The 246,102-nt window shown below is 41.6% G+C and overlaps 15 protein-coding genes and 1 pseudogene across 19 annotated transcripts; 14 read left to right on the top strand and 2 right to left on the bottom strand.

The window, feature by feature from the left end:
* The first annotated feature begins 3,049 nt into the window (after window positions 1-3,049).
* On the top strand, window positions 3,050-17,891 carry LOC119741220 (integrator complex subunit 14-like). Of its 2 annotated transcripts, none has more exons than XM_038216957.1 (9): window positions 3,050-3,101; window positions 7,442-7,682; window positions 8,349-8,456; window positions 9,064-9,574; window positions 11,386-11,551; window positions 12,187-12,320; window positions 14,075-14,193; window positions 14,548-14,613; window positions 16,271-17,891. In XM_038216957.1, exons 2-9 carry the CDS (start codon window positions 7,449-7,451, stop codon window positions 16,493-16,495), a joined length of 1,563 nt encoding a protein of 520 aa, XP_038072885.1. In that variant the 5' UTR covers window positions 3,050-3,101; window positions 7,442-7,448; the 3' UTR covers window positions 16,496-17,891. The 2 variants fall into 2 exon arrangements, with proteins under 2 accessions (XP_038072885.1, XP_038072884.1); XM_038216956.1 differs by having other exon boundaries at window positions 14,072-14,193.
* Window positions 17,892-21,949: 4,058 nt separating this feature from the next.
* LOC119740541 (ubiquitin-conjugating enzyme E2 Q2-like) lies at window positions 21,950-40,467 on the top strand. 3 transcript variants are annotated; one of them, XM_038215883.1, is made up of 10 exons: window positions 21,950-22,249; window positions 23,491-23,595; window positions 25,180-25,281; window positions 29,153-29,319; window positions 30,082-30,178; window positions 31,594-31,739; window positions 33,838-33,928; window positions 35,059-35,262; window positions 35,854-35,923; window positions 36,938-40,467. In XM_038215883.1, the coding sequence occupies exons 1-10, from the start codon at window positions 22,088-22,090 to the stop codon at window positions 36,967-36,969; spliced, it is 1,176 nt and encodes a 391-aa protein (XP_038071811.1). In that variant the 5' UTR covers window positions 21,950-22,087; the 3' UTR covers window positions 36,970-40,467. The 3 variants fall into 3 exon arrangements, with proteins under 3 accessions (XP_038071811.1, XP_038071814.1, XP_038071812.1); XM_038215884.1 differs by having other exon boundaries at window positions 22,088-22,249; window positions 35,857-35,923; XM_038215886.1 differs by lacking the exon at window positions 25,180-25,281.
* Window positions 40,468-44,213: 3,746 nt separating this feature from the next.
* Window positions 44,214-58,181, bottom strand: LOC119740542 (collagen alpha-1(X) chain-like). The gene is made up of 2 exons (XM_038215887.1): window positions 57,940-58,181; window positions 44,214-45,797 (listed from the first exon to the last, which is right to left on the bottom strand). The coding sequence occupies exon 2, from the start codon at window positions 45,795-45,797 to the stop codon at window positions 45,030-45,032; it is 768 nt and encodes a 255-aa protein (XP_038071815.1). The 5' UTR covers window positions 57,940-58,181; the 3' UTR covers window positions 44,214-45,029.
* Window positions 58,182-62,796: 4,615 nt separating this feature from the next.
* Window positions 62,797-67,321, bottom strand: LOC119741756 (collagen alpha-1(X) chain-like). The gene is made up of 2 exons (XM_038217637.1): window positions 66,978-67,321; window positions 62,797-64,383 (listed from the first exon to the last, which is right to left on the bottom strand). Exon 2 carries the CDS (start codon window positions 64,381-64,383, stop codon window positions 63,616-63,618), a length of 768 nt encoding a protein of 255 aa, XP_038073565.1. The 5' UTR covers window positions 66,978-67,321; the 3' UTR covers window positions 62,797-63,615.
* A 7,706-nt stretch (window positions 67,322-75,027) lies between these two features.
* LOC119741267 (short-chain collagen C4-like) lies at window positions 75,028-80,977 on the top strand. The gene is made up of 6 exons (XM_038217019.1): window positions 75,028-75,220; window positions 75,989-76,166; window positions 76,495-76,604; window positions 77,577-77,640; window positions 79,049-79,156; window positions 79,493-80,977. The coding sequence occupies exons 1-6, from the start codon at window positions 75,038-75,040 to the stop codon at window positions 79,981-79,983; spliced, it is 1,134 nt and encodes a 377-aa protein (XP_038072947.1). The 5' UTR covers window positions 75,028-75,037; the 3' UTR covers window positions 79,984-80,977.
* A 2,185-nt stretch (window positions 80,978-83,162) lies between these two features.
* LOC119741846 (short-chain collagen C4-like) lies at window positions 83,163-87,849 on the top strand. Its single transcript, XM_038217753.1, has 6 exons — window positions 83,163-83,465; window positions 84,238-84,415; window positions 84,765-84,874; window positions 85,848-85,911; window positions 86,764-86,871; window positions 87,209-87,849. Exons 1-6 carry the CDS (start codon window positions 83,283-83,285, stop codon window positions 87,697-87,699), a joined length of 1,134 nt encoding a protein of 377 aa, XP_038073681.1. The 5' UTR covers window positions 83,163-83,282; the 3' UTR covers window positions 87,700-87,849.
* A 3,867-nt stretch (window positions 87,850-91,716) lies between these two features.
* On the top strand, window positions 91,717-97,585 carry LOC119741266 (short-chain collagen C4-like). Its single transcript, XM_038217018.1, has 6 exons — window positions 91,717-91,958; window positions 92,641-92,812; window positions 93,083-93,192; window positions 94,144-94,207; window positions 95,434-95,541; window positions 96,256-97,585. The coding sequence occupies exons 1-6, from the start codon at window positions 91,809-91,811 to the stop codon at window positions 96,741-96,743; spliced, it is 1,092 nt and encodes a 363-aa protein (XP_038072946.1). The 5' UTR covers window positions 91,717-91,808; the 3' UTR covers window positions 96,744-97,585.
* A 4,365-nt stretch (window positions 97,586-101,950) lies between these two features.
* LOC119741845 (short-chain collagen C4-like) lies at window positions 101,951-108,323 on the top strand. The gene is made up of 6 exons (XM_038217752.1): window positions 101,951-102,244; window positions 102,922-103,090; window positions 103,453-103,562; window positions 104,548-104,629; window positions 107,487-107,594; window positions 107,817-108,323. The coding sequence occupies exons 1-6, from the start codon at window positions 102,062-102,064 to the stop codon at window positions 108,305-108,307; spliced, it is 1,143 nt and encodes a 380-aa protein (XP_038073680.1). The 5' UTR covers window positions 101,951-102,061; the 3' UTR covers window positions 108,308-108,323.
* A 2,225-nt stretch (window positions 108,324-110,548) lies between these two features.
* Window positions 110,549-118,985, top strand: LOC119742161 (short-chain collagen C4-like). Its single transcript, XM_038218202.1, has 6 exons — window positions 110,549-110,845; window positions 113,193-113,376; window positions 114,030-114,154; window positions 115,646-115,745; window positions 116,672-116,794; window positions 117,254-118,985. Exons 1-6 carry the CDS (start codon window positions 110,657-110,659, stop codon window positions 117,742-117,744), a joined length of 1,212 nt encoding a protein of 403 aa, XP_038074130.1. The 5' UTR covers window positions 110,549-110,656; the 3' UTR covers window positions 117,745-118,985.
* Window positions 118,986-122,054: 3,069 nt separating this feature from the next.
* Window positions 122,055-128,209, top strand: LOC119741923 (macrophage receptor MARCO-like). The gene is made up of 6 exons (XM_038217876.1): window positions 122,055-122,289; window positions 122,964-123,132; window positions 123,494-123,603; window positions 124,592-124,673; window positions 127,029-127,136; window positions 127,357-128,209. The coding sequence occupies exons 1-6, from the start codon at window positions 122,107-122,109 to the stop codon at window positions 127,842-127,844; spliced, it is 1,140 nt and encodes a 379-aa protein (XP_038073804.1). The 5' UTR covers window positions 122,055-122,106; the 3' UTR covers window positions 127,845-128,209.
* Window positions 128,210-131,063: 2,854 nt separating this feature from the next.
* Window positions 131,064-137,318, top strand: LOC119741922 (short-chain collagen C4-like). The gene is made up of 6 exons (XM_038217874.1): window positions 131,064-131,396; window positions 132,074-132,242; window positions 132,608-132,717; window positions 133,670-133,751; window positions 136,087-136,194; window positions 136,413-137,318. The coding sequence occupies exons 1-6, from the start codon at window positions 131,214-131,216 to the stop codon at window positions 136,901-136,903; spliced, it is 1,143 nt and encodes a 380-aa protein (XP_038073802.1). The 5' UTR covers window positions 131,064-131,213; the 3' UTR covers window positions 136,904-137,318.
* A 1,581-nt stretch (window positions 137,319-138,899) lies between these two features.
* On the top strand, window positions 138,900-149,196 carry LOC119741821 (short-chain collagen C4-like). Its single transcript, XM_038217727.1, has 6 exons — window positions 138,900-139,592; window positions 143,517-143,700; window positions 143,981-144,105; window positions 145,787-145,886; window positions 146,825-146,947; window positions 147,403-149,196. The coding sequence occupies exons 1-6, from the start codon at window positions 139,311-139,313 to the stop codon at window positions 147,891-147,893; spliced, it is 1,305 nt and encodes a 434-aa protein (XP_038073655.1). The 5' UTR covers window positions 138,900-139,310; the 3' UTR covers window positions 147,894-149,196.
* A 4,959-nt stretch (window positions 149,197-154,155) lies between these two features.
* LOC119741822 (short-chain collagen C4-like) lies at window positions 154,156-167,860 on the top strand. Its single transcript, XM_038217728.1, has 6 exons — window positions 154,156-154,397; window positions 156,740-156,923; window positions 157,214-157,338; window positions 157,764-157,863; window positions 158,138-158,248; window positions 167,069-167,860. Exons 1-6 carry the CDS (start codon window positions 154,209-154,211, stop codon window positions 167,557-167,559), a joined length of 1,200 nt encoding a protein of 399 aa, XP_038073656.1. The 5' UTR covers window positions 154,156-154,208; the 3' UTR covers window positions 167,560-167,860.
* A 4,387-nt stretch (window positions 167,861-172,247) lies between these two features.
* On the top strand, window positions 172,248-181,750 carry LOC119741684 (annotated as a pseudogene).
* Window positions 181,751-183,725: 1,975 nt separating this feature from the next.
* LOC119741683 (short-chain collagen C4-like) lies at window positions 183,726-196,244 on the top strand. 2 transcript variants are annotated; one of them, XM_038217530.1, is made up of 6 exons: window positions 183,726-184,224; window positions 191,403-191,586; window positions 191,863-191,990; window positions 192,819-192,918; window positions 193,341-193,463; window positions 195,450-196,244. In XM_038217530.1, exons 1-6 carry the CDS (start codon window positions 184,036-184,038, stop codon window positions 195,938-195,940), a joined length of 1,215 nt encoding a protein of 404 aa, XP_038073458.1. In that variant the 5' UTR covers window positions 183,726-184,035; the 3' UTR covers window positions 195,941-196,244. The 2 variants fall into 2 exon arrangements, with proteins under 2 accessions (XP_038073458.1, XP_038073459.1); XM_038217531.1 differs by having other exon boundaries at window positions 183,728-184,224; window positions 191,866-191,990.
* A 5,259-nt stretch (window positions 196,245-201,503) lies between these two features.
* On the top strand, window positions 201,504-217,481 carry LOC119742098 (degenerin unc-8-like). The gene is made up of 11 exons (XM_038218122.1): window positions 201,504-201,919; window positions 203,372-203,550; window positions 205,073-205,173; window positions 205,636-205,799; window positions 209,165-209,263; window positions 209,928-210,042; window positions 210,948-211,020; window positions 213,018-213,075; window positions 213,938-214,014; window positions 214,891-214,966; window positions 215,927-217,481. The coding sequence occupies exons 1-11, from the start codon at window positions 201,569-201,571 to the stop codon at window positions 216,146-216,148; spliced, it is 1,515 nt and encodes a 504-aa protein (XP_038074050.1). The 5' UTR covers window positions 201,504-201,568; the 3' UTR covers window positions 216,149-217,481.
* The last annotated feature ends 28,621 nt before the right edge of the window (window positions 217,482-246,102 follow it).

The following is a 246,102-nucleotide window of genomic DNA, read 5'->3' as shown; positions in this document are numbered from 1 at the left end:
GTCCTAGACACTTCAAAAAAAAACCTCTGGATCCGCGCCTGGCCAAGTGTAAGGGTTTTCTGTTCAAATTGTGAACCCAAAAATTTGCTTATTTGAAAACAATTGTGAAATAAGTTCGGCTCATTGGATTATTTAAACAACAAATTACCGAAGAAAAGAACATTTACGACAGCAACATTAAAAAAATTCTGGCAACTACGGTGGTGCTCAATAACATTGAGGTTTCTGCCCAGTGGCGTAGCCAGGAATTTTTCAGTGGGTGGTGGGGGGGGGGGGGGGGGGGGGGGGGGCTGGAACATTTCATTGGGGGGGGGGGGGGCGTCATGTAGATCAATGATAATTTTTTTAGAAACTCAAAATCTCAGTGGGGGGCGACTGGGGGCGACAAGGTTTCATGGGGGGGGGGGGGGCTGTCGACGCCCCCCCGGCTACGCCACTGTTTCTGCCTGATATGACATCTCACTTGTGCTCATGAATATGGACAGTCACAGTAGCCAAAAAAGAAAAAAAGGCACCAAAATGCCCTGGAAAATGGCAAAACGAAAATTGAAAATAAGGTTAAACTAATGAGACACAACGGTGCATTTCAAGAATTGCATTTTAAAAAAAGAATTACATTGCACGGGACCTCATCAAACACACCAAGCAACCATCCTACCCCACCCCACCCCCACTGACACCCTTACCCCTCAGTGCGAAATCCTGGGTTTGCCACTGAAATCTTCCAACTTTGATTTGTGAGCATTGTAAATGAAGGGTAAAAACAGGGGCGTAAATCCGGGGTGGGGTGGGGATAGTATCACCCCACTTTTTGATCAGGGGGATGGGCTATTTAATCATCCCTCCTAACTTTTTCGTGATGAAAAAAAGAAGAAGCGGATTTCGAGGTATTTTTCGAACATCCCAACAACCAAAATGTATTCAACTTAGCACTGAAAAGTGGAGAAACGAAGTACAAAAGCTTTTAAAATGCGCCGTTTTGATGTTAGCGCGAGTATGATACATCTATATCCTGAAGAGCGCCCCTAGTGTAATGCGGTGTGTAATGTGGTGTCCCTTTTTCGAATTTCCATGGCCGGGCAATTTTCGGATGTTGGTCATAATACTTGGGAATAATACTTTATACCTTGCTACCCAATCAATTAAACTGATTTTTTAATTACAAATGTATTGGGGGTTTTGCGTTTGAGGCGCAGACGCAGCCCCAAATTAAAATAAATATGCGTTTTTTTCAGAAGAGACGTAGTTTTCTAGCAAATTGAAGAAAAAAAAACGAATCTGGTACAGAGGATGTGGAGAAGTTGACAGGTCCATGTATAGAATTTTTATCGGAATTTCTGGGATGTACTGAATAGATAATAAGCAAATGTCAAAGTTTGAAATTAACTCCATGGCACATTCCCTCCAACACCGTCACGTGAAACAAAACATTGCCCAACTTCATTTTCCTGCCGCGCTTCCGATCGACCCGACGCGACCCAAATAATCCAGAGTAGAGGGCGCTATACCTGCGACCAAGGTGCAGCCAGCAGTTGGTTCGCCGTCTGTGTTTGCGCGGTGGGCTACGAGCGAAGTGCATGTAGCGAGTGGCAGCGCAAGGGCGGATCGGGGGGAGGGGGGGGGGGAACGGGGGCCATACCCCCCCCCCCCAAATTACAAACAAACAACAACAACAACAACAACAACAACAACAATGAACCCAATTTTTTTGTTTAAGTGACGTCGCAATAAAGGCAGGCACTGCGTACATCACCATCTTTTCCTCAAGAAGGTTTGTTAAAGTGGTCAGAAATGGCCTCAGATCCCGCGCACCGGCACGTACAGAGCATCTAGAATCCAAAAACATTTCGGGGCCCTTAAGTGGGACCCGAACCCCACGCCGTAATTTTTGGACCCATTTTCGGGGGACTAATCTTTTTTTGCCCCCCCCCCCAAAAAAAATTGTGTTCTGGATCCGCCCTTGTGTACATGCAGTGCCGGAGATCGAGACGATGGAGTTTGTTCCATCTCCTTAATATCGTTCATACCGAACATGGCTAATCAAGAGGAAAAACATCATGAGGTGCCAGTTGCATAACTACGGGGAACACGGAGCCCCCCTCTATACTCCCGCCCCCCCCCCCCCGAAAAAAAATAGATCGTACTCAAGCCCCCTCCCCCTTTCCAATTGATGCACCCCAGGGATGCCCCCAGAACCCCACTAGGTAGGCGCATGTAGCAACCCAAAACATTATTTTTTTTGCATATGAAGAAGATCTGGTTAAGATCGGAACTTCATGGCCCTCTTAATTAAAAAAAACCCTACATTTTTCATGTTTATAATGAGGTCACGTCTTCTGTAACCATATTCACATGATTGCTTCGATCATGGAGGTACAGGAATAGATCTATTCCTACCTCCATGCTTCGATGAAGGCTTACGTTGCCCAGGGCCAGGGGGGGGGGGGCATCTTCAACTTTCAAGGGCCTTAGAAAAATCTTCTGCATCCTAATAAACTGTTCAGGCGATACCGTGTAGTTTTTAAGCATAAAAGTAAAAAGTCGTTCATTGGAACATGGAGGAAGGAACACTCCATGCTTGGAATGACAAAAATCTGAAGAGCACCGTGACTCGGAGCGCAGAATGCCCTCACTGAAAATACGGGTGGCCATCAGGGAGTTATTCAAACTTCGAGTTCGTTTCAAATTTGACTTCAGGACATGTTTAGGCTCTTCAGTCTTGACACAGGAGACGAGACTCTGGACCAACACGGGTCCTTGTTCTACTTCAAAAACATAAAATCGGATAACATGAGGCCAAACTTTGGGATGGTAGGAGCAATAGAGTTTTTTATTTGTTATTATTTTTATTATAATAATGAGCCAGAAATGAAGGTGATGCCGAAAAGAAGCCGACGTTTAAAAAAATAAGTTGATTTCAGACTGGTACCCTCCCTTGATTGTACTCTTTGCTAACGACTCTATTATGGGGATATGGATTCGATTACCATACATTCCACATGTGTGTCGTGAGCACTCTGTTCAAGCACTGCGAGCGAAAATGCCGATTTCTTCAGGCTGAAGACAAGTTGACCGTTACACGTACTATCTGCACTGTACAGGTAATGATGCGTGATTTAATTTGGAGGAGGTTTTGAGCTCAATGGTCTGTCCTTGCCAGGCTTGTGTTTGACTTTGAGTTTGACAGTTCCGCTGTGCGCTGCCGACATTCTAGCCCCGGCACTAGTGTGGCCGCGGTATGCTGCGCTGAACCTCTCAGCGCAGCATACCGCGGCCACACGGTTTCGATCCAACTCGGACCCAAACCAACTCGGACCCAAGCCAACTCGGACCCATGCCAACTCGGACCCACTACATCTACATCTACGCGGGTACTCAGCAAAGTCCACTTCTGGATGTTAACGCTGAGGTGAAGTTTACACTACCAACTCGGACCCATGCCAACTCGGACCCACGACCAAATCGGACCCACGACCAACTCGGAACCACTACCAACTCGGACCCACAACCAACTCGGACCCACTACCAACTCGGACCCATGTATGACCAACTCGGACCCATCGTTTTCAATCATTCAACATCGTTTTCAATCGTTCATTTCATAAAGGTTGTCCACTTCTCATCTGTTATTACAGTGATGCTGTTTAGTATAAATTTTCATTGTAATTGTAAGGTAAATTATCTCATATCTGTCATGTCTGTATTGCAGCAGTATAACTTTTTTGTCGTTGTAAAGCGCATTAAAATGCTATTTTGAAATGCGCTTTAAAAGTGTAATTAATTATTTATTATTTTTATTTGTTTCCATTAAAACATATTATGCTTTAAAAGTTTAACCAATTATTTATTTTCATTCAAACATATTAATTGACGTCGTTTACACCATCTTGCTAAATTTAACAGCAATTTATTTCATTTTTACTCCGAACTTCAACATAACGAGTATACAAATTAAGAACAAATCTTCATAGAAAAATAAAATTGGAAAGTATGGCATTAAAACAAACACTTTCAAACATAACATTATTAACTCAATAAATATAAGTAAACATTAGAAATCAATAAATAAAATAAAGGTTCCATATTAAACAAAAAAGTTAAATCAAAAGAGTATAAAAAGTTACATTTGTAATCGGATTCGTAAAAAAAACCCACAAAATTCAAAGCCAGCATGTGAATTAAAAAACCCCAAACAATTACATGAAATGAAAGGCCCAAATAGTTATTTTAAATTAATAACTTCCTCACTGAAACAAAATGTGCCACTTAAAACCACTTGTTACACGACACAAAGGCCTGCAAAAACAAACAAGTAATTTATTTTTTACTGAAAATTATAATCCTTTGATTTTCGTTTGGAAAAGAAAATCGAGATTTTGAAAAAGCATGTATATATCAAGTTGTACAAATGACATACGATATGCCTAACCTATACTATACGCTATTAATACCTCTTGGTTTAGCTTCACAGGTCACGGTTTCAAAAGCTAAGCACGTTTAGTTTCATGACGTTCAAAACAATAAGCGTTTAGCAACAGTATTTACTGTACGCATCATAAAATACCGCTCCACACAGCGGCAATACAAGAAAACAACAAAACTAAAAGCCCCATTCTGCCCAATGTAGTTACAGAATATCTTCACTTCATAAGCACTAACATTAAGATCACCTAAAAAATATAATCTCTAAAACTAATGATTGAGTCATTGTTGGGTCCGAGTTGGTCGTGCTTGGGTCCGAGTTGGTAGTGGTACCGAGTTGGTCGTGGGTCCGAGTTGGTCGTGGGTCCGAGATGGTAGTGGGTCCGAGTTGGTAGTGGGTCCGAGTTGGTAGTGGGTCCGAGTTGGCGTGGGTCCGAGTTGGCATAGGTCCGACTTGGCATGGGTCCGACTTGGTTTGGGTCCGAGTTGACCTGATACCGGCCACACTGGGCTGTTACTAGTTAGGCCAAAAAAAAAAATGTTCAGTCTCTGGTCAGACGAAAGTTCCGGAATTGACGCGGTCACGCGGCTTTTTTTTTTTTTTTGCTTTTTTTTCTTCTTTCTTCTAGCTTGGATTGTACAGACAAGGTGGGGTACTATTTTGCTTTTTTTGGTGTCCTCATGTACATTGGTGTCCTCCATAATTTGCCTTGGTGCTTTCGATCATTTGCCTTGGTGCAATTTCCCATTCCTTGGTCAGTTGGTGCTCTTTGGTAAAAAATTGAGGAGGTGCGGAAATAGAGGGCGCTGTTGGAGCTACCGCGGAACATTTGGGAAAAAAAAAAGATCGACTCGCATGATTAAAATCGACGCGCGCGCTGACCAGAGACCGACTTATTTTTTTGTTTGGCCTTACGCCCCAACTATCGCATCGGTCCCAACTATAGTTGGGACTGTCCCAACTATAGTGTGGCAGTTGGGTCGGCCCAACTATAGTTAGGACTGGAGTTGCGCCGGATGCTCCATGCTTGATAGATCTTGTTGGATTAAATGTTCCGCGGCGCTGGCACCGTGTCGTGCATGCATGTCGCAAGGCTGGCCGGTCACGTGGTACTGCCTAGTTGGATGAGTTGTCCAGCTGCTGGGTTTTATTGTCCAGCAACATTTTGCAAAATTCAAAGATTGCCATGGCCGGCCAACTATAGATGGGCCCCACCCATAGCTAATGTCATTGGTCCCAAGTAAAGTCAGATGTGTATTAGAGTTGTAGGGAATGTTTTATAATCGTACAACAATGTACACTATAGTTGGGACCGCAAAATAAAAAGATTGGGGTGGCCCAACTATAGATTCGCCCCATCAATAGCTAATTTCAGTGGTCCCCAGTAAAGTCAGACGTGTATCAGAGCGGTAGGGAATGTTTTATAGTTGTACATCAATGTAAACTATAGTTGGGACACCGCAAAATAAAAAGATCGGAGTGGCCCAACTATAGATGGGCCAGCCCAACAGTGGAACTTACAGTTGGGACCGTCCCAACTATAGTTGGGACAGGCCCAACTATAGTTGGGCCAGCCCAACTGTGGAACTACAGTTGGGACAGGCCAAACTATAGTTGGGACCGATGCGATAGTTGGGGCGTAACAGGGCTACCGACATTCATGCAAATTTTGGCGAGCGATCGTGTATCTACGCCACGGGCCCGGTTCCTGGTAAGGCCTAAGGGAACAAAATCCACTTTTAAATTATTTGACCTATCAAACTAGTTGGCGACATTAAGAACATGCAGGTATGTCATAGATAAAGGGCAGGGAAATTTGGGGGTAAAAATAACCTAAAATGACGGTGACAACGTCAACGACAAAACGCAACACGATGGCGATCACCGCGCGATGTACATGTACCGTGATTGAACGCGCAAGGCGCGCTGAATTGCATGGCACCAACCGTAAACTGCATAGGTAAATCGTAATTTCTACCCCAAGAAACCGTTTATACATTACAGAAAAGGTGTCATTGAGAGAAGTCTGTTTTTCCTACATGTTTTAGGTTGAAAAGGTCATTTTTGAGTAATAAAAAAACACCCTTGACTCTAATTTGATCGAAACTAAACAGGGGCCCTACACTACACGATCGCCCAAATTTGCGTGCAGACTTTGCAGTCACCACTGTGCATGATGCAGGCTTAGCTGCTCCCCCTGCCATGCATGCCTGCGGCCAAACTGGGACTTGGAGTGTTCTGAAACGTGCAAAACTAAATCAGGCCAACTTTACTCACTCTTTTAGCCAGCAAATTTCTCTAAAAATTCCATTGTTTTGGGGCAAAGAAAAGGTCCCAAGTAATTCACCAACCAAGTTCGTTGAAAACAATTTTTAAAGGAGACATTTCTTCAACATTTCGCACATGAGACAAAAGTCAAGTGACTTCAAAATGAGGCTAAAGACTAGATTGGTACATGTCCAACCATGGTCCGACTATTTGAAAAGACTGACCTCTTCATTCCATGTCATTAGTCCGGTGGCTGACTATGGAAAAATGTGTAGTAAATAGTAGCCCGACTGCCTCTGGCTGTATATACTATCACAAGCTTCATATTACAGCCAGACAGGCGATGCTCCCCTAAGTGCTAAAAAGTGATGTTTTTTACATAGCGATTTTGCTACCGATTTTGATCGAGATTTGTAGCTTCACATCCAGGATAGAAATTTCCAAAGTTAAGGTACCTAGTTGTAGAGTAGCTCCAAAACACGTTCCTTTATCTAGAAATCTTCATCCATCTGGCCAAAAATCGACGGTCAGTCATCAGCTCCCTCGAATATCGTCTCGAAATGTTCCTCCATGGGATTTCAAAATGGCAGACGCATTGTAATGTATGCATTATGAGGGCCCGCTTGGGCAAATATGAATATGCATTGTACAGTTTATGACCTTTTGTTTGCATGGCCGGGCGCGGGGCCAAGGGGTTTCAGCATCTAGACACTGTTCTTTTCAGTGTTGATCTCTTTTTCCCCCCAACAGCTTCAGCATGCCGACTGTGATACTCTTAGACGTCTCGCTTTCGATGACGCGACCTGTCGCCCCAGCTGAGGGCAGCAGCGGTGGTGATGTCATCACCAGACGTCAGCTGGCCGAGGCGGGGCTAAGCGCCCTCTTTGACTTCGTGGCAGCCAACGATAAGCTGGAGTTCACCGCGCTGGTCATCTTCTCCTCACTGTGGGAAGTGGTGGTGCCCTTCACCAGAGACTTTGCTGAACTGAAAGTATGGAGTTTCTTAAAACCCCGTCTTTGTCTTAACTTCAGGACGTTTTAGGCCCCCTGAATTTGGGGGCTTTGGCTTAACATGTTTGGAATGTTATCTGCCTCATGTAAAAATCCTGTGGAGTCTGTGCACAAAATACCAGTGGCGTAACTAGGGTTTAACTTCTGTTTAAATTTTCCAATCTCCTTATCTTGAGATTGGTGAGCGCCTCACGCGTACTGCATGATTCGGTGCAGAACGCACTGGTGCTGGTGTAGTGTGAACTTAGGACTATGAAATACTGACTCACCGGTAGTATTGCCCATGCTTATGTGAGGATTGTGAACGTTCATCCAATAAAACGGTAAAAGGTTCAGGATTTCACAGGAGTCCAAATTTTATGTGACACTGGAAAAGTGTTTAAGACCAGCCAGCCTGTCTTTATCATCCGTTTCAGACCGGCCACGTGACGGGCTCTCGACCAATGGGAATGGGTAAACTGTCTTAGGTATTTATGAATGTCAATTTAAAATGAACCCTTGAGTGCTAAGATACGCTTGGATGCCAAATTGCTAAGGCAACATCAGTCATATTTGATATTGATTCAGTAAAATTTTTATTAACATTTGTTTGTGTCTGGATTTTTGGAATGAAATTTCAGCACTTCATTTTGTTTTCTGTTGACAGAAAGCACTGTTATCTGTGGAGACATTTGATAAAACAAACCTTGAGGTTGCATTGGAAGGAGTCAGAAACATGGTGGTGGAGGAGTGGGGAGTTAGTTCGCCATGCCAGGTAATCCCTGCAAGTTGTGTGCATGTTAGTTTGTCTCTGGATTGCATTCGCTTTCTTATAAGTGAGAATGTGCTATCCTTCATGCCCAGTGGTGGATTTTGAAGGATTCCCAAATGATAATTTTTAAGCAAAATGCCTATGATTTTTGGACTTATTATGACAGTTTCATGTGAAAGGATTAAAGGTGGTCATTCTCAAGTTGTTACATTTTTATACCAAAATACATACACAAAGATGTCACACAATGGTTTTCCATGAATGTTCATCATTTGATTTAGCTCGCAGTTAGCAAAAAAACAAAACAAATTGAAAAATGTGTGATGTAACATAATAAGTATTCAAGGTAGAAGTGTTTTTGGAAAGAAAAAAAATATATAAAATGAAAGCACATTGTCTAAAGTCCTGTTCACATTGGGCTAATATTTTATTAAAGATTTCACCACGATAATTTGGAAGAAACCGACCGGGTAAAATGTGTCTGCACTTGGATTTTCTTACTTTTGTGGCTTGCTCTCCAAGTTGCAAGATAATGTGTTTTGAAATGTCTTTGGGGTTTAGTAAAGCTGTAACTGTGTTGATTCTCAGTTCATACGGTGTTGATTTTCAGATAATTTTGGTGACGGATGGCAGCCCAGGCATCGGCCCAGGCTCACTGAAGCAAGTTGCTCAGATGCTCTCCGACCCCAAACCGGATGACCCTCCCTTCCCCCTCCCCTTCGAGTTCTCCAACAACCTACACATGGTACTGCTGTCCACACCAGCCGAGCTTCAGCAGTGGAACTCCCAGGCCCTGTGTCAGAGACTCCTGGACGCCAACCGACAGAACGGGAAAGTTCACAGTGTAGAGGGCGCCCTCACCGTCAAGTCTGCGCAACAGATGTTCACCGCGCTTGCCGAAGAACACTACTCGGCGTTCCACGCCAAGCTGGTCTGTGGCCACCTGAGTTCGGACGTGCAGCTGTTCCCGCCACCGCAGAAGTTGAATATCATGCGTGACTTTGAAGTGGTGTCGCAGACGGTTTCGTCTGAGCTTAGCATCTGCGGCTTCTTGGACTGCTCTGATGTATGCAGCCCACCCGTCATCTCAAGACATCTAATGCTACCACTTCCCAATAAAGGCAAGCCAAATCCAACCTGTTGTACATGTAAATTTCATCTGCAGAGTTTATTTATTGATAGTGGTTCCTTTATTTCACTGATGGGTTTTAACCTCTTGGGGATTACACACAGGCTTTCAATGGGAATTGTTTTCCAACCAAGTAGGGGTGAGAGCCACCATGCTCCCATAGCAAAACACACATTTGTACATGTAAACAAAGCATGACATCAGACTTATATTTCAGGTCAATATGTATGGGCAGCCATAAAACATAAACTTAAACCATGGTTGACGCATTTTTTCCCCTGTTACGGCACGTTTACACCGGCTGAGGAATCTTCATTATATCTTTGGTACTGGAAGTGTTTCAAGGTCGTACAGTGCATTACCATAGTCATTACAGAACATTATACATATTATTTTAAAAACTGAGCTGTTCTTTGGTTTTGCAATAGCTGTTACCCTTAACTTCCCAACCTGTTGTTTGTAGAAATGATGGCTGTTATGTAGAAAAAGCAAGGTCTATGGTCTTTGTGCATGAATAGTACCGGTGTAGCGTGAATATCCGACTCCATGATATGTGGACTCATTGATAGTGCTACGCAGGCGTAAGTAATATACCGTGCTATTTTTAGGATCGTTTCGGGAGAGTGACCTGTCACGTGCGAGGGATTAACCAATAATAGGGAAAAAGGGGTCCGATTTTCATAGGAGTCAGATTTTCATGTGACACCGGTACATATGAATAGCACTTCATCATCACCAGAGCTCTGGGGCTTGTCTCGATTTGCTTGGGTAATAATGCACAGGTTATTTTGTTGTGAGTGTGCACAAACCAGAAGTGTCTTTGTGTGAACGTCAGGTGCCATCTCCCCACTGGTCTTCCCCAACTATCACTGTGAACCATCAAGGGTGGGGGGTGGGGGGGGGGGGGGCTAGGCGGGTAGCGCCACCACTGTTTGGAGGTATGTCATTCCCTTCATGGACAGCAGCACGCACACATGGCGGACGAGCAAACTAAATGTAATGCACACAACTCTACGACACATACAATAACACAGAGTTACACGTAGCTAGCTACAGCGCGATATCATTACCATTGCCCAATGGCAGTGTGTTGACATCACACAGTCAGTCATCACTCCACACTGAGCCAGTCAAGTTCCTAGTTTCGAACAACGCTATGGCCTACTCGTTGAGCCAGGCAACCGACTGTAACGCAGGGAAAATACCATTTGAGATAAAGCATTTTCACTTTCGTCATGTTCATAAATTTGGCCCAAAAATGTTCATGTTGAACTGAGGGATTTCCTTTAAACGACTACAGAGTACAGATAAGACCTTTGATGATCTTTCTAGGCAATAAAAATGAAATATTAAAAAGGCGTTTCCACAAAAAAGATCGTTTTTGTGCCGGAATTAAAGGGGCGTCCATGAAGGTGCTACAACGCGGTAAGTGCATTCAAGCACGTTGCGTGCAGGATTCACTGCATGATAGACCAACGCGAATGCGGGTTCTTTTCTAGAATTGGTCTTTCGATACTGAACTAATATACACGTTTGGTATAGAACAAAAGCTTGAATAATGTCTGTGGAAACCAAAAAGCATTAAAATTAAGACTTGGATCCGATGTTCATTTTCCCCAACGTTTCAAACACCCCTATTTTTCGAATGGAAGAGGCACACAGACGGCCGTTCCCACTCGGCTGTGCCCTTTAACCCCCTCCTCCCCGCCCCCCCCCCCCCCCCTCCACCCTGCCCTGACCAAGTGGGTACTTTGTGCACGGAGTCCATAGCGGGGTCAGCTAATAGCCATTGCTTTCTTGCAGAAAAGAGTTCCGTCACCTCAGGGGAGGGAGGAGCTGAAGGCGGAGACAAGACTGAGGAAAAGGATAATGGCCCCACCCCTTCTGAAGTTGGCTCCACCCCTTCCTTTTGTGTGCTCCTACATGGCAGCTTGAAAGTTGAGAACCTTGTTGCACTGGTAAATGTTGGGTATGTACATGTACATGTAAAGTTAATTCTGATGCACTCCTTAATGCAGCCATCATCCAAGAGTGATAACGAAAAGCAAACTACCTACCCAACAAATAAATAATTTGAAGTCATTTCTGATACCTGAATGGCAAGATTACAAAGAACAGAGGTAACGGGAACAATAAAAAATATCACACGTTCGACCCTAAATGTATAGAATGACCCTTATCATGCATATAGGAATTCCCTGTTGACTGTATTCAGAATTTGAAGGAACTATGTATAGTGTGTGTACCAAAGAGTTATAAAACATCAAAAACAACTTCGGGTGTCTTTCATTTCAACTTTTGTCAATACCAAGCGTAATGGCATGATCCTATTGGTTTTGATGATTGTAATAATCTCAATTACATGTATGTGGCAATATTGTTGGAGAAAAAACTTTGTTCAACACAAATCAGTTCATGAAACAGAATTTAAAGTGATTAAAAAACTCACACTTTTGAGTTTTTTAAACAGAAAAAAGGTTTTCTCTAACAATTTTGCAAAGGTCTGGTTGCATGAAGTAATCCAACGTACTACAGTGAGCCCAGAAAACTCTGTACAAAAAAAGGCTCTGACAAATTGCAAAATGTGGTTTTTTTCTTCATCAGTGAAAACTGGTACGGGTTGTTGCACTCCTGCGCAGACAGCAAAAAGAAGTCCAACCTGATGATGTCATTGTTTGAGCATGGAGACAAGGCTATTCCATGGCTGGGAAGGTTCCATCTCTTGGGGCCATGCTCAGGTAATTACGAGGACAAGTATGAAAATGGGAATAAAACACTTTCTTGAAACCAGATACATTGTCAATGTTGGGTCTTCTAAGAACAAACAAATCCCAAACATCTAGAAAGATATTGTTTTAACCCTAACCCACCTCAATTCTCCAAAATCCTCCTGGCAGTTTTGGAGGATTTTTGGAGGATTGAGAATGAATGGTGTTTGAAAAGGAGGAGGATTTTGGAGGTCTGAGGATGAATGCATTTTTTTAGGCAGGACAGTCTGACGATTTTGAAGGAGTGAGGGCCTGGGTATCCTTCATTTGAACATAAGTGCACAATTTTGGAGGATTTCGGAGGATTGAGGATGGTTCCTAGCAAACTAGGGCCTACTGGGTTGGGGTTAATAGCATTATTGCTAATTATCCTCCCTGAATTGCAAAGACTTGTTCTTTTCTACTGAATTTGAGTGATTTTAAGTTAATAGAAAATTTGGCCCCTTGCAACTTTTGAAAAATTGAACTGTACCCAGAACTCTTGAAGTTCCTACTTGGTGTAACGATTAAAGCATTAATACAGTCATCTCTCTGTGTTACACCCCAACAACCACAACAAGGAAAAGCTCGCTTGAAGTGCATGCTAGACCCTTGAACATCTTTTTAAAAGAATTAAACTGTAAATCCTCAGGCGTTTCTGTTAAAGCCTTCAAGTATCCTGCGTAGAAATCCAGTGTAGCTCATTCTTTGTACCTCGGCTTTCAAGGGGCATAAAACCCCATGAAAAAAATAACAATGGCTGCGCTGTACCTTCTTCAATCCTACAAACTCCTTCAAAACCTGGTGGATTTTAAAGGAACCAGGAGGGTTAGGGTTAAAGATGATTCAACAGAATTGTAGTCCAGTACTTTCCGAGTACTTTGTTTACTACCAAATATTGAGCTAGCTGTTGTGAACAACGCAAGAGAAACATTGACAGTAGACAGCAAACGAAGTCAGTGTTAGAGGGTACAAAATAAACTTGGGACTTTGGATGCATAACAAAAAACATTTAATTGATCTTTTGGGACAGAAGTTCTCTAAAAGTACTAGAAAAGTATTTGGCGAGTACATGTACTTTCGGAATACTTTGTCTTAAAAGCTTAGTTTATACAATATTCTGAATGTCCAAAGTCTTTGATTTCTTGTGGTAAGTATTTACTGTCCAGTAGAGGGGGAAAAATAAACTTGGGACTTGGGATACATAAAAACACTTTTTAAATGATCTTTTGGGACAGAACTGAGAATTACTCGAAAAGTGCTCGAAAAATACTCGGCCAGTACATGTACTTTCCAAATGCTTTTGTCTTAAAAGTTTAGTTCATACAAGATTATGATTGTCCAAAGTCTTTATTTTCTTGTGGTAAGTATTTCTAAATGTCTGTATTATGGAGCTTTATCCATACCAAACCATCTTAATATCTGGTTGTTAAGCGGGTACTCGGAAAGTACTCGACTACGATTCTGTGATACAAATTCAAGAAAACTGTCCCCCACATTCTCTTATACGCGTACAGTTGCATAAGGTGAGACAGTATGTGTTTCAAAGTTATCGTTTCAAATATCCAGTGAAAGAGCACCAGAAGAACGACATTGACCAAAGAAGGCTGCCAACAACTGACAACAGGTAGCTCAGTTGGAAAGGTCCCAATATCTCAGGTCCCAGGACCCAAACCCTTTTGTGGTAAGCGTTCTATGTCGAGCCAAAAATTGATTCAAATGTTGACGTTTAATGTCGCCAGCAGCATTTGCCAGTGATCCCTACGGAGAGGACAGCAACAAGACCCCGTTTCCTGTCCGTCTCCAAGACAAAAGAAGTTACTCCCAGAATCCTGTCGTCTGGATCAGGCCCAATTCCCTGCAGGTAAAAGCAACATTTGTGCTTTAAAATATTGACTGCTTTGAATGGTATAATAAAACTGGCTACAAAAATTATTGACTGTTTTTTCCTGGAGGTAAATGCAACATTTTGCTAAAACAAATTGACTGCTTTGAGTGTTAAAGTAACACTGGTCTCCTGAGGTGTTCCATTGAACGTTTGATTCATTGGGTTTCTATTTCTCAAAGTTATGCACAGATAGTCAATATACCTGTTTGGATTTGCAGAATAAAATGAATCCTTTGCAAAGATTATTTAAGACTCATAGAGGTCTTCTACAAGTATTAAATTTTTTTTAAAATGATGTACGTATTTCTTTATTTGTGTATTTACCTGTAGACTGATATTCAAAAGATTCTTCGTTATGCCAGGAAGTTGCCTGAAAAGACACAAGTTTTCTACAAGGTAATTTCTAATTGTGAAAAAAATGGTTGGGAACAAAAAAGTTGGGAAAAATACTTAGCGAAAAACTGCAAATAGTCAGATTGTGATTCATATGTAGCAAGATATGTGAGAGAGGACCCCCCTCCCCTTTTTTGTGTTGGTCATTGGTTACCGGAATCTCAGGAGTTCTTTCGATATATTAAGGGGGACGTGTTGGATAGTAATAGTCTAGGGTGTATCTTTGGGGGGGGGGGGGTTACCCTCTGCCACAAATCCTGCAGGGTATATTTTGACGAGTTTCAAAGAATGAAGTCTCGATATCCACATACTACTACATTCTTCATCGTACTTTCATGGTCGTCAGTCATTGCAAAAGTGTTTGCAAAACCCGTAAATTTGGCATTGATAGACAAACAGTAACATTTGGTTAGAGAATGCTTTGTGCCTCCCTAGAAAATTTGTACACAACCAACCCAGTGAGTGCTGCATTTCTTTCCAGAAAGTGATTTCAGATTGTATCTAACACCTGTTTTAAATTATATATTAACCCTAACTCCCTAGCATGATTTACTAGGAACCATACCCATCCTGGCAAACACCATATGGGAAACTGCGCACACATATTTCTGACTTTGATTCTGGAGGTGTGCCAACCCAATGTAAAAGACTGTCAGTTTAGGGGTACTGTACCCATCCTGACAGATTCCAACAAAACATGCCTTTGGGGTTTGATGGGTTGAGTTCTGTTAGGGTTAATTATCCATTGACTGGACTTCTAACTGTTTCAAATGTCAAGTTGTTCATGTACATGTACTTAACCCAAAGCCTCAAGGGGATATTGGCTACAAACACTGCTAAATGCAACAACATGAAACACTTGTCAAAATGACAAGCCTGCCCAGCGTAGCAAGATCCATCAGGGCAAAAATCTCAAGGTCATAAAATGCCTCAGAGTCTGTGGTCACCATATGCAGCAATATACAACTGTGGCACCGTCCAATGGACTAGCTCTCATTGTCACTGAATTGGCAGTTTATGCACTGGCGTTAATTGCACAATTTCATTCATTCATTGAGTTTACAGCTTTCTCCATTGACATAGAGTTGCTCATCCGCGTTTGTGCTAGACAATGCAGCAAGGTCCCTAAGACTTTTACATGGTCAATCCAAACCTTTTAAATATTTTGGTTTGATGTGACTGTAGAATGCCACTCTGAAAACGGAATCATCATTGGCTTTTGCTGTAATTTTCAGAGAAAAACAAAAAAGTTCAAGTAGTCTGGTTCCCTGACTCCACTAAAGATGAAATGGATCAATTTATAGGTGCTAGAAAAATGTAAGGTAAGGGAACCGGTCTAGCTGTTCTGCACCTGTTCATGAACATGTAACCAATAGCAAACAAAATTTGGACAAAAAAAATGGTAAATTTTGGAGCAGTAGTTGAAAAAAGTTGGGTTTCCCCAACAGTGGTCGGCCGACCACCGTTGGAAATTTATACAAAAAATACCACTTTTCTTGAAAATGACTTCACACCTGGTGCCAAACTTTTACAGGATGCTTTAGACTGTCATTTACCAACATCCTATTAAGGTATTTCGTAAAAATTTGGTAGTTTTGTTTTGCGATGTTTGCAAATGTTGTATATTCCCTTTAAGCTGTGTCTTGATCTCATCTGACAGGAGTTGAACAGGCTGCGTCGTGCAGCCCTGTCGCTGGGCATGACAGAGCTCCTCTCTGGCATGTCCCAGATGCTGGAGAGAGAATGTACCATCCTGCCCTGGACTGCCCACCCAGACGCCGCCATGCAGCTGACCCACGCGGCCAAAATGATGACCAGTGCTGTGGAGAAAGGTTACAGCTATAGCATCATCCCGCTATCCACAAATTTTGCCACGGATACCTGAAACATGTCGTGGTGAACACTGAAACCTCAAATAGAGTGCCACCAGACCTTGGAATGTTTGCCGTACTGGCAAAGAATGAGTTGACCGAGAAACAGACTTTAACTCGGATACCTAAAACACGTCTTGAACTCATGATAAAACACTGATTCAGACACACAAAAACCAGCAAACATCAGAGTGCCTCCAGTCGTCAGACCTGTTTGGTGTAGCAGCAAAAACAAGTTTGATCAGGAGCTGTGATTGACTGTAGTTGTTCATCCAACCTTCATTGAATGAGTGCCAGTCAGTAGCAGTTGGACAAGTATAATGAACCATTGGAACCAGCCTAATGAGGTTTTTGCATTGATCATTGGTTATCAATGGCCATGCATACCGTAACACAGCAGGGAGCCAGGAGTGGATGCATTCATGTTGACATGTAGTCATACTTTGACCAAAGAGCCTTCAAACTTTGCCACTAGCCTGCAAGTATAGGATCAGACCAGAGTTTCCCGTCACTAACAACACATGAGTCAAAAGCAAGGAGAAAATGAAACTCTAGCGGGCGATTCAACAGCTTGAACTTGCTCCATTCTGATGACTGCACATGTGTCCAGGCAGTGAGATCCTAGCTATCAGCAAGGTGTTGACACACCAATATGGACTCCATGAAGGAACATAAGATCCCACTGCCTTGCCTACTCATGAGAGCCTCAGTGTGCAAGACATTGTATGTACCCGTACATACACTCTTGTTTTACTATACTCTCGAGGACAATGCTTTGTGTTTCCCTTTGTCCCTGTAATATAACACTCTCCCATAGACTGAGCACACAAACTTACTACAGAGGACCGTTTCCAACACAAGACCCAACTCCCGAGGACTGAAAGGATCTGTTGTTCTCCCTTTGTGTGTTGGTCCTTGGGGGTTATGTACAACACGTACATATGTACCTTCATGGTACAGGGTCAACGCAACCAATATTCATCAGAATGTAAACAAATCCAAAGAGTTTTCGCAAAAGAGATGCAACATGAGTGTGGGGGCACGGCAGTAATGTCCATCTTTCTCTCTGAGGGAGTTACCTGCGTGTACACATGGAGTACCTGAGACCAGATAGCTTTCTGTAGAGTGCTGGAAATCTGGTCTAGATGTCTCAGGTCTGAGCCAAGTGTATGCAAGTTTTGGGCCATGATGGGGTGTTTGCTGCATGAAGCAAATACTCTTTAGTATTTCAAGCAACAGTTGAGGCAGTGCTTTTCACCATTGTAAGTGTACAGTGATCATGTGACCAGCTTTGTCTGTGAACTTCAGGTCAAGTTACTGAGGATGTGACTTTGCGTTTAATTTTGTAAACATTTCACAACTGTTTTAAGAACTGTATAAAAGGCTGACACCTGTCCATTATGTCTGCAGACCGGCAAGATTGACATGATAAATCAACGATAACTGACATACTAAATAGGCAGTTATTGAAAAAGTCAAAACAACTTAACTACATGTACTCAGAATGTACATGTACAGTAATCAAGTAAGATTTTGTTAATTAAACAAGTTTGAAAACACTGTTAATTATCTGTACTGCATGTATGTTTAACTCAAAGGAACATCGAGTGAACGAAGGTCACTTTTTTATAGTTTGGGTTTTGTTTAGACGTTTTGGGAGAATTTGTAAACGGATTTATTATAATTTTTTTCATCCCCCACTTCAAACTTTCGGTTGCTAGATGATGCCATTGAACACATGGAAATTGTGATGGTGAGCCCACAAATGCTAGAGTTGTACTCCAATCAATTACGAGTCATGATAGAAGGCAAGTCTCAAGTTATAGGAATGAACAATAACAAAGAAATGTCTGTGTCATGTTACATTTCAACAGATTGTGACTTGTATTGAAACTGGATGCCTTCTGAGTACTAGTAACTGTGGAGTCTTGATTCTCAATCACAAAACAGGGTCTCATTTTCTCCAAAAAGTCATTCCCTCACTTTGGTAAAAAAAACGTGTGGATCAAGTATCCACAAGTTTTTTTTTTAAAACCTACAATTTTTGTAATAAACTGCAGTTGTACATATGGATATTAACTATTTAGAATGTTGTGGTTTGTCCTTTTTTCAGTTATTTGCCGTCTTTAGTTTGAACATTTTGTCATCCATTTTCATACTCTGAGAATGCAGAAAAGACAGAGTGCAGAGCTGGCAGTCCTTGGGGCCAAGAGAGAGGGAGACAATGTTGGGAAGTGTTGAGGGGGTGCGTTATGTTGTCTTAGAAGATAAAGGCAGGGTATTTGGTCTGCAGTTTTGAATGGCAAATTGGGTCGAGATGGGTTTACAACCAATTATTCCCGATATTTATGCTCTTTGAGCGGGCGCGTACCTGAGTCGGAGAGGGGGGGGGGGGGGAGGCAGACGACAATCACAATTTCACAAGTTTACATCGTTCTCTTAGAATTAAGCACATTAATCAGTGGGCTTGTGGGGCCCATATGCATTTTTGGGAACACTCTTTGAAACTCTCAGGATCACTTATTATGGATGCCTCAACAAGTTCAAATCCATTTGATGCCATTTTTCTGACCCTTTTATGGGCGGGCCGTGACAAAAAAAAAATGATTCCGATAATTCCACTTTTCTTTTTCGCATTTGGAAAGCTCACCCAATAAAATAATTCCAGAATTTTGCCTCTGTTGGGGTGGGGCCACATTAAAAAAAATAAGTGGGGGGCAAAAGGCGTAAATAGAAAATCCACCTGTAACGGGCAATCTTGGTGCGTTTTTTCAATCCAGTATTGTGAACGGGTTGGGCAGAATATAAACATGTCAAATCAAAAACCTGCTGTTCCCCTTTGGGGCGCATGCCACAATTAGGGGCACACCTTGCATCTGAAAAAAACCCAACAAAACAACCCAGATTGTTATTTTTTAAGACATTAAATAGGCAAAAATATAAAGCTCGTTAATGTTTCTAGGAAATAGCTGGCATGGTCTTTTGTTTTTAGGCGTAAAACTAAAATGTCCAAAAGTGGTAATTGTAGTAGGGAAAAAAGTTGGTGAAAAAGTGAAAGGCCAAATATTATGTCTGTTTTTTTGGGTCAGAAATCAGCGAAATAAAAGTTTATCACACTCTACATCTTTAAAGGTATCTCAAATTGCTATTTTCATTCGACAACTGAAATTTACACAAAATTTGATTGTTTACTCAAATATACTCATATTTTGGTGTTTTTTTTTAAACTCTTTCCTTATTAATTCTAAAAATACTTTTTAATCCACCCCAAAGTACCCCTTTTATGTGCCGTATTTGCTTTAGAGAATAGACATTCCGATCCAGATCGATTTTGTTTTTATCATTGCTCTTTTAAAAAAAACTTTACCCCTCTTTGATACATAAAAGCGAAATACAATTTGGATTATAATATCTTTTAATTTACTGCTTAGACTGAGGCCAAATTCAGAAATAGATTGACATACGTTTGGATTATAATATCTTATAATTTCTGTTTGTTTGTACCCCCAAATTATGAAGGTGTCCCGCCACTTAAAAAGAAAGTTTGCGGTCCAAAATTGTGTTTCAACATGTAATTCTCAACTCAAGTTCTTCATCTACTGCAAAAAGTCTTGATAATGACTCTCCTTTTGGGCTTATTTCGACACTTTTTTTTCCAAATGGACGCCTTTCCTACAAAAATGTCAGAGTAAAATGGGTATTCAATATTGTACACTCTTTATTTTAGCCATAAAAAAAACAATACCCCGAAAACGATTTTCTGTGGGTAGACAAAAATTGGCATCAAATGTCGTGCGCAATTTCTGAACTGGAGCGCCTCATTTAAAACCAATTTTTAAACTGTACAAAGGCCTGCAAAAACAAACCAACTTTTATAACTAATTTTTAAAACTATATAAAGGCCTGCAAAAACAAACAAGCAAATATACTTATTACAAGACATTATATTCCTTTAAATTTCGTTCGGAAAGGAATATCGAAATTTTGAAAAAGCACGTATATGGGCCTATACCAATTGCATATGGGAGATGATTTGTTAACATAAGCCAACTGGTGGTACAACCTAGTACTGAACAACAGACGACGAAATTAAAATTGGACGGTCCGGAGCCTATTAATGATATACTCCAAAAGCTATTTTCGAGTTTCACCTTTAACAATTTATTCCTTTTCTAAGTTCTTTATAAAGCACTACAAAAGTTATTCACGTGCTTTTGAATGAGTCATCGGAGGTGAAAATCGGCCCAAGCTTTAGTTATTGGATTTTACTCTACAATTCCGATTTATTAGCCGTCTGAATTCCGTGCTCAGGTAGGCTTGGTTCACCCACAACCAGTGTCGATAATGTAGGGACTAGTCTGCTCGCAAAGCGGATCTATCATTGCGGCCAATAACAAAAACTTTTTTTCCGGTTTGCAGACGTCCAGAAAGTGTTTTGGGTTGGAATAAAACATACACGTTGACAATTTATCAATAATTCTGCATAGGATGCAGACGAGTTGTGTCGTGCCCAACCGCCCCCCCCCCACCCCCACCGGACCACGATATGACCGGAACAGAAGCCCATTTTTATCAGGATATTTTGTTTTCCACTGCTTATGCCTATAATGACTAGGGTCCAATGTGTGCACGGGGAGGTGTATCGTTGGGGAGGATGTCATTTTCTCTGTAGGGTCTGCACCTCCGTGGGCATTAAACACAATAAAAAGTCCTTCCCCGCCCCCGGAAATTTCAAGTGAGAGGAGGTGGACTCGGAGGAGGGAGGGAGGGCGGGGGGGGGGGAGGGTCAGGCGTCCGAGGGTGTGAGAGGGGGACATGCGCACCTATAATTAATCGTGTGTAACTGCATGCGAACTAAACAAAAAGTAACATGCATGGAGATTAAATAAACATAATAGCAAGCTAATTAATCATCCTTGCTCCGCATCCTCTAGGCCCTTCGCAACTATTAGTATTATTATTGACTTTTTCCCTCGCCTATCATGATTTACAAATTTAAGTCTAGCTTGCTCAAGTGATTATATACACTGAAAAAAAATAAACGTTCTGTGCCCAGTGATCTTTTCTTCGGGGCTGTTCTTACTTAATACAATAAATCAACGGGGTTGGGATAATAATGTTCTGACCCTTCACCAATCCCCCCCCCCCCCCCCCCCCCCCAAGCCAGGCCGCGGCCAGGATCGGACTGCTTGCTTGTCTAATTGGATCAAAACAATACCCACACAGCACAGTGTGGGTCCCCCATTGTTCTCAAATCTGACAAGCATGCATTATAAAAGAAGTAGACCCACGCTTCCAGTGACAAAGCCTGTGAGGATGTTGAGTTGGTCATTTGTATTACTCATTCTTGTATGAGTCTCCTTGACCATTCTATCAACACGTTTAACCGGAAACATTCCGTGTGCATATATATATATATATATGCGCATGTGGGACAATAAAGAAAAAAGTGGACAACCCGTCAGCACTATAGAGGGCGCACTCACACTGAGCTTGCGTAGAAAATAACAAAACGCCATTTTCCGAGAACTTTTGTTTCGGACACGGATTCGGTGAGAGAAATAGGCCAAAATATCACACGCAGGCAGAAGGAAAAACATGTAAATATGGCCTGTGTGGCGTCACTTAAGCAAGAACTCCAACTCTCAGAATCACTATTCGGTAAGGATAATGAGAGATTTCAGATCCACGCTGCCACCATGGACGAGTTGACATGCAAGTTCATCGGCTGCAACAAGGAGGAATTCGTCGTACATTGTAATTTCACAGTGAGTATCGACGACAGGCGTTTGGCACTGGAACCAGGAACAAATAAAGCAGGCGAAGGGTCTTGGTCGTTTGTCAATCATCCACACGTTTCAGTAGAAAATCGTTTCAGTACAAAAAAGACTAGCGTGTAATGTTGTCATCATACCAGGAAAAGCTTACGTTATTTGTCATGCTTGTTTCTTTATGTAAATTCATTTATTTTTAGTTTAAACGTGATTAAAAAAGGCAGTGTATATTTTGCCGGCAGGCCGGAGACGGCAAACCTTTAGTAAACGTTAGTTTGCAGGATATGCACTGAACATGCGCAGTTACTGTTTTTTTGTACTTAAACATTTTCCGGTGACAAGTTTTAGTCTGGCTCCATGCCAAAATTATCGTTGTTACCTCGTATTCACAAGATGGGATTCAGACCATTTTATAATTTCGGACTTTATTTCCCTTTTAAAAAAAATCCTTCAGAGCCACAAATCTGAAAAAGAAAATGTAATAGTGCAAAAAATGTTTGAGACATGTTAAAATAAAAAAAAAAGAGTATTCTTATTTATTTGGGGATGAGAAAAAAAAACTTAAAAATGTGGTGCGGTCGGAATCGAACGCGAGTCATCCCGCTTGCTAGAGCCTTTGCTTAACCTCTACACCAAACGTGCTACACAACTTTTGGTGGGAATTTAATACATCTTATAATTCAGCCCTATTTTAAAGAGTACAGCGCCCTCTGTTGATATGGATTGCCGCCGGCAAACCTTTAGTAATCGTTAGTTTGCCGTCATTGCCTCCGGCAAAATATCCACTACCATTAAAAAAACCTTTGGCTTCACACTCAGTTAGCTTGGTCAAAGTGGGCCCCCACAACAATGTCTGTGACTGTGTCTTGTCATCGGGATAACTGATACTGCAGTGGATATGGGTCGTGGGACTTACACCAAAATACTCATCGTTAAATCATGACCTTGATCATGTTGATAGAAAGAACACAGTATATATTCATAACTATTTTGATCGTGAACAAAGTCTATTGGAGTCGGGAACAATCTTTTAACTATTTCCCAAAAAGTTTGAAATATCTCACATTCTTGAATAATCTGGTGTACAAACACACACAACCCCACAAATCTGCCGAGATAATTACATGTAGGCCATAATGTCATGAATGTGTCTTGCCCTGACAAATATTGAAGCTCACTGATAACATTGTAATGTAATAGAAAGATGACTCTGTTGATTTTCTGTATACTTATAGGACTCATACCCACAGACTCGGCCAGTATGGTTTTCAGATTCAGAAGATCCCGTCTTGTCGACTGTGATTCAACGTTTGTCTGAAATAAGTGCTTCGGGCCAGCTGGTAAGTCTTAAACACCCCGGAAACAAAAACAAAAACATCAACAAAAACCTATGGTTCATGCCTTTCAGTTGAACCCTAACCGCCTAGGCCCTTTTTGCTAGGATGAATCCTCAATTCTTCAAAATCCTCCAACTACCACTATGTAAAAATTGGATACAGCATCAATCTTCCAAAATCATCAGTTAATACTTGGTGAATATGTTCATTGGAGGGGAGACCACTGCCTCAATCCTTCAAAATCCTCCAACGATCACTGTAATACATTGACTGAGGCAGCGCAGGTGATATCCAGAAGCAGTGCTAAAGATGTCTCAGTATAATGTACATGTAGGGCTCGATTATGCACGGCTGAACATAAACAATACAAGTTGCTGTTCAAGACTTTGACACAATGCATCCTTTGAAACAACCAACACTATTTGGCACCTGGGCTATTCTGTGGTCCTCAACTTTAGCCTTAAAGGGAATATACATCATTTGCTTTTGCTGTAATTTTCAGAAATGGATGGAATTGGGGGGTTGGAAATATAAAGCAAATATAGTTACACTGACTTTTTGGAGGTTTTGGGTTCGAAAGTGCTATAAAAACCAAGAAAAACGATCATTTTCCTGTAGTCTGGTCCCCTGACTCCATATAAGAAGAAACAGAGCAGTTTACATACATTGGGGAATTGTAAGGTCAGGGAACCAGTCTAGCTGGCTCGTACCCGTTCATAGGTTTGTAATCGATTGCAAACAAGTGCAATGGTCAATTGAGGCCAGTATTTGAAAAAAAAAGCCAGTTGTTTCCAACGCTGATCGGCCGATCAGCGTTGGAAATTGATACAAAAATACCACTTTTCTTGAAAATGACAGTATACCAGGTGCCATAATTTTACAGGATGCTTTAGACTGTCATTTACCAACATCCTATTAAGGTATTTCGCAAAAACTTGGTAGTTTTATTTTTCGATGTTTGCAAATGTTGTATATTCCCTTTAACTCCCTAGGCCTTTTTGCTAGGATGTCATGGATGTAGCCTCAATCCTGCAAAATCCTCCAATTGGAGTCGTGGAAATATAGCATATATTGTAGCCTCAATCCTGCAAATTCCTCCAATTGGCCTCATGGAAAAATAGCATGTATAGCCTCAATCCTGCAAATTCCTCCGCTATTTCTTGAATATGGTCCATGGAGGGATGACCACTGCCTGAATCCTGCAAAATCCTCCGGCTATGACTGTCAATAGGCTGAGGCAGAGGCAGTGACATCCTGGAGCAGTGCGGAGGATGTCAAGTATAATCAAGGACTAAATTTATGCACGGCTGAGCATAAACAACACAAGGTCCGGCCCGAGACCTTGACACAGTGCGTACTCCGAAATCAGCAACGTACTTTTGCCATGTAACCTCAATCCTACAAGTTCCTCCAGTTTGCAAAAAGGATTTTGGAGGATTCAGGGCGGTTAGGGTTAGATAGTCAAAGTCAATATCTCTTACTTTGATACAAGTCTGAAAATGTGTCATGTAGGCATTAAAGATAAACCAGTAATCGGTGTGTTCATTTAATTGATTTCTCATGTTATTTGTTTTGTTTTCATGATAGCTCCTAAAAATGATTAGGCGGCTGGTTCGAGACCTGTGCAAGTTACATAATGTCCAAGAACCCTCCACAATGTCCATCTTAGATCAAGAGCTACCCTCAGAGGTAAGACAATGGCAGAAGCTGATCAGGCTGTCTAATGGGATGCGTTAGAGAGATCAAGCGACAGAGTTGTCATTGAGTCAATCACAGGTCCAGTCACAAGGAACAGGAGATGAACAGTGACAGTGGATCTCCTTTGTCACAAATCTTATGTACATGTATAGCCTGGTACTTGACTTGAGACTGGACAACTGGTGTGTGACTTTTGATTGGCTTGTGATTGGCTTGTGATTACTTCTGATTGGCTTGTGATTGGCTTGTGATTACTTCTGATTGACTTGTGATTGACTGTATTTCAAGTCTGTCAAGTGGTCTGTTGTCAATCCATATGCGTTCAGACGTTCAAAATGGTTCTAGCAAATTTCATGGTGCAAATTATTGTTTCATTGTGACACCAAAAAATGAAGTAAGATACGGCCTTAGCAATGGCAGGTTTATCTCAACTTAATCAATGCAATCATGGTCTCAGGGTTGGCTGATTTAAATGACGTTGATTAAATCGCGATTTAAATCAAATGATTTTTTTATAAAAATCACTGATTTAACACGTTGACTGCCGCGCGTAATTTCACGGGGTGTGCCCATTTGCCAAGCGTTGTACGCATGCGCGCATACTTAAAAGGCCCTTTTTCGGTGACTATATGTTGTAGTGCATTCATTTCTAGTTACTCTATGTGGAAAAAAATATCTACGAGATAACTTGTAGGCTGGCAAAGGCATAGAATTGATTATTCCGGTTTGCCAGCTACGAGTTATCTCGTGCCGCGTCACTACGAGATAACTCGTAGGTTGGCAAGGGGTAACAAACTTCTTTGCTTCTCCGTGACAGTTATGCAATATATATATGACATTCTGCAACAGTTTTCACTGTGGTTGCCATTGGATTGCATGTTACATGAACTGAGCCATCCTAGCCACATTCATTATTACAAAATGGCGCAACTCAGTGCTGACAGAGTGGCATATCTCATGATGAATTCTGACAGCGCTAGCGATGATGATGATATGGATTCTGTTGAGGAATATGACGGAAATGAAACTTCAGAAATGCCCAGGAATGAAAGTGATTTGAATGAATCACAAACTGGTGAAAGTAGTGATTCTTTGTCTGATGGAAAAAGCGATCCAGCGATTTCTTCGGACTCGGATGTTTCAAGTGGCATCATACAATCAGAAATCAGAACTGTGAAGAAATATAAGAAATTAATCAAACTGATTTTGGGCGGGGGCGAATGGATAAGTTGTTCTCATTTTTTTTTTTTTTTTTGGGGGGGGGGGGCCTTCACTTTTCACTTTCATTTTCTGAAAAAGGGCAAAATGACCCCAGAGGCAAGGCAAGGTGCCCTCCTGCCCCCACCCCCCCCCACCCCCAGGCGGATAGACCAATGTGATCAAACCTTTTTGAAAAGCCACAAGTCTAAATGCAAAGAAATATTGGCTGTATAAGAATTTCTTTTTCACTCTGGATTGAAAATAAAGTACACAAGGTGGCACACGACATTTCAAATGTTGCCAATTTCTGATTTTATTTTTTCCAGAAAAACACGAAAACAAACAATGCTGACATAAACATTTTATAGATGTATGTCCTGGGCATTGCCAGCAGCGTTTTTGTTGCGTTATCAGTGATGCCAGTGTATTCAATGTACAATACAAAAACCTTTCGTTTTCTACGAGTATACTCATAGTGGCAGAATCCGGTACACCTGTGACTACGAGTATACTCATAGTCGGCAGTCAACGTGTTAAATCATTTTTTTGTAAAATCTTATTTTTGGCAAAATCAATTGATTGAGGGTCATTTTAATCATTAAATCAACTGATTCGACTTAATTACAAAGTGTAAGATGATGCTAACACATTCAAACACCCCTACTTCATCACCATCGACTCAATTTAGGTTTTGCATAATTACACAAAATCGTTGTTTTGATTAAGTCAAGATCTGAGTTTAAAAGTTTTTCTTCAAAGTTTTTAATTTTAAAGAGAGCACACTCACGTTTGCTTTAATCATTCCTTGATCTGTGAATCAACTGTGCTGGTGTAGACTTACATGAGCCATCAAAAAGTGTATTAAAATCCCAATTGATAGTCTTATTCCTAACATTTCTCCCTAAAAATTTAGATTGAGATTTATATAAAACCTTTTAAGGCCCCCCCAAAAAAGTCTCCGGTTTCTGGTATGTGCGCGCGTCGCCGCAGCCATGCGCGTCGGCAAAATGAAAAAGTTTTTTTTTCAATACAAGATGATGTCTCAAAACCGCCAAACTCACTGGTTTGACTGGAATCCTGCTGCTGCACAATTTTAACGTGTTTTTAAATGGGGTTATGATCGAGAATAAGCTTTATGTGGCCTCTCTGGACTCCCATATATTTGCACTAAGTTTAGTCGGGCACCATTTGCAGTCATCAGCCGACATTTGAAGCCAAAAAAAAAAAAAAAAAACAGGTAAAAAAAAAAAAAAAGCCTAAAGGTGCAACAGCTGATTTCTATTCTCCACCTTGGACCATCAATCAAACACTATAACTTACACAAGGATCAGTGCCGCTGGTTTTGAAATTAGAAGCATTTTTATGAAATCAACATGCCCATGGAGAACTGAATTTTTTTTTACCATGTACAGGTACCATAAATCAAGTTTTCGTTCATATCCACACACAACGTATCTCAGCTGTATCAATCAAGCAGTGTACCTTTAAAGTGTCTTCAGCATTAATGTACCATTGAACCAATGATGTAGACTACATGTAGAAGAAATCAAGTGATTGTTTTAAATCACTGATTCAATACAATTTTTTTTCAAATGCATTTATCAATTTATTGAGTTTTGTGGATGATGGGTATTAGGCGAAGTAAAAAAAAAAACATGTTTAGCGTCCCCGCCCGCTTCCTTTTTAGAGGCCGCCTCCTTTTTTTTTTTTTTTTTTTTTTTTTTTTTAAAAGACAAAAAATGATAAATTTTAACGATCTCTGACGAAAGAAATCGTATTTTTAGACTTTTATACCGTGTATAAAGCTGTGGAAATAGTCAATGAGTCCAAGTGGCGGCCATTTTGAAAAAAGCTGGTAACCATCTTGAAAAATAGCCCGGCCGCGTTGTCTTGAAAAATGTGTCGGGCGGCCATTTTGAAAAAAAAAAAAAAAAAAAAAAAAGGGCCTCCTCCTTCCTTTTTGTCAAAGAGGCAGGACGCTAAACATTTTTTTTTTTTTATTTTGCCTTATAGGAACCTGTAAACTCCTTTGTGATGGGTGTAAGGGTGCATGGGGAGATTTAGACACATGTTTAGACATACAAGTATGTCTCAATATTTTGAAAGTAAAAAAAAATCAGCAAAATCTGATTTAAATCAACAAAATCTGATTTAAATCAAATAAATCCGATTTTTATTTATTTATTTTTTTTTAATCAAAAAAAATTGCCAACCCTGCATGGTCTGGTGTAAAGTGTGTGGTTATTATTGTTTTAAGGAGAGTACATTATAAGTGACAGTGAGTCTGTTTGTGTAGTCTATCAGTCCATTTGTTGCAGAAAACAATTCAGGAAATGTCAGGAGTTTGAAAGTTAGGGGAGGACCCTACTTTTCTCAGAGGCCAGTGCTGTGTTCCTTTTCGTAGGGCATTTGTTCACTAAAACTGCCCAATCATCTTTTGTAGATACAAATATCACACTGTGATGAATATGGGCATTATCTGCTGGAAAATTTTGACTGTTTTCTCAATTTTACATTCATTCGGACTATAAAGCAGTTGAGTCTCCTTTTGTTGATTAGACTTACTCTTCCTTTGAATTTACTGAACCTTCCCAATAAACAAATGAAAACTTCTTTGTCAATCTCCGTTTTTGTTTTGTGTGTTTTTGCTCTGTGTGTGCAGAAAAGCGATGACGATGACGACATGGCCAGCGCTGATGAAGAGGATGGTCTGGACGATTATGCACACGACGACGAGGAAGACGATGACGAGAACGAAGAAGAAGAAGACGAAGAGAATCAAGACATGGAGGACTGTATGGACCATTACGAGATGGAGGAAGAACCAAGGTGAGAATGGAACCAAGTTATGGAGAATTTTATGGAACGAAAAATAAGGGAATAAATAGTGTGAGAGACAAACGTCTGGTTTAAAACCGGTTAAACTGAGGTTTTGAAACCAGACATTTAAAACTGCTCCACACTACTCCCATTCATTAAAACCTTTGTCCTGATGATGAGCAGAGCATACTGTTCAAAACGTCGAGTAAAACCAACAGGTTCTTCTCAGAACCACACAACTCACTGAGAGATTTCTATCATTCACATCATTACCGCAAACCTCCCATTCATTGATCATGTCCACCTTGCAAACCGTTTAGTCCCAAACATGGCAAAATTCTGACGATGTTTTGTTCAATTTAGACCGCCGCTATGGTGCCTGTCACGCGTGCATGGTTTGCTGAACATCTCATATTCTCCTTATATGCTGATCATATCAGCAATTCCCAAGCACCCGTTTGTAGGAGGTGCGTTGCGCAAACTGCGCGTATGTGGCACAGAGTGCATCGTCTCCCGACCGGTTTTAAACATTGCTGGCCACGTGACAGATTTTTGACCAATAGAATAGGTGAACTGTCTCGGGTATTTATAAATGCAGTTTTAAAAAGCAAGTTGAGGCTGAAAAAATCAAATGTGTATTAACTAGACCTACATGTACCTGGATATTTTGCAGCCATATTTTGCCCCCCTCCCCCCTCGGGTTCCACACCTGATAACCTTGATGTAGGCCAATTTCCAGTTGTTTTAACTATCTCAACATTTCTCCCACAGCAAATCAGTCAAAGAGAAGGATGACAAAGACATAGCTCCAGAGAACTACGCGGTACTGGAGAGATTAAAAACCAACCATAGAAGAGATTACTTAAAGGTGAGGCACTGCCACATCACACAGTGACATGTGGTTCATCCCAGACGGGTCATTTATTTACTCAGTGGGGTAAAACCGTAAGGGTGGTGTTAAAGATATAGTCCATCATTTGTAATTTGTGCATTTTGTTCGTTTGAAGCAACAAAAGTGTTCAAAATCTAAACAGGGGTGCTGAACAACTAACCTGATGAAGTTTCAGCTGTTTATTCCGAGAAAAACAGCATTCTAGGATCTCAATTTCAAATCGAAAGTTGCTGAATCATGTTTTGAATTGGGCCTGAATTTAGCGTGTGCGTCGTGCCAATGCTTGCGTGCGCTTCGCCGAATAACAAAATGAACTACTAATTTAAATTTTCCTACGGTGCGTCTTAAGACGCACCGTTGGAAAGGCCTTCTTTCGTTGATTACTTCAAAATGACAGCTTGCCAGAAAGAATAATTTTACAGGGAGTTGAGTCCACTTACTATCTTTCAACCAAGTATGTTTTTCAACAATAATTACGCCAGTTACTTTTCGGATGGCTGCAAGTGATGGACTATAGCTTTAAATTAAAAGCACATATATTCAACTATTCCATCATCCACTGTCCAAATTGCATTTTTTTATTCAAAAATTTGAAAAATGTGAGGTGTCTCGAGAAAATGATAATACAAGTTGCATGGTTTTCATTTTTGTCAAACGCCACATTTTTGCTGAAAGGCAATTCACACGCTTGATTGGAGAGCTTGCATGAGGAATAGTTAGCTCAATTTTCTTCTTTTGAAGTCTGCCAAAGCATTCCTGATGTTCCATGTATTACTTAATAAGCTCTTTGTCACATTTTGATATGCAAATTGCAATCATGAACCAGTTTAGGCTGATGTATGTAAAATTTCATTAGCACATTTCGAATATTCGATTAAAGCCCAAGTCAAGGATTGCATATGCCATTTAGTTCTTGTTTTGGAGTCATACATAGCTTGTGGCTAAAGTGACACAGAAATCCAATCCAAAATGTCCATTTTGTGGACGCTTTGTCATTTGTTTTCTTCTGGTATGGCAACCGCAAAAATTTAAACGAATTGCAAGCTTTTCCATTGAGACATTACATAATAAAACAAGTGTGATAATAAATTGCTCACTTTCATGTCAGATTCAAACTGGCTAGTCGACCCCAGCAAGCTCGGTGGACAAGTGGTAAGATGCCTGAATTAGTAAGCAGGAGGTTGTGGGTTCGAGTCCCACCTGACTAAGCTTGTGAATTCATTCTCACAACACCAAAGACGACTCGGAGTACACACTGCTTATAAAATAATGAATGAATAATGTGAATAAAGTGGATAGAACCCCCAATCTCAAAGGCAATCTTTAGGCAAGTAATTCCTTAATATGATTGTTCGTGTCTCCCATCCCCCTCCCCCTCTCCTCCCCTACAGGGCTCGGTATCAGGGTCAGTGCAGGCCACAGACAGACTGATGAAGGAGCTAAGAGATGTCTACAGGTCGGAAGCATTCAAGAAGAAAATGTACTACGTGGAGTTGGTCAACGACAGTTTGTATGATTGGCACATCAAAATACTATCGTAAGTTGGCCCTGTGCTTGCTAATCCTAATCGGTGGCATTTCACTCACAGGCTCCATAAACTTTTACAAACGGTTCTTAGAAGATGACCATTTCTCCCGCACCAAAAAACGGAAAATCTTCCACAAACCATGTAACTTTGACCGAATACATACAGTGGGGAATAGGCTTTTTAAAGCATACGTACTTGTATCTGCATACTCATGCGTTTGAACAGCGCCCCCTAGAGTCAGATGGATCGTTTCAAGAGATGACGCCGAAGTCTGAGGAGAGACCCGAGGTTTGGCAAACCAGCTGACTGTCAAACAAGACAGGGCAAGCCTGGTGGAGCCGGTCCCAGAGTGCACGCAATTCGGGCGATTCACAATGCAGTGCACCACCAAGAGTTTGCCACGGAGATTTCATTTTTCCCAGTGCATTGTGGGAGATGGTCGACAAATTCGCAGCGCGGGACATTTGAAATTGTTGATTTTTCCAGTCAGTAGTTGCGTAAGCGTATGATTCGAGTATACATGTTTGCCCTTTTCTTTTTATCAATATTTTTTTTTTTTTGTAAGGCGGCAGAACGCTATACCCCACTCTATAACAAGTTAGCTCAAGTTGTCTACTGACATTCGTTCAAATGGGCCATGTTTTGTCGAACAGAAACTTGAAAATTTGACTCTCCATGGCAAATTCTTGGTGGCGCACTGCATTGTGAATCACCCAAATTCTATTCATTTGATTTAGAAGGGCACATTTTTTTTTGTAGAATAGGGCTATAAAAAAAATAGTTCTTCTTCCGATTACATGGCATTTGGAAAATAGAGTAGGTAGGGTTTTTTTTTTTTGGGGGGGTGCATTTTTTGTTGTGTACGAACATATGGAGGTGTCTGGCTGTAGTCAAGGGTAAAAGGTAGTAATTGTTGATTTTCAGTTTTTTTCTTCATTCCCCCCCCCCCAAAAAAATAGAGTATGGGCTGTGAAAATAGGGTAGGTAGGGTAACAGGAAGCAGAACTTCTATTTTTTTTGGCCTTAGCTGTAGTGGTAGTGGTAGTGTAGTGATGGAAATGAAACAGCCACTTTTTCGCTGATCATGGAGATTTGACTTATTGCCTGCACGTGTATCATGAAAGTACATGAAACAAGCGGCGCCAGACTAATACACACGTGGTGTACATCCTTCATGACTACATGAATCTAGGCACGCCTCGTTAAGCTGTTGCCAGACCGATGTACATTACAAGTGACAGTCAGTCAGTGAGATAGGTAACCAGTCTACAATTCACAAGTTACAGTCAGTATTAAAGAGGTTGTGGAATGCTCGAAGACATTTCCGTCATTTTTCGGGTATATGTAGCCTAAGGTGTGATGAAATAAAAACGACTATTGTGTCTGTCATGAAATGAGTACAAAAGGTACTCTGAGAGCTGTTTTCCAGGTTCTGTTTCGACCCGAACGTGCAATTTGTGTAAAAGTCATCGTTGGGGGCAACAAACAAAACATAGAAAATCTTGACGTAATAAACAGGACACGTTTATACTACGCTGCATAGGGAGTCCTGTTTATTACGTCACGATTTACTATGTTTTGTTTGCTGCCCCCAACGACGACTTTTACACAAATTGCACGTTCGGGTCGAAACAGAACCTGAAAAACAGCTCTCAAAAGTACCTTTTGTACTCATTTCATGACAGACACAATAGTCGTTTTTATTTCATCACACCTTAGGCTACATATACCCGAGAAATGACGGAAATGTCCTCGAGCATTCCACAACCTCTTTAAGGTACAAAAAGGTTTGTCCTATCATGGAATTTGAGTTTGAAATTGTATTGGCTGAAAACTGTTCACGTGACGTACAAGTTCATGTATGACAACCGGATGGACTCTGTGGAGTACGTCACCTCATGTTCCACTGGAACCTCACCTTTCATCGTTTCCAAAGACTTTTTTGTCCCTGCTGCTTTTCTTTTACTCCCTCGGGCGTTCGAAACGCCCTGGCCTACATCACAGGAAACAACAGTTGTATACGGTACGCTGGTCCTCATGGACAGCAAAAAATACACTCAAGAGAGTGAGGGCTTTAAAGTCTGGAAAAATTGCTTTGTAATTGCAGGGTTGACAATGACAGTCCCTTATATGCAGACCTGAAGCAACTCAAAGAAAAGGAAGGAAAAGATCACATCTTACTCAATATGACATTTAAGGTGAGTTGCCATTCCAAATCTTCTTAACCCCCCCCCCTTCCCTTTGTTGACATCTTTTTACATGTATAGTTGTTATAATCGCATTTGTAACTGTGCTTCATTTGTAACTATGGTTGGTCTGTAACTATGGTTCGTTTGTAACTGTGAAAAGTCGAGTGACATTGATTTTACCATTTATAATTAACACTTTTCCTCTTTTTTCATCTTCAAATCTTTGAAAATCAAAATTCTCTTTTTTCAAAATCCTGATTAATTTAATTGCTGTGATCTATATTCATTTAGCCCTTGGTGTTGACCCCCAAACCTTTTTTTTTTAGAAAAAGTGCAAATATTAATAATCATACAATGAGTATTTAATTTTTTTTTATCAATATCCTCATTAACAACCAAAATTCATATTGGAAGGCTAGACAAACAGTGACTCTCAGCAGAAGCTTTTAAGGTTGATGCTGTTTGACCTAATAGGTGTCCCTGATTGGACTACCTCAAGCAATACAAGTTCTTCAATCTATCTCTTGTTTAACCTTGAAGAGCGTGCAGGGTAGTTCGGGAAAAAGTCTTGGGTAATGCGGGGACCCGTTAAAGAAACCCAACCCCAAAATTCAAACCTCGTAAGTTACTGTTCAGACTGTTCATAAAGATCAGTACTACATGAACATCGGTATAATGGTTTTAATATTTATGTTTATATATCTGTGTTTTCTTCCCATTCCTGTAATTGGCGGTTCTTCCGCTGTTGGATGTGGTTAATAAAAAAATAAATAAATAAAAACTAAAGATTCAAGTGTGTACAGTGAGCTTTATATATTAACAGTGTAAACTGCAACTGTCGCGAGCGCTATAAAACGTGAATACGTATTGTTTTCTCAAGTGGCCTGGTTTTCATTTTGAAATTCTCCACAAGTGGCATTCAAAACCTTTCTTTTTCATTGTCTGAGAAGTTTACTAAGTAATATGTAAAGTTGGTTACGGGTACCCGATCCCATAATCTGGAACCGGTTCCTGACATCCAAGGTACTCAGGTACCTGGTTTCCGATACACGGCCCTGTTTACCAAAGAGGGTACGTATGGATAGTGTCATATGTAAAGAAAAATGTACCTTATCACGTGTCACCAATTCCATTGGCAGGATAACTTCCCCTTTGACCCGCCGTTTGTGAGGGTCATCTTCCCCGTTCTGACCGGTGGCTACGTGCTTGGCGGTGGGGCCATCTGCATGGAGCTACTGACCAAGCAGGGCTGGAGCAGTGCCTACACGGTGGAGGCCGTCATCTTACAGATTGCTGCTACGCTAGTTAAGGGCAAAGCGCGGATACAGTTCGGCGCCTCCAAGGTTAGAGGAATTATAGCAAAGGACCTTTTAAAGGCACAAAGGATCATTTGATGACACTCCCAAACAAAAAAGGCCAAAATAATTATGTGATGTGATCAAGCTACTCGAGTCATTTGTCAACCCTGGTCAAATTTTTTTTTATTACAGATTTGAAAACAGCACAATATCAGCATTACTGCTGTGAAAACCCCATGCTGGTACCATCTTTAGTTCAAAAATTATGGAAGTTGGAACACCAAGAGATATGATTAAGTGATGTGATGAAGTGGCCCCTATTTTGGCCTGAATCTCCAAATAAAAATTCCCAACAAACGACTCATTTAGCTTTATCACATCACATATGATGACATTACCAACTTGATTGTCAGTAAATAATGCTGTGAAATGTTGATTCTGGTATGCTGCCACTCTCAAGAAAAGAGGAATTTTGTATCAGTACTAACAATGGTTAGGTTAGGGCCTAAACACCACTGAGAACAAACACTGAGAACCAAACACACGTTCTTGATAGTTTTTTTTTCTTTCAAATTTAAGCCCTTGCCTTTTATTGATGTGTACTTACAGAGATATTTGTGTTTGTCCTTTTCCCAGCAGCGTCAGTATAGTTTGGCCAGAGCACAGCAATCATTCAAATCTTTGGTGCAGATTCACGAAAAGAACGGTAAGTTGATGAATCAGTAACAGACCCTTAGCATGAGCTATCTCTTGTGACGATTTCCTGAAATGCACATAATGTTGTATACTTTGTTGAAAGGGCGATGAAGTGAATTTTTCTTAGGAACATATTTTGTGCAACTTTCTACTTAAAGAAAAGAACAATTACGACAGTGAAATATCCAAAATTCTGGCAACTTTTGGTGCTGAAATACCTGTGATATTGAGATTTCTGCCTGAAATGACATCACCCTTTTGCTCATGAATATGGAAATACACATTAGAATGAAAGCAAAAAAAGCACCGAAATACCTTTGAGAATGGAAAAACGAAAATTGAAAATAGGGTTAAAACGGGACACATATGTGTATTTTCAATGATTGCGTTACAAAAATTACATTGCGTGGCCCTTTAAATATCATAGTGCAGGTTCATTTGATCTTCAGCATACTGTCTGAAATATTGAGTTCCCCCACTGGTTTGTTTCCCAACCCCTCAACATTGTGGAATGGAATAAAAGTGCATTTAAGGAAAAACAATCGGCATCTTTCGGTTTTACGATTGCAAAACAGAACTTTAAAGGCCTTTTTCTCAGTATTTTACTTTTTAACATGTTGATAAGTGTGAACTTTAAAGAATCATTACTTTTTAATACCAATGGAATGTCCGATTGAAGTGCAACAAACAGTATTTTAAGGAGACTTTTAATCTCCTTACTAATACGCGCAAACCCTTATTTCAATCTCCAACCAGTTCTGTCTCATTTTGCCAGAACGCCTCACATTTGAACTTTGCTTTGGAAGGGTAATTTGAGCTGCCAAAGGGATTGAAGACGGTTTTATTAATAGTTGCTTTCAAAGGGGAACAAGAAGGGACCTGCAATGTTGGACTTCAGGAACTTTTGGGGGTCTGAGACAGAGGGGCTGCATTGACTCCACTGAAAAGTAACTTCAACTTAAGCCCCAGACATTTTTGCTTAACAATTTCACTTACTCCAGCCAACTTCCTCTTTGTTCTAAAGGATGGTTTACTCCACCAAAAGAGGATGGTTAGCTGACCGATCAAAGGACTCCCCCCCTTCCCCCCAACCCCGTCAAACCTGAACTATTGTGTCGACCCACGCAAGTTTGACTCAGCTGTGACTCTTGTGGAAGCCAGACAATCAAACCATACCTACAAAGATCTACTCGACATGGAAACCACTTCGACATGTGGAGGCGTCGGCGACTTACACACTCTGCGGAGACTTGGATACAAAGAGATTTGACTTTGTTTCTCTGGACTTCAGGATTCGAAGGATGGATTTTATTGTTTTTGTTTTTTTCATTTTTCCCCCTCCCCAGAGAGTTAATAATGTGCCACAAAATTGCAAAGCTTGTCCTGCTTCGACTGTTGTCATCCTATTTTCAGGATACTCCACATTTTCACCCATGGGAATAATATTGAGATTTTCTCGTTCGTGTTCTTGTTGTTGTTTTGTTCACAATGCTGTCGTCACTTACAAAGGTAAGTTTGAATGAAGTTAACACTTCTCAAGAACTTCCCAGAGAAGCTACCAGGAGTTGTGTACATTGTTTTTGCTGTCATGAAAATGTGGTAACGTTCATTCCTAGTTTCAGTTTCACAGATCATTTACCTAAGTGTGTGTTTATCTGTCCTCGGATTCCTACTGTTAGGATGTATATTCTTTATGTATTATTACTTTACTGATGGTTCAGGCCAGGAGCATCATAGGCTATGAGATTATGCCTTGTTCACGACACCAATGGGTCGTATCCAACATACCCAAACTGGGCTTGCCAAAAGAGAGGTCATTTGTTTTACAGTCAAGACATCATGACTTGCTCACTAAGGATCGGCGTGGTTTTGGTTCGTTGCTCCCGTTGTGTTGCGCTCCTTACACCTCTTGGGAGTTCACTTGCTGCATACATGTAGTGTGCTGCATAGCAATAACGCATGGTGACGGTGGTTTTTTCCTCACCCAGGGTCATCACTGAAGGGAAGAGATGTGACACCCCACCCTTGCTCATTTTGGTGATTTTTATTGGCAAACGCTCAGTGTGTTTGGGGCAATCTTTGTCACAACAAATGGGATGTTAGGGGTGTGACATCCCCCATTGACATAACAATTTTCCTGTGGGAAAAATTGTGCATCTGTCCACACCCCCCCCCCCCCTTGATTTTGTGGGGTGACCAGGAAAAAAAACTGGTTGTCTTCCAGTGTGGATGGCCTGTTGGCAAATTGTTGTCAAACGCACCCCATTCAAATTGATCTGGTGGTGCACCGCTGCCTGTTGTCCAATAATGCCCAGTCTCATCTGCTCTGAACAGTGTCCCCCAGCAGGTTGATCTTAATGTGATCAGGTGACTAGGAGACGTCTTGTCTACCGTCTACTATGGAGTGATGCTGTCACCTCCAATATGATGACAGCCTTGTCCTTGACCCAATATGCATGTTTGGCGATTAGGCATCTCAAACCCAGCAGACGATCATTTATGTAAATAGTGCTGTGCTGATACCAGCCGCACCAATTGACAAAACGCGAACGTCTCGCGTCTAAATCGAGTCTCAATCGTCAGTTGAAATCAAGATATGATCTTATTATTCTGATGTCAGAATGAGTGCCTGTATTTTTGACTTGGAATCGTAAGTGAAGATGTGAGCTGACTGACGCGAAGCAGCATCTCACATTCATTGATATGACCATGGAGGTAGGAATCCGTTCGATCAAGTGGCCCATCGGTATACATGTATTGGCCTTGTTATGGACCTTCAGTAAATCACACTTTTGGATTTTGGTTTGGCCATGGATGCTACACGTATGCTAATATCCAGTTTCTAAAAAAACATAGGAGTACTTATATATGCTTGGAAGCTGAAGTGATTATGTAACAGTATTTGATAGTGTGAACACTGCCATCATGCTTAATACTCATGAATATGTCCAAGAAATGAAATTGAGGTCCATGCATTTAAACAGAGAAAGATGCAGGATCCTGGCTGGAAAAAAATGCTGATGTACCGTTACGAATTTTCCTAGTTGAATTATCTGAATAAATTTGTGTAACTTCATTTCATTTTGGCAAATTAATAAAATCACGTACATGATATGCAAAGGGGACTGTTTTTTATCTATGGCTAAAGAAAAATACATGGAAGGAAATCTGACCTTCTCAGAAGAGTTTAGGCTTTGCATGGTGGAGTATCGATTTAGTTTCGGTTTGCGGTAAACACCATGCTTAGTAGATTTAGTTCTGATAACAGTCCTCCTTAGTTCTAAAAAGAACTTGTCTTGTTATCTACTTTCGCTAAGTAGGTTGGGAGGTGGTGGGGCTTCTCGCAATTATCTTCACTGAGGCTGAGTGAGATACGTTTGGTCTCAATGTTTCAACTAGCCTGCTCTAGTCATCGTCAGGAGACTATGCTGAGCCCAAACTTATCTCTCTCAGCCTCAGTGAAGATAATTGCGAGAAGTTCCACCGTCTTCCAACCTACTTAGCGAAAGTAGATAACTTAACAAGTTCTTTCTAGGACTGTTCTTATCAGATATAAATCTACTAAGCGACAGCAGTTATTACCACACGGTGTTACCACAAACCGAAACTAAATCAGACAGACCTTATATTTGTTTTGGCCAATGGTAACGGTTTGAAGCAAGTTTTTTTTTTTCTAGTCCCTTTGAGATTTGGATACAACTGGGAATAATATCGCAGAACAGGCTTGCAGGGCCACCATTTTGAAATTCATTCATTCAGTGTGTCCCTAAACTCACTGTTTCATGAGAGTTAACCTGAGTGTTTTCGCAAGCTGATTTGTTTCCACTCTTTTCCACCTGCCCCCTCTTTGCATGCAAAATTGATACATTGAACATTGAAGTTGTGCACAGAAAAAAAGTGTTCAACAGCAATGGACCATTTTTTGGACTGGGCAGAATCAGTATTTTTGTTTACACATTTTTTATTTTGTCTTTTGGATTTTCTTTAACTTGTGAAGGACTTTCCCCTAAAAATAAATTGCCCCTGTTGTGTTTTATACCTTTTTGGTCGCAAAACAAGTTTGTTCCCCCGTATACATCGATCGCATTCAGCAGACATCTTTGAGCTGTTGCGACACTTTTACTAAGGCTGTATTCTGTCTCTTCCAACATTTCTTGCTATTTTCTTGTAACATTTTCTGTTAAAACTCTTGTTGAATGTGTAATGGTTGTAACCTCAGTGTTTATACAAAGGGTTTAAATAACAAGACATGTATACGTGTACATAAAAACTGGAAGGGAAATCTTTGTTGTACATTTTCAAAGAGTGATTTCACTGTGGAGGGAACGAGCAACGGTAAATTACTATTTCATCATATCTTCTTTCTTTTTTTGGACAACAAAATGACTGTGAAACAAACATCTCCAGTGATGTACCTATGATACGTAACTTAATTTGTACAATTCATTTAACGATCTGGATCTATTTTATAGATTAGTGTTTAAAGAACTGTTGAATCGGCCCAATAAAGTTGGTAAAGTGCTGACTGAAGCGTCTAGACACGTGACAAAACAATTTTGAGTTGGATGGGTTATTAGCAGTGTTGTAGTCGAGGCCACAACCGCCGAGGCCACAACCTCCGAGGCCGAGGCCGAGGCTGAGGCCACAACCGCAAGGCCGAGGCCACCACCTCTGAGGCCAAGGCCAAGGCCAAGGCCGAGGCCAGCTATCAAAACACGTAATAAAATATAAATCACTAAAATAAGGCTAAGATTATGTTGGAGTTTTAACATCTTTTTAGTTGAATTCACTGAGTTTTGGAGTGCCTGGCTTACAAATTTACAGTTTGCAATGGGTTTCCTCTTGTTGGGAGTCCGGCGAATTTTATTTTTTAAAGAAAGAAATCTCAAGTTTTGTATCACTGAAAGCAAATTACACAACAAAATCAATGGCGTTTGAATCAGGCTCATAGGTGTTTGCCTTTTGGAGATACAACAATTTAAATGGCCAAATTTTGAGTTTCTATTCTATAAGATTTACATCATTTACTTTTAGCATGTTTTATAAATCTTATTTTCAAAACCTATCAAAATGTTTAATATCATAGGAATCCCCATTAAATAAACAACAACTTGATTTTTGAATCAGGTTTTTACCACTCATAACCAAAAAGTTACGACCCCCCCCCCCCCCAACCTTCGCACTGTCCAGGCGCGCGCCGAACAAACACCGCGATGCGACCAGACAATGCCAGACGGCCCGCCGTTACGCACGGGCAAAGCATAGTTCCAATCCCGCTCCACACAACGGGATAAGTGTCCACGCATTATCACTGTTAATACGGCGGTACCAGACAAAGTCTGGCAATGGCCAATCCCGCTCCAAACAACATGGCAACACGGAACATGCGTGCAAGATATCACTCAGTTCATCAAAATGACCATGAATTCTCGGATCATCCGATTTGAATCCAATGGCTTCGAAGAATTTTAAGATCATGGCAAGAGGTAGGGAGTCCAGAGGTTTTGGCCGTATATCTGTAACCACGCAAAATTAGGCAATTTCAAACCGTGCTTATACATGTAATAAGTATCAACATGGCTCTAAAAATACAAAAAAGTATCCTGGTACCACGAGGAATACTGACTCCTATTATTAAAACATTCATTCAGAACTTTGCTTTCATTTGGATGGAAAAACGAATTCTGAAATCGCGCTTTCCATATCGACCATTTGCGCCAAACATTACCGTGAGCGGGAACTTTCATTTAAATCACCGTGTAAAAATAAAATCTACTTGATAAATCGTAATTGTTTTTATCATATCTTTATGGGGAAAAAATGGTACGGACTAGTACACTCGATCGTACCCAGAAAGTTCAGACTTTTACTGAAACAGTGGCCTATAAAAAGAAATGATTAAGCTTGCCGCACCTTGCCGCAAATCATTTTTAAAGGTCGGGGTACGGGTACAGAGGCGAAACGAGAAAATTTTGTACAACACTGCAACCAGACTAGTCTACTACCACATGTTATTGTACGCAAATGGGATTGGTGCCAGACTTATGTAGTCTGGCACGCGGTAACAGTTATAACGCTTGCACGCACGTACGTGGAAAGCTGAAGCGCAGGCTAGGCGAAGATGCTACGTACGTGAGTACGTTCAATGCAACCATTTCCAGTTCATTCGTGCGTACATAATATGCGTTCGTTTCACGGAACCCACTGCGGCAGAATCTCAAGGGCTTGATACGGTAAAAAATTAAAATTCATTAGAATAGAAAACACATCAAAATGGGCGGCCTCGGGGCGGCCTCGAGCCGGCCTCGACCGATTCGCCGAAGCCGGAAGGCTCCGAGGCCAAGGCCAAGGCCGAGGCCTTGCACCTCCGAGGCCAATTCTGAAAATGTACGAAAGTTACCGAATACAATTTTATTTACAAAATACATCAATTCTTTGCTTGCATTTAAAAACCTCAACGCCTCGTGTATTACCCAGAATGCTCTAAGTATTCGTACAGAGGTTGGACTTTTTTGCGCCATGTTCTGTTTTTGAATGTGATGGCTGTCTGACGGTGACCTAAGATTTGTCAGAATAGTCGGAATATTTTGGTCTGGGAACTGGTTATGTCTGTTTCAAAGAAACTGGGACGATATTCCGATGCCAAAGAGAGTCAAGAAAATTATCCTAGGTTCAGTCTCCAAGTTTGTTGACTACAACAATTATTTTATCAGTGATTAATTAAAAGTAACAAACCAGTGACAAGAGGGGGGGAGGGGAGGGAATAGGACCCTGCACCGGAGGCCTGTACCCCCCCCTTCCCCACTGTGCCCCCCCCCCCCCCTTGGCCTCTTTCCCCCCCTATTTTCCCCATAGGACTCCCATGCACTTACGCTACTGTAACCAACATGATGAGTTCCAGGTTTCAAACATCGTCACCCTTCCAGATGAGCTTAGACGAGGATGCAAGTTTCACAAGATTGTTATCCATTGTATTGATTACCTAGTAAAAGTTAAACTGTTTCAGGCCTAGTGAATATATACAATTAATCAGGTTCATTTAGCTAGGAATTCCATTTCGGGGGAAGGGGATAGGGAAGGGTGGGTGGGTGGGTGAAGATGAGAGGGACTAAGCCTTGATCGATTAAGGGCAAACCGTAAACCCAACACTTGTTAATGTAAAATTTGTTAATATATTTAATAATTTATTATTGAGGAAGAAATGTATAGCATTTCCCCCTCCCCTCCCCGTACTGGCCTAATAGAGGGCGCTCTTCTTGTTAACAGTTCAGGAAGTCCGTCAATAGAGGGCGTCCTTTATTAGAGCGGAGCCGTAATGCGCCTATGATATGTCTCCCCCCCCCCCCCCCCCCCCCCCCCCCATGGTTCAATGTCGGGGTTTGGTCACGTTTTTCATGCCACAGGGTGGGGATTTTGGTCACTCAAAAACATTGGTACTATTGGCGTACTAGATGGAAGGGCAATCACCAGTGCACCACACGTATGTGGGCTATGTCGGAGCATGGAGTTTTGCATGAGGGGTAGAGATTATTTTGTCACGTCAAAAGTGACAATCCCCATGTCTAGGGTGGGGCAGCCCGGGGAGGGGGAACAATTGATAGGCGTATAAAGAGGTGCATGTGATAAAATACGAGGGCAACGGCCAGCTGCAGCAGTGGCGGATCCAAGAGTGGTTTGGCCTTTTTGGGCAAACCCTAACCCCCCCCCCCCCTAACTTACCAGAATGTTAATTATTTACTGGAAAAAAAAAAAAAATTCTTTAAATTTCCCGCATGATATTGTCATTCGTATTGCAAATCTCGATTTATTGCTTGGTGTTTACAACGTCTCATCCTACCTCCCCCTAAAAGAGCTTGTATTTATTGTACCCCAGCCCCCTCCCCCCCCCCCCCCCCCTCCGGGAATATCTTAGTTCTGATCTGCCAATGCATTGAGTGCCAGAGTCATGGTATATTACAGACTGCATATATAGGTAGACCTGTCACGGTATGGGAATGTTACATGGGTATCTAGAGGGCCAGGGCGTGGTCGAAAAAGGGGGTTCAAACGCGACTCTATGATTATAGGCCCACACAATGCATGCTTTTGAAAAACGCGTACACATTGATGCTACGTTATGCTTCTCCAAAAGCCGCCAAGAAGGTGACAGAATTTACGGCAGGTATTGATGGTTAATTGGACGTCTTAGGTCGAGGCTGCAGTCAAGTCCAAGTTGAAACGAGTATAAACACCGGCGGACCAAGAAAATAATTTTGAGAAGGGGGGGGGGGGAAGAAGACGGTGGCAAACAGTAAACATGCTCATTTTGAAAGATTAACTGCTTTCATTTCTTTTTAATCTAATTGGCCAGTGTTCTATAGCGATCCACACGATTTTTCTTTTACTGTTATAATGGCATTCACTGTCAAAATATTTCAGTTAGTGTTTCTTCGTGAACACAAGATTATTAATCATGGAAGCAGAGTTTGATACTCTTATCATAGTTTAACCTAACTGTACGCGCCATTGTCACTATCCATTGGCAACACCTTTTGAAGTTTCTGCTACATTAATTTGTACACCCTAATTTTATTCGAGAAAAGCACGATTGTTCTTGGTCTTATTAATTATTCATTGTTTTAAATTGCTGATGCTTACAAACTTTAATTATCCTCATTCGTTTCTCAATGGTATAGTTTACTAATCAACCACTGGTTGGAATAGTCTGTCAACTAGAAACAAAGCATTCTTTTTAACATTCCAAGTGATATGTGAACAAGTTTGAAAAAAGGGTTAATTTGTGCGCTAGCGAGGAACGCCCTTTTCGACAGATCGTGTTATATCAATTGAAAAAAATAAACGTTAGAAATTCCAAAGCCGGTTTTGCTTATGTTCCAGTGAGAAACACCAAATTGATTAGGCAACTAAATACGCTATAGAGCAAATGCTTATATGTATCGTATGGTACATAAATGTACTTATAAAGCTATCAATTATTATATAAAGTTAATCAAATTAATTTTCAGCGACTACTACTTGTTCAGCTAATTAAGCCATTACGTCTGTATGCCGAACTGAACTGAACTTTCACGGGCCATTGACCCAAGTCGGTCAGGGGCGTGCATGTACATGTATACCTAGTTTGCGTACAGCAGAAACCCGGTGAACGAAGTGAAATTAGCAGTAGTACCATGAACAGCGCCATTTAATAATAAATAAACCTGATCATCTGGCACCAACGACATCACTGAGCTGCTGCTCAGTTGATGGTATCCTAGAGTGTTATCATGAACTGTCACAGTTCGCTCTGTGTTTTTATACAAAGACACATAAATACTGTTCGAGTCATGTGTTTTCAAGACTGAAAACATAAAGGCGTAGATGCCAGGTACCGCGCACGTGAAAGTGCCCGCGGATAAGTCGAAATTTGCCCCTTCGTCGAACACGGTCTCATCGAAGATCAGGCGGCCGCCTGAGGCACTGTATCTTGTGATTCTCGCAACGGTGAAGGCTACTTGAGAGGCATTTGCGGCGGATTCGCCTTGTTGTCCCATCGGGCCCGTGGGTCCTGGGTCTCCCTTCTCCCCCTTCGAACCAGACAGTCCCGCAGGTCCTTGCTGGCCAGGCTGGCCCACAACTTGCTCCCCTGTCTCGCCTGGTGCGCCTGGTGTGCCCACCGAGCCCTTGTCTCCCTTGTCCCCCTTCAGACCGACCTCCCCCGGGGTCCCGAGCTCCCCCTTGGGACCCATGGGCCCCTGTGGTGCGGGTACAGCTGGGATACCCGGCACTCCGGGGGTACCGTGTTGACAGCAGGAGTAGCAAGGCGTTTCACCGGAGGGCGTGGTGCAGTTGAGGGCGTGGTGCAGTATCGACCACAACAAGACAACGACCGTTATCAGCTTCATCTATATTGTAAACGTAAAAACAAATCTCAAACTTTGAAAAACAAGGCCAGATCAATAAAAAATACTGTTTTTATTTAAAAGTGTAGTAATAATGGGGAAAAAATGGAACAGTATTTTTGTTGGGCTAAGAAGATGCCCGCAACATTGAACATACAATTCACAACTTTAATGGAAAACAGTTTATAGTGTGAGAGATCAGCAGCAAGTCTATTTATTCACAAGTGCGAGCGCGCGAGTGGGTCAGTTAGACCTAAAGTCTTTAAAAAAAAAAAGGCTGGTCCTTATAGGGCAAGCAACAAATGCAAAGGAAGTATTATTGATGCATCTAATTTAATCTTTGGTTAAACTTTAACTGAGTATTATTATTATCATTTTTTTTACCCGGCGGCAACGTGACCTCTGACGTGATAACTTAGACCGTAACACCGGCATTAACCCTTCCATTAGTCTTGGCCCAAGACGCTAGTGATCGATAGTGGGCGGTGCATAATTATGCACCGTCCACTTTCGATCACTAGAGGGCGCACCCGTCCACTATGCATCGTCCACTATTCGGTCGTATCCCCCCCCCCCCCACCCCGGCCTAGTCTGGTTCCAAGACCAAAATATTCTGACTATTCCTGATGAATCTTAGGTCCGGTAGCCTCCGATAATACATTGTATTACAATTTATGTCACGTGACTAAAACGAGAGGAATTCCTCCTTTTTCCGAAAAGTCGTTTCGTCGACAATCGGATAGCACCCGAGTATTTCCGAGTATATAATATAGGTTTAATTAACTGCTAATTGCTTATTAATTTTATTTAAAATGAGTTGATAATTAATATTCATTGCTTTCATATAGAAAACTTGAAATTCAACAACTGTTTTGTGAATCAAATATACTCGGATAGTATGGGGGAACTTTTTGCAGCGTCATGTACAATTTTGAATTTGACGACCGTTATCGAGATTTTCCAAAACTCGGGGTTCATTCGGCTCCGCCTGCTAACAGTGCTATTTGGGTGCCTAATTTTGAAGATTCCAGATCAACATCAGTCAATGTTATCTTACAGAAACTTCAAACTGTATTATCTTAACTGTATGATATTACGAAGCAAGTGATTTATTTAAAAATTTGATCAGAACATTAAAAGCTACAAGCGATAAAGCGAAATCGGAAACGAAGCCGAGCTTTGAAAAAGGGCCATCAATGTCGTCATGTTTATTTTTAGCCACGGAGGCTGCCTAACCTACAATTTGAGCGTCGGGAATAATTGCCAGGTCTGGGAACCAGACTACCCCCGCCCTGCAAACAATACGCTGGGATACTCTGATGAATTCACGCTCTGATTGGTTGGATTTTGCGTGACCAGTGACCTGTGCGTCATCAATGTCATGACTCTGCAAGGTTTGAAACGGCCGTTAAGACTGATTCATTACTTTTTTATTCCATTTTAGAGACTTTTTTTTTTCTCGTTGAAAAGCGTAATAATGTAGGAAATTCTGTAAAAATTATCTGTGATGTAAATGTACAATTCCCGTCACTTGCTCAGGCTCCGTTCCGAATAACGAACGGTGCGACGCTCAAAATGTTGTTCACATGGTACGCAATGAAACAGAAATCACACCCGGTATGGAATGTGCGCATTTCTATGGGAAGTTTTCGGATAGCATTTGCGCACCTTGTCTAACTGCGGTCTTCAACAGCTGCAGTCAGATGCTTTATACATAGGTCATAGGCCACATCCTTCACAAGATTCTGTGAAGCTCATCAGAGTATCCCAGCGTCCTGTTTGCAGGGCGGGGGGGGGGGGGGGGGGTACGAGCGAACGTCCACTATCTATCTATCCATTAGATAGTCTGGTTCCCAGACCAAAAGATTCTGACTATTCCTGATGAATCTTTGGTCCGGTAGCCTCCAACCTCGTCCCCAGTGCTTACTTTATTTTCAACCGCGTTTCCAATAGTAAACCCTGGATAGGAAACTTTCTTCCTGTATCCTGATTGGATACCGCAATTGGCTAGTAATGGATTTTTATCGTGTACTTGGTGCTATTATTCACAACGTGCAGTACGTGTTTTCGCGATCATTCGTCCACGCCTTCTCGAAAATACTAATTTCCTTTCCAATTTGCTCATATTAATATGAAATATGATACTGCATGTTGTTTCGATAAGATCGTAACAGTTTGATTTCAAAAATCGTGTTTTCGTAACTCACGCCATGCTCGCGCTGCTACGAATTGACTCTGTTTTTACCCCAGACACCGCATACCAAAACAAACGCTAATGTGTAACGCAGATCCAGGCACCAGCCTGTTCCTCATTTGCATACGTGTTCAAAAATCTTGCACATGCAAATGATCCAATACCAGGGTGAGAGAGCAGGTAGTGGTGGGCGCGTACTGCTCGACACCCTGGGGACGAGGTTGGGTAGCCTCCGGTAATACATTGTATTACAATTTACGTCACGTGACTAAAACGGGAGGAATTCCTCCTTTTTCCGAAAGTTTCCGAAGTTTGCCGAATTCACTTCGTCGACAATCGGATGGTACCCGAGTATTTCCGAGTATAATATAGGTTTTATTAACTGCTAATTACTTATTAAAAACTTAAAAAAAAACTAGTTTATAATTAATATGTATTTAGAAAACTTGAAATTCAACAACGATTTTTTTACTCGGATCGTATACGAGTGCGACCATTTTGCTGCGTCATGTACTGGTTTGAATTTGGCAACCGTTACTGGCATTTTCAAAAACTCGGCGTGGTCTCAGTTCGGCTCCACCTACTTACAGTGCTATTTGGATGTCTAAATTTGAAGTTTCCAGGTCAAAATTAGTCAGTGTTTTCTTACAGAAGTATAAAACTGTATATCATAACTGTATGATATATGAAGCATGTGATTTATTTTTAAAAATTTGATCGGAACATTAAAATCTTTAAGTGATAAAGCGAATTTGGAAGCGAAGCCGAGCTTCGAAAAAGGGCCGTCAATGTCGTCATGCTTATTTTTAGCCACGGAGACTGCCTGACCTACAATTTAGACGTGTGGACGTCGAGGAACCTGCATGTTTACAAATCTGGATGGCCTATTGACTGTTATAAGTACTGTCACCGTCCGCCATATTATCATTCCAAGACCAGCTGATTTGTACTAATGCAAGAAGTCTGTAATTTGACAGTTTTTACTCAACAAATTCTTTTTTAGCTTTCACAAATGGCAACAAAATATATGTTGTATAAATTATATGTTCAACACACGGAACTATGGAACTCCAAACGTACCAATTTATATGATGTCACTGGATAAACGTTATTTAATGATGTCGTGAATGTCGGACACTTCGCCCCATTTCTACGTCGCCCCATGTCCCTTCGCCCCTAACCACTTCGCCCCATCCCCACTTCGCCCCATTCCCACATCGCCCCATCCCCACTTCGCCCCATTCCCACTTCGCCCCATTCCCACTTCGCCCCGTCCCCACTTCGCCCCATCCCCACTTCGCCCCAGCCGTTACATGTAAAAAAAAAAAATCTCATCTATTTTTTTGGCTTAAAAAAAAACAATTTCAACAGATTCACTAATTGCTAACCAACGGAAAGAATTAGCCCATCACCAAATGAACAATTCATAACCTCTCAAGCTAGGCTCTCCCCTACCGAGAAAAAAGCTTGAAGTAAAAGATCCAACTTTGTTCCCAACCCGGCTATACCAACCCGTCTCCCACTTATCTGAGAACGACAATACCTTTGACATCCTAATTTCACTCTTGGAGGAACCAATCTCATCTAAATGAAGTTGAAAATGTTCCGTCAAAATTTGTCTGATATTATCAGACAAATTTTGACGGAACATTTTCCTCAAGGCAGTGAATTCCTTTTAACTCACTGACCCATACCTACGGATTCTTTTGAATCCAGCGGCTGATGATTTTATTCACAAGCCAATAGGAGAGGCGTCTCTGAATGGGATAGAGCCATCATTTCTCTCATCTGTGTCTCGAGCACCTCATCAGAGAGTTTGTATTTTTCCTGAGTTTCTAGAATTGGGAGCATTTATTATCGGGGTCTTTGGCAGTTTATTTGGTCTGCACCCCTAGCCTTCATCTTTTTCATACTACATGGGGCGAAGTGGGGATGGGGCGAAGTGGGGATGGGGCGAAGCGGGGATGGGGCGAAGTGGGGATGGGGCGAAGTGGGGATGGGGCGAAGCGGGGATGGGGCGAAGCGTGGATGGGGCGAAGCGGGGATGGGGCGAAGTGGGGATGGGGCGAAGCGGAAATGGGGCGATGTGGGGATGGGGCGAAGTGGGGATGGGGCGAAGTGGTTAGGGGCGAAGTGACATGGGGCGACGTGGAAATGGGGCGAAGCGTCCGACACCCGATGTCGTAAATTCATTATGTGATGTAGTCAGTCTATTATTATATCGTCAATCTATTTTGTGAAGTAGTCAATTAATTATGTGATGTCGTCAATCTAACCAGCACGCGCGGATCCAGAGGGGAGGGGGGGGGGGTTTGACAAACTCTGCAGCTAATAATTAAGTAATTATGGAATTTCAAGCTATTATAAAGAGTAATATTCTGGACCCTGTCCTCAATTCAGTATCGATGTGTATTTGCCGTTTGTCTCAACGAATAAGTATATTTTCCTATTTTCGTCATATCATGAGTGTTTGTTTTTCTGGGTGTGTCAGTAGGCTATCGGTTTCAGTGTTTACTACGCACGTGATGAAAACTTTCAGCAAACAGTTCTGTTCTGCACTGCGACGTGTGTCTCTTGATGATATAAAAGGCGTCAATCGTGTGACATTAACTTTTGAATGTGGGCAAAATGACACGTATAACACCGGAGAAAAACAAGTTATTATTTTAACATATAACCCCATGATACAATAAAAAGAGAGACACGTGGTTAAAACAAGAACTTCATGCATAGAAAAACAGGAAGACCAAGTACAACAAACCAACTGCATAACGTAAACAAAACATATTTAATTTGAGACCTCCAGTACAGACGTTTAAAAGAGGACAGATCTGGACAGGCCATTTTGATTTCGGTTTTTATTCCATTCCATAATTTTGGCTTAGTAAAATGCATGGTATATAAACATAAGATAATCGGCCTCCACTTTAAAAAGTGGCGGGGGGGGGGGGGGGAACATGTCCCCCGTCCCCACCGATTTACGCCCATGTTATACACAGAAACTTTTGTTTTTGCGTCTCTTAAATGTATGGAATTTCGCCAAATACTCTTATTTCACAAAACACCCGCCTCATCTATCATATCATTTGTTATATTCCTGCAGTATAGTTTACAAAAGTCAGCTCACTTCCTGCTGTAATCAAGTGTGGCAAAGCATATACGGAGGAAATGGACGATCAAAGATCGCAGTTAAGTTTCATGGGCCGGGATGTTTGTAGCTTATAGCTTGGTAGTAATACCAAACAAATCAGAAACATATGCTGACAAAGTGGGTCCAGAGAAACGCAAAGAATCCGAGGATAGTTCAGATACTGGTGTAAGCATTCAGAACTTGAGCCAAATGTCAATCTAAACCCCATGGTGATTGGTGAGTCATTGAAAAACAGGTTTTTTTCTCGTCACACTTTGCCAGACATCAAAATCATACAAATTTGTTGCATACTTTTGATTTGGAATTTTTGAAAGTGAGGTTGGCTTATTGATAAGTTGAAACAATAGGCATTGTTGTGCAAGACTTTTCTTTTGTCGCTTCGCATGAGGAAAGTTCACAAAGAGACACAGTTACATTATAGTTTGTTAGCTTTTTCTCCTCATCGTGGGAAAATGTATCCAGATTGATTGATCCCAACAGGGTTTGGAGGGAGACTTAATTGGGTAAAAGACATACAAACACCATTCAAATCCGGAGGTTAGCTCTTTACACCGACCAACTGACTATTCCAGTGATGTTGAACAGTGGCTTAACTAACAGGATTGGGGAATGGGGGCATAACCCCACACTTTCCAGATCTCACCACTTTGTGGCCCACTTATCAGAATTTACTGAAGGCACGAATGATATTTGTATTGTTTCAAAACCGCTGAATATCCCTATCACTAGATTGACTCCTCCCCAAATTATTGAACCCCGTCCCCAGGTACTGAATCCACAGACAAAATGAGAGCCTCAGAAATCCACCCTTTCACAAGACTGAGAAGAGGAGGGGTCTTTTCATGAAATGGTCCTCGTGGAACAATTTGTTTGTTTTGGGTGCGTGCGTATATACGGAGTCAATATTTACTGGCGTTCTTTTTAGCGATACTGTGAAATCAAGGGGAAAACCCGTACAATGTTCACTATTCCAAAAAGGAGTTTATTCAAATCAAAGTTTACACCAGCAGATCCGGAGGGATCCTACAATTTAGACGTGTGGACGTCGAGGGAAATTGTCAGGTCGGGGAACCAGACTATCCATTAGAGGGCGCACTATAGGTGACGGCGGTTAGCTATACCCAGAATGCTTTGCAAGGTCTGCGTTTCCTTCGTAAAACAAATTCTGGTTAGTGTGAGATTGTACTGTACTAACCTGCATGTTTACAAATCTGGATGGCCTATTGACTGTTATAAGTACTGTCACCGTCCGCTATATTATCATTCCAAGACCAGCTGATTTGTACTAATGCAAGAAGTCTGTAATTTGACCCTTTTTTACTCAACGAATTCTTTTTTAGCTTTCACAAATGACAACAAAATATATATTGTATAAAGTATATGTTCAACACGCGGAACTATGGAACTCCAAACGTACCAATTTATATGATGTTACTGAATAAACGTTATTTAATGATGTCGTAAATTCATTATGTGATGCAGTCAATATATTATGTGATATCCTCAATCTATTTTGTGAAGTAGTCAATCAATTATGTGATGTCGTCAATCTAACCAGCACGCGCGGATCCAGGGGGGGGGGGGGGTTGACAAACTCTGCAGCTAATAATTAATTAATTCTGGAATTTCAAGCTATTATAAAGAGTAATATTCTGGACCCTGTCCTCAATTCAGTATCGATGTGTATTTGCCGTTTGTCTCAACGGATAAGTATATTTTCCTATTTTCGTCATATCATGAGTGTTTGTTTTTCTGGGTGTGTCAGTAGGCTATCGGTTTCAGTGTTTACCACGCACGTGATGCAAACTTTCAGCAAACGGTTCTGTTCTGCACTGCGATGTGTGTCTCTTGATGATATAAAAGGTGTCAATCGTGTGACATTAACTTTTGAATATGGGCAAAATGACATGTATAACACCGGAGAAAAACAAGTCATTATTTTAACATAAAACCCCATGATACAATAAAAAGAGAGACACGTGGTTAAAACAAGAACTTCATGCATAGAAAAACAGGAAGACCAAGTACAACAAACCAACTGCATAACGTAAACAAAACATATTTAATTTGAGACCTCCAGTACAGACGTTTAAAAGAGGACAGATCTGGACAGGCCATTTTGATTTCGGTTTTTATTCCATTCCATAATTTTGGCTTAGTAAAATGCATGTTATATAAACATTAGATAATCGGCCTCCACTTTAAAAAGTGTGAGGGGGGGGGGGGGGGGAGAACATGTCCCCCGTCCCCCACCGATTTACGCCCATGTTATACACAGAAACGTTTGTTTTTGCGTCTCTTAAATGTATGGAATTTCGCCAAATACTCTTATTTCACAAAACACCCGCCTCATCTATCATATCATTTGTTATATTCCTGCAGTATAGTTTAGGAAAGTCAGCTCACTTCCTGCTGTAATCAAGTGTGGCAAAGCATATACGGAGGAAATAGACGATCAAAGATCGCAGTTAAGTTTCATGGGCCAGGATGTTTGTAGCTTATAGCTTGGTAGTTATACCAAACAAATCAGAAACATATGCTGACAGAGTGGGTCCAGAGAAACGCAAAGAATCCGAGGATAGTTTAGATACTGGTGTAAGCATTCAGAACTTGAGCCAACTGTCAATCTAAACCCCATGGTGAGTCATTTAAAAACAGTTTTGTTTCTCGTCACACTTTGCAAGACATCAAAATCATACAAATATGTTTCATACTTTTTATTTGGAATTTTTGAAAGTAGGTTGGCTTATTGATAAGTTGAAACAATAGGCATTGTTGTGCAAGACTTTTCTTTTGTCGCTTCGAATGAGGAAAGTTCACAAAGAGACACAGTTACATTATAATTTGTTAGCTGTTTCTCCTCATCGTGGGAAAATGTATCCAGATTGATTGATCCCAACAGGGTTTGGAGGGAGACTTAATTTGGTAAAAGACATACAAACACCATTATAATCCGGAGGTTAGCTCTGTACACCGACCAACTGACTATTCCAGTGATGTTGAACAGTGGCTTAACGAACAGGATTGGGGAATGGGGGCATAACCTCACACTTTCCAGATCTCACCACTTTGTGGCCCACTCAGAATTTACAGAAGGCACGGATGATATTTGTATTGTTTCAAAACCACTGAAAACCCCCATCACTAGAATGACTCCTCCCCAAATTATTGGACCCCGTCCCCAGGTACTGAATCCACAGACAAAATGAGACCCTCTGAAATCCACCCTTTCACAAGACTGAGAAGAGGAGGGGTCTTTTCATGAAATGGTCCTCGTGGAACAATTTGTTTGTTTTGGGTGCGTGCGTATATACGGAGTCAATATTTAGTGTCGTTCTTTTAGCGATACTGTGAAGGGGAAACCCGTACAATGTTCACTATTCATCAAAAGGAGTTTATTCAAATCGAAAATTTACACCAGCAGATCCGGAGGGGGCGGGCAAGGATGCCAATGTTAATATTTGTTTAGAATTAAACTTTTAACGATTGAAGAAAATTGTTAACTATTGTTTTGGCTCACAGTTTCCCTCCTTTCCTTCGATGGGATTTTGAAACTAGAAGAAAGCTAATGTGATGTGGATTGACCACATCACATAATGGATTGACCACATCACAAAATGAATTGACCACATCACATGATGGATTGACCACATCACATAATGGATTGACCACATCACATAATGGATTGACCACATCACATAATGGATTGACCACATCACATGATGGATTGACCACATCACATAATGGATTGACCACATCACATAATGGATTGACCACATCACATAATAGTTTGACCACATCACATAATGGATTGACCACATCACATAATGGATTGACCACATCACATAATGGATTGACCACATCACATAATGGATTGACCACATCACATAATGGATTGACCACATCACATAATGGATTGACCACATCACATAATGGATTGACCACATCACATAATGGATTGACCACATCACATAATAGATTGACCACATCACATAATGGATTGACCACATCACATGATGGATTGACCACATCACATAATGGATTGACCACATCACATAATAGATTGACGACATCACATAATGGATTGAAAACATCACATAATGGATTGACCACATCACATGATAGATTGACCACATCACATAATAGATTGACCACATCACATAATGGATTGACCACATCACATGATGGATTGACCACATCACATAATGGATTGACCACATCACATAATGAATTGACGTCATCAAATAATGGATTGACCACATCACATAATGGATTGACCACATCACATAATGGATTGACCACATCACATAATGGATTGACCACATCACATAATGAATTGACGTCATCAAATAATGGATTGACCACATCACATAATAGTTTGACCACATCACATAAGGCCAAAAAAAGTATCCGGTTACTGGTATGGAGCTTGCCCAAAAAAGTGGTGCGGCGACGCGGCCTATTTTTTTTGCTTCAAATGTCGGCTGATGACTGCAAATGGTGCCCGACTAAACTTTAATAGTGTAAATATATGGGAGTCCAGAGAGGCCACATAAAGTTTATCATAAAGTTTATCAAGTCGATCATAACCCCATCTAAAAACACGTTAAAAGTGTGCAGCAGTAGGATTCCAGTCAAACCAGTGAGTTTGTCGGTTTTGAGACATCATCTTTCATTGAAAAAAAAAACGTTTTCATTTTGCCGACGCGCATGGCTACGTCGACGCGCGCGCACAGCAGAAACCGGAGATTTTATTTTGGTTTAATAGACTGACGACATTTTTAAATAACATTTATCCAGTAACATCATAAATTGGTACGTTTGGCGTTCCATAGGAGGGATCCCATCTTGATCAGAACTAATGCAAGCGCGAAGCCCTGACGGCGTGGGATGTTGGATTCTAGACGCTGTGGTGCGCCCCCCCCCCCCCCCCCCCCCCCACTGAAAAATTTCTGGCCACGCCACTCTTGAGGGCCCCAAAAATGTTGGATTCTAGACGCTGTGGTGCGATCTCCTGTGGCAAATTCTGACTACTTTAACCGATTTTGTCGAGCAAAAAAATCATCATTAATTTTAAACATAATTTTCGAGCTTTTCTGTGCAATAGAATCAAATGTAGGCTACAAGTTTTATTCGGGGACGAAAAAAGTGCGGGGCGATATATAAACATATGTTATCCGGCCTCCACTTTAAAAAGTGGGGGGGGGGGGAGAACATGTCCCCGTCCCCCACCGATTTACGCCTATGTTATACACAGAAACTTTTGTTTTTGCGTCTCTTAAATGTATGGAGTTTCGCCAAATACTCTTATTTCACAAAACACCCGCCTCATCTATCATTATCATTTGTTATATTCCTGCAGTATAGTTTCAAAAAGTCAGCTCACTTCCTACTGTAATCAAGTGTGGCAAAGCATATACGGAGGAAATAGACGATCACAGATCGCAGTTAAGTTTCATGGGCCGGGATGTTTGTAGCTTATAGCCTGGTAGTAATACCAAACCTCTCTCTTGTGTGCCGTTGCAATAAAAATAAAATTGTTCCATGCTTTTCAATATGTCATCTTGGTATTGCGAATTCAAGGTAGCATCAAATGAATTTGTGCCAGTATTCTCTTTTGTTACATTATTGCACAATGGCTTTGAAATTCGTCTATATAATTATTTGCATCTGACCTACAGTTCATGAATTACGGACAATACAATGTCCTTACTTTACAACGGCGCTACTGCTTTAATGTCACCTTTTGCACTGTTTGAAAAATTTAAAGGCTTTACCCATGCTCACTAACATTTTCGATTTTTTTCTTCTCACGAAATTTCCAATATATTTATGTTTATTTAAATAAAAAAATATTATATACTTTTTTTTGGACTTTGGACGTTTTCAACCCTCTAAAACAATTTTGGGTTGCTGATGCGCCCATAACGCACGAACGCATCTCCTGAATTATTGTCTGGTTGCACATAATTCGACATTTGTAAAACAAATATTCCATAACCATTAAAAACGTGGGCAGATTTATTGTTGGATGTTTCATTCAAAGTGAATGGCTTATGAAAGGCGTTTGTATTGCTAGGAAAAAATAGCAATTCAACACGAATTCCATGTTTAGGGTAACTCAAACAGCACAGGGAAAGCAACTCTAGCTTCTAAAAATGTAAGCCTTAAAGTGTAGGCTAGCTCATTTCGTTCAAACAGCTTGCGCAATGCCCATTGAGTACTAAAGAAACACTTAAAAGGCATAATAGTATCACTTGCATTTATCCCAAAAGTAACCTACCTAATTGATACACAAAAAAGGCTTACTTGTATTAAATATCGTACTGGTACTAATACCGTGAAGCTATTTCGTCCGGCTTGCTGTCATTCAGAAGAAATCAAGATTAATGCCGGTGATTTCCAACGATCTGTCAATTGACTGATTTCTTTTGGAAAAAAAGATTTATATAGGCCTAGACAAAATCGTGCTTCGTGATCAAAACTTGTGCATGTTTTTTCCCTGTTTTCTCGAAAAGTGTTATATCCTCTTGGCTGAAATTTTAAAAAGTTATAGGTTTTAGACATATATTGAGTGGTGTTACTATTATTGAAACAAACAAATGCATGAAAAGCAAATGATCATATAATGCCTTTAAAAACAACATTCAGCACTGGGAAAAGGCTGTCAACTGAACACTGAAATTATACGAAGGTGCGTTTCGACGATTTCATAATACGTACAAACACTATTGCTCATATTTTGCGTCGGACCATGGTCAAGGAAGTGACAAAAAACATATACACAAATACATCCTTACCTTGATATCTTGTTCTTGCAAGTGCGATTTCTTTTGCTGCGTGAAAGTGAAAACGATGCTCGTGTGATTTGGTCAAAGCGAATTTTGAGGGGTGCAAGTCTCTTTGTGTTTGCTCCAGCTCCGTATTTCCTCAACCTGACCGTGACCACGATGAGTTGTCTAGTTTGTGATTGGCTCTTACAAACTGTCAGTGCAGAGCCCGCCCCTTGATTTCCTCAGGGCGCGTTCGACTCGGCTATTCGATTAGGTCTGACGTCATTCTCAGGGCAGCCAGGGCTCACCCTATGGTGGAACAAAAATGCTTACGATAGCAGTTGGGTGACTCGGGGAAGCTACTCAAACGCATGCATCCTCATTGAACACGCGGGCATGTCGCTCCCACCCGTCTTTAAACACTTTCCATTGGATTTCCAGCAAATGGAAGAATCTGCAACAAACCTGGTTTGTGATTGGACCTTGTTTGTTGTCAACCAGACGTCCCTTAATGTTGTTGTACGGGGCAATGAAACAAATCGTCTTTTGGCTCTTAAGTTAATCTCTCCGGCAAATTAATAAGCATCCGTCGATAACGCTGAATTCAGAGCACATACGCGCGTGCATAGCTTGAATGCAGCGCGTGTGAGGTATGCTCGATATTTTCGGATCCACGTGCCAAACTTCCAAAAATCAAAATCCAGTCTAAGACTAAGACTAACCCAGTAGTCGTGTACGCCATTTGGATTTTTTTTCTAAAATGTTGTTTCGTTTTGTTTGTTTGTTGTTGGGTTTTGTCCCCTCTCGTCGCTTATTTAGTCAATCTTTCGCGGCAAAGGTGCCGAATTGCGTTTTAAATATCACGGTTACGTGTAGGGTGGTGTGACCCTACGGTGGTGAGTCCGCTTAACTGTTAATTAAGGATTAACCTCTTTGGCAAATGAGAAAGGCATCTTTGGAGATAAACCAGAATCAACTCCAAGAATTAGATTTGAATGATTTATTTCTAATTAACAATAAATGAGTTGATATACAGAAAATCGATTATTGCTCTACGAGTCAGAATCAGCAATAAATGAGTTGATATACAGAAAATCGATTATTGCTCTACGAGTCAGAATCAACAATAAATGAGTTGATATACAGAAAATCGATTATTGCTTACGAGTCCGAGTCTTGAAAGAAATCCTGAAGTCGACTTCATAACGTACCCATTATACTTTTATTACCCTATAAGTAGGATTGCAGTTTTAAATAATGTGTGATTCAAATATGGTTTGTAGCCATGCAGGCCGTTACAGATAAAGGACAAGAATCCAACTTGAAAACTAGTATGACGAACATGGAGCGCCGAGGGCGCCCTCTCTCCGACAAGTTAACCTCTGACTAATACAGGATTTGTGAACTTTGACTGCTTTATTCTCATTCCTGTGTCGTGGGTGGACCACATGAGGAAAAACTGAAAAACAAGAAATACAAGGAAAATACACTAAGTACAATTAACAATGGGCACGAATTTACACAGGTTGGCAAGAGATTTAACACTAAAAAAACAGACATAAAAATATAAATGAACTATTGAAAGATCAAAAAGTAATATGTCAACTGATACATGTATAAGAATCATCGCAAAGGTAAGTGCATAATATCATCTCAAAAACTCCAAGGGATAGTACATTCACATTAGACAATCTATGAAAATTAACCTACAGAACTGTGCTCTCCAAAAGATGAAGTGTCCTCAAACTTCCTATGGGTCTGGAATACTGAAATCAGCAACCTAAAACAAAGAAAAATGCATAGTTCCTAAATACACTGTAAACCTTGCAGCACTACTGCAATTTCCAAATAAGGATACGCTAATCCCAAATATGGAATCCAGCTCATGAATATTCATAACATCGTGGAAACAATGGGAGAGCATGTGCTTAGGCAGGTCTCGTGTGCACACAAAAACTAAGTTCCTAACCTTATATAACATTCCAAAATCGTCGATATGAAAACATAAAATGACGAAATATCCACTGTTTCTTGACCACAAAAACAATACTGAACATTGCAGTCAGTTCATCTGAGAAACCGGCCTCGATATTGAGGGAAATTCTAAGGCACAAAATCAGGGAAAGTTTTCGCAAGGCACAAGAAAATTATCGATGCGATACAGAAAATCATGCTGGCAAAATGTGACTGAAAATTACGATACAAATTACTCATCAAATAATGATCAATAATCACTAACACAAGTATAAATGGAATCTTAAACTCACCAGTGGTCTTCTAGTGTAAGGCTATCGGAATAGAGTGGTCTCAAAAAGATGGAAAAATGGGCACTAAAATGGAATAAAACTTGGCGTGACTGAACAATTGTGTAACTTGAGCGAAAAACTACGAGGACCACGAGAGGGCGCAATACTACGTTATCGCAACTCACACTACCAGGGGTGAACATAACAACTAGGATAATATAATGAGCTACTACAATTAATAATGGACAATAGTACTAATAGTGCACTAGTACAATGGGCTACTACAATGGTGTAGTACAATGGGTTCTTAGTAAATGGGTTACTACAATGGCAATAATAGCCCAGTAGTAATGGGCTAGGCCTTCAGCAGACATCTTTGAGCTGTTGTAATACTTTTACTAAGGCTGTATTCTGTCTCTTCCAACATTTCTTGCTATTTTCTTGTAACATTTTCTGTTAAACTCTTGTTGAATGTGTAATGGTTGTAACCTCAGTGTTTATACAAAGGGTTTTAATAACAAGACATGTATACGTGTACATACAAACTGGAAGGGAAATCTTTGTTGTACATTTTCAAAGAGTGATTTCACTGTGGAGGGAACGAGCGACGGTAAATTACTATTTCATCATATCTTCTTTATTTGGGGGGGGGGGGACAACAAAATGACTGTGAAACAAACATCTCCAGTGATGTACCTATGATACGTAACTTAATTTGTACAATTCATTTAACGATCTGGATCTATTTTATAGATTATTGTTTAAAGAACTGTTGAATTGGCCCAATAAAGTTGGTAAAGAGCTGACTGAAGCGTCTAGACACAGTCATGACAAACAATATTGAGTTGGATGGGTTATTAGTCTTGTTCCCAGACAAAATACAGTGTATTCAAAAATCCAAAAAAAAGAAAAGAAATTCTTAATATGTACGAAAGATACCGAATGCAATTTTATTTACAAAATACATCAATTCTTTGCTTGCATTTAAAAAGCTCAACGCCTCGTGTATTACCCAGAATGTTCAATGTTGGCTTTGGGCCTCAAAGTATTCATACAGGGGTTGGGCATTGATGCGTCATGTTCTGTTTTTGAATGTGATGGCTGCCTGACCTAAGATTTGTCAGAATAGTCGGAATATTTTGGTCTGGGAACTGGTTATTCCGATGCAAAAGAGAGTCAAGAAAATTATCATAGGTTCAGTCTCCAAATTTGTTGACTACAACAATTATTTTATCAGTGATTAATAAAAAGTAACAAACCAGTGACAAGAAGGGGGGGGGGGGGAACAGGACCCTGCACCGGAGGCCTGTACCTCCCCCTTCCCCATTGTGCCCCCCTTCCCCATTGTACCCCCTAGACAATTAGGCCCCTAATTTCCCCATAGGACTCCCATGCACTTGGGCTACTGTAACCAACATGATGAGTTCCAGGTTTCAAACATCGCCACCCTTCCAGATGAGCTTAGACGAGGATGCAAGTTTCACAAGATTGTTATCCATTGTTACAGTATTGATCACCTAGTAAAAGTAAATTTGTTTCAGGCCTGGTGCATATAGAATTAAGCAGGTTCATTTAGAAATTCCATTTCGGGGAGGGGGATAGGGAAGGGCGGGTGGGTGGGTGAAGATGAGAGGGACTAATAGCCTTGACCGATAAGGGGCAAACCGTATAAATTGTTAAAAATTTAATAAGTTATTATCGAGGAAGAAATGCGTAACATTTCCCCCTCCCCTCCCCGTACTGGCTTTATTAACAGTTCCGGAAGTCCGTCAATAGAGGGCGTCCTTTATTAGAGCGGAGCCGTAATGCGCCTATGATATGAGTTTTGCCTGAGGGGTAGAGATTATTTTGTCATTTCGTGACAATCCCCATGTCTAGGGTGGGGCAGCTCGGGGGGGGGGGGGGGGACAATTGATAGGCGTATAAAGAGGTGCATGTGATAATCACCGCGAAAATACGAGGGCTACGGCCAGCTGCAGCAGTGGCGGATCCAAGAGTGGTTTGGCCTTTTTGAGCAAATCGAAGGGGATTGTTGGAGTGGCTAACCACCTCTCCCCCCCCCCCCCCCAACTTACCAAAATGTTAATTATTTACTGAAACAAAATTTCCTTAAATTTCCCGCATGATATTGTCATATGTATTGCAAATCTCGATTTATTGCTTGGTGTTTACAACGTCTCATCCTACCTCCCCCTAAAAAAGCTTGGACTTATTGTACCCAGCCCCCCCCCCCACCCTCCGGGAATATCTTAGTTCTGATCTGCCAATGCATTGAGTGCCAGAGTCATTGTATATTACAGACTGCATATATAGGCAGACCTGTCACGGTATGGGAATGTTACATGGGTATCTAGAGGGCCAGGGCGTGGTCGAAAAAGGGGGTTCAAACGCGACTCTATGATTATTAAGGCCCACACAATGCATGCTTTTGAAAAACGCGTACACATTGATGCTACGTTATGCTTCTCCAAAAGCCGCCATAAAGGTGATAGAATTCAGGTATTGATCGTTAATTGGACGTCTTAGGTCGAGGCTGCAGTCAAGTCCAAGTTGAAACAAGTATAAACACCGGCGGACCAAGAAAATAATTTTGAGAAAGGGGGGGGGGTGGAAAGACGGTGGCAAACAGTAAACATGCTCATATTGAAAGATTAACTGCTTTTATTTCTTTTTAATCTAATTGGCCAGTGTTCTATAGCGATCCACACGATTTTCCTTTTACTGTTATAATGACATTCACTGTCAAAATATTTCAGTTAGTGTTTCTTCGTGAACAAAAGATTATTAATCATGGAAACAGAGTTTGATACTCTTATCATAGTTTAACCTAACTGTGCGCTCCATTGTCACTATCCATTGGCAACACCTTTTGAACTTTATGCTAAACATTTATTTGTACACCCTAATATTATTCGAGAAAAGCACGATTGTTCTTGGTCTTATTAATTATTCATTGTTTTAAATTGCTGATGCTTACAAACTTTAATTATCCTCATTCGTTTCTCAATGGTATAGTTTACTAATCAACCACTGGTTGGAATAGTCTGTCACCTGAAACACAGCATTCCATTTAACATTACAAGTGATATGTGAACCAGTTTGAAAAAAGGTTAATTTGTGCGCTAGCGAGAAACGCCTTTTTCCACAGATCATGTTATATCAATTGAAAAAAAAATAAACGTTAGAAACTCCAAAGCCAGTTTTGCTTATGTTCCAGCGAGAAACACCAAATTGATTAGGCAACTAAATACGCTATAGAGCAACTACTTTTCTATCGTATGCTTTCCAATAAATGTACTTATAAAGCTATTAATGATTATATAAAGTTAATCAAATTAATTTTTCAGCGACTACTACTTGTTCAGCTAATTAAGCCATTACGTCTGTATGCCGAACTGAACTGAACTTTCACGGGCCATTGACCCAAGTAGGTCGGGGCGTGCATGTACATGTATACCTAGTTTGCGTACAGCAGAAACCCGGTGAACGAAGTGAAATTAGCAGAAGTACCGTGAACAGCGCCACTCAATGATAAATAAACCTGATCATCTGGCACCAACGACATCACTGAGCTGCTGCTCAGTTGATGGTATCCTAGAGTGTTATCATGAACTGTCACAGTTCGCTCTGTGTTTTTATACAATGTCACGTAAATACTGTTCGAGTCATGTGTTTTCAAGACTGAAAACATAAAGGCGTAGATGCCAGGTACTGCGCACGTGAAAGTGCCCGTGGGTAAGTTGAAATTTGCCCCTATGTCGAACACGGTCTTATCGAAGATCAGGCGGCCGCCTGAGGCACTGTATCTTGTGATTCTCGCAACGGTGAATGCTACTTGAGAGGCACTTGCGGCGGGTTCGCCTTGTTGTCCCATCGGGCCCGTGGGTCCTGGGTCTCCCTTCTCCCCTTTCGGACCAGACAGTCCCGCAGGTCCTTGCTGGCCAGGCTGGCCCACAACTTGCTCCCCTGTCTCGCCTGGTGCGCCCACCGAGCCCTTGTCTCCCTTGTCCCCTTTCAGACCGACCTCCCCCGGGGTCCCGAGCTCCCCCTTGGGACCCATGGGCCCCTGGGGTGCGGGTACAGCTGGGATACCCGGCACTCCGGGGGTACCGTGTTGACAGCAGGAGTAGCAAGGCGTTTCATCGGAAGGCGCGGTGCAGTTGACCGACGGCACGCTCTGGCTCAGTATCGACCACAACAATACAACGACCGCTGTCAGCTTCATCTACATTGCAAAACAAACAGTCACAAAGCTTGTCAAACAAGCAGATCAATCAATTTTTTTAATGCTTTTATTTGAAAGTGTGGTAAGAATGGAGGGAAAATAGTGACATTTGAAAAAAAAACCAAATTTCGGCTAAGAAGGCCTTTGTAAAATTGTTACTAGCATCTCAATTTATGGAAACTGAAAACGTGAAAGAGAAATATCGTGCCAAAAGTTGACCTCTCACCTCCGAAAATCTCAAATAAACATGTGGACTAATGGAACTCGGAGCACTCGTACAAAGATGAACATTTATTAAATAATTTTGTGGTAGTCACTGGATAAAAACTGAAGCTTAAATAAGAGACGAACATGTCTTTTAGGATATACCATTTTTCTAAAATAAACTTTAAGGACTCATTAACATTTACAAAAAAAAATCTAAAATGACCTCTGATAAGAACTGCATTCAAGCCAACCTATCGGCTGTATAGGTGGGTAAATCTTAGATTCGTTATACACTTTGTTCTCACGCAAGAACGTGATGTAAAAACAACCGTGAAAATGCCGGATGTGAAAGGTCGTAAGTAAAATTCGTTTTTACCCATCTCCAAGCGATTCTCATCATTTTTTTCTTGAGAAATACCAAAATAAAATTCCCAACATGAACGTTTCTTGGGGTGATTACTGTTAGAAATCATTCCGTCCACAAATTATAGCAAGAGAAAGGGCAACCTAGTGTCAACTGCCCATAGAAGGGACGCAGAGGGGTCTGGGAGCTCGCCGCGTGACCTTCTACTTTTAGGCTCTCTATTCACAAGTGACAATCAGTAAATTAGTGCAAGAGACCAGCAGCAAGTCTAATTCATAACTGATTAGCGAGTAGGTGGGTACTCATAAATTTTAACAAAACAAGAAGGTCGGTCCCTATATATAGGACCAGCAAAATATCTTAAGGAAGTATTGTTATTTGTCTCGTTTGTTTCTTTTTCTTTTTTACTTTAACTGAGTCTTATTTTTGTTTGTTTTACACAGCGCCATCGTGACCTGTTTCTGCGCTTTCGTTTCGTCCGGAAAGATAAGTTTAACTGAGACCGTTACACCTAGATCAACCCTTCCATTTGCGCACGCCGTCATGCATGGTCATACTTCCATGGCTATGCTCTTTGGAAATGTTTTGCAAGGTCTGCGTTTCCTTCTTAAGAATGTTGTGTATGAGATTCTTACTGATCTCTGCATGTGTAAAACTCTGGACGGCCCATGGCTGTTGAAGTGAAAGCACCACTTAAGACGCCTTGCAACCAAGACTATCACCACTGCATTACGCGGTGGATACGAGGGAAATGCCAAAACGCATATACACATCAGGAACTTCTGTTATTCGTCTCTTTGTATGGAATTTCTCTGAATGGGTCTTATCTCCCAAAACACCCGCTTCATCCACCATATGTTATATTCTTATTTTTAAGTCAGCTCACTTCCTGCTGTAATCAAGTGTGGCAAAACATTTACGGAGGAAGTGGACGATCAAAGATTGAGCTAATAACCAAACCTCTCCCTGCGTGTGCCCTTGAGATAAAACTAAAATTCTTCCACACTGTTCAATGTTTTCGTTTGCGAACTCAAAGCAGTACATGCACTGTGTCAGTGGTCCCTTTTCTTGTCATATTATTCTATAATATGACTTTGAAATTCGTCTATATCTGCATCTGATAGAATCATTTACAATATTCTTTGTGACACGGCGCTGCTGCTTCATGTCACTATTTGAACAATTTGAAAGTTGCTCTATCCATGCTATGCAACGTATTCGATTTTTCCTCCTGAAGAATTTTTGATAGGCATGTGATTTTTATTTCAACGGAAAATGCTCAGGCTACCTTTTATATATTAGACATTTCAACCAAAATACGTTTTTATGCTGGGTTTCTTATGCGCATATAACGCACAAAAAATAATCCTGAATATCATTTATTGTCTGGCTGCATGATAATTCGACATTTGTAAAATAAATACTCCTAACTAAACGTGGGCAGATTTGTTGTTCATGTCTCATGCAAAGGGAATGACGATTGTATTACATGTACTAGAAAAATAGGAATTTGAAAGGAAAATCTAATTTCAGGGTGAAACTCGCAAATAGCGCGGGAGAGCAACTTTCAGCTTCTGAAAATTGGAACCTTAAAATGGAGCTCATTTCAATAAGCTTGCTTATGTCCTGGCCATTGCGTACTAAAAAACACTTAAAAGACATAATACGATCATTTTGCATTTATCCCAAAAGTAACCTACGTAATTGTTACCACTAAAAAAAGCTTACTTGTATTAAATATCGCACTGGTATTGTTTGGGGGAAATAACGAGTGCTATGGACACAATCGTGCTTCGTGATCAAAAGGTTGTGCATGGTTTTTCGCTGTGATATCCACTGGGCTGAAACTTCCAACAGGTTATAGGTTTTCAACTGAACATTGAAATTATACGAAGGTGGGTTTCGAGGATTTCATAATACGTACAAACACTATTGCTCACTCACAATTTGAGTCGGACCATGGTCGGTCGAACCACTGCAGGTCAAGGAAGTGACAAAAACATATACACAAATGCATCCTTACCTTGATATCTTGTTCTTGCAAGTGCGACTTCTTTTGCTGCGTGAAAGTGAAAACGATGCTCGTGTGATTTGGTCAAAGCGAATTTTGAGGAGTGCAAGTCTCTTTGTGTTTGTTCCAGCTCCGTATTTCCTTAACCTGACCGTGACCACAATGAGTTGTCTAGTGTGTGATTGCATGGCTCTTACAAACTGTCAGTCCAGAGCCCGCCCCTTGATTTCCTCAGTGTGCGTTCGACTCGGCTATTCGATTAGGTCTGACGTCATTCTCAGGGCTCACCCTTTGGTGGAATTAAGACAAAAATGCGTACGATAGCAGCTGGGTGACAAGGCTCGGGGAAGCTACTCGAACACGTGCGTCCTACTAGTGTTCATTCGTTTTGAACGTACGCAAGACGGGCATTTACGTTTCAGCCAATGGAGAGCTTTGCTTGCCACGCTCCACCCACAGTTACCGCCCACCGTGACCGTCCACTGCCTTACTTTTATTATTCAAATTGTTTGCTGCATGCAAGAGGATTCCAACTCGTTGAGCGGTACAAAAATCTAAATAACAAAAGAGGATCTCTTACAAAGAAAGCTGTCTGACACAATACCTGCTGAATCTCTCTATCGAAGCAATTTTGCAAGTACATGTACATTGTACATGATGTGTTTTGAACAAAATCTAGTCGGTAAAGCAAACAGAATTACGCACGTAATTAGTTTAGTGCAGGTATATGAATTCAAACTGCAGGGAGTCCTCTCAGCATTTAAGCCTACTGTATATACTGCCTTTAGTCATGGATCCCGTGGCCACAATCATGTTCCTTTCTATGTTATTACTTTCTGTTATTGATAAGTGTACCCCCTGTTGATTTTTTTCTCGACGAAGAGCTGGCTTTTCTTTGGAATTATTTCAACATTCTGTTTATGGGTTTTCTCTGCACGGGCATATTTTGTTTGCCTGCACCTTTTTACCAAGATTGCGCTACAATATAAACTATTCTGAAGGCTTACGTAGGGGTACAGCATACAGTCAGTATTCAGATTAACAATGCACTTGGAATGTAAGGAAAGAAAAAGGCTAAGGCAGAGTACGAGCGCTATACATGTAGACACCATTATAAAGGTTTACGTAGGGTACAGTCAGTATTCAGATTAACAATACACTTGAAACGCAAGGAAAGAATAAGGCTAAGGCAGGGTACGAGCGCTACAATAGACACTATTATAAGGGCTTACGTAGGGTACAGTCAGTATTCAGATTTACAATACACTTGGCACGTAAGGAAAGAATAAGGCTAAGGCAGGGTACGAGCGCTACAATGGAAACTATGTAGGATTAAAAAGGCTTATACGTAGGGAACAGTCAGAATTCAGATTAACAATACACTCGGAACGCAAGGAAATAATAAGGCTAAGGCAGGGTACGAGCGCTACTTAGAAAAACAATAAAAACGGTACATAGGATTATAAATGTTACGCAGGGTACAGTCAGTATTCAGATTAACAAGACATATACATTTGTATGCCTGTTAAAGCTAAAGGCCACGTACCGTTGGGTACTGTCACTCTGAAAGCAAGACGAAAGTGAGGCACGAAATGGGGGACGTTCGACAAATGTGCCCGTGTGAATATCAATGATGAGGAGAGGGCACCTGTTTTAAATGCATATCGCCATAAGTTTATAAACAAAGAAGAGGTTTATGGAGTAAATCATTAGTTTATAGAGTAAATCACAAATGTTTAACGACGCTGAAAAAAAAGTTTGGCTCATTACGTTTAAAATTAACCTTAACTGAATCTCCAATAAAAAGAAATATTTGTATGTACCGTATTTTTATCATATTCTTTTCATAACTAAAAACGAATAAAACTGCTGCAAACTGTTTAAAGAGTGCATTGACCTGAAACTACAATAAAAAAAACTAAGCTGACCCATGTTTCGGCAAGTCCTTCAATTTTTTATTTATAATTATTTATTTATAATACATGTGATATAATCGATAACAATCTTTTATTTTGTTAATTTCAGTTTTTATTTATCGGAGATTATACGATAGAGCTTCAAAGAAACAGAGATTTGTTTGTGTTTACTTTTATTGACAGGAAAAAGGGTTGACAAACTTTGTCGAAAGATTTCAACATGAGTTTGAGTTGTACGTGCACTATAGTATCCTATACACGTATACACGTACATGTACAACATTTCCAGTGCTTTTCTTCATCACGTCATATGTCGCCTATAGGTACAGCACTATACAACTCCACTTTATGGTTCCCGATCCTGCCACTTAGAATGTTCTTTTGTTATGTTGAAATTTGTACCGCTCAACGACTTGTAATCCTCTTGCATTGTTATCGTGATTAATAGAAGCGCCGAACAATTTGAATAATAAAAGTAAGGCGGTGGACGGTCACGGTGGGCGGTAACTGTGGGTGGAGCGTGGCAAGCACAGCTTTTCATTGGCTGAGACGTAAATGCCCGTCATGCGTACGTTCAAAACGAATGAACACTAGTGAAATGTAGAGTGGGCGGACATAAGAGATTAAGTGACTATGATAGGTTGGGTAATCAAATGTGATTAAAGGTGCGAGCAGAGGATTATGTTCGCAAATCCTCTTGTTAGCAATAGCATGCTTTCGTGCCTTGCTGTTGGGCACTCTTCAGTTGCAAATAGGTGATTCAAAAAAGAATCGAAGCGGAAAAGTTGTGGTTGGGATTGGTTATATTCCAATCATGTATCGTAAGTTTGAAGTGTTGTGGTTACAACCATGTGATTTTAGTTGGCTTTTAGACATTGTTAATCTCTTTCATTTGGTAGTTGTTTGAGTAAGAAACTATCTTCCTACCGTGTGCGGTATCGGAAAAACACGTTGTGTTTCGTTGTTTTGTTTCTTGATTTTGTTAATACGAATGCATATTTATGTGGAGATGGTACTTTTTCTTTCCCAAATGTGGGTTGTTTATTTTGTTTGTACCATTCAATGTTGAGATTGATTTATGATTTTTTGGGGAGGCCAATACTGTTTTGAACCCTTTGTTTTGGGGTTAAGTTTGTGGGTTTTTGTCTTGTTTTGTGTTGTTTGGTGTAAAATGGGTATAGTTATCCGTCTGCGGATAATTTGTATGTCCATTTATCAAGTGCTTATGCTTCTGCTAGCATAGCGTTTTTGTTGTTGTTATAACAAATACAGATAATGTTTTCCGTATGCGGAAATATGGTTGTTGGTTTTCCGAATTGAAGTGTACATGTGGTGGAACGTGAGATATTGTGTCTCGTGTGTGGCAGACTGATTGTTACAAGTCTGTGGATGTACTTGAAGTACTGAGAAACAGAGATAGAAGCAACCTGAAGATACCTCGCTTGTTAATCAAGACGGTATTCTCGGGCAGTTTTTGATGGCCATCGACCCACAATACCCCGGGGTGGGGCAAGGAGTATAACATAGAAGTTTGGAAAAGGGATGGCACTATCCCATTCAGTGACACTTCTTCTCTGGTGACTTGTATGGCTTAGTATGGGTTGTAAGCATGACTGAGTCTTTGCCGGTTATGTCCGAGTGAAATGTAGAGTGGGCGGACATAAGAGATTAAGTGACTATGATAGGTTGGGTAATCGAATGTGATTAAAGGTGCGAGCAGAGGATTATGTTCGCAAATCCTCTTGTTAGCAAAAAAACCTGGTTTCTATACAAGATTCGTTTCTATACATGATTCGGAGAACATGATGTATTTAAAGGGAATATACAACATTTGCAAACATCGAAAAATAAAACTACCAAGTTTTTACGAAATACCTTACTAGGATGTTGGTAAATGACAGTCTCAAGCAAATTATGGCACCTGGTGTGAAGTCATTTTCAAGAAAATGGTATTTTTGTAAACATTTCCAACGGTGGTCGGCCGACCAGCGTTGGAAAAACCTAACTATTTTTCAACTACTGCTCCAAATTTACCATTTTTTTCATTGGTTACATGTTCATGAACGGGTGCAGGCCAGCTAGACTGGTTCCCTTGCCTTACAATCTTCCATCATCTATAAATTGATCCATTTTATCTTTTGTGGAGTCAGGGAACCAGACTACTTGAACATTTTTGTTTTTCTTGGTTTTTCCAACCTTTTCGAATACCAAACTTAAAAAATTTCAGTGTAACAATATTTGATCTATTATACTAACCTCTCAAATAGTTCATTTCTGAAAATTACAGCAAAAGCCAATGATGCACATTCCCTTTAAGTGGATACATTATATAAAATACTGAAGGTTTAAGGTGAAAATTACACTTATTGTCTGCACTATTAAAATGGTCCGTAAATTTACGGACTCCGTAAAGTGAAATATTCCGTATTTTCGGCGTAATTTTACGGAGTTTCCGTAAATGCAAATATTAATTATGCTAATTAGCGTGATTACAATCAACCACATCGGCCCAAACACCTACACATAACAGTACATCCAAGTAGGCCTACATATTGTTATTTCACATAGAACCGTGTACACATGTCCAAACTCATGTTAAGGGTCTGTTTATTTTACGGAATGAAAAAACATTTCCGGAAATGTTGCTGCCAGCAAAAAAATAGCGTTCCGTATTCCTGCAGCAAAATTTCTGGATTCATGGGCGTCGCGGGGGGGGGGGGCAAGGGGGCGCTTTCCCCCCTCCCCCCCCCGGCCCCCGGAAAAGCAAACAAACAAAAAAAGGAAGAAAAAAAAAAGAAAAAAAGAAAAGAAAAAGGGGCGCAAAGTCATAGCGGTGTAAATTTAATGAGTTGTGGGGGGGGGGGGAATGTCCCTGCCCCCCTCTAATACTGATAAATCGAGAATTTGTTGAGAAATAAAAGACATTTTTGGGAAAAAATATGTTTTGCCCCCCTCTAGAAAAAATCCTGGCGACGCCCATGTGTGGATTTATTCAGATCAGTAAGAATTAGGCATTTGTTTGGTTGATTTAAAGCATAAAGAACCAAAGGGGTCAGAATGAAGGTCCACGGAATTGATGTTTGTACAGAAATAGGGCCGCCACTAAGTTTTCATTTTATATTAGCCATAGCAAGGAATCAATAAACGAACACTTTCAAACCCTTTCCAACCTATCTGGAGTTATCTCAGCCCTATATTTTATCATTGGGTTGTTGTAATAGGGCTGGAGAAAACTTTCAACACGGACTAGTATTTTTAAAAATTGAATTTTAAAATGTGCCATTTTGTCCCCGTGACACACTAAAACTGGACTCACTCAAACCTGGTCAGGCATAGCCACTACACAGGTCCGTGAAGAAAATAACGAGCCACGATGAAAATTCAGCCTACACTTGCAGTGAAAAAGGAGGCATACCATGTACTGACAGCGTAATTTTTATTCCTAGGAGGGTTAGGGGCAATGTCATGAATAATTCATGTTTATCCATGAGAACGGATAATGACATCAACAGCATTGTTGTTAGTTACTCAACTAGTTACAATACATTAAAGCATTTTAAAGAACGGTTGTCGTCGAGCTACCACACAGTAGCCTAGTGGATAGCGAGATGAGCTATGGATACAAACAGTATCATACAAAGATCCCTGGTTCGAATCCACGTCGTTGCTGCTCATTTTCATTAGCTATTTTTCTTCTCCAAATTTATCACTGAGATAATTTTAAATTAAGGGGAAAATAGAACGAGAACCTAAGTCTTGCAATGATTCCAAGGAAAAACTGAATTATTCATGAAATTGCCCCTAACCCTCCTAGGAAAAAAAATTACGCGTACTGACAGCCAATCAAGTTATCTTCGCTGGCCGCGTATTTTTTGGGGGGCAAAATACATCGTATTTTAACCAATCACATCACGCAGCCTAACATGAATATTTATCACGCTGTGTGGATGAAAGACACTCAGATTCTCGTAGTGTTTTCCCTTCAATTTGCTACAACAAACAGAGCATGAACTTTCGCACGTATGGCTACTCCGAAATATATATAAAAAGCTAATATATTTGCTGGCATTTTAGTTTTGAAACAACGTCGCCAGCCTTGTACCATCTGTTGATTCTAACATCTGGTGGTTTTTTTTTTATGACGACCGAGAGATAAATCGTCTCCACGCTTCGACTTCGACAGTGAGTACGCGCAGTACACTTTGTTGCGTTAAAACAACTTACCCATATTCTTGGACGGCAACATATAGGGCCTGGCGGATTCAAGGGCGGATCCAGAACACAATTTGGGGGGGGGGGCCAAAAAAAATTTTGGTTCCCAAAAAAGTGGGTCAAAAAAATTACGGCGTGGGGTTCGGGGCCCGCTTAAGGGCCCCGAATTTTTTTTTGATTCTAGATGCTCTGTGGTGCGATCTGAGGCAATTTCTGACCACTTTAACCAATGTTTTTTTGAGGAAAAGATGGTGGTGTACTCATTGCCTGCCTTTATTGAGATGTCACATAAAAAAAAAAAAATTGGTTTCGGTTTTTTTTTTGGGGGGGGGGGGGGCCATGGCCCCCTTTGCCCCCCCCCCCTGGATCCGCCCTTGGGCGGATTCATACAAAATAATAGGACATCTTATTTTTGACCATGTTATAATGAAAGATGACTCACTACAGAAATAGAAATTGTTCTCGTACGGCAGGAATGCTTACGCACCTTTTGCCAGCAGCATGCTTCCATGTGGTTCAATGTCAGGGGAGGATCCAGCTTTTATGAAACAGGAGATGAAGGGGGTTGAGCAAAGGCGTACCGGAGGGGCGCCTTGCTAGGGGAGGGGTGGTTCCAGGGACATGCCCCCCAATATATATTTTTTGAAAAATACGATGCTTCTCCTGCATTCTCAAGTTATTTTAGAACATATAGGAGCCTTATCATTCCATTTATTATTTTTGGCTAATATATCAACGTTAGTCAGCGACTGAACGGGGAGTTGCAACCCTCCAACCGCCTCCCCTCGAGATCCACCATTGAATACCCCACTGAATTGTATTGCATTGTCCCACTAAATTTTTCTGCATTTCATCCACTTCCCCCTGAAGTCTCTCCACTAGTTCTTCCCCCTGCACTCCTTGATCCACAAGTTGCGCTCCCAACAATGTGCCTCTACATGTAAAGTCAGTCTTTAAAGTGTTTGAAGTGGGCGCATAAACTGCCAGAAACAATACACCGAGGGGCCCTCGATAGCTAGGTCTATGTATACATAATTTCAAATAATATTTAGCTCTTTTGTTACCAATGGCGTAAATCTGTGCCGGCGAGCGGGGGGGGGGGGGGGGGGGGATGGGGGGATCATTATCCAAAAATTTCCCGGCCGTTGAAATTTGAAAAGCGCGGGGGGGGGGGGGGGGGGTGGACACCACATTACACAAGGGGGCGCTCTTCAGGATGTATATCAATGTGTGTATTCGCGCTTACAGCAAAACGGCACATTTTAAAAGCTTGTGTACTTTCTTTCTTCACCTTTCAGTGCTATTGAATACATTTGGGTTGTTGGGATGTTCGACAATCACCTCAAAATCCGCATTGTTTTCTTTCGTTGCGAAAAAGTGGGGGGTGGGGGGGCCTGGTCAAAAAGTGGGGGGGGGGGGGGATACCCCCCGGATTTACGCCCCTGCTAGTAATTCTGAGCTGTGGGCTCTTGAGGGATGGGTGTTTAGGGGGCGGGGGCTCTGCCCCAAACGACCCTCCCGCCCCATTGCATAATTTAAAAAAATATATGTCAAACCTTAGTAAAGTTTGATGAACTTCATGCTTGTAGTTCTCACATGTGGGAAGTAGATTCGTATTATGCCCAGGGTCAACTGACAATAATTAGGTAAGGGCTCACTTCAAATATGCCTATTTATAAGTGTGTCAGCGTATCTGCATGAGCTTTGGAGGCAAAAGGGTAAGTAGAGTGTATCATTTTACGCTAACATAATGTCTTTACCATGCCAAAGTTGAAAATGTATTTTATAAAGTCAAATGCGAAATGCAGGGACCACGTGAAGAATCATTTGGACGCCAAATCGACCGTGGGAAAGCCAGCAACTTTGTCAAGACACGCATTGAGACTGAATCGATTCTACACATCTAATCTTGAAAGTCTAGTATACACCTCAACCATCGTTGCAATGGCACCAATGAACAAGTCTTCAGATTTTGGAATGGAAATGTTCGATCAAAGCAAACAATCTAACAAGAATGCAGTGTTTTGGCGTTGGTTTGTGGCAGGGACACTGCTGAACCTGTGCATCACATCGGTCCTGGTTGGCCTGACTGTGTTCTACGTCCACACGGAGCTAAAGTCAGTAAGGGTGAGTAAAGACTGATTTGTAAACCTGGATGTTTTGTTTTTATTTTGATGTGTTTTAAATAAACCGAAGAAATGAACTGAATATTACTTTTAAGTACACATATTAACTGAGCTTAAACGAGTATTGGGATTGCAGAATATATCAAATATTGAATAATTATTAATCTAAAAAAAAAGTAGATCCGTATATATTTTAAACTATCGAACTTGAAAATTACTGTCAGTGAGGTCGTATCTTATAGGGGGTGGTTCTTCAATTTTCTATTCTGTAATCATAGATGACTGCTAAAAATATCCTGAGCTGTCTCAGCAATGCGCTCCTGCAGCTGTGATCTGTATTTTAAAAAGGGGAGTAAGACATTGTCGAAGATGCGTTGCATTTAACGATGCATTGTGAACAAATGAATTAATTTTTCGATTATTTTTCAAAGTTTATCATCGCCTGCCAAATTGCGTCATCGCGTACGGTTGTTTATCAGCCAACACACTGCAACTTTAGCACAAGAACGATCAACGATTAACGTTTCTGGAACCATTTTTTTAGTCATTGAAAAACAAAATGTCTCCGAGGAGAACGCCACACTACTGCCTACCTCCAGCTTTCTTGATAATTATTTCATCATCTTTTGTTCTTTTTTGCCTTTTGCCATAAGAATGGATTTTATAGCCTTGCTTAGGTTGATTTCTATATTTAAAAAACACTGGATTCTCTCTGCTGACTATTTAACTTTCGATATTTCAACACATCATCTTGTGTCTGTTCTTTCAGCAACAAATAGCGAGCAACGAAGATCGTTTGTCATTAGTCGAGAAGGCCATGCCACAAGGAACACCTGACCCGACTTCGACGAATGCCCAACTGCGAATTCGAAGGGACCAAGGCAATCCCCTGCCAGTCAGCCACACCGTCAATCAAAATGTGACGTTCCCATTTGCGTGGGACATTGGTAAAGGAATTTTGAACCTTTTGAAAAAGGAAACAATTCTTGAATCAAACCACTGTTTATTTTAGAAGTTACCCAAGATGCTGACAAGTTGACCAGAAATATACAAATCACAGAGGGTGCAGGAACATTATGATATTTGTAGAATCCTTCCAAAATATGGAGAGAAACAAATCCATTTTGCTCAAAGATCAAACGTCATGCCTCTTCCATTAACGTTGCGATTAACAAGTTGAACTGTTATCGTTATTTGATATTATTGGATTTTTTTTTAAAGTTCTTTTGTAGTAATTGTTATTCGTTTGTTTTTCGTTTTCTTCCAAAAATCAAGGGCGTTTTGGATATGGAGGCTGTCGTGACGGTAGGGACGGGCGTGATGGACGAGATGGAATTCAGGGCCCAGCAGGCCAGCAAGGCCCAAAAGGAGTCAAAGGTGAACCGGTAAGAATCCCAATCAAACATTACTTAGGCATTATCCAGTTGCCAAAGAAATTTCGATAAACTACTTCAAAGTAACGACCTTGGCAGATTTGTGGCGGCAATACGAGCGATTTACAACAAACTGCACTATACAAACCGTTTGTCCCAAAGCTACTGTTTTTAACATCATTGTTGACATCCTGCCTATACAAACCCCTTTGAATTGTGTACTTACATTACCAAGCGCAAACAGGTACTTTTAGAAGCCTCACAAATAAACGTGTTATCTATTTTCACACATACTAGAAGCTTATAATCACTATACTCATCACCGCCCCTCCCCCAAACTCAGCCCAATTATTGGCGTAACGGTGTAATCCTAATCGATAGCGCTGCCCGGCTGACAAATGACAGTCAGTCGGGTGTTTTAGTCCGTGCAACGTATAGTTACACAAATGCTTTCGTTTGCGTAATTTTTTTTCCTAGGAGGGTTAGGGGCAATGTCATGAATAATTCAGTTTTTCCTTTGAATCATTGCAAGACTTAGGTTCTCGTTCTATTTTTCCCTTAATTTAAAATTATCGCAGTGATAAATTTGGAGAAGAAAAATAGCTGATGAAAATGAGCAGCGACGACGTGGATTCGAACCAGGGATATTTGTATCCATAGCTCATCTCGCTATCCACTAGGCTACTGTGTGGTAGCTCGACGACAACCGTTCTTTAAAATGCTTTAATGTATTGTAACTAGTTGAGTAACTAACAACAATGCTGTTGATGTCATTGTCCGTTCTCATGGATAAACATGAATTATTCATGACATTGCCCCTAACCCTCCTAGGAATAAAAATTACGCCTTCCGTTTGTGTCCGCAGATTCAAAAACTCTAACGGACTCGACTCTCACCCTTGTTCTACTTATATTCCTATCAAGTCTAAGACGGAAGCTTGATTTGTTTAATTCGGTGTCAAACAATCATGTATTTATTCGGCAGGGTTTACCAGGTGCTGCAGGAAAAGCCGGACCCAGAGGGCTGAAGGGAGACTCAGAGGACACGGGTTCGTTTCGCCATTGTTATATTACATTTAATTCAAAATGAGAGATCCAAAAACCGTCGGATTTGGAAATGCGCTTTCTGGCTCTTTAAAGGGAATGTACATCATTGGCTTTTGCTGTAATTTTCAGAAATTTTTAAGGTATTATTTTTAAGGTTTTTAAACTATTTAAGGGGTTAGTATAATAGATCAAATATTGTTTAAGTGACATGTTTGAAGTTTTGTGTTCGAAAATGCTTGAAAACCAAGAAAAACAAAAATTGATTAAGTAGTCTGGTTTCCTGACTCCACTAAAGATAAAATGGATCAATTTATAGATGTCGGAAAATTGTAAGGTAAGGGAACCAGTCTAGCTGGCCTGCACCCGTTCATGAACATGTAACCAATAGCAAACAAAATTTGGACTGATAAAAATTGTAAATTTGGAGCAGTAGTTCAAAAATAGTTAGGTTTTTCCAACGGTGGTCGGCCGACCACCGTTGGAAATGTATACAAAAATATCATTTTCTTGAAAATGACTTGACACCAGGTGCCGTAATTTTACAGGATGCTTTAGACTGTCATTTACCAACATCCTAGTAAAGTATTTCGTAAAAACTTGGTAGTTTAATTTTTTGATGTTTGCAAATGTTGTATATTCCCTTTAACAAACTTTGGTTTTTCCTGACAAAAAATGCACACTTTATTTTGACAAAAAAAACCTACGTTTTTCTATATGAGGCGTTTGCGACCATCTGAAAACAAATTCTGGGTTGTTTTTGTACACAAGCGGCTCCGACGAATAAGTAGACTGGTTCCCGCTCTCTTCATTATCGATCCTGATAGGGAGGCAGGAACTCTGCAAGATCTGAATTATCGTCGGGCTGCAAATAATTCGAACTTTGTGGAGTAAATATTACATTAACTAAACTGTGGGCCGATATTTGTTTTCGCGATGTCTGTTAACACAAAAATCTATGTTCCGGGTGAGCGTGAGAATAGCTCGAACAATACTTATAACCATCAGGTTTCAAGTGGGCGTCGCAAGGGAAAGGCATGTCACTATACATGTCACTTGGTGGTCGGTCTGTCTGTCTGTCTGCCTGTCCCGAAAATGGACAAAAATTATGGTGTTCCATATGCGCCATGGCGTCGCATTTTTCGGCGTCGCATTTTCCAGCTCTGACCGGGATCATTTTGATCGATTTCATGCAAGACTTTCATGCAACACTTCATGCAACACGGCCAGAGCTTGTGCACTCGCACTTGTTTGCAGTTAAATGGGTACAAATCATGACGTTTCATTGACAAGATTTTAAAAGGCTTTTTACTCAAAGCGATGAATTCGGGATAAGTGTGTTGACTTGGATCACATAATGATTTTGGTAAATCTCAACCCCTTTCTACAATTATACCTGATAATTCTTTTTAGAGCCACGTGACCACCGTGACAACCGAATGCTGTTAGGGGGAGAAACTTACGTCCGATGGGGGCGCACTATCTGCCCCAATCACACAAGCACGGAACTGGTGTACGCAGGTAGGCCTGGCAAAGATATTAACAAAGATGTTGGCTTAGCAAAGAGCTTTTTAAAAGAAAATATTGCTTAGCAAATAGTTTCTGTTTAGGAGTGGACACAAACTGATTATTTAGGGCGCTGTTCAAGGTGCATGATTTGGGTTGCCCTATTTGTTGGAGATTATTTTCTGACCCACAATGTTTTGAGCAGGAAGAATTTCTTGTCCACATAAAATGATTAATGTTTGGGGAGGGGTGACACTTTCAACACGTCCGCACACTTTAGGGATACCATTCATTGCCGTTCTCTTAAACGTTTCCTTTTTATTGCAACGAATATATTTAATCCCATTGAAGGCTTCGCAACCGGTTCGCATTACACCCAAAAAGGCGGCTCCGTGGATTTTATCTGCCTTCCCACTAATCCTGACTGGGCGGCATCTTACAACGACGGGTTTAACTCACATTCGTATCTGTACGGAACAGAGTACGAGGTAAGCAACTACGATCCGTTCTCCCACGAGAACGCCGAGGTCCTTCACGACCATGACGTCCCGTGCGCCGTGTGCCGCCTCGTGGATCGCGGGACCCAGCACCTGTTCCCGGCCAAGCTCGGCTGTCCGGAAACCTGGACGGAGGAGTACAGAGGCTTCCTCATGTCTGGATATCACAGCCATGAGCAGCGGTCCAAAGCCGTGTGCGTGGACCAAGCCCCGGAGGTGGTCTCTGGTAGTCACGCTAGCCAAGACGGAGCACTATTGTACATCATAGAGGGGGTCTGCGTGCCCCTCCATTGCCCTCCGTACGTCAACGGGCGTGAAATAACCTGTACCGTCTGCAGCATCTAAGGCGGCTGACATGTCACTCTATAGTCGATAGTATTGTGCCGACGTCTGGGAAATGATGACTGGAAGTGGACCTCATGGTCTAGAGTAACATTATTTGCTGTTCGTCTCTTTGACATGATGTGCACTTGCGCAGTTGTAATGCTTGCAGTTGTCATGCTTGTAATGCTTATAGTTATCATATAGATATAGATTTGGAGTTCGTTCAAATACCAGAAAACAATTTCTAAAAGCCTGAGTATTGGCTACAAGCACCCCATAATGATTATTAGCCTATATTAGCGCTGTTTGTTTTGTGTTAAGTCGTTGATATTTTTACCCAAACCAAGGGTAGCGCCCTCCTAGTGCGTCGGCCATACCTCAAATAGTCTATGAAGATTAACATTTTACCTCGCAGTTAATATGGCTGACTCGTAGACAAAGTCTATTGAAAATCGTGATGTGTACATGGGCTGGTGAAACTTGTTTATTTCTGCAGGAATATGGACTCCGTGTATAAGCACGCCCTCAACGGTAATAAAAAGAAAGTTGGGAGGGACCATTGGGAGGGATTCTAGAACCGATTGCCGATGTGTTCCCTCATACTGAAGTTCTCGTGAGTGGTGACGAAGCGCCATCTATTGCTCATGCACGGAGTCCATAATACGCAGAGGCTCAGTTAATAACGATGATCTTTACATCGTGCCAGAAACGTCGATCCAGTTAAACTTCTTTGCTTTGCATTCAAATCTTAACAATGTGTATGCTTTTACTTAAAGATTGTTTGGTATCGCTGACCTTGTGCCTTCTAATATACTATGTAGTTTATCGCATTATATTATTTACATAAATGTGTTATCTCTGTCGGTCATCTATAAGAGGAATGAGTTACTTGACTTGTTGTTGATTTCAACAACATCAAAATGTCGTGAACACTTCACAGCCAAAAGCACGATCAGTATTGTACCCAGACAATGATTTGATGTTGGAAATAAACGTTTTGTCATCAGCATGGGGAGGATGTGCATTGTTCCAATTTTCCCTTTTATCTTTTTTGAAAGAGGAGATCGTACCTGGTTACATGGTCTTTAGACCTGGCTTAAGCATTTAAAGAGAAATAACATCGTGTGCGGTACCCAAAACGATGTAAACGACGACTGAAAATCAACGTAACAATAATGCAGTAATTTCAACATCGAAACATGAGCAATGACATATCATCGACATCAGCGGCAGCGCAACTGATGCATGTACTGATGCAGATACTTGACTGCCTCTGTATCCTGGGCCATATTAGCCACATGTGGAAAAACCTGACAATTTCCCCAGCTGTCTTGGAAATACATATCGTCTTTTAACTTTATTTCTTGCTTATCTACCCACTTACCTGGTTACTAATAAAGGAGAAAAAAAGAAGGGAAAGTATGAATTTTAGATTGTGTCGTAGTTAACAGGATACAGACATATACATATAAATAAATGGCTTTGCCTGTTGCCCTGAAGAATGACTTGTTCCTGAATATCCACAATATTTTGGTTTAGTTGTATTGAATTGTTTTGATTTTTCTGAATTGTTCTGGATGTATTGCGCCATGATCGTCATTTGTTTCGGATTATAAATGGGCATTATGCCTGTACGTGTAAAGGAGACCCGGTATCGTAATTTCTTCGAACGGTGGAAGACACCGGTCATTAGTGAGACATTTTCATGTCTCCCTAGTGTCACAGCCCCCCTTTAGAGGCAAAATTGTATAGTCGCAATAAGATTATTTTTGCTGCTTGTGGTCTAATTAGTAAACATACCGACATTTGTGGAAAAAGGACGAGGGAATATTGGGTAAGGGCACATTTAAATTGGAAAAATTTGTGCACAAGTTTATGGGGATGTTTCTTTTTACCTTGTTTCACTTACCTTACTAACCAAATTTAAAAGGTGAAAAAAGACGTAGCCTTCGCGAATGGAAAAAGTCTTACTGGGAAACGGAAGTAGTGTTCACTTTCAAGCAATTCACGAAACTGCTGTCTTGCACCGGTGACTCAAAAAAGGTTTTATGCAAACTAGTCCCAAATCCTTTACCTTTATTTCTGTATATGACTAAGTATGCAAAACCGTGTGTATGTATGAACGCGGTAAGGGAGTTCTCTGACGATCGTGCCGGAACCTCACGACGTATAAAAGAACTTAAGGTACCTACCTGGTACACCACGTTGGTAAAAAAGATACCACCACCCATGGTCACTCGCAAGTTTATACACAACCAATGAAACAGGCCTGGTGTAGTCTGAAACGATAACATAATAGGGCCAGGCGGAATTCATACAAACAAGTATTCTTTTTACCATGTTATAACGAGAGATGATGGAGTGGGGACAGAAACAGAAATTGTTCTCATTCAGCAGGAATACGTATTTTGGAACACTCTCTGTACACGCACCTTGCCAGTAGCATAAGTCGACGGGTTCCAATATCTTATACTCAGGTCTAATTATCCCAAAATAATTTCCTGCGGTCAATCCACTAGCTTTTTCCCCCCTTCACATCCATAAGTTGCACACCCGACATTGTGCCCCTGTCCTCAAAGTGTTTGCGCATTCTGAAGGAAAAGAATATGCAGTGGGCACGGGACGGGGCTCTTTCCTATTCTGGAGGGGACCCTCAATGGGTTTGGTCGTAGTTTTGAACGATACAAAGCTGAGAGGCCTTTAGCACGGGCTATGTGCCCCCCTCCCCGTTTACGCTCATTGCGAATATTCAGTTGTCAAAATAAAGCATAAAACAACCTTTATGTGAAGTAAGACAAACTTTATGGAGCAGACTTATAGTCCTTGCAGATGAGGGAAGTCGTATGAATATGGTTTATGTACGGTTAAGTTTGCCAGTGTACTCCATATACATGTAACAAAGTTCCTTTGTAAAACAATGCCACAGTGACTAATGTATGGCCTTTGGGTGCAAAGGGTGACTTGGGTTTATCGTTGTTTACGCTCAAATGATCTGCACCATGCCAACGAGGTAAATATTGTTACTTCGATGAGAATAACAGAGACCAACGCAGAGAAACATTTTGGCGCCAAAAACCTTACATTAAACCCCGCCCCATGATGTTTGACCAATCACAATGGTGATTGATGCCCCGCCATGCGTGTAGTTGTGTATGACGCATGCGACAACGTGGCTGGAACATGGAGTGTGTTTGTGTTGTTGCCCATTTGCACTTGCAGTGGGCGGGGCTTAACCGATCGGTTTAATAAAAGTGACACATTCAAATTTAACCAGACACATCTTCATAGTGAGTCGAGTGTACACCTCAACCATCGCTGCAATGGCACCAATGAACAAGTCTTCAGATATTGGAATGGAAATGTTCGACCAAAGCAAACAGTCCAACAAGAATGCAGTGTTTTGGCGTTGGTTTGTGGCAGGGACACTGCTGAACCTGTGCATCACATCGGTCCTGGTTGGCCTGACTGTGTTCTACGTCCACACGGAGCTACAGTCAGTAAGGGTGAGTCAAGACTAATTTGTAAATCTGGATGTTTTGTTTTAATTTTGATATCTTTTAAATAAACCGAAGAAATAAACTTAATATTACTCTTAAGTACACATATAAACTGAGCTTAGATAAGTATTGGGATTGCAGAATATATCAATATTGAATAATTATTAATCTAAAAATGATAGATTGTATTTTAAACTAATGAACTTGAAAATTACTGTTGGTGAGGTCGTATCTCATAGAGGGTGGTTCTTCAACTTTCTATTCTGCAGTCATGGATGACTGAAAAAAAACCATCCTGAGCTGTCTCAACAATGCGCTCCTGCAGCTGTGATCTGTATTTTAAAAGGGGAGTTAGACATTGTCGGAGATGCATTGCATTTAATGATGCATTGTGAACAAATGAATTAATGTTTCGTTTATTATTCAAAGTTTATCATTGCATGCCAAATTGCGTCATCGCGTATGGTTGTTTATTAGCCAACGTACTGTAACTTTCGCTAAAGAATGATCAACGATTAACGTTTCTGGAACCACTTTTTTAGTCATTGACAGAAAATATGTCTCCGAGGAGAACACCACACTACTGCCTAACTCCAGCTTTCTTGATAATTACTTTTCGTTTCATCATACATGTATTTGTTCTTTCTAGCCTTTTGCCAAGAGTGAATTTTATAGCTTTTCTTTGGGGTGATTTCTATATTTAAAAAACACTGAATTCTCTCTGCTGACTTTTCTATTTTCGATATTTCAACACATCATCTTGTGTCTGTTCTTTCAGCAACAAATAGCGAGCAACGAAGAGCGTTTGTCATTAGTCGAGAAGGCCATGCCACAAGGAACAACTGACCCGACTTCGACGAATGCCCAACTGCGAATTCGAAGGGACCAAGGCAATCCCCTACCAGTCACTCACAACGTCAATCAAAATTTGACGTTCCCATTTGCGCGGGACATTGGTAATTAAAATGAATTTTGAACCTTTTGAAAAAGGAAACAATTCTTGAATCAAACCACTGTTTATTTTAGAAGTTACCCAAAAAAATGCTGACAAGTTGATCAGAAATATACAAGTCACAGAGGGTGCAGGAACATTATGATATTTGTAGAATCCTTCCAAAATATGGAGAGAAACAAATCCATTTTGCTCAAAGATCAAACGTCATGCCTCTTCCATTAACTTTGCGATTAACAAGTTGAACTGTTATCGTTATTATATATTATTGGATGCTACTTCTTTTTTTTTTTTTTAAGTTCTTTCGTAGTAATTGTTATTCGTTTGTTTTTCGTTTTCTTCCAAAAATCAAGGGCCTTTTGGATATGGAGGCTGTCGTGACGGTAGGGACGGACGTGATGGACGAGATGGAATTCAGGGCCCAGCAGGCCAGCCGGGCCCACAAGGAGTCAAAGGAGAACCGGTAAGAATCCCAATCAAACATTACTTAGGCATTATCCAGTTGCCAAAGAAATTTCGATAAACTACTTCAAAGTAACGACCTTGGCAGATTTGTGGCGGCAATACGAGCGATTTACAACAAACTGCACTATACAAACCGTTTGTCCCAAAGCTACTGTTTTTAACATCATTGTTGACATCCTGCCTATACAAACCCCTTTGAATTGTGTACCTACATTACCAAGCGCAAACAGGTACTTTTTAGAAGCCTCACAAATAAACGGGTTATCTATTTTCACACATACTAGAAGCTTATAATCACTATACTCATCACCGCCCCTCCCCCAAACTCAGCCCAATTATTGGCGTAACGGTGTAATCCTAATCGATAGCGCTGCCCGGCTGACAAATGACAGTCAGTCGGGTGTTTTAGTCCGTGCAACGTATAGTTACACAACTGCTTCCGTTTGCGTAATTTTTTTTCCTAGGAGGGTTAGGGGCAATGTCATGAATAATTCAGTTTTTCCTTTGAATCATTGCAAGACTTAGGTTCTCGTTCTATTTTTCCCTTAATTTAAAATTATCGCAGTGATAAATTTGGAGAAGAAAAATAGCTGATGAAAATGAGCAGCGACGACGTGGATTCGAACCAGGGATATTTGTATCCATAGCTCATCTCGCTATCCACTAGGCTACTGTGTGGTAGCTCGACGACAACCGTTCTTTAAAATGCTTTAATGTATTGTAACTAGTTGAGTAACTAACAACAATGCTGTTGATGTCATTGTCCGTTCTCATGGATAAACATGAATTATTCATGACATTGCCCCTAACCCTCCTAGGAATAAAAATTACGCCTTCCGTTTGTGTCCGCAGATTCAAAAACTCTAACGGACTCGACTCTCACCCTTGTTCTAGTTATATTCCTATCAAGTCTCAGACTGAAGCTTGCTTTGTTTAATTCGGTGTCAAACAATCATGTATTTATTCGGCAGGGTTTACCAGGGGCTGCTGGAAAAGCCGGACCCAGAGGGCCGAAGGGAGACTCAGAGGACACGGGTTCGTTTCGTTATTGTTATATTACATTCAATTCAAATTGAGAGATAAAAAAAAAAACAGTCGGATTTGGAGATGCGCTTTCCAGGCTCTTTAACAAACTTTGTTTTTTCCTGACAAAAAAATGCACGCTTTATTTTGACAAAAAACCCTACGTTTGTCTATATGAGGCGTTTGCGACCATCTGAAAACAAATTCTGGGTTGTTTTTGTACACAAGCGGCTCCGACGAATAAGTAGACTGGTTCCCTCTCTCTACATTATCGATTCTGATAGGGAGGCAGGAACCCTGCAAGATCTGAATTATCGTCGGGCTGCAAATAGTTCGAACTTTGTGGAGTAAATATTACATTAACTAAAATGTGGGCCGATATTTGTTTTCGCGATGTCTGTTAACACAAAAATCTATGTTCCGGGTAAGCGTGAGAATAGCTCGAACAATACTTATAACCATCAGGTTTCAAGTGGGCGTCGCAAGGGAAAGGCATGTCACTATACATGTCACTTGGTGGTCTGTCTGTCTGTCTGTCTGCCTGTCCCGAAAATGGACCAAAATTATGGTGTTCCATATGCGCCATCGGCGTCGCATTTTTCGGCGTCGCATTTTTCAACTCTGACATGACCGGGATCATTTTGATCGATTTCATGCAAGACTTTCATGCAACACGGCCAGAGCTTGTGCACTCGCACTTGTTTGCAGTTAAATGGGTACAAATCATGACGTTTCATGTACAAGATTTTAAAAGGCTTTTTACTCAAAGCGATGTATTCGGGATAAGTGTGTTGACTTGGATCACAAAATGATTTTGGTAAATCTCAACCCCTTTCTACAATTATACCTGATAATTCTTTTTAGAGCCACGTGACCACCGTGACAACCGAATGCTGCTAGGGGGAGAGACTTACGTCCGATGGGGGCGCACTATTTGCCCCAATCACACAAGCACAGAACTGGTGTACGCAGGTAGGCCTGGCAAAAGATATTAACAAAGATGTTGGCTTAGCAAAGAGCTTTTGAAAAGAAAATATTGCTTAGCAAATAGTTTCTGTTTAGGAGTGGACACAAACTGATTATTGAGGGCGCTGTTCAAGGTGCATGATTTGGGTTGCCCTATTTGTTGGAGATTATTTTCTGACCCCCAATGTTTTGAACAGGAAGAATATCTTGTCCACATAAAATGATTAATGTTTGGGGAGGGGTGACACTTTCAACACGTCCGCACACTTTAGCGACGCCATTCATTGCCGTTCTCTTAAACGTTTCCTTTTTATTGAAACGAATATTTTTAATCCCATTAAAGGCTTCGCAACCGGTTCGTATTACGCCCACAAAGGCGGCTCCGTGGATTTTATCTGCCTTCCCACTGATCCTGACTGGGCGGCATCGTACAATGACGGGTTTAACTCGCATTCGTATCTGTACGGAACAGAGTACGAGGTAAGCAACTACGATCCGTTCTCCCACGAGAACGCCGAGGTCCTTCACGACCATGACGTCCCGTGCGCCGTGTGCCGCCTCGTGGACCGCGGGACCCAGTACCTGTTCCCAGCCAAGCTCGGCTGTCCTGAGAACTGGACGGAGGAGTACAGAGGCTTCCTCATGTCTGGATATTACAACCACGAGCAGCGGTCCAAAGCTGTGTGCGTGGACCAAGCCCCGGAGGTGGTCTCTGGCAGTCACGCTAGCCAAAGCGGAGCACTTCTGTACATCATAGAGGGGGTCTGTGTGCCCCTCCATTGCCCCCCGTACGTCGGCGGGCGTGAAATAACCTGTACCATATGCAGCATCTAAGGCGGCTGACATGTCGCTCTACCCAACTGGTTAAATTTGTGACGTTGACTGGGGAATATTGACAGAAAATTGACATTAGGCCAAAAAAAAAGTCTCCGGTTTCTCGTATGCGCGCCCGTCGCCGTAGCATGCGCGTCGGAAAAATGAAAACGGTTTTTTTCAATGAAAGATGATGTCTCAAAACCGCCAAACTAACTGGTTTGACTGGAATTCTGCTGCTGCGCAATTTCAACGTGTTTTTAGATGGGGTTATGATCGAGAATAAGCTTTATGTGGCCTCTCTGGACTCCCATATATTTGCACTAAGTTTAGTCGGGCACCATTTGCAGTCATCAGCCGACATTTGAAGCAAAAAAGTCGGGTGAAAAAAAAAAAAGCCGCGTCGCCGCACCACTTTTTGGACAAGCTCCATACCAGAAACCGGAGACTTTTTTTTTCGGCCTTATGGACTACAGTAACAATATTTGCTGCATACTGACTGAATTGATGTGCACTTGCGCAGTATAATGCCGATTTTCCTTCAGTTATCATGAATATGGATTGGAAGTTAGCACCCCCTCAACAGTAATAAAGAGAATGTTGGGAAGGATCAATTAATGGGAGGGACTCTGGAACAAAATACAATGTACCGATGTGTCCCTCCCACTGAAAGCTCTCGTGTTCAAGCACTGAGTCCAAAATACGCACAGGGTCAGTTTATTCCATCAAAAATAATCTTTGTATCGTGCCAGAAACTTGGGTCCTAATTTGACTGCTTCGCTTTGTATTCATTTTTTTAACAATGTACAATTCTGCTTTACTTAAATATTGTTTGTACTGCTGACTTTCACTTCAGGCTTCTTTGTTTATATGGGCCTACAATGTAGTTTATTGCAGATATATTACTCGCTCGACCTGTTGTTGATATTAAAAGTATCAATATTAATATGTCGTGAACACTTCACCAGCCGTATGGTTGTGACGGGCGATTCCTAAAGGTTACGCAACACTTTATTTTGAATGAAACTACATCCACACAGACATGTTCACACAGGCGGGCGAAATCTTTGAAAATTAATTTCTCCCGTTTGGAAAACCGTATCATCATGCAACTTTCGGGGCTTTTTTCCCTTATAATGATCCAAGTATGTGCTAAAAATGGTTGTGATGTTCATTACTTTTCGTTGAAATTGGAAAAAATAGGCCTGGCTACGTGCATTTTTGAAAGTTGTAGCACATGGCGTTTGCAATATCTGTCAATCTTTTCAGGCCTAGTTAGGTTCCTTTTCATTATGGTGTGCAGTAAAAGTGTGGAAAAAAGCCTCCTTCACGAGTTATTAATTGATAAATATCACCCCTTTTGCTGGCTTCCATGTCCCTTTTTGCTGGCTTCCTTGGTCGATACCGAGATTCACGCCAAGTCACGCCGAGTGACGCTAATGAATATGCTAATATGCCCTTCATCATTGTGTTGCCGGGCCGAATTCGGTCAACAATAGCGCCTACGGCGCTGTAGGATCTTTGCTGAAAACCATGCATGTTGGTTTGGTTGGCAAAAAATACTAGTCGAAATTTTCCTTGGAGATTGTTCAAGGTGTAACACTTGCGTTTGCAACAACAGATTAAGCTGAAACTTAGATAATATAAGTGTTCAACTACTCGTGAAATAACAACTTTATGAACTTCCTAGAAATTGAAATTAATACGTAGATTTGGGGACGTTTTCGAACGATTTCTTCCCGACTTGAAGGTCAGCTTACCAGTAACCAGGATTGAGGTTTCGGCATCGATGATCATGGCTATTTTTTCACTTACATGAAGTTTAGAATTTCTTCTTTCGTTACAACTTAACATTTCAATCATACTGAGCATATTTTATGAGAAACAAAACGTTCAAAAAAGCCATGTTTTCTGGGTGCATGAATTTCAGTGCTCTGTTATAGCGCCTAAGTACGTAATCGGATTAACTTTGCTTATCAACGGGCCACACTTCGCCTTCGCAACCACCCGTCTGTCACAACTTATTAATACTCTGAGTAGTATTTGGCATTGCTCCAACGGTCCCTCATTCGACATTTCGATAACACAGCCTATACCTCAGAGCTCCATTCCTCCAAATCTTTGTGGTGTGGCCATACCACTGTAGCACTGTATGACGAAAAGTTTATTGAATTCGGTTAAAAAGGGTTCAATATTGTACACATACAAATTATTTGAATGTACGAATATTTGCATGCATGCACGCAGTAGAGGGAGCTCTGTGGTGATCCTGCCGAAACCTGGTTGGAAACCTTAGGACTTATAAAAAAAAAAAAATAGACTTTATGCACGAGTTGGTCATACTAAATGGAAAGCGAGGTAAACTCTTCAGTTTTGGAACTTGCGAGTAGAAATGAAGGCAATGCATTAATAGTTCATTACAATTTGATACCAGTCTGCTCTAAGGAATAACTTAAAATTTGTGTTTAAACATAACTTTTAAAGCCACAATTTTAAAAACAAACTGAAAGTGAGGCTTGGCACTCACTCCAATCAGAAAATAGTCTGGCACCATCCCATTCAACAGTTTACAATTAAAATAGATTCAGGGAACACGATCAAAAATGGCTGCCTCGTGAATAAGGTTTATAGAGTTCATTGTTCATGCAAAGCTACCTATAGTTGGTATGTTACGTTTGGCAAAATTACATGAAAATAATTGGTAAAATCACATCTAAATAATAGGGGAAATCACATCTAAATAATTGGGAAAATTACATCATAATATATATTGGGAAAAAGATACCCCGCAATGGCATGGCCACTTGTAAGTTTGTAGACAACCAAGAGAGGCCATTTAGCAGTTAGGTTTAAAAAAAAATGTTAAGTATAGGCCTGGTGTATTTTGAGTCGATATCATATGGCCGGGTGTTCTCGTACGGCGCAGATGGCGTATCTTGAAATGCTACACATATGTACGTACGCGCCTTGCTACATGTAGTAGCATGACTCAATGTGGTCTAACATCACAATTAAAGGGGGAATTCCGGCTTGAAATTCCCGGAAAAAAATCATGTTTTTGGATTGTTTATGTATCGTATTTCAAGGGTCTCGTTGAAAGGAAACTAACCTAATGTCTTACCGTTCCCGAGAAAAGCCGACAAAAGACGGTTGTTTACATCGGACGCAGTGGACATCTTGTGACATAGGCATACGTATTTCAAGCCGTGTCTGTTTGTGTGTGCACGTTGTGTGTGTGTGTCACGGTTAACTTCAAGAAATAAGTAGGCCCATAATTATGTACTTTTTTAATATGAAAAGCAAAATCAGTGCATTCATATTTCCACATCTTTCGGAAACAGTCAATTTAGTTATTCTTCTTGTCCTTTGGATTGGTTTTTAAACCTCCAAGTTCTTCTCTTGCCATTCACCGTGCCATATACGCCTGTGCATGGTATACCAGCGTGCGAATTAATTTTTGTCTCGAAAATTTCTTGAAATCGATTGATCAAAAGACGGATTCAAACTCATTGTAGCATTTGCGCGTTCCAGTCTTTTCGAGACGAAATTGAAGTTAACCGTTTATGAATTTGAATGAACAAAGTTTTAAAATGTGCAAGAAAACCTATATTTAAGTTGGATGAGCTTTACGGTAAGGCATTATATAGTCATTGCAGATGGGAGAATTAGCTTCGTGTACCCAGGCAATAGCGATAAGTTGAAACTCAGTTGAAATGTGCATATTCCCCAGGTCCTCGGAAGGTGAAATGCATGATCTTTGGGGCAAAGGTAACCATGATTTATCGTTGTTTACTGTAAAAATGACATTCACCATGCGAACCCGGTAAATATTGTTCCTTTGTTGCGACGATTAGGGACAATTGGCGAAAAAACATCTGGGCGCCAATATAAATCGTTATAATGTTTTGACCAATCACAATGTCCGACGTGCGTGCACGTGCGTACGACGTGCGCGGCTGGAACATTCAGTGTTGCATGGGAGAGGCGCAATGGGCGGGGATTATAATGTATCGGTCTATTAACAGTGGGTGAGCGGAATTTAACCAGACACATCTCACTTGAGAGTCGAGTGTTCACTTTATAACCATCGCCGTAATGGCACCAATGAACAATTGTCTTCAGATATTGGAATGGAAATGTTCGACCAAAGCAAACAGTCTAACAAGAATGCTGTGTTTTGGCGTTGGTTTGTGGCAGGGACACTGCTGAACCTGTGCATCACATCGGTTCTTGTTGGCCTGACTGTGTTCTACGTCCACACGGAGCTACAGTCAGTAAGGGTGAGTGCGTTTTGTTGTAATTTAATGTGTCTGAAATGAACCGAAGAAATGAAATGAAATAAATGAAATGAAATAAATTTGATAATGACTGAGTTCGGACAAGTTTAAACCTGGTGCGTAAATCTTCCGATTTTATTATAGGGTATATATAATAATGATCAAACTACTAAATACTAATCTGTCAACACTGGATCCATGTTAAATTTATTGACTTGAACCTGTTAGTGAGTTTGCATGTTATAAAGGCTGGTTCTTCAGCTGTACAACCCTCATGTCATATATGAGTGAGTTCCAATGATTAATGTAATATTTGAGATACAAATGTTGGCACTTGGTGAACTGTATAATGAAGGGGAAGTTATAATATACATTTTGAAACGCATTAGCGTATCATGGTGCATTTATATAAATAAAAAATACCAAACAATAATTATTTTCCGTTTATTCCTTGACACTAGCCTTTGCAGGCCAAATTGTGTCCGTGACGTACGTAGGTTGTTCATCAGCCAATTGCAACTTCAGCAAAAGAAGAATTTAATCAACGACTGGAAGTTTATAGAGCAACTTAAAAGTCACTGAATGAAATATCTCCAAGGAGAACGTTAACGCCACATTAGATTCTCTCTGCTGACCATTTTATTTTCGATATTTCAACACATCCTGTGTCTGTTTTCTTTTTCAGCAACGAATAGCGATCAACGAAGAGCGTTTGTCATTCGTCGAGAAGGCCTTGCCGCAAGAAAATAATGGCCCAACTTCGAAGAATGCCCAACTGCGAATTCGAAGGGACCAAATGCCAGTTAGCCACAACGCCGACCAAAATCTGACGTTTCCATTTCGACGGGTCATCAGGGGTAAAAAAAATGTTGTACCTTTCGAAAAAGAAAATAAACCATATTTTCTATTTCAGAAGTTACTTCAAAATACTGACAAGTTTGACCTGAAATATTCAAATCACAGAGAGGGAAAGTTCTCTCGACTTGATCTTTAAAAGTAGAATCCTTCTAATTCTGAAATCTGGAGAAAAAGTCTGCTCAAAGATCATAACTCCAGGCCTAATCCGTTAACTTCGCGATTCACACCCTAAATTATTATCGTATGGTTTTTTTCTTCACAAAATCAAGGGCCTTTTGGATATGGAGGCTGTCGTGACGGTAGGGACGGACGTGATGGACGAGATGGAATTCAGGGCCCAGCAGGCCAGCCGGGCCCACAAGGAGTCAAAGGTGAACCGGTAAGAATCCCAATCAGACATTCCTCAGACATTATCCATTTGCCAAAGAAGTCGCCATAAAGTTTTCCAAAGTTCCATACTTGGCAGGTGTGTCGCTCCGTGCAATACGGACGATTTACAATACGCAGCACCAAAACCGTTTGTCCCGAAGATAAATACCACTTTTAACGTCATTGCTGACATATTGCTAATATAAAATTGTTCACAGTTTATTTTCATTACCAAGCGCACATAGGTACTTTCAGAAGATTACAAATAAAATCATTTGCTAGACAGTAGACTAGCACTCAAACACCAGCAAATACCTCCGAGTCCTTGTGCAAATTACAGTTATACTCGCGGATGCTTCCAACAAACGCCGTTTATGCAGTTATCGCTCCTTCAAACAATAAAAATGAGTTACATCCACCCAATGTAAATCAGATCGAGTCTTCAAAATCCACTGATTAAGTCCAGTCCAATAAATTTGGTTTCGAGTCGAAAACTTCTCAGTTCATGTATAAGTCTCAAAGTCATTTTCCCTCCTAGTCACCCGGCCTCCGTAAACCGAAAAGCGCGGAGGACACCATCTTTCTATTGGGGGGGGGGGGGGGGGGGGGGCTGCTCCCAGCGGACCATCATGGGCATTATCGGCCAGTAGGTGGCGCTCTTCATCCCTGCACATTTGCCAATTACGAACACACGATTTTGCCGACAGCAAGACCAATAAAAATACGAAACAATTGTTGCCCTTTCGAATCATGAACAGGGAAGCACAATGGGGGCTCAGTACTCCAGAAGGCGGCCGTCACTCGTGCCGCCCTTATACTTACTTATTAGTTGCACCACTGCTTCCCTGTGTGTCCACCATATCTCAAATACTCACATGGCCTTGACTCTCGCAATGCTGACCCTTAAATCCCTATGAAACTGAGGCTTGCTTGATTAAACCAGCATGTATTTATTCGGCAGGGCTTACCAGGTGCTGCTGGAATTCGAGGACCCAGAGGGCTGAATGGAGACTCCGAGGACACGGGTTCGTTCGCCTTTGTTTATAATTATTACATTCAATTCAAAATAAGAGATCCAAAAAAAAGAGAGTAAGATTAAGATGCGCTCTCCGGGATCTTTAAAAAAAAAAAAACCTGTTTTTTCTGACCAAAAACCCTAATGCACACTAAATTATTATTTTTTTTTACACCAGCGGCTCCGACGAACAAATATTATTCTGGTTCCCGCTCTCTTCATTATCGATCCTGATAGAGAGGCAGGAACCCTGCAAGATCTGAATAATCGTTGGGCTGCAAATAATTCGAACTTTGTGAAGTATTATTAAATTAAAATGTGGGCCGATATTGTTTTTTGCCGATGTCTGTTAACACAAAAAGCTATTTTCGTGAATGTGAGATTTGGTCGAACAACACTGATAACTATTAGACTCGACGCAAGGGGGAGGCAAGGGGGCGCTCCCACCCCTACCCCCCCTACACCTCTCCCCCCCCCCCCCCCACCCCGTAAAACCAAAAAACGGAGAAAAAAGGGGAAGGAAGAAGACGAGGCAGGAAGTCATTTTGCTGTCAATTTAATGCACATAAACAACATGGGCGTCCGCAGGGGTGTTAATTGGAGTGCAATGGGCAAATGTCCACCGCCAACTCTCGAAAAATGATAAATAGAGAATATGCTCAAGAAAGTACATGTACAAGGATTTTCGGAGCTCTGCTATAAGTCTAAAATGGGGAATGCATTACAGTATACTCGAATGATCAATTAGGTGCTGTAACATCTGTCGATGGGGGCGCTGTTCAAAGCCCACGGTTATGCACTGCAACGGACAATATAATGGTGATTTTAAGGGGCGAGACATGCGCGAAATTTAAATAAAAAGGCCCACGGTACGGCCGGTGGCACCAAAAAGGGCACGACTGTTTCTTAAAAAGGGCACTTGTTCAGAAAAAAACCGGCACTTGTTAACAAAAGAAGGACACTCTTTATAAATATTTTTTTTAGGGGGGGGGGGTAGCGCTGGTGAAAAAAGGCATTTGAATGGAAAAGGGCAGTCTTTACAAAATATAGGCGTGACTAACTGGGAGGGGAGGCGTGCTCGAGGCCTCATGTGGCCCTCCTCTCCCCACGTGCCTCCTCCCCCCCCCCCCCTCCGCTGGCTACGCCAATGATTCGGGATAAGCGTGTTGACTTGGATCACATAATGATTTTGGTAAATCTCAACCCATTTCTACAATGCCTGATAACTCTTTCTAGAGCCACGCGACCACCGTGATAACAGAAAGGCGTCAGGCGGAGAGACTTACGTCCGATGGGGGCGCACTATTTGCCCCAATCACACAAGCACAGAACTGGTGTATGCAGGTAGGCCTGGCAGCGTAATTTTTTTTCCTAGGAGGGTTAGGGGCAATGTCATGAATAATTCAGTTTTTCCTTTGAATCATTGCAAGACTTAGGTTCTCGTTCTATTTTCCCCTTAAATTAAAATTATCTCAGTGATAAATTTGGAGAAGAAAAATAGCTGATGAAAATGAGCAGCGACGACGTGGATTCGAACCAGGGATCTTTGTATCCATAAGCTCATCTCGCTATCCACTAGGCTACTGTGTGATAGCTCGACGACAACCGTTCTTTAAAATGCTTTAATGTATTGTAACTAGTTGAGTAACTAACAACAATGCTGTTGATGTCATTGTCCGTTCTCATGGATAAATATGAATTATTCATGACATTGCCCCTAACCCTCCTGGAATAAAAATTACGCGGCCTGGCAAAGATACTAACGAAGAGCAAAGAGCTATTGAAAGAGAATACTGCTCAGCAAATATTTTCTGTTTAGGGGTGGATACAAACTGCTTATTAAGGGCACTGTTCGTGGTGCATGATTTGGGTAGCCCTATTTATTATAGAATATTTTCTGACCCCCAATGTTATGGACAGGAAGAAGATTTCGGCCGCACTTTAAATGATTAATGTTTGGGGAGGGATGACACTTTCACCACGCCCGCACACTCTAGCCTCGCCATTCATTGCCGTTCTCTTAAACGTTTCCTTCGTATATTTTAAATCTCATTGAAGGCTTCGCAACCGGTTCGTATTTCTCGCACAAAGGCGGCTCTGTAGATTTTATCTGCCTTCCCACTGATCCTGACTGGGCGGCATCTTACAACGACGGGTGGAACACGGGGTCGTATCTGTACGGAACGGAATACAGGGTAAGCTACGATCCGTTCTCCCACGAGAACGCCGAGGTCCTTCAAGACCATGACGTCCCGTGCGCCGTGTGCCGCCTCGTGAACCGCGGGACCAAGCACCTGTTCCCGGCCAAGCTCGGTTGTCCTGAGAACTGGAGGGAGGAGTACAGAGGCTTCCTCATGTCCGGATATGCCGACCATGAGCAGCGATCCAAAGCCGTGTGCGTAGACGAGGCCCCGGAGGTGGTCTCTGGCAGTCAAGCTGACCAAAAAGGAGCACTGTTGTACATCATAGAGGGGGTCTGTGGGTCCCTCCATTGCCCTCCGTACGTCAACGGGCGTGAAATAACCTGTACCGTCTGCAGCATCTAAGGCGGCTAACATGTCACTCTACCCAATGGGGTACATTTGTGCCGCCGTCTGGGAAATGATGACCGGAAGTGGACCTCATGGTCTAGAGTAACATTATTTGCTGTTTGTCTCTTACTGCATTGATGTGCACATGCGCATTTGTAATGCTTGCAGGTTCATGCTTGCCGTGCTTATCACTTATCATACAGATATAGATTGGGAGTTCGTTCAAACCCCAGCAAACAAAGTCTAAAAGCCCGAGTATGGGCTCCGTGCACAAGCACCCCACAACGATTATTATAGCGTAATTTTGGTATATGACAGGCACAATAGGAGGGCGCTGTTTGATTTGGTTAAACTCTTCTATATTGCCCAAACCAAATAACGCCCTCCTGTCAAGTCGGGCATATTTCAAACAAAAATTTTGGAAGGATCAATAAAAGGGATTCTGGAACGAATCGCCAATGTGTCCCTCCATATGAAGTTCTCGTGGTATAGAAAAAGCGCCATCTAGTGTTCATGCACGGAGTCCATAATACGCCGAACCTCAGTTATTCCATCAAAGGTGATCTTTACATCGTGCCAGAAACGTCAATCCTGACTAATCTACTTTGCTTTGCATTCAAATCTTAACAATGTATAGCTTTACTTGAAGATTGTTTTGTATCGCTGACCTTTACATTTATATTAAGGCATCTAAGGGACTATATAGTTTATCGCATTACATTATATACATAAAATTGTGTTGTCTCTGTCAGTAATTATAAGAGAAATGAGGTTACTTGACCTTTTGTTGATCTCAACAGCATCAAAACGTCGTGAACACAATGATTTGATGTTGGAAATAAACGTTTTGTCATCAGCATGGGGAGGATGTGTATTGTTCCAAGTTTCATTTTGTCTTTGTTAAAAGAGGAGATCGTGTCTGTTACACGGTCTTTAGACCTGGCTTAAACATTTAAAGAGAAATAACATCGTTTGTGGTTATCAAAAAAACGATGCTAACGACAACTGAAAATCAACGTAACAACAATGCCATTAACCTCAACATCACACTATTAGGAATGACACATCATCAACATCAGGTGTAGCGCAACTGATATATGTACTGATGCAGATACTTGACTGCCTCTGTATCCTGGGCCATATAGCCACATGTGGAAAAACCTGACAATTTCCCCAGCTGTCTTGGAAATACAAACCGTCTTTGAATTTTATTTCTGGCTTTAATAGCTACATATATACTTACCAGGTAACTAAAAAAGGAGAAAAATAACATACCAACAGGGGGAAAACGTTGGCATTCCTAGAAAGGAGGGAAAGTATGAATTTTAAATTGTGTCGTAGTTAACAGGATACAGAAATATACATGTAAATGGCTTTGCCTGTTGCCCTGAAGACTTACTTGTTCCAGAATTATAGCCGCAATATTTTGGTTTGGCTGTATTTAATTGTTTTGATAGTTTTGAATTGTTCTGATTGTATTGCGCCATGAGCGTCATTTCTGGCTGATTATGATTTGCCATTATGCTTATAATAACAAGTATACCCTTTGGGAGACACTTTAGCGTCGTAAGTTATACCTATGAGAGACATGTCGAGTGGACCGATCCAGTAAACCCCGCCCATACGCGCTGGGCAAATTAACACGTGCTCCTCTCTAATGCCACGCTACATTTTCCTGCCGCGCGCATCATACGCGCGTGCACGCATGTCGGACTTTTTTTCACGCACGTCGGACATAAATCACGGCTGTGATTGGTCAGAACACCATGGAGCGGTGCTTACTGGATCGGTCCATTAGGGAAACATTTCTTCAATGTCTCTCTGATTCCTCATCCCCTCCTTTAGTGTCGCAAATATATGGTGTTCTATAAAGGACACTTATCTGTTATAGTCGTGCGTGTGGAGCGCTCCGTCGTGTTTGTAAGCAGTGCGTCGTGCGTGTGGGGAGCTCCGTCGTGCCTGTGAGGAGGTCCGTCGTGTTTGTGAGGAGGTCCGTCGTGTTTGTGGAGAGGTTCGCCGTGTTTATAGTACACCATACAAATAGGCTAGATCGATTGCTCGTGGTTCAATTAGTAAAAAATACCGACATTTGTGCAGGTGGGTAGGATAAGGTAAAATTGGGGTTAGGGGTCATTAAAGTTGGAAAAAAATGTGTGCACAAGTCTATGGGAATGTTTCCCTAATGCCCAATAATCGGTAATTATTATTATTATATTACCATTAGGGAGACACATTATCGTTATTTTTTCGATAATAGGGAGACACCGGCTTTTAGGGAGACACATAACTGTCTCCCTAATCCTTTACCTTTATTCCTGCATAAATATGACTAATTATGCAAAACCCTGTATATCTGTGAACGCGGTAAGGGAGTTCTCTGACGATCGTGCCAGAAACTCACAACTCATTCATCATGCAAAGGTACCTAATTGGTGTACTCCGTTGGTAAAATTAACATCGAAATAATTGGGGAAAGATACCACCACCCATGGCCACTCGCAAGTTTGTAGCCAATAGTTAATTTAGGTATAGGCCCGGTGTAGTCTGAGACGATAACATATGGAATTCATACCAAAAAAAGGTATTCTTTTTGCCATGTTATAATGAGTGATGATGGAGTGGGACAGTAACAGAAATTGTTCTCGTGCGGCAGGAATGCGTATTTTGGAACGCTACGTACGCACCTTACCTGTATCCTATACTTAGGCCTGATTATTCAAAAACAATTTACTGCAATCAATCCACTAGTTTTGTTACCCTCTGCACATCCATAAGTTGCACACCCGACATTGTGCCCCCAGTCTTCAAAGTGTTTGCGCATACGTACTGAAGGAGAAGCCTGCAGTGGGCACGGGACGGGGCTCTTTCCTATTCTGAAGAGGACCCTCAATGGGAATTTGGTCGTATTTGAACGATACAAAGCTAAGAGGCCTTCAAGCAGGGGCTGTGTCCCCCCCCCCCCCCCATCCCCGTTTACGATCATTGCGAATCTTCCGATGTCAAAATATAGCATAATCCAACCTAAATGTGAAGGACACGCTTTATGGAGCAGACCTATAGTCCTTGCAGATGAGGGAAGTTGTGACCGCAGTTTATGTACGTTAAATTTGCCAGCATACTCCATATAACAAAGTTCCTTTGTAAAACAATGTCACAGTGACTATTTAAAGGTAGCGTCCATCATTTGTAACTTGTGCAATATGTTCGTTTGCAGCAACAAAAGTGCTCAAAAGGGTGCTGAACAACTAACCTGATGAAGTTTCAACTCAGTGAATGCTGTATATTCCTCGATCTCGATTTCAAATCAAAAAGTGCTGAGTTATGCTTTGAATTGGGCCTGAATTTAGCATCCGAGACACGTTCTCACAGTTCTCACTGAGCCGAATGCAGCTACGCGATGTCGCGCACGTACTGAACCGACGAATAATAGCAACGGCGCGCACGTTGGCGTCGAGTTAACGCTTGCGCGCGCTTCGCCAAATTAAAAAAAACGAACTACTAACGGAAATTCCCAACGGTGCGTCTTTAGACGCATCGTTGGAAAGACATTGTTACAACTGATAATGTAGTAACCAACGGAAAACGTATCACCAACCGATAATGTATCACAAATTGACTGATATTGTATCACTAACCGATAATGTAGCAAAAATTGACTGAATAGTGTAGTAAAATTTGTATCCGATAATGCATCACGTGTCGTCGGATAATGTAACTACAAAATAACTGTATCCGATAATGTATCACCACGGAACGGATACTGTATCAACCGATAAAGTATCAAAAATCAACCTATAATGTATCAGTATGGGGAAAAGGTGTACACAAATGTTTGTTTTATGTCCTATATATCCCGCCCCACTTTTTGACCGGGGAGGGGGCTCTAGGCTATTGGATCACCCCCCCCCCCCCCATTATTTCGTATTTAGAGAAAAAAAAGAAAGATTTTGAGGTATTTTCAAACTTTCCAACCGCCGAAATGTATTAAATAGTACTGTGAAAGGGAGAAAGGGTACAAAAAGCTTGAAATGTGCTGATACATTTGTATCATGAACAGCGCCCCCAGTGTCATGTGGTCTCGAGCCCCCCCCCCCCCCCCTTGTCCACATTTCGGCGCGGATGTGCGAGTGCGGTTCCCCCCCCCCCCCCCCCCCCCCCCCCCCGACATCAAAAGCTGGATACGCCACTATAGCCTACAATCCCGGCCAAATTGGTTGGAACACTTCCTGAGCCTGCCACGGTCACCCATTCCCCCGCTCCCCCGGTCAATGTTGTTCTCTCCAGCTGATGGAGCTACACCGCGCAATGAGAGACAACATTGAACGGGGGCCGGGGGTTGGGGGCCCAGCGAGATTTGGCCAGGATTGTAGGCCCACTTGGAAGTAGAGCGTCTCCAAACCAGAGCAACTCCCTCCCAAATTCAACCAAAAATATTCTTAATGATAAACTTTCTCGAGTGGGGACTTATCATAGTAAAGGCACTTATTAGACTTTAATTAATTTGCAATATTTCCACCACCTTTTCCCCATACTGATACATTATCGGTTGATTTTTGATACTTTATCGGTTGATACAGTATCCGTTCCGTGGTGATACATTATTGGATACAGTTATTTTGTAGTTACATTATCCGTCGACACGTGATACATTATCGGATACAAATTTTACTACACTATCAGTCAGTTTTTGCTACATTATCGGTTAGTGATACACTATCGATCAATTTGTGATACATTATCGGTTGGTGATACGTTATCCGTTGGTTACTACATTATCAGTTGTAACAGACATTCTTTCATTGATTTCCTCAAAATGACAGCTCGCTAGAAAGAATAATTTCACAGGGAGTTTAGTAGCATTACTATCTTTAAACCAAGTGTGCTTTTCAACAATAATTACGTCAGTTCTGTTTAGATAGCTGCCAATGATGGGCTGGACCTTTAATGTATGGCCTTTGGGTGCCAAGGCTGGCTTGGGTTTATCGTTGTTTACGCTTAAATGGTCTTCACCATGCCAACGAGGTAAATATTGTTTCTTAAATGAGAATAGCAAAGACCAACGCAGAGAAACATTTTGGCGCTTAAAACCTTCCATTAAGCCCCGCCCCATGATGTTTTGACCAATCACAATGGTGATTAATGCCCCGACATGCGTGCAGTTGCGTATGACGCACGCGTCAACGCGGCTGGAACGTGCAGTGTGTTTGTGTCGATGCCCACTTGCACTTGCAATGGGCGGGACTTAACCGATCGGTCTATTAAAAGTGACACCGTCAAATTTTACCAGACACGTCTCATTTGAGAGCCGAGTGTACACCTCAACCATCGCTGCAATGGCACCAATGAACAAGTCTTCAGATATTGGAATGGAAATGTTCGACCAAAGCAAACAGTCCAACAAGAATGCTGTGTTTTGGCGTTGGTTTGTGGCAGGGACACTGCTGAACCTGTGCATCACATCGGTCCTGGTTGGCCTGACTGTGTTCTACTTCCACACGGAGCTACAGTCAGTAAAGGTGAGTCATTTGTCAACCTGGATGTTTTGTTTTAATTTTGACATGTTTATCAAAATAGCGAAGAAATGAAATGAAATGAATGAAATGGGATTCATTTTATAATGACTGAGCTTAGACAAGTAAGGTTTAGGCTGCGTAAGTATTGCAATTATACAGGGTATTAAAGTAATGAATACTAATCTGACAAGGATACGTTAGTTCAATTTATCGACTTGAAACTGTCAGTGAGTTTGCATGTTATAAAGGCTAGTTTTGCAGCTCTACAGCCCCTACGTCATTGATGAGTGAGTTCAAATAATTCATGTAATTCCTGTGCTGCTAAATGTCGGCACTCAGGGAACTGCATATTTGAAATTGAAGGGGAAGTTATTATTATACAAATTGATTACGCATTAGCGTATCATGTTGCATGTATATAAATAAAGAATTACAAACAAATATTTTCCGTTTATTCCTTAAAATTAGCCGTTACAGGCAAATTGCGTCCATCACGTACGTAGGTTGTTCAACAGCCAATTGCAACTTCAGCACAAGAAGGATCAACCATTAGAAGTTTATAGAGCAACTTAATAATCACTGAATGAAACTATCTCCAACTTGGAGAACGTCACACTAGATTCTCTCTGCTGACCATTTTATTTTCGATTTCCAACACATCCTGTGTCTGTTTTTATCAGCAACGAATAGCGAGCAACGAAGAGCGTCTGTCATTAGTCGAGAAGGCCATGCCACAAGAAAATAATGGCCCGACTTCGACGAATGCCCAGCTGCGAATTCGAAGGGACCAAATGCCAGTTAGCCACAACTCCGACCAAAATCTGACGTTTCCATTTCGACGGGACATTGGTAAAGAATTTTGTACCTTTCGAAAAAGAAAACAAACCATATTTTTATTTCAGAAGTTACTCCAAAATCCTGACAAGTTTGACCTGAAATATTCAAATCACAGAGGGGGAACGTTCTGATGACCCGATCTTTGAAAGTAAAATTCTTTCTGAAATCTGGAAAGAAAAAGTCTGCTCAAAGATCATAACTCCAGGCCTGATCCGTTAACTTCGCGATTTACACCTTAAATTATTATCGTTATTTGATTTGTGCATTACTTTTTTTTTCATTGCTGCTGTTGAAACGGATGCTACGTTCTCTCCTGAGAGTTCTTCCGTGCTAGTTTTTGTTTAATCGTATGTTTTTTTCTTCACAAAATCAAGGGCCTTTTGGGTATGGAGGCTGTCGTGACGGTAGGGACGGACGTGATGGACGAGATGGAATTCAGGGCCCAGCAGGCCAGCCGGGCCCACAAGGGGTCAAAGGTGAACCGGTACGAATCCCAATCAGACATTCCTCAGATGATCAAGTTGTCAAAGAAGTCGCCACAAAGTTTTCCAAAGCACCAAACTTGGCAGATTTGTAGCTGTAATATATACGGACGATTTCGACACGCTGCACCATAAACCGATATTTTTTCCCAAAGATACCACTTTTAACGACATTGTTGACAGTCATCCTGTCTATACAAAATCCTTCACTGTTTGTTTTTATTACCAAGCGCACACAAGTACTGTTAGAAGCCTCATAAATAAACTCCTTTATACGCTATAGTCAAAGACCAGAAATACCGCCGGTCCTTGTGCAAAATACAGTTTTGCTCGCGGAGTTCAACTCTTCCACAAAATGCCATTTGCGCTATATCTCTTGGTTGCACACTGCATTTTGAATCGCTCCTTCAACTGAACAATTTTGAGTCACATTGTTTCCGAGTTGAGTTCAAATGTCTATCCTCGGTCCTAGTCCTCTTAAAGTCCTCGGAGTTCATACCCGAGTCTGGATCCTCCGAGACCAAGGGTGAATCCCTCAATCTAAACCAGAGTCTTCACAATCCAACTCAATTTGGGTTGGAGTCGAAATCATATCTTCCTAGTCACCCGACATCCTTATTCCTATAGGGGGCGTTGTTCTAAGCGGACGATCATGGGCACTTTCGGCCAGTAGGTGGCGCTCTTCATCCTGGCACATTTGCCGACGGACACACAATTCTCCCGTCAGCAAGACAATTTACAACACAAAGCTATTCTTTCTCTTCACCGAATTTTGAACGTCGAGGCACAGTGGGGGCTCAGTACTCCAGCAGGTGGCCCGTCCCCCGTGCCCCCCCCCCTCCCCACTTGGTTGCACCATTGCTTCGTTTTGTCCAACATCTGAAAAACTAACATGGGCTCGACTCTCGCTACGCTAATCCATACTCTACTCATATACCTATGAAACTGAGGCTTGCTTTATTAAACCAGCATATTTTTATTCGGCAGGGCTTACCAGGTGCTGCTGGAATTCGAGGACCTCCTGGCAAAGCCGGACCCAGAGGGCCAAAGGGAGACTCAGAGGACACGGGTTCGTTTCGCCTTATATATATTACATCCAAAAAATGTGAGAGATAAACAAGATGTACGATTTAAAGGTGCACTCTCCAGGCCCTTTATTACGCACTGAGGTTTTTCCTGACAAAAAAATATTGTTCGCTTTATTTTTACGAAAGCTCTGGCAGGAGCTTCTACATGTCACTTGGTGGTCGGTTGGTCGGTTGGTCTGTTGGTCCCCGAAAATTGACCAAAAAACATTTTGACAAAAAATTGACCAAATGCCATGCCGTCGTCAGTAAAAGTGCACTTTTGACGATAGTTATCGGAAAACGGGCTTTGACTCCATCGATGCGCATGCCCGTCTATTTTTTTCGCATGCGTCTTTCCCCGGAAAATTGACCAAAAACGAGCCCCCTACGTTTCCCATAAAATATAACTACCAAGTTTTAATTTAAAAAAAAATGAAATGAAATATTTACAGGGAAAATACAACATTTGCAAACATCAAAAAATAAAACTACCAAATCATTTTGAAATACCTTGCTGGACTGGTATACCATGGCACCTGGTATACTGTCATTTTCAAGAAAAGCGGTATTTTTGTATCAATTTCCAACGCTGATCGGCCGATCAGCGTTGGAAAAAAACTGGCTTTTTTTCAAATACTGGCCCCAGTTGACCATCGCACTTGTTTGCAATCGATTACACACCTATGAACGGGTCGAGCCAGCTAGACTGGTTCCCTGACCTTACAATTCCCCAATATATGTAAACTGCTCCGTTTCTTTTTAAATGGAGTCAGGGAACCAGACTGCAGGAAAATGATCGTTTTTCTTGGTTTTTATAGCATTTTCGAACCCAAAACCTCAAAAAAAGTCAGTGTAAGTATATTTGCTATATATTTCCAACCCCCCAATTCCATTCATTTCTGAAAATTACAGCAAAAGCAAATGATGTATATTCCCTTTAACAAAAATTGTTTGTAACAATTCGTAAAGTTGCTTATGCAAACTTTGAAAATGGAGGCAAGATAATGCGCAGTAATGTTTAATATAGTCACGTGGTATACAGCGCGCTATTTTTATGGGAAACTTATTACAGGGCTTATTTTGGTCAATATTCAGGACGTGATTTTCGCGTGGGACGTCGCGGTGGCTCGGGCTTGTGCATTGTAAGGCGGCCATAGCTTATCGTGCACTCGCACTTGTTTACTATTTAAGGCGACTGCGACATTCCAAAAACAAGTTGCCTTGTGGGTTGTTTTTGCACACGAACGGTGCCGACATGCAAGTAGACTGGTTCCCGGTCCCGTTAATTGATCCCTGATAGTGAAAGAGAGGTATGAACCCTTCCAGTTCCAAAAACTGAATTGTTTTTGGACTGCGGGCAACTAATTCGAACTTCGTGAAGTCATCATTCCATAACTTTGGCCTAAACTGGGCCAATTTTTTGTTTCACACAAAAATCTTTTTGCGGATGAACGCGAGAAAAGCTCGAACATTTCTTTTTTTCATTCAAATGGGTGTTTCATACAATCATTAGGCTGCTTTTTTTTTACTGGGGAATGCACTACTCTAATTATCAAACTGTGCGTTGAGGTTGCTGATCAACCTTTTTAAAGGCGCTTGATTGGGATAAAGTCCCTCCAAGTCCTCCCATCAAAATGTGACCAGATCTTGCGAAATGAGTGATCAGGATAATATTACCACTTGGCCTATTTGTTTTTATGGGCAATGCAAAGAGCATAGTACACTCTTCATCTTTGTACATCGCCTGGTTTGACATCTTGGTTAAAATGTTGATTTTTCCAACCCTTTCTGAGCCAGTATCTAAATCTCACCTGTAACTTGCTCCTGCCTGGATGATTTTCAAAACGCGTAATGTAGTTAAGTGGGTTTATTCTGAAAGTGAAAAGGACCCCCAAAACACAAGCCAAACATCTCATCAGAGTTGTTTCCTACTTCAGCAATGTGTTTATGCTGATAGATGACCTCTGGCATGTTTACTATTGTAGCTGGGACAATTATAAACAGAGAAATGTGAGTAGCCTTGATTTCAGGCTGGCTCCCAGGTGTAGGGATCACATGTTTATACGAGTCTATGTAAATCGTAATTTTTCTGCAAAATCTGAGCAAGCCCCTGACGGGTGCAGACCAGTAAATCGGTCCAAAATTGCCTACGCCAGCCAAGTCACGATTTGCATGCCCTTAAATTATTCGGTATGAGAACATTTTGTGAGCCATGAATTTGAGGGTTTGTAAAAAGAAGAGTGGAATTCAGCCGTACACAGGACTGTGAGCTTGTATTTCTGTGAAATTAGGATGAAATTTTCAAAATGGCGATGGGCTTCAGGACGGGTGATCATCTTTGGATGGAAAGTTAATTCCCAAAAGTCATTGAATTCCAACCCCAACCCCCCCCCCCAAAAAAAAGTAAGAGAAAATTAAAGATGATGGATATGCTGTATAATTTGATGCGTGTCTTGCATCGGAGAGTTGTGAGTATTTTTAATACTTATTTTGGGAAGTGCGCATAATTCCACTGAGGTCTACGGCAATATATTTACTGGTCTGGACCTGGAGGCCTGTCAAGACAGTGAAACCCACTCTGAAGGACGCCTCATGGTTCATACTAGGATCTGCTGATATATGACTTCCGGCAGGTTACAATGCCGCTTAAATTTAGAAAACAGAGAAATATGTGAGTTATTTGGTAGACCTATAATTCCAGGCTCGCTCAGAAAAGGCAATTCATTCAAAGTAAACAATTCTGTTGACTTCGGTCATCATTGATTTTGGTACATTTCAACCTATTTCTACAATAATTTTATACATGATAAGTTTTCTTCTTCTTCTTCTTCTTTTTTTTTTTTTTTTTTTTTTTTTTAGAGCCAAGCGACCACCGTGACAACATAAGGGTGTCAGGGGGAGAGACTTACATCAGATGGGGGCGCACTATTTGCCCCAATCACACAGGCACGGAACTGGTGTACGCAGGTAGGCCGTGCAATGATATTATGGAACTGTTTAAAAGAGAATTGTTTGGTAAATTATTCTTTTTGTGGTAGGGATGGACACACTCTACATTGGGGGGCTGTTCAGAGCGGACAATCTTGAATACTATCGGACGCTTGACTCCCTCTAGAGATTCCCTTGTTCCCGATCTCGTAAACTGTTCCTTTGTGTTGATATATACATGATTTTTAAATCCCAACGAAGGCTTCGCAACCGGTTCGCATTACACCCACAAAGGCGGCTCCGTGGATTTTATCTGCCTCCCCACTGATCCTGACTGGGCGGCATCTTACAAAGACGGGGGGAACTCGCAGTCGTATCTGTATGGAACAGAGTACGAGGTAAGCAGCTACGATCCCTTCTCCCACGAGAACGCCGAGGTCCTTCACAACCATGACGTCCCGTGCGCCGTGTGCCGTCTCACGGACCGCGGGACCCAGCACCTCTTCCCAGCCAAGCTCGGCTGTCCTGAGAACTGGACGGAGGAGTACAGAGGCTTCTTTATGTCTGGACATCACACCCATGAGCAGCGATCCAAAGCCGTGTGCGTGGACCAAGCCCCGGAGGTGGTCTCTGGCAGTCACACTGACCATAACGGAGCACTGTTGTACATCATAGAGGGGATCTGTGGGTCCCTCCATTGCCCCCCGTACGTCAACGGGCGTGAAATAACCTGTACCGTCTGCAGCATCTAAGGCGGCTGACATGTCACTCTAGTGCCGAAGTCTTACTGCATTGATGTGCACATGCGCAGTTGAAATGCTTGCAGTTATCATGCTTGTAATGCTTGACACTTGCTTATAGTTGTCATATAGATGTAGATTGGGAGTTCGTTCAGATCCCAGCAAACAATTTCTGAAAGTCTGAGTGTGGGCTCCGTGCACAAGCACCCACAATGATTATTATTTGAGGTATGGCAGACACCCATAGGAGGGCGCTGTTTGATTTGGTTAAAGTCTTTTGTATTTACCCAAACCAAATATCGCCCTCTATTGCGTCGGCCATATCTTAAATAGGCCATGAAGATTAAGATTTTACCTCGCTTTCAATTTAATATGGCCGACTCGTGAATAAAGCCTATTGAACATTTTTTTTGATGTGCACATGGGCTGGTTAAACTTGTTTATACAGATTTCGCGTTAGTTAAACCTCATTAAACTCCCAATGTCTGAATATGGACTCCGCGCATAAGCACGCCCTCAACGGTAATAAAGAGAAAGTTGGGGGAACTATTGGGAGAGATTCTGAACCAATTGCCGATGGTAACGAAGCGCCATCTAGTGTTCAAGCACGGAGTCCATAATACGCAGAGGCTCAGTTGTTCAATCAAAGATGATCTTTTCATCGCGTGAAAAACGTCATGATTAAACTTCTCTGTTTGCGTTCAAATTCTTAGCAATGAATGGACTCATACCTTAGTTAAAAATTGTTGTCTTCCGAAGACCTTCACATTTATATTAATGCATCTTATATACAATGTAGTGCATCGCATATTACGTAAAATGTGTTGCCTTGTCAGTCACTACAAGAGAAATATGCCACTTGACATGTTGTTGATTTCAGCAGCATCAAATATGTCGTCAACACGTCAAAACGATATTATTATACTCAATGAGTGGTATTTAGTATCGATCCAAATCATACTTTTTTCTCATTTTGATGAGAAATAATATGCATTAAAAGTTCATTCTTCAAAATATTTGTGATTTGCACCCCTGTCATACAGTGTGGTTAAAAGCATATTAAATTCGATTGAAGAGCGCCCTGTATTGTACCCAGACAAATGATTCGCTATTGGAAATAAAGGTTTGTCATAAGCATTGAAAGGATGTGCACTGTTGCAAGTTTTATTTTTGTCTTTGTCAAAAGAGGAGGTCGTGTCTGTTTAAACGGTCTTTAGACCTGGCCTATTAAAAGAGAGAAAGTAACATTTTAAGCGGTATCAAAACAGTATCAGAAATGTCATTAGTCTCGACAGCAAACTACATGTGACTAGAACACATCATCATTAACTGGGGCTCGGATACTAGATTGCCATAAGGCCACTTGTGAAAATTCAAGGAATTTTTTTCACAAAAATTTCCTTTGAAATTTACATGGAAACAAGAAAATGAGGAATGTTCAGATCTTCACTCTATATTACCTGCAGTTACCAGGTAAGTTGCATCCCAACAAAAATAAAGTTACTAGACATTTGATATTTTATTGCCAATAAAAGAAGCAAATTTCAAGCAGTTTTCCACAGTTGGCTGTTGGGCCCATAATACACAGAGGCAGGTAGTACCTGCAGAGCCCTAGGCTATTCATGCGGCCACATCAACTGCATTATAACAAGAAGGCAACACCAAACCAGTACATGTACATGTATAGCTGCAACGGCAGCAACAAATACAACAGTAACCTGGAAATAAATTTCCCAAATCGTTTCTTTAGTCAACAAAACGCTCAAGGTACACCTCTTTACCATTTTAAAGGCCTTTGTGTAAAATTGAGCCCTGTATCCTTCTCGGTACTTCCTTATTCCTGACATTAATGTGTCTTTATCCTGTTGAACTATGACACAATTTCATGGTACTTCCCTCCGTGGCTTTATGTCATGTGGTTCAACCTTTTGCATCCTCTCGTCCCTTGTTTTGCTTCCGCAAAATCTGATTTGTATCTTCTTCAAGCTTCAAAGGAACGCACCAGATGATTAACCGCTTAAAGAGGGGTTTTCGAAACCAAGGCTCGTTGCTGGCTTCGGCTTTACCAGTAGATTCCTAATAATTAAGCAGCCTTTTATGTTCAAACCAAAAGGAAATTCCTTGAATTGTGGACTCAGATGTAAGATTTGATGTACCAGAAGCAGAACACGGACCTATTTTGAGCCGGAATCCAAAGTCAGAAGTGTTCACAAATGCCCTGGAGCCTAAGCCGGGGAGGGAGCCAAAGTTAGAAAACACTAAAGTCTGTTTGCCAGGCTGACGAACTCACTAGGTATCTCGCAGTCAGAGTCCTGGGATCGAGCGGCAGTGCAGCATTCTTATTCTCAGTTACTTGACAACATGGCTCCCGATCACAAGCTTTCCGAGGTATCTGTCGATGGAGAATATCTCACGGGGAAGAACTACCCGGCTAAGAACGGGAGGTTCTGGCTCTGGTTTTTGGTGGGAACGCTGCTGAATGTGTGCCTCATCGCGGCCTCGGTCGGCCTGACCGTGATGTACGTCCACACGGAGCTGAAGTCACTCAAGGTAGGCCTGTATTATGTTTCCGATGGCGTTTCAGAGTCGCATCGAAACAAATTGTAAGATTTGAATTTATATAAAAAGGTGGACGTTCGAAACATTTTGGGGCGACAACAGGCGCAATCCGCCGAAATATCGACTGTTTCAGTTGTTTGGAAGGACTCCATTATTTTCTTGTCAACAGGAAATCGATACAGTTTTTAAGCTGTGGGAACTTTGAGGTTGGACAAGTCCATAAATTCGGACGTACATCCCATATACTTTAATGGGCTGCTGTTGGAAACACCATTAGTAGAACACAATTACAGACCTAACGTACCACCACCTTAATGACCTGGTAAATGTACATCATGTGGTCGGACGTACGTTGGATTTTAAGGAATTTCCCAACTGAAACCTAATTGGGGACTTCAGTCGCTCATCGTACTTTTTTTGGTTCGGTAAGAAACTTGAACGCCAGTCTTAAACGAATGAAAGCCTGTGAGAGTTGTCGGTCATGCTTAACAATCTCGTGTGATAAAATGCACGCTTAGATAAACAGTTGGGAAAGTCAGGTAACCCTGGCATAGAAAAGGCATTAGCGGATCATGCTGGAGTACTTGAGATCCAACATTGTGCGGGGGGGGGGGGGACTAGTAACTATCTTTATTCTCTGGAGGGGCGCTCAAAAACTGTGGTAAAATAAAAAAGGTAAAATAATGGCAGGGAGGGGCATGGCAGGGGCACAGGCCTTGAGAGTAAGAGGCTGTGCTCCCATTCTCCCTCCACTTTAAATAAGCCATTCCCAGATGCTAAATGGGGTTGGTTCCGATATAATTGGAGAGATATTCATTTTCATCTCTAATGTGGGTGAGAAGACGCATAGAGCGAAACACTCGACGAAGCTGCAGGAATCAATTCCGGCTTCTCTATTAAAGTCTATTGAAACAACCTTTGAAACCGAATTAGTGCAAGTGAACTCCTTCATGCTTCATAACACAATTTAGAGAGTTGAAAATGAGCTTGTGTCTTCATATTTTTAGAAACGTTGAAGTGATATATCTAGCCTCAGTATAGCGGATCTAGAGGAGGTGGATGTCGCATCCCAACCAACACCCCCACCGCCCCTCCCTTCAGCCGCTGACAAATGTTATAAAACTAGTCAAATGGATACAAAAATAATAACAGGAATGCTATAAAGTTGCTAAATTCTTCTTCAATTGCCCTAGAATGCAGGACAGAGCATTGTACAATCAAAATCAAGCCTTATGCACCGTTGCGTTAAGGGTTCATCACAATTATGAATTTGTAGTATACATGTATAATGCAGTCCCCAATACGCTGATTGGTGTTTGCTACCTCGATTTCTGCCGCTGGATTCCATTATTTAAGACCAACATCTGATTTTGTACCAATTTAATTTAATCTTTTTTTTTTTAAACAGTTGTTTTTTGTAATGTGTTTTGTATATTGTCCAAAAACACCTTCTCAACTCGGTAGATTAATCTGTAAGTGGTTTGGTATCGAACTCCACATGCGCACGTCCAGATTAACCATATCACGTCCGCAATGTTTGCAACATCTTTCTTGTTTTGAGTTCACTTTGAATCTCCGAAAAAAGGGGAGTTGCAATGTAGTTCACTCTGCCTACACTATCTTTTCTCCTTTCATTGCATGAAATGAACAATATTGCAGATGGCCTGTTCAATTATCATTGCCTCCATGAGTTGTGTAAATTTAGCTATAGCTGTGGTGTGATCATCCGGGAAAGGAAATCGTCAAATCTGGACGGGCATAATATTTATTTTGAGCAGTTGGAATACTCATTACTCGCCGGCTTGAACTTTCTTCTGGTGACCAGCTGACGCTTCGAGACAATTGAACTCATGATAAATCACCCGACGGAAATACCAGGAGGAAACCACAATGGGGAGCCATGCACGTGCTCAGTTTATGCGGGCAAAGGTTCGGGAATTTACTTGGCGATCTTTCAAAAATGATTTCGGTAAAATTCGAGAAAAGCTTAAACAATTTAATCTGGCTTAGAAAGTCTTGATGTATGAATTATCGTTTAGGCCTCCAGGTAATAAATGGGCAGGGAAGAAAGAATTTAGGATGCTTATCCCAAGCATCCATCCCTATACGAAAAAGCTGTCGTGCACTCTTCCACGTTTGTTACTGTCCGAGTGGAAACAAGAAAATAATTAAAATGTCCCAAGTAATGTGGATACTCGTTTCTCGTATTAAATACCTGGCAAAGTAATAAAATACACCACTCAAATGAGGATGAGTTAACCGGTGTCAACAATAATTCCAATCCTCATGCGAAATCGGCAAGCCCCTGAAACTGGTGTTTTTTGGGTTTTTTTAACAGGACCAGATGCAAATTCACGAAGAGCGTTTGGCATGGTTGGGAGATGCCTCGTCGAAACAAAACGCCGGGAAAGAAGGTGTCCCAACTTGGAAGTATGCCCAGTTGCGAACGAGACGAGATCAGGAGCCTCAAGTGTCGTCTGGCCGCAGCAGCCAACAAAATGCAACGCACCTTCCGGGTTACGGTGGGTAAAACTACAAATCATAATATCCATTAATTTTTAATCAAAAATCCTCAAGAGCCATAAATCGGAAATAATAATTGGCATTTCACTTCATTGAAAAGTAGGCCTCGATAAGGCCAAAAAAAAAATATTTGGTCTCTGGTCAGACCAAAGTTCCGGAATTGACGCGGCCACGCGGCTTTTTTTTTTTTTTCTTCAAGCTTGGATTGTACAGACAAGGTGGGTACTATTTTGCTTTTTTGGTGTCCTCATGAACATTGGTGTCCTCCATAATTTGCCTTGGTGCTTTCGATCATTTGCCTTGGTGCAATTTCCCATTCCTTGGTGCTCTTTGGTAAAAAGAAATTAGGAGGTGCGGAAATAGAGGGCGCTGTTGGAGCTACCGCGGAACATTTTGGGGAAAAAAAGATCGACGCGCATGATTAAAATCGACGCGCGCGCTGACCAGAGACCGACTTATTTTTTTTGTGTGGCCTAAGACACATTATTAAAGACAGAAAAGTTCCCTTTTAATAGGGAAAAGGAACATGACACCATTAGGTTTTGAACTTATACGGCGTTCATTATCCGAACACATGCATTGACCACTGAGTCACGATACTGGCTCGAAATCTAAAACCTCTCATCTCCAAGTACATTGCTTTATTCGACAGGATCAGGAAACGCAGGTGGTGTTGTCTGCCGGGACGGTCGTGATGGGAGAGATGGTAAGGATGGACATGACGGAGCCCAGGGCCCAGCGGGACCGGCCGGCCCAACAGGAATCAAGGGCGAAAAGGTAAACACAGGGTCCGCCCTTTGCCCAAAAAAAACTGCTGGAATTGACGCTTATGGGTGCAGACCAGTAAATCGGTCCGAAATTGCCTGCGCCGGCCAAATCACGATTTGCATGCCCTCAAAATCTTCGGTATTTGAGCATGCTGTGGGCCATGAACTTGAGGGTTTGTAGAAAATATGGGTGGAAGCCGTGCACAGGACTGGGAGCTTGTAGTTCTGTGTAATTTCGATGTAATTTGGACCCTAAAAGCGCTCTACTTTGCAATGGAGTGTAGGCATCGTTTTTCAAAATGGCGATGGGCTTCAGGACTATTTTCAGGGGTGATCATCTTCAGATGGAAATTTCTCCTAAAAGTCATCAGTTGACCCCCGAAAATCGAAAAGAAAATGAAAGATGATGAAATAAGCTTTAATTTGATGTGTGTCTCAAACACCTTGGAGAGTTGTGAGTATTTTCCCCGAATTTTTGAAGTGGGAGCATTTACCATTGGGGTCTATGGAAGTTTATTTACTGGTCTGCTACCTTATAGGTAATATCTGCATTAGCATTTTTTTTTTTTTTTAGATTATGGATACAGTTGGAGGTCACTTTTTCGAGTGGTAAATACGAACTCTTGAAAGCGCCTTCGAATTGTGTCCACCACACATTAAAAAAAAAAGCTAAATAACCCGGCAAAATTTGAAAAATCTTCTACAGTTCAATGTGCAGCACTAAGAGTGCAAGATTATGTCATTATGTTGGTAGTTTCGTTAGTTGGGGTGTAAAAAAAGCGAAAAAGTGACCTGATAAAATAGAAACCAAACGAATTATTGAATAAATCCAATGCACAAAGATGTAGGCCTACTATAATTATGATGGACATATGCAGGATATCCTAACTTTATCAGGATTTTCTGTAAAAGTGTTAAATATGATCTTAACGACACCGAAGTGTCTTGAGTGAGTCCAGGGAAGGGATGGTTGGGCTGGATGACCATCCCCTTTCAGGGGCGGATCCAGGAATTTTCGCAGAGGGGGGGTGTTTCATCAGAATTTTGTTTTGAAATGTAGACAGGTTGTGTATTTTGAAGAGCTGGGTTTTTTTTACTCACCTCCCCCCCCCCCCGGATCCGGGCCTGCCTTTCCCTCTGACCGACCAATGTTGATTATTTACACAGTGGAAAAATACATTTTTTTTTTTACGGTCGATCTAACAGGAACCGCACCTGATGCTTAACTGCTTATAGAGGCACTTTTCACGCGTTGAACTCCTCATTCACCCCTACCCCTTTTTTAAGTTTTAAACTTCAACAACACATCCCTGGCCCCCACTTTGGAAAATCCACGATCCTCCCCTAAAGAGTATTGTAGCATAAAAATAGCATAATAAAAGAAAACCCGTATTAGGCCTAACAAAGTTACCAACTTGAGTATACTTCCGATTAGGGATCTAAATGATTGATTTTGGCTTTCCAGTGATGATGTTAACTAATTCTAATCTAACCTTAACAGGGAGATCCTGGCATTGATGGGGATCAAGGCTCATCAGGAGTGATGATGCACAGACGGGCCAAGCGAGCCCTCGGCGACGGGGATTCGTCTCTTACAGCAGGTGATGAGCTACAAACATTACAAGATTAATCCATCTGACACATTTCCAGAGATTTTTTTTTATTACGAATGACCGCTTTATGAATGTGGGAAAAAAATTTCCCTGGTGGGCCAAATGAAAACCCCGTCCCTTTTTTTCTAATATGGTCGCCACGCCCCCAAAAAGGGTATGTTCGAGATGGCTCCACATCTGGATTTTTTTCCTCATGAATATAAACGTTTATGAGAAGTTTCATTCTTTCATAATGTGGGCACAATTTGCCCAAGGTGGGCATAATAATTACGCCCCCCCCCCAAAAAAAAGGTGCTTTTCTGGTGGCTCCACATCTGGAAAACACACATATAACCTATATAATTATGTCTTTGTGAAGTTTCCTGCTTTTGTGACAAGTGGGAACAATCGATTTCACTGCGGGCATGATGAGTCTCCCCCTTTTTAAATGGCTGCCACGCCCCTAAAAGGGTAAAGTTGCGATGGCTCCACATCTAAAACATTTTCTGGCATGAACATAAACATCTGTGCCAAGTTTCACACTTTTATGAAAAAGTGCACAATTTTTTCACACATACGCTGGACTAAGACGGTAATGTTCAGTCATGGTGTTTGTCGTGCTGCATTGTGAGACGGTTTATGCTGCATAAATTCCCATTCGTAGTGCAGTGTCCCCCGCGTTGCAACGTACCGTATACCTTTCATTGCTCACTTACGATCTTTCCGTAAAATGACCAGCAGATTTCATCCGGCCACTTTTATTGCAGTGTCCGTTCCGTGGGGCGCACTTAACACAAAACAGACTGTTAAAAACGCTTTCATTGCCAAAGCCGCCTGAGGGTCTCACATTATTCCTGGTCCCATCATTTTCATCTGATTGAGGCGTATTATTGCAATACAATTATTCTACCTTTTATTGCCTCTTACTGTTACAGAAAATCGGGAGTCAGGCGCACATGACGTGTATCCCACATTGAAGCCGTCTGGGGGTGAGACCTACGTCCGATGGGGGCGCACCACTTGTCTGAATGATACAAGCACGGAGCTCGTGTATGCGGGTATGTAGCTTCTTTGTTCACCACAAGTGCAAAATAAAGATTGTAAAAGCGTAATATCTTAACTCTTATCCTAAAGTACACTATAGTCTTAAGCTTGAGATTCACACTAGTTGTACGGTACCCAAAAAATGGCGTCATTGCTCTCTAAAATGTGAAAGAATGGGAAAAACTGTTTTTGAGTGATTTTTCACTGCTTTGGAGAAAAGATTTGCATCTTTTTGAGTAATAGTTCACAATGGACCACAGTGAAAACCGCTCAAAAAGAGTTAATTAACTACCACTCTTTTTGAAGGGCCATAATGGGGGAAACCTTTGAGTGGTTTTTCACTCTTTCACATTTAGAGAGTACTGCGCCCTCTTTCGCTAAAGAAAAAATGGCCGATCAGACTCTGGTTACGCCACTGATAATGCGTTCTTTAAAAAGCTTTATTTGAAAAATATTGTCATTTGTGTTCACAGGCATTGCCACGGGTGCGCATTATAGTAACAAGGGTGGTTCTGTTGATTTCTTCTGCCTCCCGTCTGACCCAGAGTGGGCGGCCTCTCACAACGACGGGCTCAACTCCAACTCCTTCCTGTACGGGATGGAGTACGAAGTTTCCGGCTTTGATCCCTTCTCCCACGAGAACGCCGAGTTCCTCCAGGACCGTGACGTCCCGTGCGCCGTATGCCGCCTCGTGGACCGCGGGACCCAACTGCTCTTCCCGGCCAAGCTCGGCTGTCCGGAAAACTGGACGGAGGAGTACAGAGGCTTCCTCATGTCTGGAAAATACAACCATGAGCAGCGGTCCAAAGCCGTGTGCGTGGACGAGGCGCCAGAGGCGATCCCCGGCAGTAAGACCAGCCAGGACGGCGCGCTGCTCTACATCATTGAGGGGCAGTGTGGCTCCCTCCTGTGCCCCCCTTATGTCGACGGGCGTGAAATAGCATGCACAGTCTGTAGCATCTAGAAATCAATGCACGGTCTTTATACCCGACCCCGTCTTGATATCACTGTTGTCTACAAGAGGGCGTCAGTATACTACATGTATTACCTTTTTCATTAGATTCGGCGTCGGCTCCATTTTACCTAGAGTTTTGATCAGTAGAAAGAAATGACTGTACGTCGGTAGGAGTTAATACTTAATGATATTGTATGTTGTGAGCGTTCCTATAGTAACAAATAATGATTGGGTTTTTTTAAACCAAGCCCGTTGTTTGGTTGTTTCTGAAAAAAACCCAGTAACTTCAATCTATGCTGAACAGTCGGATCCCTTCCCAAGTCCCACTGCCGTGTAACAGTGTAAACAGGAATCAATCTATAAACACCAAGGCTTTGCTAAGACGCATCCTTAAAATGTGTTACTGCGCATGGTTTGAAAAAGACTCAGACTTAAGTACCAATCCGTTTACAAACTCTTTGACATTTTCAGCATAACCTTTTGTCCAAATACTCATATTTCAACCCGCAGTCAAAAGACAAATACTCTTGTTTTTTTGGTAGGTTTAATTTCCACTGCACCAACGTTTATTTAAGTATCCTCGTCGGACTCAGCAAAGGACCCGATTACAAAACTATCTACACTATCTCCGAGCAGAGGTGACTGTGATCCAGTGAATATAACTCTGATAATATAACTTTCAATCAAAGAATACCACTCAGATGCATGAATTTTATTAAAGTGATAATTATCCTTTGCTTATTATGAAAAATACATGCCTATTATAAAAGATACTTGAAAAGAAGTAGGCGACCCAACTGGTGATGGGCTGGAAACAGGTTTATTATTGACTCCGGTTATGGGTACAGGGTTGGTGGTCGGGATGCAAAAGCCAGTGGTGTGTGTATATGATGTGTAGATGCAACAATCACGTGTGGGCGTGGTAGGTGTGTGGTTCTAAAAGGAGGAATAAACACAAAGGGGAACTAAATTACTTTGTGCACATGCAGGGTAGGCCTAGGAAACCTATAACAATTTACATCTAAACACACTGTGTGCCCATGATTAGTCTAGCGATATACATGTAGGCCTACATAACATGATTTACATGAACACAAAATGGAGGAAAAGGGCCTAAATACTTATAAACACCGCGCCATACGTTGGTATAATAGCACATAATTTATGGAAAGACCATAACACATTCTCAGGAAACCCTCAATTTTCCCAGTAAAGTACCCACAAAACATGTGTATCCGCTCCGTTCACAAGCACCCCCTCACCAGCAAAGGAAGTACAGTTGGGGGTGACCGACCGACGCCATCTTGACTGCAATTCATTTGCTGCAAAGCGCGGCCACTGCGTGTACATAGAACAAATCCCCTGGTGTACGTGCGTCACACACAAGGAACGGTGCGCGTCAACCAGTGAAATATCACGCCCATGGGGCGTCGTTGTTAGGTAAAAGAGCGCCCTCTTTTGGTAGCGCACGGAGCTCATACATGTATAAGCACGCGTATGGCATGACATGTTCCCATACGTTATGCTCGGCTGTTTTGAGAACTGGACGGAGGAGTACAGAGGCTTCCTCATGTCCGGATATTACGACCATGAGCAGCGGTCCAAAGCCGTGTGCGTGGACCAAGCCCCGGAGGTGGTCTCTGGCAGTCACGCTAACCAAGACGGAACACTTCTGTACATCATAGAGGGGGTCTGCGGGTCCCTCCATTGCCCCCCGTACGTCAACGGGCGTGAAATAACCTGTACCGTCTGCAGCATCTAAGGCGGCTGACATGTCACTCTATAGTCAATAGTATTGTGCCGACGTCTGGGAAATGATGACCGGAAGTGACCTCATGGTCTAGAGTAACATTATTTGCTGTTTGTCTGTTTGACATGATGTGCACTTGCGCAGTTGTAATGCTTGCACTTGTCATGCTTGTAATGCTTATAGTTATCATATAGATATAGATTGGGAGTTCGTTCAAATACCAGAAAACAATTTCTGAAAGCCTGAATATGGCCTACAAGCACCCCATAACGATTATTAGCCTATATTAGCGCTGTTTGTTTTGTGTTAAGTCGTTTTTATTTTTACCCAAACCAAATAGCGCCCTCCTAGTGCGTTGGCCAAATATCAAATAGTCTATATGAAGATTAGCATTTTACCTCGCTTTCAAGTTAATATGGCTGACTCGTAGATAAAGCCTATTGAAAATCGTGTACATGGGCTGGTGAAACTTGTTTATTTCTGCAGGAATATGGACTCCGCGTATAAGCACGCCCTCAACGGTAATAAATAGAAAGTTGGGAGGGACCATTTGGAGAGATTCTGAACCAATTGCCGATGTGTTCCCTCATACTGAAGTTCTGTGGAAAAACCTGACAGTTTCCCCAGCTGTCTTGGAAATACATATCGTCTTTTAACTTTATTTCTTGCTTATCTACATACTTACCTGGTTACTAATAAAGGAGAAAAAAAAGGAGGGAAAGTATGAATTTTAGATTGTGTCGTAGTTAACAGGATACAGAAATATACATATAAATAAATGGCTTTGCCTGTTGCCCTGAAGAATTACTTGTTCCTGAATATCCACAATATTTTGGTTTAGTTGTATTGAATTGTTTTGATTTTTCTGAATTGTTCTGGATGTATTGCGCCATGATCGTCATTTGTTTCGGATTATAAATGGGCATTATGCCTGTACGTGTAAAGGAGACCCGGTATCGTAATTTCTTCGAACGGTGGAAGACACCGGTTATTAGCGAGACATTTTCATGTCTCCCTATAGTGTCACAGCCTCGCTTTAGAGGCAAAATTGTACAGTCGCAATTAGATTATTTTTGCTGCTCGTGGTCTAATTAGTAAACATACCGACATTTGTGGGAAAAGGACGAGGGAATATTGGGTAAGGGCACATTTAAATTTGAAAAAATGTGTGCACAAGTTTATGGGGATGTTTCTTTTTACCTTGTTTCACTTACCTTACTAACCTAATTTAAAAGGTGAAAAAAAGACGTAGCCTTCGCGAATGGAAAAGGTCTTACTGGGAAACGGAAGTAGTGTTCATTTTCAAGCAATTTACGAAACTGCTGTCTTGCACCGGTGACTCAAAAAAGGTTTTATGCAAACTAGTCCCAAATCTTTTAACTTTTTTTTCTGTATATGACTAAGTATGCAAAACCTTGTGTATCTATGAACGCAGTAAAGGAGTTCTCTGACGATCGTGCCGGAACCTCACGACGTATACAAGAACTTAAGGTACTTATCTGGTACACTACGTTGGTAAAAAAGATATCACCACCCATGGTCACTCGCAAGTTTATACACAACCAATGAAACAGGCCTGGTGTAGTCTGAAACGATAACATAATAGGGCCAGGCGGAATTCATACAAACAAGTATTCTTTTTACCATGTTATAATGAGAGATGATGGAGTGGGGACAGAAACAGAAATTGTTCTCATTCAGCAGGAATGCGTATTTTGGAACACTCTCTGTACACGCACCTTGCCAGTAGCATAACTCGAAGGGTTCCAATATTTTATACTTAGGTCTAATTATCCCAAAATAATTTCCTGCTGTCAGTCCACTAGCTTTGTTACCCTCTACACATCCATAAGTTGCACACCCAACATTGTGCCCCTGTCCTCAAAGTGTTTGCGCATACTGAAGGAAAAGAATATGCAGTGGGCACGGGACGGGGCTCTTTCCTATTCTGGAGGGGACCCTCAATGGGTTTGGTCGTAGTTTTGAACGATACAAAGCTGAGAGGCCTTTAGCACGTGCCATGTGCCCCACTCCCCGTTTACGCTCATTGCGAATCTTCAGTTGTCAAAATAAAGCATAAAACAACCTTTAAGTAAGACAAACTTTGTGGAGCAGACTTATAGTCCTTGCAGATGAGGGAAGACGTATGACCATGGTTTATGTACGGTTAAGTTTGCCAGTGTACTCCATATAACAAAGTTCCTTTGTAAAACAATGCCACAGTGACTAATGTATGGCCTTTGGGTGCAAAGGGTGACTTGGGTTTATCGTTGTTTAGGCTCAAATGATCTGCACCATGCCAACGAGGTAAATATTGTTACTTCGATGAGAATAACAGAGACCAACGCAGAGAAACATTTTGGCGTCAAAAACCTTACATTAAACCCCTCCCCATGATGTTTGACCAATCACAATGGTGATTGATGCCCCGACATGCGTGTAGTTGTGTATGACGCATGCGTCAACGTGTTGGAACATGGAGTGGGTTTGTGTCGATGCCGTGCCCACTTGCACTTGCAATGGGCGGGGCTTAATCGATCGGTTTAATAAAAGTGACACATACAAATTTAACCAGACACATCTTCATTGCGAGTCGAGTGAACACCTCAACCATCGTTGCAATGGCACCAATGAACAAGTCCTCAGATATTGGAATGGAAATGTTTGACCAAAGCAAACAGTCCAACAAGAATGCTGTGTTTTGGCGTTGGTTTGTGGCAGGGACACTGCTGAACCTGTGCATCACATCGGTCCTGGTTGGCCTGACTGTGTTCTACGTCCACACGGAGCTACAGTCAGTAAAGGTCAGTCATTTGTCAACCTGGATGTTTTGTTTTAATTTTGACATGTTTATCAAAAAAGCGAAGAAATGAAATGAAATGAATGAAATGGGATACATTTTATAATGACTGAGATAGACAAGTACGGTTTAGGCTGCGTAAGTATTGCAATTATACAAGGTATCAATATAATGAATACTAATCTGACAAGGATACGTTTGTTCAATATATCGACTTGAAACTCTCAGTGAGTTTGCATGTTATAAAGGCTAGTTTTGCAGCTCTACAGCCCCTACGTCATGGATGAGTGAGTTCCAATAATTCATGTAATTCCTGTGCTGCTAAATGTCGGCACTCAGGGAACTGCATATTTGAAATTGAAGAGAAGTTATTATTATACAAATTGATTACGAATTAGCGTATCATGTTGCATGTATATAAATAAAAAAATCCAAACAAATATTTTCCGTTTATTCCTTAAAATTAGCCGTTACAGGCAAATTGCGGCCATGACGTAAGTAGGTTGTTCAACAGCCAATTGCAACTTCAGCACAAGAAGGATCAACGATTGAAAGTTTATAGAGCAACTTAATAATCACCGAATGAAACTATATCTCCAAGGAGAACGTCACACTAGATTCTTTCTGCTGACCATTTTATTTTCGATTTCCAACACATCCTGTGTCTGTTTTTATCAGCAACGAATAGCGAGCAACGAAGAGCGTCTGTCATTAGTCGAGAAGGCCATGCCACAAGAAAATAATGACCCGACTTCGACGAATACCCAACTGCGAATTCGAAGGGACCAAATGCCAGTTAGCCACAACGCCGACCAAAATCTGACGCTTCCATTTCGACGGGACATTGGTAAAGAATTTTGTACTTTTCGAAAGAGAAAACAAACCATATTTTTATTTAAGAAGTTACTCCAAAATCCTGACAAGTTTGACCTGAAATATTCAAATCACAGAAGGGAAGGTTCTGATGACCCGATCTTTGAAAGTAAAATTCTTTCTGAAATCTGGAAGGAAAAAGTCTGCTCAAAGATCATAACTCCAGGCCTGATCCGTTAACTTCGCGATTTACACCTTAAATTATCATCAGTAGTGGTTTTTATGCATTACTTTTTTTCATTGCTGCTGTTGAAACGGATGCTATTTTCTCTCCTGAGAGTTCTTCCGTGCTAGTTTTTGTTTAATCGTATGTTTTTTTTCTTCACAAAATCAAGGGCCTTTTGAATATGGAGGCTGTCGTGACGGTAGGGACGGACGTGATGGACGAGATGGAATTCAGGGCCCAGCAGGCCAGCAAGGCCCACAAGGGGTCAAAGGTGAACCGGTACGAATCCCAAACAGACATTCCTCAGATGATCCAGTTGTCAAAGAAGTCGCCACAAAGTTTTCCAAAGCACCAAACTTGGCAGATTTGTAGCTGTAATATATACGGACGATTTCGACACGCTGCACCATAAACCGATATTTTTTCCCAAAGATACCACTTTTAACGACATTGTTGACAGTCATCCTGTCTATACAAAATCCTTCACTGTTTGTTTTTATTACCAAGCGCACACAAGTACTGTTAGAAGCCTCATAAATAAACTCCTTTATACGCTGAAGTCAAAGATCAGAAATACCGCCGAGTCCTTGTGCAAAATATAGTTTTTGCTGGCGGATGTCAACTCTTCCACAAAATGCTATTTGCGCTATATCTCTTGGTTGCACACTGCATTTTGAATCGCTCCTTCAAACAATTTTGAGTGACATTGTTTTCGAGTTGAGTTCAAATGTCTGTCCTCGGTCCTAGTCCTCTTAAAGTCCTCGGAGTTCATACCCGAGTCTGGATCCTCCGAGACCAAGTGTGAATCCCTCAATCTAAATCAGAGTCTTCACAATCCAACTCAATTTGGGTTGGAGTCGAAATCATATCTTCCTAGTCACCCGACATCCTTATTCCTATAGGGGGCGTTGTTCTAAGCGGACGATCATGGGCACTTTCGGCCAGTAGGTGACGCTCTTCATCCTGGCACATTTGCCGACGGACACACGATTCTCCCGTCAGCAAGACAATTTACAACACAAAGCTATTCTTTCTCTTCACCGAATTTTGAACGTCGAGGCACAGTGGGGGCTCAGTATACTCCAGCAGGTGGCCCGTCCCCCGTGCCCCCCCCCCCTCCCCACTTGGTTGCACCACTGCTTCCTTGTGTCCACCATCTGAAAAACTAACATGGGCTCGACTCTCGCTACGCTAAGCCATACTCTACTCATATACCTATGAAACTGAGGCTTGCTTGATTAAAACCAGCATATTTTTTATTCGGCAGGGCTTACCAGGTGCTGCTGGAATTCGAGGACCTCCTGGCAAAGCCGGACCCAGAGGCCTGAAGGGAGACTCAGAGGACACGGGTTCGTTTCGCCTTTGTTATATTACATCCAAAAAATGTGAGAGATAAACAAGATGTACGATTTACAGGTGCACTCTCCGGGCCCTTTATTACACACTGAGGTTTTTCCTGACAAAATATTGTTCGCTTTATTTTTACGAAAGCTCTGGCAGGAGCTTCTACATGTCACTTGGTGGTCGGTTGGTCGGTTGGTCTGTCGGTCCCCGAAAATTGACCAAAAACATTTTGACTAAAAATTGACCAAATGCCATGCTGTCGTCAGTAAAACGCACTTTTAAAGATAGTTATCGGAAAACGGGCTTTGACTCCATCGATGCGCATGCGCGTCTATTTTTTATCGCATACGTCTTTCCCCGGAAGATTGACCAAAAACGAGCCCCCTAAGTTTCCCGTAAAATATAACTACCAAGTTTTAATTGAAAGAAAAAAGAAATGAAATATTTAACAAAAATTGTTTGTAACAATTCGTAAAGTTGTTTTTGAAAACTTTGTAAATGGAGGCAAGATAATGCGCAGTAATGTTATAGTCACGTGGCATACAGCGCGCTATTTTTATGGGAAACTTATAAGGGCCTACAGGGCTTATTTTGGTCAATATTCAGGACGTGATTTTTCCGTGGGACGGCGCGGCGGCTCAGGCTTGTGCATTGTAAGGCGACCATAGCTTATCGTGCACTCGCACTTGTTTACTATTTAAGGCGACTGCGACATTCCGAAAACAAGTTGCCTTGTGGGTTGTTTTTGCACACGAACGGTGCCGACATGCAAGTAGACTGGTTCCCGGTCCCGTTAATTGATCCCTAATGGTGAAAGAGAGGTATGAACCCTTCCAGTTCCAAAAACTGGATTGTTTTTGAACTGCGGACAACTAATTCGAACTTCGTGAAGTCATCATTCCATAACTTAGGCCTAAACTGGGCCGATTTTTTTCACACAAAAATCCATTTGCGGATGAACGTAAGAAAAGCTCGGACATTTCTTTTTTTCATTCAAATGGGTGTTTCATACAATCAGTAGGCTACTTTTTTTTTTACTGGGGAATGCACTACTCGAATTATCAAACTGTGCGTTGAGGTTGCTGATCAACCTTTTTAAAGGCGCTTGATTGGGATAAAGTCCCTCCAAGTCCTCCCATCAAAATATGACCAGATCTTGCGAAATGAGTGATCAGGATAATATTACCACTTGGCCTATTTGTTTTTATGGGCAATGCAAAGAGCATAGTACACTCTTCATCTTTGTACATCGCCTGGTTTGACATCTTGGTTAAAATGTTGATTTTTCCAACCCTTTCTGAGCCAGTATCTAAATTTCACCTGTAACTTGCTCCTGCCTGGATGATTTTCAAACCGCGTAATGTAGTTAAATGGGTTTATTCTGAAAGTGAAAAGGACCCCCCAAAACACGAGCCAAATATCTCATCAGAGTTTTTTCCTACTTCAGCAATGTGTTTATGCTGATAGATGACCTCTGGCATGTTTACCATTGTAGCTGGGAAAATTATAAACAGAGAAATGTGAGTAGCCTTGATTTTAGGCTGGCTCCCAGGTGTAGGGATCACATGTTTATACGAGTCTATGTAAATCGTAATTTTCCCGCAAAATCTGAGCAAGCCCCTGAGGGGTGCAGCCCAGTAAATCGGTCCAAAATTGCCTACGCCAGCCAAGTCACGATTTGCATGCCCTCAAATTATTCGGTATGAGAACATTTTGTGAGCCATGAATTTGAGGGTTTGTAAAAAGGAGAGTGGAATTCAGCCGTACACAGGACTGTGAGCTTGTATTTCTGTGAAATTAGGATGAAATTTTCAAAATGGCGATGGGCTTCAGGACGGGTGATCATCTTCGGATGGAAAGTTCTCCCAAAAGTCATTGAATTCCACCCCCCCCCAAAAAAAAGTAAGAGAAAATGAAAGAAGATGGATAAGCTGTATAATTTGATGCGTGTCTTGCATCGGAGAGTTGTGAGTATTTTTAATACTAATTTTGGGAAGTGCGCATAATTCCACTGAGGTCTACGGCAATATATTTACTGGTCTGGACCCGGAGGCCTGTCAAGACAGTGAAACCCCCTCTAAAGGACGCCTCATGATGGTCCATACTAGGATCTGCTGATATATGACTTCCGGCAGGTTACAATGCAGCTGAAATTTAGAAAACAGAGAAATATTTGGTAGACCTATAATTCCAGGCTCGCTCAGAAAAGGCAATTCACTCAAAGTAAACAACTCTGTTGACTTTGGTCATCATTGATTTTGGTAAATTTCAACCTATTTCTACAATAATTTTATACATGATAATTGTTTTCCTTCTTCTTCTTCTTCTTCTTTTTTTTTTTTTTTTTTTTTTTTTTTTAGAGCCAAGCGACCACCGTGACAACATAAGGGTGTCAGGGGGAGAGACTTTCATCAGATGGGGGCGCACTATTTGCCCCAATCACACAGGCACGGAACTGGTGTACGCAGGTAGGCCGTGCAATGATATTATGGAACTGTTTAAAAGAGAATTGTTTGGTAAATTATTCTTTGTGTGTTAGGGATGGACACACTCTGCATTGGGGGCTGTTCAGAGCGGACAATCTTGAATACTATCGGACGCTTGACTCCCTCTAGAGATTCCCTTGTTCCCGATCTCGTAAACTATTCCTTTGTGTTGATATATGCATATTTTTAAATCCCAATGAAGGCTTCGCAACCGGTGCGCATTACACCCACAAAGGCGGCTCCGTGGATTTTATCTGCCTTCCCACTGATCCTGACTGGGCGGCATCTTACAACGACGGGGTGAACTCGCAGTCGTATCTGTACGGAACGGAATACGAATTAGGCTTCGATCCGTTCTCCCACGAAAACGCCGAGGTCCTTCACAACCATGACATGCCTTGCGCCGTGTGCCGCCTCGTGGACCGCGGGACCCAGTACCTGTTCCCAGCCAAGCTCGGCTGTCCTGAGAACTGGAGGGAGGAGTATAGAGGCTTCCTCATGTCTGGACATTACGCCCACGAGCAGCGGTCCAAAGCCGTGTGCGTGGACCAAGCCCCGGAGGTGGTCTCTGGCAGTCACACTGACCATAACGGAGCACTGTTGTACATCATAGAGGGGGCCTGCGGGTCCCTCCATTGCCCTCCGTACGTCAACGGGCGTGAAATAACATGTACCGTCTGCAGCATCTAAAGCGACTGTCATGTCACTCTAGCCAATGGGATAAATTTGTACCGACGTCTGGGGAATGATGACCGGAAGTGGACCTCATGATGATTATTTGTTGTTTGTGTCTTGATGTGCACATGCGCAGTTGTCATGCTTGCAGTTATAATGCTAGTAATGTTTGTCACTTGATTATAGTTATCATATAGATATGGATTGGGAGTTCATTCAAACCCCAGCAAACAAAATATATAGGCCTGAGTGTGGGCTCCGTGCATAAGCACAAACACAACGATTATTGGCCTATTTGAGGTATGGCAGGCACAGGAGGGCGCTGTTTGATTTGGTTAAAGTCTTTTGTATTTACCCAACTATCGCCCTCCTATTGTGTCGGCAATACCTCAACAAAAATTAAAATTTTACCTAGCTTTCAAGTTAATATGGCCGACTCGTAAACAAAGCCTATTGAAAATCTTGATGTGCACATGGGCTGGTTAAACTTGTTTATACAGATGACGAGTTAGTTAAACCTCATTAACTCCCAATGTCTGGGTATGGACTCCGCGCATCAGCACCCCCTCAACGGAAAAAAAGAGAAAGATGGGAGGGACCAATGGGAGGGATTCCGAACCAATTGCCGATGTGTCCCTCATACTTAAATTCACGTGAGTGGTGACGAAGCGCCATCTAGTGTTCATGCACGGAGTCCATAATACGTAGAGGCTCAGTTATTCCATCAAAGATGATCTTTACATTGTGCCAGAAACGTCGATCCTGATTAAACTACTTCGCTTTGCATTCAAATCTTAACAATGTATGCGCTATTACAATGTACTTAAAGATTGTTTGGTATCGCTGATCTTATACCTTCACATTTATATTAAGGCAACTAATAGACTATGTAGTTTATAGCATTAAATTACTTACATAAATGTGTTATCAAAATGTCGTGAACACTTCACAGCCAAAAGCACGATCAGTATTGTACCCAGACAATGATTTGATGTTAGAAATAAACGTTTTGTCATCAGCATGGGGAGGATGTGCACTGTTCCAAGTTTCATTTTGTCTTTGTTAAAAGAGGAGATTGTGTCTGGTTACACGGTCTTTAGACCTGGCTTAAGCATTTAAAGAGAAATAACATCGTTGGTGGTATCAAAAACGATGTTAACAACGACTGAAAATCAACGTAACAACAATGCCATTAACCTCAACATCAAACTATGAGCAGTGACACATCATCAACATCAGGTGTAGCGCAACTGATACATGTACATGTACTGATGGAGATACTTGACTTGACTTGACTGTATCCTGGGCCATATAGCCACATGTGGAAAAAACCTGAAAATGTCCCCAGCTGTCTTGGAAATACAAACCGTCTTTTAACTTTATTTCTGGCTTCAATAGCTACATTTTGGTTACTAATAAAGAAGTAAAATAACATACTAACAGGGGGGAAACGTTGGCATTGCTAGAAAGGACGAAAAGTATGAATTTTAAATAGTTTCCTAGTTAACAGGATACAGAAATATAAATGCAAAAGGCTTTGCGTGTTGCTCTGAAGACTTAGTTGTTCCAGAATATCCACAATATTTTTGGTTTAGTTTTGATTTTGAATTGTTTTGATTTTCTGAATTGTTCTGGTTGTATTGCGCCATGACCGTCATTAATGTGACGGATTATAAATTGCCATTATGCTTATTATTATTCTACTGAATGCTAGGGCGACATACCTTATTGGGGCGACATAATTATAACTGTCACCCTTTTGAACGCGGTAAGGGAGTTCTCTGACGATCGTGCCGGAATCTCAGTACTTATAGAAGAACTCATTGATCATGCAAACGCACCTATAGAGTTGGTGTACTACGTTGGCAAAATTACATTTAAATAATTGGGGAAATATACCATTACCCATGGCCACTCTTAAGTTTGTATACAACCAATAGTCCATTTAGGTATAGGCACGATGTAGTCCGAGACGATAATATAGGGCCAGACGGAATTCATACAAAGAGTATTCTTTTGGCCATAAAATATAATGAGAGATGATGGAGTGGGGACAGAAACAGAACATTTTCTCATATACGGCAGGACGCACCTTAACGTAACATAACTCGACCGGTTCCAATATCTTATACTTAGGCCTGTAGCCCAAAACAATTTCCTGCGGTCAATCCACTAGTTTTGTTACCCTCTGCACATCCATAAGCTGCACACCCGACATTGGGCCCCCCAGTCTTCAAAGTGTTTGCGCATACGAACTGAAGTAGACTTGAAATCAAGTCTGTAATGAGTGGTTTTAATCGCGTCCGCCGCGCGCGACTGCCAAGCTCTGTGCCGGGGGTACGACATACCGCATGCTGTCCTAGTAGCGGGGACGCTACGTACATTTTCGACCCCATGCGTGTGCGATCCCATGCGTGTGAACGGCGGTGGCATGGCCGGTTTGCGGATTCTGGCGCTGATGACGGACATAAACCACTATAGTCTAACGACTTGCCATCAAGTCTAGTACTGAAGTAGACTTGAAATCAGGTCAGTAATGAGTGGTTTTAATCGCGTCCGCCGCGCGCGACTGCCAAGCTCTGTGCCGGGGGTACGACATACCGCATGCTGTCCTAGTAGCGGGGACGCTACGTACATTTTTGACCCCATGCGTGTGCGATCCCATGCGTGTACTGCATTACACGACTTGCCATCAAGTCTAGTACTGAAGGAAAAGAATATGCAGTGGGCACGAGACGGGGCTCTTTCCCTCAATGGATTTGGTCGAAGTTTTGAACGATACAAAGCTAAGAGAGCAGGGGCTATTTGCCCCCCCCCCCTCCCCGTTTACGTTCAGTGCAAATCTTCCTTTGTTAAAATCCAACCTTTATGTGAAGTAAGACAATCTTTATGGTGCAGACCTATATCGTCCTTGCAGACGAGGGAAGTCGAATTGCCACGGTTTATGTACGTTAAATTTGCCAGTGTAAGTTCCTTTTTAAAACAATGTCATTTAATGTATGAGCTTAGGGTGCAAAGGGTGACTTGGGTTTATCGTTGTTTACGCTGAAATGGTCTTCACCATGCCAACTGGGTAAATATTGTTTCTAAAATGAGAATAGCAGAGACCAACGCAGAGAAACATTTTGGCGCCAAAAAAAAATTAATTAAGCCCCGCCCTGTAATGTTTTGACCAATCATAATGGTGATTAATGCCCCGACATGCGTGCCGTTACGTATGACGCACGCGTCACGTGGCTGGAACATGGAGCGTGTTTGTGTCGTGGCCCACTTGCACTTGCGATGGGCGGGGCTTAACCGCTCTGTCTATTAAAAGTGACACCGTCAAATTTAACCAGACACATCTTCATTGCGAGTCGAGTGTACACCTCAACCATCGCTGCAATGACACTAATGAACAAGTCTTCAGATATTGGAATGGAAATGTTTGACCAAAGCAAACAGTCTAACAAGAATGCAGTGTTTTGGCGTTGGTTTGTGGCAGGGACACTGCTGAACCTGTGCATCACATCGGTCCTGGTTGGCCTGACTGTGTTCTACGTCCACACGGAGCTACAGTCAGTAAAGGTGAGTCATTTGTATAAACCTGGATGCTTGTTTTAATTTTGACATGTTTATCAAAACAGCGAAGAAATGAAATGAAATGATTGAAATGGGATACATTTTATAATGACTGACAATTAAGTTTTATGGGCTGCGTATAAATATTGCGATTGCATATACTGTACAGGGTATCAACATAATGAATACTTATCTGAAAATAGTGGATCCGTATGTTTAATTTATCGACTTGAAACTGTCAGAGAGGTGGCATATAAAAGGCTGGTTTTGTAGCTCTCCAACCCCCACGTCATAGATGAGTGAGTTCCAATAATTCATGTAATTCACGGTGCTGCTAAATGGTAGCACTCAACGAATTGTATATTTGAAGGCGAAGTTATATTATACAAATTGATTGCGCATAAACGTCTCATGGTACATGTATATCAATAAAGAATTCCAAATGTGTTCCGTTTATTCCTCAAAATTAGCCATTGCAGGCCAAATTGCGTCCATGACGTACGTAGGTTATAGTTCAACAGCCCTTGACAACTTCAGCACAAGAAGGATCAACGACTAGAAGTTTATGCAGCAACTTAATAGTCACTAAATGAAATATCTCCAAGGAGAACGCCACATTAGATTCTCTCTGCTGACCATTTTATTTTCGATATTACAACATATACTGTGTCTGTTTTTATCAGCAACGAATAGCGAGCAACGAAGAGCGTTTGTCATTAGTCGAGAGGGCCATGCCACAAGAAAATAATGACCCGACTTCGACAAATGCCCAACTGCGAATTCGAAGGGACCAAGTGCCAGTTAGCCACAACGCGGACCAAAATCTGACGTTTCCATTTCGACGGGACATTGGTAAAGAATGTTGTTCCTTTCGAAAAAAAAATACAAACCATATTTTCATTTCAGAAGTTACTCCAAAATACTGACAAGTTTGACCTGAAACATTCAAATCACAGAGGAGGGAAGTTCTGATGACTCGAACTTTAAAAGCAGAATCCTTCTGAATCTGGAAAAAAAATTGCTCAAAGATCAAAACTCCAGGCCTGATCCGTTAACTTCGCGATCTACACCTTAAATTATTATCGTCATTTGATTTTGTGCATTACTTTTTTACATTGCTGCTGCTGAATTGAAGTGGATGCTACTTTTGCTCCTAATAGTTCTTCCGTGCTAGTTTTTGTTTAATCGTTTGGTTTTCTAACTTCCACAAAATCAAGGGCCTTTTGTATATGGAGGCTGTCGTGATGGTAGGGACGGACGTGATGGACGAGATGGAATTCAGGGCCCAGCAGGCCAGCCTGGCCCACAAGGAGTCAAAGGCGAACCGGTAAGAATCCCCATCAGACATTCCTCAGACATTATCCAGTTGTCAAAGAAGTCGCCACAAAGTTTTTCAAAGCACCAAACTTGGCGCGCAGATTTGTAGCTGATTATGCGGACGATTTCGACACGCTGCAGCATAAACCGTTAATTAGACAAAATCCTTCATTGTTTGTTTTTATTACCAAGCGCACACCAGTATGCTTAGAAGCCTCATAAATCAACTCCTACGCTGCAGTACACTGGCTCTCAAAGACCAGAAATACCGCCGAGTCCGTGTGCAAAATACAGTTTTTGCTGGCGGATGTCAACTCTTCCACAAAATGCCATTTGCGCTATATCTCTTGGTTGCACACTGCATTTTGAACCGCTCCTTCAAACAATTTTGAGTGACATTGTTTCCGAGTTGAGTTCAAATGTCTGTCCTCGGTCCTAGTCCTCTTAAAGTCCTCGGATGTCATACCCGAGTCTGGATCCTCAGAGACCAAGTGTGAATCCCTCAATCTTAACCAGAGTCTTCACAATTCAACTCAATTTGGGTTGGAGTCGAAATCATATCTTCCTAGTCATCCGGCATCGTTATTCCTATAGGGGGCGTTGTTCTAAGCGGACGATCATGGGCACTTTCGGCCAGTAGGTGGCGCTCTTCATCCTGGCACATTTGCCGACGGACACACGATTTTACCGTCAGCAAGACAATTTACAACACAAAGCTATTCTTTATTTTAACCGAATTTTGAACGTCGAGGCATAGTGGGGGCTCAGTACTCCAGCAGGGGGCCCGTCCCCCGTGCCCCCCCCCCCCCCCCCCCCCCCCCACTTGGTTGCATTTTGTGTCCACCATCTCAAAAACTAACATGGGCTCGACTCTCGCTACGCTAACCCATACTCTACTCATATACCTATGAAACTGAGGCTTGCTTGATTAAACCAGCATGTTTTTATTCGCTTACTTTTAGGGCTTACCAGGTGCTGCTGGAATTCGAGGACCTCCTGGCAAAGCCGGACCCAGAGGGCCAAAGGGAGACTCAGAGGACACGGGTTCGTTTCGCCTTATATATATTACATCCAAAAATGTGAGAGATAAACAAGATGAACGATTTAAAGGTGCACACTCCAGGCCCTTTATTACACACTGAGGTTTTTCCTGACAAAAAAATATTGTTCACTTTATTTTTACGAAAGCACTGGCAGGAGCTTCTATATGTCACTTGGTGGTCGGTTGGTCGGTTGGTCTGTCGGTCCCCGAAAATTGACCAAAAAACATTTTGACTAAATATTGACCAAATGCCATGCCGTCGTCAGTAAAGTGCACTTTTGACGATAGTTATCGGAAAACGGGCTTTGACTCCATCGATGCGCAAGCGCATCTATTTTTTTCGCATACGTATTTCCCCGGAAAAATGACCAAAAACGAACCCCCTAAGTTTTCCATAAAATATAACTACCAAGTTTTAATTGAAAGAAAAAAAAAGAAATGAAATATTTAACAAAAATTGTTTGTAACAATTTGTAAAGTTGTTTATGCAAACTTTGAAAATAAAGGCAAGATAATGCGCAGTAATGTTATAGTCACGTGGTATAGAGCGCGCTATTTTTATGGGAAACTTATTACAGGGCTTATTTTGGTCAATATTCGGGACGTGATTTTCGCGTGGGATGGCACGGCGGCTCGGGCTTGTGCATTCTAAGGCGGCCATAGCTTATCGTGCACTCGCACTTGTTTACTATTTAAGGCGACTGCGACATTCCGAAAACAAATTGCCTTGTGGGTTGTTTTTTTTGCGCACGAACGGTGCCGACATGCAAGTAGACTGGTTCCAGGTCCCGTTAATTGATCCCTGATAGTGAAAGAGAGTTATGAACCCTTCCAGTTCCAAGAACTGGATTGTTATTGGACTGCGGGCAACTAATTCGAACTTTGTGCAGTCGTCATTCCATAACTTAGGCCTAAACTGTGCCGATTTTTTTTTTCACACGAAAATCTATTTGCGGATGAACGCGAGAAAAACTCGAACATTTCTTTTTTCATTCAAATGGGTGTTTCATACAATCATTAGGCTACTTTTTTTTTTGTTTTACTGGGGAATGCACTACTCGAATTATCAAACTGTGCGTTGAGGTTGCTGATCAACCTTTTTAAAGGCGCTTTATTGGGATAAAGTCCCTCCAAGTCCTCCCTTCAAAATATGACCGGATCTTGCGAAATGAGTGATCAGGATATTACCACTTGGCCTGTTTGTTTTTATGGGCAATGCAAAGAGCATAGTACACTCTTCATCTTTGTACAAATGTTGATTTTTCCAACCCTTTCTGAGCCAGTATCTAAATTTCACCTGTAACTTGCTCCTGCCTGGATGATTTTCAAACCGCGTAATGTAGTTAAATGGGTTTATTCTGAAAGTGAAAAGGACCTCCCAAAACACGAGCCAAACATCTCATCAGAGTTGTTTCCTACTTCAGCAATGTGTTTATGCTGATAGATAATCTCTGGCATGTTTACCATTGTGGCTGGGACAATTATAAACAGAGAAATGTGAGTAGCCTTGATTTCAGGCTGGCTCCCAGGTGTAGGGATCACATGTTTATACGAGTCCATGTAAATCGTAATTTTCCCACAAAATCCAAGCCCCTGAGAGGTGCAGACCAGTAAATCGGTCCAAAATTGCCTACGCCAGCCAAGTCACGATTTGAATGCCCTCAAATTATTCGGTATGAGAACATTTTGTGAGCCATAAATTTGAGGGTTTGTAAAAAGAAGAGTGGAATTCAGCCGTACACAGGACTGTGAGCTTGTATTTCTGTGAAATTAGGAAGAAATTTTCAAAATGGCGATGGGCTTCAGGACGGGTGATCATCTTCGGATGGAAAGTTCTCCCAAAAGTCATTGAATTCCACCCCCACCCCCCCCCCCCCAAAAAAAAGTAAGAGAAAATGAAAGATGATGTATAAGCTGTATAATTCGATGCGTGTCTTGCATCGGAGAGTTGTGAGTATTTTTAATACTTATTTTGGGAAGTGCGCATAATTCCACTGAGGTCTACGGCAATATATTTACTGGTCTGGACCCTGAGGCCTGTCAAGACAGTGAAACCCCCTCTGAAGGACGCCTCATGGTCCATACACGGATCTGCTGATATATGACTTCCGGCAAGTTACAATGCAACTTAAATTTAGAAAACATAGAAATATGTGAGTTATTTGGTAGACCTATAATTCCAGGCTCGCTCAGAAAAGGCAGTTCACTCAAAGTAAACAACTCTGTTGACTTCGGTCATCATTGATTTTGGTAAATTTCAACCTATTTCTACAATAATTGTGAACATGATAAGTTTTCTTCTTCTTCTTCTTTTTTTTTTTTTTTTTTTTTTTTTAGAGCCAAGTGACCACCATGACAACATAAGGGTGTCAGGGGGAGAGACTTACATCAGATGGGGGCGCACTATTTGCCCCAATCACACAGGCACGGAACTGGTGTACGCAGGTAGGCCGTGCAATGATATTATGGAACTGTTAAAAGAGAATTGTTTGGTAAATTATTCTTTGTGTGGTAGGGATGGACACACTCTGCATTGGGGCTGTTCAGAGCGGACAATCTTGAATACTATCGGACGTTTGACTCCCTCTAGAGATTCCCTTGTTCCCGATCTCGTAAACTATTCCTTTATGTTGAAATATGCATATTTTTAAATCCCAATGAAGGCTTCGCAACCGGTGAGCATTACACCCACAAAGGCGGCTCCGTGGATTTTATCTGCCTTCCCACTGATCCTGACTGGGCGGCATCTTACAACGACGGGTGGAACTCGCTATCTCATCTGTATGGAACAGAGTACGAGGTAAGCAACTACGATCCCTTCTCCCACGAGAACGCCGAGGTACTTCACGACCATGACGTGCCGTGCGCCGTGTGCCGTCTCACGGACCGCGGGACCCAGCACCTGTTCCCAGCCAAGCTCGGCTGTCCTGAGAACTGGACGGAGGAGTACAGAGGCTTCCTCATGTCTGGACATTACACCCACGAGCAGCGGTCCAAAGCTGTGTGCGTGGACCAAGCCCCGGAGGTGGTCTCTGGCAGTCACGCTAACCAAGACGGAGCACTGTTGTACATCATAGAGGGGGCCTGCGGGTCCCTCCATTGCCCCCCGTACGTCAACGGGCGTGAAATAACCTGTACCGTCTGCAGCATCTAAGGCGGCTGACATGTCACTCTATAGTCGATAGTATTGTGCCGACGTCTGGGAAATGATGACTGGAAGCGGACTTCATGGTCTAGAGTAACATTATTTGCTGTTTGTCTCTTACTGCATTGATGTGCACTTGCTCAGTTGTCATGCTTGCAGTTATCATGCTTGTAATGCTTGTCACTTGCTTATAGTTATCATATAGATATAGATTGGGAGTTCGTTCAGATCCCAGCAAACAATTTCTGAAAGCCTGAGTGTGGGCTCCTTGCACAAGCACCCACAACGATTATTATTTTAGGTATGGCAGACACCCATAGGAGGGCGCTGTTTGATTTGGTTAAAGTCTTTTGTATTTACCCAAACCAAATATCGCCCTCTATTGTGTCGGCCATATCTTAAATAGGCCATGAAGATTAAGATTTTACCTCGCTTTCAATTTAATATGGCCGACTCGTGAATAAAGCCTATTGAAACTTTTTTTTGATGTGCACATGGGCTGGTTAAACTTGTTTATACAGATGACGAGTTAGTTAAACCTCATTAAACTCCCACTGTCTGAATATGGACCCGCGCACGCCCTCAACGGTAATAAAGAGAAAGTTGGGAGGGACCATTGGGAGAGATTATGAACCAATTGCCGATGTGTCCCTCATACTGAAGCTCTCGTGAGTGGTGACGAAGCGCCATGTTCAAGCACGGAGTCCATAATACGCAGAGGCTCAGTTGTTCAATCAAAGATGATCTTTTCATCGCGTGAAAAACGTCATGATTAAACTTCTCTGTTTTGTATTCAAATTCTTAGCAATGTATGGACTCATACTTTGGTTAAAAATTGTTGTCTACCAAAGACCTGCACATTTATATTAATGCATCTTATATACAATGTAGTGTATCGCGTATTACGTAAAATGTGTTGCCTTGTCAGTCACTACAAGAGGAATATGCCACTTGACATGTTGTTGATTTCAGCAGCATCAAATATGTCGTCAACATGTCAAAACGATATTATCATACTATGAGTGGTATTTAGTATTGATCCAAATCATACTATTTTCTCATTTTGATGAGAAATAATATGCATTAAAAGTTCATTCTTCAAAATATTTGTGATTTTGCACCCCTGTCATACAGTGTGGTTAAAAGCATATTAAATTCGATTGAAGAGCGCCCTGTATTGTACCCAGACAAAATAATGATTAGCTATTGGAAATAAAGGTTTGTCATAAGCATTGAGAGGATGTGCACTGTTGCAAGTTTCATTTCTGTCTTTGTCAAAAGAGGAGGTTGTGTCTGTTTAAACGGTCTTTAGACCTGGCCTATTAAAAGAGAGAAAATAACATTTTAAGCGGTATCAAAACGATATCGATATATATTAACAGTATCAGAAATGTCATTAGTCTCGACAGCGAACTACATGTGAGCGAGGACACATCATCATCAATTGGGGCTCAGATACTAGATTGCCATAAGGCCACTCGTGAAAATTTCGAGGATTTTTTTCCGAAAATTTCCTCTGAAATTTACATGGAAACAAGAAAATTAGGAATGCTCAGATTTTCACTCTATATTACATATAGTTACCAGGTAAGTTGCATCCAAACAAAAATAAAATTACTAGACATTTCATATTTCTTTGCCAAAAAAAAGAAGAAGCAAATTTTAGGCAGTTTTCCACAGTTGGCTGTTTGGCCCATAATACACAGAGGCGGGTAGTACCAGCAAAACCCTATTCATGCGGCCACATCAACTGCATTATAACAAGAAGGCAACACCAAACAAGTACATGTACATGTATAGCTGCAACGTCAGCAGCAAATACAACACTGAGCAACCTGGAAATAGGTTTCCCAGACCGTTTCTTTAGTAAACAAAACGCTCAAGGTACACCTCTTTACCATTTTGAAGGCCCTTGTGTAAAATTGAGCGCTGTATCCTTCTTGGTATACTTCCTTCTTCCTGGCATTAATGTGTCTTTATCCTGTTGAACTACGACACAATTTCGAATGGTACTTTCCCTCCGTGGCTTTATGTCGAGGGTTCAACCTTTTGCATCCTCTCGTTCCTTGTTTTGCTTCCGCAAAATCTGATTTGTATCTTCTTTAAGCTTCAACAATAGCTATGGCATTATGGTTGAACTAAAAAGGAACGCACCAGATTATTAACCGCTTACAGAGGGGTTTTCAAAACCAAGGCACGTTGCTGGCTTCGGCTCATAGATTTCTAATAATTAAGCAGCCCTTTAGGTCCAAACCAAAAGGAAATTCCTTGAATTGTGGACTCAGATTTAAGATTTGAATTACCAGAAGCAGAACACGGACCTAATTTGTGCCAGAATCCAGAGTCAAAAGCGTTCACAAATCCTCTGGAGCCTGAGCCGGGAGGAAGCCAGTTATTGCAAAACCCCAAAGTCTGTATGCCATCACTGACAAACTCACTAGGTATCTGGCAGTCAGAGTCCTGGGACCGAGCGGCAGTGCGGCATTCTTATTCTCAGTTACTGGACAACATGGCTCCCAATCACAAGCTTTCCGAGGTATCTGTCGATGGAGAATATCTCACGGGGAAGAACTACCTGGCTAAGAACGGGAGGTTCTGGCTCTGGTTTTTGGTGGGAACGCTGCTGAATGTGTGCCTCATCGCGGCCTCGGTCGGCCTGACCGTGATGTACGTCCACACGGAGCTGCAGTCACTCAAGGTAGGCCTGTATTATGTTTACGATGGCGTTTCAGAGTCGCATCGAAACAAAGTGTAAGATTTGGACTTTTATAAAAAGATGGACGTTCGAAACATTTTGGGGCGACAACAGGCGCGATTCGCCGAAATATCGACTGTTTCAGTCGTTTGGAAGGACTCCATGTCTTGTCAACAGGAAATCTATAAACACAGTTTTTAAACTGTAAGAACTTTGAGGTTGGACAAGTCCGTAAATTCGGACGTACATCGCAGATACTTTAATGGGCTGCTGTTGGAAACACCATTAGTAGAACACAATTATAGACCTAACGTACCACTACCTTAATGACCTGGTAAATGTACATCATGTGGTCGGACGTGCGTTGGATTTCACGGAATTTCCCAACTGAAACCTGATTGGCGACTTCAGTCGCTCATCGTACTTTTTCGGATCGGTAAGAAACTTGAACGCCAGTCTAAAACGAATTAAAGCCTGTAAGAGTCGTCAGTCATGCTTAACAATCTCGTGTGATAAAATGCACGCTTAGATAAACAGTTGGGAAAGTCAGTGATAACTTTGTTGATGACAAATCTGAATTATAGAGGTAATGGTAACCCTGGCATAGAAAAAGCATTAGCGGAGCACACTGGAGTACTTGAGATCCCAACATTGTGCGGGGGGACTAGTAACTATCTTTATTTTCTGGAGGGGTACTAAAACAACTGTGGTAAAATAATGGGAGGGACGGGCAGGGGCACAGGCCTTAAGAGTAAGAGGCAGTGCCCCCATTCTCCCTCCGCTTCAAATAAGCCATTCCCAGGTGCTAAATGGGGTTGGTTCCAATATAATTGGAGGGATATTAATTTTCATCTCTAATGTGGATGAGAAGACGCATAGAGCGAAACACTCGACGAAGCTGCAGGAATCAATTCCGGCTTCTCTATTAAAGTCTATTGAAACAACCTTTGAACCTCCCTTCAGTCGCTGACTAATGTTATAAAACTATAGTCAAACCCACGGACGTGGAGCCATTTTGGCGTCGCGGGAGACCACGGTCTCGGATCCTTTCAGGAGCAAACATTTCTCGGAGGCCGAGTAAAACTTGCTCTTATATACAAAAAATGTAGATGGTTGAACCAACTTGAATAAAAGTTGAATCGACTTTTTCCTCGCAGACGGTCTCGCAAATTGTAAGAAGTTCAAGTTTACGTTTGTTGAGTCCAATACTGAAACTTAATTATGACCTTCCTCCATGATTCAGACCGTTTGTAATTTTATGGTAACACTCAACATTTTCATTTCAAATGACACCTTCACGTTTTATGGCATTATGATTTATTGTCAAAACTGTACAATCAGCCTTCGACTGTGTACTCCTTTTCACTACGTTTTCCAAATGCAACTGCCTCACAAAATGCCGATTTAACAGACCAACGGGAACATTTACAGACAGTTGCCATGGTGCACAATTATCATGTGCGTAAGTCGATGGGGGACAGGGGGAACCCACCAATGCTCTGTTGTTTCCACCATGTGTTTATAGCTCCATGCTTCCACCGAGGCTGAGCGTTACGGTGAGTTCGCTGCCCTCCACGTATAATTCAGTGTCGCGTTATAATTTCGGGGGCATGCGCATGTTTTGGGATCAACAAAGGATCGATGCATTGCTTCAAATATCGCAATCTTTGAACCATGTTGGGTTGGAATAACGAAGAGTGCATAATAATATCCATTGGCGGTTGTTGGCTGTTTGGCCTTGCTTTATTAATTAGGGTTGAACCAACTTGAATAAAACAGTTAAATCGACTTTTTCCTCGCAGGTCTCGCAAATTGTAAGAAGTTCAAGTTTACGTTTGTTGAAGAGTCAAATACTGTACCTTCATAATGACCTTCCTCCATGATTCAGACTTTGTAATGTTATGGTAACACACTCAACATTTTCATTGCAAATGCCACCTTCACGTTTTATTGCATTATGATTTATTGTCAAAACTGTACAATCAGCCTTCGCCTGTGTACTATACGGGAAGTCTTTCAACTCAGTTTTCCCACAAAATAATGCGACTGCCTCACAAAATGCCAATTTAACAGACCAACGAGAAATTTTACAGACAGTTATACATGCCATGGTACATAATTATCATGGGCGTCAATCGGTGGGGGACGGGGGACCTCCACCCCAACATTTTAAAGCGGGGAATATCGTTTTGTCCCCCGCCCCCACTTTTTCTTCCCCGAATAAAAATTGTAGCCTACTATAATATTCTTTTGCTCAGAATAGCTGATTCAATGACTCCAAACTCGAAAATGATGTTTAAAATATGATCTTTAAGTTGTTCAAACAATACAGTGGTTTTACTATCGTGGTCAGAAATTGCCTCAGATAGCGCCACAGAAATTGCTTTTCTATAACTGCATGTCTTCTCAACTAAATCCCCATTTACATTTAACTCCCCACATTTTCAACCCCAACACAAATACGCCCTACCCGATCTATGATCGGGTAAATCAGCTTGTGTACAATACAGTCCCCAATTCGCTGATTGGTCTTTGCTACCTCGATTTCTGCCGCTGGATTCCATATTTAAGACCAACATCTGATTTTGTACCAATTTAATTTAATCAATTTTTTAAACAACAGTTGTATTTTGTATAGTGTTCTAAATGACCAAAAACACCTTCTCAGCTCGGTAGATTAATCTATAAGTGGTTTGGTATCGAACTCCTTATGCGCACGTCCAGATTAACCATATCACGTCCGCAATGCTTGCAACATCTTTCTTGTTTTGAGTTCAGTTTGAATCTCCGAAAAAAGGGGAGTTGCAATGTAGTTCACTCTGCCTACACTATCTTTTTCCTTTTCCTTGCATGATATGAACAATATTGCAGATGGCCTGTTCAATTATCATTGCCTCCATGAGTTGTGTACATTTAGCTATAGCTGTGGTGTGATCATCCGGGAAAGGAAATCGTCAAATCGGGACGGGCATAATATTTATTTTGAGCAGTTGGAATACTCATTACTCGCCGGCCTGAACTATCTTCTGGTGACCCCCTGACGCTTTGCGACAATTGAACTCATGATAAATCACCCGACGGAAATACCAGGAGGAAACCACAATGGGAGCCATGCACGCGCTCAGTTTATGCGGGCAAAGGTTCGGGAATTGTTACGAAGTTAACTAATTCACTTGGCGATCTTTCAAAAATGATTTCGGTAAAATTCGGGATTAGCTTAAATAATTTAATCTGGCTTAGAGATTCGTAATGTATGAGTTATCGTTTAGGCCTCCAGGTAATAAATGTGCAGGGAAGAAAGAAATTAGGATGCTTACCCCAAGCATCCTTCCCTACGAAAAAGCTGCCGTACACTCTTCCACGTTTGTGATTGTCCGACGTGGAAACAAGAAAATAATTCGGGCGTTTCACAATGCAGTGCGCCATCAAGAGTTTGCCACGGAGAGTTCATTTTCTCCAGTGCATGGTGGGAGATGATCGACAAATTTGCAGCGCGGGACTTTTGAAATTAGTTAGTTTTTCCGGTCCGTAGTTTCATAAGCGTATGATTCGAGGATCTGTTTGCCTTTTTCTTTTCTTTTTATCAATATGGTGGGGTTTTTTGTAAGGCGGCAGTACGCTATGCCCCAATCTATAACAAAATAGCTCAAGTTGTCTACTGATACTCGTTCAATTGGGCCGTGTTTTGTCGACCGTGAACTTGAAAAATGGACTCTCCGTGGCAAACTCTTGGTGGCGCACTGCATTGTGAAACGCCCGAATTTAAATGTCCCAAGTAATGTGGATACTCGTTTCTCGTATAAAATACCTGGCAAAGTCATTAAATACACCACTCAAATGAGGATGAGTTAACCGGTGTCAACAATAATTCCAATCCTCATGCGAAATGGGCAAGCCCCTGAAACTGGTGGGTTTTTTTTTTAACAGGACCAGATGCAAATTCACGAAGAGCGTTTGGCATGGTTGGAAGATGCCTCGTCGAAACAAGACGCCGGGAAGGAAGGCGTCCCAACCTGGAAGTATGCCCAGTTGCGAACGAGACGAGATCAGGAGCCTCAAGTGTCGTCTGGCAACAGCGGCCAACAAAATGCAACGCTCCTTCCGGGTTACGGTGGGTAAAACTACAAATCATAATATGCATTAATTTTTAATCAAAAAATCCTCAAGAGCAATAAATCGGAAATAATTGGCATTTTACTTCATTGAAAAGTAGGCCTCGATAAGACACAGTGATTAAAGACAGAAAAGTTCCCTTTTAGGGAAAAAGGAAAATGATAATATGACACCATTACGGCGTCCATTATCCGAACACAATGCATTAACCACTGAGTCACGATACTGGCTCGAAATCTAAAACCTCGTATCTCTAAATACATTGCTTTATTCGACAGGACCAGGAAACGCAGGTGTTGTTTTCTGCCGGGACGGTCGTGATGGGAGAGACGGTAAGGATGGACATGACGGAGCCCAAGGACCAGCGGGACCGGCCGGCCAGTCAGGAATCAAGGGCGAAAAGGTAAACATAGGGTCTGCCCTTTGCCGAAAAAAAACTGCTGGAATTGACGCTTATAGGTAAAATCTGCATTAGCCTTTTGGTGTTTTTTTTTAGATTATGGACACAATTGGAGGTCACTATTTGGAGTGGTAAATGTTGGGTAATGAACAGGGAGATTACGCACTCTTAGGCCCAAAAAAAATCTCCGGTTTCTGGTATGGAGCTTGCCCAAAAAGTGGTACGGCGACGCGGCTTTTTTTTTTTTTTACCTGTTTTTTTTGCTTTAAATGTCGGCTGATGACTGCAAATGGTGCCTGACTAAACTTAGGGCAAATATTATGGGAGACCAGAGAGGCCACATAAAGCTTATTCTTGATCATAACCCCATCTAAAAACACGTTAAAATTGTGCAGCAGCAGGATTCCAGTCAAACCAGTGAGTTTGGCGGTTTTGAGACATCTTGTTTCATTGAAAAAAAAACTTTTTCATTTTGCCGACGCCCATGGCTATGGCGACGCGCGCGCATACCAGAAACCGGAGACTTTTTTTTTGGCCTTAAAAGCGCCTTCGTATTGTGTCCAGCACTCATAAAAAATGCTAAATAACCCGGCAAAATTTGAAAAATCGTCTACAGTTCAATGTGCAGCACCAAGAGTACAAGATTATGTCATTGTGTTGGTAGTTTCGTTAGTTGGAGTATAGAAAAATCGAAAAAGCGACCTGATAAAATGTAAACAAAATGAATTATTGAACAAATCCAATGCGCAAAGGTGAAGAGGTGTAGGCCTACTATAATTATGATGGACAGGCTATCGTAACTGTATCAAGATTTTCTGTAAAAGTCACTGTGTTAAAGATGATCTTAACGACACTGAAGTGTTCAGAGTGAGTCCAGGGAAGGGATGGTTGGGCTGGATGACCATCCCCTTTCAGGGGAGGATCCAGGAATTTTATCAGGGGGGGGGGGTCATCAGAATTTTGTTTTGAAATGTAGACAGGTTTTTTTTCTCCGGACGCTTGGCCTCCGCAAATCAAAGGGGGGGGGGGGGGGGGGGGGGGGGCTCGTACCATATTTTCAATGGGTGCGCTGTTCAAATTTGACGATTATTAACACTATATTACAAAATATTTGACAAATACCCCTAACCAAGCTGGCTCTGTCCGTAGTTTGTGCACAGGCGGACATTATTACCAGTATATTTTTTCGGGGGTGTCAGAGCAGGGGGGGGGGGGGAATTATTTTGAAGGATTTTCTATGATGGTTTTTTTTGGGACAGAGCTGGGTGTTTTTTTTTACTAACCCCCCCCCCCCCCCCTGGATCCGCGCCTGCCTTTCCCTCTGACCGACCAATGTTGATTATTTACACAGTGGACAAATACATTTGTTTACGGTCGATCTAAAAGGAACCGCACCAGATGCTTAATAACCGCTTATAGAGGCACTTTTCACGCGTTGAACTCCTCATTCACCCCTACCCCTTTTTTAAGTTTTAAACTTCAACAACACATCCCTGACCCCCACTTTGGAAAATCCACGATCCTCCCCTAAAGAGTATTGTAGCATAAAAATAGCATAATAAAAGAAAACCCGTAGTAGGCCTAACAAAGTTACCAACTTGAGTATACTTCCAATTAGGGATCTAAATGATTTATTTTGGCTTTCCAGTGATGATGTTAACTAACTCTAATCTTACCTTAACAGGGAGATCCTGGTATCGATGGGGATCAAGGCTCATCAGGAGTGATGATGCACAGACGGGCCAAGCGAGCCCTCGGCGACGGGGATTCGTCTCTTACAGCAGGTGATGAGCTACAAACATTACAAGATTAATCCATCTGACACATTTCCATAGATATATATATATTTTTTTTACGAATGACCGCTTTATGAATGTGGGAACAATTTTTCCATGGTGGGCCAAATGAAAACCCCGCCCCTTTTTTTCTAATATGGTCGCCACTTCCCCAAAAAGGGTATTGTTTGAGATGGCTCCAAATTTGGATTTTTTTTCTCATGAATATAAACGTTTGTGAGAAGTTTTAATCGTTCATGAAATGTGGGCACAATTTGCCCAAGGTGGGCATAATAATTACGCCCCCCCCCCAAAAAAAGGGTACTTTTCTGGTTGCTCCACATCTAGAAAACACTTATTACCTATATAATTATGTCTTTGTGAAGTTTCCTGCTTTTGTGACAAGTGGGAACAACCGATTTCACTGCGGGCATGATGAGTCTCCCCCCTTTTTTAAATTGCTGCCGAGCCCCTGAAAGGGTAAAGTTGCGATGGCTCCACATCTAAAACATTTTCTGGCATGAACATAAACATCTGTGCCAAGTTTCACACTTTTATGAAAAAGTGCACAATTTTGTCACATATACGCTGGACTAAGATGGTAATGTGCAGTCATGGTGTTTGTCGTGCTGCATTGTATGTGAGAGACGGTTTATGCTGCATAAATTCCCATTCGCAGCGCAGTGTCCCCCGCGTTACAACGTACCGTGTACCTTTCATTGCACACTTTGGATCTTTCCATAAAATGACCAGCAGATTTCATTCACTTTTTATGCAGTGTCCGTTCCGTGGTGCGCACTTGACACAAAACAGACTGTTAAAAACGCTTTCATCGCCAAAGCCGCTTGAGGGTCTCACATTTTTCCTGGTCCCATCATTTTCATCTGTTTGAGGTGTATTGTTGCAATACAATCATTCTATCCTTTTATTGCCTCTTACTGTTACAGAAAATCGGGAGTCAGGCGCACATGACGTGTATCCCACATTGAAGCCGTCTGGGGGTGAGACCTACATCCGATGGGGGCGCACCACTTGTCTGAATGATACAAGCACGGAGCTCGTGTATGCGGGTATGTAGCTTCTTTGTTCACCACAAGTGCAAAATAAAGATTGTAAAAGCTTAATATCTTAACTCTTATCCTAAAGTACACTATAGTCTTAAGCTTGAGATTCACACTAGTTGGCGTCAAAAAAATGGCGTCATTGCTCTCTAAATGTAAAAGAATGAGGAAAACTGTTTTTGTGTGATTTTTCACTCCTTTGGAGTAAAGTTTTGCATATTTTTGAGTAATATTTCACAATGGACCACAGTGAAAACCGCTCAAAAAGAGTTAATTAACTACCACTCTTTTTGAAGGGGGCCATAATGGGGGACAACTTTGAGTGGTTTTTCACTCTTTCACATTTAGAGAGTACTGCGCCCTCTTTCGCTAAAGAAAAATGGCCGATCAGACTCTTGTTACGCCACTGATAATGCGTTCTTTAAAAAGCTTTATTCGAAAAATATTGTCATTTTTGTTCACAGGCTTTGCCACGGGTGCGCATTATACTCACAAGGGAGGTTCTGTGGATTTCTTCTGCCTCCCGTCTGACCCTGAGTGGTCGGCCTCTCACAACGACGGGATCAACTCCAACTCCTTCCTGTACGGAATGGAGTACGAAGTTTCCGGCTTCGATCCCTTCTCCCACGAGAACGCCGAGTTCCTGCACAACCGTGACGTCCCGTGCGCCGTGTGCCGCCTCGTGGACCGCGGGACCCAACTGCTCTTCCCGGCCAAGCTCGGCTGTCCGGAAAACTGGACGGAGGAGTACAGAGGCTTTCTCATGTCCGGACACCACGGCCACGAGCAGCGGTCCAAAGCTGTGTGCGTGGACGTGGCGCCCGAGGCGATCCCCGGCAGTAAGACCAGCCAGGACGGCGCGCTGCTCTACATCATTGAGGGGAAGTGTGGCTCCCTCCTGTGCCCCCCTTATGTCGAAGGGCGTGAAATAGCATGCACAGTCTGTAGCATCTAGAAATCAATGCACGGTCTTTATACCCAACCCCGTCTTGAAATCACTGTTGCGTACAAGAGGGCGTCAGTATACTACATGTATTACCTTTTTCATTTTGTAGAAAGAAATGACTGTACGTCGGTAGGGGTTAATACTTAATGATATTTTATGTTGTGAGCGTTCCTTTAGTAAGAAATAATTATTGGGGTTTTTTTTAATCCAAGCCCGTTGTTTGGTTGTTTCTGAAAAAAAAAACCCAATAATTTCAATCTATGCTGAATAGTCGGATCTCTCCCCAAGTCCCACTGCCGTGTAACGATGTAAACAGGAATCAAGCTATAAACACCAAGGCTTTGCTAAGACGCATCCTTAAAATGTGTTACTGCGCATGGTTTAAAAAAGACTTAGACTTGAGTACCAATCCCTTTACAAACTTGTTTACATTTTCAGCATAACCTTTTGTCCAAAAATTCATATTTCAACTCGCAGTCAAAAGACAAATACTCTTGTTTTCTGGTAGGTTTAAGTTCCACTGCACCAGCTTTTATTTAAGTATCCTCGGACTCGGCAAAGGACCTGACTACAAAACTATCTACACTATCTCCGAGCAGAGGTAACTGCGATCCAGTGAATATAACTCTGATAATATAATTTTCAATCAAAGAATACCACTCAGATGCATGAATTTTATTAAAGTGATAATTATCCTTTGCTTATTATGAAAAATACATGCCTATTATAAAAGATACTTGAAAAGAAGTAGGCGACCCAACTGGTGATGGGCTGGAAAGAGGTTTATTTATTGACTCCGGTTATGGGTACAGGGTTGGTGGTCGGTATGCAAATCCAGTGGTGTGTGTATATGATGTGTAGATCCAACAATCACGTGTGGGCGTGGTAGGTGTGTGGTTCTAAAAGGAGGAATGAACACAAAGGGGAACTAAATTACTATGTGCACAGGCCAAGGAAACCCTTATAATGTCATAAAGATTAACAATATACATGTAAACTTATGTGTGCCCATGATATGGTCAGTCTAGCAATACGTGTAGGCCTACAAACATGCATTCATGAACACAAATATGGAGGAAAAGGGCCCAAATGCTTATAAACACTGCCAAACCTTGGTAAAATAGCACAGGATGTATGGAAAGACCCTAAAATATTGTCAGGAAACTCAATATTCCCAGTAAAGTGCCCACAAAACTTGTATATATAAGCACGCGTATGGCATGACATGTAATTCCCATACGTTATGCCAAATTTAAAAAAAACTTTTTTAGCGTCCCCGCCCGCTTCCTTTGTGGAGTACGCCTCCTTTTTTTTTTACGAAAAAGTGATACATTTTTAACAATGACATCATTTTGGCATCTTTGTCTGTTGCATCAAGCCCATTTAAAGCTGGTAGGCCTATGTCATTTCCTGAGTCAAAGTGGCGGCCATTTAAAAAAAAAAAAGAAGCTGGCGGCCATCTTGAAAAATAGCCCGTTCGGGCGGCCATTTTGGAGGGGAAAAAAGGGCCTCCTTTTTTCAAAAAGGCAGGACGCTAAACATGTTCTTTTTTTATTTGGCCTTATTACAGCGTAAATTGCAACCCAAAGTAAACAAAAAACATGAAGTTAAATCCCCCCAAATATCGTATCTAGATCAACCAAATTTGTACTCACTTTCTGTAATTCACGCATAGGGGGTATTTAAAATTAACCTGGTAATTGGATAATTAAGGCAAATGATGATAAGGAGTCATAAACAAAGATTTTACAGAACAAGAACTATCTGGAAACGACGTGATTCGATAAGGATTAGAAGATTATAAACAGTAAACCACAAGAGGGCGCTCTGGTGGCGTAAACGCTTTCGCGCAATACTTTTCCAAAGCCATTTTTTTCCAACGCTGATCGGCCGATCAGCGTTGGAAATTGATACAAAAATAGCACTTTTCTTGAAAATGACAGTATACCAGGTGCCATGATTTTACAGGATGCTTTACACTGTCATTCACTAACAGTCCAGCAAGGTATTTCAAAATGATTTGGTAGTTTTATTTTTTGATGTTTGCAAATGTTGTATTTTCCCTTTAAGCAAAGACGAGACATAGTCATAAAACCATTCGATAAAGGCCGCGGTGTATGTGTTCTAAACAAACAAGACTATATACATGAGGGGCTACGACAATTATCAGGCCCACATTATGAAGAGATTGATAGGGATCTGACTGGGGAAACCGCGCAACAGGTCGCTCAAGCCATACGCAGACTTCACATTGATGGAGTAATATCCAAAAAAACATTTGAGTTTCTCAACCATGACAACCACGACATCAAAACTCCTTGCCTCTACCTCTTACCGAAAGTTCACAAAGAAGCACCCAAAGAAACGCGGTTTGTGGGGAGGCCTATTATTAGTGGTTGCGGAGGTCCGACTCAATCAATTTCAAAATACATAGACTATTTTCTGCTTCCGATTGTCAAACAACAAAGCACATATACACGCGATTCCGGGCATGTGCTTGAAAAACTTAACAACGTGACATTGAAGCAGGATAGCCTATTGATCACATTGGATATTGTGTCCATGTATACAAACTGCCCACAAGATGAGGCAATTGAATCAGTCTGCGATGCACTTGAAGTTGCCGATAACAGTCTGTACGCAATACCCAAACCTACAAGAGAACACGCTCGCTGTCTCCTGGAACTTATCATGCATCGAAACATATTTGAATTCAATGGAAAGTTCTTCAGACAGAAAATTGGCGTGGCTATGGGAAGCGAATGCAGTCCAGAAATATGCGATATAACCCTGTTCAAATATGAACAAGAAATCATTCTCCCACACAATCCTTCAATTGTGAGTTACATGAGATACAGGGACGACGTCTTAATAATATTTAACGGTAACGAAGACCAAGCCGGTGACCTCGTCCAAACTCTAAACCAAATTCATCCCACGCTCAAGTTCACGTCAGAGATTTCGAACAGTCAAGTCACCTTCCTCGACCTCGTCATCTACAAAGGCGAACGGTTCAAAAAAGAAGGGAAATTGGATACTCGAGTAGCAACCAAAAAAACTGATACCTTTCAGTATCTTGCTCGAGATTCAGCCCACCCTGAGTCAGTATTTGGCGGCTTGATTAAGGGAGAAGTAATGAGATATGACCGTATATGCACACACTCAAAAGAATTTGAGGAGAAGGTTGAATTCTTCAAAGACAAACTACAAAAACGCGGATACAACCAAGAAGATTTAGCCCTTCTTCCCCAAAAAGGCGAAACTCGCGTGAACTCCAAAAAGCGTGCAAAAACCGAAAAGAATATCCCGCTGGTCTTTGTTTTACCCTACAACCCACAAATTAAACACCCAGCTCTTAAGCAGGCCCTTCTGAAACACTGGAATCTGATCAGCGATAATGATTTTCTCAGTGCACTCTTTGCAACCCAACCCATCCTGGCATACAAACGACAAAAAAACATAAAAGATGGCCTGGTCCGTTCAAGGATTAACCCATCTCCACCATCCAACCAAGAAAAAAACTTGGATGAGGAGAACGTTCAAATCCTTTTGGAACTTCTTGAAGAACAGAACTAACATAATGGTCATTTAGGCATGGATTTCGAAATAAAAAATAAAAAATAAGGAATCCACCTAGTCTGATCATTACAAGAAAAGCTAACGCGTAAAATATTCTTTACCATCATTAGCAATAAAGTAAATACGTACAAAAGAATTAAACAAAGGGTGACTGATGAAGTGCGTAAAAAGGGCACAGAAAATATGCACTGTTTCCCCCGACACACAAAAAAGAAAAACAGGTGGGACGGCATATTATCACCGGTATAAATCAAAACATTAAGTGAACTAGAAACAAAAACCACATGTACACAAACCAGTCCCTGCGTCGCCTAAACACCGGATGAGTTTTTTTGAAACTCCCGCTCTCCGGTTATCACCAATCTAATGGGCCCGCTGGCGAGGTATGTGTTGACAAGTTATAACCCACCCATTACCGCAACCCAGCAGTGGAACTGATTTTACTCCCTATATGCGTATTGAATTTCCAAAAAAGGAAAAAAAAACCTTAACAAATACGCTCTAGGCAGTTTAGTCATATAACTACACAGGTATCCATACCAGTGCTTGTAAGTTTTAAATAAACGAAAATCTTCCCTAGCTGGTTGCAAACACAATGTTTTCAAAAAAAGATTCATCAGCTCGCAGAGCCCCTCGTACTCCAATGTTATCATACATCCCATAAAAAGAAAAGAATGAGGAACGGCCCTGCTGATGCTGATAGCAAATCCCATCCCCCTCCCATGTTTTAACCCTAATTCACGGCGGCAACTTTCTTGGAATGACCTTGGAACTTTCCAACAAGTTATTAATATCAACAGATTATTTCCTGAATTTTGCCTGCACAAAACCGGTTCTTCCTTGCTATTTTCCTAGCCAGAAAACCACTTCTTTTTAAGAAAACACAAGTCTGATAAAAACTTAAATACATGGTGGCGGCCAAACTCCATTCCATTTAACTTAAAATGTAGTGGCGACATGTATGATTACGCCCCTTCCTATTAAACACAAAAACACGCTTTCGCACAATACTTATCTTAACGTAGTAGTGCGTACAAACAGTAATAAGATTAAGGATGTTTTACGAAGGGCGTGGTGCTGTTTTAAGGCACGCTGCAAAACATCAGTAATACACCAGTAATATTAAACACAAGAAAATTAATGTAGTGCATAAAATATATATCTTTCTATACTCAGAAGGTTAATAAAAACGCAAGACGTTATGCAAGTTCAAAATGCACCCTGTTATCAGATGCACATAATATAAACCCACAACTTGCAAACCCGGACTATGCCCATATTTATTTGTACTCCGAGTAAAAAGGGATTTTCTAAACTTCGGTTGTCTCGAGCTTGTTCTCCAGGAGAATTTAAGATTTTTCCCCCTTCGTTACATGTATATAGTTACCAGGAAAGTTGCGTCCACAACAGAAATAAAGTAACAAGACTTTCAGATTTCAATGCCAGAAAAAGCAAATTTTCAGGCATTAAGCCCTTCTATATCGGATCTTCGGTAACCCGTTGTTGTGTTACCAAACCTGGCAGCCATATTGAACAATCAACAACTTGGTCCATATTTTCTGATCGAAATTGACTTCACAGTTTCTAAAGTCGACTCCGATTGGCTGGCGTGCGGGGTCGCATAACAGTTGCATGTTGGGATATATCAGACGTTCGATCGTGGCTCTGCACACGTGAATGTCTGATCCTCAGACTACAGGTGGCTGTGGGGCCCATATATACAGAAACAGTCTAGTATCTGCAGCGCCCCATTCATGCTGCCGCATCAACTCCACAAAGAAAGCAACAGCGGACAATTATAGCTGCAGCGTCAGCAGCAAATACAACAGAAACTTGGAAATACATTTCCCAAAAAACCTGATTTAGGTGTGAGGGCTAATGTTTGATGATTGTATAAAAAAAAAAGGGGGGGGGGGAAGGGACAAAAATAATAAATGGAATGCTAAAGTTCCTAAGTTTATTCTCAAATTGCCATAGAATGCCAGGAGAAAGCATCGTAGATTTCGACAATTTCCAGGCGGCATGCCCCTGTACCCCTAGCAAGGCGTACCTTCAACACTCACCCCGCCCTATCATATCCCTCCTGCACCCGTTTCCTGAACTAGTTCCGCCCCGAACAAAATGCTCAAGGTACACCACATTGCCATCTGCAATGTCCTTGTTTGAAATGAACTTTGTATCCATTACGGTTCTTGTTGACATTATTCTGTCTGTACCTGTACGACACAATTTCAATTGAAACCTTTCTTCCGTACGTGGCTTGTTGTCAAGTTGCCAAACGTTTCGCTTCCTCGTGTTCCTTGTTTTGCTTCCATAAAAATCCGATTGGTATCATGTTCAAGCCTCATCAACAATAGGCATCACATTATGGTTGATCTAAAAGGAACCGCACCAGATGCGTAACCGCTTACAGAGGGATTTTAACAGCCACGGCTTCGTTGCTGGTTTGGCTTCACCTGTGGATTCAAACTATTACGGCCTTTCATGTTCAAACCAAAATGGAATTGCAATTGTGGCCTCATATCATTGGATTGACGACGTACCAGAAGCAGAACACGGACCTATTTTGAGTCAGAATCCGATGTCAGAAGTGTTCGCAAACCTCCTGGAGCCTAAGCCGGGAGGAAGCCAATGTTTGGAAAACCCCAAAGTCTGTTTAATTGCCAGGACTGACAAGCTCACTGTCAGTCAGAGTCCTGGGATCGAGCGGCAGTGCAGCATTCTTATCCTCAGTTACTTGACAACATGGCTCCCAATCACAAGCTTTCCGAGGTATCTGTCGATGGAGGATATCTCATTAGAAAGAAGTACCCGGCTAAGAACGGGAGGTTCTGGCTCCAGTTTTTGGTGGGAACGCTGCTGAATGTGTGCATCATCGCGGCCTCGGTCGGTCTGACCATGATTTACGTCAACACTGAGCTGCAGTCACTCAAGGTACGTTCCTATAACACCGATTTCAGACTGGAGTAACGGCGTCTCACCGAAACAAAATGTTTCTGAGATTCGAATTAGAAAGATTGACGTTCGAAGCAGTAATTGGCGACTACATGCGCAATTTGTCAAAGATCGATTATTTCAGTCATTATTTTGGAAAGACTCCACAGTCTTCAACAGGAAACTAAAACATAAAGATTAAATGTTTTAAACTAGAGTTTATCTTGGTGGACTGCGGTCGCTCATGGTACTTTTTTGGTTCCGGTTAGAACTTTGAACGCCAGTCTGAAACGGATAAAAGCCTTACAGAGTCGTCGGTCATGCTTAACAATATCGTGTGATAAAAAGGACACATAGTGGGAACGTCACTGATAACTTTGTTGATGAAAAATCTGAATGGTAACCCTGGCATAGATAATAATAATAATAATAATAACGGCAATTTATACCGCGCCATTATCCGCCATAAATGACGCTCATGGCGCAAACAAAAATTATATCAAATCAGAAATAACAAAACAATTAAATTTAACTAAACAAGAATATTCTGAGTGGTCTGAGAAAGCAGAGAACGCTGGAGCAATTGAGGTCCGATCATGGGGGGGGGGGCTATAGTATGATGTACCATTGAGGTCACTAATGCGGCGCGATGTCCGTCCATAACCGGCGCGATATGAGTGTATCGTGGCACGATGTCCGTCCATGATGATCTGATACACCGTGTCCTCTGGAGACGTGTGTACAATAGGGAACAAAAGATTGTATACGTCTTTACAGGACATGTCTATAGATGAATACGTCTCCACAAGATTTTCACGAAATAGATCTGTGGATTTTACTCAAAACCTAGGAATGGAAGAGTTTTAGAAAAGGGATATTAAGCCCAAATTTTAGCCAAGGAAATTAATTCTTGTTAAAATAAGAGCATTTAGAAACTTCACTTTCAAACTCGAAAACTTTACTACACGAGAACAAAGAAATGTTTCTACAAGAATACAAATTTCAGTATGTGTGTGTGTTTACTTTGTGTATCGCGGCGCCATGTCCGTCCGTAACCGGCGCGGTCTGTGTGTATCACGGCGCGATGTCCGCCCATAGGCGTGATGTTCGTCTTAAAGTATGAGGCGCCATGTGTAAATAAATTACTTAACAAAATTGTTTATATAATATTCATTATATTCCTCATTTTTAGGCTTATTTATTTAAATAAAACATAATTTGCATATCATGCATTTCTTTTAGGGCAATTATATAAAAATAACTGTTTGGCATTTTGTTTTATACATAAATATATTTATTTGCCTGCATTGTTTACAAATAAGTTTGTCAAATTATTATTTTCAAAAAAAAAATTGCAACATTATTTTTTACAAATATGTATTATTCATATGTATTTTTTGACAAACTATAATCATTTAAAGAGAAGGAAGAAACCACAATTGGTAGCTACACGATCAGTTTGAATGGGCAAAGGTTCAGGAAATGTTACGGAGTTATATTTACTTGCCGATCTTTCAAAACTTAATTCGTAAAATTCGAGAAAAGCTTAAATTATTTTAATTGGCTAGACATTTTCTTCGCCTTTTATATAGAGATTCTTAGAAGTTATTTATCGTTTAGGCCTCCAGAAAATAAATGGGCTGGGAAGAACGAACGGAGGATGCTAAATTACCCCAAGCATCTGTCCCCATGAACAAGCTGTTGTATTAAACTGTTCCATGTTTGTTATCCTACAACAAGGAAACAAGAAAATCTCCAAACTATCCGTGACTGTAAATTACTTAAAAAGCCTGACTTTTAAAGAGAAACAATTTATTTAATAATGACAATATTAAACACTTCAAGTGTCAATAGGGTTTAACAAGCGCACATTAGGTTATGCTAGTGTACAATTAAGGAAAGATCTTATATCATATCCATAACAAGATCTTACTGGCGAGGACTTAGGTAGACTCTGCAGCGAAGGACGACTCCAGGGATGGCGAAGACAGTTCTTTGACGGTTAACTGGAACGCGGGACGAATTCACCTCCAACAAACGACCGGACATAGACGAAACAACGGGGACGAAAGCTGACTCTCGTCACACAAAAGTATGGGGAAGAGGAAACCCCTAAATACTGAACTGTATGTAGACTTTGAGTTCAAAAAATGTCTCTTTAAGCATTAAATTCAACTCTCAAGCACTTCACTCCGTCAAGACGAACTTTCTCAAAACGCTCCACAAATGATTCGAAAGCAACGTCATAGATCCTGATGTACAGAAGTCTCGATAGCCTCATAGCCCCGCTCGAAATCTCTGTCAGCCCGCATTTATAGGTTTTCCTAATTTTTTTTAAACAGGACCAGATGCAAATTCACGAAGAGCGTTTGGCATGGTTGGAAGGTGCCTCGTCGAAACAAGAAGCCGGGGAAAAAGACGTCCCAACTTGGAAGGATGCCCAGTTGCGAACGAGACGAGATCGGCAGCCTCAAGTGTCGTCTGGCCACAGCGTCCAACGAAATGAAACGCACCTTCCAGGTTACGGTGGGTAAAGCTCTTAATCATAAACCATTACTTTTTTAATCAAGACAATCCTCCATAGAGCCCTAAATTGGGAATAATTGGCATTTTACTTCATTGAGAATAGGGCTCGATATTAAAGACATACAATTTCCCTTTTTGGGAAAAAAAGGAAAAATGACACAGGTGTGATACCTATACGGCGTCCATTATAACCAACACACTTTGCATTAACTACGTTTCCATGATGTCGCTTTGATCTTGGCCCGAAGTCTAAACCTCATCTCAAAATACAGAATTGCTTTATTCAGCAGGACCAGGAAATGCAGGTGCTGCTTTATGCCGGGACGGTCGTGATGGGAGAGACGGTAAGGATGGACAGGACGGGGCCCAGGGCCCAGCGGGACCGGCCGGCCCAACAGGAATGAAGGGCCAAAAGGTAAAAATAAAGTCCGCTTTTTGGATGACCACCACCTTTCCCTCCGAGCGAACAATGTTAATTATTTACATTGTGGGGGGGGGGGTTTAAAGCTCCCCGAATAGCTTTATCACTCAATATTGCAAATCTTGACTGACTCGCTACCTTAGGCAGGTGGTCTTTTTATGCGTTGATTGCAACTCCGAATTCACCCCTACCCTCCCTTTTCTTTTTGAAGTCTTGGACTTCAACACCCCTTCCCCAGACACTCCACTTATGAAAATCCTCGGTCCGCCCCTGACAAGTATTGTAGTATATATATATTTTATTAATAAAAAAAAAACTGTTTGACAAAGTTACCAACTCGAAATACTTCCCATCAGTGAAATAAATTGATTTGAGCTTTCCAGTGATGCTGTTAACTAATTCAAAATTGACCTCAACAGGGAGATCCTGGTATTGATACGGATCGAGGCTCATCAGACATGATGTTGCACAGACGGGCCAAGCGAGATCTAGGCGACGGCAATTCATCACTTACAGCCGGTAATGAGCTACAAACAGTACAAGATTAATCAATCACACACAGTTTCATAGATATTTTCACGAATGGCCGCTTGATTGGAAACGTGCAGTTTCTGTGTATGTTATGCTGCATTGCGAGACTGTTATGCCGCAGTGCATGAAGTGTCCCGCATTGCAACGTACCGTATACCTTCATTGCATACTTCCGATCTGTCCGCAAAAAAAAAGTTCTGTTTTTGTGTGGAATATTACGATACAATTATTCTATCCATTATTTTGCCCCTTACTGTGACAGAAAATCAGGAGTCGGGCGCGCATGACGTGAAGCCGTCTGGGGGCGAGACCTACGTCCGATGGGGGCGCACTACTTGCCCGAGTGATGCAAACACGGAGCTCGTGTATGCGGGTATGTACAAAATGTAGCTTCTTTGTTCACAGGTGAATCGTGGTACATAAGCGGCGTATCACTACGAAAAGCCAGAAGCGGCAGTGCTGTGGATACCTATTACTTGAAGATTTCTAGTGATTATGCAAATTTCAAACTTCATATAGATATACCTTGCGAACCCATGTGACCCTCGCATAAAACTTGGAGAAGATGAGAATTCTTTGTATGGCCAAAGTAGTAAAAAAAAAAAGTAAAGTAAAGAGGACGAACCTGTGTTAACAGGAACGGAGTGCCCATCTCTCTTTCTTTAGCGATTGGACCAGACTAATATGCTGCTGTGGGGGGGGGGGGGGGGGGGTCGCCACACCTCCTCCACAGCGAGTCTGTTACCTTCCCAGCATTGAATAATGCCGGTACCCGGGTTGAGAGGAGTAATAATTGAGGTAAAGCGCCTTACTCAAGGGCACAACACGCATAGTACGGGAGCCCAGCGAGGTTTAATCATAATTGTGAGAGCAAAAGGTTTGAAGCGTGGGATATGCCTATGTATAGGAATGACTGAGACAACTTCAAAATGGGATTTCTTAAGTTTGGTCAGTGGTGCGTTGAGAGGGGGGGGAAGCCTCTTATATTCCCCAAAAAATCGATTTAATCATAATCCTGAGTGCAAAGCAAATTTCTTCATTGATCGAAAGTTTATCGTGTACTGGATAGGATTCGCATACTTAAAAACAATAATTGGTGCTAAGTCCACTTAAGAAGCCAGCTAATTAGCGCTAATTACACTTTTTAATCATAGTTACGAGTGCAAGGATAAAACAAGTGTCTATGTGTACTTTACACCGTGCTGGAGCAAAATTCGTCACTTATAAAAGTTTCAAATGGTGCAGGAGGTCACCAGTACAGGAGTCAATAAGCACCAATAAAAACAATATAAGTGCAACTTGCATTCATGTGGGGATCAACCGTTCATTATGGACCAATCACTGATTACATGATTAAGACCAAGATAAGTATGTAGTGCAACGTCTGATCAAAAAGAACTTTAGGTAATTTACATGTTTAATATACAATTAGAATGATACTTAGGCCTGTTTCAGACGTCGTGCTTATGCTGTGTCAAATAGAAATAAACTTGAATTTTCTTTATTCGACAAGGCACAAGCACGACGTTTGAAACCAATAATTGATTTCGGCTCGGCAGACTTTAGCTCGACAAGGTCTGCCGTGCTTATCATTTAGTACGGCAGTAGCACGGCGCGGTTTCAAACGTCGTGCTTAGTACTGCCGTGTCGAATATAATTTCAATGCGAAGTTGGCCGGCCAACTTCGAATTGAAATTGTATTCGACACGGCAGAAGCATGACTTTTGAAACCGAGCGTCGTGCTACTGTCGTGAACATCGTTTATAATTAGGAATGGGCATGCTCGCAGCGTGTGTACGAGTAAATAAATAGTCATCTAACAAACGCATCAACAAATATGGCGATTTACATGGAAATTTTTCAAGAATCATAAGGGTGCACACCAGTAAATAGGCCTAAATCTATCCGCCGAGCTCATGAATAAACGTCGAACTTAATTACAAACGCCTAGTCGGATTTAAATACATCCAACATGGCGGACCAACAGTCACAGTCAAAGATGTCATTTTGTGGTCTTAATCGATTAGATTAGAGTTGCACGAAGAAAACGAATTTTGATTCAGCAGGTACTCCATAGATCAAGTACTTATTTCCGGATGAAAGCTATGGTGTGCCATTTTCTTTTCAATTTTTGGTGGGTTGACCATTGACTTTTCGAGAAATTCTCGAAATGGGTTAAGGCCCATTTACAGGTAGTATGCATCCCTATGATTCTTGAAAATTCTCCTTGCAAGTCGCCATATTTGTTGATGCGTGTGTTAGTTGACTATTTCTTTACTCGTACACATGTTTCGAGCATGCGCATTCCTAATTATAAACGATGTTCACGGCATTATCACGACGAACGGTTTCAAACGTCGTGCTGCTGCCGTGTCGAATACAATTTCAATTCGAAATTGGCCGGCCAACTTCGAATTGAAATTATATTCGACACGGCACTAGCACGACGTTTGAAACCTCGCCGTACGCTACTGCCGTAAATTGTCGAGCTTAGGTCTTCTGCCGAGCCGAAATCAGTACTGGTTTCAAACGTTATGCTTGTGCCGTGTCGAATAAATAATATTCGAGTTTATTTGAATTCGACACGGCAAAAGCATGACTTCTAAAAAAAAAAGGCCTTAGAGCACAAATCACGTTTTTTGTTGTGACTGCTGGTCCACCATGATGGATGTATTTAAATTTGGCTAGTTGTTTGTAATTAAGTTCGACGTTTGAAACCACTGCCGCGCTAACGCCGTGCTATTAAACTTCGCGCTAAATTCAATTTTATTCGACACGGCGTAAGCACGAGTCTGAAACAGGCCTTAGGAGTGAAATATGAGCGTCTGTGTGTACTTTACCCCACACAGGACCAAAACACACCACCTACGAAATGTTTCAGTATCACAAACTGTCCTGGAGTTGAGTGCAACAAATAACCTCTATACCCTCTCCATCACGAATGGATGTACGAACTTAATGTGGGGAATATAAGATCACCGGAGTTATAGCAATTGTAGTAGTTTTTAGTTCAGACAAGGTTTGCATTGGAGTTGACAATTAACACTGGCTGATGGGCTGCTTTGAAGTACGCAGTTTAGTTGATTGGTGTTTTTTTTTTCTATTAACTTATTATAAATTCCTAAATTACTTGGGGCTGCCCGTATAATAATCCTAACTTAGCATGCTTAATGATTTGACCGTTGGGATGTGGTCCATATCACACGAGGAAAATTGTTTACGGAGATGCATTTTTGTTACAACATGCACAAGGAAGATTCTCGAAACATGATGTTAAACGGAAATTCGCTGTTTTCTTTTTAGAAACTAATCGGTTACCAGTAAACTGCCACACACCACTTACGAAATGTTTCAATATCACAAACCGTCATGAAATTGAGCGCAACTAATTACCTCTTAACTTCCTCTCCATCACTAATGGATGTAATACGTACTTAATGTGGGGAATATGAGACTACCGGAGTTTATAATTATAGCATCTTAACTTGGTAGTAGTTTTGAGTTCAGACAAGGTTCGCATTAAAGTTGACAATAATCAATATTGAGAACTTTATTGTGATGATATCATTAACACTGGCTGATGGAACAAAAGATTGTTCAACATCCAGTCGCCAGCGATGGATGGGCAATGGAAGATGGCTCCTACGATATCACATGGTTCGAGGAGAACATGGTCCCCAGCGATGATAATGACGACAGCTGCTGTGGCGACGAGAGCAGTGATGATATTAACGTGTCGTCTGATGACGAGGCGGAAGGGCTGTCTTTGGAGGAAGATAAGAAAACCCCTCCTCTCATCTCCTCGTCGCTTTCTCATCTATTCACACATTCCTGATCACGTGAATGAGTCTTTTTCGTCGGGGAATATCCCGTCAGTCTCTATGCCATTACGACGTTTGGTCAAATATGAGTGCATTCTTTGCAAAAACAGCCTCACTGCAGTTTTTTTTACACTATTCGTAGGAACGGTTAGAGCCATGTCACACGAGGTACTTTACTGGTAACCGATTAGTTTCTAAGGAGAAAACAACGAATTTCCGTTTAACATCATGTTTCGAGAATCTTCTTTGTGCATGTTGTAACAAAAATGCATCTCCGTAAACAATTTGCCTCGTGTGATATGGACCACATCCCAACGGTCAAATCAAGGAGGGGGGGGGGCTTTATTTTTGTACCTTAAGCATGCTAAGTTAGGATTATTATACGGGCAGCCCCAAGTAATTTAGGAATTTATAATAAGTTAATAGAAAAAAACCCAATCAACTAAGCATTTTACCCAATCTTCAAAGCAGCCCATCAGCCAATGTTAATGATATCATCAATAAAGTTCTCAATATTGATTATTGTCAACTTACATGCAAACCATGTCTGAATTCAAAACTACTACAATTGCTATAACTCCGGTGATCTCATATTCTCCACATTAAGTTCGTACATCCATTCGTGATGGAGAGGGTATAGAGGTAATTTGTTGCACTCAACTCCAGGACAGTTTGTGATATTGAAACATTTCGTAGGTGGTGTGTTTTGTTCCTGCGTGGGGTATAGTACACACTGACGCTCGTTTTACCATTTCACTCCTAATTATCATTCTAATTATTTATAAAACATGTAAATCAAATTCTTTGATCGGACGTTGCACTACATAATTATCTTGGTCTTAATCGTGTAATCAGTGATTGGCCCATAATGAACCGCACATGAATGCAAGTTGCACTAGCGTTCTTATTGATGCTTATTCACCCCTGGTGACCTTTGACCTTTCTTAAGCATGGATAGCACCATTTGAAACTTTTTTAAGTGACGAATTTTGCTCCAGCACGGTGTAAGGTACACAGTGACACTTGTTTTATACTTGCACTGGTAATTATGATTAAGCGTGTAATTAGCGCTAATTAAAGGCCTTCCTAATTGGACTTTGCACTATATATCCTGTTCTTAAGCACGTGATCAGTGATCGGTCTATGATAAACTGTTGATCTACACAAAAAAGTCATGAATGCAAGTTGCACTCAACGTTATTGTTAATATTGGTGTTTATTGACCCCTAGTGACCTTTAAACCTTTCTTAAGTAAGAACGGCACCACTTGAAACTTTCTTAAGTGATGAATGTTGCTCCAGCACGGTGTAAGGTACACATTGAAACTTGTTTTATCCTTGCACTCGTAATTATGATTAAAACGTGCAATTAGCGCTAATTAGCTGGCTTCTTAAGTGGACTTAGCACCAATTATTGTTCTTATTAAAGTATGCGAATCCTATTCAGTACACGATAAACTATCGATCAATTAAGAAATTTGGTTTGCACTCAGGATTATAGCCTTGGTCAAGGCGCTAGTTGTTATTCATCCCGGTGTGGACGGTAATTCTGTACCCCGTTAAAAGTGTCCGGGGGGACAGAATTACCTAGGTAAAAGTGTCCTCCCCGGCCCGTTATTTCTGTCCCCCTTCAGGTAATTCTGTCCCCTCCAGGTATTTTGTCCCCCTAGTTTTGCAACGCAGAAGACGAGTGTTCTATATTGTTTTGATGAATTCACTCTACAAGGTATACATTTTTTACTCTTTAGTCTGCCCTTCATGAAGATGAAAAAAAAATAATAACTTGTTGGTCTCTTTCTTAGATGTGAAATGTGAACACAATGTTTCGATCGATTCCGAGTACGGTGTAGCCTATTCTACGGTGGACGCCTCATTGATATAACGCCTACTTGGATTGGTCTGCGTTCCATCGTAGCGCGTAACGAAATTTCCTATTGGATGAATTTCCTTTGTGTAGCGGGATACATTATGTACACATGCGATAAACGCTGCCACAATCTTGCAGCATGTACTTGCGGCGATGCGCACTCACGTATCATCGCATAGGTGATACTTGCACGGGGACACATTTACCAGGGGGACACTTTCAACGTTGGGCAGGGGGACATATTTACCAGGGAGGGGGACAGATCTACCTAGGTAAATGTGTCCCCCCGGACAGATTTACCAGGTCACGAGCCGGTAAATTTGTCCGGGGGACACTTTTACCAGGGGGGACAGAATTACCTGCCACACCGGCCGTAGCGCGGTAAACGATATCCTCGCTAGCGCTATGCATGCGGTGCTAAGTACAGCGCGAACAGCGACCTCACGCGGCCACCATTTCTATGCAAATCAGTTGGACCCAGCGCCTTGGTTCAATCGTCGGCAATAGCTTATGTTTTTCTTTATTTTGCGCTGGATTATTTAGCGCACGACCTCGTATGCGAATACAGATATGTGTAGGCGGGGCTAATATGTGGAGTGTCCAATCACACCTTGGTAAATCCGGACGTCATCAAATTATTTGCAGCTATTCGCCTTTTGCGGACGTGACAGGAACCACAGTTTTTGTGCATTGGTGCCGTGTGCAGAGACACACAACGTGTACGTGTATGGATTATGTACGGTGCCACGTTTCACTATGCAAGTTTCCACGCAACGATCGACCAATAAGAAAACGACATTTAAGGTCAGCTAAGGCTATTAACATAATGAGCACCACCCCCAAAACCTCACATGGACGATTGAACCAAGGCGCTAGATTGGGTCCAACTGATTTGCATGAAAATAGTGGTCGCGTGAGGTCGCTGTTCGCGCTGTATTTTTAATGCACTGCATGCATAGACATATGACTGCATGCATAGCGCTAGCGAAGATATCGTTTACCGCGTTACGGCCGGATGAATAACAACTAGCGCCTTGACCAAGGCTATCAGTTATGATTAAATCAAATTTTGGGGGGAATATATTATAAGGGGCTCCCCCCCCCCCTCCCGTTGCAATCCCATTTTGCAGTTGTCTCAGTTACTCCTACATATCCCACGCTTTAAACCTTTTGCACTCGAAATTATGATTAAACCTCGCTGGGCTCTCGGACTAGCATGGCAACGGCGGGGCTCGAATCTCACGTTCATGAATCCTGTGCTCCACCGCTGGACCACTCGTAACCAAAGTAGTTTTTGCTAGAAACTGCATTCAGAGTATTACCCTGGCCCTTTAACCTACCGGATATGGTTATATGGTCCCCTGTTGCGGAGCCCTCTACCGCTAGTTGCGGTAGGGCACGGATCTTAGGGTTACAGACCAGTAAATAGACTGCCATAGACCTCTGTGCTAAATACGCGCACTTCCGAAAATTATTGAAAAAAAATACTCACAAAGGTGTTTGAAACTCACTTCAAATTAAAGCTTATCTTTCATTTCCTGTTCAATCTTTGTTCCATTATCGCATGACTTTTGGGAGAAAATTCCATCTTAAGGCCAAAAAAAAAAGTCTCCGGTTTCTGGTATGCGCGCGTGTCGCCGTAGCCATGCGCGTCGGCAAAATGAAAAAGTGTTTTTTTCAATGAAAGATGATGTCTCAAAACCGCCAAACTCACTGGTTTGACTGGAATCCTGCTGCTGCACAATTTTAACGTGTTTTTAGATTGGCTTATGGTCGAGAATAAGCTTTATGTGGCCTCTCTGGACTCCCATTTTTGTATTTGCACTAATTCGGGCACCATTTGCAGTCATCAGCCGACATTTGAAGCAAAAAAATCAGGTAAAAAAAAAAAAAAAAGCCGCGTCGCCGCACCACTTTTTGGGCAAGCTCCATACCAATGGCCTAAGCTGATCACCATTAAAAGCAGTCCTGAAGGTAGCCTTTAGTCAAGTCCCACGCGCTTACCCGGACACGTGACGCACCCCGGATGCTGACACGTAAAAAGACTAGGACGAGCGGCGTAGCCGCGAGGGCCTTTACCATCTCGTGGAGAACGCTTATGTTTTTCTTTACATTTGTCTACCGATTTGGTAGACATGCATAATGCATTACCCGTTGTGAATTGACCAATGAAAATGCAGAAGTACTAACGTAAATCATGCAGCCGTCGTCTGGCGCACAGCCATGGCGCGCGTGCTGTTGCTTGTAACCGCAAACCACCGTTAGATGATTGGTTTATATTGCTTGATTTATATTACGTGAATAAATGAATAAGTGATTAGTCCCACGAGATAGTAAAGGCCCTCGCGGCTATGCCGCTCGTGCTAGTCTTTTTACGTGCCAGCATCCAGGGTGCGTTACGTGTCCGATGGTCCGGGTATAGGCGCGTGGGACTTGATTAAAGGCTATCCTAAGGACACCAAATGGGCGTCTACGATCCACTGCAAAATAGGCCTAGATCCACTATGATTTTAGGGCCTAATTTCATCCAAAAATCACACAAATACGAGCTTGCAGTCCTCTGCACGGCTTCCACCCTCTTTTTCAAGTCCTCAAGAAAACGGCCCTCAAAATGCTCTAACATACCGGGCAATTTGAGGGCATGCAAATCGGGATTCGGCCTGCGTGGGCAATTTCTAATTATAATTATGCTGATATGCACCCTTTTTAGAGAAGGATGAACGACTCTGCCCGTACAGGTGGGAATACCATGAATAATGTCAACATAAACCCAGACAGCTTAACACTTCACTGCACGCGGCGGCTATCAATTTTGTAGGGCTCTAGCTAGCTCTGTGCTCGATCTGGTGTCGAATGGACCGATCCAGTGAACCCCGACCACTGAGCACGTGGGCAAATTAACACGTTCTCCTCTCCAATGCTACGCTGCATTTTCCTGCCGCGCGCATCATACGCGCGTGCACGCATGTCGGACTTCTGTGCACGCACGTCGGACATAAATCACGGCTGTTATTGGTCATAGTACACCATGGGGCGGTGCTTACTGGATTGGTCCATTCTTTTCAAGGCAGCTAAATATGTTTTTGAATATTCATGATCCTATATTTGGGCCTTTATTATTAAATTCTATTAATGATAACTATATAACTATGTTTACGCCGAGCACCATATCTTTACCATTAGCTTTATCGTGTTCAATTGACCAACATTCGTAGTCCCGTGGTTGTCATGATGGTTGGCTAACCGACATGATTGTTTTCAAAGTGACTTCACGAACAATTTTTTGGTCAGGCGTTTTTCGCGGTGCACTGGAAACACGTTTCACGTCATGACTGTGACTTCAGAAACATGTTCCAAGTGCCGCCAAAACGCGGAAACCAGGGCGGTGGCTACGAGCGAACGATGGCATCATTGCGCCCTCATTCGCTAAAAAAAAACTTTCTCGTTACGCCGCTGAAAATGCGATCTTTAAACCTTTATTTGTTTCGTTTTTGTGTGTGCTTTAGGTATTGCCGCAGGTGCGCATTATACTAACAAGGGTGGTTCTGTTGATTTCTTCTGCCTCCCGTCTGACCCGGAGTGGTCGGCCTCTCACAAAGACGGGGTCAACTCCGGCTCCTTCCTGTACGGGATGGAGTACGAAGTTTCCGCTTTCGATCCCTTCTCCCACGAGAACGCCGAGTTCCTGCACGACCGTGACGTCCCGTGCGCCGTGTGCCGCCTCATGGACCGCGGGACCCAGCACCTCTTCCCGGCCAAGCTCGGCTGCCCGGAGGACTGGACGGAGGAGTACAGAGGCTTCCTCATGTCCGGAAACCAAGGCCACGAGCAGCGGTCCAAAGCCGTGTGCGTGGACGAGGCACCCGAGGCGACCCCCGGCAGTCAGACCAGTGAGAACGGCGCGCTGCTCTACATCATTGAGGGGAAGTGTGGCTCCCTCCTGTGCCCCCCTTATGTCGAAGGGCGTGAAATAGCATGCACAGTCTGTAGCATCTAGAAATGCCTTCATACCCAACCCCGTTTTGAAATCACTGTTGTGTACAAGAGGGCGTCAATATACCCAATGCATTACCTTTTTCGTTAGTGGCGCTGGCTCCCATTTAACCACGAGTCAATTAAATTTTAGGGTCCGTGCGATGAATTTTTCTTAGGAAGATATGTTGTGCAACATTCTACTCCTTGAAAATGTATGGCAACTATTTGATATCCATATTGAAATGGGCACTTCTCAAAATGTCCCATGCTTTTCTGGACAACTGAGGGCGCTGTCTCTTGGTGACATTTCAGGAAGACACTATTCAATTCTGGGGTTTCCTGTTCAAATTGTGAGCCAAAAATTTGCTCATTGAAAACATTCGTGAGAAAGGTTTGCTCATTGGCTTAATACTGCCTTGTACTGACACAACAACAAATTACTAAAGAAAAGAAAATTTACAACAGCAAAATATCCAGCATTCTAGCAACCTTATGTGCTGAAATAGCTGTAAGATTTCTGCCCGGAATGATATCACAATTGCTCATGTATATGGAAATTCGCATTAGCGTAAAAACCAACAAGGCACCAAAAAAACCTTCGAAATGGGAAAACGAAAATTGATAATAAGGTTAAATGGGACACGAAGGTCATTTTAAGATTTGCATTAAAAAATATACATTGCATGGGCCCTTTACGGCTAGCACTTTTTTATTACAGTAAAGAAAAATGACGTCAGTAGGAGTGCAGTATAATAGTTAATGATCTTTTGTTATGAGTGGTCCTTTATAGTTATTCTTATTGTAAATGATTTAGTAGTAATGAAACCAAGGATTCCACTAAAGCACTCTAGGCACTGCAGCTCGCAAACATCAAGAAACATAGAGAGAGAAATATGAGAAGAAATTACAGTATAAGGGGGAGGAAAACCCCCGATTCTAGGGGAAAACCCACGGAATAGAGAATGGCAAGCCAATCCACATGTGGACCATGACAGGAATCGAACCCAGGCCACAGCGATGCATGGATACCGGGGAAACAACCGCTCTGCCATCCCGACTCCCCTACGTCAACCTGACTCCCAAGTGAGATATCCTGGGGTATTTCTGAGTCAAGCCAGTGGTGCGGTTCTTTCCGCAATGGAAAAAACGTCAAATATCACTTTGACGTTTTTATCTAGTGAATCTACACCTGAGTTGTGGTCGAGTCCCTGTACGAGTCCCCAAATACACTGCGATGCGATGTTGTATGGCAGGAGAAGCCTATATACAGACGCGGATCCGGGGGGGGGGGGGCGTGTTTTAGGGTCAACCCCCCCCCAGCTCTGTCCAAAATGTATTTTTCCATAGAAGTTCATAAAAAAAAAATGCTACCCCCCCCCCCCCCCCCGCTCTGACATCCAAAAACAATTATACTGGTATTAATACGCCTGCATGTGCATGTGTATTTGTACACTATCCTGTAATAAGGGAGCCAAGTGTTCGGACAAAAAAAAAACTTTCTACATTTCAGCATTGATTTTCATGCTGATGAGACCCCCCCCCCCCGCAAAAATTCCTGGAACCGCCCCTGATATAAGCAGCAATACTAAGCTGAGTGAGTACCTGGAATTTGAGTGGTTATGGAAACGCACTGATAAAAGTACAACTGGTTGCAAAAATATTTGTGGACTTGAGTTCAAGTCACTTTGCGAATTCTCTGTCAGTTTTTACCCATAGCCAAAACCACAAAGACTTAATTTCAGCTTTTGTTTCCACTTGTTTCCACTTTTGGTTTCCTCGTCACATTCGTTTTTGTTTCCACTTGTTTCCACTTTTGGTTTCCTCGTCACATTCGGTAAAGGACTCGACTACAAAACTCAACTATACTATCTCCGAGCAGAGGTGACTGCATTCCAATGGATATAATTCTGAAAATATAAATTGAAATCAACGAAGACTATTGAATTTAATACTCAGATGAATGGATTTTTATTAAAGACATATTATTGTTGTTCGCTTATTATAAAAGAAGCATGCTTATATAAAAGACAAATATCTTTACGTAGAGGTGGACACAGACGGTATTAAGATTAATGATGGTTAACGAAGGGTGTGGTGCTGTTTTACGGCAGAATGTTGACACTGATATTAAAGAGTGATGTCTACAATATGCTGAGATTCTGGTTGGGATTGTGATTTGCGTTCCATTTGTGGTAGTTCGTCTTCAGTATAACACACGTACCGCTTGTATCCATAATGGGCAAATTAACGTAGTGCATAAAATATGTCTTTGTTTACCCAGAAGGTTTATAACAACGCAAGTTAAATTATGCCAGTTCAACAATGCAACACGTTATCGGATGCACATTAAATAAACTCACAACTTGCCATCTGACTGCAAACATTGGCTATAGAAAACCATAATTTTTGTACTCCGAGTAAAACGAGATTTTCCAAACTTCGGTTCGTTTCCAGCTTAGTCTCCAGGAGGAATTGAACGCCCCGCATGTCTTCGAGACTCCAGTTTATTTAACATATCTCCATGTTCTGTTTTGGAAGCATTACATATATGAGGCCACCCTCAAAGAGAAACCCCATTTGGTTTTGGCATTGAAGGCTTTGAAACTGTTACGGAATCAGCAATTAGGCTGATGCCGTGAGGAACCGAAGCTTGGTGATAAACAACGAGTCCACCATAATTATTGTCAAACACGTCGGCGTATTTAAGGAAAGTGACGTCACATTAAACGTCAACAATAGATAGGCCTACTTCATACGGAGCGTCGAAGTAAACCGACTTATAATCATTTAGCATTAAAACCGATCTGTGAAACTACCAATTACAAGGTTACCAGAACGATGAGAAAGTACAAAAACAATGATGTACAATGATAAAACTCCGGTTTATTTAACATATCTCCATGTACTGTTTTGGAAGCATTACCTATATGAGGCCACCCTCAGCTATAGTTGTGGTGTGATCATCCGGGAAAGGAAATTGTCAAATCTGGACGGGCATAATATGTATTTTGAGCAGTTGGAATTCTCATTACTCGCCGGCTTGAACTTTCTTCTGGTGACTCCCTGACGCTTCGCGACAATTGAACTCATGATAAATCACCCGACGGAAATACCAGGAGGAAACCACAATGGGGAGCCATGCACGCGCTCAGTTTATGCAGACAAAGGTTCGGGAATTGTACGAAGTTAACTAATTCACTTGGCGATCTTTCAAAAATGATTTCGGTAAAATTCGAGAAAAGCTTAAATAATTTAATCTGGCTTGGAGATTCTTAATGTATGAGTTATCGTTTAGGCCTCCAGGTAATAAATGTGCAGGGAAGAAAGAAATTAGGATGCTTACCCCAAGCATCCTTCCCTACGAAAAAGCTGCCGTACACTCTTCCACGTTTGTGATTGTCCGACGTGGAAACAAGAAAAAAATTCGGGCGTTTCACAATACAGTGCGCCATCAAGAGTTTGCCACGGAGAGTTCATCTTTCCCAGTGCATGGTGGGAGATGGTCGACAAATTTGCAGCGCGGGACATTGAAATTAGTTAGTTTTTCCGGTCCGTGGGAGGGATTCTGAACCAATTGCCGATGGTGACGAAGCGCCATCATACGCAGAGGCTTAGTTGTTCAATCAAAGATGATCTTCTATCGCGTGAGAAATGTCATGATTAAACTTCTCTGTTTTGTATTCAAATTCTTAGCAATGTATGGACTCATACTTTGGTTAAAAATGGTTGTTTACCAAAGACCTGCACATTTATATTAATGCATCTTATATACAATGTAGTGTATAGCATATTACGTAAAATGTGTTGCCTTGTCGGTCACTACAAGAGGAATACGCCACTTGACATGTTGTTGATTTCAGCAGCATCAAATATGTCGGCAACACGTCAAAACGATATTATTATACTCAATGAGTGGTATTTAGTATTGATCCAAATCATACTTTTTTCTCAATTTGATGAGAAATAATATGCATTAAAAGTTCATTCTTCAAAATATTTGTGAAAATTTTGAGGAATTTTTTTCCGAAAATTTCTTCTGAAATTTACATGGAAACAAGAAAATTAGGAATGTTCAGATCTTCACTCTATATTACCTGTAGTTACCAGGTAAGTTGCATCCCAACAAAAATAAAGTTACTAGACATTTGATATTTTATTGCCAATAAAAGAAGCAAATTTCAGGCAGTTTTCCAAAGTTGGCTGTTGGGCCCATAATACACAGAGGCGGGTAGTACCTGCAGAGCCCTAGGCTATTCATGCGGCCACATCAACTGCATTATAACAAGAAGGCAACACTAAACATGTACATGTATAGCTGCAACGTCAGCAGCAAATACAACACTGAACAACCTGGAAATAGGTTTCCCCAACTGTTTCTTTAGTAAACAAAACGCTCGAGGTACACCTCTTTACCATTTTGAAGGCCCTTGTGTAAAATTGAGCCCTGTATGCTTCTCGGTACTTCCTTCTTCCTGACATTAATGTGTCTTTATCCTTTTGAACTACTACACAATTTCGATGGTACTTCCCTCCGTGGCTTTATGTCATGTGGTTCAACCTTTTGCATCCTCTCGTCCCTTGTTTTGCTTCCGCAAAATCTGATTTGTATCTTCTTCAAGCTTCAAAGGAACGCACCAGATGATTAACCGCTTACAGAGGGGTTTTCGAAACCAAGGCTCGTTGCTGGATTCGGCTTTACATTCCTAATAATTAAGCAGCCTTTTATGTTCAAACCAAAAGGAAATTCCTTGAATTGTGGACTCAGATTTAAGATTTGATGTACCAGAAGCAGAACACGGACCTATTTTGAGCCGGAATCCAAAGTCAGAAGTGCTCACAAATCCCCTGGAGCCTGAGCCGGGAGGAAGCCAGTTATTGGAAAACCCCATAGTCTGTATGCCATCACTGACAAACTCACTAGGTATCTGGCAGTCAGAGTCCTGGGACCGAGCGGCAGTGCGGCATTCTTATTCTCAGTTACTGGACAACATGGCTCCCAATCACAAGCTTTCCGAGGTATCTGTCGATGGAGAATATCTCACGGGAAGAACTACCCGGCTAAGAACGGGAGGTTCTGGCTCTGGTTTTTGGTGGGAACGCTGCTGAATGTGTGCCTCATCGCGGCCTCGGTCGGCCTGACCGTGATGTACGTCCACACGGAGCTGCAGTCACTCAAGGTAGGCCTGTATTATGTTTCCGATGGCGTTTCAGAGTCGCATCGAAACAAAGTGTAAGATTTGAACTTTTATAAAAAGATGGACGTTCGAAACATTTTGGGCGACAACAGGCGCAATTCGCCGAAATATCGACTGTTTCAGTCGTTTGAAAGGACTCCATGTCTTGTCAACAGGATATCTATACACACAGTTTTTAAACTGTAAGAACTTTGAGGTTGGACAAGTCCGTAAATTCAGACGTACATCGCAGATACTTTAATGGGCTGCTGTTGGAAACACCATAAGTAGAGCACAATTATAGACCTGAGGTACCACCACCTTAATGACCTGGTAAATGAACATCATGTGGTCGGACGTGCGTTGGATTTCACGGAATTTCCCAACTGAAACCTGATTGGGGACTTCAGTCGCTCATCGTACTTTTTTGGTTCGGTAAGAAACTTGAACGCCAGTCTTAAACGAATGAAAGCCTGTAAGAGTCGTCGGTCATGCTTAACAATCTCGTGTGATAAAATGCACGCTTAGATAAACAGTTGGGAAAGTCAGTGATAACTTTGTTGATGACAAATCCGAATTATAGAGGTAATGGTAACCCTGGCATAGAAAAAGCATTAGCGGAGCACACTGGAGTACTTGAGATCCCAACATTGTGCGGGGGGACTAGTAACTATCTTTATTTTCTGGAGGGGTACTAAAAAAACTGTGGTAAAATAATGGGAGGGACGGGCAGGGGCACAGGCCTTGAGAGTAAGAGGCAGTGCCCCCATTCTCCCTCCGCTTCAAATAAGCCATTCCCAGGTGCTAAATGGGGTTGGTTCCAATATAATTGGAGGGATATTAATTTTCATCTCTAATGTGGATGAGAAGACGCATAGAGCGAAACACTCGACGAAGCTGCAGGAATCAATTCCGGCTTCTCTATTAAAGTCTATTGAAACAACCTTTGAACCTCCCTTCAGCCGCTGACTAATGTTATAAAACTATAGTCAAACCCACGGACGTGGAGCCATTTTGGCGTCGCGGGAGACCGCGGTCTCGGATCCTTTCAGGAGCAAACATTTCTCGGAGGCCGAGTAAAACTTGCTCTTATATACAAAAAATGTAGATGGTTGAACCAACTTAAATAAAAGTTGAATCGACTTTTTCCTCGCAGACGGTCTCGCAAATTGTAAGAAGTTAAAGTTTACGTTTGTTGAAGAGTCCAATACTGAAACTTAATTATGACCTTCCTCCATGATTCAGACCGTTTGTAATTTTATGGTAACACTCAACATTTTCATTTCAAATGACACCTTCACGTTTTATGGCATTATGATTTATTGTCAAAACTGTACAATCAGCCTTCGACTGTGTACTCCTTTTCACTACGTTTTCCAAATGCAACTGCCTCACCAAATGCCAATTTAACAGACCAACGGGAACATTTACAGACAGTTGCCATGGTGCACAATTATCATGTGCGTAAGTCGACGGGGGACAGGGGGAACCCACCAATGCTCTGTTGTTTCCATCATGTGTTTATAGCTCCATGCTTCCACCGAGGTTGAGCGTTACGGTGAGTTCGCTGCCCGCCACGTATAATTCAGTGTCGCGTTATAATTTCGGGGGCATGTTTTGGGATCAACAAAGGATCGATGCATTTCTTCAAATATCGCAATCTTTGAACCATGTTGGGTTGAAATAACGAAGAGTGCATAATAATATCCATTGGCGGTTGTTGGCTGTTTGGCCTTGCTTTATTAATTAGGGTTGAACCAACTTGAATAAAACAGTTAAATCGACTTTTTCCTCGCAGGTCTCGCAAATTGTAAGAAGTTCAAGTTTACGTTTGTTGAAGAGTCCAATACTGTACCTTCATAATGACCTTCCTCCATGATTCAGTTTGTAATGTTATGGTAACACACTCAACATTTTCATTGCAAATGCCACCTTCACGTTTTATTATGATTTATTGTCAAAACTGTACAATCAGCCTTCGCCTGTGTACTATACGGTAAGTCTTTCAACTCAGTTTTCCCACAAAATAATGCGACTGCCTCACAAAATGCCAATTTAACAGACCAACGAGAAAATTTACAGACAGTTATATATACATGCCATGGTACATAATATCGTGGGCGTCAATCAGTGGGGGACCGGGGACCCCCACCCCAACATTTTAAAGCGGGGAATATCGTTTTGTCCCCCCCCCCCCCACTTTTTCTTCCCGAATAAAAATTGTAGCCTACTATAATATTCTTTTGCTCAGAATAGCTGATTCAATGACTCCAAACTCGAAAATGATGTTTAAAAGATGATCTTTAAGTTGTTCAAACAATACAGTGGTTTTACTATCGTGGTCAGAAATTGCCTCAGATAGCGCCACAGAAATTGCTTTTCTATAACTGCTTGTCTTCTCAACTAAATCCCCATTTACATTTAACTCCCCACATTTTCAACCCCAACACAAATACGCCCTACCCGATCTATGATCGGGTAAATCAGCTTGTGTATAATACAGTCCCCAATACGCTAATTGGTATTTGCTACCTCGATTTCTGCCGCTGGATTCCATATTTAAGACCAATTTAAGACAAATGTACTAATTTAATTTAATCAATTTTTAAACAACAGTTGTTTTTTGTATAGTGTTCTAAATGTTCAAAAACACCTTCTCAGCTTGGTAGATTAATCTATAAGTGGTTTGGTATCGAACTCCGCATGCGCACGTCCAGATTAACCATATCACGTCCGCAATGCTTGCAGCATCTTTCTTGTTTTGAGTTCAGCCTGAATCTCCGAAAAGAGAAGGGGTTGCAATGTAGTTCACTCTGCCTACACTATCCTTTTCCTTTTCATTGCATGATATGAACAATATTGCAGATGGCCTGTTCAATTATCATTGCCTCCGTGAGGTGTGTATATTTAGCTATAGCTGTGGTGTGATGATCCGGGAAAGGAAATCGTCAAATCTGGACGGGCACAATATTTATTGTGAGCAGTTGGAATACTCATTACTCGCCGGCTTGAACTTTCTTCTGGTGACCCCCTGACGCTTCGCGACAATTGAACTCATGATAAATCATCCGACGGAAATGCCAGGAGGAAACCACAATGGGGAGCCATGCACGCGCTCAGTTTATGCGGGCAAAGGTTCGGGAATTGTTGCGAAGTTAACTAATTCACTTGGCGATCTTTCAAAAATGATTTCGGTAAAATTCGAGAAAAGCTTAAATAATTTAATCTGGCTTAGATATTCTTAATGTATGAGTTATCGTTTAGGCCTCCAGGTAATAAATGGGCAGGAAAGAAAGAAATTAGGATGCTTACCCCAAGCATCCTTCCCTACGAAAAAGCTGCCGTACACTCTTCCACGTTTGTGATTGTCCGACGTGGAAACAAGAAAATAATTCGGGCGTTTCACAATGCAGTGCGCCATCAAGAGTTTGCCACGGAGAGTTCATTTTTCCCAGTGCATGGTGGGAGATGGTCAACAAATTTGCAGCGCGGGACATTTGAAATTAGTTTGTGTTTCCGGTCCGTAGTTAAGCGTATGATTCGAGGATCTGTTTGCCTTTTTCTTTTCTTTTTATCAATATGGTGGGGTTTTTTGTAAGGCAGCAGTACGCTATGCCCCAATCTTTAACAAAATAGCTCAAGTTGTCTACTGATACTCGTTCAATTGGGCCGTGTTTTGTCGACCGTAAACTTGAAAAATGGACTCTCCGTGGCAAACTCTTGGTGGCGCACTGCATGCCAAATTCAAATGTCCCAAGTTATGTGGATACTCGTTTCTCGTATAAAATACCTGGCAAAGTCATTAAATACACCACTCAAATGAGGATGAGTTAACCGGTGTCAACAATAATTCCAATCCTCATGCGAAATGGGCAAGCCCCTGAAACTGGTGGGTGGTTTTTTTTTAACAGGACCAGATGCAAATTCACGAAGAGCGTTTGGCATGGTTGGAAGATGCCTCGTCGAAACAAGACGCCGGGAAGGAAGGCGTCCCAACTTGGAAGTATGCCCAGTTGCGAACGAGACGAGATCAAGAGCCTCAAGTGTCGTCTGGCCACAGCGGCCAACACAATGCAACGCTCCTTCCGGGCTACGGTGGGTAAAACTACAAATCATAATATCCATTAAATTTTCATCAAAAAATCCTCAAGAGCAATAAATCGGAAATAATTGGCATTTTACTTCATTGAAAAGTAGGCCTCGATAAGACACGATTATTAAAGACAGAAAAGTTCCCTTTTAGGGAAAAAGGTAAATGACACCATTACGGCGTCGATTATCCGAACACAATGCATTAACCACTGAGTCACGATACTGGCTCGAAATCTAAAACCTCTTATCTCCAAATACATTGCTTTATTCGACAGGACCAGGAAACGCAGGTGTTGTTTTCTGCCGGGACGGTCGTGATGGGAGAGACGGTAAGGATGGACATGACGGAGCCCAGGGCCCAGCGGGACCGGCCGGCCAGTCAGGAATCAAGGGCGAAAAGGTAAACATAGGGTCTGCTCTTTGCCGAAAAAAAACTACTGGAATTGACGCTTTTAGGTAAAATCTGCATTAGCCTTTTGGGTTTTTTTTAGATTATGGACACAATTGGAAGTCACTATTTGGAGTGGTAAATGTTGGGTAATAAACAAGGAGATTACGCACTCTTAAGTTAAAAGCGCCTTCGTATTGTGTCCAGCACACATAAAAAATGTTAATAACCCGGCAAAATTTGAAAAATCGTCTACAGTTCAATGTGCAGCACTAAGAGTACAAGATTATGTCATTATGTTGGTAGTTTCGTTAGTTGGAGTATAGAAAAATCGAAAAAGTGACCTGATAAAATGTAAACCAAATGAATTATTGAGTAAATCAGATGCGCAAAGATGTATAGGCCTACTATACACGGGACAGGATATCCTAACTTTATCAAGATTTTCTGTAAAAGTGTTAAAGATGATCTTAACGACACCGAAGTGTCAAGAGTGAGTCCAGGGAGGGATGGTTGGGCTGGATGACCATCCCCTTTCAGGTGCGGATCCAGGAATTTTCGCAGGGGGGGGGGGGGTCATCAGAATTTTGTTTTGAAATGTAGACAGGTTTTTTTCTCCGGACACTTGGCATCCGAAAATCAAAGGGGGGGGGGGGGAGGGGGGCTTGTGCCATATTTTCAATGGGTGCGCTGTTCAAATTTGACGATTATTAACACTATATTACAAAATATTTGACAAACACCCCTGACCAAGCTGGCTCTGTCCGCAGTTTGTGCACGGGCGGACATTATTACCAGTATATTTTTTTGGGGTGTCAGAGCAAGGGGGGGGGGGGGTCGGATTATTTTGAAGGGTTTTTTTTTAATTTTTTTTTTTTTGGACAGAGTTGGTTTTTTTTTTTTACTAACCCCCCCCCCCCCTTCGGAACTGCGCCTGCCTTTCCCTCTGACCGACCAATGTTGATTATTTACACAGTGGACAAATACATTTGTTTATGGTCGATCTAAAAGGAACCGTACCAGATGCTTAACCGCATTATAGAGGCACTTTTGACGCGTTGAACTCCTCATTCACCCCTACCCCTTTTTTAAAGTTTTAAACTTCAACAACACATCCCTGGCCCCCATTTTGGAAAATCCACGATCTAAAGAGTATTGTAGCATATAACTTGTTTTGATAAAAGAAAACCCGTAGTAGGCCTAACAAAGTTACCAACTTGAGTATACTTCCGATTAGGGATCTAAATTGATTTTGGCTTTCCAGTGATGATGTTAACTAATTCTAATTCGACCTTAACAGGGAGATCCTGGCATTGATACGGATCGAGGCTCATCAGAAGTGATGATGCACAGACGGGCCAAGCGAGCCCTCGGCGACGGTGATTCGTCTCTTACAGCAGGTGATGAGCTACAAACATTACAAGATTAATCCATCTGACACATTTCCATAGATTTTTTTTTTGTTTTACGAATGACCGCTTTATGAATGTGGGAACAATTTTTCCATGGTGGGCCAAATGAAAACCCCGCCCCTTTTTTTCTAATATGGTCGCCACACCCCCACAAAAGGGTATGTTCGAGATGGCTCCACATCTGGATTTTTTTTCTCATGAATATAAACATTTATGAGAAGTTTCATTCGTTCATAATGTGGGCACAATTTGCCCAAGGTGGGCATAATAATTACCCCCCCCCCAAAAAAAAGGGTACTTTTCTGGTGGCTCCACAACTAGAAAACACTTGTAACCTATATAATTATGTCTTTGTGAAGTTTCCTGCTTTTGTGACAAGTGGGAACAACCGATTTCACTGCGGGCATGATGAGTCTCCCCCTTTTTTAAATTGCTGCCACGCCCCTGAAAGGGTAAAGTTGCGATGGCTCCACATCTAAAACATTTTCTTGCATGAACATAAACATCTGTGCCAAGTTTCACACTTTTATGAAAAAGTGCACAGTTTCGTCACATATACGCTAGACTAAGACGGTAATGTGCAGTCATGGTGTTTGTCGTGCTGCATTGTGAGACGGTTTATGCTGCACAAATTCCCGTTCGTAGTGCAGTGTCCCCCGCGTTACAACGTACCGTGTACCTTTCATTGCACACTTTGGATCCTTCCGTAAAATGACCAGCAGATTTCATCCACTTTTATTGCAGTGTCCGTTCCGTGGGCCGCACTTGACACAAAACAGACTGTTGAAAACGCTTTCATCGCCAAAGACGCCTGAGGGTCTCACATTTTTCCTGGTCCCATCATTTTCATCTGTTTTGAGGCGTATTGTTGCAATACAATTATTCTATCCTTTTATTGCCTCTTACTGTTACAGAAAATCGGGAGTCAGGCGCACATGACGTGTATCCCACATTGAAGCCGTCGGGGGGCGAGACCTACGTCCGATGGGGGCGCACTACTTGTCTGAATGATACGAGCACGGATATCGTGTATGCAGGTGTGTAGCTTCTTTGTTCACCACAGGTGCAAATTACAGATTGTAAAAGCTTAATATTTTAACTTGATACTAAAGTAGACTATAGTCTTAAGCTTGAGATTCACACTACGCCAAAAATGTCGTCATTGCTCTCTAAATGTTAAATAATGCGAAACTGTTTTTGAGTGATTTTTCACTGCTTTGGAGTACAGTTTGTGCAACTTTTTGAGTGTTTTTTTTTTTTTTTACAATGGACCACCGTGAAAACCGTTCAAAAAGAGTTAAGGCAAAAAAAGTCTCCGGTTTCTGGTATGCGCACGCGTCGCCATAGCCATGCGCGTCGGCAAAATGAAAAAGTTGTTTTTCACTGTAAGATGACGCCTCAAAACCGCCAAACTCACTGGTTTGACTGGAATGCTGCTGCTACACAATTTTAACGTGTTTTTAGATGGGGTTGCGATCGAGTATAAGCTTTATGTGGCCTCTCTGGACTCCCATATATTTTACACCGAATTTTGTCTGGCACCATTTGCAGTCATTAGCCAATATTCTGAAGGAAAAAAGCGAAAAAAAAACGCGTCGCCGCACCACTTTGGGGGCAAGCTCCATACCAGAAACCGGAGACTTTTTTTGGGGGGGGGGCCTAATTAACTACCACTCTTTTTGTAGGGCCATAATTATATGGGGGACAAATTCGAGTGGGTTTTCAGTCTTTCACATGTAGAGAAGACTGCGCCTTCTTTCGCTAAAATATGGCTGATCAGACTCTGGTTACGCCACTGATAATGCATTCTTTTAAAAGCTTTATTTGATAAATATTGTCGTTTTTGTTCACAGGCATTGCCGCGGGTGCGCATTATAATAACAAGGGTGGTTCTGTTGATTTCTTCTGCCTCCCGTCTGACCCGGAGTGGTCGGCGTCTCACAAAGACGGGGTCAACTCCGGCTCCTTCCTGTACGGGATGGAGTACGAAGTTTCCGCTTTCGATCCCTTCTCCCACGAGAACGCCGAGTTCCTGCAAGACCGTGACGTCCCGTGCGCCGTGTGCCGCCTCGTGGACCGCGGGACCCAGCACCTGTTCCCGGCCAAGCTCGGCTGTCCTGAGAACTGGACGGAGGAGTACAGAGGCTTCCTCATGTCTGGATATCACGGCCATGAGCAGCGGTCCAAAGCCGTGTGCGTGGACGAGGCGCCCGAGGCGATCCCCGGCAGTAAGACCAGCCAGGACGGCGCGCTGCTCTACATCATTGAGGGGAAGTGTGGCTCCCTCCTGTGCCCCCCTTATGTCGAAGGGCGTGAAATAACATGCACAGTCTGTAGCATCTAGAAATCAATGCACGGTCTTTACACCGAACCCCGTCTTGAAAAAACTGTTTTGTATACAACGTTTTTTTTAAATAATACTCCATGCATTAACTTTTTCATTATAATTGGCGCTGGCTCCCATTTTACCACGAGTAGTAAGAAATGACTGTCCGTCGGTATAGGGGTTGATAGCTAATTATAGTTTATGTTTTGAGCGTTCCTTTGGTGAGAAGTAATGTTGTTTTATTAACCGAGCCCGTGGTTTGGTTCTTTCTGCAATAATAATAATAACTTCAGCCTATACCTGAACAGTCGGGTACCCCAAAGTCCCCAAATATACTGCCTTATAACGGTGTAAACAGGATTCAAGCTACAAGTACCAAAGCTTTGCTAGGTGAGGACCTCAGGAAGAATGTTTAGAAGCACCCTTAAAAAAATTACGTTTCCTTTAAACAGACTCAGACTTGAGTACCACTCCTTTTACAAATTCTTTGACATTTTCAGCATAACCTTTTGTCCAAATATTCATTTTTCAACCCGCAGTCAAAAGACAAATGCTTTTTTTGGTTGGTAGGTTTTATTTTTACTGCAACAGGTTTTATTTAAGTATCCTCGTCGGACTCAGCAAAGACCTCGACTACAGAACTCATCTACACTATCTCCGAGCAGAGGTGACTACGTTCCAGTGAATAGAGCTCTGATAATAATAATATTTTACCGGCAATGGGTCATTAGTGAGACTTTCCCTTAGATTTGTGCACAATTTTTTTCCAACTTAAATGTGCCCTAACCCAATATTCCCTTGTAATTTTTCCACGAATTTCGGTATGTTTACTAATTAGACCACGAGCAACAAATATAACCTAATTGCGACGGCAAAGTTTTACCTCTAAAGGGGGGGGGGGGAGTCTGTGCCATTAGGGAGACAGTTATGTGTCTCCCTAATTACGATAACTTGTCTCCCTATAATGGTACATTTAGGAATATACATGTATAACTTTCATTGCAAAGAATACCATTGAATTAAATACTCAGATGCATGAATTTCATTAAAGTGATCGTTATCCTTTGCTTTAAAGATACATGTAATGAAAGATACTTGAAAAAAGTAGGCGACCCAACTAGTGATGGGCTGGAAAGAGGTTTATTTATTGACTCCGGTTACGAGTACAGGGTTGATGGTCGGGATGCAAAAGCACTAGTGGTGTGTGTATATGATGTGTAGATCCAACAATCACGTGTGGGCGTGGTAGGTGTGTGGTTCTAAAAAGGAGGAATAAACACAAAGGGGAACTAAATTACTATGTGCACCGGCCAAGGAAACCCTTATCATGTCATTAAGATTAACAATATACATGTAAACTTATGAACTTATGTGTGCCCATGATCAGTCAAGCAATATGCACGTAGGCCTACATAACATGATTTACATGAACGAAATGGAGGAAAAGGGCCCAAATACTTATAAACATCGCCATACGTTGGTATAATAGCACAGGATTTATGGAAAGACCCTAAATATTCCCAGTAAAGTGCCCACAAAACATGTGTGTATAAGCACGCGTATGGCATGTATGGCATGACATGTAATTCCCATACGTTTAATAGGCGAATTTTTTTTTAAACGAAAAAAATTATACATTTTAAACAATGACATCATTTTGGCATCTTTGTCTTTTGCATCTAGCCCATATAAAGCTGGTAGGCCTATGTCATTTCCTGAGTCAAAGTGGCGGCCATTTAAAAAAAAAAAAGCTGGCGGCCATCTTGAAAAATAGCCCGTTCGGGCGGCCATTTTGGAGGGGAAAAAAGGGCCTCCTTTTTTCAAAAAGGCAGAAGCGTTAGAAGCACCAGATATTGTCCGTTAGTGTGCATAATCGTCGGTTTTGAACAGCGCCCCCATCGACGGATGGTTCAAGTCCCCCCCCCCCCCCCTAATTGATTGTACGGAGGCAAAGTGTCCGGGGGAAAAGACGTGTCTTCATTTCAGCACGAATATGCAAGTGCCTTTTTCAAAAAAAAATTACCCCCCCCCCCAATGAAAATGACCGTGCTACGCCACTTTACTATACAGAAAAGTTTAGTATCTGCAGAGCCTCATTCATGCTGCCACATCAACTCCACCAACGACAAAGCAACACCGGACAAGTATAGCTGCAGCGTCAGCAGCAAATGCAACAGAAACTTGGAAATACATTTCCAGATAAACTGATTTGGGTGTGGGGGCTAATGTTATGATGCTTGTAAAAAAAAAAAAAATAAGGGGAGGGGGGGAAATAATAAATGGATTGCTAAAGTTCCTAAGTTTATTCTCAAATTGCCATAGAATGCCAGGAGAAAGCATCGTAGATTTCGACCATTTCCAGGGGGGGCATGCCCCTGTACCCCTGGCAAGGCGTACCTTCAACACTCTGGCCCCCGCCCTATCATATCCCTCCTGCACCCGTTTCCTGAAAGCTAGATCCACCCCAAACAAAATGCTCAAGGTACACTACATTGCCATCTGCAATGTCCTTGTTTGAAATGAACTTTGTATCCATTACGGTACTTTCCCGTCTTGTTGACATTATTCTGTCTGTATCCTGTTGAACTATACGACACAATTTCAATATTGATACTTTTTTTCCGTGGCTTGCTGTCAAGTTGCTAAACCTTTCGCATCCTCGTGTTCCTTGTTTGCTTCCATAAAATCCGATTGGTTTCTTGTTCAAGCCTCAACAATAGGCATCACATTATGGTTGATGTAACCAGATGCATAACCGCTTACAGAGGGGTTTTCAAAGCCACGGCTTCCTTGCCGGTTTGGCTTCAGCTGTAGATTCAAAATATTTAGGCCTTTCATGTTCAAATCAGATGGAATTCCTCTAATTGTGGCCTCATAATTTTATTAAAGGATTGATGTACCAGAGGCAGAACACGGACCTATTTTGATTCGGAGTCCGATGTCAGAAGTATTCACAAACCTCCTGGAGCCTAAGCCGGGAGGAAGCCAATGATTGGAAAACCCCAAAGTCTGTTCGCCATCACTGACAAACTCACTAGGTATCTGCCAGTCAGAGTCCTGGGACCGAACGACGGTGCAGCATTCTTATTCTCAGTTACTAGACAACATGGCTCCCAATCACAAGCTTTCCGAGGCATCTGTCGATGAAGAATATCTCACGGGGAAGAACTACCCGGCTAAGGACGGGAGGTTCTGGCTCTGGTTTTTGGTGGGAACGCTGCTGAATGTGTGCATCATCGCGGCCTCAGTCGGCCTGACTGTGATGTACGTCCACACGGAGCTGCAGTCACTCAAGGTACGTTCCTATAACACCGATTTCAGACTGGAGTAACGGCGTCTCACCGAAACAAAATGTTTCTGAGATTCGAATTAGAAAGATTGACGTTCGAAGCAGTAATTGGCGACAACATGCGCAATTTTTCAAAAGATCGACCTTTTCAGTCATTATTTTGGAACGACTCCGCAGTCTTTCAACAGGAAAATAAGTTCAAATGTTTAAAACTGAGGCTTATCTAAATTTAATTTGGTCTTGAATGACTACAACTTTTGGTTGAATTTAACATAAATTACAACCCAAGCAATTGGTTATAGAACAACCCAAGTTTGGGTAGTTCCAGTTTTCACCCTTTCTTTGGTAAAATTAACCCAGGCAATTTTTCAGTGTAGTATAATTATGTAACTCGTATCTTTATTTTCTGGAAGGGCACTCAAAGATCATTTTGGTCTCTGATTCTACAAGTACATTACGTTCTTTTTTTTTTTAATCCGAGTTCGAAAAGATGAGACAAGGGGAGGGGTAGGGGCACAGGCCTTGAGAGTAAGGGGCGGTGCCCCCATCCTCCTTCCACTTTAATTTTAATATCCATTCGCAGGGGATAAAGGGGGTCTCGATACAATTGGAGGGATATTCATATTAAGATATGAATTTGCGTCGGGGTGATGTAAATCAAATTAGGTTTTGCCCTTCAACCGTCCTGGATCCGCCATTGAGTAAAAGTGATAAAAAGTCACTCGGGTGGGACTCGAACCCACGATCTCCTGATTTTTAATACATATACCTCTTACCACTGTGGTGCATTAAATTATTATTTTTTTTACCCAGAAGGTTTATAAAACGCAAAAAGTTATACTTGTTCAAAATACACCCTGTTATCGGTTGCACATTATATTTTAACTGTAAACTTTTACTATGAAAGACATGAGGGGCGACGGAACCGGGGTGGGACACTTTCCCCTCAGATTTTTACAGGCCAACAAAAGTGCCCCTCTCGCGGTCTTAAATGTGCCCCCTCGAGATGAAAACAAACCTGCCCCTTAAACGTATAGGCCTACACATGAAAGCATTATGATCGCGCTTCAAAATTGTCTCCTCTCTAGTAATGCAAAAGTCCCCTTTAAAAACACAATACCCCTCACGCATTAACACGATTGTGAACCTTCTCGATCGAAGATGGAAAACTAGCCCTCGAAAGCACAAATACCCCCCTCGCAATGATAAAATTGTGCCCCTCTCGCGATGGGAAATTGGCCATCAAAAACAATAGTGCTCCTCTCGTGATGACTTTTTATATCCAGATGGAAAACTGCCCCGCCAGCACAATTAGTGCCCCGCTCTCAACATTCAAACTGTGCCCCTCTCAAGATGGAAAACTGATCTGTAATTAAATAATTATATTGTGCTTCTCACGCGAATAAAATGGTCACTAAACTGGCCATCAAAAGTAACACTGCCCCTCTCACGATAAAAAATGGTCCCTTTACGTAGGCCTAACTAGTCAAATTCAGAGAGGTTACTGTCGGGGGTGTGCTGGAGGCCGAAGGGCTTTCTCAAGTAAAAATTACCTTATTTCAAAACAATACGGCTATATTATGACTATTTCAGGAATAGGCATATACACTGTAATTTTGTGAGTAAGTGAATTAAGATTTTTAATTTTTTAACGCAAACATAAAAGTGTATATCAATGTTTTTAGTAAATTTGTTCCGGGTAACTTGTAGTCCTTGCAATGTGAACGAAACCAGATTCACAATGCAAGTGCCCCTCTTTGGTGATGCCCCTCCCCCCCCCCCCCCGTGTTAAAAGCGTTCCGCCGCCGCTGAAAACACTTGTTGTACTCCGAGTAAAGGGGGATTTACCAAACTTCAGTTCGCCTCCAGTTAGCTTGGTCTTCAGGAGAATTTAAAAATTGTCCCCCTATGTTACATGTGGTTACCAGGAAAGTTGCATCCAAAACAGAAATAAGGTTACTAGACATTCAAATTTCAAAGCCAGAAAAAGCAAATTTTGAGGCATTTTGCCACAGGTGGCTAATTGGTGACGTGCACGAGTACCCTTCAACGGCCAGAAAAGGAGATTTGGGGGAGACCTAGACAGGTTCCCTGTTCATCCACTGCGTAATTCGAACGATCCAAAGTGTTGGGGGGCAGTGATTAGTCTGGGAGACCATCGCAAGTTTAATTCGAACCAGTACAGTACGCACACGCAGTGTTCTGTCCAATTAGGGGCTCTCAAAAGTGGTAAAAACGCGCCCTCTTTGTTGGCGCACAGAGCCTGTGGACTATCAAATATCCTCTTGCACAGCAAGGGGCTATGATTTGCGAGCTGATTCGGCGATTAATTATGCAAAACAAGACTTTGTCAAGATTCTGACTATTCAGCGGGCGCCTTCTATCTTTGGTAACCCGTTGTTGTATTACAAAACATGTCAGCCATATTGAACAATCAACAACTTGGTCCATATTTCTGATCGAAATTGACGTCACAGTTTCTAAAGTCGACTCAGATTGGCTGACGCGCGGGGTTGCATAACTTTTGCACGTCAGGATATATCAGACGTTCGATCGTGGCTCTGCACACGTGAATGTCTGATCCTCAGACTACAGGTGGCTGTGGGGCCCATATATACAGAAGCAGTCTAGTATCTGCAGAGCCCCATTTATGCTGCCACATCAACTCCACCAACAACAAAGCAACACGGGATAGGTATAGCTGCAGCAAATACAACAGAAACTTGGAAATACATTTCCCCAAAAAACTGATTTGGGTGTGGGGGCTAATGTTATGATGATTGTAAAAAAAAAAAAAAAAAAAAGAGGAGGCAAAAATAATCAATGGAATGCTAAAGTTCCTCAGTTTATTCTCAAATTGCCATAGAATGCCAGGAAAAAGCATCGTAGATTTCGACCATTTCCAGGGGGCATGCCCCTGTACCCCTGGCAAGGCGTACCTTCAACACTCCCCCCGCCCTATCATATCCCTCCTGCACCCGTTTCCTGAAAGCTAGATCCACCCCAAACAAAATGCTCAAGGTACACCACATTGCCATCTGCAATGTGCCAATGTCCTTGGTTGAAATGAACTTTGTATCCATTACGGTACTTTCCCGTCTTGTTGACATTATTCTGTCTGTATCCTGTTGAACTACACGACACAATTTCAACTGATACTTTCTTCCGTGACTTGTTGTCAAGTTGCCAGACAAGCTTCCATAAAATCCGATTGGTATCTTCTTCGAGCCTCAACAAATAGGCATCACATTATGGTTGATCTAAAAGGAACCGCACCAGATGCATAACCGTTTACAGAGGGATTTTCAAAGCAATGAGCAAACAATTACTCTCCTGTCTGTATCTGTTAGCCTTGACCAAGGCTATCAGCTTGTTCCCATACGAGCTTGTTCCCGCTACCGCACACAGCGCGCGCCATGACACACTAGTCTTTTTATTCTATACAAGCTGATTTACCCGATCATAGATCGGGTATATAGGGCGTAGTGTTGGGGATGAAAATGTGGGCAGTTAAATGTAAATGGGGGATCATTGAGGAGACATGGAGTTACAGAAAAGCTATTTTTGTGGTGTGATCTGAGGCAATTTCTGACCACTGAAACCAATTTGAGCAAAAGATCATCTTTTAAACATCATTTTCGAGCTTGGGGTAATTGAATCAGCTATCACGGTATTCTGAGCAATAGAATCATTATAGTAGCCTACAATTTTTATTCGGGGAAGAAAAAGTGGGGGGGGATGTTCCCCACCGATTTACGCACATGATAATTATGTATACCCTGATAACTGTCTGTAAATGTTCCCTTTGGTCTGTTAAATTGGCATTTTGTGAGGCAGTCGCATTGCCGGAAGAACGTAGTGAAAAGGTTACCGTAGTACACAGGCGAAGGCTGATTGTAGAGTTTTGACACTAAATCATAATGTAATCAAACGTGAAGTTGTCATTTGCAATGAAAATGTTGAGTGTTACCATAAAATTACAAACGGTGTGAATGATGGAGGAAGGTCATAATTAAGTTTCAGTACACTCTAAAAACAACTTAGTCAAAATATTGACTGGTTTTCCTAGTTATTGAAAATTGACTAGGAATTTAGTTAAACATGCAAAGTTTCATACTATGACTAGAAAAAGTTGTTGGGTTCGACTCCAAATTCAGTTATTGGCATAACTTTTTTTCCCAAGTCAATAATACTGACTGGAAAAATCTAGTCAGATTGACTGATTTTCAGTTGCACCCAGCTGACCCTGAATGGCTAGTCAAATTTAACTGGTTTCTAGTCAAATCTGACTAATGCTTTTTCAGAGTGTATTGGACTCTTCAACAAACGTAAACTTGAACTTCTTACAATTTGCGAGACCGTCTGCGAGGAAAAAGTCGATTCAACTTTTATTCAAGTTGGTCAACCATCTATATAAGAGCAAGTTTTACTCGGCCTCCGAGAAATGTTCGCTCCTGAAAGGTTCCGAGACCGCGGTCTCCCGCGACGCCAAAATGGCTCCACGTCCATAGAAAAATACGGAGAATTTCTTCCGCCAAATCAAGCACTTCAGGTCGTCCTAATTTTTCCGTACGGACCGGCGATCGGTTTTGTCGATTTTTTTGTGACTGCGTTAAAGATCGCAATATTTGAAACAATGCATCGACCCTTCGTTGATCCCAAACAGGCCCCCGAAATTATAACGCGACACTGACTGTGACGTGGCGGGCCGGGCAGCGAACTCACAACGCTCAGCCTTAGTGGAAGCATAGAGCTCGTGGAAGCATGGAGCTGTAAACACATTATGGAAGCAACAGGGGTGCGTTTTGGCGGTCTTAACCAATAATTGGTTCGGTGGTTTCTTGTCGGTGAATTTCTTCAGCAATTTTAATTGCGTTAAAATTACGCATGATCATGTAGTACTCAAATCCCCAAAACAATTAACCAAAGAGAAACCACCGAACCAATTCTTGGTTATGACCACCAAAACGCACCCCTGCACTCTATCACGCGACGTCACATGCTTGTGCTGCAAATACCGAGCACCGTAGACTCAACCTCGTCTCAAGGGTGTAGAGCAGGCTGCAGTACGCGTTGCCAGTGACGGTTTTACGCATAGCCGGGAAGTACCACGCAGTGTAGGCTTTCGATTGGTCAGACCGCGCTAGGCATACTAATGTGTAGTCCTTCTGAGTATTCGTTGCACTCGGCGCAGGGGCGGCAAGCGAAGCACACGAAAGAATAGGGACACTTGGTGGCCACGCACCATGGACAAAATATATTTTACCAAGGTCACCCCATACTAACATTTGGTGAACACTTTTGCAGAACGGCCGAGTAGAACACGTAAACGCAACCCCTAATTCGAAGCCGCTGACCTCGCACAGTCTAGACACGCAGAAAAGCCAGCACAGGGGGCGGCCAGGCAGTCAACGTGAAAGCGCACACGACGGCAAATGCCTGCGCAAAACGCAGTCACGAAAAATCGACGAAACGGATCGCCGGTCCGTACGGGAAAATCAGGACGACCCGAAGTGTCCGACCCGGCGGAAGACACCCTCCGCATTTTTCCACGGACGTGGAGCGATTTTGGCGCCGCGGGAGCCCGCGGTCTCGGATCCTTTCATGAGCAAACATCGTCTCGGAGGCCGAGTTAAACTCTCTCTTATATATATAGATCTATGGTTGTACTACATGTATACCGTTAGCCTCAACGACCCTTGCGTGTGCTTTGTGTGCATGTACGTACACACCACATACACTTCCGCAAACAGCCGTACATTAAGTCGAGGCGGAGGACCTCGACTTACTGTACGGCTGTTTGCGGAAGTGTGTGTGTGGCGCACGTACATGCACACAACGTACACGCAAGGGTCGTTGAGGCTAACGGCATAGTACAACTAGTGTGTCGCGACGCGCGCAGTGTGTGCGGTAGCGGGAACAAGCTCCCATGGGAACAAGCTGATAGCCTTGGTCAAGGCTAGTATCCTGTTGAACTATATACGATACAATTTCAGTTGATACTTTTCTTCCGTGACTTGTTGTCAAGTTGCCAAACGTTTTGCTTCCATAAAATCCGATTGGTATCTTCTTCGAGCCTCAACAAATAGGCATCACATTATGGTTGATCTAAAAGGAACTGCACCAGATGCATAATCGCTTACAGAGGGGTTGTCAAAGCAATAATGAGAAAACAATTACTCTCCTTGCAAAGATGGCCTCAAAAAGAATGGATTGCTGAAGGAGAGTGCGTTTTCTTCTAGCCGGATAGAATTTGTTGTAGAATCATATATTTTTTCTCTTGGTCCGCCATCTTGAATGACCGAATTACATTTGTCAGAAAACCGGCATTTAGAGCAACTGCCGCACTTAACTTCTGCCGCTTTTTTGCCGAATGCAATTAATTGAATTCGACAGGGCAGAGTTCGACGTTTAGAGCGGGCCTATAAGGCCTGTTTCAGATGTCGTGCTTATGCCTGTCGAATAGAAATAAAATTGATTTTTTTTTATTCGACACGGCCCAAGCACGACGTTTAAAACCAATTATTGATTTCGGCTCGGCAAAAGACTTTAGCTCGACAGGGTCTGCCGTGCATATCAATTTAGTACGGCAGTGGCACGGCGCGGTTTCCAACATCGTGCTTCTGCCGTGTCGAATACAATTCAATTCCGACCAACTTCGAATTGAAATTGTATTCGACACGGCAGTAGCATGACGTTTGAAACCGCGCCGTGCTACTTCTACCGTGGACATCGTTTATAATCAGGAATGCGCATGCTCGCAACGAGTGTACGAGTATAAAAGAAATAATCAACTAACAAACGCATCAACAAAAAATGTTCAAGAATCATAGGGATGTGCCTTATTAAACCCATCCGCCGAGCTCGCGAATACAAGTTTAATATACCCTCAAAATACTCAATATTAGATAGTTCTGAGAGCCATGAAATTGGGGAATTGAAGAGATATGGCAATGAACCTCTGGCCCGGACTTCCAATTCTGAGCATTTTGGATGCAATTGCATTGTTGTGACTGTTTGTCCGCCATGTTGGATTTATTAAAATTCGACTGGGCGTTTGTAATTTAGTTCGACGTTTGAAACCATTGCCGCGCTAATGCCGTGCTACGTCGCGCTAAATTCAATTTTATTCGACGCGGCATAAGCACGACGTATGAAACAGGCCTAACTTTTTGTTTAAACAGGACCAGATGCAAATTCACGAAGAGCGTTTGGCATGGTTGGAAAGTGACTCGTCGAAACAAGACGCCGGGGGAAAGGACGTCCCAACTTGGAAGTATGCCCAGTTGCGAACGAGACGAGATCGGCAGCCTCAAGTGTCGTCTGGCCGCAGCGGCCAACGAAATGAAACGCACCTTCCGGGTTACGGTGGGTAAAACTCTTAATCATAAATCCATTACTTTTTAATCAAAACAATCCTCAAGATATACATCGGGAATAATTTGCTCGATTAGATAGACACAACTATTAAAAACAGAAAATTTCCCTTGGGGAAAAAAAGGAAAAATGACACAGGTGTTGTACCTATACGGCGCGGCGTCCATTATATCCAACACACTTTGCATTAACTACGTTTCCATGATGTCGCTTTGATCTTGGCCCGAAGTCTAAACCTCATCTCAAAATACAGAGTTGCTTATTCAGCAGGACCAAGAAATGCAGGTGCTGCTTTATGCCGGGACGGTCGTGATGGGAGAGACGGTAAGGATGGACAGGACGGGGCCCAGGGCCCAGCGGGACCGGCCGGCCCAACAGGAATCAAGGGCGAAAAGGTAAAAATAAAGTCTGCTTTTTGCTTGAAAAAAAAAAACCCTGCTGAAACACTGCATCAGCCCTTTTGAAATTATGAACACAACAGGAGGGCGCTATTTGGAGTGTATTCGTATAAATAGCACCTTCCTATTTTGCCCACAATACCTCAAAAAAGCCTAAATAATCCGGCAAAGTTTGGGAAAGAAAACGACTACAGTTCAAAATGCAACATTAGGTACAAGATATGTCATTTTGTTTGTAGGTTGGTTAGTTGGTTTTTATTACACGTATAAAGGATATGCGAACAGTTTAATACCTGCTCGTTGGAACCAAATATATTATTAAAATAAATCCATTGCGGAAAGATGTACCATAATGACGCACACCATATCTTATCCTCGTCAAAGTTTCCTGTCAAAGTGTTAAAGATTATCTAAACGACGCCCAAGTGTCCAGAGGGGTCCAGGGGGAGGGGTGTTTGTTGTGGATGACCATACCCTTTCCCTCCGACCGAACGATGTTGATTATCTACATTGTGGAAAAGATTTTTTTTTAATAGCTCCCCGAATAACTTCATCACTCAATATTGCAAATCTTGACTTATCATCTTAGGCAGTTGGTCTTTTGATGCGTTGATTGCAACTCCCCATTCACACCCCCTTATTTTTTGGAAGTTTTGGACTTCAACACCCCTTCCCAAGAAACCCCACTTTGGAAAATCCTCGGTTCGTCTATATCTTTTATTAATCAAAAACCGAATACCAACTCAAAATACTTCCGATTAGTGAAACAAATTGATTTAAGCTTTCCAGTGATGATGTTAACTAATTCTAATTCGACCTTAACAGGGAGATCCTGGCATTGATACGGATCGAGGCTCATCAGAAATGATGTTGCACAGACGGGCCAAGCGAGATCTAGGCGACGGCAATTCATCACATACAGCCGGTAATGAGCTACAAAGGTTTTACAAGATTAATAAATCAGACACATTTTATAGATTTTTTCACGAATGGCCGATAGATTGGAAACGCGCAGTCACTGTGTATGTTGTGCTGCATTGCGAGACTGTTTATGCTGCATCAATTTCCATCCGTAGTGCATGAAGTGTCCCGCATTGCAATGTACCGTAAATCTTCATTGCACACTTCCGATCTGTCCGCAAAAACAAGACCAGTATTAAAGCGGATTAATTCACAATGTATCCGTTCCGTTGTGAGCACTGGACACAAAACAGACTAAAAGCTTTCATCGAAAGGCACCTGGAGACCTCAAGTTTTTTGCTGGTCCCATCATCTGATCTGTTTCCTGTGGCATATTACGATACAATTATTAGATCCTTTTATCAATATTGCCCCTTACTGTGACAGAAAATCGGGAGTCGGGCGCGCATGACGTGTATCCCACCTTGAGGCCGTCTGGGGGAGAGACGTACGTCCGATGGGGGCGCACTACTTGCCCAAGTGATATAAACACGGAGCTCGTTTATGCAGGTATGTACAAAATGTAGGTTCTTTGTTCACAGGTGAAGGTAGAAGCGGTAGTGGATACTTATTACTTGAAGGTTTCTAGTAGTTATGCACATTTCTATCTTCATATGGATATACCTTGGGGCGCTGTGGTCCAACGTTACGGTGTTCGACTCACGCGCCGTGATACGTGGGTTCGAACCCTGACGGGGAACATGGTCACTGTGTTCCTGGGCAAGGCACTTTACTACTATTGCCTCTCTTCACCTAGGAGTAAATGTGTACTTGGGAAGGTAGGGCCCAAATTGCGCTGATCTCGAGCTGCTGCAGATGATGGTCTCATTCCTGATGAACAGGGATAACTTTGTCAAGCGCTTTGAAACCTTGGGCATAAAGCCTATATAAGCGCCACATTATGGTACCTTGCGAACCCATGTGACCCTCGCATTTAACTTGGAGAAGATGAGAATGCTTTGTACATGGCCAAAGTCTAGTAGTCTTGGCTTGAAACCGCATTCAGAGTGATTACTCTGACCCTTTGAGCTACCGGATATGGTCCCCTGTAGCGGAGCCCTCTACCGCTGGTTGCGTTAGGGCACGGATCTTAAGGTTACAGACCAGTAAATAGACTGCCATATATACCTCAGTGCTAATACGAGCACTTCCAAAAATTATTAAAAATACTTACGACTCTCCAAGTTGGTTAAGACACAAATCACATTAAAGATAATTTCATCATCTTTCATTTTCTGTTCAATTTTTGTTCCATTCTCTCATGACTTTTGGGAGAAAAATCCACCCAAAGATGATCACCTCTAATAGCAGTTCTGAAGCCCATTACCATTTTGCAAATGGACGCCTACGCTCCATTGCAAAATAGATACATTTTAGGTCCCCTAATTTCATCCAAATTTCACACAAATACGAGCTCGCAATCCTCTGCACGGCTTCCACCCTTCTTTCAAATCCTCAAGTACACGACCCTCAAAATGCCCCAATACCGGAGAATGTGAGGGCATGCAAAGCGTTATTTGGCCGGCGTGTACTCTTTTAGAGAAGGATGAACGACTCTGCCAAAATCTTGGTTAGATGAGTGATAAACGGCCCGTACAGGTGGGAATACCATGAATACAATAACCCAGACAGCTTAGCGCTTCACTGCACGCAGTGGCTATCAATTTTGCAGGGATCTGTGCTCGAGTTGATGTTGACTCATTTCAACCAAGCTAAATATAATTTGAATATTCCTGAGCCTATATTTTTTTACCTTTATTATTAAATTTTTATTAAATGATAACGTTTACGCCGAGTACCACATCTTTATTTATCGTGTACAATTCGGGCGATTCACAATGCAGTGCGCCACCAAGAGTATGCCATGGAGAGTCAACTTTTCAAGTTTACGGTCGACAGAATATGGCCCATTTGAATGAGTGTCAGTAGACACTTGAGTTAATTTGTTATAGATTGGAGCATAGCGTTCTGCCGCCTTACCAAAAATCACCATATTGATACAAAGAAAAGAAAAGAGCAAACATATACTCGAATCATACACTTACGAAACTACTGACCGGAAAAAAACGAACAATTTCAAATGTCCCGCGCTTCGAATTTGTCGACCATCTCCCGGCCAATGCACTGGGAAAAATGAACTCTCCGTGGCTAACTATTGGTGGCGCTCTGCATTGTGAATCGCCCGAATTGACCAAAACATTCGTATTCCAATGATGGTCATTATGGTTTGCTAACCGCCATGTTTGTTTACAAAGTGATTTCACGAACAATTTTTTGGTCAGGCGTTTTCACGGTGCACTGGAAATTGGAAACATGTTTCACGTCATGACTGTGACTTCAGAAACGTGTTCCAGGTCAAGTGCCGCCAAAAACGCCGCCTCGTTTTAGGGCCATGGCATCATTGCGCCCTCATGCGCTAAAAAAGGGACCGTTCTGGTTACGCCACTGAAAACGCGTACTTTGAATCTGTTGTTTCTTCTTTTTGTTTGTGCTTAGGTATTGCCGCAGGCGCGCATTATAGTCACAAGGGAGGTTCTGTTGATTTCTTCTGCCTTCCGTCTGAACCGGAGTGGTCGGCCTCTCACAACGACGGGCTCAACTCCAACTCCTTCCTGTACGGGATGGAGTACGAAGTTTCCGCTTTCGATCCCTTCTCCCACGAGAACGCGGAGTTCCTGCACAACCGTGACGTCCCGTGCGCCGTGTGCCGTCTCACGGACCGCGGGACCCAGCACCTCTTCCCGGCCAAGCTCGGCTGCCCGGAGAACTGGACAGAGGAATACAGAGGCTTCCTTATGTCCGGACACCACGGCCACGAGCAGCGATCCAAAGCCATGTGCGTGGACGAGGCGCCCGAGGCGATCCCCGGCAGTCAGACCAACCAGGACGGCGCGCTGCTCTACATCATTGAGGGGCGTTGTGGCTCCCTCCTGTGCCCCCCTTATGTCGAAGGGCGTGAAATAACATGCACAGTCTGTAGCATCTAGAAATCAATGCACGGTCTTTGTACCCAATCCCGTCTTGAAATCACTTTGGTACAAGAGGGCGTCAGTATACAAGTTACTACATTATATAACCTTTTTCATATAGATTTGGCGCTGGTTCCCATTTAACCACGAGTCTCTTAAATTAAAGGGACCTTGCGTAGATTTTTTTCTTAGAGCATAGTTTGTGCAACATTCTACTCCTTGTAAATGTATGAAAATTATTATTTTGATATCCTTCTTTGGTCAATTTTATTGAAATGTACACTTCTGTAAATATTTAAAATTGTCCATACTTTTCTGGACAACTGAGGGTGCTGTCGCTTGGTGACATTTCAGGAAGACACTGTTCAATTTTGGGGTTTCCTGTTCAAATTGTGAGCCAAAAATGTGCTTATTGAAAACATTCGTGAGAAAGGTTTGCGCATTGGCTTAATACTGCCATGTACTGACACAACAACAAATAACTAAAGAAAAGAAAATTTACGACAGCAAAATATCAAGCATTCTAGCAACCTTATGTGCTGAAATAGCTGTAAGATTTCTGCCCGAAATGATATCACAATTGCTCATGTATATGGAAATTCGCATTAGCATAAAAGCCAATAAGACACCAAAATACCCTTGGAAATGGGAAAACGAAAATTGATAATAAGGTTGAATGGGACACGAAGGTCATTTTAAGATTTGCATCAAAAATATACATTGCATGGGCCCTTTATGGCTAGCGCTTTTTTATTACAGTAGAGAAAAATGACGTCAGTAGGAGTGCAGTATAATAGTTAATGATATTTTGTTATGAGCGGTCCTTTATAGTTATTCTTATTGTAAATGATTTCTAGTAATGAAACCAAGGATTCCACTAAAGCACTCTAGGCACTGCAGCTCGCAAACATCAAGAAACGTAGGGAGAGAAATATGAGAAGAAATTACAGTATAAGGGGGAGGAAAACCCCAGATTCTAGGGGAAAACCCACGGAATAGGGACTGGCAACCCAATCCACATGTGGACCATGACAGGAATCGAACCCAGGCCACAGCGATGCATGGAAGCCGGGGAAACAACCGCTCTGCCATCCCGACCCCCCTACGTCAACCTGACTCCCAAGTGAGACATCCTGGGGTATTTCTGAGTCAAGCCAGCGGTGCGGTTCTTTCCGCAATGGAAACTAACTTTGACGATTTTATCTAGTGAATCTACACCTGAGTCGTGGTCGAGTCCCTTTAAGAGTCCCCAAATACACTGCAATGCGATGCTGCATGGCAGGAATGTGAAGCCCATTTACAGGCGCGCGGATCCGGGGGGGGTGTTTGGGGGTCAAACCCCCCCCCCCCAACTCTGTCAAAAAAATTGTTTTTCCATAGAAGTTCATAAAAAAATAATGCTACCCCCCCCCCCCCCCCACACACACACACACCCACCCACCCAGACACACACACCCCCGCTCTGACACCCAAAAACAATTATATTGGTATTAATACGCCTGCATGTGCACAAAATACGGACAGAGCCTGCTGTGTTATGGGGGTATTTGTACACTTTCCTGTAATAAGGGAGCCAAGTGTTCGGACAAAAAAAACCCTTTCTACATTTCAGCATTGATTTTCATACTGATGAGACCCCCCCCCCTGCAAAAATTCCTGGAACTGCCCCTGATATAAGCAGCAATACTAAGCTGAGTGAGTACCTGGAATTTTGAGTGTTAATAGAAACACACCCCTAAAAGTACAACTGGTTGCAAAAAGATTTGTGGACTTGAGTTCAAGTCACTTTGCGAATTCTCTGTCAGTTTTTACCCATAGCCAAAACCACAAAGACTTAAATTCAGCTTTTGTTTCCACTTGTTTCCACTTTTTTGTTTCCTCTTCAGACTCGGTAAAGGACTCGACTACGAAACTCAACTATACTATCACCGAGCAGAGGTGACTGCATTTCAATGGATATAATTCTGAAAACATGAATTGAAATCAAAGAAGACTATTGAATTAAATATTCAGATGCATGGATTTTTATTAAAGACATATTATTGTTCGCTTGTTATAAAAGATACATGCTTATATAAAAGACAAATGATATATAAAAGACAAATATCTTAACGTAGTGGTGGACACAGACGGTATTAAGATTAATGATGATTAACGAAGGGTGTGGTGCTGTTTTACGGCAGAATGTTGATACTGATAGTAAAGAGTGATGCTACAATATGCTGAGCTTCTGGTTGGGCTTGTGATTTGCGTTCAATTGTGTGGCAGTTCGTCTTCAGTATAAGACACGTACCGCTTGTATCCAAATGGGCAAATTAATGTAGTGCATAAAATATGTCTTTGTTAACCCAGAAGGTTTATAACAACGCAAGTTAAATTATGCCAGTACAACAATGCAACATGTTATCGGATGCACATTTAATAAACTCACAACTTGCCATCTGACTGCAATCATTGGCTATAGAAAACCATAATGTTTGTACTCCGATTAAAACGAGATTTTTTAAACTTCGGTTCGTTTCGAGCTTGGTCTCCAGGAGAATTGAACGCCCCGCACGTCTTCGAGACTCCGGATTAATTAACATATCTCCATGTTCTGTTTTGGAAGCATTACCTATATGAGGCCACCCTCAAAGAGAAACCCCATTTGGTTTTGGCATTGAAGGCTTTGAAACTGTTACGGAGTCAGCAATTAGGCTGATGCCGTGAGGAACCGAAGCTTGGTGATAAACAACGAGTCCACCATAATTATTGTCAAACACGTCGGCGTATTTAAGGAAAGTGACGTCACATTAAACGTTAACAATAGATAGGCCTACTTCATCCGGAGCGTCGAAGTAAACCGACTTATAATCATTTAGCATTAAAACCGATCTGTGAAACTACCAATTACAAAGTTACCCAAACGATGAGAAAGTACAAAACTACTGGTCGTCAGATATTACTTACAACTGTGGTATAAATCAACCACACATTATATTCATTCTTGAATGGATGTCAACTGACTTTTATTTGTATAGTCCGATTGCAGCAGATTTCTACAACATCGTCCCATGAATTTTATGCCAGCCCAGGAACATACCTTTTATAAAAATATAAATTTTAAACATTTTTTGCAGCATGGTCCCAGAGAAAGTCATGGTCCTCTTTGAACCTCGCTGACTCATAGACTCGCTACAGGGCAGTGCTCTCGTATATTATAGGATTACCCGTAACGCCAATGCGTGGCCTTTGTCTGGCCCATAGACCTTACTCACGACGGAGCCATTTTCGATTGTGTTCCCAGAATTTTATTTACACACACACACGTTTGTGTTGTGCGACTTCAAGTCGCGCAAATTTTAACAATCGGGTAAACATAATTATTGCGTATTATTTTGTTTGTTACGCGCGTCTACGTGTACGCGTACGACATTGCCACGAGACATAGTCGTTGCGACAAACTCACGTCTGTGCAAATAGGCCTTGTAACTGTTGAATGGGATGGTACTAGTCACTATTCATGTGCCTTCCACGCCACTTTCAATTTGTTTTTGAACGTGACTTAAAACTTTAGTGTATATTTAATAACAAATTTTGAATTATTCATTAGAGCAGAACTGGTATTAAATTGTAATTAACTTTATTTCATTACTTTCATTTCAGTTCGCAAGTTCCAAAAATTGAAGATTTAACCTCACTTTAAATGTAATATGGCCGACAAGTGAATAAAGCGTATTGTGTATACAGAGATGCAAGAATAGGCTTCCAGTTAATAGCCATTCTCAACCTATGGAATATAATTTTGAGCGCTCTGGACCAGCTTTACTAGGCCTGACTTTTCCCCTTAAAGAGAGATTTTCATTTTGATATTTTTTGTCGCTAATTGATAAAATCTCAAACAATTCAACCGTGCAGATTTGTCTAAAATATTCCCATGTTCCCTAAACGAGTGTACCGGTTGTCCTTTTCTTTTCTTAAGGGCCTATCATTACATTCAATCAATAACGGTTGCATGACGTAAGTTACATCACCATGGTCAAAACAAATATCCTCCACGAGATGGATACTGAAGTGGTTTCTATTTTAATGTCTTATTTCTGGACTGCCTAACTACTGAGACAGAGCAATTACCTGGGCTTAAGACCCCAGAAGTAAAAGTCTCTTAAGCTTTGACAAACATGCTTAGCGCATATACAAATCTAGACTGTAATCTTCAGTTACCACACAAATAAGCATGCACTGTTTGCCGCAGACGTTGTCAAGTTATTTTCTACCTATAGATAAATAGTGCAGTTAACAAATTAATAGAAATTTGAAACGGACTTAAAATCACATGGATGTGCTCCTTCATTTTCTAATGGCAGACGCTTTCACTTCTCTTTGCCCAACACATTGCACATAATGCGTACATTAATGTTGCTGGTATGAAACTCAATCCCGGGGATTGGTTTGAAATTACAACCTCTTTAACATGTTTGTCATTATGTTAAATTAGATTTTAGGGGGAAAAGACCCGTTCCGCATTGAGGAAATGTGGAAAATGCATTTTCACAATTTGTTTTTCTGAATATCTATTAAAAACAATCGCTGATGCCAAAATTGACGATCAATAGCAATGTATTCTGGAGATCCAAATGGGTGGTTGCATGCAGTCGATACGGCAGCTATATCAACAATTCTAGATGATATGATATTGTTTGTTGGTTATTTCGTAGCAAAGCCTGCATTATTAAAAGGAAAATCAAAACTAGTAACAATACTTCATTAACATTATTGAAAGAGTGGGCATATTCCTTGAACGATTCACAAGCTTTGGTAGCAAACAGGGTGTAGCAATCAAAATACCAAAAACTTAAGGTCTATAAATGACGTCATCATAAGACAATCAGATTCAAATTATGACCCCTGCAATGAGTGTGGACTTTTTTGAGATGTTTACATTTAAAATGAGTTAAAGCACTTCTTAGAATGCACTGGTGGTTCCGGAACAACAATTTATGGGGGTGGTGGCAAGTGGCTGATGGCGACAGGGGACGTTATTTCCCCCTTTTCCCTGTCTTTCTATTTATATTTCAAGAATTCGTATAGAGGCACGAGGAATGAGTAGCATCGATTCAAACACAGTCGTTTCACTCTTTTCTGGTTTAAATATTAACAGAAAGGACTGATGCTGGCTGGCACTGTAGTTCCGGCTTTGTAAGGCCCCATCCCATCCCTCCCACCCCCCCCCCCCCCCCCCCGCCAGTGTATTGTGATGTGTGGACGCCGGTTTCCAAACAGGTGAACCACGTGGACCACTGCCAGCCAATCAAAGTTGACGCTTATAGCAGGGGTTAATTAGTATTCAGTGCGAATCATCATAACGCAAGAATGACTGCACGAGTCGATACTTAACATCCGAAGAAGGTAATTCATATCATAGAGTATGGGAAGTTGGCCATGCGTTAACCCTGTGCGCTGAATCGGTGAGAACCATAGAACTGATGTTATCTAGCTCTTTACTTAGGCCTATTGTATTTCCACAATGCTATAATTTAAATACATCATATTGACACATTCCCGCGACAGTACGAACATCTCTATCAATTACTTTCCCTTTTCATAGTTTCATACTTTCCCAGTTTCTTGTGAGGTATCTGGGGCTGGACACACCACCCACGAACAATGGGTGACCAAGCACAGCCAGTTAACGCCTCACGAATTTTTCGCACCGTGGAGAACATCAGCGCGCACGGTCTTCCCAACATCGGAAGGGCAGCCACTCACAAGCGCCGGCTGGTCTGGGCCTGTCTGTTCCTGGCCGGCTTCGGGTTTTTTCTCAGTCAGAGCAGCCAACTGATTGTCCGGTTCCTCAAGTACAACGTCAACGTGAACGTCGAGCTAGGGTTTGAGACGGAAGCCACGTTCCCCGCCGTGACGTTCTGCAACCTGAACAGGATTCCTCTGTTAGCCGTGTTAAGCGACGGCAAATTCTTGCAGCTTCAGGGCTTGATAGACGGATTCCTGGAACACCAGGTACAGTGTACATTGTAACCAGTGACGTACTTAATAAGGGGCTTGATGCCATCCCTTCTCCTCGGAGTAACAAAAAAAAGATTATCCCAAAAAGTAAGCTTTGTTGGCTGGCCGTCTGTCAGATTGTGCAGACATTCCCCTCACGGCCTCCCCATCAGCAAAATCCTACCTTCGCCACTGACTATTATGGGGGTTTCTGGATGTTTAGGGCTCAAGGTTGGATCCAAAGGGGGTCGTTAAACCACTCCACCCCATCTCCCCTTCTGACCAATGTTAATTATTTACTTAATTAATGGACAAAAATCCCAAATTTCATTGAGTTCCCAAATAGCTAAATAGCGTCACCGCCGCACACGAGAGCTACGTGCAAAAAGTCATTCGAGGCCCTTTGCTCAGCACGTACGTAGCTCACAAAATATCCCCGTGTGCGTAGAGTTTTTTGCCTCGCGAGTCCGTGAGACAAATATGTAGCGTGTTTGAATTCTTTCGTCTTGTGAGGCGAAAAACTCATCGTGTGCGGCCAAGCTCAGATATTTGCCTCACGGCCTCACGAGGCAGAAAACTCAGCAAAAAGCACCGCGCTCGGGGATATTTGTGAGCTGCGTCCGTGCCTAGCAAACGGCCTGGAATGACTTGTTTGCTCAGCACGTAGCTCTCGTGTGGGGCGGGCTTTATTAAATATTGCAAATCTTGTTCGTTTTGACTGCAACGCCTCAAACCTTTAAAAATCTTGAATATCAAAACCCCAGTCTCCCCTTTGGAAAGTCCTGGATCCCCACTAGGGTCATTAGCTACGAGCAAGTTGGGGCGAGGGCAATATTAGTCGACCACTTGTTGATTGTGCGCACGTTGGCAAACGCCTCTAGTCGAACTCTGGTCAAAACGTCATAACAAAACGTCTTGGTCCTGGGTCCCTGTGTGCTTTATGATGTGCGCGGCTATTGGTATTATCAGCGATAGAACCGTGCCCTGCGGTCCAAAAGTCGAACTGTCGTTAACTAAAATTGGCGCCCGAACTTGCTCTACGAGAGGATAATGCCGAAGGGAAAACCAGTATAAAATAGCATTTGCGTGCCACAAAGTTTCTTGAAATTGTGTTATTTTGTATGAAATTGTAAAAACAAAAAAGATGAAACGACCATTTGGGCTAAACCAGTCCCTTTCGAAAAATGATATTCGAAAATATTTCGTCAAAATTATAGTTTGCGTTTTTGACAATGTGCCGTAGAAGTATGACTACGCGCAGTGTCGTCTCCAATTGACCGTTCCACACAATGTCTCCTCCGTCATTTTCACCGTGCGTTTAGCACGGGCGATTTAGGTGAACATTTGATATAGGTGATATTTCTCAGACATTAAGAAAAAATATGACTGTAAAATGAGACAATTTATTAATTATTCATGAAAATATTACAAACATAGGGCTATTTTTGCTTCATATTTTCCATATAGGAATATCAATCGTGGGACTATGACTTAACGTATGATGAGATAGACACAAGCTTCGCTATTACAGCCTTGTCAATCGACATCTTGTCGAGCCTTCCCTATGCAAACCGTTCCTCTACTGGGCATCCTCTATCGGATATGATGCTGTCCTGCACGTTCAGGGGATACCCATGCTCGCCAAAGTGAGTTGCTCGACTTTCTGTTTATCCTGGTCCTAGGCCCATAGGGCCAGCCTGATGTCCTCAAGTTATTACCTCACCGGCCGACCGACTGACTGACCGACTGTCACCTGTGTTCAGTGGCGTAGCCACCGGGGGGGGGGCGTGGGGGGCGACCGCCCCCCCCCCATGAAACCTTGTCGCCCCCCCCCCCCCCCCCCAGGCGTCCCCCCCCCCTGAGATTTTGAGTTTCTAAAAAATTATCATTGATCTACATGACGCCATGGGCGTCAATCCTGGGGGGACAGGGGGACTCCCCCACTTTTTGAAGGGTGGGGGACACAATATCAAATGTCCCCCCCCCCCCCCAGATTTTTGAACTCGTGTCTCATTTACAGGGCCCTATTATGTACTACAATGTATCTTTTGCTTAGAAAGATTAAGCGGGCCCGGATCCCACGCCAACAGCTCAGAATTCTGGTAGCTGATTAAATGACTCCAACTTCGAAAACAATGTCAAAAAAATTTTTTTATGCCTTTAGCTGAGAAAACCTCGAAAATTTTGTTTAAATTATTATCTTTTGTGCTAAGATAATTATTGGTTAAAGTGGTAAGAAATTGCCTCAGATCACACCACAGAGCATCGAGAATCCAATTTTTTTCGGGCCCTTAAGCGGGCCCCGAACCCCACGCCTATAGCTAAGAATACCGATAGCTGATTCAATGACTCCAACCTCGAAAACGATGTTCAAATAATTATCTTTTGCTAAGAAAATATTAGTTAAAGCATGGAGGAAAGTGGTAAGAAATTGCTTCAGATCACACCACAGAACATCTAGAATCCATTTTTTTTCGGGGCCCTTAAGCGGGCCCCGAACCCCCACGCCGTAAGGGCTTCGCGCTTCGCGCTCCCCCCCCCCACACTTTTGAGAAGCGATTGACGCCCCTACATGACGCCCCCCATGAAATGTTCCAGCCCCCCCCCAGCGGCCCCCCCCCCCCCACTGAAAAATTCCTGGCTACGCCACTGCCTGTGTTAGAACTGATAATTGTAATAACCAGCGTATGACGTATAGCCAACCGATAGTGTAGCAACAATTGGCCGACACTGTATCACTAACCGATGTAACAAAAATTTACCGATAATGTAGTAGAATGTACGTATACACTATCATTCCATTTTTGTTACATTATCAGTCCTAACCGATGATGTAACAAAAATTTACTGGAAGTTTAGTAACATAGTACTTCACTATCAGTCAATTTTTGTTACATTATTGATTAGTGATACAGTATCGGTCAATTGTTGTTACATTATTGGTTGGTGATACGTTATCCGTCAGTGGTTATTGCATTATCAGTTGTAACAACCTGTTATTATTTTAGACCACTGTTTCTCATTGAAAAGCATGATTTTCTGTATTACAAGATAATGCAAACAAAACCACCTTTTCAGATGCATCTCTTAGTTCTGATATGTAATATAACCCCTTCAAAAATAATGTATATTCATGCTTGGACATTCTCTTTTATAATCATGATATAGGAATTTCACCCATTTCTACAACTACCTGTACGGCAATTGTTACACGTTTAACTTTTATGGCAGACGCGCTCAAAAGGTAACACAGGCCGGGCCATTTGGTGGTAAGTGAAGACATCTTGACAATATAGATTTCAGACACTTTAGGACCATTTCCTCTCTGTGTATTTTCATCATTTGAAGCAACAAAATTGCTAACGTTTCAGCTCAGTGGCTACTTTACATTTTGAGAGAACATGCGATACATTTTTTTAGTCTGGTAACTGGAGAACAGCCCAATTGGGCTACAAAACGTGCTTCGGACGAAATGATGTTATTCTGAAAGAACATTTAAAAGTAAGATATAAACATCCACACAACTATCCTTTTTAAAACTGGGCGTTTTTGTGTTATCCTGTATTATGTGTGCGTGAACGAATTTCGGGGTCCACCTTTGCGACCATATGTTTGAAATAGGATAAGTAAACGATCCAAAACATGAAACTTTCGAGGATTTCAGGACCTAGTGCCCCTATTCAGTATGATGTGCTTTTCATCTTGACTTTTTTAACCTTACTCATACTCAGGACTTACTATGGAGCTTTACATTGATCAGCCACAATACGTACCCGGTCTACAGAACTCAGCTGGAGTCAAGGTCTTCATCTCAGAACAAAACCAGGTCCCGTTTCCTGAGGACAAAGGGGTTATTGTCGGTCCTGGTTACGAAACCTCAATTGCATTGAAGAAGGTGAGTCCGTCTCGTACCCAGGCCATTTTGATCTTGTCATCTCGAAAAGCTGCCACCTGTAATGCATGTGCCATTGAAAACTCAAGGAAAGGCTTGAAAAATAACGTCGGTAAAGGGTTATATTTTGTCCTTGGCCATCGCCAATCATTTTAAGACAAAGAGTTATCAATCAGTTTTGTTTTCTCAGTTGCGATTGATTCAGCTGATTGGATCTCTGCAAAAATAGATGACTCTTTCTCTCACAACATGTCTATTACTGTTGAAAAGGCTGGTCCATACTTAAGATTGGATTAAGCTTATAATGCTTCCCTAAATCAACCAATCTATGCCAAGGTGGCTTGTTTGTCTCCGTTTTATAGCTCCATGCTTGGGTGCACTTGTTGACGGTCGACCGGCCGGGTTATAGAGTAAAATCAAAAGCAAGTCTGAGGCCATACCAGGCCAAAATGGGAACACTGCTGTGGCGTATAAATATGTGTCGGCAAGTGGGATGACCAAAAAAACCTAAAAGTACCCGGCCGTGGAATTCCGAAAGTGTGTGTGAGTATGTAAACACCGGCAATCGTGGACTAGGGACAAAGGGGTTAGGGCACAAACAGAGGGTCCACGATTGACCGATAGTCCACGATTGAAATTCGTGAACAAAACCAACGAGAGCTGTTGCTAAAAAATACAGAGGAATTAGGAGTAGGGACAATAGGGGGTCCACGAATGCCGGTGTTACAAAGATGTGTCTGTGTGTTTGGGGGGGGGGGGAGTTGGACACCACATGACACCATGGGGCGCTGTTCATGATTCAAATGCGCTTCTTATGGTAGCAGACCAGTAAATAAACTTCCATAGACCCCAATGGTAAATGCTCCCACTTCAAAAATTCGGGAAAAATACTCACAACTCTCCAAGGTGTTCGAGACACACATCAAATTAATGCTTATTTCATCATCTTTCATTTTCTTTTCAATTTTCGGGGGGTCAACTGATGACTTTTAGGAGAAATTTCCATCTGAAGATGATCACCCCTGAAAATAGTCCTGAAGCCCATCGCCATTTTGAAAAACGATGCCTACACTCCATTGCAAAATAGAGCGCTTTTAGGGTCCAAATTACATCCAAATTACACAGAACTGCAAGCTCCTAGTCCTGTGCACGGCTTCCACCCATATTTTTTACAATCCCTCAAGTTCATGGCCCACAGCATGCTCAAATACCGAAGATTTTGAGGGCATGCAAATCGTGATTTGGCCGGCGCAGGCAATTTCGGACCGATTTACTGGTCTGCACCCTTATGCAAACTTGCACGCTTACGTCCCTTAACCCTACACATCAAAATGGCGCATTTAAAGCTTTAGTACTTTTTGTTCTCCAGGTTGTATTTTATTTCTTCAGAACTCCTCAGTACAATTTGGGCTATTAGAAGTTTGAAGATAACCTCAAAATCGGCAATTTTTGTTTTTCACCACAAAAGTCTGGGGGATGGTCCAATGGCCCACCCCCCTGGTCAAAAGGTGGGGGATTCCCCCCCCCCGGATTTACGCCTATCGAACAATGGATGTTTAAACTTGCATAGTGGAACTTAATTTGCTCTGATGATCTGCAGCAAGCAGTTGAAATCGAAACACGCATGTGTAGTTTTCTCGGAAAACCTCTTTGCATTTATTTTGAAGTTAATAGTCGCGTGGAATACGACGATTCATTCCATTAGTGTTAATGTCTGTAATGTTTGTACCTTCTTAACTGTAATATTAAACACTCTTTAATTGCTGGGCTCGGCTGATCCATTACTAGCAAGGCAAGCGAGTAAATTACACTAATGGTCTAATGACACCAATGTCTAATGGGTCTAATTAAACATGCCCAGAAGCTTATTGATCGGCCTGAACGAACGATGCAAGTTTGTTGATTCGCCAAGATGATACGGGACTTCTGTACTATTGATTTTATATATGACGACTGCATCCTGCTTATGATTTTAGTAGCAAAAAAAAGTATAATTAATGACACGTCTTGTAGACTAGTGCCGTGAATGGACTCAAAACACTGTACTTTTTTGCACGAGTTAATATGAAGGTTCCGCTCAATGTTTTTTTTTCTTCAATTGGGCGCATAATAAAGCACAGTGCCGCACCAGTATTTTCCATACAAGGGGCAATATAGTTTCTCTGCCGTTTCCAAATTCTGAGCCGGGGAACACAAAGGGCCAAAGGCCTCCAGCGAGAGTCCCATGGCGTGCCCACCCCCTAAGTTATGCCATTGGGGGTAACAGTCCATTCCTGATCATTAATGTCTCCTCTAGTGTTTGATAATGAGTGAATGAAGTTTTCGGTAGGCCTATCCTGATTTCAGTCAGCAAGACATGCTGTAGGCACCACCGACAGACAGACACAGGCATCGTCTTTTAATTTCCTCTATTATACCTATTCTTTTTATGGTCCTTGCGACAGGCCCCAGTAGTAGTCAATGGAATAGCCGCTTGCGCATAAGCGTCTATGATATGGAACTTTTTACTAAATTCTTAATTATGCACGCATGCGCGTAAATGGGCCTGGCGTCAAAAAGCAAAAGCGGTCCAATGAAAATGTACAGGGCTACAAACATTTGGGTCATTCTCCGGGCTGTGACATGCACCCGACTGTCATGACTGACTTACTGACTGACTGACCGTCCGACTTGTGATTTAAACTCCCCTAGGCCGTATTTTTTTCTTTCACTTTGCTGGGCCCAGTTAGCCGGCATAGTCCTCTTCGCACCTGTTTCATTGACTTACTGACTGATTGACTGACTGACTCCCCGACATGTCACTTGTGCATTCAACTTGCATAAGCCTCACCAAGGGCGGATCCAGAACACAATTTTTTTGGGGGGGCCCAAACAAATTTTGGTCACCCCAAAAAGTGGGTCAAAAAAATTACGGCGTGGGGTTCGGGGCCCACTTAAGGGCCCCGAAAATTTTTGAATTCTAGATGCTCTGTGGTGCGATCTGAGGCAATTTCTGACCACTTTAACCAATGTTTTTTTGAGGAAAAGATGGTGTACTCATTGCCTGCCTTTATTGCGATGTCACATAAAAAGATTTTTAAAAAATTGGTATCGTTTTGGGGGGGCCATGGCCCCCTTTGCCCCCCCCCCCCCCGCCCTGGATCCGCCCTTGAGCCTCACCTTGCCCAAAGCAAAATGGCCCAGATGACTGGCATCAGCTTAACTGGGTTTGCTTCTGGTTTGTTTTCTCGTGAGAAGTCGCGGTTTTTGTGTAAGTAAAATGCACGCGTTTACACATTTTAGCCGTTTACTCCTTTATCGCCAGGACTAACTGTATGAAATCACTCACACAGAGAGATAACAAGTTGAGAGGTTCTTGCCCCTTTTAGGTTCGTATTGATCGAATCGGTGAGCCTTACACAAACTGCTCCAAGGGTGCGAGTACCATCTACAGTGACTTTTATGAGAATGTCGAATACAGCCTGTTGGTAAGTGTCCTCTGGTTCGAAGGTAGCTATTCATTGTCCAATTATGGAATTCTATGGAATTATTCATTACATTCGAATTTCATTTCATGCGTTTTTCATTTCCATATTGCGTATAGCACATAAACAAAAGGTTCGCACCCAACTAAAATAACAATTATTCATAAAAAAGAGAGAATTAGTTGGAGTAAATGCTCGTCGATCGAGGAAAGGACCCCAGAATATGTCCATCGAAATTTCTTTTAGTCGCTCGATTAATATCTCATATTTTACATTTACGTAAAAAAATTCAAAATATGGGGTTTCCCATTCTCATTTTTTATTTTAAGGAATTTGGTATACGATTGAAAAGATGGATAGAATTTATATTATACAATGTGTTTAAAAATAGACGAATCTTCTTTAGTTGTGTGTATAATGTGCATTTGATCATAAGTAAATTACGCCCCATGTGTGTTCAGTTCGAAAGTTTTGCGAACAATCATGTGTAGTACCCAGGTGAAAAACAACGGTGATTAATTCACTCCCATGCACCTGCGGACTACGTTCATGGACTTTTGAAAATGTGTCACACGAACTCTTGTCCAACAATTACATGTCACAATCTTAAAATATGGGTGGTATAACAAAAACTTTGTTCGATTATATTCTAAAAATTAAACACCAGGCATGCGAAAAGAGCTGTGTGGTCCGAGAGATTTTGAAGGCCTGCCAATGCGCCGACGTGAGATACCGGTTCACCGATGAACACAAACCGTGCTATTCGTCTAACATGACACTGAGTAAGGATATTGTCGAACATTTCTAGAAGTAACATTGACTAGATGGGTAGATGAGTGGCCGGGAGTAGTGGAGAATGAAGGGGAGTTTGTGTCTGTATTGGGGGGATGGAAAGAGGTCTTATTCTCTCACTCACATCAGCACCAAGAATCGATATGAATATGTTATGTTCATGATGGTCAGAATTGAGAGGTGGTTGATCGAGGCTCAATGAGGGTGATGGAATATTGGGGATCAGCATGATGACAAGGAGATTGATTAAGCGTCAAATAATGAGGATGTTATTGATTGTTGGCTGGTTGGGATTATATGCGATATTTGATTGATGGGAAGAGAGGTAAATGAGGATTAGGGGATTACGGGGGTTTTTATTGATGGTGATTCAGATGTTCTGCATTTAGTGTGACTATCAAACGATGATGGGGTATAATAGTGGATATCTTTAAGGCAAGGAGATTGATTAAGCGTCGAATGGTATTAAGGATGATTATGGACTATTGACTGATTGGGATTATTATGTGAAATGGGATTGCTGGGGATAATCAGTATTATGAGCATCAGAGATTACGGATATTTTCATTTTCAAGGGCGGATCCAGAGAGCTTATAGTGACGGTGGCTGAGGCTGTGCCGGGGTGGAGGGCTAAGGGTTCTTTCAAGTGAAAATTGCCATATTTTAACAAAATTCGGTCACTGCCGGGGGAGGACGCCCCCTCCGCACCTCTTGATCCGACACTGGCTTCTGGTAAGACTAACTGGGATTATCGGAACGTACATATAAGGATATTAAGGTGACAATGACTGTTGCGACAACGACGATGTCGAACGGAAGATAATTACGGCAACCGACGATGTAGCTTACAATCGTTGTGGCTATTAGTATAATAATCATTTGTTGGCATTTGCAGCGGACTGTGCGAATCGGATACACGAAGCCTATGCCTACAACAATCTAGACTGCCACTGCCAGTTACCATGCAGGTACTAAGGCCAAAAAAAAAAGTCTCCGGTTTCTGGTATGGAGCTTGCCCAAAAAGTGGTGCGGCGACGCGGCTTTTTTTTTTTTTTACCTGTTTTTTTTGCTTCAAATGTCGGCTGATGACTGCAAATGGTGCCCGACTAAACTTAGTGCAAATATTATGGGAGACCAGGGAGGCCACATAAAGGTTATTCTCGATCATAACCCCATCTAAAAACACGTTAAAATTGTGCAGCAGCAGGATTCCAGTCAAACCAGTGAGTTTGGCGGTTTTCAGACATCATCTTTCATTGAAAAAAAACTTTTTCATTTTGCCGACGCGCATGGCTACGGCGACGCGCGCACATACCAGAAACCGGAGACTTTTTTTTTGGCCTAAAGCCCATATCATAGCAGATACAATTATGTTACATTTTATTTAAATTAAACGTAAACCATTTTGTATTATGTCGTATATTAATGGCCGCAAGTCCGTTGCACACTTTGACGCGAATGAGAAAGCGCAGCAAATTTGAACGCCAGGCCTGTAACATTCGTTGCCGAATTCGCCGCAGTTGAAATATTTTCACATTTTGCGGCTTCGAATTGCAAAAACTGGCCGTGATGTCACAAATTCGCGATCGATTTTAGCGTTCGCACTCGCTTTCATCCCGAGTCTGAACCGGCGGTTGTCCATTATTCGTTCGTCTTTGTCAGCGCCGTATCCAGCAGGGGGCAACTTTGTCTCCCTCCCCCAACACTATTCCCCAGCACGGTATGAGACGAAGGGGTACCACCCCCAATATCCCTTTACCCTATATGCAAACCCTAGACTATTGTTACCTGACACATCCCTTTAGATATCTCAAAAGAATTTCAGAGATTCTGGTAACACAATGACCAACACAAAAGATTAGCTCCCTCCGTCTCATATCGTGCTACATAATGTCCAACCCAAGTTTTCCCCACACCGGCGGCATTTAGATGGCGTCACCAAACAAACAGGTATTTTTAAATGGTAAAACGGTTCAGACGTCAATATAGTAAAGTCTTACATTTCCTCTCCCCCCCCCTCCCCCGGGCATCCAAAGCTGAAATACTCTGCTCGTCTTCGTCCTTTGACCAATCAGTTGGCATTTAGGCATACTATTGTGTCTTAATCCGGTTCGTTAGTACAAACGTCATTCACGCACGCCCACAAATATTATTGATTACTAGCGCCCGTTGGCTACAAACGCGCGAGCTGCGTTAACTTCCGGTTTCAATCGTGCAGAATGGGCTGGAGGTGACGTCACACTAACGAACCGGTGTCATATGAAAATCGGACTCGTATGAAAATCGGACTCTTTTTCCCTTTTATTTGTTTTACCCTCTCAAATGACCGGTCCCTCTCCTAATTGTCTATGCATGAGCATGCGCAATACCACCAATGAGTCCGTATTTCATAAAACCGTACTTTATGCTACACCGGATTTATCCGATTAAGGCTGTGTCCGAATTACTTGGCTTCGGCTTGCAATTGCACACGAGTCTATGCAAAGTGGCTGCAGTCGCTACCATAGACTCGTGTGTTGTTTTAAGCCGTATCGGACACGGCTTTTTAAGTAGGCCGAACAATGTGAGAAAAAAAAACATGGCGCACGCGAGTGAAACGAATCCAGGCTGTTAACACCGCAGATTGTCGTGCCAGAGACACGCTGAACCAAAACATTCCAGACATTTAAATTAGCTACCATAAAAGTTCGACATTCGAGACAGTCTTGGATCGACTCGATAAAATAAAAATAATACAGAAAGTTCGCCTCTCCACAAACTTGTCTAATGTTGTTGGGCTGGTTTGGGATGCTCCAATAATGGCTCAGCGCGACTCTGAAACGCCAGTCATCTAAAACGGGTGTGACACGTAAAAATTAGGGCATTTAACGTCTATATGTAACGTCTTGCAACGATTGATATTATACCTTCGTCTTTAAAGGTTGGAAGTTGTTAAAATGAGGTTGAATGTTTGGGTTTTTTATAGGGAGGATGTGTTTGAAGAAACAGTATCGACTGCGCTATGGCCGAATGACAACTACCAGGTACAACGTCACGCATAATGAATTATTAATAATTGAGAATTTTATTTCAAAAACCTAACTACATGCATATCAATCGAAAGTGTGGAATGTGAAGATAATTGGGGCTGGACTCTGTGAAACTATTTATGGTACTTGGGTAACGGTAACAAGTCGACAAAACTTTGGGTAAAGATCAAGAAAGTTGGTGACGGCTTTCGCCCATAAGGGCGCCCTCTACCGGAAATTTGTAAATAAGTGCAGGTAATTCGAAGAAGAAAAAAAGAATTTGAGTAATGATTCAAATACTTTAAGTAGCTGATCCTAAGAGCTCGAAGACACAGACCAGCTTCCCTCATATTGAAAACAGACAGCGAACTAGTGTTAGAAATGTTAACACCACACGTTTGTCCATCACAAACGTAACTCTACTTCTTACTCGTACTAAACGGGTTACTGAGCCTGTTTTCGCAAATGCAGCATTAAACTTACCTCGACCCGCATTTAGGATGGGGATGTCTCTATAGTCCGAAGTACCATTGGTCCGACGTCCCATTGGTCCGAAGTCCCATATTGGTCCGAAGTCCCATATTGGTCCAACGCCTCATAGGAATAGGTTTAGGATTATTATGTTTTGTCAGACCAATGGGACTCGAACCAACGGGACGTCGGACCAATGGGACGTCGGACCAATGGGACTTCGGACCAATGGGACGTCGGACCAATGGTACTTCGGACTATAGAGACAATTTATGCGCATGCGTGCATAATTATACATTTATTACTAAAAGGATCCATTGAGTGGCGTTCCTGTGGGTAGACGTGTATAAGCATAAACTAAAAGTTATTTCATGAACTCTTATTGATTTCAATATTTCCGTTTTAGCCTCTAATGGAGGCAGCTGTCAAAAACATATCCCCGAGGTTTTCGTACGATCTTGAAAACGACGAAAACTTTGTTAGGTGAGTATACAGCGTCATGGGGGAACGAATATGTTGATTCACGTATTGTTAACCAAATAAAAGAAAACCACAATCTTCAATTGCACAAAATGTCTGTAAATATTGAGAACTCGATTGACTTTCGACACCCTTGTCAAATCAGATCAAGTCAAATCCAAATCAATAAAAATGTCTTACTGAATGGTTTTCCAGTGAAATACCTTACAACCCCAGAATTGTGACCCTAAGAAAATTTTTAAAAGACCCAAACAAAAACTGCATAGTAAGGCCCCCCCCCCCCCCAAAGTCTCCGGTTTCTGGTATGCGCGCGCGTCGCCGTAGCCATGCGCGTCGGTAAAATGAAAAAGTTTTTTTTTCAACGAAAGATGATGTCTGAAAACCGCCAAACTCACTGGTTTGACTGGAATCCTGCTGCTGTACAATTTTAACGTGTTTTTAGATTGGGTTATGGTCGAGAATAAGCTTTATGTGGCCTCTCTGGACTCCCATATATTTGCACTCAGTTTAGTCGGGCACCATTTGCAGTCATCAGTCGACATTTAAAGCAAAAAAATCAGGTAAAAATAAAAAGCCGCGTCGCCACACCACTTTTTGGGCAAGCTCCATACCAGAAACCGGAGACTTTTTTTTTTGGCCTAAAGGTAACCTGGTATAATATGACATAACGACACAAACGACGTGTGGAGCAACGAAAATGAAACACAAATTGTGTCTAAAGATTTATTTCGAAGGATCCAGCCACAAACGTAGGAAGTTCCAATTACAACATAACGTGTTTCTGTGTAAAAAAAAAAAGAAGAAGTTTGTCTAGCATTCCAAAAAGTCATTTGAAAATCTTAACTGAGCGTGAACGATTATTTTATCTGGAAATTTTAGCAAAAACTTAGTGAAGCTGAACGTCTTCATGTCCAGCCTACAGTATCAACACATCTTCCAAACACCTGAATACGGCGTAAGTATAATTATGAAACCGATTGTTAAACTAAATCCGGGGATTTGTTTAGTCTATCTTATTATATTTTTAAGCGGAGGGTCTCTGTCTCGGTAACCAGGACAAATATCTCTATCTTTTTTTCAATAAGATATTTGGTGCCTAAATACATATATCGAGATCAGATTTGCTTTTAAAATGCGGAAACAAATCGCTATAGGACAGGGTGTTTTAAACAAAGGGATTGGAAAAGTTATTAGATTAGTTGTTTATGCTTTATAATACAATGTTTAGAGGTAAACAGTTGGCTATTCTTTTGAGATATCTAGAGGGATGAGTTTAGGTAACAATATAGTCTAGAGAGTGTATTTTAGGTACAGGGACACTGGGGTACGCATAGCCCTACGTTTGAAATCGTGCACGGTATAGTAAGGTTCACTCTTGCGTACTAAATGCTTGACTAATACCGAAAACAGAAACTCAAATGTCATAATTATTTATTACCAGTGTCTGAAAGGTTTGTTATTATTTATTTGGGGGGGAGCGAGATCTTTTTTTGATGGGAAGGGTAGCAGTAGTAAATGCGTACTATCCACCCACTCACTCCGACATGCTATGATGTTGGGGCGAGCAGAAGCATGCACTTTACTTCAAAATCCAGGCTTATTATTAGAATAGCTAATTAAATGAGCCATTTTGGAATCTCTGAAACGGAAAGGGAGTCATAATGATTACTTATCTCTGTAATAAATTTTCCTTCCTGCTTTCCATCCAGTTTTACCCATTTTATTTTGCTACAATGTTGTGTCTCTTCAAGTGTGTTTCCTCCAGTAAAGGTTTCTGAATGTAGAGATACATTTAATACCAGGCAAAAATCTGGCCATTTGTTCTGCACACTCCACTTTCCAACTAACCCTCTGGCCCAACCCTGCCACATTGGTTCTCCATTAGAATTACGTCTGTTTTACGTCTGCCTTTCAGTCTGAGAACCTGATCAGCGACCTAGGGGGTCAGGTAGGGTTCTGGATGGGCTTCTCCATCCTGACCCTCTTCGAAATCGTGGAGATGATCTTCGACCTGATAGTGACCACATGCGGCAAACTTAAAATGAGGAAAAGGGTCTCGGACAAGCTGAAAGACATGGAAGGACTTGACGTTCCAACTGTCTCCTCCACTGTGAACACGATAACTCCAGTCGAGTAGGGACCAATCGGCCGCTTGAGGGCAGCAGATTGCATTGTTATTAACCCATCCGTTGCTGTGCAGTCTCACTCATTCTCAATCGTGTTTTAATAACTTTATGCTTATTTTCAATTCCTTCATTGTATTCAGAGATAAAATTAATTATATTTAGATACAAAATCAGAGTTTTTAGGCGTGCACATGCATGACTGATGTTAACAATAAGTGATAATGAATTGTTTTGAACTGGCTATAAAATGAAAGTACAATAATTACTTAAACATGAAATAAAATGTAAATATTCTAATATGTATGGATTCTAGATTTAGTCAGGCTTGCTTGAATACAGTTCTTAACAACGATCGGTTTAGATTTGTTATGTGTATATGACCTTTAGTCCTTCAAGTTTATCAAAAAAGTGTGTGTCCCAAAAGACATTTTAATCTTACATTTAAGTTGTATCCAATGACTCGTCTTTGTACGAGTGCTCTAAGTTCGACTAGTCCACATGCATTTTAGATTTTCAGAAGTTGGAGGTCAATTTTTGGCACGATATTTCTCTTCCACGTCATGCGATTTTCCAGTTTCCATAACTTGAGATGCTATAGTACCAATTTTACCAAGCTAACTTTCATATTTGAGGGGTCCGGAAGCGCGTTGGTATAGGGGCCAACTTTCAAGCTCTGTGCCCGGGCACTATCCGAGAATGTCGACAAAATGCATTCGGTAAACTTAGGACAGTTTTAGAAACCGGAGGAATTCCTCCCATTTTGTTCACTTGACCAAAGCGTCAAAATGAATGACCAAAAACGGATTTGCTTTTTGAATTTAACGCCGATCGCCACATGAGACACATTTACCGAAATTAGGGGATGACTTAGAATCCCTCGAAACATTTGAATGATATTGCATGCCATCCAATGGTGGCTTTTTATAATTGAAATTGAGAATTGAGCTCGACGGTGTTCGGGGACGAAATTAAACTATCACTATATGAAGTTTGTGTGATATAAGCGGTAAATAGGAAAAAAAGTATAATACAGGTTTTCCCGGCCTTTTTTTAAAACGTTTTTCATTCCGATGGCCCCTTTTTAACATTCTTTTAGTAAAACCAATTTAGTCATTTATCATTCAATTTCAACGTTTGGTCAACCTATTTAGTACTTGGTGAAGAATATTCGTCAATACATATTGAATTCGTCTTATATCAGTCAATTTAAAACTTTAAGTAAAATGTTAGTGTTTTAAAGTTATAGTGTTAAGTAAATTATTCTGGTGTGTGCTGAAACATTTTCCTTGTGTCCTCGATCTACTAAAACTTCATCCGGTTAGTTGTTAAGTACGGAAGCGTAGAAGGGCCAAAAGAAATTAAGAAAAAATTAGTTCCTATCTCGCCGCGGCGAGTTACTATCTCGCCGTGGCAAATTACTATTTTGTATCGGTGAGCGTCGGGCACAACAATTGCGATCCCTCCGGGTCATATGGAACGCCAAAGAGGCATCGGCGTAGCCAGGGTTTTCATCCTAGGGGACTTGGAGGGGGGGGGGCTTGAAGTTACAATGGAGGAGCGCCCCAAAATTTCAGGCCGTGAGACAGGGTTCCTTCACCGGATATCCGCCCAATACCCGCCCTAGTCTGGTGTCCCACATACCACTCGACCGAGCCACTATAGATGCACTACATTAATCCGTGTTCCACTCGCGCTCGCGGGATAACTAACTAAAACACATACATGGTCAACCGGTACGCTATACCATGGCCGCAACGTTGACGTAAATATGACGTGCGCGTTATTAGCATATTAATTAGCGTGACTCTGCGTGACTTCCCGTGGGTCTCGGTATAGACCAATCGAAAACAACCAAAAAAGTTAACATTTTTTGGGGGTGGAGAACTCGTGAAGGAGGGAGTCGTAAACTTTGTAACTGCATTCCATATGGATAGAACCTTATTAATATTCGTGACGCTTGAAAGTATTGAAAAATGACGAACTCAAAGCCTATTTTTCAAATTGTAATGAAAAATACTGAAAATATCAAAACGATAATTTTAGTACATAGTAGGACCATGATCTCTGAGATACGGTCTTCAAAACGGGAGTAAATGATGTTTAAAGAGTTAGCCCGCGAACATCCAAATGTCTGTGTAACGGTAATTTGAGCTATTTCATTCAAATAAATCGAAAGACGGTACATTACAATAATTACTTTCCCCGCCCTCTGAGAGATGCAATTATAATGTTGAATAGTTGGCAGGGTCATCATGGGCGTCGCCAGGATTTTTTCTAGAGGGGGGCAAAAAATAATTTTGCCAAAAAAATTCATGTATTTCTCAACACATTCTCCATTTATCAGTTTTAGAGGGGGGGCAGGGACATTTTGCCCCCCCCCCAACTCATTAAATTTACACCACTTTGTCTTCGCGCCTCTTTTTCTTTTCTTTTTTTTCTTTTTTTTTCTTCCTTTTTTTTGGGGGGGGGGGTTGCTTTTCCCGGGGGGGGGGGCAAGTGCCCCCCCCCCCTCGCGACGCCCATGAGGGTCATCCTCATCCCGTACGCTAATGGATCTGGCATTCCAAGTGGATAAATCACCTGTTGCCGCCTATTGAACTTTGTTTTCTTTCTTAATTTATTCTTAACAAAAAAAGAAAGGACAACTTTATCATTGCATATATTATTTCATTCATCGGACGTACTAACTAAAGAAATTAGAACCCAGCCCTGTGTGGGTGATTAGGGTGTTAGTTTTGCCAGAAGTTGATCACAGATTGCATAAATTCATCACCACTCGCGAAAATCCATCACCGATTGTGACAGTCAATCACCGATTGCAAAACTCCACTGCCTATCGATAAGGTGCATCACCGATTTGGTGATCACATTAAATGCCTCTTTGGCGTTCCATAGGACCCAAAGAGTATCGCTATTCGTCGTGCCTGACGTTCGCCGATGCAAAACAGTAAGTCGCCGCGGCGAGTTACTATCTCACCGCGGCGAGTTATTATCTCGCCGCGGCGAGATAGTAATTCATTTCGCGATATCGTAATTCGCCTCGGCGAGATAGTAATTCATTTCGCGATATCGTAATTCGCCGCGGCGAGAAAGTAAATCGCCGCAGCGAGATAGTAACATGCCGCGGCGAGATAGTAATTCGCCGCGGCGAGATAGGAACTAAATTTTTCTTAACTTCTTTTGGCCCTTCTACGCTTCCGTAGTTAAGCACCCGTTTTCAGTTCAGGTAAAAGTTGCGAGGGCAGAATACTTTACATCAATCCAAGCTCATATGCATGGGTTCACGTATGTGAATTACTTTGCCGAGGAGTAAACTGGGGAAATGACAAAATGAAGGTTTTGCTTATGACAAAGGTCCGGCCAGAATCGTTTCATGTTTCATTAAGATGAACGTTTCATATCAGTTGTGATCTCTTTTTTTTTTAAACATACTATACACTATTTTAATTGATGTATATCGATATATTTTGCTTTCTGCATATTTTTTCTCAAATACAGACAGGGGAGTTTTCAACGTTTTCTTACTAATTGTAAAATATGTTGACTTCCTGACCAGACCTTAAATCAGTGGCGTAAATCTGTGCCGGCGAGTGGGGGGGGGGGCGCTCGTACCCCCCCCCCCCCCCTTCACCCTGCAAACAGGACGCTGGGATACGCTGATGAGCTTCTGAAGGAAGTGACCTAAGTGACAGAATCTTGTAAAGGAAGTGGCCTATGACCTATGAATAAAGCACCTGGTTGCAGCTGTTTAAGACCGCAGTTAGCCCATGCGCGCAAATGCTATCCGAAAACGTTCCCATAGAAATGCGCACATTCCATACCGGGTGTGATTTCTGTTTCATTGCGGACCATGTGGACAAGATTTTGAGCGTCGCATTATAATGCAGTCCGACCGCTTGTGATTCGAAACGGAGCCTGAGCAAGTGACGGGAATTGTTAATTTACAACACAGACAGGTTTTACAGAGTTTCCTATATTATTACGCTTTTCAACGAAAAAAAATCTCAAATAAATCAGTCTAAACGGCCGTTTCAAACCTTGCAAAGTCATGACCGTGATGACCTGCAGGTCACGGTACACGCAAAATCTAACTAATCAGAGCGCGAGTTCATCAGATGATCCCATCGTCCTTTTTGCAGGGCGGGGTTACGAGTGAAGTGGGGGGAGGGATGACCAAAAACCAAAAATTGCCCGTCCGTGAAAATTCAAAAGGTGGGGAGAGGGGGTGGGGGTGGACACCACATTACAATAGGGGGCGCTCTTCAGGATCATATCTCAATGTGTACCGTATACTCGCGCTTACATCAAAACGGTGCATTTTAAAAGCTTTTGTACTTTGTTTCTCCACTTTTCAGTACTATTGAAGACATTTTGGTAGATGGGATGTTCGAAAAATACTTCAAAATCTCAATTTTTTCTCATCGCGAAAAGTTGGAGGGGGATGATTCAATAGCCAGTCCCCCCGGTCTAAAAGTGGAGGGGATACACACCCCCACCCCCCCCCCCCCCCCCCCGGATTTACGCCCCTGCCTTAAAGTAAGATTTGACATTTTGGCGAAATCTGCTGACTGTCACCTTCAAATCCAGTCTACGTATATATTCCGAAGACAACCACGAAGACACCTGTAAGGTCAAAATTACGAAGCAAGATATTAAAATTTTCCTCGAATTACTTTCTCACCGCGGCGAGTTATTATCTCGCCGCGGCGAGATAGTAATTCATTTCGCGATATCGTAATTCGCCTCGGCGAGATAGTAATTCATTTCGCGATATCGTAATTCGCCGCGGCGAGATAGTAATTCATTTCGCGATATCGTAATTCGCCGCGGCGAGAAAGTAAATCGCCGCGGCGAGATAGTAACTCGCCGCGGCGAGATAGTAATTCGCCGCGGCGAGATAGGAACTAAATTTTTCTTAACTTCTTTTGGCCCTTCTACGCTTCCGTAGTTAAGCACCCGTCTTCAGTTCAGGTAAAAGTTGCGAGGGCAGAATACTTTACATCAATCCAAGCTCATATGCATGGGTTCACGTATGTGAATTACTTTGCCGAGGAGTAAACTGGAGAAATGACCAAATGAAGGTTTTGCTTATGACAAAGGTCCGGCCAGAATCGTTTCATGTTTCATTAAGATGAACGTTTCATATCAGTTGTGATCTCTTTTTTTTAAAAAACATACTATACACTATTTTAATTGATGTAAATCGATATATTTTGCTTTCTGTAAATTTCTCTCAAATACAGACAGGGGAGTTTTCAACGTTTTCTTACTAATTGTAAAATATGTTGACTTCCTGACCAGACCTTAAATCAGTGGCGTAAATCTGTGCCGGCGAGTGGGGGGGGGGGAGTTTGGCTGGTACCCCCCCCCCCCCCCTTCACCCTGCAAACAGGACGCTGGGATACGCTGATGAGCTTGTGAAGGAAGTGGCCTAAGTGACAGAATCTTGTGAAGGAAGTGGCCTATGACCTATGAATAAAGCACCTGGTTGCAGCTGTTTAAGACCGCAGTTAGCCCATGCGCGCAAATGCTATCCGAAAACGTTCCCATAGAAATGCGCACATTCCATACCGGGTGTGATTTCTGTTTCATTGCGGACCATGTGGACAAGATTTTGAGCGTCGCATTATAATGCAGTCCGACCGCTTGTGATTCGAAACGGAGCCTGAGCAAGTGACGGGAATTGTTAATTTACAACACAGACAGGTTTTACAGAGTTTCCTATATTATTACGCTTTTCAACGAAAAAAAATCTCAAATAAATCAGTCTAAACGGCCGTTTCAAACCTTGCAAAGTCATGACCGTGATGACCTGCAGGTCACAGGACACGCAAAATCTAACTAATCAGAGCGCGAATTCATCAGATGATCCCATCGTCCTTTTTGCAGGGCGGGGGTACGAGTGAAGTGGGGGGAGGGATGACCAAAAACCAAAAATTGCCCGTCTGTGAAAATTCAAAAGGTGGGGAGAGGGGGTGGGGGTGGACACCACATTACAATAGGGGGTGCTCTTCAGGATCATATCTCAATGTGTACCGTATACTCGCGCTTACATCAAAACGGTGCATTTTAAAAGCTTTTGTACTTTGTTTCTCCACTTTTCAGTACTATTGAAGACATTTTGGTAGATGGGATGTTCGAAAAATACTTCAAAATCTCAATTTTTTCTCATCGCGAAAAGTTGGAGGGGGATGATTCAATAGCCAGTCCCCCCGGTCTAAAAGTGGAGGGGATACACACCCCCCCCCCCCCCCCCCCCGGATTTACGCCCCTGACTTAACTTTAGATTTGACATTTTGACGAAATCTGCTGACTGTCACCTTCAAATCCAGTCTACTTATATATTCCGAAGACACCTGTAAGGTCAAAATTACGAAGCAAGATATTAAAATTTTCCTCGAAGAGACGTCGATATGTCAATAAATTTCCAATTAGGGAGAGCGTGAGCGTTAACTCTCAAAACCTGCCAGATATTACGAAAAGACAGTACAGCACCGTACCGGTATATGGTCTGCAACTTGTGTAACCTCCTATTTTTGAATTGTCAATGTATATGTACGTTGTTAGTTATCTTGCGAGCGCGAGTGGAACACGGAATAATGTAGTGCGTCTGTGTCCCACATACCACGAGGCCGAAGGCCGAGTGGTATGTGGCCGAAGGCCGAGTGGTATGTGGGACACAGACGCACTACATTTTCCGTGTTCCACGAGCGCGAGCGCGATAACGAATTTATCTTCAAGTAAACTTGACGCACCATAAAGTTGGAACACGCATGCTGTAACCTACGCGCAACTTTTGAATTCACAGTGAATTGTGCACTAATCGCGTCACGTAGGCTTAGAATAGCGCATTACGCGCATTATGGACCGTGGCCGTGCGGTATGGTTATATGTAGCACGGCTTGTTGCCATGGATCGACCAATCAGGATCGAGGATTCAAGTTTGCTTGAAGATAATGTGTATAGACCGCTTGCAGACGCGTTCGATAATTGACGCGCGAAGGTGCGCGACGCCATGTTGTGGGACAAAATGTGCATGGATAGATATGCGCTTGACCCACAACATGGCGTCACGCGCCTTCGCGCGTCGATTATCGAACGCGTCTGCAAGCGGTCTATTGCCGCTTCATATTAAAGAGACCCGACCTTGCCATTGTCTGTACGTTTTGATCGAGAACTACACGCTTCGCGTTTGTTTTTGTGACAAACGCAGCGTGATAGATGGGACACTATTTTGATGTACGTTGTTTCAGTTAAGTTTAGAATAGGAAAACTGCAGAAACAGCAGAAATGACGAAATTTAGATTCATTTCTCATTGACGCATTTTATCATTCAACCAAATGCATTAAAAGAAAAACATTGGAAAAAACTGCACAAACATCTGTGTGTGTATTGATTTGAGATCTAACTTGAGCTTTAATGACATCAAAACATTTGACTGCCCAACGTTAAAAATGTAGCTACTATTTGTGCAACATTCATGGCTATTAATGCTAGACGAAACAGTGAAAAGATATGAAATTATACTAAAAAAAGTGATTACACATAACTTCCTTTTTTGGATAATGACAAAGTATAACGAGGATGCCTATAACGTCAAACGTATAGCTGGCTCAGTGGCGGTTCTACGGGAGGGCTAGTGAGGGCTTTAGGCCCCCCTCCCCCAAATTTTGTCTAGGCCCCCCCCCCCCAAAAAAAAAACAAAAAAAAAATAAACTCCATAAAAAAATGCACTAGCAAAATGTAACAATTTGACGTACATGGGACCGGTCTCCCCCCAAATGAGAACGGTGCATTTGTACACTTTTAGTTAATATAGTGTGCCCCCCCCCCCCATATTGATTTTCAGAGGCCTAAGTGTCCGGAGAAAATAACCGGTCTACATTTCAGCACGCCTCCCTGGAAAAAAATCTGGATCCACCTTGCTAGCCCCCCCACCCCCCCCCCCAAAAAAAAATATATATATATATATTGGCCCTAGAACAAATTGTATAATTGTAGGGAAATGCTTCCTTTTTCAAGTAATATTCATTTCTCATTGCACTTCCGGTAACCCCGGAAGTCAGGAATTTTTTTGAATAGAAAATCAGTTTTGTGCCCGGGAATCCAAACTGTTGCCCAAGGTAATATACATGTATATCACCTCATCAAAAATGAACACAGCACTCACAAAATTGTAGTTCGAACAATATTTTGTCAAAATTTGACCTTAAATTGTTTGTTAATTGATATGTGATGGACAAGGATTCATGTTTGTACGAGGTTTCATTTTCACCCGTTTGACCGTTTTCAGGAAATTCCGTTTGAATCTTTTGAATAGAAATTCCGTTTATTATAATGACGCTTCTTTCGGTATTTTCAATTCACCTAACTTTGAATGAAATCGCTTGTAATTTGATATCTGATTGCATTATCACGACGTCACAGTAATATTGTACACCTCGTGATCGGTTTTGATGTTGGACGGATAAGTAAGGTGAACATTTAATCAATTGTGATCTCTTGAAAAAAATACTACACACTATTTTATTGATGTATATCGATATATTTTGCTTTCTGCAGATTTCCTCTCAAATACAGGTATAAGTATAAAATAACTAATATGGCATTTTGGCGAAATCTTACTGAATATCACCTTTAAAATCAATCTACCTATATTCCGACGACAACCACGACGGTACACGTAAGGTCCAATTTACGAAGCAAGATACTAAAAGTTTACTCGAGGAGGCATCGATTGTCAATCAATTTCCGATTAGGCCTACATGTTTACAGAGCGTAAAAACCTGCCACACATCAGGGACATACAGAACAGCACCATACCGGTATATGATCTACAACTTGTGTTACCTCCTATTTTTGAAGTGGCAATATATTTGCAATTAGGCCTACATGTCTATTGCCGCTTCATTATCAAAGAGACCTTGCATTGTCTGCACGTTTTGATTGAGAACTACAGGTTTCGCGTTTTATATGACAAACGCGTACAAGTATTTAAACTCCACCCGTGACGACACCCTATTGGCCCCCTTTGCCCCCCCCCCCCCCTCCTGGATCCGCCCTTGCACTATATTAACTAATGCACCCTTGTCACGGCTATTTCTTCTTTAGGGGGAGACCGTTCACATGTACATCACATGCAATCCTTCTTTTTGCTAATGCAATTTTTTTTTTACGGAATTTATTTGGGGGGGGGGGGGCTAGACAAAATTTGGGGGGGGGGGGGGCTACAGCCCCCCCCCCCTAGCCCCCCCGTAGAACCGCGCCTGCAAGAACCATGTTTTTCTCGTACAGGATTTTCTCATAGGCCATACACCGTTTCTCAAATGGAATTTTGTGTATCATTCCTACGATTACGTCAAAGTTAAGTACCATTTTGTTTCTTATACAACATGCTACATCGTTTCTCAATGGAATTTTAGGCATCATTCGTACCTCTACGTGAAAGTCAAAAACCATTTTTTGTTTCTTATACAGCATGCTACACCGTTTCTCAAGTAGAATTTTTAGCATTTTCTTATATAATTTCTTACAGTGTTAAGGCGAAAGTCAAGAACCATTTTTTTTCTTGTACAGAATGCTCGCACATAGTAATGTTACATGTAACAATATACACGTTTCAACGATATAAATGTTTCACAGTTAAAGCAAATGTTTTGAAAAGGTTCGCGGTACAATTTATATCTCAATCTTGTTCCTTGGTTTCAATGCCTAGCATGCAGTCCTAGAAATTCTTGATCGGCAAGAACTCAACATCTTGAAGAAATGTGTAAGTCTTTTCCATGGTGTCCAAGAAAAGTTGAAGGAAAATCACAAGTTCGTGCAATGTAAATCCGGCCGTAGAGAAACGGTGTAGTAAAGTTGCAACTGTGCAAAACTATAATTGTGTCATTTTTGGTGTTTCTTTATTTCCCGCTCCATTATTTTGTAGGAATGAAGTGATGGAGGCTTTATTACCTTCCAAAAGAATGGAGAGGTATCGCCTCCAACGCTCCATTCGTGCAAAATAATGGAGCGCTAGGACAATAGGGTGACGTCACGGATGGAGTTTAAACACTTGGTCGCGTTTGTCATATAAAACGCGAAACCTGTAGTTCTCAATCAAAACGTGCAGACAATGCAAGGTCTCTTTGATAATGAAGCGGCAATAGACATGTAGGCCTAATTGCAAATATATTGCCACTTCAAAAATAGGAGGTTACACAAGTTGTAGATCATATACCGGTATGGTGCTGTTCTGTATGTCCCTGATGTGTGGCAGGTTTTTGAAGTTAACGTACACGCTCTGTAAACATGTAGGCCTAATCGGAAATTGATTGACAATCGATGCCTCTTCGAGTGAAATTTTAGTATCTTGCTTCGTAAATTGGACCTTACATGTACCTTCGTGGTTGTCGTCGGAATATAGGTAGATTGATTTTAAAGGTGATATTCAGTAAGATTTCGCCAAAATGTCATATTAGTTATTTTATACTTATACCTGTATTTGAGAGGAAATCTGCAGAAAGCAAAATATATCGATATACATCAATAAAATAGTGTGTAGTATTCTTTTCAAGACATCACAATTGATGAAACGTTCACCTTACTTAACCGTCCAACATCAAAACCGATCACGAGGTGTACAATATTACTGTGACGTCGTAATAATGCAATCAGATATCAAATTACAAGCGATTTCATTCATAGGTGAATTGAAAATACCGAAAGAAGCGTCATTATAATAAACGGAATTTCTATTCAAAAGATTCGAACGGAATTTCCTCAAAACGGTCAAACGGGTGAAAATGAAACCTCGTATAAACATGAATTCTTACGTCGGGTACCTCGGGCATTATCCTTGACGTATTTGCCTGCAATCGGGGACCCCCTATTGTCCCTCTTTTGTTTGTACTCTAACTTTTAGGAAGACCTCCCGTGTGTTTTGTACACGATTCTAAATTGGGGACCTTTCGGGAATTGGGGACCCTATTGTCCTCTATTGTTCAACGTCCCCTATTGAATGCAGAAACAAACTCAGGGTGATGGGGTGGGACACTATTTTGATGAACGTTGTTTCAGTTCAGTTATGAATAAGAAAACCGTAAAAACAGCAGGGAAATGATGGAATTTTGATTCATTTCTCATTTGGTGCATTGTATCATTCAACTAAATACACTAAAAGGAAAAAATCCGGAAATACTGCATGAACATTTTTGTATACATTGATTTGTGATCTAACTTGCGCTTTGATGATGTCAAAACATTGAAACGTTAATAAATGTAGCTATTATTTGTGCAACAATCATAGCCATTAATAATTGACGAAACCATAAAAAGTTCTGAAAATAAAAATTTTTTTAAAAACGTATATATGGGGTGTACATGTATGTATTGATTACACATAACTTCCTTTTCCCTTGGGATAATGTCAAAGTAATGAGGATGCCTAACGTCAAGCTTACAGCTGTTATTATTTGTGCAAAGATTCTCGCCATTGGGTATGAATTAAATGATGGACCATGATTAAAAAGCAAACACTTTTCAAATTCTCCCAACAATAATTTCCGGTCGGATGACCTCATCATTCTGAATCTTCGGAAGTAATTTGATTGTCCAAAGAATGATAATTGGCAATTGGGCAGAATTTCGACAATCGTGCACGTACCGTCCGAGGGCGTACATTCAAGTGATGACGCCATCATCGTGTTTTGTGTTTGGCATCCCTTGCTGATTGTAGTATATAACATGTTTCCCTTTTCAAGTTATATTCATTTCTCATTGCACTTCCGGTAACCACGGAAGTAAGGATCAATCGGTTTTGTGCCCGGGAATCAAAAATGTTGCCCAAGGTATGTATCACCTCACCAAAAATGAACACGGCACTCAATTCAGTTGAAATTTTAGTTATATGATGACGTCCTTCAAATTACTACATCTTTGGACAAGGGTTCATGTTTGTAAGTGGTTTGATTTTCATCACTTGAACCGTTTTGAGGAATACCGTTTGCTTTAAAATGATGCCTCTTTCGGTATTTATATGATTAATATACATTTCAGCTAACCTTTACCTTCCTGTAACCCCAGACTGAAAGTTAAGGGGACTTTGCCTTCGGAAATAAACACAAAACAATCACCAAGGTATGATCTATCAGATCACACACAAAAAACAACAGGAATGTTAATTTTATGCAGGAATATAAATGAATGAAAATTGTCACTCAACTAAAATCGCTTGTAATTTGATACCTGATTACGTTATCACAACAGAGTCGAGATCGGGTTTGATGTTGGTTCAAGGTTCACACTGTGAACAGTTTAGAAGAAAACTCGTGCAGAATTCTTTGTACGGAAAAACAAGGAATAAAAATTTCGAAGAAATTGTAGCGAACCAAAGGCTGATTGGGGGATTAGCTCGGCCAATCACCCATAGATTCTGATGTGGATATTTCTCCGCAATTTCTGCAAACTGTGCCTTCCGTAGAAGTGTCGCCGCATGGCTGCCTGATTGGAGTAAGCATTTTTCGGTTGATAGCGAGATGAAAACGATTGAAATGAATAAAATCAGAAGAGAGTCGGACACAGAGTGATGTGCAACTCAAGACGTACACAATACTCCCAAAGAAGTATTTACAAATTCTACAGAAAGGCTAAAAAAAAATATGGATAACACGGCAGCTGTCGTGCACCTTCAGACATGTTATTATGTTTCCATGATTGTAGATCTTTCTAAAAACTAATTCTTCACAAGATCACCAGCTAGTATACCATAAGGGACAACACAAACGTCAATTTTAAACTCAAAAGAGACAATTTATAAAACACTTGCGCTGGCTACATTTAGCACTGTACATAGTGTCCAAAAAGTATATTTCAGACGCATATTGAGATGATCAGTTAAATTTCGCTTAATGTCAACCGTAACTGATGACGTTCATTGATTTCCCAATAATCCTTCCAGTTTTGCTTATTGCTTACGCAAGTCTAGTTTGTTTTAAGTTATTCATATTCGTAGTACATGCATCCATTCACCGCGACCAAATACCTCTCACTGTCGATGTCAGGCATTTCTGAGGCAGAGATGTTGTTGAGTTGGCACATGTCCCCCATCAAGTTGAAGGAGCGACATTCGGGATCAGTGGAACAGGCCAAACAGCATTGCATTGGACTCCCGTACTTCCATTCCTCGTAAGTGTGATTCAGTAGGCACGAAGGTTGGCTTTGGTGGTTGGATGCCGCCAAACAGTGCGCAGTTTGAGGACATCTTACCTTGTCACGCTTGCAGACGAAGCGTCGCAACTGAGAACATTTGGACACACTCCACAGACCCGATACAGGCATTTTTGCGCACCTCGTTTGCCCCGAGATGGTGATGTTTTTGACAACGAAGATGCCATTGGGTTTCCAGTTTTGGTATTGTCCGTCACCCAGTTGCTGCAGCTCATACAGTGTGATACCGATATCGAGGAGAATACCAATATAAATACTTTCATATTTACCGGAAATCTCAGTAATCAGGCTAGCGAGGAAGTTGTTTTCCTCCGCCGACTGCGGCACGGCCAGTGTGCTCAGCGACTCTTGGCAGAATTTGTTTGCTTCGTGCCATTTCAGTGGTGGCTCAGAGTTGAACTTGTAGCAAAACTGATCATGCAGAATCCAGCCAGCGGGACAACTGTATGAGTACGTGCTGACACGTCTAGCCAACAATATAAGTAGCGTCGTGTAGAGCTGCAGTGTGTACTGGTAGGCCATTGTAACAAATCTGATTTCAGCAGGCTAACTTCCAAAAATGTTCAAAGGTACGTGTGCGCGTGTAGATGGAGCAGTCCTGTATGGACATTCACTGAACAAGTGTTGAGTGAATAGTGACGGGCCCAGCCCTCGTGTTCTTGTGTCCGAATATGAATTTGTTACTACAAAATAAGCTACAAGCAACCAAACGCCGCACGAGAAATCATTGCATCACAAGCCAGGCAACAGCGAAAATGGGCGAATGCCTGCGGGGCTTACGGGTAGAGAAGTCGGTAATTATTCTTACCATTGCATATAAACAACGTGTTCCGCATGTGAACGATGTATGGTGAAATGCAGCGTGAGCATTCCCATTTTATGAGGGATTACAAACTTATTCGTAGCAGTTCAGTCTTCCTTCATATTTTTATTCAAAAGGCAATGTGGCATGTTACATAATTATTCTAATTATATTATAAAGGTACCCTTAAGATTAATTTGCTAAGGGAATCTTTCAAAGAAAAAAAGGCAGAAACGTACACTGATATATACAGAAAGACATCCCCACTCTTAAAATGGATGCTTCCTCATTGGTAGGCTACAGGTCAGCTATCATTGATTGGCCCACTGCAATGCAGATTATTTCAGGTTGGCGCCAACAACTGAGTCGCTCTCATGTCTAACTCGTTCCCATGGTATCGAGCAGTACGCTCCCACCACTACCTGCTCTCTCACTCTTGCTGGTATTGCATCAATTGCATGTTCAAAAATCTTGCACAGGTATGCAAATTAGGAAAAGTTTAGTGTCTGCCTGTGCTTTAAGTGATTAGAATAAAACAAGTGCGAGTGCACAATAAGCTCTTGCCGTCTTGCATGAAATCCTGCATGAAATCTATCATTAATGATCCCTGCATGCCGGGCCAGAGCTGAAAAAATGCGACGCCGATGTTGCCTAGATTTATAGCGATTTGTGATGAATACCACGTGACTATAACATTACTGCACATATTTTGCCTCAATTTACAAACTGTTCATAAAAATCTTTCCGACTTTTCACAAACAAATTTTGTTAAGTATTTCATTGATTTTGTTTGTTTGTTTTTTGGTGAAAATAAACATTTGGTAGTTATACATTTTGTAGGAAACTTATGGAGCTTTATTTTCTTTTTATATATATATATAGTGGATATATAGTTGCCGGATTCGGCTTTCTTTTAAGCCTTAGCACTGGTGCACTGGTGATTTCTTAGCACTGTTGCGGAAAGGAGCTCGGCGGCGCAGTTTTGGGCGTAGCATTTTTCAGCTCTGGCAGGGATCATTTTCATAGATTTCATGCAAGACTTTTATGCAAGACGGCAAGAGCTCATTGTGCACTTGCACTTGTTTTTAAAGTGCCCTTTTTGGAATTTCGCGCAACCGTTGGCAATTGTGCCGCCCTAAAGAGCACCGCTCATTGTCCGATAGTGTCCATGATACAGGCCCCCCCCCCCCCCCCGAGGAAAATGGTGCCATCAGTCCCCTTTTGATTTTACGGAGGCCAAGTGACTGGAGAAGGAAAAAAAACTGTCTACATTTCAGCACGGATGTGCAGGTGCCATTTTCACGATTTTTGTTTTTTTAATCACCACCCCCCCCCCCCAAGACAAATGACCTTGCTACGCCACTGCGATTATTACATTCCGTCCAGTCCCTTGATTGCGGGTGGATAACAATGTTTACTTCTGTACTGCGTCGAAATTACTCAGTAACTACTAACAACACTGAGCAGATCTTTTATAAAACGTGAAATTATCTTTATTCTATTAATTATGAAATTAATAATAAGAAAAGTCCATAAATCTCGCATAATTGTCATTGGAAATAAAGTCTACGGTATCAGTGGTTTTATTTTGGGGGTTTTTTTTGCGGAAATAATTTTTATAGCTTTCATAGATGTAGCAATTTTTGTGCAAACGTATTTGCTTCATAGTTTTAAGGAAGCCCCTTCAAAGCCTTAAATAATACTCAGTAAATATTTGAGATCTGAAGCATTACTCCCTTTATTCATACGAGATAAAAAGCTTTTAAAAAAAGTTGAAAAAGTAAATCCTTTCAGTTTTTACCCCTCAGCCGAGAGGCTCGAGGGGTATTGTCATCGCCTAGGGCGTCCATCCGTCCGGATGTATGTGTGTCCGTCCGTCCGTCCGTCCGTCCGGGCAGCTTAGTTTCCGGATGATAACTTGAGTTAGAAATGTTGTTTGGGGTTGTAACTTCGGTAGGGGGTTGCCCTTGGGAGTAGGCAAGTTGGGATTGGTTTTGAGGTCAAAAGGTCAAAGGTCAAGGTCACCGTGGTGAGTTAAATGTAAATGGTTTCCGGATGATAACTTGAGTTAGAAATGAGATTTTGGTGTCTAACTTTGGTAGGGGGTTGCCCTTGGGAGTAGGCAAGTTGGGATTGGTTTTGGGGTCAAAAGGTCAAAGGTCAAGGTCACCGTGGTGAGTAAAATGTAAATGGTTTCCGGATGATAACTTGAGTTAGAAATGAGATTTTGGTGTCTAACTTTGGTAGGGGGTTGCCCTTGGGAGTAGGCAAGTTGGGATTGGTTTTGAGGTCAAAAGGTCAAAGGTCAAGGTCACCGTGGTGAGTTAAATGTAAATGGTTTCCGGATGATAACTTGAGTTAGAAATGAGATTTTGGTGTCTAACTTTGGTAGGGGGTTGCCCTTGGGAGTAGGCAAGTTGGGATTGGTTTTGGGGTCAAAAGGTCAAAGGTCAAGGTCACCGTGGTGAGTTAAATGTAAATGGTTTCCGGATGATAACTTGAGTTAGAAATGAGATTTTGGTGTCTAACTTTGGTAGAGGGTTGCCCTTGGGAGTAGGCAAGTTGGGATTGGTTTTTGGGTCAAAAGGTCAAAGGTCAAGGTCACCATTGTGAGCTAAAGGTAAATGGTTTCCGGATGATAACTTGAGTTATAAATGCGATTTTGGTGTCTAACTTTGGAAGAGGGTTCCCCTTGGGAGAAGGCAAGTTGGGATTGGTTTGGGGGTCAAAAGGTCAAAGGTCAAGGTCAGCATGGTGAGTTAAAGGTAAATGGTTTCCGGATGATAACTTGAGTTAGAAATGAGATTTGGTGTCTGACTGAGGTAGGGGTTTGCCCTTGGGTACAGGCAAGTTGGGATTGGTTTTGGGGTCAAAAGGTCAAAGGTCAAGGTCACCGTGGTGAGTTCAATGTAAATGGTTCCGAATGATAACTTGAGTTAGAAATGAAATGTTGGTCTCTAACTTCGGTAGGGGGTTTCCCATTGGTACAGACATGTTGGAACTGGTTCTTGGGGCAAAGGCCAAAGGTCAAGGTCACCACGTTGAGTTAAAGGTTAATGGTTTCCGGATGATAACTTGACTCTGGCTGAGGGGTTTCAACAGCAACGCTGTTATTTTTAGCAAATGGTTTCCAGTGAAAGCGTTTCCTTCAATTTATTCATGGAGTGAATGCTTACAAATTGGTAGTATAAACAAAATGTTAGTTTTTATTCATATGACCCCATTTCTAGTTCCCCCATAAACCAATTTGAAATGAACACATGAGAGTAATTAAATCCTTACGATTAAAAAATGTATGGATTAATTATTAGCTTACATTTTGTATTTTGAAAATTTGGGATATCTGCATGTAAATGTAGTTGGTTTATATGAGCCAAAATTAAAGGGAATATACATCATTTGCTTTTGCTGTAATTTTCAGAAATGGATGGAATTGGGGGATTGGAAATATAAAGCAAATATAGTTACACTGACTTTTTGGAGGTTTTGGGTTCGAAAATGCTATAAAAACCAAGAAAAACGATCATTTACCTGTAGTCTGGTTCCCTGACTCCATATAAGAAGAAACAGAGCAGTTTACATACATTGGGGAATTGTAAGGTCAGGGAACCAGTCTAGCTGGCTCGTACCCGTTCATAGGTTTGTAATCGATTGCAAACAAGTGCAATAGTCAATTGGGGCCAGTTTTTGAAAAAAAGCCAGTTGTTTCCAACGCTGATCGGCCGATCAGCGTTGGAAATTGATACAAAAATACCACTTTTCTTGAAAATGACAGTATACCAGGTGCCATAATTTTACAGGATGCTTTAGACTGTCATTTACCAACGTCCTATTAAGGTATTTCGCAAAAACTTGGTAGTTTTATTTTTCGATGTTTGCAAATGTTGTATATTCCCTTTAAGTCAGAGCGAGAGTTTGTACGGTAATATGTAATAAGATGTTACTTTTCAACCAAGTAAAAGACGGGAAATATGACAAGAAAAACTCATTGAAGGTTATCTCCATATTCATTTCAATATATTTATTTCAAATAATAATCCAGGGGTGGTGTGCAATATCATCCTTTACACAGCCAGCATGTCATATTGGATACTTTTAATAGGCTACTCATAATTATATCTGTATACACTGTATTACACTGTGGCATGTGCTAACAATATTACTGCACGTTACTGCATAGTATGTTCTAATGCACATGTAGGATCACAGGGACACCGAAGGAATACATGTGTGACATACCCAAAGAACTACCGATGGAAAGTAACATTTGTCGTATCATGATGTACATTTATTTACAGAAAATATTTACATATTCGGGAATGGATCAACAACATACACTTTTAAGTTAGAATAAGTTTTTAACGTTTTGTAATTCTTTGTAAATCTTTGTTAAAAACACAAATTTCAACAGATACATTTCCTCTCTCTATAAGGAAGCTTCTTTTTCCCCGTTCCAAGCATCCGCCACCTGGAATGACTTTTAACCTTGTTGGCGACCCACAAAACAATCTGGCGAAAGCATTGCGAGCCAATAACTAGAGTAATAAGTATCAATAACAACTCCCAATGCTACCTTAATTTGGTTTCTCCACCTTTGACCCTTTCGCCCAGTTGAGTCGAAAGACACACAAATGTTTATTTATGTGAAACTGTATTCAGTGCATTTCTAAATACACCATACAGCAATAAATCAAAGTGTTTTTTTAGTAAGTCTATACCAAAGCACAAACGGTTTCGTTTAAATGCCACTACACCAACATGCCTTCATGATCTGGTAAGAACGTAATAAATTATTTCAGTAAATAGTTACAATATTGTACAAAATCACAGTTCGCTTTTTTTCTCATATTATTTTTGTGCACATTTATTAACCAATCTCAGTACTGTTTATCTTATAATTGGAAGTAACATACACCAATGTGATTTTTTTCCCAAACAAAATCTTGCAAATATCTATGTACAGTTCAGTTCTACACAGCTGAAAAGGACCAATTAATTTAAATGTGCAGTAGTTGTTAATGACCACACTTTTATCTCAGCAACTCATTTTTACCATTACCATTTCAATATAGTTTTAGTCTTGCTTTTAGTTACATGTATTTCGGGTTTTTGTAAAGTTCAGTCTTTAAGTTGGCTATCGGTCTTTGGTCTTACGTTCTGTTCTATTAGTTTTATTTCAGTTCTTAGTAAATAAATGAATTTTTTCTTTTTGGTTTGAAATCTAGATTTGCGTCCTTTGTCTCTATTAATTCAATTTCCTCGCGACTTTTCCTTTCAAAGATCCTGAGTTTAGTTTAGTTTAGGCCCATTGTGTACAGTTTTTGATCTTCCAAGGGTGTTCATTGCTTGCAATAATTTAAGAAATGACCAAAATACTACTGTTGTAATGTTGCTTATGTTACATGCCACCATTAAAATACAGGGCACCCTGTACATTTGCATATACAAAATGTTAAAGCTGTGCTGAAATTAATTTTATCCCCCCCCCCCTTCTTTTCACCCTTGATCCGCCCCTAAAGTGGTTATGGCCACCACAAAGTGACCCCAGATGAACCAAGAAAATAGTTCACACACATTGCAAATGTAAAAGAAAGGAATATGTGGCAAAATTTGAAGTGAGAAGGAAAGAAAAAACAACTTCCATGTGCATATTGCATGCACACAAGCTGTATTTTCCTATTCAAAACAGTAGAAAACACCATAGCCACACCCTACACATTAGCCCCTGTGGTTTCTCCGAGGGGCAATATTTTTCATTTTTTTTTTCAAAATAATGACTTTGAAGATATTCTACTTCTCCTGAATGTGGTTTTGTGTTAAAATTTGAGAGTTGCCTGCTATTAAAGGGTGCACGCCTGTAAATAGACCAAAAATCCGTCCGCCGAGCTCATAAATAAAAGTTATACCCTCAAAATATTCTATATTAGAGAGTTCTGAGAACCATGGAATTGGGGAATTGAAGACATGTGGCACTGAACCTCTGGCCTGGACTTGGAGCTTCCAATTCTGAGCATTTTGGATGCAATCTGGCCCGAAAGTGGCGCTATTTAGCCATGTTGTGGAGGGATTCTTTTTCAAAATGGCTACTTTTCCAGTTCGGGAAACATCATTCGTTTTAGGGGTGTTCTTATTTGGGTGAGAATATCTCAAAAAGTCAATGGTCAACCCACCCAAAATTGAAAAGAAAATGAAAGATGACATGTTGATCATCATTTTTCTGTGCAGCTTGAATACCTGTGAGAGTTCTGAGTATTTTTAAATGAATTTTGAAGTATGGACATTTAGCACTAGTGTCTATGGGAATTTATTTGCAGGCGCGCACCCCTACAGGTCAGCTATCATTGATTGGCCCACTGTAATGCAGATTATTTCAGGTTGGCGCCAACAACTGAGTCGCTCTCATGTCTAACTCGTTCCCATGGTATCGAGCAGTACGCTCCCACCACTACCTGCTCTCTCACTCTTGCTGGTATTGCATCAATTGCATGTTCAAAAATCTTGCACAGGTATGCAAATTAGGAAAAGTTTAGTGTCTGCCTGTGCTTTAAGTGATTAGAATAAAACAAGTGCGAGTGCACAATAAGCTCTTGCCGTCTTGCATGAAATCCTGCATGAAATCTATCATTAAAATGATCCCTGCATGCCGGACCAGAGCTGAAAAAATGCGACGCCGATGTTGCCTAGATTTATAGCGATTTGTGATGAATACCACGTGACTATAACATTACTGCACATATTTTGCCTCAATTTACAAACTGTTCATAAAAATCTTTCCGACTTTTCACAAACAAATTTTGTTAAGTATTTCATTGATTTTGTTTGTTTGTTTTTTGGTGAAAATAAACATTTGGTAGTTATACATTTTGTAGGAAACTTATGGAGCTTTATTTTTTTTTATATATATAGTGGATATATAATTGCCGGATTCGGCTTTCTTTTAAGCCTTAGCACTGGTGCACTGGTGATTTCTTGGCACTGTTGCGGAAAGGAGCTCGGCGGCGCAGTTTTGGGCGTAGCATTTTTCAGCTCTGGCAGGGATCATTTTCATAGATTTCATGCAAGACTTTTATGCAAGACGGCAAGAGCTCATTGTGCACTTGCGCTTGTTTTTAAAGTGCCCTTTTTGGAATTTCGCGCAACCGTTGGCAATTGTGCCGCCCTAAAGAGCACCGCTCATTGTCCGATAGTGTCCATGATACAGGCCCCCCCCCCCCCCCCCCCCCCCGAGGAAAATGGTGCCATCAGTCCCCTTTTGATTTTACGGAGGCCAAGTGACTGGAGAAGGAAAAAAAACTGTCTACATTTCAGCACGGATGTGCAGGTGCCATTTTCACAATTTTTTTTTTTTAATCAACCCCCCCCCCCAAGACAACTGACCTTGCTACGCCACTGCGATTATTACATTACGTCCAGTCCCTTGATTGCGGGTGGATAACAGTGTTTACTTCTGTACTGCGTCGAAATTACTCAGTAACTACTAACAACACTGCGCAGATCTTTTATAAAACGTGAAATTATCTTTATTCTATTAATTATGAAATTAATAATAAGAAAAGTCCATAAATCTCGCATAATTGTCATTGGAAATAAAGTCTACGGTATCAGTGGTTTTATTTTGGGGGTTTTTTTGCGGAAATAATTTTTATAACTTTCATAGATGTAGCAATTTTTGTGCAAACGTATTTGCTTCATAGTTTTAAGGAAGCCCCTTCCAAGCCTTAAATAATACTCAGTAAATATTTGAGATCTGAAGCATTACTCCCTTTATTCATACGAGATAAAAAGCTTTTAAAAAAAGTTGAAAAGTAAATCCTTTCAGTTTTTAGCAAATGGTTTCCAGTGAAAGCGTTTCCTTCAATTTATTCATGGAGTGAATGCTTACAAATTGGTAGTATAAACAAAATGTTAGTTTTTATTCATATGACCCCATTTCTAGTTCCCCCATAAACCAATTTGAAATGAACACATGAGAGTAATTAAATCCTTACGATTAAAAAATGTATGGATTAATTATTAGCTTACATTTTGTATTTTGAAAATTTGGGATATCTGCATGTAAATGTAGTTGGTTTTAGGAGCCAAAATTAAGTCAGAGCGAGAGTTTGTAAGGTAATATTTAATAAGATGTTACTTTTCAACCAAGTAAAAGACGGGAAATATGACAAGAAAAACTCATTGAAGGTTATCTCCATATTCATTTCAATATATTTATTTCAAATAATAATCCAGGGGTGGTGTGCAATATCATCCTTCACACAGCCAGCATGTCATATTGGATACTTTTAATAGGCTACTCATAATTATATCTGTATACACTGTATTACACTGTGGCATGTGCTAACAATATTACTGCACGTTACTGCATAGTATGTTCTAATGCACATGTAGGATCACAGGGACACCGAAGGAATACATGTGTGACATACCCAAAGAACTACCGATGGAAAGTAACATTTGTCGTATCATGATGTACATTTATTTACAGAAAATATTTACATATTCGGGAATGGATCAACAACATACACTTTTAAGTTAGAATAAGTTTTTAACGTTTTGTAATTCTTTGTAAATCTTTGTTAAAAACACAAATTTCAACAGATACATTTCCTCTCTCTATAAGGAAGCTTCTTTTTCCCCGTTCCAAGCATCCGCCACCTGGAATGACTTTTAACCTTGTTGGCGACCCACAAAACAATCTGGCGAAAGCATTGCGAGCCAATAACTAGAGTAATAAGTATCAATAACAACTCCCAATGCTACCTTAATTTGGTTTCTCCACCTTTGACCCTTTCGCCCAGTTGAGTCGAAAGACACACAAATGTTTATTTATGTGAAACTGTATTCAGTGCATTTCTAAATACACCATACAGCAATAAATCAAAGTGTTTTTTTAGTAAGTCTATACCAAAGCACAAACGGTTTCGTTTAAATGCCACTACACCAACATGCCTTCATGATCTGGTAAGAACGTAATAAATTATTTCAGTAAATAGTTACAATATTGTACAAAATCACAGTTCGCTTTTTTTCTCATATTATTTTTGTGCACATTTATTAACCAATCTCAGTACTGTTTATCTTATAATTGGAAGTAACATACACCAATGTGATTTTTTTCCCAAACAAAATCTTGCAAATATCTATGTACAGTTCAGTTCTACACAGCTGAAAAGGACCAATTAATTTAAATGTGCAGTAGTTGTTAATGACCACACTTTTATCTCAGCAACTCATTTTTACCATTACCATTTCAATATGCAAGGGTAGTAATCGAGCCAACTTGTACCTTTGCCTACGCACATATTTGCACTGGTTCCTTTGCCAACCAAAGGTACTGTATCAAAAATAAACGTATTTTCTTAAGAAGTAGAAGCACCTTTGACAGGTGTAGAGATGTTATTAGAATAATAATCAGTTATAGAATTGGATGCCTATTTTTAGTAGGCTTGAATTCGTTCGTGCCACTCACGTTTATGAAATACATTTTTTTTTTCATTTTAGTTACAGAAGGTTCTTCCATAGAGCTTTTATCTTCCTTGCATTACCTGCCAAAAGACGAATTGTTCACAATAGAGAACTGATTAGATGAGAAATGGTAAGTAATTTCAACCAGAAGCTGTTAGGTGAGTATGGAAGTGTTAACGTTAGTGATAGCGTTGCCCCACGGAGTCACCGGCACGCTTAGCTCAATCGGTCCTGTGCTGCTGCTGTAAAGCGAAATTCCTAATCATGAGGGTTTTATTGTAATTTATTAACAAATTCCTTTTTCAGGTGCGCGTACGCAGGAGCCTCAGAAAATAATTTATTCGTGTTAAGCAACGGGTTTTAGAGAATAAGAGAAGCCTTTCACTAGCTACTTCAGTTTTGAGCTTGTACGATTGAGTGCAGCTGAGCTCACTGTTTGTGTAAATACTACAAGTGATGAATTCAGCGTTTAGGCGCATCACACTGCATTGGGCCTGTCCTTGGTTTCTTCATGTTTAGAAGCGACAATGCATGCATTGACATTCCAGGTTGGACAGGATTTAATCAAACCCACAAGCTTAGGTGCCATGCATCCTCCCAAGGCATTGGTCAGGTATCTCCCTCTAATTGATGCAAACTCTACTGACCACGACACCGTGTGCACCATACTCCTTAGGAGTTTGGAATATGCAGATGAACTACACTCGGATGAAGTTGCTGTAGTGTTCGACCAAGCTATATATGCAAAGGCACAGGAAATCAGTTGGCAAGATGTCTGAAGTCTTCACACAGAGGTTGGTTGTGAGACTAGGTATGTTCCATACTTGTCTTTCATTTCTGAGCTGCATCGGTAAACACTTTAGAGATGCAGGTTTAAGGAATGTGGTCACTGAGTTGGGTTAAATTGCCAAAGGAGCCCTAAATGGAGTGATCAGTAGTCACCATTACAACAGATCAGTGAGAGCTCACAAGATAAGCTGGGATTGAATGCCTACACTGTACTTCGACACCTTGTCTAGAGGAGCAACTGGAGTCAACAAGTCAACTTCCACACAGAATGTGCCAATAGTCCTATCTCGGCCTTGGTTCTGAATATTAAACCTGGTGTTTTGAGAAGTGAGGAGAATGAAGAATACACACATTTAAGTCAAAGAGGCATGTAACAAGTGTTTTGAATAGACCTGCAAGGAAAACAAAACCTTTCCCTTCTGGATATCATATTAAGTCCACGATGCAAGTCCTTCTGACATTTATAAGAGCCTGCAGAGGAGATAACTGGCAGCTACATATTTCCACCCTTAGAAGTATGCTTCCTGGTAGTTTGCATATGACAAGGTGTGAATTACTCCAGGTATGGGGCTGCGTATTGGCTACAAATGTGTTAACTGGAGACAACACATCCCTCTACTGTGAGATGACGATGCAAGATGGTTTTGCTCAGGTTCCTTGTGAAGTAACCAGTGGAGAGAAGACGATGAAGAAAAAATAGGACATGAACAAATCATTCACATTCTCTATTTTCAAAACCACTTTACATTTCGAGGTTGTTAATGGAGCAGCTTCCAGGAATAAGTATCTTCGAAGGAAGTCCTTCCAAGCTTTACCTCATCCATGACCACGTACTCCTGAGTCGAAATTGTTGCAGGAAGGCTTGTTGCGTGAAGCCTGCTTTATGATTGGCCAGGAATTCCCAGGATTTGCTAACATTCATCCTGCTGTGTATAAGCTGATGTGGGTGTGGCAGGGCCAAGATTTAGTTGTGAAGTTTTGTCCGATAGCGATGTAGTTAATGTCCAATAAGTTGTTTTTTAGGATAAGACAAATGGATAAATTCACTCTGTGTTCAGGAAAATTTGAGTTCACCGTTCAGTTCAGGTCAGGACAAGGTTAATAATTAAGCTTTACTGCTCTGTGGCAACTTAACTCAGAAGGTTACAAATTTAAGATTTATAGCTTGAACTCAGAGGGTATAAGGACAATTAATATTTACTGTTCTACAAATGGATGTCAACTTTGAACTCATGACCTTCCTACTGGTCACGTTCAGGGTGCAAGAGTATTGTATTATTGTTTACAGCATTGGTGTATTTAGGAGCTCCCCTCGGGAAAAAGAAATAATTTTAAGTGTCAGTTTAGACCCCCCCCCTTCCCCTATATAATCTGCCACATATATAGTTAGGCCTCATTTAGTACAGCCAGCAGACCAGCAGAGACAAGTTCACATTTATATGTTCCTCCTACCTAGAGAGTGTTTTCCTGCTTGGGATTGTCTGCTTGTCAAGTCATTGGTGAGTTTTGACATGAAATTGTTTTATTTATGTTATGTACTTAGTTCAGTTTTGTGTATAAGTTTTGAGAGGTTTGTTTTGTTTTGATAATGTTCAGGGTTATGACATGTTTTTAGTAAGTTTATGAGCAGTCTTGCTATGATTTGATTTTTGATTGAATTTGTGATGGATCATGATCATTGCAGTTTTGGTATCTTTGAGGAAAAGTGTGTTGTTACAACAAGGTTGAATTATTGATTTGTTTTCTTGGTAATCAGAAGGACTGAGTTTTCTTGCCTAATGAGTTTTGTTCAAGTGGTTGGTGAATGTCTTATTGCCTTTTTAATTATAAGGTTTGATTATTTTTGTGTTATAGTTCTGTGGTTTTATTTTGAAATCTGGTTATAAGTGGAGACCTATGAATTTGTACCCTTGGTTGGTAGTTGGATGGATATGTTTCTCCATTACCATTATTTTATTATGTACATCATAAAGCCAAGAGGAGTGGTTTTCCCACATATCATTTCACTGTTTAAATAACTTAGACCTAGCGTATAACTTGACTTCGTTTTCATTGTTTACTGTTTCTTATTATGTTTTTTGCTTCTCTTTTTCTTGTTTACAGATTTTCGTCAAAGTGTACTCTAATAAGATCCATTAATTCATACTGTGTTGGTTTTAGGTTTTAGTTTTAGTCTTGCTTTTAGTTACATGTATTTCGGGTTTTTGTAAAGTTCAGTCTTTAAGTTGGCTATCGGTCTTTGGTCTTACGTTCTGTTCTATTAGTTTTATTTCAGTTCTTAGTAAATAAATGAATTTTTTCTTTTTGGTTTGAAATCTAGATTTGCGTCCTTTGTCTCTATTAATTCAATTTCCTCGCGACTTTTCCTTTCAAAGATCCTGAGTTTAGTTTAGTTTTGTTAGTTAATCCCCATTGAGTCTTCAGTTGTTTTTGCGAGTTCCCCCATAGTGTGTCATTTTTCCGGGTTACATTTTTTTTAAATTCTTTTGGTGGAGAATCCGGGTAGGGAATATGTTTTTTAGAAATTAGCCAGGAATTGTTTTAATAGGGACTACATGTATAGGCATTTTAAAAAGGTTTTTTGGTCTGTCTTTGGTGGTCAGTATTTTAGAGTCAAAACCAACACAGTGTTGTTATTGGTGGGTCTGAGGAGTACACAATGACTGGAATCCTGACTCAACAGTTACACATCCTGGAGCTGCTGCAACACCAAGCTTGGATGCAGCAAGTCATTCTCCAGCAGTTTCGGCAAATCAACATGCTGAAAGAAATCATCTCACAAGTTGTCGAAGGGCAGCAGCATCCGAGGATTAACCTGCAAAGTCAAGTCCATGTTTCCCCCGTCTCCATCTACACGCAAAAACCCAAGAGTCAAGAAGAAGCCCCTCATGTTCCACCTCGAAGACAAAAAGTAGTCCCTACCGTCGCCCCAACCAGTGGCCAGTCCAGCCAGGGTATTAATGGAGGCATCGGACGTTGCCAAAGTCTGCGCCAAGCACAGCAACAGGATCCAGCCATTAGGAAAGTGGTGGAACAGAAGCTGTCAAATCCCAAGAGGATAAGCCAGAATGAGATGGCACGTCGACCAAAAGCGGTACAGCGATTACTGAACGTCTGGGATCGTCTTGAAGTAAGGAGTGGCCTGCTTCTCTACAGACAAGGTGAAGACGAGGCCAAGGCTCCGATGGTACCAGTACTACCCCGCAGCTTAAGGGACAGAGTACTGCATAGCTTGCATGAAAGTATGGAGACACGTGGACATGGACAGGTCCTGAAGCTTGTGAGAGGACGGTACTTCTGGCCCTGTCTCCACAATGAAACCATGGAGTACATGAGACGGCACAAGAAGCAAGTACGGCAACAAGAATCATGCTGTCATCACAGTCTCCTCATGTTTTAGGATGTACGTGATTTTTGATTAGGTGATTAAGTTTAACCAGTACATGTATAATTGAATTGAGTATTTTCGTATTGCTGTATTTTCGTGTCGTTTCTGTTTCATATTTTGTGTAAATTGTGTTTGAGTTTAGAATTGCTGAGGACAGCAATGATTTTAAGATGGCGCGAATGTGGCAGGGCCAAGATTTAGTTGTGAAGTTTTGTCCGATAGCGATGTAGTTAATGTCCAATAAGTTGTTTTTTTAGGATAAGACAATTGGATAAATTCATTTGAGTTCACCGTTCAGGTCAGGTCAGGACAAGGTTAAGAATTAAGCTTTACTGCTCTGTGGCAACTTAACTCAGAAGGTTACACATTTAAGATTTGTATGAAGAAATAGCTTCCTGAGGAACATAGATTCAACAGTACTGTTGGAGATTTGAATTGCATTGTGGGATAATTTGATATTGAGGAATTTCTCAATCTTTTATTCTCTAGTGAAAATTAGATTTAAGACCTTTGGTTTACATGGTTATGTAGAGGCCCAGAAAATAAGTTTGTGGCCCCCCTTTTTTTGAGTACATTAACCCTTATAGTTTACACTTACCCCTTAAAAGAATGGACTTGCCTGAATTTTAATGAGTTGCCACATCAGCAAGAAACACTTGTGTGCAGGAATATGCATATGGGTTCATTGTACAACCAGCAATGACCCAGCAAGCACGTTTTAGAATAAAGTTGTTTTGAAGTTACAAATCCTTTGTGACAACTCCTATAATCTTCTTACAGGTATGTAGATTGCATTTTATAATTCCTATCATGCTAATTACTCTATCATGCTAATTTGATTGATTATTGATGTATTTTAATCATTTCCTTGACAAGATGTAGACTTGAAGAAAGGAAAATTCATTAAAGGGAATATACATCATTTGCTTTTGCTGTAATTTTCAGAAATGGATGGAATTGGGGGGTTGAAAATATATAGCAAATATAGTTACACTGACTTTTTTGAGGTTTTGGGTTCAAAATGCTATAAAAACCAAGAAAAACAATCATTTTCCTCTAGTCTGGTTCCCTGACTCCACTGAAGAAGAAACAGAGCAGTTTAGATACAGTTTACATTGGGGAATTGTAAGGTCAGGGAACCAGTCTAGCTGGCTTGTATCCGTTCATAGTGTATGTAATCGATTGCAAACAAGTGCGATAGTCAATTGGGGCCAGTATTTGAAAAAAAAAGCCAGTTTTTTCCAACGCTGATCGGCCGATCAGCGTTGGAAATTGGTACAAAAATAGCACTTTTCTTGAAAATGACAGTATACCAGGTGCCATGATTTTACAGGATGCTTTACACTGTCATTCACTAACAGTCCAGCAAGGTATTTCAAAATGATTTGGTAGTTTTATTTTTTGATGTTTGCAAATGTTGTATTTTCCCTTTAAGATGTGTTGAAAATTCACCAAAGTTAGATATATTTCCACTAGTTAGTTGAAACATTTACAACTTTGAGATGGCATTTTATTTCTTTACAAGTTTGTGAATAATCTTAAAGGCAGACAAATGAAAATGTTTCCGTAAGTTAACCCTGAATCATGGTTGGATTTTGTGGCTCAAAACTTACACCACCTATTATTTTGTTCTTGGCTGAACTCAGCAGAAACAAATGGGACAAAAAAACCCGTGTTTTCTTGTGAATATCGTCATACCATGGGGGAAGCCTTCCTCCATGCTCCTACTGGTTGAAGGGCAATCCTACTTAAATGAATTTACGGACTAGGATACCTTTGTGTAATGACATGTATTCTCTTTAGAATGACAAAGCATTAAGCAAGGAAGAGGATTTAAGTGCTTGACATTAAGTTAGGGTATATAATTTCTTTAGATTTAGATATTTCAACCAAGATAGATCGAGGGTTAATTTTATAACGTTGTTAGATTTAGTTTATTGTTGTATCATTATTGTTCTATAAAATGCTTGGATGAACAGCACAAGGAATTAACATATCCTTTTCTACAGCTCTGCAAAACATTAATTGTGCATCTGTAATTCTATCCTTTATTACAGAATTGAAACCTACCCGAGCGGGGCGGGCCTACAAGCATGATCAAAGTCGTTGCAGCGAAGACAGCATTTGACCTTCGGAAGGTTTTCTCCTACCCAGTTACTGACACTAGCAACATGGCTCGCACACTGTGATAGAGCGCATGTGAACACCGAAAAATCGGCAATGCTGAAAAAGCTCGAGTCCCTCATGCCAGAAACAATCACAGAAGCTGAGTTACTGAGGAGTTATGTACAGGTCTTCGATCACGCCGATG

The sequence above is a fragment of the Patiria miniata genome, unplaced genomic scaffold, assembly GCF_015706575.1.
Source record: "Patiria miniata isolate m_02_andy unplaced genomic scaffold, ASM1570657v1 HiC_scaffold_5, whole genome shotgun sequence".
Taxonomy (NCBI): domain Eukaryota; kingdom Metazoa; phylum Echinodermata; class Asteroidea; order Valvatida; family Asterinidae; genus Patiria; species Patiria miniata.
The sequence above is the reverse complement of the archived record's forward strand: the minus strand, read 5'-3'. Positions and strand labels throughout refer to the sequence as shown.

What these genes read in the sequence shown, in the direction of transcription:
- LOC119741266 (XM_038217018.1), top strand. Translation starts at nt 91,809, where the DNA reads ATGGAAATGTTCGACCAAAGCAAACAGTCTAACAAGAATGCTGTGTTT. An exon ending in ATTTCGACGGGTCATCAGGG is followed by an intron (nt 92,813 to 93,082) that starts GTAAAAAAAATG and finishes CACAAAATCAAG; the next exon opens with GGCCTTTTGGATATGGAGGC. An exon ending in TGGAGACTCCGAGGACACGG is followed by an intron (nt 94,208 to 95,433) that starts GTTCGTTCGCCT and finishes AACTCTTTCTAG; the next exon opens with AGCCACGCGACCACCGTGAT.
- LOC119741220 (XM_038216956.1), top strand. Translation starts at nt 7,449, where the DNA reads ATGCCGACTGTGATACTCTTAGACGTCTCGCTTTCGATGACGCGACCT. An exon ending in GTTGCACTGGTAAATGTTGG is followed by an intron (nt 11,552 to 12,186) that starts GTATGTACATGT and finishes TTTCTTCATCAG; the next exon opens with TGAAAACTGGTACGGGTTGT. An exon ending in TCAGGCCCAATTCCCTGCAG is followed by an intron (nt 14,194 to 14,547) that starts GTAAAAGCAACA and finishes ATTTACCTGTAG; the next exon opens with ACTGATATTCAAAAGATTCT.
- LOC119740541 (XM_038215883.1), top strand. Translation starts at nt 22,088, where the DNA reads ATGGCCTGTGTGGCGTCACTTAAGCAAGAACTCCAACTCTCAGAATCA. An exon ending in TCGTACATTGTAATTTCACA is followed by an intron (nt 22,250 to 23,490) that starts GTGAGTATCGAC and finishes GTATACTTATAG; the next exon opens with GACTCATACCCACAGACTCG. An exon ending in TACTCAATATGACATTTAAG is followed by an intron (nt 33,929 to 35,058) that starts GTGAGTTGCCAT and finishes TTCCATTGGCAG; the next exon opens with GATAACTTCCCCTTTGACCC.
- LOC119741756 (XM_038217637.1), bottom strand. Translation starts at nt 64,383, where the DNA reads ATGAAGCTGACAGCGGTCGTTGTATTGTTGTGGTCGATACTGAGCCAG.
- LOC119741821 (XM_038217727.1), top strand. Translation starts at nt 139,311, where the DNA reads ATGCCATCACTGACAAACTCACTAGGTATCTGGCAGTCAGAGTCCTGG. An exon ending in CGGAGCTGCAGTCACTCAAG is followed by an intron (nt 139,593 to 143,516) that starts GTAGGCCTGTAT and finishes TTTTTTTAACAG; the next exon opens with GACCAGATGCAAATTCACGA. An exon ending in CACGGAGCTCGTGTATGCGG is followed by an intron (nt 146,948 to 147,402) that starts GTATGTAGCTTC and finishes TTTTGTTCACAG; the next exon opens with GCTTTGCCACGGGTGCGCAT.
- LOC119742098 (XM_038218122.1), top strand. Translation starts at nt 201,569, where the DNA reads ATGGGTGACCAAGCACAGCCAGTTAACGCCTCACGAATTTTTCGCACC. An exon ending in ATGTCGAATACAGCCTGTTG is followed by an intron (nt 209,264 to 209,927) that starts GTAAGTGTCCTC and finishes ATTAAACACCAG; the next exon opens with GCATGCGAAAAGAGCTGTGT. An exon ending in CACTGCCAGTTACCATGCAG is followed by an intron (nt 211,021 to 213,017) that starts GTACTAAGGCCA and finishes GGTTTTTTATAG; the next exon opens with GGAGGATGTGTTTGAAGAAA.
- LOC119740542 (XM_038215887.1), bottom strand. Translation starts at nt 45,797, where the DNA reads ATGAAGCTGATAACGGTCGTTGTCTTGTTGTGGTCGATACTGCACCAC.
- LOC119741822 (XM_038217728.1), top strand. Translation starts at nt 154,209, where the DNA reads ATGGCTCCCAATCACAAGCTTTCCGAGGTATCTGTCGATGGAGGATAT. An exon ending in CAATTCATCACTTACAGCCG is followed by an intron (nt 157,864 to 158,137) that starts GTAATGAGCTAC and finishes TTACTGTGACAG; the next exon opens with AAAATCAGGAGTCGGGCGCG. An exon ending in CACGGAGCTCGTGTATGCGG is followed by an intron (nt 158,249 to 167,068) that starts GTATGTACAAAA and finishes TGTGTGCTTTAG; the next exon opens with GTATTGCCGCAGGTGCGCAT.
- LOC119741923 (XM_038217876.1), top strand. Translation starts at nt 122,107, where the DNA reads ATGGCACCAATGAACAAGTCCTCAGATATTGGAATGGAAATGTTTGAC. An exon ending in TCCATTTCGACGGGACATTG is followed by an intron (nt 123,133 to 123,493) that starts GTAAAGAATTTT and finishes CACAAAATCAAG; the next exon opens with GGCCTTTTGAATATGGAGGC. An exon ending in GGGAGACTCAGAGGACACGG is followed by an intron (nt 124,674 to 127,028) that starts GTTCGTTTCGCC and finishes TTTTTTTTTTAG; the next exon opens with AGCCAAGCGACCACCGTGAC.
- LOC119742161 (XM_038218202.1), top strand. Translation starts at nt 110,657, where the DNA reads ATGGCTCCCGATCACAAGCTTTCCGAGGTATCTGTCGATGGAGAATAT. An exon ending in CAGGAATCAAGGGCGAAAAG is followed by an intron (nt 114,155 to 115,645) that starts GTAAACACAGGG and finishes TAACCTTAACAG; the next exon opens with GGAGATCCTGGCATTGATGG. An exon ending in CACGGAGCTCGTGTATGCGG is followed by an intron (nt 116,795 to 117,253) that starts GTATGTAGCTTC and finishes TTGTGTTCACAG; the next exon opens with GCATTGCCACGGGTGCGCAT.
- LOC119741845 (XM_038217752.1), top strand. Translation starts at nt 102,062, where the DNA reads ATGGCACCAATGAACAAGTCTTCAGATATTGGAATGGAAATGTTCGAC. An exon ending in AAGGGGTCAAAGGTGAACCG is followed by an intron (nt 103,563 to 104,547) that starts GTACGAATCCCA and finishes TTTATTCGGCAG; the next exon opens with GGCTTACCAGGTGCTGCTGG. An exon ending in GGGAGACTCAGAGGACACGG is followed by an intron (nt 104,630 to 107,486) that starts GTTCGTTTCGCC and finishes TTTTTTTTTTAG; the next exon opens with AGCCAAGCGACCACCGTGAC.
- LOC119741683 (XM_038217530.1), top strand. Translation starts at nt 184,036, where the DNA reads ATGGCTCCCAATCACAAGCTTTCCGAGGCATCTGTCGATGAAGAATAT. An exon ending in AACGCACCTTCCGGGTTACG is followed by an intron (nt 191,587 to 191,862) that starts GTGGGTAAAACT and finishes TTGCTTATTCAG; the next exon opens with CAGGACCAAGAAATGCAGGT. An exon ending in CAGGAATCAAGGGCGAAAAG is followed by an intron (nt 191,991 to 192,818) that starts GTAAAAATAAAG and finishes CGACCTTAACAG; the next exon opens with GGAGATCCTGGCATTGATAC.
- LOC119741922 (XM_038217874.1), top strand. Translation starts at nt 131,214, where the DNA reads ATGACACTAATGAACAAGTCTTCAGATATTGGAATGGAAATGTTTGAC. An exon ending in AAGGAGTCAAAGGCGAACCG is followed by an intron (nt 132,718 to 133,669) that starts GTAAGAATCCCC and finishes GCTTACTTTTAG; the next exon opens with GGCTTACCAGGTGCTGCTGG. An exon ending in CACGGAACTGGTGTACGCAG is followed by an intron (nt 136,195 to 136,412) that starts GTAGGCCGTGCA and finishes ATCCCAATGAAG; the next exon opens with GCTTCGCAACCGGTGAGCAT.
- LOC119741846 (XM_038217753.1), top strand. Translation starts at nt 83,283, where the DNA reads ATGGCACCAATGAACAAGTCTTCAGATATTGGAATGGAAATGTTCGAC. An exon ending in CGGAGCTACAGTCAGTAAGG is followed by an intron (nt 83,466 to 84,237) that starts GTGAGTCAAGAC and finishes CTGTTCTTTCAG; the next exon opens with CAACAAATAGCGAGCAACGA. An exon ending in CACAGAACTGGTGTACGCAG is followed by an intron (nt 86,872 to 87,208) that starts GTAGGCCTGGCA and finishes ATCCCATTAAAG; the next exon opens with GCTTCGCAACCGGTTCGTAT.
- LOC119741267 (XM_038217019.1), top strand. Translation starts at nt 75,038, where the DNA reads ATGGCACCAATGAACAAGTCTTCAGATTTTGGAATGGAAATGTTCGAT. An exon ending in CCCATTTGCGTGGGACATTG is followed by an intron (nt 76,167 to 76,494) that starts GTAAAGGAATTT and finishes CCAAAAATCAAG; the next exon opens with GGCGTTTTGGATATGGAGGC. An exon ending in GGGAGACTCAGAGGACACGG is followed by an intron (nt 77,641 to 79,048) that starts GTTCGTTTCGCC and finishes AATTCTTTTTAG; the next exon opens with AGCCACGTGACCACCGTGAC.